The sequence below is a fragment of the Schistocerca gregaria genome, chromosome 5 (assembly GCF_023897955.1).
Source record: "Schistocerca gregaria isolate iqSchGreg1 chromosome 5, iqSchGreg1.2, whole genome shotgun sequence".
NCBI classification, from domain to species: Eukaryota; Metazoa; Arthropoda; class Insecta; order Orthoptera; family Acrididae; genus Schistocerca; species Schistocerca gregaria.
In genome coordinates this window covers 654,596,755-654,840,547 of record NC_064924.1, presented here as the reverse complement: position 1 = coordinate 654,840,547, position 243,793 = coordinate 654,596,755, and the positions used below count along the sequence as shown (strand labels likewise).

Below are 243,793 nucleotides of genomic sequence, written 5' to 3'. Positions count from 1 at the left end.
AGAGAAGGTGGACAGGGTACTTTCAATCTGTGAAAGCTTTAGCGAGACTCCCAGCATATTTGGAGAGGGACTGCTCCGATTAAAGATGTGATGATCACAGGTCGCTTGGTTGTATGGAAGAGTCTTCTTGGTGTGGAATGGGTGGCAGCTGTCAAAATGGAGGTACTGTTGATGGTTGATAGGCCTGGTGTGGACAGAGGTACAAATGGAGCCATGCGTGAGGTCGAGGTCGACATCAAGGAAGGTGTCTTGTTGACCTGAGGAGGACCATGTGAAGCGAATAGAAGGGAATGTGTCGATATTCTGGAGAAATATGGATAGGTGCCTCACTCTAGATCATGAAGATACCATCAATAAAACTGACCCATGTGAGGGGTTTGGGATTCCGGGTGCCTTGGAAGGATTCCTATACATGGCCCACAGATAGGCTGGCATAGGGTGATGAGACACAGCTGCCCATGGCTGTACTGTGGCTTTATTTGTAGATTATGACTTCAAAGGAGAAGTAATTATGGGTGACAAGTAATAAGCTTATAGGTTTGGGGTAATTTGGGCATTGAGAAAGGTAATGGCGACAAGGCCATGGGCATCAAGGACTGTGGTATAGAGGAGGCGTTCCCGAACTTTTCGTCTGACAGAAAACTTAGAATCCCAGTACTTTAATGAAACACCTTGTTTATTTTGAAGGTTAGTAAAATTTTGAAAAATGAGTAAAAACTTGTTTTATTCAGAATTACTTCAATTTTAAATCAAATCTAATAACACAGAAATCATAATTAAATTTAAAAAAATATTTTGTATTGTCAAAATGGAACACCAGTGTACTGCAGAACACATTTTGACAAACCATGATGTAAAGGCAGGTGACACCAACAGTGATGAGTGAGGTGCTGGACGTAAAGGGACAGAATCTGTTGAGAATCAGTAGACGAAAGGAAGGAAGGTTCTCGGTAATAGGCTGAAGGTGTTGGCCCACAGTGGCAATTCTCTGCAATATGGAATGCCACACAGTGTTGACAAAACCAATTTTTTAACACAAGCATAAAATGTAGTTGACAATGTTTCAAACACTACCAGGAGAGAAAGGAAACTTCAAGTAAATCACCAACAAACAATGACAGTCACTATGGATCAAGCACAAACTAAGAAACTCTTTGCGAGACAGATGAGGGAGGAACTAGAGGTTTAACAAAGATCTTTGAAAAAACACAAATCAAAAAAAGTTTTTCATCACCTCGATTCCAGAACCTGTACGAAAAATTGGAATAGAGATCAATATAAACATCATTTCCATCCTTTTTATTGCTCATGAAAACCACACATTGTATGTTGTACCACCATACAGCGAGACCTTCAGAGGTGATGGTCCAGACTGCTGTACACACTCATACCTCTAATATCCAGTAGCATGTCCTCTTTTACACTTGCCTATATTTGTCATGGCATACTGTTGACAAGTTCATCAAGGCACTGTTGGTCCAGATTGTTCCACTCCACAACGGCGATTTGGCATAGATCCCTCAGAGTGGTTGGTGGGTCACATTGTCCATAAACAGCCCTTTTCAATCTATCTCAGGCACGTTCGATAGGGTTCATGTCTGGAGAACATGCTGGCCACTCATCGAGTGATGTCATTATCCTGAAGGAAGTCATTCACAAGATGTGCACGGTGGGGGCACGAATTGTCATCCATGAAGATGAATGACTCGCCAATGTGCTGCCAATATGGTTGCACTATTGCTCGGAGAATGGCATTCACGTATTGTACAGCCGTTACGGTGCCTTCCATGACCACCAGCGGCGTACTTCGGCCCCACATAATGCCACCCCAAAACATCAGGGAACCTCCCCTTGGCTGCACTCGCTGGACAGTGTGTCTAAGGTGTTCAGCCTGGCCGGGTTGCCTCCAAACATGTCTCTGACGATTGTCTGGTTGAAGGCATATGCGACACTCATCAGTGAAGAGAATTTGATGCAAATCCTGAGCGGTCCATTCGGCATGTTGTTGGGCCCATCTGTACCGTGCTGCATGGTGTCGTGGTTGGAGAGATAGACCTCGCCACGGACATCGGGAGTGAAGTTGCGCATCATGCAGCCTATTGCTCACAGTTTTAGAGTCTTAACACAATGTCCTGAGGCTGCATGAAAAGGGTTATTCAACACGGTGGCCTCTCCGGGGGACACTAACTTAACAAAGCACTGTCTGTGCATGTGGAGAGGCTTGCATATCCACAGGAAGCTGAGACCTAGGCCGAAGGTAGAGGACCTACTGCCGGAATGGCCTCAGCCGATGGAACAGACTAAGAGTGTCCCACAATGTCCCATCTTCCATATCCACTCCTAGCCCTACCCAATTCCCTGACCCAACCCAAGGTGTGATGCGATCCATGCCGAGGGGTGCATGGCACATGGAAAGATGTGTCGCAAACGGAGCCTCAGGGATACCAGGCGACCTCCCTGAGCAGTTAGCCTTACAACGCATGGGGTATTCTTGGTGTGGACCTCCTAGATCAACAAATCTGATGGGACCAATAAGGACATGATTAAAGAAAATAAAGAAAAACAAACTGAGAGGCAAATTGAGATCTCAGATACCCAAATATTGGGGTCAGAACCAATGGAAGGCATTCCCACAACTGAATCAGGGTCTAGACCTGGGCCATAAGTGGGAACTGTAACCGAGAAGCTAGACCAGATTAAGATCAAAGCCTTGTCTGGGGTCCAGAGGAGAAAGCTACTTAGGGAACAGAGGGAAAAAGAAGGGAAAGAATCGCTCCCTAAAGACAAATGGAGGGAATTAAAGGGAACCGAAGACCCCCAGCAAGAAACAGTCTCAGGTTCAAGGGCATATGCAGACCCCTGCAACATCAAAGACAGGTAGTAAGTGGATAAGGGAGGAATCAAAGACTCCCTCCACCCTGGATAAGCAAGTCCAGAAAAAACCCAGGTAAGAAATAGGGAAACAGATCGATAGTACTTGTAGTCTCTGTTTTTAGGATGGTAGTTATCCTGGAAGGTTATCCACTGGTGGCCATCACCTCGCAGCAGGAGGAACTGGTACAGATGGCCCTCTTAGAAAAGATTGGGGTGAACGCTGGCCCAGGACCCAAATTCAGGAGGGTCTATGTAGATCGTGGTGCCCTCATTTTTGTCTGCGAAGGGGTGCACAAGGTGGAATGGCTCAAGGACAAGGTGTCCATGATATCTCCATGGGAAGATGCGAAGCTGCTGGTTAAGACGGCAGCCGAGCTTCTTAAGACCGCAAAGATATCATTATGAGTATCTAAGATCATTAAGGAAGTCTCTCCTAAGACTCTGTTCAGGAAAATAGGGACCCAGAACCAAAAGTCTCATCAGAAGACTGGAGAATGATTAAACAGAAGGTTGCTCTGGAAGGACGAACCCTGATAGTGGAGATTGGCGACAAGTCCCTGAAGGTGATGCAGGAGCAGGAGCTGAAACTGTTTTTAGAGTTCTTGCAGGTGACCGTCAGGGTTCTCAAAGACCTCAAAGATGGCACCAAGACAGAGCCTGGAGGTACTGCAGATTAATCCGCAGCACAGTAAAGGGGCCTCTGCTGCCCTGAGTCGCTGTCTGGGGAGACAGGAATGGACGTGGCCCTGATACAAGTATCCTATTTATAAAAAGGGGCTGTATCGGGCCTCGGTGGCACTGGAGGTAAGCTGATCTATGCTAGGAATCTAAGAAACTCCAGAACATGCATCTATGTAAGAAATGGCATATTTCTTTTTTGCCAGTGATGGATTTCTGCTCTAGGGACTTAGTGATCATTACACTGCAGCAATGTGAGGAAGGTATCATGAAGGAAATTATTTTGGCCTCAGCATACCTTCCTTATGAAGACAGCTCTCCTCCTCCTTTTGAGGTGAGGAGACTGGTAGAGATTTGCCTTCAGCAAGGTGATCAACTGCTGGTGGGATGTGACGCCAATGCCCAAAACCTAGTGTGGGGCAGCAAAGACACCAACAGTAGAGGTGAATACCTTCTTGAATTTATTTTAGCTAACAACTTAAAGCTCCTGAATAGGGGGAATGAACCTACATTCAGGAATAGCAGAAGGGAAGAAGTAATTGACATAACCTTTGGTTCCGTGACAATGGGTAACCATGTCAAACAATGGCATGTGGTGTTGGAGCCATCCTCATCGGACCACATGCACGTCAAATTCAAGGTTGAATTGGGAATCAGACAGGCCATGACCTACAGGAACCCCAGGAAAACAGACTGGGAGACATATAGCAGGGACCTTGACTTAGGCTTATCGGAAATTAAAACCTCAATAAGGAATCCAGTAGAATTTGAGGAAGTAGCAGAGGCTGTTACCTCTGCCATAGTGACCTCATATCAGGACAACTGCACAATCATCAGGAAGTGCACAAATAGGAGAGTTCCTTGCTGGAATAACAAACTGGAAATGCAAAGAAAACAGGTACGGAGATTGTTCAATATTGTGAGACGTAAAGGACAATGGGCTAAATATCATGAGGCCCTTGTCAATTACAATCTTGCAATCAGACAAGCAAAGGAGGCATCCTGGAAGGCATTCTGTGAGGAAGTGAAGGGCATGGCTGCACAAGCCAGACTTCACGAGATTCTCACTTGAGTACCAACCAATCCAGGAGATATGTTAAGGAAGGAGGATGGGGAATATACAAAGACAGCAAGATATTGAAAATGCTTCTCAAAACTCACTGTCCTCAACATGATCTGTCGCACAACACAGACCAGCATGTGACCCCAGAGAGACATGGTTCTCAGGCATTCGAAGAGAGGACTGGGAATTGGCCAAGGACAGTGTGAACTTCTATAAAATCCAGTAGGCGATGGGAACACTTCAACCGTTCAAGTCACCTGGCCCGGACGGAATTTTTCCAGCTCTCCTACAAGAGGCAGGAGGAAAGCTCATAAGAGTCCTATGCAGGCTATTCAGGGTTAGCAGCAGCAGGAATCATTACCAATGCTTGGAGGGCAGTGAAGGTTGTCTTCATTCCAAAGCCAGGGAGAATTGATCATACCAAGGATATGAAACCAATCAGTCTGTTCTCCTTCATTCTCAAAACATTGGAATAACTGGTTAATGTGTATGTTGGGGAGAGGAGGCTAAGTAGGGTCTCTCTACACTCGAACCAACACGCATACCAACCAGGAAAATCATGTGAGACAGCTCTCCACCAACTTGTTGGGAAGGTGGAAAATGCACTTCGCTTCCAAGAAATAGCCCTCTGCATCTTCCTGGATATCAAGGGGGCATTCAGACACATGGCCTCCGATTCCATGGTAAGGGCAGTAGAGATACATGACCTGGGGACCACTATATGTAGGTGAGCCAGGGCCATGCTTAGTGGAAGGAAGGTAGAGGCTACCATGATGAACGAAAAGATGGTAATTAACACCACTAGAGGCTGCCCACAAGAAGGAGTTTTGTCTCCTCTATTGTGGAACTAGTGGTGAATGAACTCATTGAGGAACTAAATTTTAGACAATCCTTCTGCTTAGGATATGCAGATGACCTTGTCATAGTAATACTTGGCAAATTCACTGACATAGTAAGGAATATGGCACAAGGAGGATTGGACATTGTGCAAAAATGGTGCATTAAACAGGATCTGAGAGTTAATCCTAAGAAGACTGTTGTGATGCCATGTACGAAGAGACATATTCAACGCTCAAGTTGGAATCTATTATATAGTCAGCAGGCATTTCCCCAACCATTCCTATATTTACCTCACTCACTATGTTAGTGTGTGATTCTGGATATCCAAATGAGACCCAGTTTTTGCCAGTTTTAAGTCTGAAACTCTACCTGTGAAGGGGATAGTGAAGTACACTCCTGGAAATTGAAATAAGAACACCGTGAATTCATTGTCCCAGGAAGGGGAAACTTTATTGACACATTCCTGGGGTCAGATACATCACATGATCACACTGACAGAACCACAGGCACATAGACACAGGCAACAGAGCATGCACAATGGCGGCACTAGTACAGTGTATATCCACCTTTCGCAGCAATGCAGGCTGCTATTCTCCCATGGAGATGATCGTAGAGATGCTGGATGTAGTCCTGATGAACGGCTTGCCATGCCATTTTCACCTGGAGCCTCAGTTGGACCAGCGTTCATGCTGGACGTGCAGACCGCATGAGACGACACTTCATCCAGTCGCAAACATGCTCAATGGGGGACAGATCCGGAGATCTTGCTGGCCAGGGTAGTTGACTTACACCTTCTGGAGCACGTTGGGTGGCACGGGATACATGCGGACGTGCATTGTCCTGTTGGAACAGCAAGTTCCCTTGCCAGTCTAGGAATGGTAGAACGATGGGTTCGATGACGGTTTGGATGTACCGTGCACTATTCAGTGTCCCCTCGACGATCACCAGAGGTGTACGGCCAGTGTAGGAGATCGCTCCCCACACCATGATGCCGGGTGTTGGCCCTGTGTGCCTCGGTCGTATGCAGTCCTGATTGTGGCGCTCACCTGCACGGCGCCAAACACGCATACGACCATCATTGGCACCAAGGCAGAAGCGACTCTCATCGCTGAATACGACACGTCTCCATTCGTCCCTCCATTCACGCCTGTCATGACACCACTGGAGGCGGGCTGCACGATGTTGGGGCGTGAGCGGAAGACGGCCTAAAGGTGTGCGGGACCGTAGCCCAGCTTCATGGAGACGGTTGCGAATGGTCCTCGCCGATACCCCAGGAGCAACAGTGTCCCTAATTTGCTGGGAAGTGGCGGTGCGGTCCCCTACGGCACTGCGTAGGATCCTACGGTCTTGGCGTGCATCCGTGCGTCGCTGCGGTCTGGTCCCAGGTCGACGGGCACGTGCACCTTCCGCCGACCACTGGCGACAACATCGATGTACTGTGGAGACCTCACGCCCCACGTGTTGAGCAATTTGGCGGTACGTCCACCCGGCCTCCCGCATGCCCACTATACGCCCTCGCTCAAAGTCCGTCAACTGCACATACGGTTCACGTCCACGCTGTCGCGGCATGCTACCAGTGTTAAAGACTGCGATGGAGAGCCGTATGCCACGGCAAACTGGCTGACACTGACGGCGGCGGTGCACAAATGCTGCTCAGCTAGCGCCATCCAACGGCCAACACCACGGTTCCTGGTGTGTCCGCTGTGCCGTGCGTGTGATCATTGCTTGTACAGCCCTCTCGCAGTGTCCGGAGCAAGTATGGTGGGTCTGACACACCGGTGTAAATGTGTTCTTTTTTCCATTTCCAGGAGTGTATCTAGGGGTAACCTTGGATGAGAAGCTAGACCTGTGACATTAAGAGCATCTGCTCCAAAGCAAAAAGTACTCTAGTAAGTACTACGAGGGCTTGAGGCAAAAACTGAGGCCTAGGCTCCAGGAGTATGCACTGGATATACACCACAGTGGTTAGACTTAGGATTCCCTACAGGGCCGTAGTGTGACGCAAGAAGATAGAACCTGTTGCTGATAAGAAGCTTGCTAAGGTACAGAGATTGGCCTGCTTAGCCATAACGAGCAGAATTAGTTGCACACCAACCACTGGAATGGAAGCCATGCTGGATATGCGTCCACTTCACCTTTGGGTCAAGATGGAGGCAGCAGCTGGGACACATAGACTTAAAATTGGCAAAAACTGGGTCTCATTCAGATATCCAGAATCACACACTAAAATAGTGAGTGAGGTAAATATAGGAATGGCTGGGGAAATGCCTGTTGACTATATAATAACTCCCTACTGCTTCGACAAGCCTTACAACATAATAATTGGAAGTAGGGACCAGTGAGAAAAAACATTTCGACACTGTACGGGGGACATCATTTGATTCACCGATGGGTCGAAACAGACCAAGGCATTGGGGCAGGGGTGTACGGGGTTCAGCCAAGACTGGAGAGCATTGTCTCTCTAGGAAAACTGGCCTATGCATTCCAAGTTGAAATTACAGCAATTAGGGCATGTGTGGAGGGGAATATGCATAGGCACTACAATGACCGTAGCATCTACATTTATTCAGACAGCCAGGTAGCCCTGAAACCTTTGGCAGCTCCTGTAACAAGATCTAAGATTGTTGCCACAGGGCTCTGGTGGAGCTAGGGGGAAGCAATAGGGTGGGTCCCTGGCCACTCAGGGATCTGTGGCAATGAACAAGCCAGTAGATTGGCTAGGATGGGGGCAACAACTCCATTTATTGGAGCGGAACCTGTCCTGACAATCACCAAGGCTATGATCAAATTAGAACTACGGAACTGGCTTAGAAAACAGCACATAGGATATTGGACCAAGGTCCAAAAACAAAAACATGGTAACGTAATGATGTCCAAGCCATGTTTTAAAAGAAGCTCTGTAATCCTGGGATTGAACAGGAAAGCGATCAAACTCATGACTGGACTGATGACCGGCCAAGGAAATTTCAAAAAACAACTACACACAATGGGTATAATCATAGAGGACCCTAAATGTAGGATCTGTGATGTGGGTGAAGAAACTGCATCACACCTAATCTTTGAATGCATGGCACTGGAGAGTAAAAGGTACAGAATCTTCGGGACGACTAGACCTGAAGAAATTGTGTCTAACAAAATACTGGGAGAGGGACTCCTTGCACTATTTAAAGGCACTGATTGGCTTTACTAGATATGCAGGGAATGATAATGCACAATAAACCTAGTTTTGGTGCGGGCAGTGACGGGTCAGACCTAAGCTGTTTTAGCTACCCAGTTAAAATCAATCAATCAATCAACATGGTGGCAAGGTTATCAGGGTTCCTCCGAGCCATAATCCATAGGTAGCCATCATCCACTGCAGTAGCAGCCCTTGGGCGGCCTTAGTGAGGCTTACCATCAACAGTTCCTCTTTCTCTGTATCTCCTCAATGTCCAAACAACATCACATTGGTTCACTACGAGATGCCTGGACACTTCCCTTGTTGAGAGCCCTTCCTGGCACAAAGTAACAGTACGGACACGATTGAACTATGGTATTGACCGTCTGGGCATGGCTGAACTACAGACTGTTGTGGTTGGCAGGAGAGCCAACCGTATAACTAAAGTAGGCCGAAATGCACGTGTCTCAGCTCACGCAGGCTGGCATGAGGTCTGGAACATGACAAGGGAATTAGAATTGTGAAAAACGGACGTAGCTGGTGGAATACTTAACTTTAATCCATTAATGACAAACGTCGCTCTTGACATTACATGATTTACAATATCAACAGAAACTGCTCATGGCGCCTTGCTAGGTCGTAGCAAATAACGTAACTGAAGGCTATGCTAACTATCGTCTCGGCAAATGAGAGCGTAATTTGTCAGTGAACCATCCCTAGCAAAGTTGGCTGTACAACTGGGGCGAGTTCTAGGAAGTCTCTCTAGACCTGCCGTGTGGCGGCGCTCAGTCTGCAATCAATTGATAGTGGCGGCACGCGGGTCCGACGTATACTACAGGACCGTGGCCGATTTAAAGGATACCACCTAGCAAGTGTGGTGTCTGGCGGTGACACCACACAGACAACATGAGATGTGTACCTCCTTCCTGATGGAATGACCGGAACTGATCGGCTGTTGGTCCCTCTCCATCTAATAGGCACTGCTCATGCATGGTTGTTTACATCTTTGGTCAGGTTTTGTGACATCTCTGAACAGTCAAAGGGACTGTGCCTGTGATACAGTATCCATAGTCAAGGTCTGTCTTCAGGAGTTCTGGGAACCGGGGTGTTGCAAAACTTTTTTTTTATGTTTGTAGAAGACCTGTTCCCCATTTGTGCTGAAATATTTGCTGACAAGTTTTAGAGAAATGAATGCAAATTGTCAGAGATTTCATGAATATATGCAAGCTCCATCTTATCTGCAAACCATGGAAAATCTGGGCTGGAATTTAACAATCATTATGAGAAGGAAAGTTGCCACTCACCGTATAGTGGAGATGCTGAGTCACAGACAGGCACAACAAAATGATAATTGTGATAGTCTTTTTGTTGTGACTATCTGTGACTCAGAATCTCTGCTATAAGGTGAGTGGCAACTTTCCTTCTCATAATATTATCTGCAAACCAATATCACAGTGGAGTGAGACCTGATCTATCAATGCAGTACATGGTAAACCAGAATGGCTACTGTGTAAATCTGTCTGCATCGTATTTCAGTGGATATCCAAAGATGTGTGTCATCATTTCTTTCACCTAGAGAGAAAAAAGCTTTCACTAATAATTCCCAACAGTTTCATCATCTTTCCAGGGGGTATTGCAGCCAATGGTGATTATTTGCAAGGTAAATGAAGTTATTTTGAGTGCGTCTCATTTTTTCTGTTTTTGTCACACAATTTACTCAGCTTGTAGACCATGTTTCACTTTAAAGCTGAATTTCTATTCAGTGAAAATGAATAGCTTAGCAACATTTGGAATTCTGTTTATGTGCTTGTTGACCACTTAGTTCCTCCTTGCAGTGCCTTAATTCCTTCCATTATCAACATCCTCAACATGCAAATGATTACTGTGTTAATGGCTTGGAAGCAGAAGCAATGCAAGTATGATCAATATTGTGTATGCTGAGCGGGTACTAGAGTACTGCTCTGAGATGTGCAGAATGGATTTTCAGAAGAATACTTCCCACTTGCATGCATGCTGATAGGTAGTCAGACTCTTTGTGGAGAATGTATTTCAGTTGTTTCACTTCAAAATGGTAGTGAGGGATTACTACTCTGGTGGAGTTTTAGGAGTATTAGAGAATTATGGCAAAAGGTATCTGTCTGTGTACAATGTTTGCTGAAGAAATGCCCGTGTTGGAGATCACAGGATTGGTTTCAACTTACTGGAAGAGGAAGTGCTCACCAGTAAAAATACATTGCCCACAGATGGCGAGACTAAGACAGGGGTGGCAAGTATAAATATGGAGATAATGAAGTAGAAAGTTGCTAGCTGAACAAACATGGACCAAGTGAAATAGATTGGAGATAAGATGAAGAGTTTGTGGATGAATTATATCAAAGTGTCTAAAACCTAGGCCAGGGCCATAAAGGTGTCAGTAATGAATCTGCACCTGACAAGTGATTTAGGATTTTGATACATTGAAAAGGATTCCTTTACATCTCTCATGAATCAGCAAAAGAATGAACCATGCAAACACTTGTAGTGTTGTGCATGTATGATTCTAGCTCTGCCATGAAAAGAAGTAATTGTTGTGGATGTGGACAGAGTTGGTCATGTATGCGAAGAATTAGATACAATTTGGGTTAACCAGAGTGTAGATATAACCATGGCTTGGGCATATCTAAAAATGTTTGCTCCATCTCAAAGTTAACAAGATGATTGCATAAATGTTAGACTAATTTGTATATCTCCCATATTTTGTGTGGTGTAATGTATTCATTTATCATAGAAGAATATCATCTTACCATCCCTTATAATTTTACAAAATGTTGCTGCTGTCCTCTGTCATTCAAGCGACACCTGTTCATCTGTGTGACTGTGTTTATTTATTTTTGCTTATACCATTCTTGTGTGTGTGTGTGTGTGTGTGTGTGTGTGTGTGTGTGTGTGTGTGTGTGTGTGTGTTATCCATTTACTCTGATTTTATTATTATTTAGGGCTAGCTACTCTTTTCAGAAACTTCATTTCTAAAGTTCAGATTTTTGTTGTGTCTTTATCTGTCAACAATCAAGTTTCACAGCAGTATGCAAGCATTAGGACAGGCACAGTTTTGTAAAACTTATTTCTCATGCTGTTTACTTTCTTAGCATGTATCCTATTGTTCTACACATAAACTGATATTTGGTGAGTTTATTATTTATATCTCATGTCTAGTCAAGTGTAATGTCATTAATCTGGTACCAAAAGTGTAAAATTTTGGTCTAAAGTATCTGAATTGTCTAAAATGATCTTGCTCCTGACAGGTTATTTTCCTCTAAGTCACGACCTGTACAGATATTTTCAGATACCAGTATTTAATTATTTAATATACACTAGTGAGGCAATTTTATTTTTCACTGGACAAATTATGTGTGTATAAATTACAATTATATTTGTGTTTGTCCATATTTCAACTCTTATCACAATATGTGAACCTAAAAACAAAAACAATTATTATTATTATTATTTTGAAAACATTAAAACTTTGTATATAACTCTGCAGATGATTTTTTATTTTTCTGTCAGCATTCATGAGTGCAATAGTATGCTTATATTTTGAAGAGTATATAAAAAAACAAGTAAATTCCAGACATTTCATGTAATATGTATTGCTCACTGCACACAAAAGTTTCTCAAAAAAAAAACAGTAATTTAGGAAATATTAATTTACAGCTGAAACTGTATGAAAATTGCATAACATTATGACAAAAAAACTCTAAAAAACTGCCAAAATTCAATGATCTGGGCTCCTTTATGTAATATACCATAAATATTACCAAAAAAGGATACAATCCATACAGTGCTGACATGAATCATCTGAATATGAAAAACAGCCAACTATTTTCAATGAAACAATGTAATGACAAAATCATCCATTGCTACATTCAGTGTATGCATCCAAGCTCTCAGCACCTTGAGCTATGCATTTTACCCACACCTGTATAGTTTTCATTTTTGCGTTTGGTGGGACTGTGGCTAATACATCTGTTTTTTCTGCTGTAACTGACAAGTGCCAATCTCCACTTGATAAAGTTATTTCATACTTATGATTAGTCTTCACATTAAGAGGTGTCATCCATTTGACAGCAATTTTCTGATTATTAACTACACATGTTAAATTTCTTACTTGAGCAGGGAAGTACCAGTGTTCAATCAAATTTTCCTTTGTGCCAGATGTGGTATGTGCAGAACTATTGTGTTCCAGGATAGCTTTTGAAAATAAGGCTAGAAATTCTTGACCAACAACAGTATCCTGGAACATACGATATAAATAGACTGTATTATGACAGCATTCAACAGCAGGCACTTCCTTGATACTTCTAATATACGCCTTTTGTCCTTCAGACAAGTGACTGATACCACCATGTAATTGGTGTGCATTCTCATTTGGAAAGGAATTATTTTCTTTTTCATTAACCCACTGGAAATAATTGAAAAATGAGCCAGCAACCTTGCTAAGGGCCTTTACTGGTGAAACATAATCGGGATTAATACCAAAGGGAAAGATTTCAATAACCAAAGCCCCTGGCTTCACAAAAAGGCAAAGGATCATAGCAGAGCCATGCATCCCAATAACAATGTCTGAATTATGTATAAGTGACACTAATGTCTTTGTGTCATTTGTGGACAAATCTAATTTGTGAATTCTGAGACTTTCATCATGAAAAATGGAATGATATGTTTGTTTCATTGAGTTTATCAGCTCCATTTCATTCAAAATCCGGCGGTTTATTTGTCTACTAAGCAAAACACCCTGCTTTTGCCTTTCTGACTTCTTAACAGACGATAGATTTAATTTTTTCTTAATGAAAGCAGAAAACTGTAATAACAAATGTCCATGTAGATTGAGATTTTTAATAGGTCCTTGGGGCCGCCCAAACCCGTACTGGTACCATAGAGAGTTTGAAACAAGCCCCACATGACAATGAATGAAACAGATCACGTCATGAGATTTCAATTCTGTTGCTTGGATAGGTTCTTTGGTAGAAAACAATTTGTACCATTCATGCAACGTACCAATTCCACCATCATCTACGAAAAACAATCTATACTTTTCACGACATAGTTCTATGTCACCGTTGCATATATGTGAGTATGTGTAATAAAGGGGCAGTAAATCGTCATGCAAAACATGCATGATATTGTCCATTTTGAAACGCCACAGAGCGAACACTGAATCAAGAAAGCTTAAGTTTCTTCCAATAATGTTATCATCTGCGGAAACTGGAACTATTTGAAGATGGAATCTGTTGTGATTTAAGACCGCTGAGGCGTCAAAACTCTTGAGATCCTCTTTTCCTCCAATACCAGAGACAACAGAATCCTCGCTGAGCAAAAACAAAAATAAATTTTCCTGTGGCTTAAAATACAAGTTCTTAAAACTGCACAACCGTTTACCATGCTCTGTGAAAGTACACCAAACAGATGAACCATTGACAATGTGCTGATCAGTTTTTTCAGTACGAGTGCATGACATTAGCTCACACCACGTCTTGTGGAAGTCCTCGTTTAATACATAAAAATACATCGCAACTGTAACAGCAACTGCACTTAAATGAAGCAACATCATTTTAGATTTCATTTTTATTTTACCTGCAGACAACAGTTTCAGTGTATGTCTCCCTTATGCAATACAGTGTTCGTAACTGCCTTAATTACAAATCTTTCACAACAGAATATTCCAAAAGTCACCTCCTGTAAATGCGTGTTATTTCTGCAAACAGCTTGGAACACAATAGATAAACACATTATGAAGCTATTCATGTTTACAAACAACAAAAACAGCGCACAGCCACTGTCCTTCACATCTTTATGTTAGTGAAATAACATCTCTGTACTACATCATAGTTAAGCCAAATTTCACTACTTCGGATTTTTTGGTCAAAACGATAAAATAAGGATAAAATATTAGAATATTTTATTTTAATTATGAACTATATATTATTATGAATTTAATTATAGAAGAACTGCTGATGACAAATGAAAAAAACTAATGCCACTATATTTCCTTTGAATATTTGTCTACCCAGTGTCTTAGAAAGTCATATTTATTATAAATTCACCAGAACTATAGCTTTCTAATTTATATACTGCTTATTCATCGTTTTTGCGCTTGTTGAATGATGAGAATCGCGCGTTGAAAAGCGAAAGCGATATATCGAAGTATAATATTAATGCGCAACTTTATAACACTACTCGCGTTAGTATTGAATAAAAAGAATCTAACATATAACAACGATTTATCAAAAGTCCTAAATTTATATAATCAAGTTTATCTTTAAATGAATTTGTATGTAGAACTCTGAACTATTTTTCCTCGCGCAGTGTGGGAGTGGTGGGGCGCCGGCACCTGTTAATACTTGGCTCCGTGCCACCACTTCCTATCCTGTCGCTTAGCGGGCCGGTTTGAGAGTGACATTTCTCCAGCATCTTTCTGGGATTCATCATGTCTGATCAGCCTGAGAATAAGCCAACTGAAGAGAAGGCTCAGGAGAAACCAGAGTCTCAGGCGGAAGCTCCCGCAGCTAGCGATGAAGCGGAATCAACGGAAAAGGCTTCAGAACAGCCACCGAAAGAAATGAGAGCAGTTGTTCTGACAGGGTTCGGTGGCTTAAAGTCAGTAAAGGTTTTGAAGAAACCAGAGCCAACACTCGGCGAAGGGGAAATCCTGATCCGCGTCAAGGCCTGGTAAGTAAAAATTTGATTTTTCGTAAGCGGCACTGTTAGCAGCTGTGCCTTTGTTCATGCTTTTTTTACCATTTGGTTTGTGCGGAGTATTCTGAAAAGCACGTTTCCCTCTGACACATGTTTCCTCGCTTAGAATTACTGTAAGCTGGATTATATTTCCTATCATAAAGAATGTTGCAAACCATATGGAAAGTGCCTAATTTGTTAGCCGTTGTCCAGCAGTCTCAACAGGTGGCGCCGGTTCCACAGTACAACAGGTTAGTTATAGCAGGCATGGAATTACTTTCGTAAAATCATGATTTAAAAAAAAAGTATTTTTGAAGGAAATCACACTAAAGAAGGGACGCAGGTCAACTTGTGAAGGGTGTGGCGCCTTGCCCGATCAATACATGTTCTCTTCTGCGTGAAGCCTGTATCCCATGCGGGATGGCTTCTCATTCAACAAGTTTCTTTCGCATCCGTGGATGTATAGCGTTTTATGCTTGATTTCAGTGGCAGCAGGAAGTGTTCTGTCGTCGAGAGAGTACATTTAAACTGAATTGCGTATTCCTGGCTTGCTGAAACTGGATTGTCACGAATGTCTGCGTCTAATAAAATTGAATGTTTTGTAGTGTCAAGAGCACAGGCAATTTGACGTTTAGCTGATTTGCTGTAGCATTTGGTTTTTCGCGGTTGTTTGCGTTAATCCCAGATTAGAAAGGAAATATAGTAAGGAGTTCCGTCTGAAGGATTCTATTGCGGCAGCTAGCGGAGACCGTCCTATCGAAACGGTGACTCATCTGCTATTCACTATCAAATGTAAAATACGTGTACTCAAGCGGTATGACAACGAAGGAATATTCATCGCACAGATGGATAGACTTGGTAGAATTCTGGTATCATTTGCACATGTTAAATTATTAAACTAACGCTGCTTGTAGTGTTTGATCTTACAGCAACTTTATATTATTAAGAGCCTAGAAATTATACAACCTGAGCTAAGACTTAGAATATCTTAAGACGGAGTCGGGAGTTCGTTTTCGTGATGGGAAATGTCAAAGGAGGAAATATGATCGACTGGACCGCTGATACGAAATCCACTAGGGAAAGAACATTGTTCAGAGGTCGTCTATCAACGCATCTGCAGTGCTTTAGGGAAACAAAGTTGATAGATACTTCACTTAGGCGTGGTTCTGTTGGTGGCATTCATTAACCTTCCCTTGATGTGTGGGATCCACGGTTTACACGCCATACTAAAGTCGTTTTGCCAAACTTCGGCCATCGGTTTATCAAGAAAATATTCTTGCCTATAAAAGACTGAGAATGTATGATACTGTGCTAAAATTAGTATTTCAAAATACAGAATTGATTCCGAGTCAGCATCGGAGTGTACGCTGTGTGGGAGGAGACACTGGCGGAATAGCTGTGAGGGACGGTTATGAGTCATTCTTGGTAACTCAGCTCGGTATGAGCGTATTGACTAAGGCAGATTCAAGATTTATGTTCCGGCCCGGGAAACAGTTTTAATCTGTCAGGAGGCGGGAGGGTACTTTTGCAGAATGTGTAAAGATTACTCAGACGAAGGAAAGCAATTTTCTCGAAAGTCTGTGTCTGTGACTTGCGCCATATCCGCAAGAATGGAACTGGATTACATATCTTTAGACACTTAGTGTCCAAAAACTAATAAGACATTAAAGCAGAAATAGTGGCTGTAGATAATGAGTGCGAAATGTCTAATCTGATTTTCGCCATAAATAAGTCCGAAGGAAAAAATATATTTGGCGTCATACATACAAGCTGGAACGTATTAGGCCTCGAACAGTTGGGTTCCCTGGGGATTGTCTTACCAGCTCAACATAAGGTCGCCGCGGAAGTTAGTGTTCTGGTTTTGGTCCGGCGCACACTTCAATTTTCCAGGAAGTTCCAGGATAAGGTACGCTGTGATGCACAGTGAAGGGGCGGCAACAAATTAGTTTTGTAAAAGGGGAGTGGGAAACAAAATTACGTACAGAATAACTAAGAATTGATCACCGAGCATAATAGGTGTGTACCATTTAAGAGGTACTAAACAGTGTGGTTCGTGTGAGATTTGTGCATAATGTAATAGTTTCCGGTTAAAATCGTCTTTTTCAGTTAAATCAAACATTTTGTACTTACAATAGCAGTTTTGTTCTGGCCTTTAGAACGCAAAGTGGTCTGAGAACATCAACGTATCATTTGCAGCTGTAAGGAGAAGAGTGGCACAAATTTAGATGGCTATGAAACGTCTTTCTTCTAGGCAACACTCGCATGTTCTGACTTCCTTCAAACTGATACTGAATTGTATGGCCGGGCTTCCTGGGTCCGCTCTTCGAAAAGACGCTGGCTCAGTTGTAGGGGAAGCAAGTGACAGATTGGCAGAATACGGGAAACGGTGGAGTACAAAAGAATGTCTGCAAATCCTGTATCAGGACGGACTAACGACAGTATGAAAACGGCCGTGTGAGTGGCGTCTGTGTAACAAAAGTGCTAATAATCTTAACTGATACACGTGGAAAGAAGTCATACAATTCTATAAGGACTTAAGGAATCGCTTGTCCCGAAACTAAGAACACTCTTGAGCTAGCCTGTAGCTTGCATAGAGGCGTACAAGCAGTCTTGTGTTCGCTCTCCATTCTACATCTACGTAATTACTTTGCAATACACAATAAAATGCCTGATGGAGGGTCCATCGAATCACTTTTAAGGTACTTCTCTATTATACCATTCTCGAACAGCGCGTGGGAATAATTCGGTGTCAGCTCCGATTTCTTTTATTTTATGATTATTTCTCCCTATGTAGATAGGCGCAAAAAATATTAACTCTGAGGAGAAAGTTGGTGACTGAAATTTCATGAGATCCTGCTGCAGCAAAAAAAAAAACTTTTCAATGGCTGCCATCCCAATCCATGTATCATATCTGCGTCACTCTCCCTTATTTCGCGATAATTCAAAACGACCCGCCTTCTTTGAACTTTTAAGTCCTCCGTCGATCCTGTCCGATGAGGTTCTCACACAACACAGCAATACTCCAGAAGAGGGTAGACAAGCGTAATGTAAGCAGCCTCTTTAGTAGACCTGTTAAATTTTCTAAGTGTTACGTCAGTACATCGTAGTCTTTGGTTTGTTTTCCCCACACGATTATCTATGTTATCGCCCAAATTTAAGTCAGTAGTAATTTCCATCCATAATTATTTAGGTGAGTTTAAAGCCTTTAGATTTGTGATTCATCGTATAACTGAAATTTAGCGGATTCTTTTTAGTGCTCATGTGGATGACTCTACACTCTTCATGATTTAGAGTAAATTGCAACATTTTGCACTACAAATATATCATGTCTGAATCATTTAGCAGTTTTGATTAACTTGTGGGCTTCACATGGCGATAAATGACAGCATTACCAACTCAGAGGCTTGCCAGTTTGTCTCCTAAATCCTTTATGTAGATCAGGAACAGAGGGCCTATAGCACTTAGTGGGATGCGAAAAAACGGTAGTATATTTGGTACATTAGAACACTCGGTCACGTTACTTCGCATACAAGGAACTGTTTTCAGAAATTCTTCAGATATTTTTTTCGGAATATTTTAGTATCTCTGGTGGCTCGTTGGAGCAGGCCCTAATTTTTCATCTTTCTTACTTTTATCCCCCATTTATCTTCGTAAAATTACTGCACTGAAACTATCTGCACAGTAGCGCAAATGTTAACGGAATACTGTATATATTTCGGAACAAACTTGATCCACTCACACAGGCTGGTTGCTGCTAAGAGTATTGCCCATTTTACTCTCAGATGTCAAACTGGTACTGGTTTTCTCAGTATTATGCGTTGGTTCACGGCAGTATTAATAGGTTTAGTAATGAATTGGCGAATATACCCTCGTGTATTCACTAAATGTAATGGGACAGCGACGCGACTGCAGTGACCACATAAGTGATTTTGCATCAGTAAACCTGTTTTGTTGTACTTCTTGACTTACAGGCATCTCATAAAAGTATTCTTACGGAAACAGTTAACCGAGACAACTTTTACTCTATAACGAACCGCCAGGGGCTCAGCATTCATTTGCAGGGTACAGGTTTGGTGACTCCAGGTTCCTAAACTGGGGACTGGTAAGTGCCACTAGTTATGTTACCATAAGCTCCGGACATGCTTCAGCGACCACCGTTCAGTGTGGCGGTGGAATGTTGTGGGTTTCAGAGAATGGGGGCCTTGCCTTCACCGCCTGGATCGCGAGGAAGGTACATACCCCTATAGGAAAAAAAAAAAATCCGCAACTTCAGTGTGCTACATGCTGATGAGATGAATGGCCATTGAGGTAAAAAATCACTATCAGGCAACCTCTGAGGCACCTGCCGTATGGAGGGCTCTGTCTGGGTCGACGGTTGTTTGCCTAGCGTCTCGTGGGATGCCTGTAGAATGATCTCATCAAACTACTTCTGATGGGATGGTTGTCCACTCAGGTAGTACCTCCACCCACTCATCAAACTGCTCGGTTGGTCACTCCTCCTGAGAAGTAGTCTCAGAATGATAACAGGGCACTAGTGTGCCATAACACTTTCATTGTAATGAAAAGAACAGGGGGAAGCTTTGAGAAGATATCCCCTTTCTATATTCACAAGGCATTGGAGGATATTGCTGGGTCCCTAAAGTGTCAAATGGTTTCGTAATGAAACATTTCTAAATAAAACTGCTAATTCAAACCAAATACCTAAGCTTCTGGGATGTAAGGCCTTAGGTGACAGCCCAATCGAGGCTGAGTTGCATAACGCCCTTAACTTTAGTAAATGCGTAGTTACGTGCTCGAATATAATGGAAATGCACCCTGCAGACCTATATGAAGAATGGGAAAAAGGGCATCCTGGAAGTGCAGAATTGAGGAATCATTGCCAAATTATAAAAATCTTCTACATTTATTTTAACTTTTAGTACTCCAGAAATACCTGTACACATCCTTGCAGGCTATTTCCGTCTTAAGGTTCGCTCGTTTCTTCCTAACCCAATGTGTTGTTTCAAATGTCAGATTTGGCCATACCAGTATGGGATGTAATGGGAGGGCTACATGTGGAAATTGTGGACGCTCAGCTCACGAATAAGGAAATTCTTGTACACTTCCTCCGAAATGTGTAAACGCCTCTGGACACCGTTCACAGGCCTTGGCGGACTCATCGGTACCGACCGGTCGCCGTGTCATCCTCATACCACAGGCGTCACCAAGGGACTCAAATTAACTTGACACCCACACCTGAAAGACCTACAAATAAGGACTTGTAGACATTGAATATTTGAAATACCTTAGTGAAAAGCATGGGGAGCAGACAGGTCCTGCCTTATGTTTTATTAGGTATTTGTTCAATAACGTTTAGATTATGGCAGCGTGGTCTATAGATCAGCCTGTATTTCCTACCTCAAGATGTTAGATTCTGTCCACCATGAGGGCATTTGGATATAGACTAGAGCCTTTTGGACTCTCCCTGTTCTTAGTCTGTGTGCAGAGGCTGGTGAACCACCACTCTGGATTTGGCGACATATCCTTCTCTCTCGACAGCTCCTAAAAATCTCAGCGTCACCTCAGTCATTGACATTTAATGCAGTTGTCCAACCCAACATTGAATCGGCCTCTTGCGACCAAGCCATTTGGGTACGTGATAATGTTCAAAGGATCTGGATCTATCAAACCTCCAAATATACACCCAGGGATGGAAAACATCGCCGCATTGGTGTCTTCAGAGGCCCTAACTGATTTCAAGCTTGACATGGTGGAAGAAAACTTCTACTCCAGACTACGTTTTTACAACTTTGTTTTCTTCCATGAGATTGGCATGCTGACTTTTCGTCACGGCGCTGATGACCATGATGTCGAGCGCCCCTCGTCTTAAATAATCTTACTCTATAATGAGCTACCAGACAAAAGGCCCTTAAACGACTCAAATTCTTTTTTTTTTTTTGTTCACTGTGTGGATGAGAAGGAAAATCAGTAACTACACGTATGTTGTTTTTCTCGCACAAAGTGCAGGCCAAGGGTGTGTCACACACACACACACACACACACACACACACACACACACACACACACACACACACGAGGCGCACGGGCAACCCTCACACGTAACTTTCCGGCACCCCCATTTTTAATGTGCCACACTGTAAGATTTCAGTATGTAAATTCTACATGAATAAAAATATAATATGGTTCAAAATCTTAAATTGCTGAAATTTCTTCTGCTTAGAAATACACAATGTTGCATTCGAATATGCACATTTTTGTATACCTACTGGGGCGATTATATAGCTTGATTTTGTTGCAACTGAAGCAATGTAAAACTTTTTAAGTGCGCAGAAAAGAAGCGTAAATGTAAAAAAAACACCTCCTGGAAGGTCAGTCCATCTCGCTCGTAACAAATCAAGCGTTGTCACCAAAAATCTCAAGTTCTAGACCAGTTTGCTTCAGACTTTTACAAGACTCTAATAAGCAGTCATACGGACAAAGGTTACAATTATTTTTTAAACAATGTACTGGTTTTCTTTGAAAAAACTGACGCAGCTTAGTTGCACGCTGTTTTATTCTCCGTTAAGTTGGTAAGATACATAGTGGACCCTGTTGCATTTCGGTCTATGTAACATGTGCATCGAAGTATTAGTCGAAGGCTTGCCCATCTAATGCAGGCATTCTGAATTCACCTTGCAGTTTTAGTTCTCAAAACGAGCAGTGAGTTTGTAAATGGCATAGTGTTGAATATGGCGCGAACATAGTCAACGCTCTACAGATCTGTCCATTACAACCTTTATTGCACATTCATATTAGTTGGCCACACAAGCTGACAGCCAAATTCACCTTCCCTCCCAATCAAGACCTCTGGCTACGCTACAGATGTCACCACAGCCAGATGTCCAGTACTACTCTGTAAGCCTGAAAGTTTGCTGTAAAATTTTTAATTGTGCGTAAAAATATAGAAGGGCGAATAAGATGGCGTCTAACAGCGCCTTCCCGCCACGCAGTGTAAAAATGGCATGTAGGGTGGCCGTTGGCCACGCCTTACTTGTGAAAGCGGAACGGAAGGGGGATGGCGGTGGAAGGTGAGTTGTCACGCGCGCCCCAATCGATGCGAAGCGAATCGTCCGGCGCCGGTGAGTCACGCTGCGTGGATTGCCCGCACGTCACCGCGGCTGGAGAAGCGGGCTTGTCGCTACCGCGCCGAATATCCTGACTCCCTCCCACCCTGTAGCTGTTAACGCGCAGACTGCGCGCTCTAGCGATTAGCGTAGCTGTCAACTCAGGGCTCAGCTCCGATTCCCGATGACCACCCAAAATTTCCCCTTTCTGGGATTAGGACGGTCGGCGAGTTTGCGTGCAAGGGGGAGGGGGGGGGAGGAGAAGGGAAGGGGGATCACATTCTATCTAGCATAAGGAAATTAGCTGTTCACATGTAAGGCGTGGCCGACGGGTTTACCCGATGACTGCACATTCACAGCTCTGAGCGCGCTAGTTCCTATATATATTCACTTACATGGCTACTCCACATGCCATTTTACAGTGCGTGGCGGAAAGGGCACTGTTAGATGCCATCTCATTCGCTCTTCATTATTTGTGTACACAACAATTTCAAAAATTTTACAACTTTCAGGATTACAGCGTCGTACTGGACATCTGGCTGTGGTTACATCTGTAGCATAGCCAGAGGTCTTGGTTGGGAGGGAAGGTGAATCTGACGTCGGTTTGCAGTAGGGTTTTGGAGCATATACTGTATTCAAACATTATGAATCACCTCAAAGGGAACGATCTATTGATACGTAATCAGCATGGTTTCAGAAAACATCGTTCTTGTGCAACGCAGCTAGCTCTTTATTCGCACGAAGTAATGGCCGCTATCGACTGGGGATCTCAAGTTGATTCCGTATTAAGATTTCCGGAAATCTTTAGACACCGTTCCTCACAGGCGACTTCTAATCAAGCTGCGGGCCTATGGGGTATCATCTCAGTTGTGCGACTGGATTCGCGATTTCCTGTCAGGAAGGTCGCAGTTCGTAGTAATAGACGGCAAATCATCTAGTAAAACTGAAGTGATATCAGGTGTTCCCCAGGGAAGCGTCCTGGGACCTCTGCTGTTCCTGACCTATATAAATGACCTGGATGACAATCTGAGCAGTTATCTTAGGTTGTTCGCAGATGATGCTGTAATTTACCGTCTAGTAAAGTCACCCGAAGACAAGTATCAGTTGCAAAGCGATTTAGAAAAGAATACTGTATGGTGTGGCAGGTGGCAGTTGACGCTAAATAACGAAAAGTGTGAGGTGATCCACACGAGTTCCAAAAGAAATCCGTTGGAATTCGATTACTCGATAAATAGTACAATTCTCAAGACTGTCAATTCAACTAAGTACCTGGGTGTTAAAATTACGAACAACTTCAGTTGGAAGGACCGCATAGATAATACTGTGGGGAAGGCGAGCCAAAGGTTGAGTTCCATTGGCAGGACACTTAGAAGATGCAACAAGTCCACTAAAGAGACAGCTTACGCTACAGTCGTTCGTCCTCTGTTAGAATATTGCTGTGCGGTGTGGGATCTTTACCAGGTGGGATTGACGGAGGATATCGAAAGGATGCAAAAAAAGGCAGCTCGTTTTCTATTATCGTGTAATAGGAGAGAGTGTGGCAGTTACGATACGCGAGTTGGGATGGAAGTCATTAAAGCAAAGACGTTTTTCGTCGCGGCGAGATCTATTTACGAAATTTGTCACCAACTTTCTCTTCCAAATGCGAAAATATTTTGTTGAGCCCAACCTACATAGGTAGGAATGATCATCAAAATAAAATGAGAAATCACAGCTCGAACAGAAAGGTTTAGGTGTTCGTTTTTCCCGCGCGCTGTTCGGGAGTGGAATGGTAGAGATAGTAAGATTGTGGTTCGATGAACCCTCTGCCAAGCACTCAAATGTGAATTGCAGAGTAATCGTGTAGATGTAATGAAGTACCGAAATTAATACGCGAGCTGCCGAAATGGCGGTTAAGTGAAAAGCCTGCGCAGTACTCGAATCTGACATTAATTGAAAAAGATAATTGACAGCCGAAACGGTTGCAGGATAAAGATTTATTAAAATTCTTGACCACGGTTTCGGTATATCTAAATATACCTTCATCAGAAGTAAAATACCCTGAACAGGAAGACACTTTCATTAGCATCGGAAATTAGAAAGAAGAAACGCTAAAGCTTAAGTAAACCTAAAATTACCAGAGAATTACAAGACACAAATACTTTGCCACTTACTAAAATTACATCCTGCAATGGAGATTAATAAAACAGTTGTGCCAAAGGCGTCGTCAGTATTTAAAACATCTCCATTTATACAACATGATTATGGACAGAGGGTCGATGCGAACAGCTCAGCATCAGCACAGATACAGGCGATATATAGGCGAAGTACTGATGCTAAGCTGTTCGCATCGGTCCTCTGTCCATAATCATGTTGTATAAATGGAGATGTTTTAAATACTGACGACGCCTTTGGCACAACTGTTTTATTAATCTCCATTGCAGGATGTAATTTTAGTAAGTGGCAAAGTTTTTGTGCCTGTAATTCTCTGGTAATTTTAGGTTTACTTAAGCTATAGCGTTTCTTCTTTCTCATTCCCGATGCTAATGAGTCTTCCTGTTCAGGGTATTTTACTTCTGATGAAGGTATATTTAGATATACCGAAACCGTGGTCAAGAAATTTAATAAATCTTTACCCTGCAACTGTTTCGGCTGTCATCATTTACCGTGAAAAATTTTAACAATTGCTGTTTCGGCCATGTTTAAAATTTTGAAAAAGATAAACCAGGCTGCCAAGCTCGGTTAACGTAGAAACGAAAGCAAGGAATCGTTATCTCTTGTGTTAATTTTTTTTCTTTTTCGCGCGTCCTTCAGTTCTTCGGTCGCCTCGGTGTGAATAGAGCATCAGTTTTCGTAGTCTGCAGTTTTTCACGTGTGAATGGTTGAACGTTGGTTGTATGAGCGATGCGGTGAGCAGATAAGATCCACAAAACTTAATGCTGAACAAAAATATAATAGGTAGGAAATTGCCGAAGCTCTAAAACGACTAACTGGTGGCATGAGGGACGGGAAGAAGCGCAAGATTTTCTGTTCTTCACCTAAAGGAATGGAAAATATATCATTGACACTAAACAAATACAAATTGTTCACTTATGTAAAAATTAAAATGACTGTTCCTTTCCTTGGTTCACGTTAGAGGTAGCCGTAATGATTCCAGAATATTTTCACTCTTCAGCGGAGTGTACGCTATTATGAAACTTTCCTGGCAGATTAAAACTGGGTGCCGGACCGAGACTCGAACGCGGTACCTTTGCCTTTCGCGGGCAAGTGCTCTACCAACAGTTTTAATCAGCCAGGAAAGTTTCATAACAGCGCACACTCCGCTGCAGAATGAAAATCTCATTCTGGAAACATCCCCCAGCCTGTGGCTAAGCCATGTCTCCGCAATATCCTTTCTTCCAGGAGTGCTGGTTCTGCTAGGTTCGTAGGAGAGCTTCTGTCAAGTTTGGAAGGTAGGAGACGAGGTACCGGCGGAAGTAGAGCTGTGAGGACGGCGCGTGAGTTGTGCTTGGGTAGCTCAGATGTTAGAGCACTTGCCTGCGAAAGGCAAAGGTCCCGAGTTAGTCTCGGTCCGTCACAGACTTTTAATCTGCCAGGAAAGCTTCAGCCGTAATGATGATTTATCGCTTTTGCTTTAAAAGCTTTTACAGTAACAATTGAATAAACATTTCCCCCTCACACCCACTCGCGTTCAGAAAACTTTATACCGGGTTTATCAAGCAGCCGATGATAGATCATACATTACCTTACTTATTAAAGCATGTAGCATCCTCCGAAGTCAGATAAGACATATAGCTGAATGCGAAACAAGTACTACCTAAACTTTATAAATTGTAAATTTTGGCCCTTCTTCAGGTGATACTGCTGGTCGGTAATTAGTTTCCTGCTTCGAAATTTTCCCCCTCGTTTGCGATACAAATAAGAGAAAAATCTTCTACTGACGTAAGTGCAAAATTTTGCAATAAGGGAAAACTTCTGTAAAAATAAGTTTCTTTCGTACGCGCCTTGCGTTGGCAAATAGTATGCTCGTCATAGGAAAGTGCTATCTGAATGTTTTGCATCGCCACTACAAGTAGCGTTGTAAATGGTTCAAATGGCTCTGAGCACTATGGGACTCATCTGAGGTCATCAGTCCCCTAGAACTTAGAACTACTTAAACCTAACTAACCTAAGGACATCACACACATCCATGACCGAGGCAGGATTCGAACCTGCGACCATAGCAGCAGCGCGGTTCCGGTCTGAAGCGGCTAGGATTGCTCGCCCACAGCGGCCGGCGGAAATTTAAACTGGCGAGCATTCAATACCTCGCTGAAATCGACAGCTAATATTCAGACACGGTGCTGAGGACAGAATTTGCGAATAGTACTGTTACTATAAGGCCATAAATGTTGCTCAGTGGCTAGAAGTCACTACAAATTTAAAGGTCTAGGGATGACTACCCAATAGGTCTTAGGATTTTATCGCTTCCAGGTTTCTTTCACCTCTGGCAATTGTGAGAAATACCAAGATGCACAATGGTTCAGAGTGTACATTAAACTGTAGGCCCCCACAACTGCCTCGGGTAAGCTAAGTCAAAAAGTGGAGGAAACGGAGGGCGTACCACTTCCCATAGAACTTTGTTCAAACCAACATCCGTGTTCAGAGCAGCTTTACCTTTGACAGTTTACATAACGTTAAAACTGCAAATGCTTAAGTTCTGTATCTAGCTACATCCATGACTCGAACAAAAATAGATCAGACACAATGAAACGTACTACGACACACTGCGTTATTTCTAGAGTACGGGTAGGAAGGATCCTAAGATTTCAGAGTATGGTGACTATCAGAAAAGACCATTTTTAAATCTGCTTGTAGCTATAAACTTAGAACGTCCGGGGTCTGTGATCCATAGTTGGAGGGTGGTTAGGTGCTACCTTTCCAAAACTTCTAGGATTTTAGACTACAGGTGGTTCAGATGGGCTACGGAACATAACTGATTCGGGCGGTCAGTTTCATAAATTGACGCCTGATAGCCGAGGCAGGTGCGGCGCCTTGCTAAAAGTAACCACCACAGGATTCGTGTAGTTACGCGAGGGGTCAGCGTGGCGGAACCGGTAAGACGAGAAACGAGCGGACGTGGCCATCAAAGGTCCGCCAAGGATAGCGTAGGAGGTCGATGGTGGCCGCGGTACAAGATGATACACAAAATTGAGTAAACACGAATTACACCACCCACGTGTTTAAGAAGACACCTGGTGACTTACGTCCTAATCCTGTAAACGAAAAACCTGAGGGGGAAATTCGTCAAGCAACCGAAATATTACTGAGAGTTAAGAGGTTGTATCGTACATAAGTAATTCATTATGCAGACATGTTTGTGATGCAGTTCGGCTTCTCCGTTGCTTTACGACGGTGAACAAAAGATTTGTCAGGCAACACACTTCCTGTCAGGAAGGTCGCAGTTCGTAGTAATAGACGGCAAATCATCGAGTAAAACTGAAGTGATATCAGGTGTTCCCCAGGGAAGCGTCCTGGGACCTCTACTGTTCCTGATCTATATAAATGACCTGGGTGACAATCTGAGCAGTTCTCTTAGGTTGTTCGCAGATGATGCTGTAATTTACCGTCTAGTAAGGTCATCCGAAGACCAGTATCAGCTGCAAAGCGATTTAGAAAAGATTGCTGTATGGTGTGTCAGGTGGCAGTTGACGCTAAATAACGAAAAGTGTGAGATGATCCACATGAGTTCCAAAAGAAATCCGTTGGAATTCGATTACTCGATAAATAGTACAATTCTCAAGGCTGTCAATTCAACTAAGTACCTGGGTGTTAAAATTACAAACAACTTCAGTTGGAAGGACCACATAGATAATATTGTCGGGAAGGCGAGCCAAAGGTTGCGTTTCATTGGCAGGACACTTAGAAGATGCAACAAGTCCACTAAAGAGACAGCTTACACTACACTCGTTCGTCCTCTGTTAGAATATTGCTGCGCGGTGTGGGATCCTTACCAGGTGGGATTGACGGAGGACATCGAGAGGGTGCAAAGAAGGGCAGCTCGTTTTGTATTATCGCGTTATAGGGGAGAGAGTGTGGCAGATATGATACACGAGTTGGGATGGAAGTCATTACAGCATAGACGTTTTTCGTCGCGGCGAGACCTTTTTACGAAATTTCAGTCACCAACTTTCTCTTCCGAATGCGAAAATATTTTGTTGAGCCCAACCTACATAGGTAGGAATGATCATCAAAATAAAATAAGAGAAATCAGAGCTCGAACAGAAAGGTTTAGGTGTTCGTTTTTCCCGCTCGCTGTTCGGGAGTGGAATAGTAGAGAGATAGTATGATTGTGGTTCGATGAGCCCCTCTGCCAAGCACTTAAATGTGAATTGCAGAGTAGTCATGTAGATGTAGATGTAGACTACATATAACAAGCCACGCGTAGACAGGAAGGTCTCGAGTCGGACAATGTAGTAAAGAGACGAATTGAATTTATGAACGGGTAAACGTGATAACTGTCTGTGAATCCAGTTAAACATGTCGTAGTGGCTGACTGGAGTGGTTTAACGCTGAAGGTTTGCATGGAATGTTCACGAAAAAGGGGACTACACTATCCACGAAGATTGATCAATATTAATTACGGGAGCACCGGTAGAGATTCTACATGCCATTATTCCAGGTATCCTTGCCGCATCCCAGAAATTATAAATTTTGAGCAGCTCGCATCCAGCGCATGTAATTATGATTTTTTAAACGCATCTCTGTTGGTTTCTGAACATTTTCGAACACATTCGAAATTGATTTCTGAACGAATCATAAATTGATTTTTGAATGCGCATCTGTACGTGATGTCTCTGCTACGGAATACCGGTCGCATTTAGAAATAAAAAAGCTTTCCCATAGAGAAAGCGGATGGGGCTATACGAGCCAAGACGAATAAACCCGAACGGGTGAATCCCAATAGCTGTTTCGTTATGTGGTTGACTGGGTGTGAAAGTGATCACTGTTTCAGTTACTGCTGAAATCCACAGATAGACTCCCAGAGTGGAAATAAAGGGCTAATAGGAGTTACAGGTAAGAACGAGTACATATTACCTTCTCGGTATATCCAAGAAAATAAAATTTTGAGAATTTTTTTGCCAGGCTGCTACTCTTAAGGGCCACTTGAACAGTCCACTGTTAGCAGCCGCTTAAGTTGTATTCTCCTAACAGGAAATTAAACGGAGGATAACTAAGCCGTGATTCTGGCAGGGTTAGCGAAGCTAACCCGAGAAAAAGTTCTGATGGCGGGAATTAGTGATAAAATTGTTTGTTACAAGGAAGGAGAAGAAACGGGGCATCAAACAAATTATATGGAAGAATAAGATGATTCCAAATTTATATAAAAATTTCATACTAGTACTACTTTTGATTTCAAGCTTGAGAAACTGGAGCGTATGAAAGAAATGTGAAACTATTTCCTGATTCTTTGCTTGTAGGCTTTATAGGCATTTGAAATTGGTACTTCGGGAATTACATTCTGTCGTTATTTATGTAAAGTAGGTACATAAAATGACCATTTGTGTCAAGTCTCGCTTATTTGGCGTGTTAAAACTGCTGCGACATTAAAGACCTGTTTATATTTATCTAGCAAACAGTGACAACATAAGACGTAATTAAATCGAGCAATAACGCCACTCGTGGGTACTACTAGTATTAACAGCTTTTTCAATATTAAAATAACGACACTTAGATTTTTCACGTTTGACGAACTTTGATGAGGTAATATTCTTTCGCAGAAAAGAAAGCGCGCCTTGTAAAGTTGTAGAACGATGACAGAGAAAAATGTTGGGACCTGAGGATTGAATAAATGTGTACTGTCTTGCTTGCCTCTTGTCTCTTACTGGTTTTGTGTTTCCTATATTTAGTCACACAAAAGATAAAGTTATTAGCTAATAGGAAATAAAGAGTGCAAATTTTGTGAAGGATTCTTATTCTCCCGGTAACAAGTAATCCCACCCAGTATTGAATTTTTTTAAGGGGGTAGGATGATAAACACCCAGTTCGAGTAGAGAAAAGCCCCAACTCGGCCGACCGAGCGAGGTGGCGCCGTGGCTACCACATTGGACTCGCATTCGGGAGGACGACGGTTCATTCCCGCGTCCGGCCATCCTGATTCAGGTTTTCCGTGATTTCCCTAAATCGCTCCAGGCAAAGGGCACGGACGACTTCCCACCTCGTCCTTCCCTAATCGGATGAGACCGATGACCTCGGAGTTCGGTCTCTTCCACCCCCCCCTCCCCCCACCCCCCAGCCCGGCCGGGAATCAAACCCGAGGCCCCGCGATCCAGAGCTAGCAACGCTAGCAGCCACTAAACCACGACCTGCTGGCGGGGTCAGGATGCCATACCGACACTACCAGGAGAGGCACCACAGGACATCTAATGTCCACTGTCCTGAATAAATTTCTGATGGCTTCCATTAGAAAATATACACGTTTGAGTTTCACAGAGCGAAGAGATGAGGCAGTGCATTTTGGCCAACTTAAAACTAACCAACATGCCTTACATTTTCTCAAACATATTTAACATATCAACCACTTCAGAAATGTGGTCGCTGCAAAATGAACGTACTTTCGAAAAGTCTACTTTCAAAATTATTGACCTCTCGAAAGCTCGAGGGGGCAGGGTGGGAGGGAGGGGGAGGCTGCGTCACTATGAAGTTTTGTCCAGGTTTAGACGTATCGTAGGTGCGGGGCCCCTGGATAACATTAAGACAAAGGCGTTTTTCGTTGCGGCGGGATCTTCTCACAAATTTAAATCACCAACCTCCTCAGATTGTGGAAATGTTGCTCACCTACATAGGGGAAGCAGTGAAAAATGGCTAAGCAGGGATGGCTAGAAAATGAATGTAAGGATGTACAGGCTTCTCACTAGGGGTAACATAGATACTGCCTACAGGAAAACTGAGACCTTTGGAGAAAAAAGAACCACTTGCATGAATATCAAGAGCTCAGATGGAAACCCAGTTCTAAGCAAAGAGAAAGCAGAAAGGTGGAAGGAGTATATAGAGGGTCTATACAAGTGCGATGTACTTGAGGACAATAGTATGGAAATTGAAGAGGATGTAGAAGAGGATGAAATGGGAGATATGATACTGCGTGAAGAGTTTGACAGAGCACTGAAAGACCTGAGTCGAAACAAGGCCCCGGGAGTAGACAACATTCCATTAGAACTACTGACTGCCTTGGGAAGTCCAGTCCTGACAAAACTCTACCATCTGGTGAGCAAGATGGATGAAACAGGCGAAATACCCTCAGACTTCAAGATAATAATTCCAATCCCATTGAAAGCAGGTGTTGACAGGTGTGAAAATTACCGAACTATCAGTTTAATAAGTCACGGATGCAAAATACTAACGCAAATTCTTTACAGACGAATGGAAAAACTGGTAGAAGCCGACCTCTGGGAGGATCAGTTTATATTCCATAGAAATATAGGAACACGTGTGGCAATACTGCTCCTACGACTTAGAAGCTTGATTTAGGAAAAGCAAACCTACGTTTCTAGCATTTGCAGGCTTAGAGAAAGCTTTTGACAATGTTGACTGGAATTCTTTCAAATTCTGAAGGTGGCAGGGGGAAAATAAAGGGAGCGAAAGGCTATTTACAAATCGTACAGAAACCAGATGGCAGTTAGGAGTCGAGGGACATTACAGGGAAGCAGCGGTTGGGAAGGGAGTGAGACAAGGCTGTAGCCTCTCCCCGATGTTATTCAATCTGTATATTGAGCAAGAAGTAAAGGAAACAAAAGAAAAAATCGGAGTAGGTATTAAAATCGATGGAGAAGAAAGGTTCGCCGATGACATTGTAATTGTCAGACAGCAAAGGACTTGGAAGAGCAGTTGAACAGAATGGATAGTCTTGAAAGGAGGATTAAGATGAACATCAACAAAAGCAAAATGAGGATAATGGAATGTAGTTGAATTAAGTTGGGTGATGCTGGGGTATTAGATTAGGAAATGAGACACTTAAAGTAGTGAAGGAGTTTTGCTATTTGGGAGCAAAATAACTGATGATGGTCGAAGTAGGGATATAAAATGTAGACTGGCAATGGCAAGGAAAGCGTTTCTGAAGAAGAGAAATTTAACACAGAGTATAGATTTGTCAGGAAGTCGTTTCTGAAGGTACTTGTATGGAGTGTAGCCTTGTATGGAAGTGAAACACGGACGATAAATAGTTTAGACGAGAAAGGAATAGAAGCTTTCGAAATGTGGTTCTCAGAAGAAAGCTGAAAATTAGATGGGTAGATCACATAACTAATAGGGAGGTAATGAATAGAATTGGGGAGAAGAGGAGTTTGTGGCGCAACTTGACTAGAAGAAGGGATCGGTTGGTGGGACATGTTCTGAGGCATCAAGGGATCACAAATTTAGCATTGGAGGGCAGTGTGGAGGGTAAAAATTCGTAGAGGGAGACCAAGAGATGAATACACTAAGCAGATTCAGAAGAACGTAGGTTGCAGTAAGTACTGGGAGATGAAGCAGCTTGCACAGGATAGAGTAGCATGGAGAACTGCATGAAACCAGTCTCAGGACTGAAAACAACAACAAAATTTGAGCTCGCGCGGAAAGATGTTAGTCTTTTCCACACGCGGTTAGTATGGAACGATAGAGAATTATTCGATGAACCCTCTTCCAGGAACTTTGCAGAGTAGCCATGCAGATGTAGATGAGCACACGATGTAAGGAGCATCGCTTTGACCCTATCGTTGCGTACTGCCGTGCCTGGAGGCACATTCCAGCGGTCAACAAACGCAGTTCCTCGTCTGTGGTACGTACCGCTCCATGATTGTTAGCTTCCCGACTCTGAAACCAGAGCTGGCGGCGTGGCGTTGACAGAGCAGGAAGTGAGGAAGGCTGGCGCCGGGGTGTGGCGGCATTGTGCGCTCTCGAGGGTGCCCCTTGCCGCCGCCCCCTGCCTGCAGAGTTTCCGCCGGCCACTTGTCAGTCACAAAGGCCGGGCGTCGCAGATGAAGAGCGGCAGGGGGCCCGGTGCTCGGCGGCCTAATAGCGCCACCGCGGCTCCTGTTGCAGCGGGCGCCGTCCACGCACTCTGTTCACTGGCCCTGCTCGGGTGAGGCCACGAGGCCGTAAAACCACCTGCACTTGCCTACACTAACGTAACATATTTCCCCCCCCCCCCCCTCATAGCATAGTAATGAGTGTACCGACTCGTTCCAGAATCAGGAGAAGGGGGGCCACAGGGCTCAGCTTTGAGCGTCGCCCTCTTCGCCATAGCGATCAATCCAATAATAGATGGCCTCCCAGCTGACGTATCAGGCTCCCTTTTCGTGGACGATTTTACCATCTACTGCAGCGCGCAGCGTACATGTCTCCTGGAGCGCTGTCTTCAGCGTTGTTTTGACCGTCTGTACTCCTGGAGTGTCGCCAGTGGCTTCAGTTTTTCTGCCGGGAAGACGGTCTGTTTTAACTTCTGGCGCTACAAAGTGTTCATCCCACCGTCCTTACATCTGTCTCGTTGCTCACCCATTCGTAGAGACAACAAAATTTTTAGGTCCTACATTTGACAGGAAACTTAGCTGGTCTCCAGGTGTCCTATTTGGCTGCCCATTGCACCACCACAGACTGACAGGCCTCGGCGCTTGTTCGTGACGTCACGTCAGCTAGTCACGGCGAACGCCAGGTCTGTTGCAGGCATACTCGTAATGGTGCTGTCTCCCTCTCTGACACAGGAAAATGTGAAACTATTGGCGGTAGTTGACCAACACACATTGTTCTGAGATTTCTGCAATCAATTAATTGTGCAATTCATTACACTTCTTAACAAATAGTGTACTCTTGAACTTAAATTTCCACCTGTTTTAAGGATTGACATACAAAAACTTCATGGTCCAGCAGCAACAGAATTAGAGCTTCTTTACCTTATTTGTAAATCTAAAGAAGTTACGTTTGTACTGGGTTGCTTTTACAAGAAACTGAACATATTGGTGCTCTTCTTTAGGTATCTTGGTTGACTATGGGGTGTGGAGCACTGAATGTTAATGAAATATCTTGCGATTGTACAGGGTGGGGGACAGAAGAGGCAAAGAGATACTTGTTTTATGAAATAAAAATTTATCATAAAAAGTTTTTCAGTCGCAAGAGGGAATATTTCTTTCCTAATCTGCATGTTTAAAAAAGTTTAAGCTCAACAGTATTTTCGATGTATGAAGCTATATTGTTCCCTGTTCAGAATTCCTTTCGTTGAAAACGACTGTAATCTGACTGGCAACAGCTGAACATTTACACATGTAAATTAGTTCGCATTTCCAGTGACGATGTCAAACGAAAATAAATAAATAAATAAAAGAAACGAGTTCATTGTAAGGCAGTTGTAAGTTTCGATAACAAAATGGATCAAGTAAATATAGTTACTTTAATGTAAAATTTCGGAACTTTGCAGTGGGGCAAAACATCTTCTCATATTGATCTAAGTTTCGACAGTATTCGGTAATACAGAACTGATCTTCATTTGTAGCTTTACGATAGTAAGAAAATCTTTCATCTAAGTAAAACTGCAGAATCCAAAACTACCAAACATTTTGTCCAAAATAAGAGATTTATAGTGATAAGCCCGCCCAGGGGTTTCTGCCTGCAACAGACCTGACGTTCGCCGTGCCTAGCTGACGTGACGTCACCAACAAGCGCCGAGGCCTTCCTTTGAGTAGGTGTTGGTTGCACTCGTTCCCTAAATGTCCTCCGTGTTCACAGCGGTATGTCGTGGGGAGCGGATCGAACCGTCCTACTTCGCCTATATCGGCCGATCGTCCGCTCAAAGCTGGATTATGGGAGCTTCGTATACTCCTCTGCACGGCCGTCCATCGTACGCCGCCTCAACTCTCTAAAACATCGAGGGTTACGTCTTTCGGTCGGAGCTTTCTATACTAGTCCCGTCGAGTCTTCATGCTGGAGCCGGTGAATTGCCACTAACCTACCGGCACGATATACTGCTTTGTCGGTATGCCTGTCGGCTACTGTCAATGCCCGACCACCCAACTTACCGTTCCTTTTTTTACGACACTCTCGACCGTCAATACGGGTTGCATGTATCTGCCCGGCTACCCCCTGGAGTTTGCTTTCGTCGCCTCCTTCAGCACCTCGATTTTCCCCTCCCTGCAACATTTAGTGGGCGAGAGGCTAACGCCACCTTGGCTCTAGGCTAAGGTTCGCGTTCACCTTGACCTCAGCTCGCTCCCAAAGGTTACCCCAGCTTCGGTATACCGCTCGCGGTTTGTCGAACTTCGTTCGAAGTTCATTAAGACGATCTTCATTTATACAGATGGCTCTGAGACCAATGACGGTGTCTGGTGTTCTTTTATTGTCGGGGCACAAAGTTTCAAATACCGGCTCCATGGCCATTGTTCGGTCTTCACAGCTGGGCTATTTGCCCTCTGTCAGGCTGTTCTTTACATCTTCCGCCACGGACATTCTGCTTATGTCATCTGCTCTGATTCCCTGAGCGCCATGCAGAGCCTCAGTGATCCGTATCCGGTTTACCCTTTCGTGCACCGGATCCAACGCTCTCTTCAGCAGCTGGCGGACGACGGTTCTCAGGTTACATTTATGTGGGTTCCTGGCCATGTCGGTATCCCTGGGAAGGAAGCTGCAGATGCCGCGGCCAAGAGTGCGGTCCTCCAGCCTCGGACAGCTTCTTCTTGTGTCCCTTCATCTGATTTTAGCAGGGTCATTTGTCGGCGCATTTTATCGCTGTGGAATGCCGACTGGTGTACACTTACTGAAACTAAGCTTCGGGCCTTGAAACCTTTCCCAACGGCTTGGACGACCTCTTCACGCCCTTCTCGGCGGGAGGAGGTCGTTTTGACCCAGTTAAGGATTGGACACTGCAGGTTCAGCCACCGCCACCGCCGTCTGCTGACGGCTGCGCCGGCGCCGTTCTGCCCACGTGGGCAATTGCTGACGGTACGCCACATTTTAACGTCCTGTCCGAATTTTAATACAGTGCGCATTGATCTTGGCCTTCCACGTACTCTGGATGAAATTTTAGCGGATGACCCAGAAGTAGCTGCTCGCGTTCTTCGTTTTATCCACTTGACAAACCTGTCTAAGGACATTTGATTATGCGGTTTTCTTTGAATCCCTTGCCTCTTAATGTGCCTTTTATAGTGTTGCCTTTTTAGTTGCTATTTTAACCTTGTGCCTGCATTCATAATTCAATCTGGGCTCTAATGACCACTGTAGTTGTGCGCCCTAAAACCATGAAGTTCCAGAATCGACAATAAAAAATGTAGTATTTGTTGTTCATTAAATGATACAGCATACACGTACAGTTATATTTTTCCTATTTAAGACTCGAACACAATAAGTCATGGAATAGCGATACGTATGCAGGGTGGTCCATTGATCGTGACTGGGCCAAATCTCTCGAAATAAGCGTCAAACGAAAAACTACAAAAAACGAAACTCGTCTACCTTGAAGGGAGAAATCAGATAGCGCTATGGTTGGCCCGCGAGATGGCGCTGCCGTAAGTCAAACGGATATCAACTGCGTTTATTGAAATAGGAACGCCCATTTATTATATATTGGCGTTGTACGTACAGAAATGTTTTCGTTGAACCACTCTTCTCGCTTTGTGATAGATGGCGCTGTAATAGTCGCAAACGTATAAGTGGTATCACGCAACATTCCACTAATGCGGACGGTATTTGCTTCGTGATACATTACTCGAAATAAATGGACCGTTTACCAATTGCGGAAAAAGTCGATATCGTGTTGATGTATAGCTATTGTGATAAAAATGCTCAAAGGGCGTGTGCTGTGTATGCTGCTCGGTGTCCTGGACATCATCCAAGTGTCCGGACCGTTCGCCGGATAGTTACCTTATTTAAGGAAACAGGAAGTGTTCAGCCACTTGGAAAATGTCAACCACGACCTGCAACACATGATGCCCAAGTAGGTGTTTTAGCTTGTGTCGCGGCTAATCCGCTCACCAATAGCAGACAAATTGCGCGAGAATCGGGAATCTCAAAAACGTCGGTGTTGCGATTGCTACATCAACATCTATTGCACCCGTACCATATTTCTATGCACCAGGAATTGCATGGCGATGACTTTGAACGTCGTGTACAGTTCTGCCACTGGGCACAAGAGAAATTACGGGACGATGACAGATTTTTTGCACGCGCTCTATTTAGCGATGAAGTCATTCACCAACAGCGGTAACGTAAACCGGCATAATATGCACTATTGGGCAACGGAAAATCCACGATGGCTGCGACAAGTGGAACATTCGCGACCTTGGCGGGTTAATGTATGGTGCGGCATTATTGGAGGAAGGATAGGCCCCAATTTTATCGATGGCAATCTAAATGGTGGGATGTGCTGATTTCCTACGTAATGTCCTTCTGATGTTACTACAAGATGTTTCACTGCATGGCAGATTGGCGATGTACTTTCCACATGATGGATGTCCGGCGCATAGCTCGCGTGCGGTTGAAGCGATACTGAATAGCATATTTCATAACAAGTGGATTGGTCGTCGAAGCACCAAACCATGGCCCGCACGTTCACCGGATCTTACTGCCCCGGATTTCTTTCTGTGGGGAAAGTTGAAGGATATTTGCTATCGTGATCTATTGACAACGCCAGACAACATGCGTCAGCGCATTGTCAATGCATGTGCGAACATTACGGAAGGCGAACTACTCGCTGTTGAGAGGAATGTCGTTACACTTATTGCCAATTGCATTGAGGTTGACGGACATCATTTTGAGCATTTATTGCATTAATGTGGTGTTTACAGGTAATCACGCTGGAACAGCATGCGTTCTCAGAAATAAGGTCACAAAGGTACATATATCACATTGGAACAACCGAAATAGTGTTCAAACGTACCTACGTTCTGTATTTTAATTGAAAAAGCCTACCTGTTACCAACTGTTCGTCTATAATTGTGAGCCGTATGTTTGTGAATATTAGAGCAATGTATCACAAAGCGAAAAAAGTGGCCCAACTAAAACATATTTCTTTACGTACTACACGAATATGTAATAAAAAATGGAGGTTCCTATTTAAAAACGCAGCTGACATTCGTTTGACCTATGGGACCGCCATCTAGCGAGCCAACCATAACGCCATCTGGATTCCCTCCTTCAAGCTAGACAAGTTTAGTTATTTGTGGTTTTTCGTTTGACGCTTATTTCGTGAGATTTGGCCCGGTCACGATCAATGGACCACCCTGTGTATAGAGAAGGCGGTAGTATCACGTACCCGTGGTATTAGGGCAGTGCATTAGCGGAGCTGTAACTGGACTCCGATCAGTCACGTAAGGTGTCCAACATGATTATAGCTCAACGACGGGAATTGGGACTTCAACTCGGAATGACAGTTGCACATTACATTTCGGAAATGGTTCGGGTGTTCTATATTCAGAGTTCCACAGTGTGAAGTATGCCAAGGAAAAAAATCATGCATTACATGTTACTTGACGACCGAGAGCAGCGGCGTTTGCAGAGACTTGTCAGTGCTAACAGACCAGCAGAACTGGACGAATAATCAGAGAAATGTGCGGCGAAATTTAGCGATAATGGGCTATGGCAGCAGACGACTGAAGCGAGTGTCTTTGTTAAGGACACGACATTGCCTGCATGAACCAATCATTGACTGGGAATGTTTACCTTCAGTTATTTGGAGACCATTTGCAGCCATACATAGTCTCGCATGTTCCCAAACAACGATGGAATTGTCAACGGCCAGCTATTGTTCGCGGTTTCACGATTCGAGCGAATGATTTGACCACCCAGATCGCCCGCACGAATCCCATCGAACATTTATGGGACATAATCGTGGGGTCAGCTCGTGCACAACATCCCGCACCGGCGACACTTTCGCATTTATGGACGGCTATAGAGGCAGCATGGCTCAGTATTTCAGCAAGGGTCTTAAAGAGACTTGAGTCCGTTTGCTGCACTAAGCCAGGCAAAAGAAGGTCCGACACAATATTAGGAGGTAATTCATGGCTTTTGTCACCTCAGTCCAAACTATGCAGAGATAGTCAAACTTCTGTGACTAATACTCTCAGGCCGAATTTAATCTGATTATTAATTTGACTTTTTATTAAAACGTTTTTCAATTCTTACACACAACTGAAAGCGAAAGGCACGTGTTACACGCCCTGTAGGTTTTTATTCGCTGTATCCACGAGGGAGTAACTGTGAATTTGTGTAGAACGCCAGAAACCTTCATATGATTGTTTTTCCTAGAAAAGCTATTAACAATCGAATATGGTGAAAGGCGTAAGAAATTCTCAGAAAAATTGGTGTGAGGTATAGAGAAGGCGGATAATATTTAAAGAACCAAGAAGGAACAATGATGGACGACCACTAAAGAATTTATCGGATGAAAAGGTGCGATACATCGAAGCAGCAGTGACGGAAATAGATTCGTCGATGGCATTGGTATCTTCAGTGAAGGTGAAGAATTACAGTATATACTGAATGGAATGGAGTCCAGTGAGTACAGAATATTGAGAGTAAAGCAGCAGAAATGAGAATCGCAAAAAACTTCGAATTCAGAATTGATCACGAAGTAGACCGTCAGGAATTCTAGTACCTTACAAAGCTGAAGCAAGGAGGACTTAAGGAGCAGACGATCACAGGCAGAGGACATCCTAACCAAAAGAAATCCAACCGTATCAAACATTGGTTTTATCTGAGGAAGAAATTTCTGAAAATGTACATCTGGGGCACAGCTAATAGAAGCGTTTGGGGCGTGGTGGTGCAGAAAGATGCTGAACTGATCAGAAGCAAAGTACAGGATAATAGAACATGGGTTAAAAAGTCAGGGAATAACGATCATGGCACTATAGTGCACTGTTTAAGATAGAAATTGTAGGGAGAATAGATTGGATCCAACAGAGGTCGTTCGGTACTGCTGAGATAGACTGAGCCAGGAGAAGTTGTGGTGGCCCGCATTCTTTCCAATAGCAGTCCGTCCGTTCGCTGGCTTTCTTATGTTCTACCATACATATTGTAACTTGCCTAAGGCATGTCAACAAATCATCGATAATATTATGGTCGAAGTTCTATTCAGTTTTAAGATTTCAGGTTTTCAATTACCTTATGGCTTTCATGCTTTCAGTTCGTAATGCGCGTAGGGTCATTTTCCTCATTTCAGTCGTTTTTTCTATCTAAAGTGTACTTAAATTTCAGTCTTACAATAAACGAGTTTCGCGTTTACCCTCAATGCGTCATCATTGGTAGACCTGTAAATATGGCATACATATGCTTCTGATTTCAGTATTTCATCGAAAAAGCTGTATACAAAACTTTCTTTGTGACCCTCTTGGCATACATCCTGTGTGTCCCTTTGTATGAAGGTTCGTGTATCTTTGTGTAACTTCGTAGATTTCCTTGGACTTCTTAAAAAACTTATTTTTACATTTGGTCAACGATTTTCCTAGTGTAAATTTTTCGATTTTTGGGATCTGAGACTGTTTAAGATGCGTTAAGTATTTCTGTTAACTATAAAACAGTATTTTCATTTTATTTGTTCTAAATGAATTTCTGTGCTCTAAAATTTCGCAAGTTTCCAGTAGTTTTCCTACCAGTTAATCTCTATCCGAATGTGCCGAGTTGGAAAAAGTTTGTCTCGTGGTTTATTAAATCTTTAATATGGATCTGGTTCACTCCGTGTATTAAATCTTTTAATTAGAATGTGGAATCCGGATTTTGACGCTAATCCATGTAACGTCTCTGCAGATTGAATTGCATCTTGCTTGATATAGAACAGATTGCAAGATCAGCAAGTGCAGGGCAATGATGGTTTAGACATTTGCGAATAATTGCAGATACAGATACTGGACCTGGCATTCGTGTAGTTTCCTGTACACGCGCACGCCCAATGCGCCCGCTGCAGCAACAGCTGCGAAGTTCCGTACTCAATCCCTTCGTTTCCTATCAATCTGCGCTACTGAGTCTGCCTTTTCTGCTCGCTTTAGCTGTTAGCTGTAGACACTTTCTGCGTTCTACAAGAAAATCAGCACAAAAGAAAGCACAGGACGTAAACGAATCATAAGTTAGCAGCCATAATAACTGCACTGGAGAACAGCTTACGATGCGTCCCGTCTATGGCTATAGGGATGGGTTATCGGAGTAAGTGGCTGTAAGCACTATGGGACTTAACGTCTGAGGTCGTCAGTCCCCTAGCGCTAGAACTCCTTAAACCTAAGGACATCCCACACATCCATGCCCGAGGCAGGATACGAACCTGCGAGCGTAGGAGCCGCGTGGTTCCGGACTGAAGCGCCTAGAACCACTCGGCCTGCTATCGGAGTAACTGTACTATCTTGATTTTCGTAATCATATGTGCTTGTATTCTGGTGCTTGACATCTGTAAGCGTCGAAACAGTACTTTAGGAGGGCTTTTCGAATTTTTTGATTATGGAGTACTGTTGTCGGCAGTCTGAAGTGGATAGATTTCTTCAGATGCGCTCATTTTGTGGCACTCTGAACGCTTCCACTGAACAGTGTGGAGAGGGGCTCATAACATGACGGAGCTATACAGGTCTTTAGTTTACCAAATGCTGCCACAAGTTTGGGGTTAACTGTAGAAGAGATTGAAACAACGAATACTCATTAGTAATGTCAAACATACTGAAGTTAGGGCTGACTTTAACAAGCGAAAATGTTTAACAGATGTACTCTAGAATATCTGGAGTCGTTTAGACTGTTATTAAGTGTAGGCAGGTTCAGATGGATTTCCTTCAGCGTGTAAATTGATTTGTACGAACAAGGAATTCTACGTTATGAAAATTTTTCAGTAAGTTGGTCACTTTTTCGTTTATCTGATGTTGAGAGTTACGTAAAAGAACTTTGTCATTGTAGCAGAGAGTCGTTTGTCGTTACGGCAGTACATTGACTTTACTAATCGAGGTATTGAACCCTAGTTTCAAAGTAGTTGGTTGATAATGGCCAAGCCGGTGCTCTTCTGCGGCGGCAGTTTCTCTGCGTCAGGGACCTAGCTTCGCTATTCGATATAGCGATACCATACGTTCGAAGAAGTCGGGCAACCTATTACTTTGAATATCACAAAATAACCGTGACTTGTAAGGAATTCGAACTCAGTGGAAACTCCCCTGCACGAATCAGGAAAGAGGAAATATTACTGGACCGAAAATACCCTAGGCCACACAGATGGCTTGAGAGTATTAATGCAGATGGAGAACTGTCAACTGACTTACCAGACTAAACTCAGGCCGAACAAATTAAACTTGACGACAAACTGTAGATTTGCTATTTTTCCAGCAGGCAAATCATTTTGTCTGAGATGAGGTGACAGGCGTCAGACATACATCCGACCCAGGATAAAAAACCGAACCTGTATCGGTTACTTCTTATTAACTTCGGAATTACCTTAGGTAAACCCCCTTGTATTAAAGTTTCCCTGGTACCAAACAAAATGACCCTTTTACAGTCCTTGTAATTAAGAATAGTAAAATCAGTTACGTAAAGTCTGTCTGCAAAACCTGATGTATGCCGCTGTACCGTCACATTCCTATTAACTGGACTATGTAGTTGTGATAGTTAAGGTGAACTCTAGACACTGTCCAGCGGGAGGAAGCGACGATTGAGGCTTCTGATGCTGGCAAACTACAGCTCTGCTAATGAACGGAGATGGTAGAATTCTATCGTGTGGAGCGACCTTGTGTGTGTTTTCCTGAATGGCGACGAAGGCTCGAAGCTTCTCACAATAAATAGGAAAAACAAACTTCGAAACTCAAGGCGAGCTGCGTGCCGATATAACGGGTAGCTGTTTAAACACGTGTTGAGCCATAACCTTCAGACAGTTGCAACCTATTTATAATAAACTAGTTACAAGAACTAATCTTCTACCTCGTATTTCTTCGCACTTGCGCTCAAATAGGTGCGTTGTCTGACTTAGCTGCACCACTGTGCAAAACTGTGTACGTACGGAGTGGAAATGAAGCTAGAAGCTGTGACGAATCTGAGTAGCTGTCGTCCAACATACAAGGAAGTGTACAGAAACTTGTTAGGAGACGTTACTTTTGTCCCTTACTAACACTGACTACAATGGCCCTCGTTGTGATACAGCTCATCACGCAATTATTTTTTCCTAGGGATAACCCGTACGTCGTTAATCTGCTACATCTGTAATCAGATTTTGTCACCTGTCCTATATATTGCTATTGTATTTGTAGTCCAGTGATCTTTTTCTGCTTTCGTTTCTAGTATCTTCATTTCTAGTCTTGTCGGGAAATACAGCTCTGTAAATTTTCTTAAATTGGTACTCAAAAGGTAACATAAGAACTCAATGGAAAACTGTGCCACCAAATTAGATCAGATTTCGGAAGAACTGCGAGTTAGTTGAGCCAGGCTTAATTGCAAGAATCTAGCTGTGAAAAATTCAATCTTGAAAAACTTGGTTTGAAATATAAAGGCAACTGAAGAAACATTCAGAATTCAAGAATGGAATCAGCGAAGATCTTAACGTGAATGGATCTGCAATCGAACGATATCCCTTTGGGTGTCTGCCAATTCAATGGATGTGCATGTGATAATATTCGGTTAAAAATGGAAGCAGATTGTAAAAATGAAACTTAATTATTAAGCGAGACAAGCTTCTAAACTCTCGAATCCACATCGTTGATTCTCCGTTATCGGTACACGTCTCACTGGTCAACTCCAAACTTTAGTCTTTCCTGCAGAAGGCATTAATTTGTCACATACAATCGGCTATAGTTCTTACGGGGAATCATCCTATTCCCATCAACTTTGTTATGGCCCTGTAGTTTTCTGACAGTACTAAGAATGCATTCAAAAATAGCGATGATAGCTGACGTCCACAGAGGGTCCACAGAGCATAAGTAGAGCAAACAACATAACTAGTTATCAAAGCGCATGACTGAAGGTGGCCTTCGCTGCACAAACTTTGGCTTAAATGGATTTTATAGAGAAGTCCTGATGTTACTTCCTTAATTCAGCAAACTAAGCTGTAAAAGTTTTGTGCAACGAAAAATAACGCCGACAATGCTACACATGAGCAGGATTCGGTGAATGCGTTTGTGCTCGAAATTATATAGTTATTGCATAACTGAAGTTACAGAGCTTCTCATTGGTTTTCAGAAGATTTTGCTCTTCCACAGTTAATTGTTTTGGAGGCAAACATACATACGTTTAATTTCTCTAGTCACCACTCGGTGTTACGGCATAATGTTCTTAACCAACTCTTGTTTGGTAGGAAGTACGGTATAATGTGGATGAAGTGTTAATAATCACGTCTTGTAAGCGCTTGGTCAAGAAATTAAGCCTTCTTTTGTACGACAGATATTCACTAGAGAAATTGAACAGAAATAATTCGTCACAATTTGAGAATGGATGCCCAGAGCTTAAACAAGACAATGTTTCCCCATAACTAAAGCTGTCAATAACTCAAAGCGGTTGTCTGTAGGCACCAAAGCCGTAATTTTCGTAAAAGTGAAACATCAAAGCAAATTTATCTGCAGTCATTTTTTTTTTTCTACAGCACGTTTACACACTGGTAGCATGTGGGGTTTAGTAGACATACGTATTTCATTTGCAACTTGTCTCGTTTTTGACGTTAGCGACAGACTAATACTAAATTTTCCTTAAATTTCACTTCGTGATATGTAAATGGGATCTGATATTTCGATGGAAGTCTTGCAGCAAATGACGGGAACATGTTACACTCCCTTCCGGGAAGTTGCGCTCCTCTACCATATCCACCCCCGCGCGACCCTTCGTCCCGTCATGCATACATCCCTTTCGGTGTGTGGAACAGGGAACGGGGAGGGGCTAGAGCATCCGTACAAGCTGTAATTAATATTTTCGTCGTAATTTCACGAGATGTTTGAGGAAGTAATATCTGCTTGACTATAGCAGGTATGCTCTCTGAATTACAGTAACTCGTCCAGTTACACTTAACGCCTCATGCAGCGCCTGCCAGAAGTTTCATGGATGTCCGTAACGGCCTTTCACCTGCTAATCGAATATGGGACAATACGCCGATCACTAAAATACCTCGTAAGGGTCCTAATATTGGAGAGCAGTAACAATAAACCGGTCTAATGAAGGTTTTGCATGCCGCTTTCGTGGCTAAATTAAATTTTGTAAAGTTTTTTTTTTGTAGGGGAAACTTTGCCTGCCATTGTTTTCCTACGAGCAGTAAGTTACCGTTCTTCAGGTTGCTTCAATTACTTCTAGGTATTTTGTGGTTGTTACTGTCATCAGTAATGTATTGCTAATAGTTCAAACGAAGATACAGGGATCACTGGGTCAGCCTAGTACAGACGTGATACTGTGGCGCAAAAATATACCAGATTTTTTTTACAAAAAACCTGTATATCGGTTAAAAATAGGGTTGAGAAAATGTCTAAATTTCTGGAGCCACTATTAAAGGAGAAAAATTCAGGCGGTTTACATTGTACACTCCGGCCATTAAAATTGCTACACCAAGAAGAAATGCAGATGATAGACGGGACAAAATATATTATACTAGAACTGATATGTGATCACATTTTCACGCAGTTAAGGTGCATAGATCCTGAGAAATCAGTGCCTAGAACCACCACCTCCGGCAGTAGTAAAGGGCTTGATACGCCTGGGCATCGAGTCAGAGCTTGGATGGCGTGTACGCGTACAGCTGCCTATGCAGCTTCAACACGATACCACAGTTCATCAAGAGTACTGACTGGCGTATTGTGACGAGCCAGTTATTCTGCCGCCATTGACCAGACGTTTTCAATTGGTGAGAGATCTGGAGAATGTGCTGGCCAGGTCAGCTGTCGAACATTTCCTGTATCCAGAAAGGCCCGTACAGGACCTGCAACATGCGGTCGTGCATTATTCTGCTGAAATGTAGGGTTTCGCAGGGATCGAATGAAGGGTAGAGCCACGGGTCGTAACACATCTGAACTGTAACGTCTACTGTTCAAAGTGCCGTCAATGCGAATTAGGTGTGACCGAGACGCGTATCAATGGCACCCTATAGCATCACGCCGGGTGATACGCCAGTATGGCGATGACGAATACACGCTTCCAATGTGCGTTCACCACGGTGTCGCCAAACACGGATGCGACCATCATGATGCTGGAAACAGAACCTGGATTCATGCGAAAAAATGACGTTTTGCCATTCGCGCACCCAGGTTCGTCGTTGAGTACACCATCGCAGGCGCTCCTGTCTGTGATACAGCGTCATGGGTAACCGGAGCCACGGTCTGAGCTGATAGTCCATGCTGCTGCAAACGTCGCCGAACTGTTCGTGCAGATAGTTGTTCTCTTGCAAATTTCCCCATCTGTTGACTCAGTGATCGAGACGTGGCTGCACGATCAGTTAGTCATGCGGATAAGATGCCTGTCATCTCGACTGCTAGTGATACGAGGCCGTTGGGATCCAGCACGGCGTTCCGTATTACCCTCCTGAACCCAACGATTCCATATTGTCATTGGATCTCGACCAACGCGAGCAGCAATGTCGCGATACGATAAACCGCAATCGCGATAGGCTACAATCCGACCTTTATCAAAGTCGGAAACGTGATGGTACGCATTTCTCCTCCTTACACGAGGTATCACAACGACTTTTCGCCAGGCAACGCCGGTCAACTGCTGTTTGTGTATGAGAAATCGGTTGGAAACTTTCCTCATGTCAGCACGCTGTAGGTGTCGCCACCGGCGCCAACCTTGTGTGAATGCTCTGAAAAGCTAATCATTTGCATATCACAGCATGTTCTTCCTGCCTGTTAAATTTCGCGTCTGTAGCGCGTCATCTTCGCTGTGTAGCAATTTTAATGGCCGATATTGTACATTGAGGGCCAGTAAGATCAGCTGGTAAGGTTCGCTCTGTTAGGCGGGCCAGTCTGTCCCGCGGTGGCTGACCGCTGTTCGCGCTCTTTTCTTGTCCACTGGTCATCTTACGATGTCCCGCCAAGCGCGACTACCACAAAAAAGGCGGCGAGTGTTTCCTGTCCGTTACGTAAAAGCGCGCAGCGTGCCAGAGCTGGCCGTCCGTCCAGTTACCGCGGGATCGCTGGCCCCGCCCAGATAAGGCCGCGTCCCTAGGAAGTGCTGAACCGCACACTACGTCTCGCGGCTGGCTTCTTGCCTTAGAAACTCTGCTCTGCATGTTTCTCGTATTCATGGACGTAGCAGTCAGCTGTTCTACCGGGTAGTAAGATAAGGTGAACGTAGGTCTGTAGTACCTCAAGATGCAACGCGCTTTTATCGGTAATTTAAGCTTGCGATAATAAGAAAAAAGGTTGAAATAACTCAAGGAAGCAATGAGATGATAAATTTCTAAAAATTTAGGACAAAACTTTGTAAATACAGAAAAGCGCCTTTGAATAATCAGCCACCTATAAATCATTAAAATTATTTGCAGCTGAGAATATGAAAACAATCAGCTGTAGAATGGAAAGGCAGTGAATATTTCTGCAAGGCAGGGACTCAAACTCGGATTTCTCGGTCGTCGCGAACGGTCGCCTTAGCATTTGACTATGCGTGCACGTCTGACGGCCAGACCCAAACTTCCATGTTGCCAACCATACGTCTAAAAAAGTCTCGTGCACCTACATCTACGATACTCTGCAAATCACATTTTAAGTGCCTGGCAGATGATTCATCGAAACACCTTCACAATTCTCTATTCCAATCTCGTATAGCGCGCGGGAAGAATGAACCCCTATATCTTTCCGTACGAGCTCTGATTTCCCTTATTTATCTTAGTGATAGATTCTCCCTATGTAGGTCGGTGTTAACAAAATATTTTCGCATTCGGAGGAAAAGATGATTGGAATTTCCTGAGATTCCGTCGCAACGAAAAACGCCTCTCTTTTAATGATGTCCATCCCAAATCCTGTATCATTTTTGACACTCTCCCCCATATTTCGCGATAATACAAAACGTGCTGCCTTTCTTTGAACTTCTTCGATGTACTCCGTCAGTCCTATCTGGTAAGGATCCCACACCTCCCAGCAGTATTCTAAAAGGGGACGGACAAGCTTAGTGCAGGCAGTCTCCTAAGTAGATACGTTACATTTTCTAAGTGCCCTGCCAATAAAACGCAGCCTTTGGTTAGCCTTCCCCACATTTTCTGTGTGTTCCTTCCAGTTAAAGTTGTTCGTAATTGTAATACCTAGATATTTAGTTGAATTCACGGCTTTTAGATTAGACTGATTCATCGTGTAACGGAAGTTTGAGGTACATTTAGCACACATGTGCATGACCTCACACTTCTCCTTATTTAGGGTCAACTGCCACTTTTCACACCATTCAGATCTATTTTCTGAATCATTTTGCAGTTTGTTTTGGTCTTCTGATGACTTCATTAGTCGATAAACGACAGTCATCTGCAAACAACTGAAGCGGCTGCTCAGATTGTCTCCAAAATCGTTAATATAGATAAGAAACATCAAAGGGCCTATAACACTAACACTACCGCGGGGAACGCCAGAAGTCACTTCTGTTTTACTCGATGACTTTCCGTCAATTACTGCGAACTGTGACCTCCAGACAGGAAATAACAAATCCAGTCTCATAACTGAGACGGTATTCCATAAGCACGCAATTTCACTACGAGCCGCTTGTGTGGTACAGTGTCAAAAGCCTTCCGGAAATCCAGAAATACGAAATCGATCTGAAATCCCACGTCAATAGCACTCAGCACTTCATGTGAATAAAGAGCTAGTTGTGTTTCACAGGAACGGTTTTCTAAACCCATGTTGACTGTGTGTCAATAGACTGTTTATTCGAGGTAATTCATTGTCAGAGCACAATATATGTTCTAAAATCCTGACGCATATCGACGTTAACGATATGGGCCTGTAGTTTATTGGATTACTCCTTCTACCTTTCTTGAATATTGGTGTGACCTGTGCAACTTTCCAGTCTTTGGGTACGGATCTTTCGCATCCAATATGTATATTCCCGTACACGTGACACAAACCTGCTTGCCCGGCGTCGGCGGATAATACGATATTGCAGTGCCTGTGTCGCTCTAAACTGCGATGCCAAGTTCCATTAGACATGCGTGCATGTGCATGTACGGGTACAGGCTGTAGGTGTATGGTTGACGACATATGGCCTTGAGTCGGGCAGGAATAGCTAAATCGTAAGGTGACCGCCTGCGATAAGCGGAGTATCCGGGTTATAGTCCCGATGTGGGACAAACTTTCACTCTCGTTATTCCATTCTATAGCTGATGCTTGTCCATATTCGCAAATGCGAATACATTTAATGTATTTCATGACGGCTGTAGTCGTCACAGTGCCTGTTCCTTTGGACATGCATGCATCATAGTTGAGATAACACAGGAACTGCAGTATGGTGCTTGTAAATCATGTCCGACGATTTATGATTCCAGTTCGGCAATGAAAGGCTTCATTTTCGGCTAAAACATCAGCGTACAACGGAGCAACGTGTCATGTATCACCAAGTAGGTGAATATTTCCGTCTCCTCGAATACTCTTCAGTCTGAACTCGGTGAGCAGTTCGAGAAACCAGTCACCTAATAGTGGTAGTAACGACGGCGAACCTCCTTCAATATTAACTGTATAAGGCTATCCGTTACTGAAGGCGCGAGACACCAGAAGCGAACACGAGAACCTGCATGCTGTTGAACTGCCAATGCAGCAAAATCCAAACGATCCTTCTGTTGCACAAACGCTCTCCTCAGTCTTCAATATTCCGTACCCTCCACGGCACTTGGTGAGCCACAATTTCCTCCCTTGTTACATTTACGAATATCCTGGTAACGTCGTAGACGTCTCAGTCTACTGTTCAGTCTTAGCGTTCATTACGTACCCTCGCGTTTTAACGTAGGGTCCTGAAGACTTGGAGTTAGGCCCCGCAATGAACAGCGTCTATCGTTGTATTGGAATGACACTGTCGTGCTAATTCTCTATCCCTTTGTGCGTCTTGTCAGTCGAACTCAATTACGGCCCCAGAAGAACAGTATTAAACTGGTCGGACTAGAGTTCTGTAGGGTTCTTCTATCATGAGTGAAGCATATCTCCTTCCGTTTCTTCCAATATATGCCTGGCACAGGTAGATTTACGTTCTGGTAGTTGTATAAGCTAGAGTAAGCAAGGGCAAGCCTACGTTTCTAGCATTTGTAGACTTGGAGAAAGCTTTTGACAATGTTGACTGGAATACTCTTTCAAATTCTGAAGGTGGCAGGGGTAAAATACAGGGAGTGAAAGGCTATTTACAATTTGTACAGAAACCAGATGGCAGTTAGGAGTCGAGGGACATTACAGGGAAGCAGCGGTTGGGAAGGGAGTGAGACAGGGCTGTAGCCTCTCCCCGGTGTTATTCAATCTGTATATTGAGCAAGAAGTAAAGGAAACAAAAGAAAAAAATCGGAGTAGGTATTAAAATCGATGGAGAAGAAATAAAAACTTTGAGGTTCGCCGATGACATTGTAATTGTCAGACAGCAAAGGACTTGGAAGAGCAGTTGAACAGAATGGATAGTCTTGAAAGGAGGATTAAGATGAACATCAACAAAAGCAAAATGAGGATAATGGAATGTAGTTGAATTAAGTTGGGTGATGCTGGGGTATTAGATTAGGAAATGACACTTAAAGTAGTAAAGGAGTTTTGCTATTTGGGGAGCAAAATAACTGATGGTCGAAGTAGACAGGATATAAAATGTAGACTGGCAATGGCAAGGAAAGCGTTTCTGAAGAAGAGAAATTTAACACAGAGTATAGATTTGTCAGGAAGTCGTTTCTGAAGGTACTTGTATGGAGTGTAGCCTTGTATGGAAGTGAAACACGGACGACAAATAGTTTCGACGAGAAAGGAATAGAAGCTTTCGAAATGTGGTGCTCAGAAGAAAGCTGAAAATTAGATGGGTAGATCACATAACTAATAGGGGGTAGTGAATAGGATTGGGGAGAAGAGGAGTTTGTGGCGCAACTTGACTAGAAGAAGGGATCGGTTGGTGGGACATGTTCTGAGGCATCAAGGGATCACAAATTTAGCATTGGAGGGCAGTGTGGAGGGTAAAAAGTCGTAGAGGGAGACCAAGAGATTAATACACTAAGCAGATTCAGAAGAACGTAGGTTGTAGTAAGTACTGGGAGATGAAGAAGCTTGCACAGGATAGAGTAGCATGGAGAACTGCATCAAACCAGTCTCAGGACTGAAGACAACGACAGCAACAGTTGAATAAAACTACAGTACCTGATACAAACACCCAAAAGTGAGGAGGAAACGAAATGAAACTTCAGGGGTTGAGAGGATATTTCATTGAGTGATCACTAAATAGTCAAATTCACAAAAAGTTTGGCAGTGTGAACCCAATGTCAGTATGGCGTTGCACACCTTCTGACCTTGGACGCACGCACTGATTCCTTTGGGAATAGTGTCATAAATCCGTTGTAGCTTTGCCTGAGGCACTCACATCCTGAGTGCTGGAATTTGGAGAGAATTGATCTCACAGCTGGTCTCACACGTGCTCTGTCTGGAGTAGAGGTGAGCGTTTTGCTGACCACGGTAAAACTTGAACACCAAGCAGACTGTTCATAGACAAGTGCCGTGTGTGGATGACCGTTGTCCTGTTGAAAAATGGCACTACGATACTGTAGCATGAGAGCTAATACACAACGCAGGGTGTCTGGCGTAGCGTTGTGCCGTCAGTTCTAAGCAGTCAGTACCAGGCATGATCTGAGCTGAACTCATACCAACGGTTCTCCTCCCACCATCCAATTTGACACCAGGACTAACACCGTTGTCTCAAATATTTTGGAAGAACAGGATCACTCGCCGATGACGTTCGTCCCGGGCAATGCAGAACTTCGATTCAGTGCTGATTCATCAGTGGTGGACGCTTCCCAGTCACGGCAAGCTTAGGGCCGTAATTAGTCCGACTGGTGTTGGTCTCTGACCAGTGGTGCGGGATGACAAAATGTCGAGTCCATTGCTTATCATATCGCAGGCGCAGATGTGAAGGGACTATGTTGACTGGTGCGAAATACATCTACATCTGCGTGATTACTCTGTTATTCACAATAAAGAGCCAGCAGAGGGTTCAATGAACCACCTTCAAGCTGTCTCTCTACCGTTCCACTCTCGAATGGCGTGCAGGAAAAATGAGCACTTAAATTATTTGTGCGAGCCGTGGTTTCTCTTATTTTATCGTAATCATCCCTCCCTTTGTAGGTGGGTGCAAATCGGAGAGAAACCTGGTGGTTGAAATTTCATGAGAAGATTCCGTCGCAACGAAAAGCGGCGTTTTTTAAAAAAAATTATTGCCACTCCAATTCACGTATCATGTCTTTGGCACTCTCCCCCTATTTCGCAATAATACAAAACAAGCTGCCCTTCTTTGAACTTCTTCGATGTCATCCTTCAGTCCCGCCTGATGCGGATCCCACACCGCTTAGCAGTACTCCAGAATAGGGCGGACAAGCGTGGCGTAAGCACTCTTTAGTAGACCTGTTTCACCTTCTAAGTGTTCTGCCAATGAATAGCAGTCTTTGGTTGGCTCTACCTACATTATGTCATCGTTCCAATTTAGGTTATTTGTAATTGTAATCCCTAAGTATTTAGTTGCATTTACAGTCTTAGGATTTGTGACTCATCGCGTAGTCGAAATTTAGCGGATTTCTTTTAGTACTCCTGTGAATAACTTCACTCTTTCCTTTATTCACGGTAAATTGTTACTTTTCCCACCACACACATCTTATCTAAATAATTTTGCAATTTATTTTAGTCATCTGATGACTTTACAAGACTGTAAATGACAGCATCATGTGCAATCAATCTAAAACGGCTACTGAGATTCTCCTATGTCATTAGTATAGCTCAGGAACAATAGAGGGCCTTTAACACTTCCTTGGGGAACGCCGGATATTATTTCTGTTTTACTCGATGACTTTCCAGCTATTATTACGAACTGCGACCTTCCTGGCAGGAAATAACGAATCCAGTCGCACAACTGAGGCGATATTCCATAGGCACGCAGTTCGGTTACAAGACGCTTGTGAGGAACGGTGTCGAAAACCTTCTGGAAATCTAAAAATTTTGAATCAATTTCACATCCCCTGCCGATAGAACTCATTATTTCAGGAGTATAAGGAGCCAGCTATGATTCACAAGAACGTTATTTTCTGAATTGGTGCTGACTACGTGTCAAATGGTTTTCTTCGAATTCATAATGTTCCAAAACTCTACTGCAAATCGACGTTAGTGATATGCACCTGTAATTCAGCGAATTACTATTTCCCGTTTTGGGTGTTTTCCAGAATTCATGTCCGGATATTTCTATGAGCGAGGGGTTTTGTGTAATTCCTAACTATGGAGCTATTGTATCAGCATACTGTACTCTGAAAGGAACCTGACTGGTATACAGTCTGGACTGGAGGACTTGCCTTTATTAAGTGATTTAAGCTGCTTTGTTACCCCGAGGATATCTACTTCTGTGTTTCTTATCTTGGCAGTTTACTTCGTCGTCTTTGGTGAAGGAGTTTCGGAATACCGTGTTTAAAAACTTTGCTGTAGTGGCACTGTCATCAGTTGCTTCACCGTTGTTATCGCGCAGTGACTGTACTGATTCAGTCTTGCCGCTGGTGTGCGTTATGTATGTGACCTACCTTGGGATCAGACGTGGTCGAGTATAAGCTTAACAAGTATACGAACGCTCAATTTCCCATTCAAAAACACAGGCGACATCAGAATGCCCACAAATACGGATGTTGCCCTACTAGACAAGTCGGCCAAATGGAGGCCCACAATAAGACCCTTTCAAACTGTCAGGTACAAATAACGCTCCTCTAAAAATCTCACAGCATCTCAGTGTTACCCTGTGATCACTCGGTGACTAACACTGCGCCCCTTAATGATCCTACCTGGCGTAGTAACATCACTAAACACCAGTAATACTAAATGTGCTGTAGCGGCCGTTCTGTCACAGTAATTGTTATAAATTGCCTACCGGCAATGGTGTCTACATTTAGGAATACAGATCGTCGCTGTCCAAGTCCTGGATGCTTCCTTTTCGTCTGGCAGTGTATATCGGTTGCTGCATCTTTCACCTTCCTCACAGTGTTTCAAAGCAATATGTATAAGACTTGAGATAAAAGGTTGGCATAACTTACGTTACCCGTGCGTGGAACATTCCAAATGCCACGTCAATATGATAGTTCGTTGTGGGACAGTTGCTTTAGGCTATTAGCAAGTGCCACAGACTGCTGAGTGCTGTCAGAGAATAGAAAGGTACTCATTCTGTGGCTGATAGTAGCAGGCCAACGAGAAGTTTAGTCCAAATCGCAATGGTGCCTCGAAAACGAGTCTGCAGTTGCGGACTATGGTAAATAAAGACTTGCATCGGAGTAGCTCGCTAACCTGTGTAGCCATCAGGCCTTGAGCAACGTAGATTTTCTCAAGCCACAGAGCCACGCTGAACGCACGCAGAGCTCTAAACCCAAGGTATGACTAACATCTGTGAAACTTTATCCAAATCCGTGGCGCCGTAGTGCGGAATTTGCCTCGGGAGCTGCTGCCACCACAAGTATACTCGGCGTCACGCAACAGAAAGAAGTATGACTCACAATTCCCCTCGCATGTTAGAACCTGTCTCAGTGAAGTCATCCTGAGGTGTGAACGGGAAGCAGGCAGCTATTCATAACGACCGACAAGAAATCCATACAGCTCGGTATTCAGTGTAGCGTTAAGAAAGAGGAACGAGGCGATCCCTTTGCGCCTCTTGGAAGCGTTCTAGAATGAAGAAAAACACGAACGGAAGAATGCGCGCGGAGCAATTGCGCTCAAGCAGGAAGCGTGCAGTCGCTCTCGCAAGGTCACCCACTTAATGACGACGTACTTGAGCGCATCACCTCGGAATGCGAGCTTCATGTACTGGCTGAAGCACCAGGGTTGGGATTTAAATTATATCACCCTATGTCAAAAACATGCCTCGGATTGTAATTCTGAGTGATCGTAATACTCAAATAGCATTTTTGGTCAATACATTCACAAAATGTTTTTTTAAGTGATTACAGATTAAAAACCATTAAATTCCAAGATTTGGTTACGTGATCGATAAGTATTGCTGACTGAAGCCGTGGTGACGTCACAGACTAGGAATGACAAAGATAAGAGTTAGAAGAGTGCTAGTCGAAGGTACTATATTCTTCCATGCTTTCTCAGCGACACTATAGGTATTCAGTGATGGTAAACATATTTACAGCTCCTAAGTAAAAATGGAAACGAATATTTTGAACCAGGTAGTGGAAACCTTCCGCAAGTTGATGCGTTTATACTCCAATCATTTAGCGGCGATACTTGGAAGAACGGACGTAATTTTTCCTGCTCCCTGCAACATCATTTAAACTTCTCCAGTAAAGAACTACAGAACGTTTTGCAACTGGTCATATCTAGACTGTGGAGTACCAGATTCATCTGACGTAGTTTCTGAAACTAAGATGAGTTTAAGCTGTAAAACGTACCACCGTTCACCACCACTGCAGACTGAACTACGACCCAAAGTACAACAAATTCTTGAGAAACATTAGTACTGATTTCCTCGTTTACAAGACAATGAGCAGACTATTTTCAGTGTGCAGCGGTTCCCTGGCCAATGGATAACGGTCCTGACTATAGACATTCTAGGTTCGAATCCTGGCAAGATAGTAAACTTTCAAGCGTTTCGACGATATGATCTGTTACATATAGCTCCGTATTAAATTTAGTCGGAGAAATGGACAATTGAGGAAAAATGCATTTGATTTGCGTACACACATTTGCTTTTCTGGAAAGCGTGCTAATCGTGAAGGTATCCCACACACGCCTACAGTACGACGAAGTGTAGGACGTAGAGATTTTGTTTGTGGAGAAATATAGCATGTACAACATGCGGGTAACACAAACGTACGGCCTGTGCTGGTTCTGAGGGGAAACTGATGTTTAGTGTCTGACGCAAATTCACATTATATTTATGTAAGATGATGAAACTTTAAATAATAACGATCCTGGTCGGACAGTACAAAAATAAAGGACTGTTTCCACTAAAGTAAAGTGTGGTCACATTAACCTTAGAAATCTTCTTGAGGACGACGTGTGTGGACAGCAAGGAAAACTCAACACTGTTTTTGTGACCGGTGTTGTGAAGTTCTGTAAATGTTGTTTTTCTCATAGGAAGATTGCTGAGGCCTTTACAACCAAGTTAAAATCTTCTTAACAAAATGCTTGTTAGCCATAGTCAACCGCTCTACCAACTGACGTACTATTATCGACACTACATTTCTTTCAGTAATCAACACAATGAAATAAACTGAATTGTGCCCGAACAGACCATGAAGACCCACGTTACCGACCAACCGCCGTGCCGTCATCACCCACAGGCGTCTTGATGCAGATATGGTTGGTTATGTGGTCAGCACCCCGCTCTCCCGTCCGTTTTGTCTGTTCACGAGATAGGAACCGCTACTTCCAACAAGGGCTGAGTGCACCCCGCTTGCTAACAACGCTCGGCAGACCGAATTGTCACCCATGAGTGCTAACCCAGCCCAAGAGCTCTTAACTTCGCTGATCTGACGGAATCGGTGTTACCAGTGCGGCAAGGCAGTTGGTCCAACATAATGAAATGTAATACCAGAAAAGTCATCGAACATTTGTAAAAAAATCTTCGTAATACATGAAACTGCACACACAATCAGCAGAAAGGTTCAACCGATCCACAGAACTAGCGACGTTTCATACACAAGCATTTGCAACAGAATGCTAGAGCACAGCTTAAGTTCAAACATTACGAATCGCATTGAAGAAAAGAGCCTCCATGGTAATCGAAAGGAGTTAAGGAAACATTGATCTTGCGACGCGAGACTCTCGCTCTTCACCCTTATAAGTGCCATTGATGAAACGAGGTGGTGTTTCTAGACTTCCAGAAGCTTTTTTCACACAGAAATCTGCTGAACAAACTGTGGTTCCATGCGTTGCTTAAACAAGCCGGCGACCGAATCGAAAATTTGTCTGACAGGGTAGGTCACCCTTGGAAAGTCACGTGCAGGTATTTAATATCTGATACGCCCGAAGGGAATGTATTAGTCGTTATGTATGTTATGCATTTGTTGCCCTCTAAGGTTTTTCCAGGTAATGCAGATACCTATGACGAAATAACTGCGGTAATATGTAATAAGTTTTCAACTCGAGACGAAATACTAGTCAGGGGCAAAGGTTAGCAAATAGGTGTTACCGTTAAATGCAAAAGTATCCACTTCACAAACTGTGGTATCCTTTCATGGTAGTATTAAGCCACTACTATTGTAAGGTACCGCATCTCATGATAGTGGCTAGCGTTGCTGCCTCTGGATCACGGGGTCCCAGATTCGATTCCCGGCCGGTTTAGGGATTTCCCCCCCCAGGGACTGGGTGTTTTTGCTGTCATTTCATCGTTCGGAAAATAGCGAGACTGGACAGCGCAAAGATTGGGAATTTGCAAGGAGGGGCTGATAACCACGCAGTTGAGCACCCACAAACCAAATATCAAAGATATTTGGGATTAAGTTGTAGATGCAGAACGACAACGTAGGCCCAGTTGTACGTCATTCTTCTCATTCCCCATCCGTGAATGGAACGAGAAGAAACAGTAATACATCGCGATAAAAAAAGACGCTGTCATAAAACAATATGGATGGACGTGTGAAGCTATTGCACAACTTCACAAATAGCATTTCACTGCATCATTAAGTGTGGGTTTGCACAGTTGCCTACTGTGCTCTGTACGCCTCGATATAGCCGGAAGGTTCTCGGAAATGTGACTCTGCAGCTGTAGCCGCCGAAGTGCTGCGCAAAAGTTTTGTGGATCTACAGAGTGAGAAGGCATCCAGAGTAGTAAATGATCCGGTGCTTCGATAAAAGCAGAAGTCGGGGCGTGGGTTCCACGCGAGAACGGAGGCGGTGAAGAGTTCCCGGAACAGATACGGGACACGAACTAACTCGGTTCTGGTTACCGGATTGCAGCCAGCGCTGCGACACAGGCATTCCGCTGGCTTTCCAGAACAGGAGCTCTGAAGAACTTGGGATATGTGTAACGCTGCCGGACGTGACACTTCCAGGAAAGGCTGCGTGAGTTCGTTTGGAAACACATGCAGTAGCGATCTGCGTGGAACATCTTTGTCAACAAGTGACCAGCTGATAACGCATGAGAATATGACCTGCACAAGTGAAATACACCCATTCCGTTCTTTCCTGGCGCAAACGCAACGGTGCAATAAATGTAGGCGGCGGCGGCTGCAGCATAGCATTTGCATCCAGCGCTAAATGGTTTAAGAAACTAGCCACGTGACACTGAAGAGCAACTTTGGGTTATCACCAATGGGCAAAAGCTGATGTACGCTGTTCATTGGACTGTGAAAACCCGATCGAATACAATATATTTATAAATGGTCCTAACCACACGATTTTGATTAGAATTTGACATTTTCATATGAAAGATTGATGTTGATAATGTATAAAGATACATACAAACTAAACTTTGCAGTAAACATCTGAAGATAACTGCCTGTAATCCGCAATCGATAAGCAATAAAGACTGAACTCAAGCACTGTTGATGTCCTCCGTTTGAAGACTGGATTGATGTGGATCTCGGCGCTAGGTTCTCCTGCACAAGCCTCTTTATCTCGGAATAATTGCTGCAACCTATAACCAGCTGAACCTGTTACTTCTTGCCTAGACATCCCTCTAAAACTTCTACTCTCCACACTTGCCTTAATTATCAAACTGACAATTCCTTGATGGCTCACGACGTCCAACCAAACAAGTCTTTCTTTGTGGTAAAATTGTGCCATATTTTTTCGCACTTAGTTATTCGACCTACTCATTTAACCTTCGGGTCTCTTCTATGACATCATATTACGAAACTTCTCTTCTTGCCTGATCGGCTTATAGTTCGTTTCACTTCTGTGCATGACTACACCCAAGACAGGTGCTTACAGAAAAGACTTCCTAACACACAAATTTATATTAAATGTAAACATTACTCAATTCCAGAAATATTTAACTTGCTATAGCGAGTTTGCTTTTCATATAGTTCGGCCACCGTCGGTTACTCTGCTGTTTTGCTGATTTCCTATTCTAATTCCCTCAGCATGGACTGATTGAGACTAAATCTCGTTATTTTTTCTCATTCTGTTGAATACTGAGCTTACTAAGTCTTCCTCAAGACACTCCATTTCGTTTGGCTGCTCTTCAAAGTTCTTTGAAGTCAAGTCTCGTTATTTTTTCTCATTCTGTTGAATACTGAGCTTACTAAGTCTTCCTCAAGACACTCCATTTCGTTTGGCTGCTCTTCAAAGTTCTTTGAAGTCAGACATAATTGTCATCGGAAAACCTCAAGTTTTATTCCTTCTTCATGAACTTAAAATTCCTTCCCAAATTTGACCTTGGTTTTCTTTACTGCTTGCTTAATGTAAAGATTGTATAACATCGCAGTAGGCTGCAACCATGTCTCACTCTTTAAACCACCGCTTGTCTTTCCCTTAGACCCGTATGCCATGCTGCAATTCCAGCAACGTCATTTCAAGTTTCCCAAGGCAGGTATTACATGTATAAATGCACTGTAATCGTATTCAGTATGAGCTGGCTTAAAACACAAACGTGCGAACCTGATTTTGAATTTTGTTTTTCTATAAATCTTTCCAGTCAAATATTGGCATTAAGCCTTAGTCACGGGCGATTCCTTGAGCTTTACAAACTTCGCGAATCCCTTGCTGCTTAAAAGCGAATGGGATAGTCCCTTTCCTCAAATACTCGGAACAGGGACGTCAGATGGGCGTAATCTTTAAATTTGTTCGCATGAAATGTGAGTAAAAAAAGGATTCGTCTATTTGCGAATCGAGAACTCTCATTGCGTCAAAGTTTCAGTTGAAATCTTGCTTGGCGAGAATACTGGAAGAATTCAAAGCTCTAACTTTGGCGTTCATGGATAACTTTCGGAGTTTAGAAAGAAACAAGCCTTGCGAGATACAGCTTCCCTTCTCACACACGATATCTTGGTAATAGTTGGTAATCAGATAACACGTAATCCTTCTAGATTCCCGAAACACATTAGGCTGTACCGTGTCAGCAGCCACTAGGCGGTCATAATGTATCCACAAATGATTGGGTGTACGAATTTTGGACTATCAAAACACACCATGAACTGTTATACGGTGGGTATTCAGCATACCCTGAGGTGACAAATCGTGGGATACATCCTAATACCGTGTCTTACCTCCTTTCGCCCGGCGTAGTGAAGCAGCTGGACGTATCATGGATCCAGATCGTTGGAAGTCCGCTGCAGGAATACTGAGCCACGCTGTCTCTGTAGCCGTCCATGATTGCGGAAGTGTTGCCGGTGCAGGATTTTGTGCACGAACTGAGCTCTCCATAACATCCCATAAATGTTCGATGGGATTCACGTCGGGTGATCTGGGTTGCCAGAACGTTCTTCAAACCAATCTTGAACAATTGTGACAATGACATGGCGCACTCTCGTCCATAAGTGTCATCGTTGTTGGGAACACGACGTCCATGAATGTCTGCAAATGATTTCAAAGTAGCTGGACATAACCATTTCCAGTCAATAGCTGGTTTATTTCATGTAAACACAGCCCACACCATTATGGAGCCACTACCAGCCTGCACAGTACCTTGTTGTCAACTTGGGTCCATGGCTTCGTGAGGTTGCGCCACACTTGAGTCCAGGCGGTAACAGCTGACAGTAGGTTCATCTGATCAGGCCACGGTTTTCCAGTAGTCTAGCGTCCAAGCGATGTGGTCACAGCCCAGGAGAGGCACTGGAAGTGATGCAGTGCTGTTAGGAAAGGCACTTGGGTCGGTAATCTGCTGCCATAGCCCATTAACGCGAAGTTTCGCCCCACTATCCTAACGGATACGCTCGACTTACATTCCACATTTGGTTCTCCGACTGTTTCCCGCAGTGTTGCTTGTCTGTTAGCACTGACAACTCTACGCGAACGCCGCTACTCTTGGTCGTTAAGTGAAGGGCGTCGGCCACTGCGTTGTCCATGGTGTGAAGTAATGCCTGAAATGTAGAATTTCATCTACATCTACATGACTACTCTGCAATTCACATTTAAGTGCTTGGCAGAGGGTTCATCGAACCACAATCATACTATCTCTCTACTATTCCACTCCCGAACAGCGAGCGGGAAAAACGAACACCTAAACCTTTCTGTTCGAGCTCTGATTTCTCTTATTTTATTTTGATGATCATTCCTACCTATGTAGGTTGGGCTCAACAAAATATTTTCGCATTCGGAAGAGAAAGTTGGTGACTGAAATTTCGTAAAAAGCTCTCGCCGAGACGAAAAACGTCTATGCTGTAATGACTTCCATCCCAACTCGTGTATCATATCTGCCACACTCTCTCCTCTATAACGCGATAATACAAAACGAGCTGCCCTTCTTTGCACCCTCTCGATGTCCTCCGTCAATCCCACCTGGTAAGGATCCCACACCGCGCAGCAATATTCTAACAGAGGACGAACGAGTGTAGTGTAAGCTGTCTCTTTAGTGGACTTGTTGCATCTTCTAAGTGTCCTGCCAATGAAACGCAACCTTTGGCTCGCCTTCCCGACAATATTATCTGTGGTCCTTCCAACTGAAGTTGTTCGTAATTTTAACACCCAGGTACTTAGTTGAATTGACAGCCTTGAGAATTGTACTATTTATCGAGTAATCGAATTCCAACGGAGTTCTTTTGGAACTAATGTGGATCATCTCACACTTTTCGTTATTTAGCGTCAACTGCCACCTGACACACCATACAGCAATCTTTTCTAAATCGCTTTGCAGCTGATACTGGTCTTCGGATGACCTTACTAGACGGTAAATTACAGCATCATCTGCGAACAGTCTAAGAGAACTGCTCAGATTGTCACCCAGGTCATTTATATAGATCAGGAACAGTAGAGGCCCCAGGACGCTTCCCTGGGGAACACCTGATATCACTTCAGTTTTACTCGATGATTTGCCGTCTATTACTACGAACTGCGACCTTCCTGACAGGAAATCACGAATCCAGTCGCACAACTGAGACGATACCCCATAGCTCCGCAGCTTGATTAGAAGTCGCTTGTGAGGAACGGTGTCAAAAGCTTTCCGGAAATCTAGAAATACGGAATCAACTTGAGATCCCCTGTCGATAGCGGCCATTACTTCGTGCGAATAAAGAGCTAGCTGCGTTGCACAAGAGCGATGTTTTCTGAAGCCATGCTGATTACGTGTCAATAGATCGTTCTCTTCGAGGTGATTCATAATGTTTGAATACAGTATATGCTCCAAAACCCTACTGCAAATCGACGTCAATGATATAGGCCTGTAGTTAAATGGATTACTCCTACTACCCTTCTTGAACAATGGTGCGACCTGCGCAATTTTCCAATCTGTAGGTACAGATCTATCGGTGAGCGAGCGGTTGTATGAGTGCTAAGTAGGGAGCTATAGTATCAGCGTAATCTGAAATTCTCGGCATACTCTTGACACGGTGGCTCTCGGAATATTGCATTCCCTGACGATTTCTGAAATGGAATATCCCATGCATCTAGCTCCAACTGCCATTCCCTGTTCAGTCTGTGGAGTCCCGTTGTGGGACCATAATCATCTCGGAAATACTTTGTACTCAGGTAACTTATGCAAAAGGACAGCTCTACGAATGTATTGCCCTGTTATGCTTTGCATACGATGTACTACCGCCGTCTATATATGTGCCTATCGCTCTTGACTTTTGACAACTCAGTGTACCGTAAAGTAGGATATTCCCCAAGAAAGCGTCGTAGGGCCACTATGAAGTATATACTTAGCATTAAGAGATCGCCGAAGATGTTATCTGCGGGAAAGAGAGGGAGAGTGCTGGTCCGGTATTCACTAGTTAGGTATGGGAAAACAGCCTAAGAACCACGTCCACTATCGTTAATCTGCCAGGCGAAATTGGTCCGGAGGCGGCGCGCTTGCCCGTACCCCGGAAGCGACCACTTCAGCGCGAGCGGCTATCTGGGGGGCCAACGTATCATTGTTGGGTGATCATACGAAAAAGCAGACACATTAATCAGTACTTCAGTTAGGATGACTGACTGCACAGTTCTCTTTCGTCGATAAATGCAAAATAAGTACTGTCTTGGATTAAATGGCACTGCCTCAGTTTATTTAGTGACTATTTGGACAAAGTCAGGCTCCAGAAGTCTACCGCTGGAAGGGGCTCAATGACCTGGTGCAAGTCGTCTACGAAGGAAGTGGCCTACAAGGCTTTAGTATTCATTTTTCTGGGATCCTCATGTGGTAGTACTGAAGAGATGAAGCTCCAACGACGAACGGCACATGTCGTAACGGGTTTGTGTAATGAGTAAGAGAGCGTTACAGAGGTGTCCAAAACACCTGGCAACCGTTATGAGAGGTTTCTGCATCGCGGAGACGTTTACTGTTAAACTTCCCAGATAACTGTTTATGGGAAGAGTCGGACAACATTACTTGGTCCCACATACAGTTCAGGAAATGGACACGACGAAGCAATACGAGAAATAAGGGCTAATACAGAAGCTTTCCGACCTTCATTCATTCAAAAAACGGTTCAACTGGCTCGGAGCACTATGGGTAGATGTCTGCGCGGATAAGAAAGGTGCAATCCGCATCCGCATATAAGTTTTGAATGAGTAATTAACAGTAATAGACAGTACTACTTAGAATTATCGTATGTAATGACATTGTTAGGGTGCCATTTCTGCGACAACTTAACTACTTTTGACTTCTTAAATCACAGGACATGCTCTATACCTATTCTAAAGCAGACTATTCCAAACAGGAAAGCATTGGCGCTCCGGAGCGCACACAGTAGCGGCTCGGGTCTCGTGACATTGGAAACATTATTAAAAAAAATAAAATTCAATGTAATAGTATTAAATGATGAAAATACGTGTATAAAAAATATTTCGCTGCTCTTGTGCAAAGGCAGCTGAAAATGACGATGGTTTTAAACTGTTACTAGCACATTGCATAATTTACCGACAGTTTTTTTGTACTCACTGTTTGGATGTGTCAAATTTTGAAGCCATTTGTGTCAGCTGATCATTATATTATAGCTTACGCGTTCAGTCATCGTCATTTAGCAAAACGCTGGCGCACCTGTGAAAAAGTTGAACTGCCAGCAATAATTGACGTTGTCTGGAAGAAATAACTCGTGTTCCGAAGGGTGACAACAAAATCAGTGGTTATAGAAATTAGGAGTGGTTGGATGAGGTAGCAATTACTTAGCACTCACTGCACCGTACTTGGCCCACACATAAGAAACTGTGCCGTCTCGAGAAACTCAGATCCACACGCAACTTCGAATGGTAAAATGTCTTTGCTGACAAGATTATGTTTTCCTGTCACGGCTGCCTTCAAATTTGGCGGAAGTTCAGGAACTTTCACGCCTCTTGGTATTTATATAATTATGCTACTTTATCGAGCCTCACACGAATGTTTTACAAAATTTGAAGTTCCGCTTTTGTATCCAGTGTAGGAATATACTTTTTTACATGCAAAACAAGCCACTATATCTTTTATCTTCTCCTTGACATCAAATAAGTATGCAATTTTTTTTTCCAAACTGGCGATTTCAATTTGTTTTCCTTTACTAATATAAAATAACCTTTTTTCACCTTACACGAAATTGTATCCATCGATATGGTGTTCGTTTGAAGAAAGAACTCTCTCATATTTGTTACGATGCACGTTGTCACTCGGTCACTACAGAGCACTAACTGCAGGCAGCGGAAAATTGCAACGGGCGCCTGTCTGGTAGACAGTGGGCAGGTTTGCCACCCAGAGAGCACTTCAGAGGCCATACAAGAGACGGTCGCCGAAACGGATTAAGCGCAGATCTCTTGGGTACAGCTACATCGGTCATAGCCAGGGGCTAAGGACAACAGACATCCGCTCTAACCGGGCCCAGCAAGATTCCAAGAATGTCAACATACTCGAAATTTTCAACTAACATTGCAACATACGTACTGTGCAGATGCCTTGTTCATTATTATTGAGAGCGTGCAAAAAATTTCGGTTGCGCGTTTACTTTCAGTTCCAAATGTGCTTTATAGTTCTTAGCGCAACCGAGGCCTGGTACAAAAATGTCTGCAAATTCTTCACGTAGACGAGAAACACTGTCTGAAGGCACCGTCTGGTTCACTGATAGGACCTGATCTATTATCCGCAGATGACCAGCGGATATCCGCGCCGGTCGCGATTTTATCCGCCAAGTAACAAATACCGCGGATATCCGCATTCCCGCAGACCTCTATGCGACTTAACCTCTGAGGTCATCAGTTCCCTACAACTTAGAACTACCAAAACCTAACTAACCTAAGGACATCACACACATCCATGCTCGAGGCAGGATTCGAACCTGCGGCGATTCATCAGTTATACTTCGGAACTTGTGTACTAACTCTCCTTTCAGCATTGTTAGTCTACGTGCACGAGACAAATGAACAATAGTGAGGAGTTTGCAGTTAAATGGATAGCGGCAATCACTGGCGAGTAGACCGCGATTGCATAGTAGAGGTCATACCAACCGCTAGCTAGTTTACTCCTCGCTTGAGTAAGCTGTCGGTCAGTACAGCCGTACGATGGCTACTGGGCGGTTGTGTGGTGCAGTGTCGGCCAGAAGGCGCCCGGCACGAGGCGTCGTGTGCCGGCGTGGCTGAGCCGCCCTCGCCCGTCCCTAGGGCGGGCTCGCCCTCGCAACTGCTGTCGGGGTGTGGGGGGCAGGAGCTGCGCTGTTGCCACAGCTGCCGGGGCGGGGCCCTTGCCGCTGCTGCTGGCTCTGCCACGTCGTGGCTCTGACTAATGACGTCTCCACCACCCCAACACACGTCAGGCTCGTTGCGGTTGTCAGCCCTTCGGCTGATTTCGTCCATACATCCACTCCTCTAGTCTTCCAGCTATCCTCATATTTGTCACCATCTACATCATCGACTATCTGCCTCATTCAGCCCCAGAACTGCTCCTGTGACTCAACTTTCTACATCAATAATCGTACTTGTTTTGGGATTGCAGCCTCGCTGAATTTTCTAAATGAGTCACCATCGACTTCACTATGCTGGTTTTGTTGTTTGCTTTCTCTTGACTGAAGTGTTTATCTTCGTATTGTTAGTGGAACAGATTGTCGGTATGCCTCTCTGTGAGCTCTAATCTCTGATTTTATCCTCATGGTCTCTTCGCGAGATACACGTAGGAGCAATATACTGCTTGACTCCTCGGTGAAGGTACGTTGTCGAAACTTCGGCAAAAGCCCGTACCGAGATACTGAATGTCTTCTACAGAGTCTTCGCTGGACTTTATCTATCATCTCCGTAACGCTTTCGCGATTACCAAATGACACTGTAACGAAGCGCGCTGCTCTCAGTTGGTTCTTCTTGTTCTCTCTCTCTCTCTCTCTCTCTCTCTCTCTCTCTCTCTCTCCTATCTGGTACGGATCCCACACTGCCGAGCAGTATTCAAGCAGTGGGCGAACAAGCGTACTGTAACCTACTTCGTTTTCGGATTGCATTTCCTTAGGATTCTTCCAATGAATCTGTCTGGCATCTCCTTTACCAACTGTATATGAACATTCCATTTTAAATCACTCCTAATGCGTAGTCCGATAATTAATGAAATTAACTGCTTTCAGTTGCTGACCTATATTGTAGCTAAATAAGAGCTCTTTCTTTCTATGTATTCGCAGCACATCACACTTGTCTACATTGAGATTAATAAAATTGTTAAAATGGCTCTGAGCACTATGACTTGACTTCTGAGGTCATCAGTCCCCTAGAACTTAGAACTACTTAAACCTAACTAACCTAAGGACATCACACACATCCATGTCCGAGGCAGGATTCGAACCTGCGACCGTAGCAGCAGCGCGGTTCCGGACTGGAGCGCCTAGAACCGCTCCGCCACAACGGCCGGCTTACTTCGGAAGACTTCACTCCATTGAGAATGACCTGCTGCGTTGTTATCTAGGAACTCTTCAATCCAATCACACAATTGGTCTGATAGTCCATATGCTCTTACTTTCTTCATTAAACGACTGTGCGGAACAGTATCAAACGCCTTGCGGAAGTTAAACACGGCATCTACCTGGGATCCCGTGTCTATGGCCGTATTCGTCTCGTGGACGAATAGCGCGAACCTTCAATTTCCTTTCCAAATATCTCCATAGTTTTTCACAGCTTGCTCGCTGTACAGATTAAACAACATATGGGATAGGGCAGACACTGTCCACATATGGCATATTGAAAAACAGTTGGGGGAGGGAGAGAGGGAGAGGGGGTGGGGATGGTGTATACAGGTGTGCGTGTCATAAACCCTTTTCTTCGGCAGTACCTCTCCTTCACACTACCTCTGCGTTACCACACATGACACGTCATGGATCTCATTTGTAGTAAGACTGCAGTACACGCGAGGTGCTTAATTGCTTCCACCGCCCTCAGTGGAATGCATAAGTTCTGATAAATGTTCACCAACCTGCAGTGTTCTGTAGCTGTCCCTTGCACAGAAAACAGTATGTATGCCGTGAGTCAGTTTTCTTCGCGCTGTACCAGTCTTATTTTAGCGCTAATTAAATTTACAATCAGTTTGTTCATACGGGATGCCACTCGCTTTTTTATTGGCAAAAAAAAGAAACTGCACAATTACATTAAACTTGAGTCATATACTTTCCATTCTTTAACAAAATAATGAACTTCGTATTTCCGGAATAACTATCACTGCCCTCCAATGTGTGTCCAAATAACCATACATTGCTAATAGTCTTTAACACCGACTGCGGCAGATATGCCTGCCCTCAGACTGCCGTGCCAACCATCACATTTACAAACTAGACATTGCAAATTAACTCTTAACTAGTGTGGCGGCAGACAACGTGTCTGTCATCCGCTATTGCCGAACCAGCTACTTCGCCCGCCATCCGAGTTAGGCGCGATCCGAAGGTCACCGAAGTGCTTAGTCTGCTTTATCGAAAACCAGTTATTCTGTTAGTTCTTAATACTTGTAAAATAATGGAATGATAGCACGATATTTGATATGCAAGTAAATACGTTGTTTAGAGTGTCTAATATTAAATAACAGATCATCATTTTGGCGCTGAACTTCCGAATGCGGCAGCCAATCGCGAAGGAGGACCATATGGAACAAATCAATCTTTTATCGGTACCTCACACTACATTACGTCATCTTGCCACTTTTGCCTCCTCAGTTGCTCCAAGAACAGCTTCCTGTACCTCAATATGACGGCTGCAAAGCTCCTTTCTGTCACTGCGTCCTTTTCATATTCTCACTCTTATAATTGCAGTCTGGTTTCTGTACAAGCTGTAAATAACCTTTCGCTCCTTTAATTTTAACCCTGCTGTCTTCAGAATTTCAAAGAATGAACTCCAGTCAACAATGGCCAAGGCTTTCCCCAAATTCACAAAAGCCATGAGTGCACCTTTCGAATGTCTCCCTTTTATCGTCCAAAATTGTCGTAGTGTCAGTAATGCCTAAAGTTCCTACGTTTCTTCAGAAAGTGATTTTATCTCATAGCGGAGTCCTTCCGTTTTCATTCTTCTCAGTTTGTCGTCCCCTAAATAACAAGGATGTAGTTCGATCAGTCGGGAACTGAACAATTGATGTCCTCCAGCAATTGGTGCCAATGAACTTGCGTTTGGATCGATGCGGCCTTTAGGGCAATAACCCAGAAATATGTACAGCGTTTCCAACAAAGTAAAGCCACTACCGTAGCACGCCATGGCTTCATACCTCTACTACTGTATTCACTAACATGATACTTATAGAGACCTGTATCTTTTAGTAATATGTGATTGTAATTTCGTTCCTACAGAATGATTATAGAATTACTGAAGTAAGGTTCCTTGAAAAAGCATTAATTAGCCTATCAGTAAGAGAGGTAATCGAGTTCGGAAGCAGTAACTTCAAAATCGTCATTTGTAGTTACGGAACGTCTGTTCCGTAGATGCGAATAAGCTCCAAACTTCGGTCTGCACATGATTACGCAACTTGTTATAATCACTGAAATAGATAACACTAAAAGTAAAGTTACGGTCCTATCTGTAAATCTGAATATAAAAGAAATATCAGTGACAACGTTGTCTTACGTGCTTAATTATGCGTAGTATCCTAGGCGTGTGCATGGCCGCTGTAAGAGCAAAACTTACGTACAGGGTTATCGTAATTATTTGCGAAAACTGACCGATGGAACAAAAAGATATTGAAAGTAAGAATGTTCCTGTAAACGTGGTTCCACAAACGAGATGTAGTGTACTCACTTCAGTACCCATCGTTGTCCTAGGTACTATAAATGTACTTAAACTTATCTATTAATTCCAAATTTGAGCTCAAATTTCACCCAAGGCCTACCTTTACTACTTCAACACGTTACGTGTTGGCGAAAGGAGTTTTTCAAAACTCAGCTTGACTGACATATCCTAGATAAACTTTCTCAAGAAAAGTTGGGTGGACTGTCAACTTCAGCCACTGAAAGCTGTACCGTAGTTAATAAATTCAGTAATATGTTGTAAGCTTCTGATACGTTAAAGAATACACAAGTTTCGAACTGTTTTATTGAAGGAAAAACTGGCATTTCCTATTCCGAACTATAGGAATCAAACATGACCTTATTAATAGATTTCTTTCGTATTGCCCAATTTTTTCCTTTCAGTTGTAAAAGTCACATGGTCAAACATGTTAATCAACCCTTAACTAATTTCATGGTGAGTTTTCTAAAATTCGGTGACTTTCTGTTAAGTTTTCCTCACATGTAACAAAATATAAATACAGTGTTTTATGTTAAACTCAAAATAAAATTAGATACTTGCTGACTTTGTCCTGCTTTTTGAGACAAGGTTAAATGATTTAGAATTAACAGGATTAAAAAGTTAAATCACTAAACTGGAGAAGATATTTTATATTTCTCACAAGCACTTAATAGAGCACTTACTGTAGCTAGAACAATGAAAGCGGTAGTGAAGATTATTTCATATCTTAAATGTAAAAGTTTATTTTTAAAAATTTAGCACTATAATGACATTCAGAAATTTAATAGATCTGTGTAAAACTAATTTTAAAGGAAACGGTCCGTTTCCACGATTGCTAGATTTATCAATAGCGCACAGACAATAAGGGAGGGAAAAGGGGTGGCGCCAAATGTCACTTACCTGGAAACGTGAACTCGAATCGGCCGTGGGTGTGCAAACGGACGAGACGTGGCTACAGCTTCGTTACTGCACCTGGCTTCGTTCTCAGTTCGATAGAGCGTGTAGTGCATTGCAGAATAAAATATTTATTCTGTAGTGCGCTCGTTTATTCGTGGTGTTTCCTTAGCTTACTCATTTAAGCCTTCTAGGAGTCAGTCGGTCGTCAGGGTGTCCTACAGACAATAGCAGGTTGAAAGTGGTTTGGCGAGAAATCAGCTTCGACTGTCACTGGTTGCTGACGGGTTCCGTGCTGCTAGAACAGGTAGGAAACCGATGACAGGTTTGTACAGAACTGGCTAATATGCATGTCTTTTATTTCCATTTTTTACGCTTTTACTTTGCTTCAGTCATTTCCTAGGCAGGGCAGTTGAGGATCGGGGTTGCAATAACATATCAGCAAACTGAGTCACAATTAAATGCTCTTAAAGTATGCAAACTGCTACAAATTTAAGCTAGGAGAAATAAAGGAAACATGAACAAAAAGATTCAAACTGCGGGTTTCTATTTAAAACATCTGGTAGGTGAGTGGAGTTTGATGGGACAGATGCAAATTTCGACAGTTACGAAAGTTAGTGTTGACAAAAATACAGGATAACGTACGCTGAGCAACTGAATCGGAGATTTTCTTTCCGGGATGTGCGCTTCTGTTGCGCAAGAAATGTTAGTCGGGCGTGTTCGTCGCTAGGGTGTGTACACACATGCTGTACTGGCATTGGGCATGCAGATGCGGATGACACGCGTTCAGCGGCGAAATTGTGGATGCCCGACGCATTGGTAAACAGGTTTCAGGTACTGTAGTAAGGGGAGGGTACATCGAAAGCTACGTGAGGCGATGCATCCCGCCTGGACACTGCTCAGGTAGGGTTTGCGGATACTCTAGTGCAGAGTACTTAACATGGCAGAAAATAGTCTGACAGGTAAGCTGAACTAGAATGTAGCACTGCAGAACAGTCCAGGAACCTGTTATCAGATAGTTCCCTCACGTCACTCTGCAGGTCCACCCGTATTTCCGGCAAGATAATGTAGTATTAACCTCCGCAGGAGATGACATACAGAGATAAAAGAAAAGTGCATCAGTGCACTGCGGCCAGACACCTTCTCCAGAAGGCCGCCCTAGTCACCGTCAGTAATTTAAGTCCACGTATATCGGCGATAAATTCGTTTTACTGGTGACACACGAGTTTTTGTGTTGATGTAGTTTCCGTACACTGATTTTTTTCATACGAAATTTTGACTTGGGGTGTACAGAGGATTTAATGAAGTTTTAGTGCAAGTTGGGCTTCGTCTTCTTTGTTCGTTAACATAGCCACATCATAGGCAAAGGCCAAGCATTTGACTTGCCTTTCGCCTTTCCAATTTTGGTACTTTTGACGCGCTTTTTCCCTTTCAACTTTCGAATACGACGTTGAGGTGGCGGTAAGCACTCTTCTTATCGGACTTCAGTGTGATTCGCAAATGAGTCAGAGGTTTCTCCCACGAATTGCACTTTCGAGGTTTCCTGGAGGATGGCTCAGGTATTCACACACTCTTAATTCTTATAAATTGATCTTGTACGTCAAAGGAATAATAAATGGAAACGTTCTGTAGAAAGCTAGCATTAGCTTGCCAGAGGTTCGCAAGGCGCCCATGCTGATCAAGGTGATATACCAGCAAGATCACCAGACTAAACTCCTTACATGCTCAGAAGTATAAATTTTGGGACGGACGCAGAATTTAGCTCAGTCACGCTTTGTGTTAGTGTACAGCTAAAAGTAAACAGCATTGTGCGATGCGTAGAAAGCGCGACCTAGTGCCGGCAATTAGTTACACCAGTGACTGTAAACACTGTAAAGACTAGTTTCGAAGTACACTGAATGTGAGACATTCCCACAGTACATTGGCGACGAAAACAGAGGAAAGTGGGTAAAGAAAACTGAGACGCTGTTTAGTCAATGGCAAGGGTTAACGGACAAAGCCTGAACTTATCCCATCACGACGATGCTAACAGTGGCCCTAGTCTTCAAGAATGGAAGGGTAAACGGTTTAATATTGACATACAATATGAGACAGAATGAGATAGCACAAAGTCATGTTAATCATCTGAGGTCTGAGTCGTGCAGCGGGATGAGCCGTGAGCCGCCACCGTAGCATGACGGCGACACGTCAGAGACCAGTGACACAGTTCCGCAGAATGCAGATACAGTATTTGCTTACTGAACCGGAGCTGGACAAAGGGTCCCGTCGATAGCGACCATGGCAAAATTATGCCTCACGCATACCAAGCAACGGTATATGCTACCGTACTTCCGGCCTAGTTCAAACGACCCTAAGAGCGCCGGACAGTCCTGTTCATATGTGTAATTAACTTACTGAATAACTTCACTATTTTACGACTCAGTTTCAACTTTCTTCGTAGCTCCCTCCAAACACCTTGTAAAAAATCTTTAGTTTCAGGGCTAGCGCTCACAGCGGGTGGTGGTAAGATGATAGAGCTTACTGTATGCTTAGCTCAATATCAAGATCGGTCTTACTCCCACTGAGGTAACTAGGAAGCGTTAAAATTTTGGCACTGTGTGGGGAATGATAAATCAATTGTAGGTTACCATTATTTTTAATTGAATCACTAAGTCTTGTATGCATGATTAAGATTGTACAGTGTACATAAACGGAAAAACTTGGCGAAATTTCGAATATGAAGGCCGAATTGCCCTTACGCCGATCACCATAATCGTCTAGGAGCGCCAAGATAATGTACGCGATCCGAAGACAAATTGGTTAGTGCCGTAACTATCCACCACACCCCCAACTGACAGAAGATTTGAGGAACAGTCCACGTATACGAGGCTCCTTGTGTGGGACCACTGTCACCTGCTTCACTTACTGAGTATACGTGTGACGGTATTGAAGGATTAATGTCCGTGAACTCGGCGGCCATCATGAATAATGGCGCCTCCCGAAACCTTTTTTTTTTCTCCCCCGCCAACATTGCGAAACATACTGCTAACCGATACGAGGAAGGTCTAAGTTGCTCAGGGGTGTTGCGAACCTTTCTCCTGTAAACGACAGAGGAACAGAACGCAGTCTAATTTTTGACACATTAGCCACGTGGCAGAAGGTGGTAATAACATTTACATTTTTTAAAGCTTCATCTCAAAAGAATTAGGAATAAAATTATATATACACTCTAGTTCGAAATATTTATATGTGGAATAGAAATCGCATCACCACAACACGATTTGATATTGCTAACTTTGACAGTGCAGGTCCCCATTTAGTGTTTGCTTATCTAACGGAGAGGTTTTAATTGTGCCGGTCACCCAAGCGTTATTTAAATTGAAATCTCCCTGTTAGGGTTTCTAACATTTATTTCAATACACTCCTTAATTATGCTGTCGCAGAAACTTGACCACCTGCACCACGATGCTGGCTGGTCTCATCGTGTTTAATTTCATGATTACGAGTATATTAGAGGCAGTGGTTGCAGCCAGTTATACGCTTAGTAGCTCTAGTCTGGTGTGTCGGCGGTGTTCCTTGCATCACCCAGCCTGTGCCCCCATGTAAGACAATCCACATTCGCATGCGACACACACAGAGCTTTAGGAGACCTTGATTGTGTTCAGCATTGCAAAGACTTTTTATCATAGTTGAAGAGAGCGAAATGAACTGCATGGCGTGGTTCCGTAGGATCTGGATCTTTCCAGATTCTGGGCCAACAAAGTAGACACGCGGTTTTTAGCTTCTTCCCCGGTCTCTCAACCTCTCAATCAGGTGTTCTTAAATTTGAATGGATCGCCCTTTCAATATGTCCGAGTATTCATACCTTCGGAAGACTATTCGTAGACGTTTCAGTTCTTCGCCAAGGCTCTTTGTCTGTAAGGGCTAGAGCTCTATGGACCAGTCTTCCGTGTAAAGAATTGGCGTTTCACAGAACACAGGTGCGAGCTTTCAGAAACAAGGGCTTCAAAGATCGTAGTGGGGGTCGAGAATCCAGCTACACTGTAGTGGTGCGGAACCAACAGTAGTTCAGTCTGAAGTCCAGAAAGAGAATTGGGTTGGTCGTCGAAATATTGTGCAGAAAATGGAAGCAACTCGGCAGAGCAAATGTAGTGAACATCATTCATGCCAAAAGGAACAGTCGCATCCAATGATAAACATCACGTTACGCGCAGAGGGCTTGTCAGCTGGGGAAGTAGGTAGACGTGTGCACCGAAATCAGTGATGGGTTGCGAAATGTTCCACAGGCGCACGGAATGATATGTCGAAGTCTTCAAAGGAACAGTGGGCGGAGTGCTCCAGAACTGAATTCGGCGCTCGAAGGGGCTACAGGACATCACGTATCGCACCAAACTGTTAGTCGATTATATGTCACACTCGGTTCCCGACAACAGTGGCATGCACCATATCGTCCACCACACCACCATGGACTGGGTTGCAGATGGGCAAGAAATCATGTGGAGTGGACGCACCAGTGTTGGTGTCGAGCGGTGTTTATGGATTTGGGGTCTGTTTGTGCCTTGATAATTGCAAACTACGTGTTGGCAGACAACCCGAAATACCGAACGCAACACCACTGTCTCACACATACGTGGTGGTGGTGGTGGTGGTGGTGGTGGTGGTGGTGGTGGTGGTGGCATTAAACTGATAAGCCAAAACATTTTAATCACCACGTTAATAGCTTGTTCGTCCGTCTTTGGGACGAAATATAGCACTGATTCTGCGTATCAGGGATGTGACAGTTTCTTGGTAGGTTTGTGGAAGTACATGGCAATAGAGGTCTACGGACAGATCAAATAGTTCGCGTAAATAACGGGCCGCTGATTTTCGTACGCGGTGATGGCTCCATATCATTTACATCAGGCGACTTTGGTCGCCGAGAAATCGTGAGTTCACTCTAATGCTCCTGAAACCATTGTAGCACGAATTTGACTCAGACACGGACATTTATACTACTCAAAGATGACATCGTCGTCGGGGAAGAAATAATGCATGAAGGGTCCCATGCAAGCTCAGAACGTCTCCCATAGCATAGCATAACGTTACTCACTAGCCTGTTTCGAGCCGCCGTTAACATCGATGACGACGTTTGTGGAGACTACTTTCGACCTAATGTAGCAAAAAATGAGTCATCCGAAGAGCCGAACGTTTCCATTGATAGAGGGTCGAATCCCGATGGTCCCGTGCCCACTGCAATCTTAATTGACCGTGTCGTTGACTAGACATGTGAACAAATAGGGGTGGTCTGCTGCGGAGCTCCTTGTTAAACAGTGACGAACGGTGTGCTCCGAAACACTTGTGCGTGCACTCCCATGTGATCTTTCGGTAGATATGCCACAGATCACCACTTACCTTACTTCACAGACCAGGCAAGCCTCCGAACCCAACGTTCTGTGAAGAGTCGCGGACGTCCAACCACGTACTCGATGCGACTTGGTTGGTTGGGGTTGAAGAGACCAAACAGCAAGGTTATCAGTTCCTTCTCTTAAATGTGGTCCATTCCGATAGTGACATCTCAAAAGTCAGAACGATAAAAGGGAAAAAGGCTAAAAAATGTAAAAAGGCAGTCATGTTGTCAATGGTAAAAACATGAGGTAAGTCAGCAAGAGAGCGAACCCAACGCTATGCTAGAGCCAGAAATTATCCCACCTGTGAAGCAGCAGAGGCAAGACCACCTGCGACTTAAAAGGTGCAACCACTAGAATGTAGAAATGCGTATGGGAAAAGGAAACTAACCAACGCCCTAAAAAGATAAAAACAGAGTAAAAGTGGAAGAAAAGAGGATCTCGGACAGGGAGGGGAGTCGGGAATCTCCAAAGACGGCTTACAGTGGGAGATACCCCAACAGTCACCGCCCTGCCCCAACACCAGAGGGAGATTAAAAACCTTAAAAGTGAGAGTAAAAACTCCTTTCCCGGAGGAAACCGAGAACCAGATCGACCATCCGGGAATCGTCAGCCAACATCAAAGGTAAAGTGTGGGGGAGTCTGTACTTAGCACGCAGAGCCAAAAGAAGGGGGCATTCAACCAAGATGTGAGCTACTGACTGGAAGCTCCACAACGACAAAGTGGGGGTGGATGCGACTTGGGCACAATAACGATTGAAGAGTGGGACAATTTAGGCCAGGGATGGCTCGATGTCGTCGCCCGTAAGCCGCCACCGGACCCAAGCAGGCACCCCAGCAATGAGACATCTACAAGGTATTGACGTGAAAAACCTTCCGTAGGTAAGACAAATTTTGTCGTTTTATTTGCTGATCTGGACCTACTGCAAAGGAATATACACGCATGCCTAAGACCCAATTTGTTTTTTGTGCCATGACTTTCGAAACAGAGGTGATGCAAAGCTTTTGATGTGCGTGGAAAACTGCAATATCTTAAAAATGTGAAGTTTGTATTACTTTATGCAGGTTCATTAGTATGCAAAGTGAACGGAAAGGTCCCAACGCCCTTCCCGGGGGCACACCGGAAATTACTTCAGCATCCGTCGGTAACTGTCAGAGACTTCGTTCCGCAGTAAGAATGTTACTTTAGAAACAGAATGAGCGTTGCTGGAGCTGTTTTGACACGACACGTCACGATGCGCTGCGAGTTGTTCGGGTTGTCCCTTGGGAACCGACCGTGGTGCAGCTACCCCCAGGCTCGACGGGTCCGCCCCAGCAGTCGCCAGTCGCCAGACGCCAGACGCTTAACTCGGGGACTCCACGAGTGGTCTGACTACGAGGTAAGTGATCCTCCGTCTGGAATTACACGCTGCGGGTCCGCGGTGGCCGATTGAGAGTCCATTAGCGGTGCCGGCTGCGGGCAGGAAGCGACGTAATGCCCTCTGAATGGGGCTGGCCGGCACGGCGGAGCCGAGCCGAGTCGAGTCATCTGCATCCCGCCACTGGGAACTGGAAACCGCGGCAGCGGAGCCGGCGTCACCTGTTGCCGGCACGGTGAACCTGGTGCCAGCCATCTAATCTGCAGCAGGTGGTTTGCAAGCACTCGGACAAGAATGGAACCACTGGAAAACAGCACATTCAAACTCTAACGAGGGAACCTCGCCAGCGCACCCCCCCCCCCCCCCCCCCCCTCAGATTTAGTTATAAGTTGGCACGGTGGATAGGTCTTGGAAAAACTGAACACAGATCAATCGAGAAAACAGTAAGTTGTGTGGAACTATGAAAAAATAAGCAAAATACACAAACTGAGTAGTCCATGCGCAAGATAGGCAACATGAAGGATAGTATAAGCTCAGGAGCGCCGTGGTTAGCGTGAGCACGTGCGAAACGATAGGTTCTTCGTTCAAGTCTTCCCTCGAGTGACAATTATCAAAGTTCAGGCACTCACACATAATAAACTTCGCTCTCCAAAATTCCAGGACATGTTCGGATTTGCTTGGACATATGCAGGATTTGACGGTCTACACACGGAAAAATTTGAAAACGTTAAAAACATGTTTTGACAGATCAGAGGGGAGACTGTGCGACTGTGAAATTTTGTTGCAATTTGTGACACTCTTATATTTTCATAACTTTCTTGGGAGTGATTATCATATCCACAAGAAAACTTAAATCGGGCAAGGTAGAAGAATCTTTTTTCCCCCCTTTCGCCAAGTGTGCAAGTTAGGTGGGTCGACAACTTATTCCTGTCATGTGACGCACATGCCGTCATCAGTGTCGTATAGAATATATCAGACGTGTTTTCCTGAGGAGGAGTCGGTTGACCTATGACCTTGCGATCAAATGTTTTCGGTTCCCATCGGAGAGGCACGTCCTTCAGTCTACTAATCGCACGGTTTTGCGGTGCGGTCGCAAAACAGAGACGTCAATGAACGAACGGACACATCATAACTTTGCGAAAGATAAGTAAACTTTCCACTCTAGGGAAGAATTGAACCAAGCACTTCCCGTTCCGCAGCTGCTCACGCTAACCACAGGACCATGGCGCTCCTGAGCTCACATTATCCTTGATGTTGCCTATCTTGCGCATGGACTACTCCGTTTGTATATTTTAACTATTTTTTTTCATAGTTCCATACTACTTCCTGTTTTCTCGATTGATCTGTTCAGTTTTTCAAGGCCTATCCACTGTGCCAACTTATAACTACATCTGAGGGGAGTGCGATGGGGAGGTTCCCTTGTAAGTAATGTTGGAAAAAGTAGCTGCTAACATGAATCAAATTTGAACTAATTTAGTCCATAACCGACCATTCTCAAGCACCTGAATACTGCAAAAGAGATGGTGGACAGGACAGCAAACGGGCCGACTTGCAGCAAGCGAGGCACCACAGGACATTTTAATTTCCACTGTCTATACTTTTACAAATAAATTCATAAAACTGTCAGCATGACCAGGAAGGATTCAGGATTCACACTCACAGCGGTGGAAGTTCAAAAACAAGTTTTTTACACGTGAAATTTAATCATTCTTTTCACGTATTATGGGCTGTATTTGTTACTGTAGGTACACTTCTTCAAAAGGAAGTCTTCGATCAGTTTTGCAGAGCATACAAACCATACTTTCAGGTGTCTGAAACTCTAGATTTTATTAAAATGAATGAGCTGTTGAACTTCCATGTTTAGAAAAACTCAAATCTTGTAGTTAATTATCTCAGATTTAACCAACGTTTTAAATAGGTTTGGAAAATTCTAGAGTTTCATACACCTGTAAGTATGGTTTCTAGGCTGTGCAAAATTCAAATTCAAAATTCATCGAAGAATCTCTTACTTTTGAAGAGAAGTGTACCTATAGCAACAAATGCAGCCAATAGCAAGTGAATTTCACATATAAAAAAAATTGTTTTTGAATTTCCACTACTGAGTGAATACTGAATCTTTCGTGGTAATGCTGACGAAGTTTTATGAATTCATTTGTAAAAGTACAGACAGTGGAGATTAAAATGTTCTGCGGTGCCTCTCCTGCTTAAAGTCGGCCCGTTTGATGTCCTACCACCCTTAAACTATACGTGCAACAGATATAATACATTTATCAGCTGTTGTCGGCCGCGGTGGTCTCGCGGTTCTAGGCGCGCAGTCCGGAACCGTGCGACTGCTACGGTCGCAGGTTCGAATCCTGCCTCGGGCATGGATGTGTGTGATGTCCTTAGGTTAGTTAGGTTTAAGTAGTTCTAAGTTCTAGGGGACTAATGACCACAGCAGTTGAGTCCCATAGTGCTCAGAGCCATTTGAACCATTTTTTTGTTGTATATATTTGGACACTGCCACTTCTGTATCCTCATCTGTAAGAAATATCGGAAATGGCACTCGTCTTTAAAATAAGCGACTAAAGACCAAATCTACTTCTCACCAATGTACGTCGATACTATTAAATCAACATTTTCTCCGTACACTCTGCGACTTCCAAGGTCACAATTTTAGAAATGTAAGTCACGATAAAGCAGGGTAGAGATGTTTTGGTTTTAATGGCAAATAAACTTCCAGTGTGAGGTGGATAGTAGCTTCTTAACACTTCTAAATATTTACCTGTACTACACGACGACTGACAGAAATGAAACGTTCTGAGTTAATCTTTCGAAAAAAACGTCGCAGGTTCGTAAGTACAAGGGAATGATCCAATGAGCGTTAAACGTAACTATTAGTATTGCCGTCAGAAAGAGACTAATTTTTACACAAAATTAGTTCATGGAAAGTAGATATGACCCTTCGAATAACAAGAGTGATTAACTGATGCAATTCCATTGACAGTGCGCGTTTTCTTATACACAGTAATCCAATCTGTGACTCGTTAAGACGAAATGGATTCCCTAGAGCATCTCACTCTCCTAGGTTTGATATGGGAGCAGATTACTATAATCGTTACGGTAGAAGTTACTACTATCGCAAGCTTGAGAGATTTTAGTGATGCTACACACTTTTAATCCGTTCCTGTTCGGTAGCGAATGGTGTGCAGGAAGCTCCGGCATGAGCACGTATCTAAAACAACCTTTCTTCGTGCATTTGTATACACTCACGCCGTAGTTCAACCCAGGCACCAAAACCTGTTAGGGAAAATTCTGGGTTGTGCTTCTTGGCCCGTTTTCCTCAATGATTTTGAAACAATTGTTCGTGAACTCTAACTCGTCTCTTTACTGATCACATCAGCACGTTCTCGATTGGCATCTGTGGCAGTCAGCCGGCCGCTGTGTGATTTATCCGCAGTCTGTTTCTCCGTTACCAAACACCTTGACGTATCGCTAAACGTGAGTTACAGCAACCCCATAAACTTTCTTCACGGATAAAGTTAAAACCGCTTTAGCTTAAGTAGCAAAACCATAAACTTTTGCTAAACTAGTTTTCATGTGTGGGTTCAACGATGACGCAATGTGCACAAAAGCATAATGACTTGAACGACAGTGTTGTATAGAGGACAGTTCACGCTAAGGTCAAATTTTTTACTTAGGGGGCGCTACTTTCAGATTCATCCTCAGATAAATTTGCGTATCCATAATTCAGTAAAAGTGGCAGGCTGTTATGGTAATAGTTTCGTTTCGTGCATCTCCCGCCTGAAAATAAGTCCACGCAACATTGTCCTCTAGGTAAAACTTTCACTCGCGCTTCGTACCTTCGGTAAGAAAAAACTTGTGCCTTTACCACAGTGGTGGCAACCACTTCCCAAGCGTTCGTTAACAGCGCGGTTCAAATCCCCGACTGGCGGTCTAGTTTGTTCATCGTAGTTATTTCTGAATATTCTGAGATGAATTTTTGGTCGTTTCCTTTAGAAAACGACGTAGCAGAGTTTTCTGCCTTTTCTAACAACCGGCGGTAGGGGGCGTGCAAAGATGTGTATTGATAGTGCGTGAGGCAAGTGTCCGTTGCCAATGGCGATGTATTCTACCACCATCGAACCTTTGTTCATGTAGCATCAAAGGTCTAACGCTTCATAACATTAAAATGCCTTCCAGAACGTACGTAGATAACTGTGTAATTTCCCTGTTGCCTGGAGTCAAGACATGTGCCAGCTTAAATACAAAGACGATGACTCGGTTAAAAATCGGACTAGGCGCTGACACTATTGGACAGTACGGATTGGCATAGAATTGTGATATCGCATAAATCATTTCATCTGTATCTAAATGCAATTCCAGTTCAAATGAACCAAAATTGTAGGGAGATTCTGAGCAATACAAGAGCTGTCCCGGAAATTGTCTGAAAGGGGACTAGACTCTAATAAGTCAAGAGGAGCCATTTCAATAGCAAGCAACTATGGCACATAGCGCAAATATTGCGTATCCCAGACCCACTGGCTAACAACATCCAACGAGCTTTTCGCTGATTTATATCGAGACGCAAAGTGTTTAAAGTTTAATTCTACACATTGATTCTACTATATGCGAATGAACTCCCAATCTTACTAGCGTGAAATACGTGCCGAAGACTTACTAATTGTACACACCATATAACAAGGAAAAAATCCAATCCTCGCCCAAAATATAGTACTCAAACATAAGCCGGTAAATAGCAAACCATTGAAAAACCTAGCTAAAATTAACATTTTGTGTCAGCACATTAGGAAATATTACCATGAGTTTAGTTACATAAACAGCAAAATGGAGAAAAACAAAAATACTTAACACACAATTGACAACAGCTCATTGATCGTTTCGATCGACGATGGTCTTCGCTTCAATTACAAAGGAAATTAATACAGTTCCGTTGCGTCGACCGTATAATCTAAATGGTACATCAACGTGAATGACAAATTCCTGACCAATGAACTCCACAAAATACTCCTTAGTTCGAGCGACGACTGCATTATATGCAGAAATGTTGAGTCAATGATACAAATTTACCTGTAAACTCAAAGGTGATTTGTGAAATTTTCCCCGTCAATTGTCAGTGACCGCCAGGATAACCCCTACAAATGTAGATATCTGAACTGATACGACCCGAAAGACTCAAATACCGAGAAAACACAATGTTGAACTCTGGATGCTCGCACATACTGCAACATTTATCACACGTACCACTATGTGGCAACGAACTTATTCAGTAATCACATACTGAAAACTAACACCGCAAAATCACATGAGCCAAATATACGGAAAGCTTAGGCAACATGCTAAATATAATGAGCAGGCCGCAAATACGAAAAACGACGATGAACTTCAGGCAGTGGTGTAGCTCTAGCCTATTAACTAGAAATGCTACTTACTGTGGGAAAACTTACAATTTTCTATTGTGCTGAATAAGAAATTTTATTCGCGACTTGATTTGAATGTCTGTATTGTCGTGAAAAATTGTGCAGTTATTACAAATAAAGTGTAAAACTATCAAAACCTAAACCGGTTGATTTTTACTCTTGCAGAATCCGCTGCGTAATTTTGGAAACAGATCTTCTGCGCAACACAAACAAATAACTGTATGAGCAGCTGAACATTCTTATACGAGGAGGGCAGAGCTCGAAAACGTTGCTGCAGGATGCTGGTGACGTCAGCAGAGTTGGTACTTGAGTGACGGAACTGCGCGTACCGATAAGAAGGCACGGAAGCAGAGAGCGTAGCGAGGTAACGCGCCGGCTGCGACGCACGCAGGATGAGCGGGTCCAGTTCGCCATGAGCCCTTCCTACTACGTAGGTTTTCTTATAAAGTCAAGGCCACAGCCAATGGGACTAACTCCTCTTTTCCCACCATGAAAGCAGCCCCCCCTGTCCTCTTTCCTATCCGAGCTGGTGTTCAATAATCACTCAAAACACACAATATGGAGGTATCAGAACAAATTCAATCATTACCAGCTATGACATCTAATGGTATATAAAGGCCTCCTAGACCTTCCCATACTTATATCCAGCAACACTCATCGTTGGTGCCTCTTGCACTTTGTCACCTACCCACCTACCATCGTGCAGTTTACCTGATCTTTTTTCTGCTGGAATCCAATAAAGGACTTCCGTGCATCTGCCATCCATTCGCCGGACCATCTGTCGCTCCCGTCCCATTCGCTTTCTTTTCATTACCCTGCAGTCTCATCGTTCATCTTTTTTCTTGTTTCTCGATAGCCCCATCTCCAGTGTTCGCTGAGCAAATTCCAACTTACGAATGTTCCCTCATTTAAATGTTGGTATCCTCTCCTTAAGCCAAAACCGCTGCTGACTGTAAGCTTCTGATAAATTTGTATAGGAAAGCTTCGGTTTGATAGCAGAAGTTAGTTTACCAGAAAAACTACAGGTTAGTTTTACGCTTCAGTTTTTCATTGTCCATCCAGTGTGTCGTTGACTGCCCTTAACACACACTCTAAACTGGTTCAAGAACTTAATTTTTAATGTTCGCCTTCTGTAGATAAATTTATCCACAAGAACTTCGTTTTTCTTTTCCTTTGTTAACGCGAAAATGTGCGGTATGAAACTGGTACGGAACGGTTTGTGTACAGTCATGAACGCACAACAGGTGACAGATCACCGGTCCCACGCTTCCAGCTACCATCACTACGTTTAGTGTGGATCTGTACATCAGGGGTTTGAGCTGAACCGGTACTGTTCTTTGTGTTCAGTGTCTGCGTAAAGACAAGGCTTCGAAGTGAAAGTTTCGACGGACAAAGCGGCACTGAACAAAACAAATTTGACCTGATGAAAAACATAGCAGGAAAATAGTGTCCACTCTCGCCATTAACTGTTGAAATCGCCAACTATAAGAGATCTGATTCTGATTCCAGCATCTTGGGATCATGCTACAGCATTGTTGATTCTGAAGTCGTGGAAAAATAGTATGGCCTTCTGTTTGATTGCACCATCGAAATTTGTGAACACTGGAATTCCTTGAAATTTTAGAAAACATTCCCGGTTCTTCGGATGTAGCAGACACTGGTGTAGATGCCTGGTTGCAGGGTAATAGTGATCCTGGACACACAATGGAGCCATGACGAAATATTTATTGCCGCCCGTTTTGATACAGAGGACGACAGTGATGTGGGCATCGAATGTGGCATTTCAGGGGGTAAATGCCTTAAACGGAGGCAACTGCGCAGCTACAAAAACAAATGGTTTGTTTCGAACGCTAGCAGTGAAAACTCCAGCCGAACTGACGTTAATGGAACGTCTAAGCGATACTGCTGCGCTCAAACGCCACCCAAGTTTGAAAGAAAAGAAACTTGGTCATTATCTCAGTAAATAAACGTGAGTAGACGGCAATAAATATTAAGTGCCAAAGTGTTTTTTCCTGTTAGTGCCAAAATAAAAGGTTTGTATATTTTAGTACATATTAGTTTCTGCACTTACGATCTTTCAGGGCTGTTCGGATTGTATCTAACCGGACAGTGCCCTAGATCTTGAAGAGTGTTCATTAGCCACTCTGATTTACCAGAACGTTTAGAGTCCAAACAAATTCCGGTCTAAATTTTCACAAATGTTTAGTACCAAGTATTACATAAAACCTGCAGCGGGGTAGTTAGCTAACATCTGATTGGACTTAGGGGTAATGGTGTTACAAAGCTTGGGAGCCATTGATATAAACTAAAAACTTAGGACATTCAAGTAATACTTTCAAGCATATAGGAACAATACCCATCAGACCGTGAAATACGTTTAAGGAATTTTGAAGCAAACAGAAAAACCACCTTTAGTGTTACTAAATATTTCATACTTTGCACGTAATCAGTCCGTCAACGAAACTTGTTAGATGCATGTATTTTTGTTTACTTAGTTTCCTGTTTCGTTTCGGTTACATGTACAGCATCTCCAGGTGTCAACAGGCGCTTGGTCTTGGTGCAGTCTTGAACCTATGTTTGCAAAGCAGGTCAAAAAGGTTCATATGGCTCTGAGCACTATGGGATTTAACATTTGAGGTCGTCAGTCCCCTACCAACAAAGTTTATAGTGACGGGGTAGTGTGGTCGGTCCAGGTGACCGAAAAATGCCGTTCTCCATCAAACTGACTAAATCGCAACGTGTAGAACAAAAGGTAAGACAAAGGCAGACAGCAGACCAGCTTACACACTAATAGTAGAAATGATGATACGGAACAGTACACAGCGATCGGATAGTCAAGACACTGGCATATTCCTGGCATTTTCTGTGGACTAGGTACGAAGATCGGTTAATTTTCGATGTGAGGTCCGAATCCTGCATTATGTGCAAGCTCTAATAGCAAATCTGCCTTGTCGAACTAACGGTCGCCTGAAGCTGTTCATTCAGAACAAAAGATTGTGGCGTAATAAACGAAACGGAAACACTCCACTGTGGTCCTTTATCATTACCCAAGTAGTCTCCACAGAGTATTTTTGAAACACGATGGATGAAAAGAGCGTCGTTTTCTACGGGTAAAAAAATACATGCTCCATAAAAAGGAAGAGACTCGGTTGTCAGAAGTCCCCTAACAAACTGGGTATTTCCAAATCTCAAAGATGGACTGCAACTAATTCCGATTTAAGCCCGCTCGGTTAGCCGATCGGTCTAACGCACCGCTTTCCGGAGCGGGAAGGAGCGCCTGGTCCCCGGCACGAATCCGCCCGGCGGACTTGTCGAGGTCCGGTGAGGCGGCCAATCTATGGATGGTTTTTAGGCGGTTTTCCATCTGCCTCGGCGAATGCGGGCTGGTTCCCCTTATTCCGTCTCAGCTACACTGTCGGCGAATGCTGCGCAAACACGTACTCGTACACCACCATTACTCTACCACGCAAACATAGGGGCTACACTTCTCTGGTGTGATACGTTCCCTGGGGGGGCTCCACCGGGAGCCGAACCGCACAATAACCCTGGGTTCGGTGTGGGGCGGCGGAGGGGTGAAGTGGACTGCGGTAGTCGTCGTGGGGTTGTGGACCACTGCGGCTGCGGCGGAGACGGAGCCTCTCCGTCGTTTCTAGGTCCCCAGTTAACATAAAATACATTCAATATTGATTTATAGAACAATAACCAGATCTGCAGGCCAGAACGTCCCTAGTACCTCTTGGCTTGAAGTTTTCAGTACTCGGTAACCCGGGTGACATTTCTTAAGGCGATCCTTCAAAGCATAAATAAAGCTGCTACCACCCATGTAGAAACACGGTAACTTAAGGTAAACTCAAGGCGAGGAGCTGAAGCAACAGACTACGTACAATTAATGACGATTTCTGTTTTCCGAATAGCTGCTTTAAAGTTCCTTCACATACGTACTCAAATATCCACTGTCCGTTCTAGCACCTGGAAGGAATTTTTCGAATGTCAGTAAAGCTATCCGTGCCTTGCCCCTTGACATACATGGCTCACAAGATAGCTGAACAAACGCATTACAAAGCGGGCACCTAGTTCTCTCTCAGCAAGTAAGACCATTGCGAGAGCAGACAAATGGTTGGCTGTTAACCCAGCTGTTGACCTACAGAAAAAACACTAATATGCAAAGCAGACAAAATACGTGGCAGATAAAGCATGGACTCTCAGGTGCCAACGAGGGTTAATACTATGATTGTCTTGCGTGAGTCTAAGAAAGAGTAAACAAGGCTGGGAGGATAAGCGTGCAAGTTATGCTTTGAGTTAAAATTACGAAGGAATCCTACGGAGGGAAATTAATTGATGGGAAGTTTGAAACTGAGTTACTCGCTGAAGCGTAGCAACATTGCTGCCGTGAAAGAAGCACGTTAACTTTCATGAGAGTGAAAGAGAATGTTAGTTGCTTTTTGACCGGTCACAAGGTTACGAGATTATCAGAGACCATTGAAACACCCTAGTATATACACGGGGCTAATACTTGATAAACTAGATACATAGTAATAAGAAAGTGACAGTCAAAAAAGAAAGTGGTAGCGTCTTAAAAAGAATCTCAATTAAAATCAATCTTATACGGAGCTGTAGTGTAGCAATTTGCAGGAAATCAGAGGAATGATAACAGAGGCTTAGTTACAGGACAAGCAAACTAATTGTTTGGGTTCGTTATAACACTAAGAAACTGTAGTCTAGGAACGGGATCACTTCCGTAAACCTTAGTGAGAATATTCTAGTGTGGATCCACCAGAAGATTGACTTGGTGCGTTTTGAAGGTAGCGCGAATTATCACCCGCTACGTTCCTAAGTTGGAGTGTAAAAGAAATCCTGAAGGAAAAAAGAACTGGCAGAAACGCGTTCAAAAGCGCCAAATATCTCGCGAGGACCTACTTGAAAAATTCCAAGCATGCTCTGAAGGCCAAACTCAGAATATTGTCTCCAGTAGAACGTGATAAGAGACGCCGAGAAGATAAAAAATGAGGGCTGTTAAGTAGTATTCTCGGCACTACACCCATAAGCGGACTGAGAAGAAACTGTATGTAGTAGAGTACCCAATTAGCCCGCGAAGTTGGTACAGGAACAAGTCTGGACTAGCGATCCGGTTAATCTATAAATTAAGATCTGTTACTGTCCACCGTTGCGTGCTTCGGAAACAAATCTTGAGTTTCGTAGGGGACTTGAGACAACCCAGTTCATTGCTTCCTTTTCATGGAGTACGTGTTTTTCATCCGTAGAAAATGACAGCGTTTTCATCCATTGTGTTCGAAAAGTCCCACCGTGGAGGCTACTTGGATAATGTGTCTCAGTGATACTGCCTCAAAGCTGCATAGATCACTCCTTCAGGTACACAATTCGTACCAAACTGCCGACAACTGACAAGCGATGAACTGTTTTAAGTTCCCTGTTGCGCTGCAGAAAAATTATAGTATATTGAAACTCTCTGGCAGATTGTGCGCCTTAACGGAACTGGAACGTGGGAGTTAGTACCGTTCTGGCACACAGTATATAGAAAGTTTCAAATCCAGCGCGCACTCCGCTGCAGAATGAAAACTTCATCTGGAAGTTAGGCAGTCTGACTTCTGACAACGTGACTGAGTTACCTCGGAGTATAATTTCGGAAGTACGCTGGAGGCACGCAACACTCAGATGTTATTTAACTGATGTAGTGCTTGGAGTATTTGTACTACTGTCACGAAAGCCTTAGTGGCCTCAAGAAACCAATTCTTTCTTCCATTAAAAGGAACCGAAGTAACTGATGGAACTTTCCGCAGCTGAAGATTAGAGGCTCAAGCGTTACCCATTAAGTGTCCTATTCTGACCACAGATGAATACGGTAAAATAATGGTCCTAAGCAGTAGTTCGCAACAGTGACCAATGACCACATATCCGCAGAGGCTAATGTATTATGTACTTCAGCGCATAACTGAAGTAGTTAAAACTTCCTAACATTGATACGGCAGACTGTGACAAATTTTGAAGAGGTTTCAAAGACGGTGACTGCAAATAATGGGTGGTTATCGTTAAGCTTTCCCTATTTAACACGTTACAACACGGAAACTAATTACCGTACGAGTACCAAACTTAATGTCCGTAGTATGGGATGCATGATTTTCATGCGTCATAGTGCCACCGCCCAGTTCCAATTATGGCCACCAGGTGCCGTGATGTCACCGTGATTCACAATTCCACACATTTGACCATTCTCAGTGCATGCACTTCTTGACGTGTTAACATGAGCTTGGACAAAAGGAGCAAGGCATTACTGGTGAAGATCTATTACAAAAACAACGGTAATGCTGCAGCTGCACTTGGAGAACATCCCCGGTTGAAAGGATTACGGAGGAGTCCTTTCCCCACCTGCTGTGCGGAGTATGACGTTAGTCAACTGGCGAACCGGGCGTCGCTCCGGTTGCACCACATGTGGTTGAAGAAGTCGCTGTTGCTGACGCCGACAACGCTGCACACAGTTCCCTGTCGTCAGGCAGTGCGCGTGCTGTGTCACGACTGTTAACCTCCCGTGGTCCACTTTACGGAAGGTGTTTCGAACCATTCTCAAATGATACCCATAAAAGATCCATATCGCACACAGTTTGCACCACAGAACGCACAACGACGTGTTGACTTCGCTCTCCAGTTTCTCGCAAGGACTGAAGTTGACAAGGGCTGGTTCTAGACCATTCTGTGGACAAACTCCCATTTTTCTCTGACTGGTGAGGTGAACACACAGAATTGCCGAGTGCGGTGATCTTCACCTCCAGTCACTGTACATTAACGTGTTCTGTATGGTGAACAAGTCACCGTATTGTGTGGCTTCACGGCCAACTTAAACCTCGGGCCATTCGTTCTTGAACAGATTGGCGCTCAAGGACCATAGACATGCAATGTGACTGTCTCTCGTTAGTGCGATGTGCTTCGCCCGCATGTCGGCCGTGAAGTTAACCTGTTTCTCAGAAACACATTTGCAAATGATCGAATTATCAGCCGATCGTTTACAAATGCTTGGCCAGTATGATCACTTTATCACTCCCTGTGATTTCTGGTCGAGGGGTTACCTGAAGCACACGGTTTACCAGGGGAACATTAACACATGTGCTGATCTGAATAGCAGCGTAGCAAGAGATGTAGCCAGCATACCTACAGACATGCTTCGTTCTGCTGTGCAGAATGGAATCCTGCACTTTCAGGCTCTTCTTGACACTGATGGTGCCCCTTTTGGAACAGTGTTTCCGGAATGTAATACTGTGATGTAACGTAGCAGCGCATTAAGTCTTTAAATTAAATTGATTTTGCATTATTTCTCTTCCCCATGTCCTTGAAATTACCAGTTTAGTACTCGTGCGGTAGTTTCCGAGCTATAACGTGTTAAATACGGAAAGTTTAATCACCCACTGCACATGGTCTTCTATGTGGACATAGTTGTGCATTTAGCCTGCTCCAAGATACTATAAAAGAGGTTCGAAAACTAAAAACTACTACGCTAATTGGACAGTTCTGAATACCTCCCTCCTCTTCCTAGCCCACCGGCGTTCGTTCACTTAAGCTTCAAAAATATTTAGTTTAAGCCTGAATTTGGCAATAACTTAGACAGAATCTGAAAAACTGTAACATCGAAAAGCAGTCACATGAACTATATGGTGGTATCAGCAGTGTCGAAATGTCGCTAGTTCAACAGCCGTTTAGTGCGCCATCAGCATACGTCCATAGCGGACGTCATAGGCCGAAAACACCAACACCGCTACGGCGCTCGCTCTCCGAAGGCGAACTACATAATTTCCGGCCATGCAGGCGAGTTAACGCAAGGTCACACTGTACCATCACTGACGTTGTCTTCCAAGAATAGAGGCAACACTTGGCAGGCACGTCTGTATCAAACATGTAATTCAATCGTTTTATACGGCACTAAAAATCTTATTTTCCGTAGATTATCCTATAGTTACCGAATTTAGGTTACAAAACTCTAAAGTTAAGACCGAGGCAGTTGTATACGTAAATAATAGAATTAGCACGAAAAGAAATTTTGTACTTACGGAAAACAGATGTAAATTTCCGAAATTCATAAAGAATGATTCAACATCACTAGGTTTCGACCTCAGATACGTTTTATGCGATATGTTTCCTTTTCAATCACACACATCGGCTGTACTATATCGTCGATAGGTACACTTCGTGTTCTGAGATTAATGTTAGTAAATGTTATGTAGACTGGCAATGGGAAGGAAAGCGTTTCTGAAGGAGAGATTTAACATAGAGTATAGATTTAAGTGTCAGGAAGACATTTCTGAAAGTATTTGTATGGAGTGTAGCCATGTATGGAAGTGAAACATGGACGATAGTTTGGACAAGAAGAGAATAGCTTTCGAAATGTGGTGCTACAGAAGAATGCTGAAAGTTAGATGGGTAGATCACATAACTAATGAGGAAGTACTGAATAGAATTGGGGAGAAGAGAAGTTTGTGGCACAACTTGACTAAAAGAAGGGATCGGTTGGTAGGACATGTTCTGAGGCATCAAGGAACACCAATTTAGTATTCGAGGGTAGCGTGGAGGGTAAAAATCGTAGAGGGAGACCAAGAGATGAATACACTAAGCAGATTCAGAAGGATGTAGGTTGCAGTAGGTACTGGGAGATGAAGCTTTCACAGGATAGAATAGCATGGAGAGCTGCATCAAACCAGTCTCAGGACTAACAACAACAAATGTTATGTTACACCAATTTGTCTACACGTTAACTGATAATGGATTTTGCATTGTGTGTAGTGTGGCGTGCATATAACTCTTAATTTACTATCGAATAATTACAGTAAAGTATTTGCAGCAAAAGCATGCGTATTATCAAAGACTTCAGCATTTTGTTTTCACGCTGTTTGCTGCAAATCTTCCCAACTGTAGAGTATGAACCTGACTAATTTCTATACAGTAGCAGAAGAGCAGATGACGGACGAGGCTTCGAAGTATCTGTACGTTGAAGATACATTCAGCGGAATGACTTAAATTTTTACGGTCTTATAAAATACATTCTGTTCAGGGCATGGTCAACTAATAATTTTTAGTTGACTTTGCGATTTCCCAACTTGAATTTCTGTACATGCAGGGCTTTGGGGTCATACAGTGGTTTGCTTACTGATAATTAGGTAAGTCAGAAGTTCTAATGTGGTAGGCAAACTAGAAACTTTCAAAAGAAAGTCTGACATATGTATGTATTCATGTCAGTGAAATGGGAAGACAGATTCTTGGTCAGGTGAGTACAGGGTAACAGTGTGCTTCTTTATAAATAGGAAGGCAGGGCAGTGTTACTGTGAACAATTCGAAGTCAGGGCTGTTCTCAATAGACTAGACTGCAAACCAACAACGATAAATCAGGTTGTAGGGGAAGGAGTGGAAGAAGAGGCTACGAGAGAATACGGACTTGGTGCTAGGAATGAGAGAGGGGAGCGACTGAGTTCAGTGAATTTCAACAAGTAATAGGAAACAGTCTATTCAAGAATCATAAAAAGCTAGTGTAGTTGGGAAAGGTCGAGTGATGGGCAAGATTAAAGTTATATTACATTATGGTCAGGAAGAGATTCCGAAATCAGATACTGGATTATAAGGCGTACAAAGGAACAGATAGTCAGATCAAAATTTAGTAATGATAAAGAGTAGGCAGAAACTCGCCAGGTTAGCAGAGATCGCTAACGCGCTGCTTCCTGGACTCGGGTAGGCGCGCCGGCCCCGGATCGAATCCGCCTGGCGTATTAACGACGAGGGCCGGTGTGCCGTCCAGCCTGGATGTGGTTTTTAGGCGGTTTTCCACATCCCGCTAGGTGAATACCGGACTGGTCCACACTAGTTGACGATAAAGAAAGAAAGTTTTTCAGGAAGAATAAAGGCTCAATGGAATTTAAGGAATGAGGAGATACGCTTGAAGTTATGAGCCTATAGATACTGTGATCCGAAATAGCTTAATAGGAACTACAGTTGAAGAGAAATGGACGTCTCTAAAAGGGCTATAACAGAAGTTGGAGAGAGAAACATTGGTACAAAGAAGGTAAGTGCAAAGAAACAATGGGTAAAAGAAGAAATACTTCAGTTGATACATGAGAGAAGTACACAAATGTTCAGGAAAATTCAGAAATAAATCAGAAGGTAGAAATAAGTAGGTAGTGCAGGGAAGCTAAGACGAAGTGGCTTCATGAAAAAAGTGAAGACATAGAAAAAAGATCATCAGAAGGACTGACTCAGCATATAGGAAAGTTAACACAACCTGTTGTGAGGTGAGGAGCGAAGGTGGTAAGATTAAGACTGCAAAGGGAATTCCACTGCTGTATAGAGAGAAGAGTGGTTACACGTGGAAAGAGTACATTGAAGGTCTCTCAGGGGGAAGACTTGTCTGATGAAGTAACAGAGGACACAGGAGGTAGTACAGAAGAGATGGGCATCCAGAATTGTAACTAAAATTTAAAACAGCTTTGGTAGACTTTAAGACTAAAGAAGGAATAGATAGAATTCCACCGGAATTTCTAAAGTCATTGGGAAGTGGCATCAAAACGACTATTCCCGTTTGTGTGTAGATTAGGAATCTGGCGATATCCCCTCTGACTTCCGGAAAATCATCCATAAAATTCCGAAGATTGCAAGAGCCGGTAAATGCGAGATTATCGCACAACCAGCTTAACAGCTCGTGCATCGAAGTTGACCGATACAACTAGGCTTGGGATATCTTAAGAGCAATATATGGAGAGTGGACCCACACATTTGTCATTTGTTTCGTGAAATACTTTATTACATAATGGCAACATTAACATTTCAATTTACAAACATAAGAAAGGAATCAGAAATCTGAGCAAAAGTTAAACAGGCTCAAGTCACTTAAAAAAACTAAGTTATTCCATTATAAGGAAGACATGAAAATCGGGAGCACAGAATTCCCAAAAACAAGTCGTCATGGGTGCAAGCGTGTTAAATAAACAATTTTATCAACCAAACGAATTACAGTAACAGTTGTTAAATGTACTAACAAATTGCAAGCCCAGCTGACCGTTACAGTTAGACAACATTAAACCAAAATATTGGGTTGCTCACAATACGCGCCACTAATTGTAGCTGTTGGAAGGCCGCTTAGCAATGCACAATTCTTAATAAAATTCCCTTAAACAATAAAATGCACAGTCGCTCAGACCAGCTGGATGGGTATAACATTTAAACTTGAATGACAACCCATATATCGCTACCAAAATTAACGACGCTTAATACATATACGGCCTTGTCGCAGTGGCAACATCGGTTCCCGTCAGATCACCGAAGTTCAGCGCTGTCGGGCTGGGCTAGTACTTGGATGGGTGACCCTCCGGTCTGCCGAGCGCTATTGGCAAGCGGGGTGCACTCAGCCCTTGTGAGGCAAACTGAGGAGCTACTTGATTGAGAAGCAGCGGCTCCGGTCTCTGAAACTGACATACGGCCGGGAGAGCGGTGTGCTGACCACATGCCCCTCCACGTTCGCATCCAGTGACGCCTATGGGTTAATGATGACACGGCGGCCGATCGGTACCGTTGGGCCTTCATGGCCTGTACGGGAGGAGTTTGTTTTGCTACATATACAACTGCCCAAACTTCAAGATAAGCTGACGTACATACCATTTAAATGTACTTCAACTGATACAGACAAGCAGGAACTTTGACACAATCCTTAATAATTACATGATTGTCCAAAATTCGAAATAAGCCGAAAGCTTACGCCACGCAGCTATCAGTCAATAAGAAACGAGTAGCCAAATTTACATCTACACCTACATCCATACTCCGCAAGCCACCTGACGGTGTGTGGCGGAGGGTTCCTTACGTACCTCTATCGGTTCTCCCTTCTATTCCAGTCTCGTATTGTTCGTGGAAAGGAGGATTGTCGGTGTGCCTCTGTGTGGGCTCTAATCTCGTTTTATCCTCATGGTGTCTTCGCGAGATGTACATAAGAGGGAGCAATATACTGCTAGACTCCTTGGTGAAGGTATGTTCACGAAACTTTAACAAAAGCCCGTGCAGAGCTACTGAGCGTCTCTCCTGCAGAGTCTTCCACTGGAGTTTATCATCTCAGTAAAACTTTCGCGCTTACTAAATGATCCTGTAACGAAGAGCGCTGCTCTCCGCTGGATCTTCTCTATCAACCCTATCTTGTATGGATCCCACACTGATGAGCAGTAGTCAAGCAGCGGGAGAACAAGCGTACTGTAACCTACTTCCTTTGTTTTCGGATTGCATTTCCTTAGGATTCTTCCAATGAATCTGTCTGGGATCTGCTTCACCGACGATTAATTTTGTGGTCATTCCATTTTAAATCACTCCTAATGCCTATTCCCAGATAATTTATGGAATTAAAAGCTTCCAGTTGCTGACCTATTTTATAGCTAAATAAGGGATCTATCTTTCTATGTATTCGCAGTACCTTACACTTTTCTAAATTGTGATTCAATTGCCATTCCCTGCACCATGCGTCAATTCGCTGCAGATCCTACTGCATTTCAGTACAATTTTCCACTGTTACCTCTCGATATACCACAGGATCATCCGCAAAAAGCCTCAGTGAACTTCCGATGTTATCCACAACGTTATTTACATATATTGTGAATAGCAACGGTCCTACGACACTCCCCTGCGGCACACCTGAAATGTCTTACTTCGTAAGACTTCTCTCCATTGAGAATGACATGCTGCGTTCTGTTACCTAGGAACTCTTCAATCCAATCACACAATTGGTCTGATACTCCGTATGCTCTTAGTCTGTTCATTAAACGGCTGTGGGGAACTGTATCGAACGCCTTGCGGAAGTCAAACACGGCATCTATCTCGGAACCCGTGTCTACGGCCGTCTGTCTCTCGTGGACGAATAGCGCGAGGTGGGTTTCACACGATCGTCTTTTTCGAAAGCCATGCTGATTCCTACAAAGTAGACTTCTAGTCTCCAGGAAAGTCATTATACTTGAACATAAAGCAAGTGCAGTAGCTAATGACTGTGGATCAAGGTAAGGTTCGGCAGTTTCTTGATAAGTAACAGGTCTTAAACTGCACACGCCGAGAAGTACTAAAAGGGCTCAAATCTCAAAAGAAGTTAGAGGTATAATGAGGAAAAATGTAAGGCTTGGCTAACACGCCTTAACCTCCTGAGCTCTTAAAATTCACCAAACAGATGTAACTACTCGTGTCCGCATGAACGACGACACTCAGCCGTGACACACATGGAACGATCAACCTAACGATCCACTGACGCCCCCGCCTCTACCAGCCGCGTAGCAGACTGCTGGTCAACCAAGAAGCCAAGCGACGACCTGAAAGCCGCCACGCCAACACACCCCTGCTCCGGGGCTAGGGAACAGCAACACGTAGTTTGCCACCAAAGCTACCCTGCCAACATACATAAAAAGGGAACAATCTGATCTGCGCAAACAAAGCTTCACACAGGAATGGCCAGGGAGTAAAAAAATTAGATAACGGCAAGTGGGTACGAATACGTTTAACGCTTTTTAAAATTACTGGTATTCACTACCGATGATACCAGCGTCTGTTGATTAACCACCACACACGCGTAGACCACCTTGCCTCCCACATAGATCGAGCCACAATTTATTCCCTTCACGAAACCCATCACAGGGAATACTTCCTCATGCACGAGATCTGGCCTAGAACACACATTGGACTTAGTAACGTTGCCCGTTCGTCATAAACTCGACCCCTGGTAGGCGCGTTAATGTAACAGGCCCCGTTCCATATAACACAGGCATGGCTTACATTATCAAGTACTCAAAAGAACACAAAACACTGCGCTCAGGTGAGGAGCAGCCGCGACTTGCAGGAGTCCAGACAGGGCGTTATTGCTCCATCTCACACGGGCGATCTCAGAGGTGCCGTAAACGTGCAGTTAGCGGTGCCGGGTGGTAAGCTGCCGACCATGTGGCCTGCTACGTCAGTCTCCCTGCGCTCCGCCCGCCGCCACCAATTCTTGAGCGAACCGGCCGGGCACGCCGCCGACCGGTTTAACCTTACGCCCTTCCTCGGGACCCGCGCCTGTGTCTCCGAAAAGCCACAACTTGCCAGCCACGTGCTCCTCAGCCAACTGGCCTGACGAGGCCCCACCAAACCAACAAGACACGCACGTCGACCACAGACCCTAGCTCGCGATGCGGGGCATGGGCAACCTAAACGGTTACTGGCGCCAGTGTAAAGCCATACCACCAATATTAGAGCCGCTACGGTCCACTGACAAAAATAGTAAACAGAAGAATGGAGAAGACAATTGATGTTGTTAGATGAGGATAAGTTTGGCGTTAGGAAAGGTAAGGGCACCAGAGGCAATTCTGACGTTGCGGTTGATAATGGAAGCAAGATTGAAACTAAAATACGCCTTAAGGGTTTGTCGACAACGTAAAATGGTGTAAGATGTTAGAAATTCTGAGAGACAGGTAATTTAAGAGTACAATATGTACAAGAACCAGCAGGAAATAGGAGCGAACGACCAAGAACCAAGTGGTCGGATTAAAAAGGGTGTAAGATAAAACGTAACCTTTCGCCCCTACTGTTCAGTCTATAGATAGAAGCAATGTGTGGGTGTGTGTGTGGGGGGGGGGGGGGGGGATAAATGTTCACGAGTGGAATTAAAATTAAAGGTGAAAGGATATCAATGGTACCATTATCTGACACTGGTATCCTCAGTGATAATGAGGAAATATTAGAGGTTCTGCTGAATGGAATGAATGGTGGAATGAGTACAGAATACGGATTGAGAGTAAATCGAAAAAAGCCGAAATAATAAGTAGCAGAAATGAGAATGGGAAACTTATCAGGATTGGTAACCACAAAGTAGAAATAGTTGAGGAATTCTGTTACCTACGCAGCAATATAACGCACAACAGAGGAAGCAACTAAGACATAAGAAGCGGACGAACAACGGCAAAAAGGACATTCTTGGCCGAGAGAAGTCCACTGCTTTCACACACAGCCCTTAACTCGACAAAGAAATTTGAGAATGTACGTTTGGAGCACTGCATTATATGGTAGTGAAACTTGAGACTGTGGGGAAAAACGAAACAGAGACTCGAAGCATTAGAGATGTAGTGCTAAGGAAGAATGTTGAAAACTAGGTGGACTCGTAAGGTGAGGAATACGTTGTTTATGCGGAGAATTGGCGAGGAATGGAATATATGGAGACCACTGGCACGAAGAAAGGACAGGATGGCAGGACATGTTAAGACATCGCGGAATAACTTCCATGGTACTAGAGGGAGCGGCATAGGGTAAAAATTGTAGAGGAAAGCAGACTGGAATACACCCAGCAAATAGAGGACGTAGGTTGCAACTGCTACTGTGAGATAAAAAGGTTGACACAAGAGAGGAACTCGTGACAGGCGGCATCAAACCAGTCAGAAGACTGATGACTCAAAGTATTTAAGAAACGAAATGATTCTACAGACTAAAAGAAAGCATTATTAGGTGTCACTATTTTCGTCAATATCTATAAATTTCGTCTTAAAGTGATTAGTGGATATGTGTCTGTGAGCATGTTGCTGAAGCTTAACTTACTATCGGTGTGTCAGATCTACGTAATTTCTAACGTAGGGCTTAAAATTAGAGTTCGGCAACAAAACAGCTTCCCACCCAATGAGAGATTCCTCTCGTGCCACCGGCACATTTCAGAGACGTATTTCCAAGGTGCGTGAGTGTATTGCTAACGCCGTTCCTCCTGATGGCTAAAATTTATTAAAGAAAAGACAGATGCATTCAAATGTTTGAGCCAAGCAATAGTTAGAGGAAACGTGAGACTAAGGCAAGCGTGAAGTGTTAGTTGCAAGGTTTTCGCCACGGAAAGCGGCGAAACTCGTTAATATTAAGTTTAATCGAAATGCCGCCTCATGATATTCTCATAAAACGTAAGTCTTGTTTACATATTGTAGGACAAATGTTGGAACGCCAGTGTCGCTGAAATCATAATGCAGTGATGAGCATTTCACGAGTTCGGAGAGGTGAACGTCATGACTAGAGCTTCAAATAACGGAGATATAGCTATGTCATTTGCTGATTCTTTCGTCTGACAAATCGCTAATGTGGAAAATAATTTTCATTGTTTCCGCCTAAAACTGCAGGTCCGATATAATGGAATCGGTCAGAGTATGAGAAAGACAAGTGCTTACCACCTAGAATAGGAGCATGCCTAAGAAAACATGTTCAAATCAACCGTTGGATTGATTTTGTACGAGAGGACGTATCGGAGAAGAGTGAAGAAATAACTTATCAAGTAATTATGGACATAAACAAAGGTTGTTTGTGCCTAAATGAAAACGTTGGTGTAGTTATTAACCCTCCCTGGATATTTGTATGTAGTTGAAACATTGTGATCTGAAAGAAGTATGGAGGACATTAGCATAAAGAAAAAAATGCCCAAAAAATTTTGGTCGGAAGCGGCATTAAGCTAACAAGAGCTGTCGGTAGATAGGAGGAATGGTTGCAATGAGAAAAAAGGTTTTATGGACTCCAATTACAAAACTGACTTCGACAGAGGATGTCAGTGTGTTTAACCAAAGAAAAAAGAAACCAAAAGGTTTCTGGAAATATGAACTAATCTCACGAAACAGAGGTCAATAAAAGTAAACTCAAATAAGTTACAATATTTTGGGTATTCCAGGAGATACCTACATGGACGGGCAGGAAAGATACCGGCGAAAATAAGAGGTGGAAATGCATGTAAGAAAGATGAAAAATAAGTCGAATGTGGTCTATTATTATTACTTTTAAAGTTACCCGACACAGTCAACGACAATAAGTAAATATAAGTGTTAATTCATACTACATTAGAGTAAATGAAATTGGGCTTTACGATATCCATTCCTAGTGCACAAATTTCTGCCATACACACTAAAGTAAATAAGAAACAGATAACTATGGTCTGCAGCGAGTCACATCAGTGCACTTAAACTTCGAATCCAGTGTGGACTAACCTAGTGATGTGGAGACGTGGTCTCCCTTTCCCCTACCCACCACGCAGGTCACCAGGTATACCATAAATTCGTCGTAAGCGTCACATCGACGCTACCAAAACGGACGAGTAAGGGAGTAAGTTGCTCCCTTTCCCTGCTGGAAATTTCCACTTCCAATCTCTCTCTCTCTCTCTCTCTCTCTCTCTCTCTCTCTCTGGTTTTCAGCACAGTGACTCATTAGGGCACTATCGCCTTTGAAAGACGAGAGCCGAGCCGTTCCGTCCGCGAGAGGAGAAAAATCGACGCGGCCGGAAGCGTGCGCTCTGGCCATGCAGAGAGAGAGAGAGAGAGAGAGAGAGAGAGAGAGAGAGAGAGAGAACCGGGTCTGGCTGCGTTAATTTGAGAGACGCAGCACATCGATCCAACTGGTGCCCCGTTGCGTAACAGTTGCTGCGCCCACTGGTCTCGTACAAAGTGGTGCAGTTAACGCAGGCCGCCGAACTTGTCAGCGCAGAAAGTATTCAGGCGTAGTCCTTTTGTAAAATCTAGAAGCTCCACTGCCCCGGCAGCGTTGTACAGGTGCCGCTAGTGTGAACTGAGATCTTTCTATAGTATAGGAAATCAGAAATGATACGCATAGAGTCAGTTAAATCCGGATTATGTGCTATTTTGTACACATACAAGGAGACGTTCACACGCCATCTAGCGTGTTCCTTCAGTATGGGCATTTCACTCTGCAGTGTAATGTGCTCTGTACCGTAACTTACTGGCAGATTAAAACTGTGTTGGAGCGGGACTCCAACCCGAAATACAGCGTTTCCCGGGCCACACGAATGTGTAGAGATACTATGGGAAGAAGAGTGAGAGAAGGGTAGGTCTCGTGCGAATAGGTCACTTGGTAAGAGTACTTACCACAGAGGGTTGAAAATGGAATGACGCGATCAGTGATCTCGCGTTTGCATCCTGAGTGCTGGAAGATAAAGAAATTTTAACTGTCGGACACTGAAGTTCTTTGTGTTCCATATTTCCGCAGAATCTTAGGTGTCAGTTTATGACAGCGTCAAATATTCAGCCTGCCCCTCAAACGCCCGGGCGTGACGAAAGGACACATTGGGGGAATGAAAGTAGTCACACCTCCCAACTGAAAAGGGAGAAACCTCAGTTTATGGTAAAATGGAACTTTCTGCTTTAATTGATAGGGATCAACAGATCATAAAGAACGAACGGAAAACAGCGTGTTTCATTGCAACCTTGCGATACAAAAAGGTCTAATAAAATACGTTTACGTGGACGTAAAATGGAAACATGGCACCACTGCTGTAACGTGAAAAAATATCTCCGTTGAAGACACATCGGAATGTTAGAATGTGATGAAGTGGTGTGAAACAATATGCTTCATTGTTAATGTGTGACGCTCGCAATGGAAGAGAAATGAGGATTAATCGACAAAACCAAGAATACACAAAGATGGAGGCAAATGATAATTTCTTAGGCTTCTGTTCCTTAGTCGATAAAGCAGAACCCTTGAATTGCTTTGTTCATTTGTCTCACTGTTAAGTCTTTTTCTCCGGAATGGGTAGATGTAGACAATTAAAAATTGTCAAATACTAAGACCGACGATTCGTTGGCGGTGTAAAATGGGGAAGCTACGAAGTCGCAAACTCCCAAGAAATCCTACGCAGTACTTCCCGTTGGTCTACAATCATGAAATTTGGCAAAACGCAAGCTTTCACAGTACAAGTAAAAGAAAAAACCGAAAACTGTTAATTTGTAATTATCCAACGTCCTAGTTGAAATGAAAACCATCAATAGTTCTGCATTCAGGCTGACTTTGTCGCAAGGGTAAAAGTCAAACCTCATGCAAAGGACTTTTTTCTAATATGACGTGTTCCAGTATTTATCCATATCAAATACGCAGGAGAGACTACTGCACGTAGATATGGCCTTCCAAATCGTATGTGAAACATTGGGTCTCAGAGGTAAAAGTCAAACTTCAGGCAAGGAAAGAGTCAGCCAGCCTGATTGCAGAACTCGTAGTGAAATTGCGTGCGTATGGAATATCGTCTGTTATGTGACTGGATCTGTGACTTCCTGTCAGGGAGGTCACAGTTCGTTGTAATTAACGGAAAGTCATCGAGTAAAACAGAGGTGATTTCTGGCGTTCCCCAAGGTAGTGTTATAGGCCCTTCGCTGTTCGCTAACTATATAAACGATTTAAGAGACAATCTGAACAGCCGTCTTCGGTTGTTTGCAGATGTAGCTGTCGTTTATCGACTAACAGTCATCAGAAGATAAAAACTGCAAAACGATTTAAAAGAAATATCGGAATGTTGCGAAAAGTGGCAGTTGGCCTTACATAACGAAAAGTGAGGTCATCCACATTAGTGCTTAAAGGAACGCGTTAAACTTAGGTTACACGATAAATTAGTCTAACCTAAAAGCCGTAAATTCAGTTATACCTAGGCATTACAATTACGAACAATTTAAATTGGAAGAAACTCACAGAAAATGTTGTGGGGAAGGCTAACGAAAGACTGCGCTTTGACAGGTCACTTAGAAAATGTAACAGAACTACTAAGGAGAATGCCAACACTACGCTTGTCAGTCTTCTTTCAGAATACTGCTGCGCGGTGTGGGATCCTTACCAGATAGGACTGACGGAGTACATCGAAAAAGTTCAAAGAAAGGCAGATTTTTATATTATCGCGAAATATGGGAGAGTGTCATAGAAATGATACAGGATTTGGGCTGGAAATCATTAAAAGGCGTATTTCGTTGCGATGGAATCTTCCCACGAAATTCCAATCACCAACTCTATCATAGAGAATTGTGAAGGTGGTTCGATGAACCCTCTGCCAGGCGCTTAAATGTGATCTGCAGAGTATCGATGTAGATGTAGAATTACGGATTATAACAATAATTTGTCACATTTATTACTGAAACTAAAACGTCGAAAATTTTGGGATCCCTGGGACATAGGTCTTGCCAGTTTCAGTATCGATAAGAGGCAAAAATTGTAGAGATTCTGGATTCCCAGAATGCATGAGCTGTCTGTGTACATAACTAAGTTTGTACGGAACCCTCATTGCGTCCTCATCGCACGTGGACAATTTTTAACTTACGATAACGGGAAAACTGTGGAGGGAAGCACTGCTGAAATGGATCAGAAACATGAAGTAATTGATAAAAGAACTGTGAACGCTTATAGAGGAACGAGAGTAGAATACTTTATTATTCTACTGTGTTAACTGCATATGCTCTGAATGAGGCTGAGGATATATGTCGTCTCAATCGTTATAAAGGAAAGTCATCAACTCTCACTAAAGTTGAGAAGTGCAGTTACTAATTGGGATTGAATCCTCCGGTTAGAGTATTCCAACCCAGTATTCAGTCTACCGCATTAACTGATTAGCGCTGTTACGTCTTCAATTAAAATTCACATTTGACTGTAGTACTGATAAATCACCAGTCACTGACGTCCAGTTTGCACGGGACGACATTTTGTCGGAGATTTTTGTATAGCTACTAGGTAAGGAATGGCGCTGTGAAGTTACTCTGCGAATTTTTTTCTTTGCCCTGTAGATTTAGGATAGGCGTCGTTAAGTTGAAGCTGAAATGGACAGACGTAGTTCCACAGTGCCCAGGACGTGGAGTTAGGTACGAACTGGAAGCTGTGGGCGGCGCAGTTACTGGGGGCGAGTGCCTGTCTGGGCCTGGCCGTGGGTAACGGCGCGTGCCGTGCCGTGCCGTCCTGCCTCTCCGCTGGAATGCGCTCGCTTATTGCGTGGCTGGCTGGCTGGCCGGCGTACGCCTGCTGACTCAGCGCGCCATTCAGCCGGCGAGCCGGGTCTTCGCGCAAACTGATTTGCGTTGTCCCCCCGCATTGCTCTGCCGCATATTAAGAGCACTGAGAGTCCTATCTCATACGTTCCACTCAAATATCTGACGCACGAAAAGAATGAAATTATATTAAAATGCAGTGCAATAGTATTATATAAGTCATAATAAAACAGTGAAAGAAGCTTAATCGATTGCATATTAATAACAAAAAGTTTCTGATTTTTGCAACTCTTGGCTTAGTTTTCGGCTTCTTCAGCCATAATGTAACAACTAAATGTCGCCACCCTAGAGAACAAATTATCTGGAGTCAGCGTAACTCACTGCGCGTTCCACACATTAGCTACATCAATAATGGTGAAGCGTTGCTGCTACTGATTCAAACGAAATTCGTGAGGATAAAAGATTGTCTTCCTTACGGAAGCACCTCAAGTCTTACTATAGTTATCAAGCAAGCAAGCAAGAGGATCAGTCTTGCTTAATGTATTGTAATAAAGACATTTTAGTCATACTTAGTGAATATATGGCCTTACAGTTAAGTTAGTACAGTGTGTCAGAATTGTTTCTCAATTTCTCTCTCGTTACCCTATCAGTTCATGGTAAGTTATCAGCTTCGTAGGGACAGAGGGCTATTACGTGGAAAATGACGGGCGGTATAATTCTGTCCAATAAAATACTAAACTACAGAAAAGAATACCGCTCGGCAGCATCATAAAATACGCGTTGCAAATACGAGCGTAAATAATAGTTGCTGCGCAGTGTTAATAAAACTGCATTTGAATCGGCAGGTTGGCATTCGTTCCTAGACCCCGAGGTCGGCGGCCGAGAGCAGGGCGGGAACGATGGTTTACTCCCTGCCAACTTCACAGTTGCTCCTTCCTCCCCGCCACTGATAATCCGCGGCAACAGGTTGCTCTGTGCGCTCCGTCACGGTCTACACGTCCGCAGATGAGCTTACTGTTAGTCTCAATCAGGCCTGCTGCTTGACGGCTAACTTTACACCACCACAGAGCCCAATGCTTCCTCCATGTACTACCGTTGTCCGCAGTTCAAACATATCGATGGGCGTTGTGGTTCTACTGTCGAATCGAGGCGACCTACCAGTCCAAATGATCCTCGGCTAATCTTACTACAAACACGAATGAACACCCGAAGGCATTTACACGCTACACAGCACATTTTTAAACTATCGGATACTTTTCATTCCTAGCTAATCTTAATTACTTAAAAACTAAGATGTGATGAAGATAATTGGGTAGTAAGGTATGGCCGCATCCACTACTCATTTTGTGCATACAAAACAATGTTTTCTAGTTTCAGTGGGCTCTCAGGCGCTGGACTATAAAAATGATTTGATGAAACCATGCAGTCATGACTAAGTCATTTTTAATATATCGTAGCCAGTGCACACCGCAGAGTGGATATGCTAAAAATCAACAGCACTGCATTATTTACTTCACCCGCTCGTGTCTGAGTGTTGCCCATTTTCGTGTGGGAGATGTAATGAGAAAAACACACTTCGATAGCGTGATGGGAGCGTGCTGTCGCGTGGCTGTGATGCACTATGTCTATCCTTCATCATGATTTCACGAAATTATCCTTCCCGCACGTATGTGATAAAGTCTGTTTGCCGGTCAAGACACGGAGGACAATAATAGGACGATCGGATGTCTGAAAGAGGTGTCAACTACATTTGACAACTGTTTCAGAGACGAGTTTCATGTGAAACTTGTTTTCAGTCTTACAATTCATCCATTACAGTACTGGAGTGGAGTCGTTTACACTTCCGGCCGTCTTCAGAATAAATATACGGCCGAAAATAGGAAAAATGTAATAGGTCTGTACTCCCGAAATTTAATGCGTGAAATGATATCGTTTGCATACACACTTGTTTACAGCGACGTTTATCATATCTACATCTTTGCTAAGACATAAGTGTCCTCTAGCTAGTTAATGCCGAGAAAACATTGGACAGCATTCGCTCTGAATCACTGTTGGGACACCACTTACGAGGCTTTCTTAATTTTTAAGGAAAATGTCTCTCCCTCTCTCTTTATCAAGACAGACAATGATTGCCGCTTTGAACGTCGTAGTGCTGTTTAGTGTGAATACTATCGAGTGAAGTATACAGAAGACCTGTGTTGGCAAACTGGGACATGGGGATGTAGGATCGCTCCGCTGGTTACTTTTCGCTCCGCGGAAAAAACAGATACCACTGAAACTTCGTCCGTGCTTCTGTGGAGACTGTCGCAGGATCTATTTCTCTGAAAGGGTCATTTCCAGGTGTATGTGGGAGTAGTAGTGTTCCTTGATTTGTCTTCAAAGGTAGTGTATTGCACTTTAAACAGTAATCGTCTACGTGGTCCACAACGCCACTTGTAGATTGTGATACTGGAGTTGAACAAGCATCTCTATCTTGCGCCTGCTAATTGAACAGCTGACACAATGCGCTGCTCTTTAAATCTTTCCTGTGATCAATCTTGCCTCGTGCAGATCCAGACGTACAATAAAAAACAATCGACCGAGCGATAGTATTGTAAACAACGCACTGATGAAGTGGATTACATTTCCTTATGGTTATTACAACGAATCTGCCTTCTTTACAGTTAGTTTCTCGCCCTTCCACCTTCAGTCGATACAAATCCATATTCCGATATTTCTTTTGTTTATTATTAGTGATTTATCGCCAATCGTGTAAACGAGCAGTAGTCAGTCCACAGGTTTATACGTAATACATGCCATTTGTTTCCACGATGACTAAATTCTTCGCCTGTCGAACAGCATTGTTTGTGGATATCACATACAGGTCAAGCATTATCCAGATTGTCATGCCCACCTTTCATAAAAAATAGTAGTGGCCATGTCATACCCGAAAAACTTTGCAATGTGATTATTTCACATCTACACGCAGCAAACCGTTTCAGTGTGTGGCAGGCGGTATTTCCTTTACCAATACTGTTTTTTTAGCTATGAAGTCCTTAAACCTGTATTCATTAGACAGCAGAGCGGCACCGGAAGACACCAAGCAGTGCAGCAATAATAGCTCTGGCGTGATAAGTAGCTTCAAACTACTGCGTTACAGCTTCAGATTTCGCGGAGAGGATTGACGCTTTTCAGTTTGCCTTAAATGGTAAAGTACCGTACACCTAAACTGGTAATGCGAAAATATGGTTTCAGGACGCTTACGCGAGCATTAAGCTCAACACCCTGCCAGGAATGCGTACTAACCAGTGAAACATCTCACTTTATCAAGGATAATCCTTTGAGAGTGTCGGAAGAAAGATAATTTCGTTCGTAGAGTTTAGAAGCATTATAAAAACTAAACCTGAGTCACTCCAGATTTCACAAGTACACAACTCCTTTCCTTGGATTTTGTATGGAACAGTAACATTCATTTATAAAATGTGTACTCAGTAGTCACATAGATTTAACCTATGGGCGCATGATTCTAAGATTCTGCAGAGTTCTTCTGCAATATCTTTCAGCAATGGTTGAGGTCTTAAAATTCTTGAGAGAGAGAGAGAGAGAAAGAGAGAGAGAGAGAGAGAGAGAGAGAGAACAAATGCAGCGTCGTTTCTTACCGTAGTGAAAGGATGCCAGCAATCCGATTAAGGCCGCAGTGACGTGGTTGCTGCTAAAGCGGAAGAAAGGCCATCGACAATGGCCCGGCAATCTGTGAACAGATTCGGAACAGTCACAGATTTCAGATTTCAGACGATACCGACGTTCGCACAACGGTACTCGAATGGCTCCGTAACCAAGAAAGCTCTGTCGTCGAGAAATTAAGACGGGTAGAACGATGCGACCGTTGTTTATAGGGACTTGGTGACTGGAAAAAGTGCCAGCTGTGTCACTTTGAAGTGTAGTGCGGCAATCAGTGAAAGTTATTTGGCCTGCCATAGTAATGTGTAGCGTTTTTGTAGCCGCCTGCAGAAATTCAGATATTTAGCGACTGTTGCCAAAAGTTCTCGCTAAATATATAATGGTGGTCATATACGTGGATCATTTCATAAGCTGCGCACACTCACATCGGCGACTAGGCAAGGCCCTAGCTGAGATGGTTTGCCAGTGCCTTCCTCCGACCGTAATGGGGATGAATGGTGATGAAGAAAACACCCTTTCATCTCGAGGCATGGAATATCCGTGAACCCCACCGGGAATCGAATCCGGAACCTCGTGCGCGGAACGAGAGTATGCTACAGCAAGATTACGAGCTGATTACCCATTCATGTTTATCGAGAGTTTCTGTTACTGGAACAGCAGTATGCGATTTTGCATTATCGTTTATAACGAGGACGCTAGCTGCAAGCATGTTAAGCTTTATTCGCATTTTCGCGCGCAAAAGCAGAAAAAGCTTGTACACGATTGTGACTTCCTTGGGACACTTTTTGTAGCTATTATTCGGTGCTTGTCATGAGCGAAGATAATCACTTTCTACCTCCGATTGTTGGCAGCCGAATTTTTTTCGGGAGTGAGAAGTCGGAACTCCCCGTTGTGACGATCGAGATTTCAGTTGTGGCTTGAAATCTGGTATCCAGGTTTGCAGGGCAACAGTTCTTTCCAGAAATGTTCTTGTGTTCGATAACGCGGAAGGAAGTCTCCTGTGATTCTTTGTCGTCCTTCTTTCTTCTCTTATCAGATCACGCGCAACCCGTGTGGCAGTAACTTTCCTAATCTTTTTCAGTATCAAAAACTGAAGTGACAGACATTCTGGACTCTTACGCAATTTCTTCATATGTTTTCGTCGACCCTCCGGCAAAATGTTAACAACAATAACCTGAGAGGTGTTGACTGCTACCTTTGGTGGCCTTCCATTCGTTATGTTGTCCTCGGTGCCTACGTGATCTTCACGGAAACTAGCATACCATCGTGATACTGTGCTAAGACCCAATAAACTACCTCCACATATATTTCTAAGAACGTTGTAAATTTCCGTTGGGTTCCTTTCCTGTAGGGATTGGTTTTTGATGCGATAGCGCTAGTCATTAAGTGTAATGCAACCTGATTTGATTCCAGCTTCCATTTGAAAATTGAATTACAGGAGACAAAGCCACGCCAGCCATCGAAACCATACGACCGTTATGCCTAGTTTCGCTTCCAACGGACACGAATTTCAACTTGATCACGCCAAAGGGTTGTGCATGTGCATTGTGCAAGACTTTAGAAATGACCCTCGTAGTTACACTACTGGCCATTAAAATTTGTACACGAAGAAAAAAATGCAGATGATAAATGGGTATTCAGTGGACAAATATATTACACTAGAACTGACATGTGATTGTATTTTCACGCAGTTTGGGTGCATAGATCCTGAGAAATCAGTACCCAGAACCACCACCTCGGCCGTAATAACGGCCTTAATACACCTGGGCATTGAGTCGGAGCTTGGATGGCGTGTACAGGTACAGCTGCCCTTGCAGCTTCAACACGGTACCACAGTTCATCAAGAGTAGTGTGACTGGCATACTGTGACGAGCCAGTTGGTCGGGCACCATTGACCAAAAGTTTTCAGTTAGTGAGAGATATAGAGAATATGCTGACCATGACAGCAGTCTAACATTTTCTGTGTCCAGAAAGGCCCGTACAAGAGCTGCAACATATGGTCGTGCATTATCCTGCTGAAATGTAGCATTTCGCAGGGATCGAATGAAGTGTAGAACCACGAGTCGTAACACATCTGAAACGTAACGTTCACTGTTCAAAGTGCCGTCAATGCGAACAAGAGGTGACAGACGTTAACCAATGGCTCCCCATACCATTACGCCGGGTGATACGCCAGTATGGCGATGACTAATACACGCTTCCAATGTGCGTTCACCGTGATGTCGCCAAACACGGATGCGACCATCATGATACTGTCAACAGAACCTGGATTGATCGAAAAAAGACTTTTTGCCATTCGTGCACCCAGGTTCGTCGTTGAGTAGACCATGGCAGGTGCTCCTGTCTGCGATGCAGTGTCAAGGGTAACCGCAGCCACGGTCTCCGACCTGATAGTCCATGCTGCTGAAAACGTCGAACTGTTCGTGCAGATGGATGTTGTCCTGCGAACGTCCCCATCTGTCGACTCAGGGATAGAGACGTGGCTCCACGATCCGTTACAGCCATGCAGATAGGATGCTTGTCATCTCAACTGCTAGTGATACGAGGCCGTTGGGATCCAGCACGGCGTTCCGTATTATCCTCCTGAATCCACCGATTCCGTATTCTGCTAACAGTCATTGGATCACGAGCAGCAATGTCGCGATACGATAAACCGCAATCGCGATAGGATACAATCCGACCTGTATCAAAGTCGGAAACGTGATGGTACGCATTTCTCCTGCTTACACGAGGTATCACAACGTTTCGCCAGGCAACGCCGGTCAACTGCTGTTTGTGTATGAGAAATCAGTTGGAAGCTTTCCTCATGTCAGCACGTTGGTGTCGCCACCGGCGCCAACCTTGTGTGAATGCTCTGAAAAGCTAATCATTTGCATATTACAGCATCTTCTTCCTGCCTGTTAAATTTCGCGTCTGTAGCAGGTCATGTTCGTGGTGTAGAAATTTTAATGGCTAGTAGTGTAAATAAGTGCGAGCGAAATAAAAACACATGTCGCCAGTAAGGTGTCGAAGGTGCGTGGTGAAGGAGAGAACGTTTCGGTAGTCCTCGGGCGGCAGCGGCCGGTTGGGGCAGGCCTCGTGCCTCGTGTGTCGGGCGTCGGGCAGGGCGTTGCCCCGGGCCTGGGCCGGGCCACGCAGACGCGCTGTCTGGCGCCCCCGCCGCTGCAATCGATGCGCCGCCGGCGTCGGCGCGGCGCGGCGCGGCGGGCCGCAGGTACAGACAGGCGCCGCGCCACGCCGCGCCACGCCACGCCACGCAACGCCACAGCCGGCCGGCGCCCTCCCGCCGCAGCACGCACCCGCGTGTGTCGATACGGCGGCCTCGCCGTCTAGGAGCGGAGCGCGGGCTGTACACGCAAAAAAATTCGCTTCGGTCTGTTGCCGCACTTTAATCTTGTCTGAGTACATGTTTCGGCAGCAAGTGCCATCATGCCATCCTACGATAAAAAACTAACAGTATGAAATCCTTCCACACCCTTCGGAACTAATTCGTTTTCCAGTATCTGGGCATACTGTGGGCAATGAACTGCTTGAACAAGTTGATAAATTTACTTATCTAGGCAGTAATGTTACCAGGGATGGAAGGAGCAAGGCAGAAGTGAGGAGGAGAAATTGCTCAAGCAAAGGCTGCTTTAAACAAGAAGAAAAACATTTTAACAAGTAAGAGCATCAGCCTTGAAATCAGGAAATGATTTTTGAAATCATGTGTGGAGTGTGGCATGCTATGGGTGTGAAACATGGACTCCCGGGACAGAGGAAGACCAGAATCTAAATTCTTTTGAAATGTGGTGCTATAGACGTATGCTGAAAATAAAATGTATCGACAAGGTCACAAACGAAGTGGTTCTCGAAAGAGCAGGTGAGAAGAGACGCTTCTGGAGTTTCATTGTTGAAAGTGCTATTTACAGGCCACCTATGAAGACATAAAGGACTGCTGAACACAATCATAGAGGGATACGTCGAGGGAAAAAGACCAAGAGGAAGACCACGTCTGAGGTACATGGATCAAATTGTGAAAGATGTGGGATGTAACACCCATAAAGAAATGAAGAGAAAAGCTGAAAGACGCACAGAATGGCGACAAGCTGCCATTGTAGCTGTTGAAAACCAATCCTTGGATTGACCACTACAGGAGAAGGTACACTTAATCACGACCATTAGGGGATTACCGAAGAAATTAAACAAAATGATAGTGAAAAGTATAGAACTAATCACACAATTGAAAGAAACACAGTCCTCAGTCACTATTTTAACAAATTAACCTGGTTTCAACACTGCTGGGAGTGTCTTCTTAAGAATTTAAAACGGAGAATGGTCTATGTCCTATAACATGGTCACAGAATTATATCTAAAAACGTATGGTAGGGTATAAGTATGGAATCATCGTTAAAGATTGGCAGTACTTATGTCATTTATAAAACAGCCGGCCAGGGTGGCCGAGCGGTTCTGGGCGCTATAGTGCAGAACTGCACTGCTGTTACGGTCACAGGTTCGAATCCTGCCTCGGGCATGGATGTGTGTGATGTCCTTAGCTTAGTTAGGTTTAAGTAGTTCTAAGTTCTAGGGGACTGACGACCTCCGCTGTTAAGTCCCATAGTGCTCAGAGCCATTTGAACCATTTTTAAAATAAAATAATACATATGCCAAAAGGGCATTTGTCACAAAAATACTTAAGATAAAGAAAACTATGATGGCGAGCCACTATGGGCTGCTCGTTACTTGCGTGGTGCAGGTTGCAAAACGGACTGAGGTGCCCGCGTTAACAAATGCGGCCAGGTGAACATGGCACTGAAACGAGCACGGCATCTAGTAGCCGCAGATACAATTAGGCTGCTTCACATTGAAATATAGACAGAAATAGTAACAGTATTTGGTACAGAACGGAAAGCAATGTTGGTTTGATAGTGGCACTCACCATAACATTTTGTCTACGTCAGAACTTTAAAGACTGGCAGTACTTACATGTCAAAGATGATTCCGTACTTAAACCCTACCATACATTTTTAATCATAATTCTGTGACTATGTTCAAAAATATACACACTTCTGTCTTAAATTGAGGAAGACACTCCTAGCAATGTTGAAACCAGGTTACTTTGTTAAAAATAGTGACCGAGGGCTGTTTTTCTTTCAATTGTGTGATTAGTTCTACACTTTTCACTATCATTTTGTTTAATTTCTTCGGTAATCCCCTAATGGTCGTGATTAAGTATATCTTCTCCTGTAGTGGTCAATCCAAGGATTGGTTTGCAACAGCTACAATGGCAGCTTGTCGCCATTCTGTGCGTCTTTCAGCTTTTCTCTTCATTTCTTTATAGGTGTTACATCCTTTAAATTGTAAGTATTCACGGTCTCTGAACGTGCAGCCATCTACAAAATTTTGTAGAACTAATCGTTACTAGGAAACGTAGGTTTGATGCTCTAACGACAGGCTACAAACATGTGCAACTGAAGAGTAATTTCAATAAGCTGGTTAGTTGTAAGTACTTTGCTGTTAAAATATAACACACATTGTTAACTTGTGATATGTAAGCACGGTTCACTAAGCATCCCCCCCGCCATCGATGGAATGTCTACACTTACGTAAACTTACACGTTCCATGGTGCCCAACATACTAATGCTCTCCTGTCTGACAGAAGGGTACCCTGGATTGTCTAACTTGAAGACCTGGAAGGGTGAACTGGAGCTCCCACGTTCGTTTATTTTGTAGTTGTTAGCAACAATTAAAAATATGCTGGAGGTGCCAAGGAAGTTTGCATCTTACTCATTTTGGAAAATATTTTATACTTTAATCATAATGTATTGGATTTTACTTAATAAATTAACGTCGATAGTTTATAAACGAATGGATAGTGGATACATAATTACTGAAATGGAATATATAAATGAAAAAATCCTCTAAAGTTTTCGTGGTTAGTTCAAAGGATTCAGAAAAACAGGTTTCTCACAAAGAAGGTTGTTTCGCTGAACCTTTCAGGTACGGACTGGCGTAAAATAATTTTCCTTTAGGATTGTTAAATTGAGGTTCGCTATCAACTCCCGTATGAGGCATTTGACCCTTATGTAAACTTGGCTTTCATACAATGCTCAATAGGTCGCTAAATTATTCACTTGGCTCTTCAGAAGTGCTTTGACACATTTTGGACCCTGCCCATCATCAGATATTGTATTGTATGCCATTACCATTGTAAATCTGCCATTGTTTCCAGGTTTCAAATCTGTCATACTCCAGTCTTCTTCGTATATATCATTGCGTTGCGCTACAACCCCACGGTACAACTCGTGCAAGAGCGATAAGAGGGTTCAGTGCTTCCACGACGCTTCCGCTGCAGTAGTGGTCGCTCCAGTGGAACCTCAGACGGACGCCAGAGCAGTGTGCTGGCGCCAGGTGGCAGCCGGCAGCCGGCGAGTGGCTAGAAGCAGGTGCGGGTGGCGCCAGCCACAGGTGAGGCGGCGAGGCGGAGGCGGGGTCCCACGTGGCTGGCGCCGCTGCCGGTCGATCGGCGTCGCGTCAGTTTGCCCGCCCCTCCAGTAAATATTGCAGGCTGGCGGCGGCGGCTCTGGCGCCAGCGCCCTCGAGACCGCCCACCTGCTCTGCAGGCAGTACTAACGCAGCGTCACATCACAGACGTACACATTATACACCATTTGCCAAAGGCCATAAGTATTTTTAGCCTTTAGTCTGCCATATGCTATTACTGGAGAAGGGTGTTCACCGTAATAGCATAAAATCACCTCTCCATCCAATTTGTCCAGATGGTGCGCGCGGCTATAATTGTCGGTTCGCCTACGGAGGAGTCGTCTATTTATCGACTTCTTTCCGTAGCACGTATAATCCTAGGTATTAAAAAATTTTCTATCGCTTTAGTTCGCAGCGTCTGTGACTATCTTGAAACGCATACTCTTTCAAACAGCGTTACGCTGCCTGAAACCTAAGATTTCCAACATCTAACTTCTGTAGGAGAAACTTAGTGATAGTGTCTGCGCCTAGCACAGATTTTGTAAAAAAATCCATAGGAAGAATCCTAAAGAAGTGTAGTTAATTTTCAAGTAGTTTGCGAAATAATCGTTCGCCAGGAACGATTTATAGAATAGATCCAAAGGGCGGCGACTGTTTTGTCACGGATTCGTTTCGTAAGCGCGACAGCGTTACAGAGAAGGTTAACAAAATCCAATGGCAGACGCTAGAAGACGCGTTGTGCTTGTTGAAATTCAAAGCGCGCACATTCCGTCAAGAGTCAGGCAAAAGTTTAGCACCATATTTCTGGCGAAAAAAATTCAGGACAAACCAGAAATTCGATTACATAAGGATTACTGACTGCTGTTCTCGCGCACAGTTCGTTAATAGCACCTAAAATAGACGGGGATGAGGAGGAATAATACCGAAGGTACGTTCTGGCACAGGTCGTAAGGTGACTTGCGGCTTGAAGTTCTCTTTACAGGCTCTCCGTCGTCTGTGGAGCTTCCAGCGAAGTTGGTAATGGTTTGGAAGTAGTCTGCTCTTCTGTTTTGACCGATAACACATGGACTTGATCAGTATTCATCCAGGCGATTGACCTGAAGTTAAAACCACAGGTGCAAAGTAAGTTGGAAATCTCTATCGTCCAGTATTTTAAACAGTTAATGGCCGGCCCCTGTGGCCGAGTGTTTCTGGGCGCTTCAGTCTGCAACAGCTACGGCCGCAGGTTCAAATCCTGCCTCGGGCATGGATGTGAGTGATGTCCTTAGTTAGGTTTGAGTAGTTCTAAATTCTAGGGGACTGATGGCCTCAGATTTTAAATCCCGTAGCGCTCAGAGCCATTTGATCCATTTGAATAGTTAATGGCATAAGAGGAGACATGTTTTGCGTTAGGTATCAGCCGTGGCAAAAGTTTATGAAAGGTTGGGGTCTTAATTACTGTTTACTGAAAACAAATCTGAAATTTTAAGAAACAGATTTTTTTCTGTTCTGTTCTGATTCGTTACTCGGGATATATTCGTATATTACTTCCGATGAGAATGCAATCCATGGAAGATAGCGACCATGGGAGAGCATATATACCTGTAATTCCATTCTAGGTAAAAGAGGAAGTAAATTTTAACTGCATCTTCTACATGAAATGTGGTAACGAACTATCGAAATGTGGTGGTATTGTTATGAAATAATTCAAAATTCGAAGTAGATATAGTTTACTTCTGTTAATTGAAAAGATTTCTTCTTGACTATTTCGCCTAACCAGGCTTCTGGCCTTTTCAGTGGCTTGCAGTTGGGTATAGAACTATAGTTAAACATTTCGCAAACTCTTAACACTGCTAAAAAGTTTTACGTCGCAGATACTCCGCGGAACATGTCATACACAAGGCGTATCGTGTCAACGAGAATCTTGAAGTTCACTGTGAAGAACGAAACTGTGAGCCAAACTGCTGTTGGGTTTCGCGCTATAGAGAGGTGATGCCCATCGGTACAGTTAAGATACCAAATTCACAACTCCTTGGTTTAGAGCAGTGTGTGTGTGTGTGTGTGTGTGTGTGTGTGTGTGTGTCACGCGGGAAGCAGGCTTCTGACCGGAGTGAACGAAAAGATACCGGCCTTGAAAGTAGTAGTGTCCTGTAGGAGGGCCTACATAAGGGAAAAGTAGCTTATTCTATAATAATATTTTACAATAGTTCTTCGTACCTAACAATTCGTCCGGAAACACAATACGTGGTAAAATCTTTGGTCACGCCAGTGGACGCCTCTGTGTGCCGTAAATATGTGCATTCGAAGGTAAGTGCAAGCAGGATGACCTCCAACCCCACTCGTCCTTTCGAACACGACAGATATACTTTCGTCGGAATTAATCAATTTAGAAGAAAAAGATAAATTTTCGCGGTGTTAAGTAATTTGAGATCTACGTTTCTACGCGATGAAGTACTCTTCTTGTGCTCAAAGCAGTCGCCACCTCTCAACTGCAACCATATTGTAAGGAGCTGAGCTACCAAGTTTGGAAACTCGTTCTCGAACTATAGTACCTTTCACCTCTCCAACTGAATTTACCTGTAGACAATCTGGTACATTATTCGCTCTTTACTATTCAGCTAGAGGTGCATCCAAGCTGAATACATTCTAAAATCAGTCCCTTAAACGTTTAAGTTACGTTGTGTGAAGATATCAGAGACAGGACAGTGACACTGGTGAGTTTTTTGAACAGCGGGATTCGTTTTACTTAGTTTTTGCTATATTTTTTCAGACATAGTTCGTGTCAGTATTGCCTTCTCAGCGAGGAATAGGACTACTGCTGTGCTGACGATGCGTTGTTAAAAAGCCAGAAATGTACCCACAAAATGACTCACTTTGTTACAGTAGTCTGTACTCTATTGGACGGGAAGGCGGAACTAGAGGTGTCGAGTGAAGAGTTCAGCATGAGGCTACGAAGCGTAGCTGAGCTGCTTAGTCAACGAGTAACTCAAAACAGTGCTACAGTGATAGAGGTGTTAATACAAACCAGGGCATGGTAACGACAAACAAAGCAAACATTGCATTATGTCTACAACAGTAGTTCTCGTAGTTGACACTTTTACAGAAAGGAACCCAACGAATTTCGCCGAGTGAGAAAGAAGTAGCCATCAAATATTAGCGTTTCTGCAAGATGAGTCTGTGGTATGTGTTGTAAACGCTCGACTAAGCGGACAATGTGCATGAGCAGCAGAGTGATGATGCGTGCTTAACAAGTGATCAATGATACTGAAACCGGGGTCGAGACATGCATTTAACCATTCCTTGTCGGACAGGAGCCACAAATTTCGTCTCCATTGAAACGTAGTAAAGGACGATCGTTGTCGAAGGAGCGGGCACCAAAGAGTAGAAAATAATAATGAACAAATTTCGAATATCGTCGTGTAGTGCATAAGAAAAACCACGGATATTCAAAGGACGACAAGGCTCATTTGTTTCAAAAACTGGTGATTACGCTTTTCGAGGAGGCTCAAAACCGTTCATAGGAAGTGCATGTCAGTGACTTGTTACCTTATGTCTAACAAAAGGCACGCGACATAGATCAAAGATTTCAAGGAAATGGCTCTGAGCACTATGGGACTTAACTTCTGAGGTCATCAGTCCCATAGAACGTAGAACTACCTAACCTAAGGACATTACACACCCATGCCCGAGGCAGGATTCGAACCTGCGACCGTGGCGGTCGCGCGGTTCCAGACTAAAGCGCCTAGAACCGCTCAGCCACACCGGTCCTGCATTTCAAGGAAAGCAGTGGATGTTAACTTCAAACTGAGTTACAGACCTGGCGGAAGTAAGGTAATGAAATTTAAAACAAAGCTTCAATTTGACAGTGCACAGCAAACTGCGGAATCAGCCGAAAATTTGTAGATCAGATGAACAAACTTAACGCATCGTTCAGTGAGGAGTTCTTAAACTCCGACCAATCGGCATTTGAAACTAACATCCTGCCTTACTTCACTCGTGTACAATGATACCGACTCTTAATCTGGATGGTAAACTGACGGTTCTGCGAGGAGTTGGAGATGCTCTACCGCGTACGATTCCCTCCTGAACAGAGTGACATTGTAATTCATACCACCACTAACCGCTGGAGAAATTTAGCCTGTGGATGTTTGTTTTTTCGGTACCACTAAAAATACCGAAAAATCTGCAGCTCGCCTTAAAGGATAACCAGTTTCACAATAAGCTCCACGACCGATTGTTTCACATTCGGTTGGATGCGATCACATTCCATCAGCCCGTTACACAGTGATTTTATACGCATTCTTTAAGATTAGATACCTAGCGAGCGTTCTGCACGGTTTGTAATTCCCAAGAAGTTAGTCTTCGATCTTGATGGTGGGACCCTTCTTGATCCATGTCGCTCGCCATTTCTCATTCGGTGCTCATGGTGAAAGTAAATGATTTGTTTTGAACATTTCTAGAGTGTCGACGAGGTCCATGTTGTGAAGTGTAATACGTACATCCCATAGGTTGATCTCTGCACCTCACGGAAACTAATTTTTCTGTCCGCCTCTTGATGCACATAGTGAGTCATTAGCACCTAACATTCTCCGTCAGAATTGTTAACAAAATACTTTAAAAAGAGCCCCACTAAAGGCCGAACTTGCGACATTGCGGTCAGGGGGTTCCTTGTCAGTGCGGAGTCATCCTACTCGCACGTCGCTAATTTTTCTCGTGCTTGCGGTGTCTGGGAGGCAATTAACCAATAAAACTTTAAGAAAGCGTTATACGCTTCTCTGAATATGTGAGTTGTTGTTTGTGTAAATGATGTGCGAGACGCCACGTTTGGTGTGTGACAAGTTTTTGGCCAAACCAGTAGCGTTATTAGCGAACAGAAAGCGTACTGCTGTAGGAAGCGACGGCGGGAACTACAGCGTAGTCGCACAGACCCGCATGTCTGCGTCAGCGTGCGGGAGTGTGTGGGTGGCATCGATCTCCGGCTGTGTTGGGCCCGACTGCGCGTGCGCGCTGATGGCTGCGTGACGCCGTGACGCCACGGCGTCGCGTCGCTGCCCCCCCTCCCCCCTGGCAACCACAAATCCGTCTGCGTGGAGTGGCGCCAGCGGTCGGTGTCGGCGGCTCAGACACCGCTACCAAAGTATTGGACATTTTGCACATCCACACGTTCGCACTTTGTTTTCCTTTACAACTCAATCCTATCTTTGACAGACCACTCGCCCCTGCCAGCCTTTTCGAAATCTTCACAAAAATCCGAAGATAAGCCCTGGTAATATGAGCATTCAGAGCGATGGACTGTATGGTGTCTGTAGCTACACCTGTGCTTCGCAAGCCACCTTACGATGGGTGGCGAACATTACCAGTGCGGAGACGTCAGAAGCTAAGGGAAACAGCTCACGAACGCTGCACGACACCCTATTCATAAATTTAATGCAACCTGTTCATGTCATGGTCAACAGACATTGGTTGTAATCTTGCGATAGCCTTTATATGGCGCATTCGTAATTCAAAACACCATCACACCCCGGTACAAAACATTCCTCCAAGGGCAAGCGTTCAGGAAACGTGGAACTCTAAAAAAAAATCAGCCTTGCTGCAAATATTGGACTCTTTTGATGTAGCAAACGAGAAACTTCTACGACCTATACATCAATACTTCGGAAGCGTAAGTCACTAAATCAGATGGACAAACACGGGACATGGAACGTATATTGTACAGTGAATGGCGGTGTGAATTGAAGTCACCAGCTTAATGGACTTCAGAGCATAATACGGTTTTAAAATCTTAGCTCGCACAGGTTGGATGAAAGACACCGTACATCTAGCGGAAAGGTAGCTTTCAAAGTTAAAGATCCAGCCCTTCAGGGCAGAAATTGATACTACCCAATCCAATATAAAATTCGTGCTGATAAAATTAAGCCAACAGCAGCGTGCAAAGAGACAAAAAAGCAGTCTCCCATCTGCGAATGGAGCAAGAGGAAATCTTAAGTCGTACAATAAAAACAACACTCTGCCAATCTCTTCTGTGGTTAGCAGAGCAGGGCAAATGTAGACGAATGTCAGTGACGTAGTCTATGGCTATTGAATTTGTGTTGGCGCACTCAAGTAGCTTATGGGCTACGATCTTAGTAAAATAGCCGAGCGCATTTGAGCGTCGCCATTTGCAAGTGGATAGTACTGATCGGGTATGAACTTACTTTATAAGATATGGAGAGGAAAAGGTGAAAAGTTCAGCTCTCTGCGTACTCTCGGTTTTATTTGGTATCAAGATCTTGGTTCTAGCTGACAATTGTTATTCGTTAAAAACGTTAATTTCTGCGTATACTAGGATAATAAGGAATGTTACGTATGTTACGTATTCGAGGCGTTAAAAGTTCATTTGCCGTACTATTGGTGTGACAAGACGACAGTCGTCAAGGTCTACTTGGATGTGATCGGACTTTGTAATTGGCCAGCTACTCAAGAATCAGCGTCGGAGAGAGCCAATGGGTTAACGCGAGATCCGAACCATGGCGCTGATTCATATCTTTCGTGTACAAATCATTAAGCGCGGAGTCACTGTACATGAGAAATTAGAGAATCTAACGGAGAGGCTTCATTTGGTGTCTGATTTGGGGTTGAGTGGGTGTCAGTGTCCAGCTTGACGTTAATACTAGCCTATCAGTCAGAATTAAGTATTAGTTAGGACTTGTTGAATGGATTTAAGTTCACTGGCCAGTACGAAAGGAACTTACCGCCTTCATCTCCGTATTCGAGACACTTTGACTGCTGGAGTGCCTCCTTGCAGGCGTCTACCTCCGCCTCTGATGTCTGAACTACTAGATTTCACATGAGCATTCAATTGCATGCACCCGTGTTTCATATTTTCCACCAGGCATCGCTTCCTAAATCTGACAAACGTAGTGTTCGTCAGCGTCTTCCCACTAGCACTATTTTGGTTCAGTCAAACAAGGCATGTGTCATGCCGATTGAAGACTTCTGTCCTTCATTTTCTGAACATTTGATTGCCACACACATTCACTCAGTTCTTCGGACTACGGAATCTGTCAATGAGCCAAACAAGTCCTCACGACTTCCCGTTCAAGTAAGTGCGTCTGAGACATCTACGATCTGTTCGATGCAGCACCACTTAAACATCATTATTAGTTTCTGCAGGCGAATGTTCGTTTTTTCAGGCAGAATTGTATTAAAAATCGGCTGTTTGTTCTAGCTTTAAGTTCTCGTTTTTTAAAGAGTAGAGATAAATGCATTACAGAAAACGTTGCTACTTGCGTAACATAACGTAGTATCGGTGCGTAACATGCCATTCGACAAAGTTTTTAGTGTCGCTCTCTACAAGTTCTCTATTGTGAATTATAAACAGGTTTATGGCAGGGTGTATACGCGGACAAGGAAAAAATCTCCGGTTTTTCCCGGATGAAAAATTCCGCGTTTCTCCTGATTTTGCGTTCCTCTTGGGGCGCGTACACCTTCTACAGGATATATGAAACCGTTGTCCACGTTACAGGTGAGGTAGTGTCCTAAACTGTGCGGGAAGATTTATATCCTAAGATACTGATGACCCTTTACGTGCCACTAAATCCTTTCTCCTTTCAGAAATTAATCTTTATCAGTGTTTGGATAAGTTTCGTATGACAAATGAAGTCTTAATTTAGAATAATATTTAGCATCTGACGTCCCAGATTATTTCATCATTGTGGAAGCAACAAGATTCTGAAGTTGGCTACAGAAATTCAGAAAAGTTAGATGACATCGGAAGTTCACTGAGGCTTTCTGCAGATGATGCTGTGGTGTATCGAGAGGTTGTAACAATGGAAAATTGTACTGAAATGCAGGAGGATCTGCAGGGAATGGCAATTGAATCTCAATGTAGACAAGTGTAATCTGCTGCGAATACATAGAAAGATAGATCCCTTATCATTTAACTACAAAATAGGTCAGCAACTGGAAGCATTTAATTCCATAAATTATCTGGGAGTACGCATTAGCAGTAATTTAAAATGGAATGATCATACAAAGTTTATCCTCGGTAAAGCAGATGCCAGACTAGGATTCATTGGAAGAATCCTAAGGAAATGCAATCCGTAAACAAAGGAAGTAGGTTACAGTACGCTCGTTCGCCTACTGCTTGAATGCTGCTCTGCAGTGTGGGATCCGTACCAGATATGGTTGATAAAAGAGATGGAGAAGATCCAACGGAGAGCAGCGCGCTTCGTTACAGGATCGTTTATCATCTCAGTAACACTTTCGCGATTATTAAACTCCAGTGGAAGACTCTGCAGGAGAGACGCTCAGTAGCTCGGTACGGGCTTTTGTTAAAATTTCGAGAACATACCTTTACCGAAGAGTCAAGCAGTATATCGCTCCCTCCTACGTGTATCTCGCGAAGAAACCATGAGGATAAAATTAGAGATTAGAGCCCACACAGAGGCATACCGGCAATCCTTTCCACAAACAATATGAGTCTGGAATCGAAAGGAGAACAGATGGAGGTACTCAGGGTACCCTCCGCCACACAGTCAGGTGGCTTGCGGTGTATGGATGTAGATGTATATATAAATTGAGTTTTGTTGGGTTAGATAGAGGAGCAATCAGCCGTAGGATTAAGTTGCTTTAATATGACATTTATAGTCACAGCGCAGAACAGATTTCGATCTGTCAGGTCATTATCAATGCTGAAACAAATACAAGAGTATATGTGCTGGTTGGTGACCGCCAGCTTTATCTTTTGAATAAGACATTTATAGTCACAGCGCTGTGACTGTCATATTAAAGCAACTTAATTCGAAGACTGATTGCTGCTCTATCTAACCCAATAGAACCAATCGTTGCGTGCACCCACGCCATGGAGGGCAACCTGATGAAATAGTTTTGTTACAGGTTTTAGTTAGCAGTCTGAAATAATTGCGTAGCGGTGTGTTTTACCAAAAATTCATTGATACGGACCTCAAAGTTGTAAGAAGAGCTGAGGAAACGCATGTTTAATACGAGACATACGATACTTCAGCTTACCCACTCTCCCCTGTGTACTAGCTACATTCAGAATGGGAGGTAAAATAATGGAGGCAAACTGATCCTAACGGTACACGCCATACTTTGGGAGAATTGTGTAAATGTGCAATGAGGTCGGCAAAAGTTCCTCCTGACACTTCAGACTGGTTAAAAGTGGAGGCGCTCATTGGGACCGCCTTTGTGCGGCTGTCTTGTATGCACGACACGCCGCGAGGGCTACTGGATGGCGTCGGCAGTTGGCTTGTCAGCGGGTGCGCAGATGTCATGCAAACGGCTGGACCGCCCAGTAAGCGGTGCAAGTCGCGGACAGCTCATGGCCGCGTGACGGTGGCATGCCGATGCACAAGAACGAGAGCGGCCTCGTGCGCATGACTCACTGCGGACCGCAACACTGCCGATAAAATTAAAGTACTTCGTTCCAAAGACCTTTTCAACTGGATGTGACAAACTTTTTCCTAATATTAATGGCCAGTGCAGAGCTTCTTAACTCGGCTGCAACAGTTAGCGCCGTTGCCGCCCAACACACAAGTTATCCTATGTCTCCTGGCAAATACAATCCACATCTACGCTTCACATAGTTGGACATCCGGGGATTTGAGTATGCAATGAGATGAACGAGGCTGTGAACATACTGTGTCCACTTCAGTGTAAAGGGATAACGGATGGAACAGATTAGCATCCAGCGTCAATTAATTAGACCAGCTTTTAATTACCGTAAAACGTAACGATTTTACTCGTCACAGAGCATGCGGCACACCGATAACGCTATTCATACGATGGGCGCCCGAACGTTCTGCGTCCAGTAAGACTCCTCTTGGCTGGATCTAAATCGTGTTGTTCGAAGGTATGGGATTTTATTTTCGAAAGTCATGAATGTAAATACTTCAAATGGCGTGTGTGTGTGTGTGTGTGTGTGTGTGTGTGTGTGTGTGTGTGTGTGTGTGTGTGCGCAACAGCTCGTAAACTTCTCGGGGTGCAGGTACATGCTGCTCTTTGTTGCCAATGAATAAACTCAGCCAATCGGTGACACGAACGTACGTAACGTCGTGTCTGCATCTGTACCTGTCGTACAATGCCTACACTGAATAGCGTTATCACTTCATGAGACGCCTTTTAAATCAGTTTCATTTGTATATCGTTAATTTACGGGGAAATGAAAATTACTATATGGTTCAGGGCACCGTACTAAAAACGAGATCCTTAGTGCCGGTTCAGTTTACGCGAAAATGTTTTAAAGACGTTTACTGGACCGGGTTGAAATCGGGATAAATTCGCCTAAGTACAAAAGTAAGAATTCAATGAAGTTTCTCGTGCACATGAAACAATAGTAATCTCGAACCGTTACAGTGCTGATTAGTCTCCCTTGTGGTGTTCGAACGGGAAAGATGTGCTCATATAGCATGTATGATGTTTAGCTAGCATTACGTTATACAGTACTTCCACTAGTGTGCTCAGAAAGGTTCCACCACATAATGGGTATCGTTGCACTTTCGACGATTTGGAGACATAAAAGTACTTCCTAAAACAGAAAACTTGCAGTAGTGTGGTGAGTAGAAATTATTCGTTTTCTAATCCATTGGCAGGTAGCATAAGATAAATGGTTCTGGTGCGCCAAAAGTGCAAGAGAAAGTATTAGACAGATTCAAATTAAGAAGCAATAATTAGTTAAAATTAAACTGAGACACAGTCTCGGCAGCGCACAGAAATGGAACAAAATCAAATCTAAATTTTAACAACGAACTATATGGCACGTAGTCCTAGGCAACGACGCCACACATGTAATGGCAAATATAAAACATACAAAACACGGACGCATCGAACTAGGTAATAAAACCTAATGAACACATTAAGTACCAATATGCTGGCGACTGACTGCTGAAATTTTTGAAAATAATTATTTTATCCTTCATAGTTGTTATTCACGTACAGTAGCCCAGGGCATAAAGAACAGAAGAAAAATACAAAATAGACCTCTAAACAGGTCTAGCTAGCGGCATCTATAATCTCTTAGATAAGAAAGACAAACCGATCTAATCCACCGTCGACAAAGTAATGCCACGGTAGGGTTTTGAAAGAGATACGTTCGCCTGTAAGGAGAAGCAGGGATTCTAATTTACCAACCGAAATTAAATCCAAGTTAGAAAAAATACATTACATTCAAAATTGTCCCTTCCGTCCATCTACATTAAACAGAGCCATAACAAAAAATAAATCCTGTGGCATAAAATAAAATGGGTTCTCTCATCAGCTGTCACACCCACGCACTGCTCAGCGCGAATAGTTTGTGTTGTAATAATTGACATATTCTAACTTCAACAACATCTTTAATTATTACACCCCGGCAGCTTGAAGGTGTCGATCAAAAATTGTTTTTCGGTAAGGCCGTGTTCGGCAAGTAAAATTCCTGTAATTAATATGCCGCTGATCGGTACAACGCTGGGAAACTATGTGAATAGACTGCCCCCGTAACTTTGCCGCATTCACATGGAATAATTAACAGCCGGGACTCTGCAGCCCGTATCTTCAAGACGACGCAACATCTTAGGTGACAGAAATACTGTTTTTATCTCGTGTCATTCGTCCAATTTTACGTAATGTTCCTCTACAGAATAGAAGAAACGTCGTAAGCTGACATTGTTGCTTGTGTGGAATTAAGAGTTGAGTTTACCCGAGAGAGCTGACTTCTTTCAAGTGAGAGATAGTAATTTATGTTAACAAAACATTTGGACCGTTTATTTCGGTGCCGAGATGATTCTCGTCCGATATGCTTCAACTCAAAGTAAGAGTGTTCAGCACAATTTCAATTTCAGAATAATCAAAATTGTACTCAGTATCAGCGCAAGTTTGAAAAAATGCCCCCCACACGTAAGAGTATTAAAATCTTAATCGTTAATTGCGGAAGCAACAGTGCCAGAGTTCGACGTACTGCCGTAAAGGAGTGAAGCTCACATCCTGCTAGGTACAAAAGGTTGTTGAAACCTGAAATCGATAGTAGTGAGATTTTTTTTTTTTTTTGGAGAATTTAATTTTATATCGAAAGGATAGGCTAACGCGAAATGGAGGTAGTGTGTTCGTCACAATAGACAAACCCAAATCCACTGATACAGAAATTGAAACTGTCAAGCGAAATTCCTTATCAGGGGTGGGCGTAAAATAATTGGATCCTTCTGTCGCACACTAGACTAACCTCCTGAAGTAACCGAAAACTTTGAGGAATTTACGTACAAGTGAAATGAACTTTACTAAAAAAATGGCTCTGAGCACTATGCGACTTAACATCTGTGGTCATCAGTCGCCTAGAACTTAGAGCTAATTAAATCTAACTGACCTTAGGACATCACACACATCCGTGCTCGAGGCAGGATTCGAACCTGCGACCGTAGCAGTCGCGCGGTTCCGGACTGAGCGCCTAGAACCGCGAGACCACCGCGGCCGGCGAAGTTTTCTCCAATCGTAATCTAATCATCGGTGGAGACTTAAACAAACAAATAATTGGCAAAATCAGTTTCGTCAGCGATGAGCGTGACAAGACGCCATGCAAACCATTCTAAATGCCTTCTCTGAAAACTACAAAGAACAGATAGTTCGGAACTCGATTCATGGTGAAAATTTATTGCATCTAACAAATGGACCTCACCTCTCCATGTCTACATTGAAACTGGTATCCCTGACCATGACGCGGTTGTGGCAAACGAGTACCAACGTACAAAAATCATGGTTTAATGTAAATGGTCTGCTATTAAATGAGGAAAAGACCCAAAACATGTGGTCCAGTCTATCAAAGACTACAGAAATACAAAAACAGAAGGCAAAGTTTTTAGTCATCATACTTGACAAGTCTAACATGGAACTCTCATGTTAATCACTATGTGATTAGGTTGTCAAGAGTTATATATTTGTTAAAGAGACTGATGTGTTGTGTGACAGTTGAATACGCAAGGACAGCGTACTTTGCCTTCTTTGCCTGTTTTGAGGTATGGTTTAATACTCTAGGAAAACAGCAGAAAAATAAATGAAATTATGGTGATTCAGAAGAAAGCAATCAGAGTAATGGCTAAGGTAGATAACAGGACACATTGCAAACCATTGCTCATTAAATATAGATTTTAAGTTATTAATTTATACATTCTTGACAGCGTTAACTACATACTTGCTACCTAATTTAAGTGTAACAGATCAAAGGCATGAGTACTATACAAGAACCTGTACTTCTCTGCTGTTGCCACATAATAGATTAGATAAAACAATAATCATAAGTATATGGCAACTGAAATAGATAAAAAATTGTCTAAGAATGCGTCAGTCAAGCCTGACAAATTATTTAAAGAAAATGTACATAACTTCTTGTTAACTAATCCATTCTATTCATTAGAAGAATTTTCAGAAATGCCCAATATCAACTTACATATGTAAACATTTATTTTGTAAAATTAATAGGTTAAGTGAACTGACGAAGTCTATTGCATGTAATAAGCGGAGTGACTAAAGAATCTGAATCTAAAACAAGCAGAAAGATATATATTTTCAGTAAACTAGGTAAAAAACTTAGTGTCTTATCTGTATGACGAACTTGAAACTTCCAGCACACGTCAGAAGCATGTAGAAAAAGTCTAGTTAAAGTTTAAAAGAACCAGTTGACCACGCACTGGATAGATATGTACCACTAGAACACCACCTGGTTTACAATCGCTGTAGACAAACTTAGAAAGAAACGGAGATCACTGCATAAGTGTAAAGCAAAACGTAGGGCTATAGCTAGAGAGATGCTGAATGGAACGCCTTTGGCTGTCAACAGCAATCCATTAATGCCTTCAATGACTACCGTAGCAGAATATTGTCAAATGAAATTTCACAAAATCCAAAGAAATTCTGGTCGTATATAGTGACCAGTCTCTAGCAAATGAGACAGGAACTAAAATTAAGGGTAGTAATGCAAAAGCTGAAGTGCTGAACTTTTCAAATGTTCCTTTACAAAGGAAATTCCAGGAGAATTGCTCCAATTTAATCCTCGTGCAATTAAGACAAGAATTAATCAGTATTAGCGCCAGTGCAGCAGCTGAAATCATTAAACCTGAACAAAGCTCTAGGCCCCTATGGAATCCGTGCCAGATTCTATACTGAATTTGCGGCTGAGTTAGCCCTCTTTCTAGCTATTTGTAAAGTGATTTTTCGGAATACCTGCTGCGAAGTATTCGTTCCTGCGAAAGGGCAATGAAAAGTTTTAAAAAACTGTCCTGTTGCAGTTTGCCTCAGAATTGGGGACTAAATACGAAAATCCTTGCAGTTAGGTCTGTCAGTAAATGTGTTGTATTTATTTTTGAGATTACACTTCACGGTTGCGGGTGACTCCCGCACAGGGGAGTTGGAGCGAACGGACGTATGCCTATGCGTTGTCGTATCGATAGACGGAAATTACGCTATATGCTGTCTGGGCTGCCCCATGAGGCAGCGGCTGCCGGCTACGAAGCGCTAGCTCTCCACCAGAAATGTTTAGTTTCCGTTTAAGTCAAACCTTTATATCTACTCTAAAACTTCGAAATCCCTTTTTGAGTAATGAATGGAATGAAAAATTTCGTAATTTTTAGTTCACATACATCGCGTACAAGTATTAAACCACATCAAATTCCTAAAATATTTAGTTTTATGTAAGTGAATGTGTATGCACTTCCACAGCGATGAAAAAGAATGTGCTTCCCGGAAACTTAGTTTTCAGAAATCCACTAATTTCCGAAAACCATTTGACGCAGTAGCACACCTGCGACTGTCGACAGTGAAGATTTCTGGAGAGGAAAGGCGGAGCAAGTTATCTTAGATGAAAGTTGTAGAAGTAAATTAAAATCTGTCCCAGGAAAGTGTTCGAACACATGCTGTTAATGTTGTGTATTAATTGCGTAGCAGACAATATTAACAGTAACTCTGACTTACGTAGATGATGCAGTTATCATTTGTTTATTATGTACTGTCTGAGAAAGCTGTACAAATAATCATTCAGATGTTGAGAAGTCTTCTATTGTTAAGACATGTAAAATTGTGCACTTCACGAAACGATGTGCAATATTCTAAAACGAAAAGTCACAAGTGGTATGTCATCCACTTAAAATACTTTACTGCAACAATTGGAACGTCTAGGCTCAATCGTTGGTAAAGCAGGTGGCAGATTTGGCTTCGTTGTTAGGATACCAGTAAAATAGAATAAATTTAAAAAAGAAAACTCGTGCGACCCATTCTAAAATATTGCTAAAGTATCTCGCGTCAGAATCGAATATGACGAAGGCAGTAGTCTACCGTTGGCTTTGTGTTCTGCTTGAAATGTTGTAGCTGGACTATAAAAAACTTACCTTGACGAGCTGTTGAAAGAACATTTGCGGGCGGAATCAGCTGGCCGCCTTTCTCCAAAAACCTGACGGTACAAAAGTTAATGCACCAGGAAAGCGTGCACAATAGTAACATTTAGTCCTCTCTCCCAGCTTGTAATTGCCCAACCTGATTTTAATCCTTAGCTACAAAATTTTGCCAGATGTTTCAACTGTGAATATGCCTGTTTCATCCATGTGGAGTAAATTCTTGTTGCATGGAGAAGTTACTTCGAAAATGGTATCACAGGAGGAGAAAAAAAAAGATTTCGGCATTATTGAAACTCGGAACTCTTTAGATGCTTGTTTCTAGTGGCAGCTCGTGCAAAATTATACCAATGAGCTATAGTATAGTGGCCTCTGTAGCCTTATAACTTAGAACTGCAGTAATTCTAGCTAAATAGAATATATTAATTTTACATATATAAAGTGTTAAAATATATTTTCATTTTGTAAGTAATAGTTTCAGGGAGGTCCTGCGATTAGATTTGTCGTTGTCGAATCCAAGAAAGTGGGTTCCTGTATAGGTATACGCTAGTTTTTTCAACGTTACAAATGGAGTATTTTATTCATGTAACAGAACTAAATTCTACAACATTCAATGTTGTTTGCATGCAAGAGCGCGCTCTCAAGAGTTTCTTCAAATTCGTGACATCAGGCTGATTAAAACACTAAAGATGAAATTGCTGCGAGTGAAACAACCAGCAATGACATTTATATTCCTTGATGTCGCAAATAATTCACAAATTTTTTCCGAATACGTTGCGATTTCCGATGGTGTGTTTAGGCAAGAGCATAAGAGCACAACTTAAATTGCAACGAATGAAACAAATAGCAGCCATATTTACACTAGGATGACATGTCATGGGATACCGAAATTATAATATGGCGGTAGTATTGCGTACACAAGGTGTAATAGGGCAGTTCATGGTAGAGCTGTCATTTGTACTCAGGTGACTAATGTGAAAGGCTTAGACGGGAATTAAGACTTTGAACGCAGAATGGTACTTCGAGCTAGGCTCGTGGGACGTTCCAGTTCGGAAAGTCCACAGTGTCAAGAGCCGAGAATAACAAATTTCAGGCATTGCTTTTCTCCAGACAACTCAATGGCCAACGCCTTCACTTAACGACAGAGAGCAGCATCGTTTGTGTCGAGTTGCCTGTGTTAACAGCCAGCAACACTGCATGAAATAAACGCAGAAATCAATGTGGATGTACGACGAACGCAGCCGTTATGGACGACCGGAGTGACTGCCTTTGCTAGCAGCACATCACCCCCTAGTCGTCAGAAAAGGCACTGTGCAAGTTGTTAGTGGCTCCATAATGGTGTGGGCTGTGTTTACATGGAATGGGCTGGGTCATCTGGTCCAACTGAACCTATCATTGACTGGAAATGGTTACGTTCGGCTACATGGAGACCTTTAGCAGCCATTCATGGATTTCATGTTGCCAAACAACCATGGAACTTTTTTGGATGATCATGCGCCATGTCACCGGCCACAGTTGTTAGTGACTGTTTTGAAGAAAATTTTGGACTAGTCGAGCGAATAGTTTGACCAACCACATCGCCAGACATCGATCTTATCGGATATTTTTGGGACATAACTGAAAACTCAGTTCGCGCACGAAATCCTGCACCGGAAACGCCATCGCAGTTATGGACAGCTATAGAGGCAGCGTGGCTCAATGTTTCTGCTGCGCACTTCCAATTCGAGCCCATGCCCCGTCTAGCTGCTGCACTACGCAGGACTAAGGAGGTCGGACATAATATTGGGAGCTATCACACATCTCGGTGTATAGCGTTGCTTGTCACAAATACTTAGCTGCGACCGAATCCTTAACAACTCCTACGTAAATTTGTCGGTGAAGGCAAAGATAGCATCACATGAGTCGGGAAAGCACGCGATGGCTTTCCGATCTGAACCGAATGCCCGAGGCATTTCAGATGTTTAGCCACTCGTCTCGTCTAAAAACTTCTAAGCTTCTACGGCCTAATTCCAGCACAGTGCGATATAATACAGCACTGTATCCCACTCTTTCGGCGCTACTTAACTGAGAAAACGATGGTGTCAGTATAGCTTTGTATGTTTCGTTAGTGTCCCAGTCTGTTATAGAAAACTTTCAGCAATTTGGGACTCTCATTGTGGTTCTGCTCAGCTTGTGCTGCGGACGAAATTAACCGAAATGTACAGGAAAATAAGAAACCAATCTCTCACGAAGGCTCCGTTTCGAAAAAACGAATACCGGTAACGTAAATTAAAGTTAAAGGTGCTTCTGGAGATGACGATGGAACCGGCTAGAAATTAGCGTTGCGCGCGGCAGTCCCCGTAGAAATTGCGCTGGTTACCCGCCGGTGGCAATTATCTTGTAACGGGTGCTGGCGCTATCGTGGCAGATAACATTGCCAGTTGGTTTGAGCTATATACTAGTACACCTGCAGTGGAAAAGATTGGTCAATCCAGCTTGCGTTTTTCTCCTCCTCGAAATATATCGAAATGGTTCAAATGGCTATGAGCACTATCAGACTTACCATCTGAGGTCATCAGTCCCCTAGAACTTAAAACTACGGAAACCTAACTAACCTATGGACATAACACACGTCCATGCCCGAGGCAGGATTCGAGCCTGCGACCGTAGCGTTGCGCGGTTCCGGACTGAAGTGCCTAGAACCACTCGGCCACAAAGGCCGGCAAATATTTCGATTTGAGCTACCTTCTGACACCTCAAACAGGTGCAGACCACCGTTTCTTCAGCTGAGTTCTGCAGAACCGTGGGCTAAAAGGTTTCTTTTTTTTTTTCAACATTCGAGGAAGTAACTTCATCGTCTCTACAAAGACACACACACTTCCACTTGGTAATTTGAATAGCTTGTATTTGTCAGCTCACAAACGGCCGAGTCCCATGTTGCTACATTTACCATTTGTATCTACATACGTCACAAACCAGGGTACTCGGCTTGTTTCAGAAAAACAAATACAGGGACAAACTTGATGCAGAACCTGTCGTGTAATACCTATATCTGTAACTATCCTAAACAGGGAATGCTATTAAAGACATGGCCTCTATCTGAATTACAGTAGCCAAGAAACAGTATCTTAAATAGATACCGCTACATGAAACAGAGCGTGGGGAAACAACACAGTAAAAATGACACCATTGCTATATAATAAATCGGCCATGAAAACTAAGATGTGGACCGACTCAGCTGAACCCTGCCTAGACATAATGGATTGTGCAGGAGGAGGTTATTTCCCGTTTCCCCGGAATCAATTACAAACTCGAGTACTTTGTGTAATGTTGAAAATCTGGTAGTCTACCCATTACATCCCATTTGCGATGTGAAACTGACGTTCTTGCACATTAACATAAGATTTAAAAAATAAGCTATTGGAGCTGCAACATTAAACATTAACTGTAGGATGCTCCAAATTAATGAACACTGGCTGTCCATTGAAAAACTACACTTAAGTACACCCAATATGGATATGAATTGGGAGCTAGTTACTGCAGAACAAAAGAGTGTACTTAGTTCGTTTTTTGTCAGTGGAAGTAAGAGTTATGGAGTTATAAACGTAAATATTATTTGTATAGAAGCAAACTTGGAGGCTGCAGCAATATTGTTCTAAAAAAAAGTAATTCTCTAAATCAATGAAAACGAGCTTACACAAACTCTTGAAACTGATAAAACTGCAGAGTGATACTATATGGTGACTTTAGACATTGTTTATAATTATATAAGTTATTCAGTAGATAAAATGTTTTTCAACTTTTACTATGCAAACGATAAGTTAACAAAATGTTGACCATCCTTAGATGATACAGCAACCAATTTACAGTTAAAAAGAAAGCAGGCAAGTATTGATGTATCTCAGATCATGAAGGGCTGAGTTAGACGATAGGTAAATAATAAATAAATAGCTGTTCTAAAGGGCATGAAATACTAATCTGAACCGTAAATCACAAATTAAACCAACCAAAAAGGAAATCTAAATGCACTGGAGTAAACTATTCCTACATGGCATGAAGTTGAAGAGGTGGCGACTGAGCTCTTAAACGTGCTAACTGGAAACCTTTAATGAAATATGTTCCAAATATTACAAAAATCATTGCAAGGAGAACTACTCCTAAACTTCAGTGATGCATCCTGTAACAGTGTAGCTCACAAGGGAATTTACAAAATAGTAAAAAGGCATTATAAATTGAAAATAAAGTTACCTACATGTAAAACTAATGAACATGTTCTTAATGCACCAAACAAAAGTATGGCAGGATGTGAGGTCATTACATTAGAGATAAATAGACAATAGAATAACAGCCCCATTTCAAACCCACCAGATGTGTTAAACATAAATTTAAGCCTCCTCTCAGGCATCAGTTTAAAGGAAGACGTTAGCAAAGTTGAAGCATTATTGTCTACTATAGCCAACAATAAAAATTGTAGTTTTAGCTGTATGAAGGTAGCTAGTAGAAGACATCCAGTAATTCAAAAGGCGAATATTATATCCTGAACTATGTAACTAAACAAACGAAAATCTTGGGGTCCTTAACAAACTTAATACACACATTAGATGTTTACATACACATTTCAAAAAATTTTTAAACTTTTAATATAAAATGGCATATGGTACACAAACTACATGGGATCCATTATGAGCCAAAGAGGACTGAAAGTTCTTTTGTCCCTTAGAACATTGTCACTCTCAAAATTTGACTGTAGCTAATTACTGAAGTATTACTCATTTCTTTTTACAGTGGACTGAACTTTCAAGACTTAATGGTGCGTCAAGGTGCCATAGACTCCCCTCCAAAGACACCTTTCATTCTGGGATTTGAGTGTGCAGGAGACATTGAGGAAGTGGGCCCTGGTGTGGAAGGATTCAAGGTTTGTTAAAAATACAGTGAATTCTGCAGGATAACAAGTTACTGTTTGATATACAGCACCTGTATCCACCTCTTAGTGGTATATAGATAATAAAAGGTTGCCTCATTCTTACAGCTTGTCAGAAGATAATTGTTTCACACATACTTCATTTTTTTTTAAAGTGTAAGTCTTGTTGGTTTGGTCTTACAGGTTGGTGACAGTGTGGTGGCTTTGCCAGAGTACAGAGCATGGGCAGAGCTTGTGGCTGTACCAGCAAAGTATGTGTTTCCTCTTCCAAGTGGAATGACACACCTGGATGCTGCAGCCATTGCTATGAACTACATAGTGGCCTACGTACTGTTGTTTGAGTTGGGTGGATTGGCTCCAGGGAAGAGTGTGCTGGTTCATTCTGCAGGTGGTGGTGTGGTAAGTAGAACTAGCAACTACATCTCTCTCTCTCTCTCTCTCTCTCTATATATATATATATATATAATGTTCATGGTGCCCAGAGCTATTGCATTCTTCCTTCCAGGGCTGCATTTCCTTCACTACGCCCGTCCCCATTCTCACTTCTTCCCTCTCTGCGTTCTGGTATATGTTGTCTTGGTTATCCATCTGGTTCCTTCAATTTCTTGCAGTTTTGTTCCTCTTGCCTATTGTCTTCCATCCTCTTTGACATTTTGTTCTTCCCTTGGGATCGGAACTCCACTTATAAATTGTCTGTCTCTAGTGTGAGGCATTTAGGAAAGAACTACCTCCCTAGCATCTAAAACGTGGATTCCTTCCTTCCTTCCTTCCTTCCTTCCTTCCTTCCTTCCTTCCTTCCTTTCTTCCTTCCATGCTATAGCCCCCCCCCCCCCCCCCCCCCCCCGTACCCATCTGGCTGAGATCCCTGATACCTGATCTATTCCCTCCATATGCTTGCCAACGAGTTGTTGCTTGTCATCCCAAAGCATCAGTACTCCCAGCAATGGCCGCTCTACCTGGCAGCCCTTGCTGTGGCCGGATGGTGCCAATGGGGGAGCCCCTGATCGGAGTGGGTGGTATCAGGCCGGATGCTTAGTACATAAAGTATATCGAGCTGCAAAAATCTAGCCGTTCTCAAATAGCCATCTCTTTAGGTGGTAGTGGATCATTAAAAGCTGCTTAGTATGACCCTGCAGCCTCCCCTTCCTTGGCTGTACCCAGGTTTGCTGTCTTGGGATGAAACACTTCCCCACCACATGGTGCGTACTGAGACAGACAGGGACAGATTCACCACCACAAAGCCACCGTTCTTTGTGGAGAATATAAAGGACAAGTTTGGTAGCATCTCTCAATAAGATGCAGTCAGGCCTCCTGTTGATCAAAACTGCTTCTGCTGCCCAATCTGCAGCACATCATGCTTGTGATGTTTCGGTGTCTATTATCCTTTGCAAGTCACTGAATATGGTCCAGGGAGTGATTTTCATAGGAACCTCATCCCGAAAACTGGTGAGGGACTCCAGACTAATCTGGACCGATGGGGCGTTCATTTTGTTAGACATGTGTAGAAGGGCCGTAAAGATGACTGCACCAGTAATGGCACCTGTGTTCTGGCTTTCAAGGGATATACCCTCCCAGCCAAGGTCAAGGTTGTGTGTTACTTATGTGATGTGAAGCTGTACATCTTGCCATCCATGAGGTACTTTGGGAATTGGGTGTATGTCCTCTGTATGGTGGACCCTCTGTATAGTGACTATGGCCGCCCATTGCATGAGGGAAGCCCCTGTGTTCTGCCACCTGTGTTTGTCAACACTCACGACCACCACTGTTCTCCACACTTGCCAGATTTCCAGGTTTACAAGAAAGAAAAGTCAGTCTCTGGATCGGCTGTCGTAAGCTGAGAGTTGCCAGAAATATGACCACCTCCACCCAGTGTCAATTTCTTCTATTTGTGTCTGTTACATCATTTCCCCTCCTACCTCTTTCTCACCTCAGCTCTGTCCCTCTCAAAACTCCCCATTCCCTGCAGTTTCAACACCCTCCCCTTTGGGTTGCCTCCCCCCTCTTTGGCTGAAGAAGTGCACCCCTCCTTCAGTGCCCACCAGCGTCTCTCAGGCTGGAGGCCTGCTCCTACAACTTGGCCATTGGACACACTGTCTGTGCATCACAAGGTCAACTGCTCTTTTTCAGTTCCATATCTTGTGGAGGCCTGCTCTCCCTCTGTGCTCTACCCTTCTCAACATCCCAATGAGGAGAAGAAATGTAAGTCCAGGACAAGACAAGGTGTCTCTCTGCGCCCCCCCCCCCCCCCCCATTTCCCCTGGAGGTTCCATCTCCCCCTCCACAACATAACTTTAACATCCTAGTTGTGGATGTCACCCCCATCCTCAATGGTCATGACCACTGACCCAGTGACTTGACCTCCACTCAGCTTCTTTGTCAAACATGCATTCTCGCCACACAATAATCCAGTGGAATTTGCAATGGATATTACTGTCGCTGGGAATACAACTTGTTTCCTCTTAGTCTGTGCACTTCTGTGATGACCATTCTCCATTTCATGGTTAGTGGGCATTCTGTTGGAATCAGGCCAGCCCTGGGATACCATCTGGAGGGATTTGTACTTTGGTGTGAACCAATGTCATCAATGACTGGATTCCTCTTTGTAACAACCTGGAAGCTATAGTGATAAAGAGTGCAAGCAACCCCAGCAATCACCATTTGCAGTGTCTACCTCCCTCCAGGTAGGCCACTTCCTTATGTTGACCTTCCTACCTTAATACATAAATTCCCCCCCCCCCCCCCCCACCTTCTCCTCAGGAACTTCAAAGCACACCACCCCCTGTGGGGGAGTGCCACTTAAACGGGTAGGGGGTCTTCTAATTGACCAACTTACTACAAACTTTAATTTGTGCCTCTTCAGTGACAATTCCTCCACACACTTCAGTGGCATGGCGTGGCACTCATGGCTCCTTATCTGCTGTTGCTATCTGTCTCGTCCCCCTCCTCCCCTCCTCTCGTTGCTTCCTAAAATGGTCGCCCCACAAAGATCTTTGTGATAGTGATTGCTTTCCAGTGATTCTATTGTTTCCCGTTGCCTCCACCAGGCCCCTATGTTTGGCATTCTGCACAGTCAATTAACCTTTATATGTATCTGCTGTGCACTTTGACACCTATGTCTCAGACTGCACAGTCGTGTAAGATGTCTCTGCCACTCTTCGTGTGACTGGTACTGCTATCCTCCTTTCCACAGGTTCCCCTTGTTGACTGGTCCCATAGTGGACCAAGGACAAAGCGGTCACTCTCCAGGACGACCAACAGTCACTGCAACAATTTCAGTGACACCCTTCCCAGACAAACTTTACTGCTTTTAAAGCATCCTTATGCTAAGACTTGCTACTACATTATTAAGGAGAGTAAAATGGAATGCTAGGGACACTGTGTTTCCTCCCTGAGGATGTATGCCTCTTCATCACAAGTTTGATACAAGCTCCATAGTGTTCTGCACCACCAGTGACAATCAGCTGTCCAGGATCTTATACTACAGGGTGCTTTGTGTACTGACCCATAGGTCCTTGCATAGCACCTCATGATACACTTTGCAACAGCATCAACACCCTCTTCCTATTCTGCTACCTTTCTCCAGCAGAAACAATGATTTCAAGAACCACCCCCTCCCTGTTTCAACCACCAAGCTGAATCCTGTGATCCACTCTTCACTGAAAGAGAATTCTTGAAGGCTCTCACCTCTACTTCTCATCTCTTAACATGACATGGCCCTAGGCCTAGATTCTATCCACAACCAGATGATCTTACACTTGGACTTCACCCTGAGGCAACATCTACTTAGGATCTTCAACCACATTTTGGCTCACATGTGCCTTCCCCTCGCAATGATGGGACAGCATAGTTGTCCCGATCCTTAAGCCTGGATGAACTCGGCGTCTCTCAACAGCTATTGCCCAATTAACTGGACTCAACATATTTTGTAAACTGATTAAGAGGATGGTAGGTTTCCAATTATACTGTTTATTTGAATCTTAGGGCAATTTGTTCCCTTATCAGTGTGACTTCTGGGAAGGATGATCTCCAGCTGACCTCTGTCACTGGGCTTGTAACCTTTGTTGGGCCTGTGGTACCTTAGCTGGGTATGTTGTTGATTTCTGTGTCTGGTGCAGCTCCCACTAGGTGGAATCTGCTAAATGCCAGCTCAAAGGCACCATCTGATGGGCCTATGTTTGGGCTCTCTCCCATGGCTTCCAGTATTCTCCCTCCAAAATGCGGGTTATGCATTTCTGCTGTTGACGCACGGTGCACCCCGATCCAGAACTTCATTTAGGTGACCAGTGTGTGGGTGTTGTAGCACAATCCCCTTTCTTGGGCTTTAATTTTGATTAAAAGCTGATATGGCTGCCCCTTACGATCTGAAGACTGCCTGCATGTGGAAGCTTAATTCTCTCTGCCTCCTGGCCCACAAATCTTGGAGTGCAGACCATGACCTAGTAGATAGTGTCAGAAGTTCCATGCGGCTTTTCGCGGATGATGCTGTAGTATACAGAGAAGTTGCAGCATTAGAAAATTGCAGCAAATTGCAGCAAAATGCAGGAAGATCTGCAGTGGATAGGCACTTTGTTAAGGGTCAGTTGCCACTCCCTGCACTTAGACAAATGTAATGTATTACAAATACATAGAAAAAAGGATCCTTTATTGTATGATTATATGATAGCGGAACAAACACTGGTAGCAGTTACTTCTGTAAAATATCAGGGGGTATGTGTATGGAATGATTTGAAGTGGAATGATCATATAAAGTTAATTATTGGTAAGGCGGGTGCCAGGCTTAGATTCATTGGGAGAGTCATTAGAAAATGTGGTCAATCAACAAAGGTGGTTTACAAAACAGTCGTTCGACCTATACTTGAGTATTGCTCATCAGTGTGGCATCCATACCAGGTTGGGTTGACAGAGGAGATAGAGAAGATCCAAAGAAGAGTGGTCTGTTTTGTCAAAGGGTTATTTGGTAAACATGATAGCATTACGGAGATGTTTAGCAAACTCAAGTGGCAGACTCTGCAAGAGGGGCGCTCTGCATCGCAGTGTAGCTTGCTGTCCAGGTTTCGAGATTGTGTGTTTGTGGATGAGGTAGTGAATATATTTTACTCCTAGAGCAGGGCAGGGTGCTTGTGGCTGGGGCCCCTCTCTGTATATTCTAGGTCTGGGACCCATGACCACTCGTGGGAAGACCATTCTTTTCTCACTGTGATTTTCCAGTTTTCAGATTTGGTCTACCCTTTCATGCCTTCTATGTGTATTGTAACTTCCCCACTTTATAGTTTGACCCCTCTGATGGGATCCATCTATGTATAATGGACACTTTCTTACCTCAACGTTTAGTCTGATGCCCCCCCTTTCAGTCTCTCTCTATTAGGGTCCTCAGCCTTACTTTAATCTGAGATAGTTAAAATTGTCAGTGCTCCTATACCACTAATTTTGTGTAGCAATTTATTTTCAGAGAGATCCTGAGATACGGCCTGTGGGCTGAAAAACATATACCATTAACAGCTCATACACTAGCCTTCAGCTAGCTCCTAGTAACTTCAGGCAATCTCGACGAAACAGAATGCAATTTGGTCAGTTGCTCAAGACAGAAAACATTGTTTCCATGAAAATAAATCTAATTTATCTTCAATTAGAACTCACCCCCCCCCCCCCCCCCAGCCTTATGGTACTCTACTTCCAAGCATGCCATTTGTTTTGAGTACTAGGAAGAAGAAGAAATTAAATGCTGATGAGTACCTGTTTATATGGGCCAAAGTGGGTAATGGCATCTAAGAGGCTTGTCTTGTATGCTCACGTTTCCATTTTTGAAACATTTCACCCATCACCTAACCCTGCTGGTGCCTGCGTGGACATATCCATAGGCACACTGAAGTCTTGAGGTGAATTTCAGCAGCACATTTTCTTTCGAAAATAAGGAATTAAATGACAGCACGCTGTTGATGGACATTGATGTCTTCCATTTTGAAAATACTGCCTCAGTTATGTGATGGGTGCTAATTAAGTCACAATATGGTAACATGTGTTGTGAAGTCTGTAAATTATGATCAGATGGTTGCCATTTACATATTGCGGTTTATGTTTGCCAGTGCATAGCCCTATTTTTCTTAAATCTATTAATTGCATCAAAGCTATCATTAACACAGTATTACATTAAAAAAACCTCTATTTACTTTATTTTCAGGGACAAGCTGTTGCACAGTTGTGCAGAACAGTGGATGATGTGACTGTTTTTGGTGTAGCTTCAAAAGGAAAACACGAAGCCCTGAAGTCTACCATTAATCACTTACTAGAGCGTGGAAGTGATTATGCAAGCGAAGTCAGAAAGTGAGTACATAGCAGAGGCCTGCAGTCATTATTTCTTCACAGTGCAGCATTAAATGACACCTCTTCTTACTGCAGGTTGGCGCCTGAGGGTGTGGATATTTTCCTAGATTGTCTTTGTGGTGAAGAATGCAACAGGGGCTATTCATTACTGAAACCAATGGGAAAATACATTCTTTATGGTAAGGTAGCAACTATCTAATACAAATCTAGCTTGTAAAATAATTACAGAAAAAATTAAATTAACAATTGTTTATCTCTGACAGCAAACGATAACATTAAAATAATTTTCTTGTTTTAAGGGTCTTCCAATGTTGTGACAGGAGAGACCAAAAGCATCTTCAGTGTTGCTAGATCAGTAAGTACAATATTGCAACAATGTTACTTTTTTGCTGCAGTTACTTACTTAGGTTTGTTGTGATTAGTTATAGGTGAATCTCTTAAAATGATTTTTCTTTACCAGTGGTGGCAGGTAGACAAAGTGTCACCAATTAAGCTCTTTGATGAGAACAAGACCCTCTCTGGGTTCAACATTCGTCACCTTTTGTATCAACAAAGTGGAGCACCATACATTAAAAAAATAATGGATTCTGTGTTTAAACTATGGAAGGATGGAAAAATTAAGCCTGTAGTAGATTCAACATGGGCACTTGAAGATGTAAGTATAATATTTTAAAATATTTTCATAGCCATTCTGAGATACAATTTTTTGAAGTGGTGGTGGTGGTGGTGGTGGTGGTGGCCACTAAATACCACTTATGGTCTCCAGAACTTATTGGTTCTAATGTGATCAAAATTGAGCATTTACTATAAACAAGAGGTGGGAGTTGGTAGGATTAATACTACTATGGAAACTCTGTTGAACAGTGAATTATCATAGGGTTGTTAATAAAGACAATATATCTACCATACACTGAATTCATTGGGGAATAAAAGTGAAAGGTCATGTCTTTAAATTTGTATAAGACTGTGGCAGTACAAAGTTCAGAGTAGAAAATGCAGAAATGCAGAAATGAATAAATGACAATTCAGCAAAAGGAGAGGTCGATATATGGAATGCAGTCGGGGGGAAATATAGTAGTAGTAAAAATGAAACTAAACAAGCTGAGGATACTTGGTACTAGGCCACCATTAAGGATGTTCAGTGATTTAGGTCAAATGCAGATGTTATGAAGTGGTAATTATACTCTGATGAAATAGAATTGGAGCCATTGTGAATCTTTCCTTGTAACTGTGCGCACTACTGTGAATACACTTAATTATATTGTGTGTTACATGCATTTGCTGTCCCGCCCTTTCTTATGAATAGTGCAGCACTGAAATTTTTTTAAATAATGCAGTAGTAACATTTTGCTTGATTATGTATAATTACCCATGACTTACTAATTAAACCTATTTAGATAGTTGACCCTCTGAAAAAATCTTTACTTCAGTGTGTATAAGTATTACTTTTAGGGGTGGCTGAAGTACCAAGTTACAAGTGCCACATCTTGATACAGGGTGTATCACAATTTGGTGCAGCTGCTTGGGCTGCCAAGCTGAGACAGGCACCAGTGGTGCTGCAAATGTAAGGGTTCTATGTAGCATCTAGTACAATTAGTAGTAAAAACTGAGGCAGGGACAGAGTAAGGGGTGTGTGAAATAGTTGCTTGTGTGGAAAAAAGTGCTTGAACTGGCTGTAGTTACTGTCCACACTGATCTTGATTCAATGTCAGGAAAAAAGTTGAACTACATAAAATGATTTCTCTGCACACCAGAGTAATGGCCATTGTCCACAAATGTGTGTAATAAACAAAATGTTAGTGCTAAATTTTCTGAAAACTTATCTTTATCCATCCTGTAGGTACCAGAAGCTATGCAAAAGATGCATGATAGGAAGAACATTGGCAAAATTGTACTCGATCCTGGGATGGAACCTAAGCCTAAACCAGCAACCCCTGCTAAGGGAAAGGCCAAAGGTGGAGACAAAGAGGAGAAAAAGAAGGATGAGGAGAAAAAGGAGGAAGAGAAGAAAGAGGAAGAAACTGGTACAAGCAACGAAGGAAGTGGTGGTGACACAGCTGCCAATGGTGAGTAATGGCTCCACTTCTTCCCATAAAATTGTGATGTTACCTTAAACAAAATCTTAATAAACTGTTAACCACATTTCTGTATTTTTCAGAAGCAAAGGAGAAAGAGGCCTCAAGCTGAACAATGAATTTCTGCAATGATGCGCTTAAACATTGACCACATTGAAAATTGTGCTGTTATATTTTTGTGTAAAAATATTAGCATAATTATTTTGACATCATATACATTACTAAAGAATGTGACCATATTGTGAGTGTAAGTTCGTTTGTGTGCTGATGTGTGTTTGTCGGATGTTGCTGAACTTTCTTGAGCTGAATTATTTACATGAATTCTGTCAGACATGAGTTTCCAAATACATGTACCATATCATGGTGACAGTTTCACACATTCACATGTTGATGGAATGTTTATTTTTCAAAGCTACTTTTGAGGTACTTTAGATTAGTTCTCATCTACAAACTTTTAATACTGCCATAGTGGTACTTTATTGTGTGTCTGGCAATGATTGAAATTTTGAGTGTAATGGAGGATACTGTTAAATGTTTTATGACATGGCTACTTAGAGATTATGGAAAGTTAATATTTGAAGCTCATCTGCCTATAGGTTATAAAGATTTGCTATTCTGAGCTAAAGCTTTTCATGTGATATTTGAGCTGGTATGTATAAAAATGTGGCTCACAATGTGAATATTGACAGTTCGTGTTGTCTTTGATGTAAGTATATAGTTGTTCTCAGTGCAGCATATCACAATCTATTGAAGTTTTATATAAGCTTCTCATTGTAAGACTGATTATGTTGCTTTTTTCACGCTTTTTTAATGTTTGAGTTGCAGAAACTTGGTGTGCAACTGATAGTATCTGAAAAGGTACTACCATAATTGTTCTACAAATTATATCAAGTCAATATACTTAAACACTTGCTTCTATGAGCAGCATGTTTGAGAGAAATGAATCAATAAAGTCAATTCAAAACATATTAGAACAATGTACTGTCTTTCTCAAATACAAAATTTATGACCTCTGTTCCTACTCCCTTGTCTCCTGATGTTCAGATATATATGTAAAGCAAAAGTCATTTTAATTCCAACATTAGTAATAACCTGGCATAAAATAGTGCAAAAATACCTTTTTGCATCAAAAACTGTGCTTGAATTTTACTAAGATGCTAAAGTTGACAAACATTTTAGGGCAATTTCCAGATACTGATGAATATGCAAAGAAAAATGTGTTTACAACTTTGCAGTATACACCTTAGTCTCAATATTATAAATTTCAGAACAATTTTAGTGATCTACAAAAAGTAAGAAAGGAGGCAATAAGGTAGTTCCCATACATTGTCTTTCAAAGACAACAAGCAGCTACTATTGATAATGCTAGTTATCTACATAAATAGCCCCATAACTGGGTTTGAACCAAAAGGTTCATCTTCATATGACTGTTGAAGTTTACATAAGTGCATCTTTATGTGAACAAAGTTTTTTGGTTCCTTATCTTCTCTTGTAGTGAAATATTCTTGGCATGAATGTTCTGTACACTAAAGAAACTTATCAGAAATAACCGTCCAAATGGAGCCATCCTTCATAAAAACACAATGTAAACAAATACTTACATCTTGAGTACTTGTAGTTACATTTTACTGAAGTCAGAAATTGTGCATCATTTTGTTGGAATGTCTTGGCTTCCACAGTTTTCATGAATAAAAGTGAACTTCAGCAAAGGAGCATCTTAATGTTAATAGCCATCTGTAGATGGCCCGATTTGAAATTAGTTATTGTGCTTTTAAATGCAAATAGATAGCATCAGCAGTAGTGTCTAGTTGCTTTCTTCTTTGAAAGAATCAACCTATATTTTGTACATGGTCATGGTCTCAAAACATTACTTTTTGACAAAATAACAATACAGTTGTTCTTAAAACAATTTGTTAAATGTAGAGTTCTGAAAACATTCCATTAATACTAGTAAGTCTGCCATACGTAAGTGCTTTCACTTAAATTATTAAATATCATGCGAGTCAAAGTATAGGAAAAAGTGAAACTGATTGCATGTAAATATAGATTCCACTGAGAAGCTAATATGTACTGTTAGTGCTAAATAGTTCATACCCACAGATAACAGTTGAAATCAAAGGAATTGTTAAAAGTGAATAACAACAAAATGACTGATCTGCCCAAATTGGAAGATGAAAAAGAATTTTTTGTTAAGGAGAGGAAATATTTGGTAGTAAAGTACTGACTTGGAGAAGATGCTATCTTGGTTCAGCAGCTGTGTCACTGTAACCAAAGATGGTAACATAGTGTTTACTTTGTTTTTAAGGTGTTTAGTTATCTCGTATGATCATGGAACTCAATAGCAGTTTTGAAAGCTGATTCACTTATAAGACGGGTTTGTTTTTAAACAGTCCAAGTGAAGGTGGTGACAAAAAGGGCAAGGTTGCAACTGCTGAAGATAATGCTGCTGTATCACAACTAAGAATGTTGTGCATCAGTTGTCTAATGTGGGATACATTTACTGCAATGTGTTTCAGGGCTAAGTTGTCATTAAGTGCTACGAAACAAGGAAACAAATCAGTATCTTATAGTACATGTACTGAGGGCTATTATAAATATTTATATCATCCTATAGTATAGCATAAGTTAAGTTTCTAAGTCATTAGGTACTGTCAAAAATAAAAAAGCTGGCAGGAAAGATGCATTCTTAAACAAAACCTTCCTTGAACATAGACTGGCACTTCCCCCTCACCCCCGAGGCTCACTTGTAAATCAAAGGCAGCTGCATCACCTATCAGACATGTTACTATATCATGTAACATATGTATGACAGATCCCACCGACATTAATGTCTATTGCAAAACTTCTGAATATTGTCTGCCAAGTTTCAGGAAATATTAAAAAACCAGTACTAAGCCAATGTTACAATCTGTACACCTGTACAGAATAACCTGCAGAAAATGTTACACCTAACGTTGCTAATTAGTAGTAATTTGTGGATGCTTCTCAAGGAGTACATCACTAAAATGAGCCCTGTTGTGCATGTGGCCAATGCACCTGCTTTGTTGGACTGACTTGTGGTATCTGCAGGGTCATTTGCGCATGGTTGCTTAATACACAACCAACCCTGAATATAATTATCAACTGCAGCAATAACTGTGACAACAGTAAGGCATCAAAAAAATAAATTAGGTGTTGTGAAATTCTGCAGTAAATGCCATGACCAATAATGCACATTCTGATACAAGCACCAGAACAGTAGGAAATAATGTTTACAGCTGCCAAATGAAGGCACTCATGTCTAACACCAGCGTCAATGTTCAGTCATGTGACAACACACTGTTCTGTTACTGCCTTGGCACTTTGCGTGAGCTGATAACTTAAGTAGCCCTGTGCTTTGTTTGCAACAATGTCATTGCTTAAATAATTATTATAGATAAATGATATGCAATATTACAAAATGGAATGGAAACTGCAGCAAAACAGGGGGCAGATGAAGGCACTGCTCAAAGAAAAACGAAGGAACTATGTGGTGAAGGAAAGGAATGTGTTCAGACAATATTGTGCTTCCAGCTAAAGAGGTTTCAAAGTGCCAGCTAGGCCTTGAAAGTCTCAACATGTATCATACGTTATGGAATTAAGGTAAATGAATTAATGAATCTGAACATTACTTAATTATGGAACAGAATTTACCACTGACAAAAATTGTGACTGAGGTTGTGGTTAACTACTTTCATGGAATCATTTACTTACCTGAAAAGACCTAAATGTGTTGAAATAATAATAATAGTAGTAATATATATTATAATATACATTTTCTCCCTCTTTAAGGGTTTTCTGCAAAAGTCAGTTTAAACAGCTTTCATATGGACAGAAACATATGTTCTTTGATGATTTTCATTCCCTAAAAGATACAGTGAAGCAAAATTCCCATACAGTACCTCACATACATGCTTGCTAGGTAAAGAGGCAAGAAGCAAAAGTAAATAATGATACTAATAGTTTTCTGTTTGACAAAAAGAGTTGAGACCTCAACATAGCTGCATAAGTGTGATTGTAACGAAATAACATAAAACAAAGGAAATATACAGAAAATGAAAGCCACTAATCCAAGGAGAATCCACCTGACAAAGAATGCTTAAGTGAAGAACTGTTTTTTTAAAGTCAAGGGTTATCAAAAGCCACACAGACATTAAAATCATATACAATTCTTATACTGAATTTTTTTATTAAAAATTCCACAACTAAAATTTCATTGTTTGTCAAGTTACATGTGTTCACATGTTTTCTTCTTAAGGCCAAACTGAGGTGTGATCCCAATAATAAACACAATAAACTGTAACTAGAATTGCATGACTGAAAAGCAAACAGAGCTATGGGTTTCATGAAAGCTGACACAATCAAGAGCCTAACTTGGAAATTTGTACAGCTGCAATGGATTTAAAAAGTAGTTTCCTTCCTTCTTAAAGGCACAGTGAAATGTACTATTCTCAGCAGCTCTCAAGTTACAATTTTTGCGTTCCTGTGGGTGACAATTGAATCTGTCAAATTTTCTGTGACATGATGCCTTATGTGACAGAGGTAGAAATGAAACTGTTTCCTGTGTAAAAGGCCTTTAGTAAAGAGAGAGAATGTGGAGTGACAACTGCTGTGGGCAGGACAAAAATGTTTGTGGATTTACCCAACAGCAGAGGGTTACTTTACAGAAATTAATAATTTTTTTTTTTGTAAAAGGAACCTTTTATGTCTTGATCATGATTTTGCTTACACTGAGAAAGAAGAGACTGTGTGTAAAGTTTGCCTCATCACTGAAGCTACACGCACACACTCATTCATAGTAATTGTTATGCAAGAAACGTATAATTACAAGTATGTCAGCTGCAGAAAATAAAAGAATTTGACCAATATGCATATCTCATAAGTGCAGTGTATCAGACTCAGTGTGGAATGGGTAGGGGTATTGGAAGTTTGTTCAGCTCTTATTCCAGTTGGACTTAAGGAACTTTACATAGCTGGCCACTGTGTCCGAGTGAGTCTAGGCTCTTCAGCCCAGAACTGCACTGCCGCTATGGTCGGAGGTTCGAATTCTCCCTCGGGCATGGATGTGTGTGATGTCCTTAGGTTAGTTAGGTTTAAGTAGTTTCTAAGTCTAGGAGACTGTTTACCTTAGATGTTATGTCCCATAGTGCTTAGAGCTATTTTTTTGAAACTTTACATCAGTTCAAGGAACTTTATATCTTGATGAGGAATGTGAAGCCTTCTCATCGTGTGCAGCTGGAAACAATACACTATGAATCTACGGTGTCTAAAGAAAAGAGAAGGAATTTAGTTGAAATGATTCCATATTTTAAAGAGGAGAATAAGTTTCTACAATAACATTGTGAAATGAGTGAAAATGGCCATGATGGCACTTGTGTCGTGATTTATGTTAAAGCCACTGGATACAGAGAGATAAAATCTTTTTCAAATTTTATATAATTTTGTTCTTAAACTTAATTGCAAGGGGCAATCAAAAAGTTTCTGTTCAAAGTTCTTAGAGTCCAGAATAGGTATTCCATTTACCCATTTACGTAAAGTCACCTAGGGACCAAAGGCATGATATTTGGAAGAGGAGAGATCAGGACTGCAGGGTGGGTGTTGGAGTGTTACCCACTTTAGGCTGGCCTCTCATATCTACTGGCTTCTTGTGTCAAATCACGACCAGCAAGGAACTTAGTCCACCATTCCACAATTGTGGCTTTTGATAGACATTCTGCCTCATACACATTCTTCATTTTCCGATGGATGTCTACTGGTGTTCAGCAGCCAAGAAAATAACAGCAGCATGATGGTCGTGTTTGGTGATAACATCACCATACTTGATATTAACGCATTTAGCATCCGCACGTTGGAAAGACATGGATGCCACAGTAATCCCTTGCCTACATGTGGGTTCTTATATATCAACATCACAGTTGTGCTACATTCCATACACACTGAAACAATCAATTACTGACAAAATTATTTAATTGGATAAATGGAAAAATCTCCTCAACAAGAGGCAGCAAAACACACATAAAAGACGGCTGTAGCTGCCAAGCTTTCAGAGCAAGTGGCTCCTCCTCCAGGCAGAAGGGTTGAAGGGGAAGGAAACAGACTGGAGAGGCAAGTCTTGCTTTCTCATCCTGTATGGTAAGTGTCCCCTGACAGGCAGTTCTGGATGACTTTCTCAAAATCTACCCTTTTTCTTAAACCTCTCCAGTCCTTTTCCTTCACATCTCTTACTTTATGATTCCATGTAGAAACTAAATTTTTATTTAATTCATCACCAATGTTTTGAAAATGATTGTTAAATACTGTACATATATTTGATTTATCAGTAACAGAAATATTTATACTATGAACTGACTTTATACATCAACCTTGTGCTGCTGACCAGACACTTCCTTCACAACTGACCATATGGTTTTAATTTTATCCTGTGAACTAGCTGTTTTATTTGTGTACCACATTCTCTTTGCCTTTCTAATAACAATTTAAGCACCTTACAGTACTGTTTGTAATGGGCTACTGTAGTTTGATTGTGACTATTATTATTTTGATGTAATTCCTGCTTTGTTCTATCCTTATGCCACTAGTCATCTATGTCATCAGCAATATAAACATCCTGCCACTTTTGTTTCTTGATGAGGTTTAAAAAACTCTGTATTGCCATTGGATTAACTTTTCTACATAGTTTGCAGTTATATATGACATTTATTTGAGTACAAAAGCCTTTTAGTGTTAAAATTTATGCATCATGGTCTGAAAGGCCATTCACCCTATTACTAACAGAATGCCCATCTAGTAATGGGGTTTCACTAAGCATGGTCTACACCTAAACAGGACTGGGAAGGGAAGATTGGTACAGCTGATTCATGAAAAATATAGGGGGCGGATCTTGGGCCACACATGGTCAAATACCTGTTGTCATAGGAAGGAAAAGTAGGCCTTTTTTGGGAAAATCCAGACAACAGGTTCCCCTGTCTAAAGAGTATTTCCAGCAGTTTAAAAAATACTGAAACAATCACTCACAAAACAGATTTTAACACTTCAAATATCACACATACCAGATGTCACAAAGAAAAACAAACCATTGGAAAGAGTAACATGAAGCATATCACACACTTAACAATCCTCCACCAACACAAGCAATCAACAAAAAATAAAATACAAATATTACAAGTTGAGCTCCAATCTTTGAACTTCACAGTAGTTTGTATTACTGAGCACTGGTGTAGAGACACAGAAATCCAACATGTAGTATTGTATTGTATGTTAACCAGGGACCTAGAAATGACGGAGAGGCTCCATCCCCGCTACAGCTGCAGTGGTCCACAACCCCACGACGACTACCGCAGTCCACTTCATCCCTCCGCCGCCCCACAATGAACCAAGGGTTATTGTGCAGTTCAGCCCCCCATGGAACCCCCAGGGAATGTCTCACACCAGACGAGTGTAACCCCTATGTTTGCGTGGTAGAGTTATGGTGGTGTATGCATACGTGGAGAACTTGTTTGCGCAGCAATCGCCAACATAGTGTAACTGAGGCGGAATAGGGGAACCAGCCTGCATTCGCCGAGGCAGATGGAAAACCGCCTAAAAGCCATCCACTGACTGGCCGGTTCACCAGACCTCGACACAAGTCCACCGGGCGGATTCGTGCCGGGGACCAGGCGCTCCTTCCCACTCCAGAAAGCCATGCGTTAGACCACTCGGCTAACCAGGCAGGCAACATGTAGTACTATCATTGTATGAAAAGTCAAACTCTTGCTGCAGCACTACTTCAAGGGGTGGAGGATCATGCATTTATATCAGGAAAGGAACACAGTTCAAATCAAGACATGAACTCAGTACAGTAAGTGAAAACAAACACTTTGAAATATCAGCTATTGAATTAATGGGGCATGATATCACCAAGAAATTAATCATTTTGTGTGTGTATAGATCTCACAATGGTAGTGTGGACACTTTTTTCAATAAGTTAACAGAAGTTCTAGATAAAATCTCAAGTACAAAGGTCAACATAATACTGTGTGGGGGCATTAACATCAACACTAATATCATAAATGAATCGATCAGCACCTACATAAACATCCTTCAAAGTTTTGGCATGTCCCTTGTTGGTCAATAGTGCAAGGGACAATGACTGCATCAGTAATTGACCATGTGGCCACAAATATGGACAGGGAAAAATGTGATGTAGCTGTAAAAGATCTCGAACTATCAGACCATCTCTGTCAAATTTTGTTGTTGTTGTGGTCTTCAGTCCTGAGACTGGTTTGATGCAGCTCTCTATGCTACTCTATCCGGCGCTAGCCTCTTCATCTCCCAGTACCCACTGCAACCTACATCCTTCTGAATCTGCGTAGTGTAGTCATCTCTTGGTCTCCATCTACGATTTTTACCCTCCACGCTGCCCTCCAATACTAAATTGGTGATCCCTTGATGCCTCAGAACATGTCCTACCAACCGATCCCTTCTTCTGGTCAAGTTGTGCCACAAACTTCTCTTCTCCCCAATCCTATTCAATACTTCCTTATTAGTTATGTGATCTACCCATCTATTCTTCAGCATTCTTCTGTAGCACCACATTTCGAAAGCTTCTATTCTCTTCTTGTCCAAACTATTTATCGTCCATGTTTCACTTTCATACAAGGCCACCCTCCATACAAATACTTTCAGAAATGTCTTCCTGACACTTAAATCTATACTCAATGTTAACAAATTTCTCTTCTTCAGAAACACTTTCCTTGCCATTGCCAGTCTACATTTTATATCCTGTCTACTTCGACCATCATCAGTTATTTTGCTCCCCAAATAGCAAAACTCCTTTACTACTTTAAGTGTCTCATTTCCTAATCTAATTCCCTCAGCCTCACCAGACTTAATTCGACTACATTCCATTATCCTAGTTTTGCTTTTGTTGATGTTCATCTTATATCCTCCTTTCAAGACACTATCCATTCCGTTCAACTGCTCTTCCAAGTCCTTTGCTGTCTCTGACAGAATTGGAATGTCATCGGCGAACCTCAAAGTTTTTATTTCTTCTCCGTGGATTTTAATGCCAACTCCGAATTTTTCTTTCGTTTCCTTCATTGCTTGCTCAATATACAGATTGAATAACATCAGGGAGCGGCTACAACCCTGTCTCACTCTCTTCCCAACCACTGCTTCCCTTTCACGTCCCTCGACTCTTATAACTGCCATCTGGTTTCTGTACAAATTGTAAATAGCCTTTCGCTCCCTGTATTTTACCCCTGCCACCTTCAGAATTTGAAAGAGAGTATTCCAGTCAACATTGTCAAAAGCTTTCTCTAAGTCTACAAATACTAGAAACGTAGGTTTGCCCTTCCTTAATCTAGCTCCTAAGATAAGTCTTAGGGTCAGTATTGCCTCACGTGTTCCACCATTTCTACAGAATCCAAACTGATCTTCCCCGAGGTCGGATTATACTAGTTTTTCCATTTGTCTGTAAAGAATTCGCGTTAGTATTTTGCAGCTGTGACTTATTAAACTGATAGTTCGGTAATTTTCACATCTGTCAACACCTGCTTTCTTTGGGATTGGAATTATTATATTATTCTTGAAGTCTGAGGGTATTTCGCCTGTTTCATACATCTTGCTCACCAGATGGTACAGTTTTGTCAGGACTGGCTCTCCCAAGGCCGTCATTAGTTCCAATGGAATGTTGTCTACTCCAGGGGCCTTGTTTTGACTCAGGTCTTTCAGTGCTCTGTCAAACTCTTCACGCAGAATCGTATCTCCCATTTCATCTTCATCTACATTCTCTTCCATTTCCATAATATTGTCCTGAAGTACATCGGCCTTGTATAGACCCTCTATATACTCCTTCTACCTTTCTGCTTTCCCTTCTTTGCTTAGAACTGGGTTTCCATCTGAGCTCTTGATATTCATACAAGTGGTTCTCTTTTCTCCAAACGACTCTTTAATTTTCCTGTAGGCAGTATCTATCTTACCCCTAGTGAGATAAGCATCTACATCCTTACATTTGTCCTCTAGTCATCCCTGCTTAGCCATTTTGCACTTCCTGTCGATCTCATTTTTGAGACGCCTGTATTTCTTTTTGCCTGCTTCATTTACTGCATTTTTATATTTTCTCCTTTCATCAATTAAATTCAATATTTCTTCTGTTACCCAAGGATTTCTAGCAGCCCTCGTCTTTTTACCTACTTTATCCTCTGCTGCCTTCACTACTTCATCCCTCAGAGCTACCCATTCTTCTTCTACTGTATTTCTTTCCCCTATTCCTGTCAATTGTCCCCTTATGCTCTCCCTGAAACTCTGTACAACCTCTGGTTCTTTCAGTTTATCCAGGTCCCATCTCCTTAAATTCCCACCTTTTTGCAGTTTCTTCAGTTTTGATCTACAGGTCATGACCAATAGATTGTGGTCAGAGTCCACATCTGCCCCTGGAAATGTCTTACAATTTAAAACCTGATTCCTAAATTTCTGTTTTACCATTATATAATCTATCTGAAACCTGTCAGTATCTCCAGGCTTTTTCTATGTATACAGCCGTCTTTTATGATTCTTGAAACAAGTGTTACCTATGATTAAGTTGTGCTCTGTGCAAAATTCTACCAGGCGGCTTCCTCTTTCATTTCTTTGCCCCAGTCCATATTCACTTACTATGTTTCCTTCTCTCCCTTTTCCTACACTCGAATTCCAGTCACCCATGACTATTAAATTTTCGTCTCCCTTCACTATCTGAATAATTTCTTTTATTTGATCATACATTTCATCAATTTCTTCGTCGTCTGCAGAGATAGTTGGCATATAAACTTGTACTACTGTAGTAGGTGTGGGCTTCATATCTATCTTGGCCACAATAATGTGTTCACTATGCTGTTTGTAGTAGTGTATCCACATTTCTATTTTCCTATTCATTATTAAACCTACTCCTGCATTACTCCTATTTGATTTTGTGTTTATAACCCTGTAGTCACCTGACCAGAAGTCTTGTTCCTCCTGGCACTGAACTTCACTAATTCCCACTATATCTAACTTTAACCTATCCATTTCCCTTTTTAAATTTTCTAACCTACCTGCCCGATTAAGGGATCTGACATTCCACGCTCCGATCCGTAGAAAGCCAGTTTTCTTTCTCCTGATAATGACATCCTTTTGAGTAGTCCCCGCCCGGAGATCCGAATGAGGGACTATTTTACCTCCAGAATATTTTATGCAAGAGGACGCCATCATCATTTAATCATACAGTAAAGCTGTATGCCCTCGGGAAAAATTACGGCCGTAGTTTCCCCTTGCTTTCAGCCGTTCCCAGTACCAGCACAGCAAGGCCGTTTTGGTTATTGTTACAAGGCCAGATCAGTCAATCATCCAGACTGTTGCCCTTGCAATTACTGAAAAGGCTGCTGCCCCTCTTCAGGAACCACACGTTTGTCTGGCCTCTCAACAGATACCCCTCCGTTGTGGTTGAACCTATGGTACAGCTATCTGTATCGCTGTCAAATAACAACAGTAAAATCAGGCACTGAATCATTCCCTTAACTACAATCCTACAAACGGCATATATCAGAAAACAAAATCAATTTTTTTTAAAAAGAACTAGAAAAACAAATCTGGGATGAAGTGTATAAGGAAACCAATGTGAATATGAAATTCTCTAAATTCTCCACATTGTTTAAATTGACTATGAAAAGGCATTTCCAAAAGTATACATGTGTGTATCAACATATCACAAAAATAGATGGACATCTGTAGGTATTAAGAAGTCCTCCCAAACACTTAAACACCTCAGTTCCATGAAAAAGATTCTTAAATTTCTATCATAGACCCAAAATGATCTATTGGAAGGTGCTGATTGCTGCAAAAAGTCATTTCATGACAAAATAGTATATAATGCAGAAAATAAAAGCAAAGCAGTCTGGGATGTTATAAAACAGGAAACAGGGGGAGGCAAACAAACACAAAATAACATACTGCTAAGGGAGGGGGATAAAGTAATAAATGATCCACAACACTTAGAAAACAATGTAAACCAGCACTTTTCAAGTATTGCAGCTGTAAAAAATGTTGCACTAAATACAATGATGTTACTTCCAACCACACAGAATAAAGTCAATAAAACTGTTGAAAAACTGGAGTATAAAAAGTCAGTAGGCTTAGATGAAGTACCAGTGTGTGTACTGAAACAATGCGCAGGGATTACACAAGGCCCCTTAACAAATATAATAAATAAATCCTTCACTTCAGGGATATTTCCAGAGCAGTTAAAACAGGCAAGAGTTGTACCTTTGCCTAATAAAGGTAATGTAGAAGACACAGAAAATTACTGGCCCATTTCCCTGCTGTCAGCATTCTCAAAATAATTGAGGCAATTATGAAAGACAGGTCAATGAAATAACTGAATAAATAGAATCTTTTAAGTGAATCACAGTTTGGTTTCCGAAGTGGCAGAAATACTGAGTCAGCCATAGTAGAATTCACAAAAGTTGTACTTGATGCTCTTGATAAAGATGAGTGTGTCACAGGCATATTTTTGGATCTTTTTAAGGCATCTGATACAGTTGAGCACAATATTCTATTAAATAAATTAGAAACATTAGGAGTAACAGGGGTAGCTAATGACTGGTTTCGATCATATCTAGCAGATGGGGTATTATGAGTAGAGATACCACATACTTCAAATAGATCTAAACATTTAATAAACCACGTATTGGAACCAAAATACATTAATGCAGGAGTTCTGCAAGGTAGCATGTTAGGACCAATACTATTCCTGATATACATCAATGACTTTCCCAGTAGTGTTATTCATGGTGAAAAAATTCTCTTCACTGATGACAGCAATATTATGGTCACTGAGAAAACAAGAGAACTCCTTGCTGAGAAAGCAATGAAACTCTCAAGGGAGTTTATGATTGGTCAATAAGCAATAAAGTGACATTGAGCATAAAGAAAACTAATGCTATGAATTTAAGTTTGAAGAGTGAAAATGACTATGGTAAATTAAATGTAGTTGGCACCTCTACAGACTGTGTAACAGATGCAAAATTTCTAGGAATGAATATTGATTCTCAGTTGAAGTGGTATGAACACACAAAGGTACTTGCAAACAGAATGTCATCAGCATATTATGCCCTTAGAATCCTATCATCAGTGTGTAACATGCAGTGTCTTTTAGTTATTATTCACATGTACACTCAATTCTTAGTTATGGCATTCTTTTTTGGGGAACAAACACACAAAATATGAACACCATTTTCAAACTCCAGAAAAGAGCCAGAAGAATAGTAACCAAAAATACCAGTCGAGCTCATTGTAAAGATCTGTTCAAAACACTGGGGATTTTAAGTGCTCCATGTGAATACATTTGCCAGTCAGTTGTACACTTCAAAAATAACATTGGTAATTACTGCACAAACAGCTCTGTCTATGACTATGCAACAAGAGATAAACTCAATGTACATTTACCAAGAAAAAATAAACATAAAACTCAAAACAGCATTTCCAACCAAGGAATAAAACTGTACAATAAATTACCAAAAGAGATTAAAGAAATTGCAAAAATACTCTTATTCAAAATAAATTATGTAATAAATTTTATACATTGAAGGATTACTTAGATAAAACAGAGTAGGGGTTTGACAAAAAAAAGGTTATGCAAATAAATAATAATAATATTGATTATAAAACATCCAACATTCCACATAAAGATTTATGTTTTTTCCTTTCTATAAATACTTACCCCCAAGCTATACATAGCACAATACTAACATCTCTTTCTGAGGTCAACATCTCACTCATTATGGAGGGATGCTGACTCAGTTTTTCAGGATAGCAAATGGGAAGTTGCAGTACAGAAAATGGCCCAGAGATCACCACAGAGTGTGTGTGTGTGTGTGTGTGTGTGTGTGTGTGTGTATGTGTGTGTGGTGTGTGGTGTGTGTGTGTGTGTGTATGCAGTGAGTGAAGTGTTATGAAACAATGTGTGCATAGTGCGTGCAGTGACTGATGGTGAGATAAGAGTGAACAGTGTAGCATTACATTATTTAATAAGTTATTTGTAAAAAAAAAGTATTGTATACCAGGAGTAAATCTAATGATTGTCTCTAACTAGAAGTCTGTAAATATATATGTAGGGCCTATATGAATTAGCTTATTTTAAATCAGTCTAAACTTGTAAATACTTTGACAGTCCTATATCCTTATAAAAAGTGATCTATGGATGAGTAAAGCTACTACTACTATTACTACTAATGAAGAATGAGTAAATATATTGTCTATGGCTGTGCTACTGTTCCCCTGCACCCTAGTTGGAAGAAACACAGTCTGCATGTGATCATATGAATTTAGGAGATCTACCAACATCCTTTTTCTTGCACCATCATAAACAAAATTTGTATTGAAGTCACCACACATAACTAATTTCTGGTACTTCCTATGAAGCGAATCAAGAAACCTCTATAGCTTGAGCAGAAATGCTCTGAAGTCAGAGTTAAGGGACCTATAAACAACAACAATTAGAAGTTTAGTTTCACTAAATTCAACTGCCTCTGCACAACATTCTAATATCTGTTCAGTGCAGTGCCGTGATACATCTATGGATTCAAATGGAATACAGTTTTCTTATGTACATGGCCACTCCCTCACCCCACAAGGAACTCCTTGAAAAATAGCCAGCTAATCTGTATCCTGGCAAAGGAAGCCTCTGAATTGTCAAATTATTTAAGTGGTGCTTCAATATACCAATAATTTTAGAGTCAACATCTATAAGCAGTTCACTAACTTTAACTCTAATACCTCTTGTATTTTGATGAAATATGCTAATTCCTTCTCAACTTCGAAACATGATGTCCTCTGAAGGTGAGCCCTTAGTTAGAGGAACTTCCCTTAAGCAGGTATACCTATCAGCTGACTTCAGTCTAAAACAGGTGCAGCTCTAACACCAACTACTACAGGAATTTTTCCATTAGTGATCCTACCACTACCCACTAAACTATCACCTATAAGCTTTGCCAGCTTCCTCTTCCCATACCTATTGAGGTACAGGCCATGCCTAGTGAAACTCGATCTACTGGTAGACTCAACTAGCACCACTGCAATGTGACCCATGCCGTCTGCCATCAGTGCCTTCTCCAGCCCATGTTAATTTGCCTGACAGCCGTATTAAGATGAGGCCAATCATGACACTGAAACAGTTGCATGTAATGCACATTAGTGCCACCAGTTTGAGTAGCTATCTTTACCATGTCACCACCTACATCATATTCCCCATCCCTATCAAGACTGTTCTCTGCTCCAGCAACTGTCACTACCTGATCCTCCTTTGTAAAATTCCTACATAACTCCCCTAAGCTGACAGTCACCTGAGCTAACCCTGCATTATGCTTCACAATGCTGGTGACCTGGTACTCACCCGCCAACACTTCCTGCAACTGCTGGCCCACACCTCTACCATGCAAACTACCTAACAACAGAACCTTCTTCTTTCTGTTAGACTTGGCAACTGACCTAGGGCTCGTAACTGCTGAGGACTGCTCCATGTTCTCTACACCTACAGCTACAACAGGCTCCTCTCCACTCAATTCTGACACTTGGTCAAATCTATTGCATATAAACAGAATATAACTGTCTGAATACCTCTTCCTCCTAGCTGCCTTCTTGCCAACTGCCAGTTCCCATTTCCCAGCACCCTTCACTCTCCACAACCTATCTGGTTCCTCCTTCACATGTTTTAACTGCACTTGAAGGATACAAGCTTATGCTCCTGCTTCTCTATCAACTTATTTCTACTACAGATTCTGTATTCCCAGGAGAGACTCTCACTAGAAGCCCACTGTATTCCCCAATGCATTCCCACCAATGAAAATACTTTGAACAAATCCCACACCATATCCCACAAATCTCAAAACTACGACAGAGCCCACACTTCTCACTCATGGTAAAATTTTAGTCACTGAAGAAAAGTATGTGTCTACATTACCCAAGTTCAGTTACGCCAGTAGAACTATTTATAGAACTAACAATAACAGTCTCAAAATTCTCTCTCTACTAAAAAAGCAACTACTTGCAGTAATGCTACTAAACCACAACTAATACCAATACCAACAAAACTTTACAAAATTATTAGCTAAAACCAAAAATTCAAGTGGCCACTGGAACATTCAACAAAATTAAAACACTGAATGAAAATTTTACTGAAATATTTCACCAGAAACAGTAAGAAACATTAGCTGAAAACTAAAGCATGACATTTACTAAATGATACAATGTAGGCTTTCATGGCTGGTGTTGTCTTCCGTTGAAACTTCCGGGCTGAGAGGCTGTGGTCGATATATAAAATTTCCACCTAACGTTTCATCTCCATCTGTGGGAGACATCTTCTGAGGTCTTCCGGCTACTGCTACAGTCTTCAGTTACTTATTTTAATGTTAATTTGTGTTATTATTTGCTGAAAAAGTAAATTATTAGTGGATTTTCATTAATCTCAGTCTGTCTTCCTGTATTATTGTCTCAAGTGTTCTGTTATTCGTGAATGTACTTACATTCTTCAACCAAGCCTCATGCCTCAGTAGCGTGTTTACATTTTTCTGCATGCAGTTGCAGCTGTAACGGTTATAAAACTAAGTACTGACAAAGTTTTTGTGCACTGTTATACAGTCATTAAATTTAATACTTTTCAGCAGTGTTTTTAAAATATTGATGAGCAATTTCAACAGCAGTTCAGCACATGTGATGTCACACCATGTCCTACCCCATCAGAGGTGAGCCACCTGTGAAAGCAGCCATGTCATATACCAGCTCTGCCATGATCATTGTACAGCTTTTTATATTGGTTATAACAACCAGCTAGCTGTCAACCAAATTAAACGGCAACCTCCAAACATTGGCTAAGAGCAAAGTAGACCACTCTGTGACACAACATGCAGCTGATGGTAACATGCTTGATTTCAATGGCTGCTTCTATCAAAGCTATCTGGATCCATTACCACACGTTTTCTGAACTGTGGAGATGCAAGTTATCCTTACAACACATTCTCCACCCCCAAAATTATCCTGGTGTCAACCTAATGTAACTTACTGTCACCACACCCCTAATCCAACACTTTCCACCCCCTATGTTCCATTAGCTTCTACATGTTCTTTTCCCTCTTTGTGTGCTGCTCTCTGAAAACACTATCGTCCATCTTCCCCTGTTTCCAAGCCTCTCCACTTCTGCTCCCTATCTCCCCCTTTCCCCTCACAACCTCCCTGCTTGCAGCCTTCCGACACTGTTCTTGCTGGCAGTCTAGTCCCTTAATACTCTGCTAGGCGATGCTTTTCTCTCACCCATCTGTACCCCGCTATCCTTTTCCCTTGCCCGCCTGTTCCAGATTGCTGCTTGTGTTCTGTGTGACAGGTGCATTCTGGTCTGAGCTGCTGAAGTGCTGTGTGAGCACTTGTGTGAATGTGTTTCCTTTTCTGAAGAAGACTTTGGCTGAAAACTAATGGGCAAGTGCCTTTCTGTTGAGGCCATCAGCAATTCAATGGTGAGTTTTAATCTATCTTTTTCTTATATCATTGATATTCCAACTTGGAGTTTCTATTGTTTGATATTGTCTAACTTAATCACTCAATAGAACTTTCTACAAGACATATTCATGTTTAGAGTAATTAGTCATTCACTTTTAATCAGATCTACTGAACAACTGTTTCTAGTGCCTGACCACTTGCTAGACGTGAAGGAGAAAATGTCTTCAACACATGCATTTGTCCCAGGAATGAGTGTTGCAAAAGATACAAGACTTTCTAATTCTATTAATTTCTTTTGTCCTTTATGACTAGTAAACACTGACAACCAGTTGTCTGAGGCATCTTCTGTACTCTCCAAATTACTGGCAGGAATGTTCCCAACAAGACAGAAATCTACGAACAGTTCGTCCATATCAATTATGTCAGCTAATTCGAGGGGTTCCACAGCAGTTACCAGGGAAGAAAAAAATTATGCTTCTGTTTAAACAAGAAAATTATAACTTTACTCAACATTCTCCTCTGAGAACTCATATGATTTTTGAAGATAGTTTAAGGTTTCTTGATAGAACTGTATAAAACTCTTCCTCAGTATGGTTCTTTCTAAAGAAGACAGCATTTCATTTCAATAGCATTCTTAACTGCGATTCCAAAGAACCGATCTTTTCTTTGTTCCAATTTTCTCTTCAGTAAGCACATTTCATCATAAGCTTCACTATAGAAATAGTGTCTCTTTCTAAGATGCATTGAGCAAAATCTTAGCTACATTGCTGAAGAATAGTAAATGGATTTCAGCAATATATCCTTAAGTTCATCTTCTGGATCAGAGTACTTCTGAAGAACTTTGGATTTCCTGCTACAGAATAATGAACACATCATAAATGATAATCTTTGATGTGAAGGCAGTTCCAAAAATCAGTAACTCATAAGTTCAAATACCTCAATCAATACATCTGACCACATCAAATTTGACTTAAGACCTAAGATTTACAATCTTAATTTGTCTTGAGCATTTACACTGTAGTATGTCTGTTTTCTCTGAGATGTTTATGACACCTTCAAGGGGCATCACCTAAGCATAAATGTCCATGCCCAGCAAGTGCTACCACACTCACCATTCCACACCTTGCCCCTGCTGAGTTATATCACAGCATAAGCACCATCTGCACAGATCACAGGTCAGAGTGTGCACAGTGTATATTTCATACTACATAAAATGTTTATATGAGACATGATCATCTTTTGTCAGCATAAGCTTCCTCTGTGGACCATAGGTCATTCTCATGAGTAGCCCACAATACACTATACATCATCCCACTGGGACCAAAAATGTCATGCACAATTCCTTTAACACACTCTTTACAATTATATGTAATATACACTTGCATCCAAAAATAAAGTGACAAACTGCTATTTTGTTCTCTTGTGTCTAATTCATGGCATAATCATCCACACTGTCAGCAGATGTCCATATGATCGTGTTCTCCAAGGAAGACGCCATTCCGGTCTAAGTAAAACCACGCCAAATATGATGTCATGGCAAGTATAAAATCGGATAGTGTTTGCCGGGTTGTCCCACAACCACCATCACTGTATACAGTGTCGCAATGCTGCAGTGTGGCACAGATAATACACCTACCATAGGAAGAATGGAATCAGAACAGTTGCAGACTGATGTGGCCTAATGTGCATCATCCTGTTGTTTCTAGAATGTAGCGGCAATTTATAGAGACAAAAACTGTATCCTCAAGATCAGTGTAGGGCCGACAACGTGTGACATCAGAAGAGAGAACCATTACTTGGTTGTAAGGGCAGGATGGTGCTGCCTTAGTACTCCACGGCAACCAGCATCTGACCTCACAGCATCCAATGTATGTGTTACATTGAGGCAAACAGTGGCAGAATGCTTCGGCAGAGAGGCCTTTACTGTCAGAGACCTGCTTTACGTGTATTTCTGATGTGTCTTCACGGAAGGGAACGTCTACAGTGGAGTCATCAACGTGCCACCTGGTTGCTCAAGCAGGAGGCCAATGTGCTTTTCACAGATTAGTCCCAATTTGGTCTGGAGAGTGATTCTTGATGGATTTGCATCTTGAGAAAATGTGGAACATGATTTTTGAGAGCCAAACATTGTGGAAAGAGTGATATTGAGGAGGATCCCTAATGGTGTGGGGGGCAAGGATTGTGTTTACCACACTGACACCTCTTTAGGAAACTTTACATCTAACAGATGAATTGGCAAGGTTTAACTCCTGTCAAGTATTGTGACAAGCTCTTTAGAACTCATGACCAGTTGTTGTGAGGTGCTGTTGGCCCAGACTTTGTAATGGTAGATGATAATGCTCGACCTCATGGAGGTTGACGTTTCCTGGAAAACTAAACCCTGGCGTGCTTGGTTTCCTGATTTGAATCCCATAGAGTATATCTCGGATGCACTAGGGAGACTGTACAAAACTAGTGACCAGCTCTGCAGGAAGAATAGGCTTATTGTCTTAACATGAGATTGATGACATCATTCACAGCATGCCCTATCATTTCCAGAACCACATTGCTGCCAGAGGTGGTCACACCTCATACTGAGCACATTAACCAGTTGTCGGAGTGTGTGTGTGAAAAACCCTTAAGTAGGAAAAAACGAAGAGTCTTTTTTGCCAACCATTATGCATGTTCCAATTGTTTAACTTCTGTATTCTTTACATTGTTTCCACCTTACTATCACCTGCTTGTACTGTTTTGCGGCAAAATACACACAACCTTGTAACATTTCTGTTTATTGCTTTAATTTTGGACACCAGTGTATCTGGTAAATCTGTTATATGTTTCATTTATTCTCAACAAATATATGGAATATTTCCTTTAAATGTTCATATATGATTATTTAATTGGTTTTGGTCTTGGTTAGCATGGAAGATATCACTAATTATTAACCATACTGTGGTATACGTGCTCTGTCATTACACATTCCATAATATTAATTATGTTTTTAGTGTATAACAGCATGGGATGCTTGTTCCTTCATTTAAACTGAAATACAAACAATGGAAAACCCAGGTTGGAATGTAATAGACAAGCATACGCATGTGTAATAAACATACGTGCGCGCGCGATTGTTCACTCTCTCTCTCTCTCTCTCTCTCTCTCTCTCTCTCTCTCTCACACACACACACACACACACACACACACACACACACACTGCCTGAGACTGCAGTCATGTGTTTGTGTGAGTATGTGTGTCTACTGTTGACAAAGGCCATTGGCCGAAAGCTTTAAGTGTGAAAATATTTTTGTTGTGCCTATCTGCAACTCAGCATCTCTGCAATAGGGTGAGTAGCAACTTTCCTTCTCAAAATATTGTAAACTGAACTACAGTATCAGGTAACAGCTATGGTACAACGTTAGCAATATACTTAATTTCAACCTTAATCATCCAAATCTCAGATTTGGAAACATCAACATATGCAGAATGCCGATTACCACACATAGGTCCCACAGTAAATTTGTTTGTTCCTAACTAGTTTTGATACCCCCTTTGACCCTATCACTCAACATATCTTCTCCAACCATAATAATAGAGTTCACCCCTTTCTATAGATAGCTATTGCACAACCATTTTTCATTTCAGATTAAAGTGTCCCCTACTCATCCCCTGCCAAAAGTAGTTTAGGTTATCCCTCTGTGGATTCACCTAACCAAAGGACTAGGTCCCTCTGTTTGGAATACCTATCCCCAGGCTCCTCTACTCAAAATTCAGTATAGGCAATTTAGTTTTTGAATGCATCTGACTTTAGGCATAGGTTAGCCTCTTTGTATGTCTGCCTACCCACTTCAAATTCCTCAACCCACATAAGGCAGGGTACACTTCACTATGATAATCTGTCTGCACAGTATCTCAGTTTCATTTCTCACATCATGACAGGAGAGGTTTCCTTCACTTCTGGTGTGTCTTTGCCCTAGTTTTAAAGTATATTGTACCATGCTCTCAATACAAAATTGCTTTTATCTACATGTTTGTTGATGTATGGTAACACATTTGTATTAGTGTTTAACTTTGGGCAACAATATTCCCATGTCTATTTCTTTTTCTCGGGATCATTTAGAGTCATTTCTATGTTTGTATTTCATTCCAAGCTAATACACACAGAGCTCATAGTATTGTTAAAATTCCACAAGGTATACAAAACAATAACTGTTATTGCCATTTTCACCCTTTGAAGACTCAGTGATTTTATATTGATGACAAAACTTGCTAGGGTAGTCTAGGTAACTCTGTTTTCTTTTCCCTGTTCTCACTTATTTTACAAAAATTTTATATCAAAATATATATCTGGGTACTGGTAATTAACTACTGTTTATGTCTTGTGACACTGATGGAACATTTTGTTACTTAAATATAACCTAATTTTCATGGCTGCTACTCCCATTCCTTGTATAGTACCTTCTCTCTTTTTAAAACTGATAAAATAATCTTGTTTTATTGATTGCACATCTGCACTATCAGATTAACAGCTCAGTTTGTATGTCTAATATTAATATATTCAGATTAGATATGATTACTATCCTTGTGAGTCAGAAGGCCATAGGTCACAACACTGTAGCACACTGGTAAAATTTTTCATACGCCGCCACTATTTACAATTGTAAATTTATCATAATTAAAACAATATGTACAGAAATTGTAATTGTTATGAAGCTATAGATACTTGGGTGTCTCAGCCCACAAGTTAGTTATGGTACTTGTTATGTACCAAAATGTAGAAGTTTTGTTTTTGTATTTTATAGCATCACACATTTCACTAAAAAATGCAACGAAAAGCTAAGCATTGTGTCCATGGTTTTAATAGAATGTCTTAGAAACAAATTTTTAAGCAGCCAAAACTTAGACTCTATTCTTTTACTGCAAAGAGCACACCACCCCAATTGCTGATGGATCAAAGTTAAGTACAGGAAATATTCATTGTACATTACTGATATTCAATTTGTATTTCTGTCACAAGCTTTTAATTAGTCATATAACAGAACACAACACAGAGATGCAATCTTTAATTTATGAAGGACTGACAGGATTTCAGTTACACAGTGTCGCGATACTCATTAGTGCATACACATTTACTCATTGTTAAATAGATGACACAAGGAAGGGATCTGAAAATTTAGAAATTTCAAATATTACTAGGGTTTTGTAGTATTACTTAAGATTTTCATTAGTATGGTTTGTATTTCAATATTGTTCCATGATGACTTTGAAGATTTTTTTTGTCACTGACTTTTACAGTATTCTGTTTGTAGTAGTTCAAAGTAAAACTAAGTGTGTGGTGATGAAACATCACAAGAAGTTGCTCTTGTATGGATCTTTACTTGCCACATTAATATGAGTGTTTTGTAGTATCTTTGAAATTGATCAGTTCCAAGAATGCCTTTTACTATAGTGCACCCTCAGGGTGTCAGTACTATTGACAGTTTTTAGTTAAAATGGTTGAGGGAGCTGTATATGAGTCCAGTGTAGTCTGATGGAGAAGGCTTTTGTAAGAAGCTTTGTGATTATTTTGGTCCAATTATTACTCCTGGCGTAAATTTGTGTATTTTGAAGGTGGACAGTAAAGAATTTGTAAGGTAGTCAAATTTATACTTGTGTTTCTTTATTTAGTGTCCTATCACATGGAGGATTATTGGTGATGTGGGACAGTAATATGAAGGATAGTAAAATAGCTTAAATTATAATTGGCTAGTTTACACATTAACTTATTTAACTTTGTTTGTCAACATTTAGTTGCATATTCCATCACTTTCTATTTCAGCAGTATCACACCTTTCACGTTCTCATTTGTCAGTAAAATTAACCATGTTAACAGCACATTGATGTGGCTTGCAGCAAAGGTATTTTCTGTAATGACTATTCAAAATCACACTGCATTGTGATATCTCCCACTCCCTCAAAATTTGTTGTTGTCATTACTATTGCTGCCCTTTTTTTCAAAAATACAAGAGGAGTGAGATTTACAATAAACTTTTTTCTTATCCTCTTTTTATCGCAGTTGGCTCCAGTTCTTCATGTCTAGGGACTGATTCTTGAAGCTGATATTTTTGACATTTTAGGTTCTCATGGTTCCAACTGGCTTAAATAATTTTGAAGTAAGCCTGTGCAGATATTTTGTTTTCACTAAAATTTATTCTCGCACGCTTTCTATGTCACATTGTTTTTTGAATTTTCACATTGACAAAGCCAAATTACAGTGTTCTCCCAAAATACAAAAACACGTCCCATCACATCAGAGGCATGCCCACTACTACTTCACTCTGCGGTCATAACAATATTCCAAAGGGTTTGCAAATTTTCTTGACAAATGAATTTCTATTAATTTATATTATTATTTTACAAATGAATCCAGAAATGTACATAATAAATAGCACCAAATTACATAATTAATAATAGAAATTTTAAGTGTGCCAAACATTTTGTAATTTTAAATGTTTCTAAAAAAATAATTTTAGCTGTACATTCAGACTAGTACATATTTATTGCAACAAAGAAAATAAATAACTTATTTCTACAGATTTTAGCTTGAAATATAACACCTAATGTACAAAATTATATGAAATGTTTTAGAAAAACAGCTGAGATAATATTAATGTGTTCAAAATTCAAAATATTTCTGGTATCAACTACTTCTGTTGAGGAATAGTAATGCTAGAGGAGGGTGTCCCTTTACAGCAGCAACAGCATACACTGTTTTGAATTGAAACATGTCTATACCTAGTCATGTGACCAAGTTAGTTTCGCTGGGTAACTGGACAACCTTCTTAAGTAATAAAATCAGAAGTGCATGATGCATTGCTCCAACTTGGAAGATATGGTCCATGAATTCATTAAGAAATTTGAACTACGTGGCTGTTTCATTATGAGTTGTGACCACAACCCAAATTCTGTAATTCTATCAGCCCTTTGAACTGTCAAAAATGTCAACTCTTTCACATACTTATCTACATGTACACACATATCCTGTAAATGAGTATGAAGTAGCAGAGAGTACTTAGCATTGTGTTGCATGTGAGGGTTCCTTCATGGACTGATAGAATAACTGCTTATGTGTCTCTGTTCTGGCTGTAATTCATCTTGTCTTCACAATCTCCAGGAGAGTGACACATACTGGGCTAAAGTATATTTCTAAATTCTTCACTTAATAGTGGTTCTTGAAACACTGTAAGCAAGCTTTCATGCAATAATTGGTGTCTAACTTCAAGCATCAGCAAACAGATTTTTCAGCACTTCCATGGTGTTCTCCCATATGTTAAACAAACCTGTGACCATTTGGTCAATCTTTTCATGTATACATTCAATACCCCTGTCTGTCTTATTTGGTGTGGGACCCACACACTTGAACAATACTGTAATGTTGTCTGTCAGTCATTACAGTATAACATGGACAGTAAGGGTCCCAACACATTTCCCTGGGGTGCACTTGTAGATAATTTCTGCTTCTGATGATGGTGCTCCAGTCGGACAGCGGTGCTGCATTCTCCCTGCAGAGAAGTCCTCAGTCCAATTACAAACTTCTTTTCCTGCCTCAAGGTTTTGCACTTTCATTACTAAGCATAAGTGTGATACTGAGTCAAATGCTTTTCTGAAATCAATGAGTGCTGCATTCATCAGACTACCTTGACCCATGGCTTTCAGGATGTCATATGACAAAAGCATGAGTTGCATTTTACATACGAATCCTTTTGGAATACATACTGTTTGGCATGGAAGAGAAGAGGTCACTCTGTTTATTCACTATGTAATTCCCTGTCCATTGTCAATAAATGGGACAGGTATGTCATGCAGTCACTCAAAGTATAACAACAGAAATTTCATGAGTACATTAATTGTTCCAACTATGGAAATGGACAGATATCTCTACATAGTGAACTATGAGCTGAAATGTCACAGAGATATTGGTTGCAGACTCTCAAGATAAATGTTGCTTGTGTTAATGCTGGTGGCAGACTTGTTTCGTAGGTGTTAACATGGTAATGGCAGCCACAAACGTTTTCTGTATATGGATGTTACTTGTGAGTTTCCTCTACACTGAGGTTTGCTGTGTCAGAAGGGGTATTTATGAACTGGCATAAGGCTATTTTAGGATTCTGGAAACTATATATTTGTTTATAAAACTGTATGGTTAAAGTTGTGTGGGGCAGCGGGTGGAATTGTAATTGAATATGATAAATGGAATGTTTTGTTTTTCCCGGACGATTAGCAACATGTGGCATGGCGGATGGAAATAATTGTTAATGAAATGTTGAATGTAATGTAGAAAAGACGCATTTCCCGGCCGATTAGCAACATATGTGAGACGGCGGATGGTATTATTGTTATTAAAATGTTCCTATGATTTATTTAATGCTGTTGTTTGCCGTTCTCAACACTGGCTCTCTAACTACAATGTTGGTAACCAGAAATTGATTAGCAAAACGTGAAGCCTGTAATTAGAATTCCTAGTGCCCACTTCATCTGGGAAATACGCTATAGCTACAGCTTATAGCTCTGAGGAATTAGGAGATTATCTGGGATTCATAATCAAAAACGATTCAATCTAAAATGTTCACTGTATTCAGAAAGTCACAGACCAAAAAGAATCCACACAATCCAACTACCAGAGCAGTTCAGAGTCTAATGCGCTGATGCAACTATAACTGTTCAAATTAAATGTTTAAGTGAATGCTCACCATAATTTGATGATAAGGTTCATCAAACGCCACGCTAAATAATGGTGTGGCGTCGACACACAGATCGATACGCCAAAACATGATACGTGTATAGTATCTTCGATTGATGTTCTTTGTAGGTTGACTTCCGGGAATGGAGTTCCCATCTGTACCCCGTGCTGTACAGTTGATTATGAATAAAGTATTGTGATAGGAAGCGAGAGACGTGGTTATTACCTTCCCACCCTTGCGCCTTCCTCAGTGGTGACCCCGACTTTCGAATTTCGAGTTAAAAGTGACTGCCGCGCCGGCTTCCGTGTTCCGCGTGGACCTCTGTTCATTACACAATGGCCCTTTACAACACGCCGCCGCCACCCGGTTTTCACCAGCAACAGCAAGTAGGTTCGAGCACGCAAGCTGTGTTCGGCGTCCGACGTGAATATCCACAGTCCTACAGCCTCGAGAACCCAGGGACCTCGTCAGGTGCAGTTGTTTTGAACATGCCGCCAGCGGTTTCCGACTCCGGCTTTGTCAGCCCCGAAGTAATCCAGTTTTCGCCGCATAGCAGTGCTAGAAGCCTTTCTACACGGGTGCCGAACGTTAATGCAAGTGCTGTAAATATAGGGGAGCATAGTTTTCATAATGTGCCACAGCAGGACGCCTGTTCGAATGTGCAAGCTCCACGTGTGTATCTCTCCGCGCCTGCTGCACGCTACGTGAATGACACTCGCCAGTCCGTTACTCCGAGTGTTCATCAGTGCATTAATTTGAGTGCGTCAGGCCCCAGCAACCTCATCAGTGACTCCGTGATGGACAATTTCGCTGCAGATGTTGAAGATCAATGGCATCACAACCTGTCGAACAACTTTGGCCTTCCACCACAGCAATCGGTCCCGCTTCGCTCCGCGCCGGGGTTCGTGCTAACAGACTTCGCTTCTCCTACAGGAACTGCCAACACAGCTGGCACATCAGCTTCCTCTCTACCGCCTCCACGACGCCAAGTTAACTTTGACTTGCCTACTCCTGCGTGCGCGAGCAGCCGTCAGCACGCTTCAACCTCCGGTTTGTCTAACCTACCGAAACTTCCAGCTTTTAAACCTGCTTACCCGGAGTTCTGGTTCAACCTGGTGGAGCAAACTTTCAGTGTCTGTGCACTCGATGACAACGCTTGTTTCACATGTCTCATGAACCACCTCCACGACCGCATCGACTTAATTTACGACTTGGTTAAGTCACTTCCTCCGAACGAGAAATACGTTACAGCTAAACAAACAATACTGGAACGTGTCTCGAAGACAAGAAGAGAAAACGTTCGGCAGCTCGTCTATCAAGAACGCCTCGGCGACAGGTCTCCGTCTCAGCTGTGGCGATGTCTTCGACTTCTCGTCGGTGAACGCGACATGCCAGACGACACACTCACCGAGATTTGGACGGAAAAGCTGCCTCTGTCTGTTCAAACCGCTATCTCCGCCTACGAAGATAGACCTAACAGCGAACGCTTGCGCGCTGCCAACCGAGCTTACTCCGCTCTACAACGTGAACGCCGTGCCCAACACTCTGGCAGCTACGCCAGTTTCCAACCACAGCCCGGATCCCAACGTGGACGCCCTACGAAACCTAAGTCAGTCAAGCTCGCAGCACTACCAGCAACTTCAAGTCCGCGAAACAACAGTGCATCTGACCCAGCACAAGATTCTGGGCCGCCGCCGCCTGACCACTCGCAGGAGCAGGCGTCCCCCCATAAATACTGTTTCTTCCACGCAAGATTCGGGGAACAAGCACGCAATTGTAAACCGCCATGCTCATACCCAAACTTCAATCGCAGGTAGGCAGCGGTGCCACCTCCTGCGAGGTAAGCAACGAGCGCCGTCCCACGCTCCATTCTGTGTCCAACGCTAATGCTTCGAAAGGGCACGTCTATGTCCGCGACCAGAACTCGGGCACAAACTTTCTCATCGACACGGGCGCAGATGTTTCCCTACTTCCACCCCGTCTCGCTACTGACAAGATCCGACCACAAAAAACTGTCCTACGTGCGGTGAACTCATCTAATTTGTCGTGCTCGGGTTCTACTTCGTATACAGTGTCCCTCTCGCCTGAGTGCAACCTGCAGTGGTCCTTCCTGGTGGCTGACATCAGCGAGCCCATTGTGGGAATAGACTTCCAAGACACCACAAACTGTGGCCTGACCTCGTCAAAAACACAGTGTTTTACTATCCTAAGCAGAAACACATCCCGTGTGCCTTGCCGTGCGCGAATACTATCACAAAACAGGTCCGCCTGGCTAGGAAGTGTAACAACCCCTCCCCCGAGCTCCTGTCATGGACCAATAAGTGGCTCACGGAGCGTGTTGAGTCTACACGCCTGCGTCTGGAACAACTGGAGTTAGGTTTTTGCCTCAACGACTTAAGTAACGAGTTATCTTCAGCACGGCAGCGGCTTGCAGCAGACGACGCATTGGCGGCACACAAGGTTAGTCAGTGCAACTACAGTGTTCTCGCACCCGAGTGCATTTGTGACAGTATACCGCATAAACTGTGCAGTTTCCGCGCTCCCGCCAGCCCGAACCGTGTAAATCCGAGTGCTGATTCATCTCCTTCCTCGTTCAGGCAGCTAACTTCCACGGCGCAGGTTAACGTTTTTGACAGACTGCCACCAGCTGTTCATTCGCGCCCGCTAACGCCACCAAGCTCGACAGCGGTACCCTCGGTTACTAGTACACAGTGTACCAACCTTGTTTTGCGTAGCTCACTTGTTGGCAACTCCCAGCTAACCAACAGTTAGCACTCATACAAACTTTCGCCGTCCGCGCCACAACCCAGCCTAGCGGCTGCCGCGCGCACTACGCCACAGGCAGACGCCTCTCCCACAGCGTCGTGCGTTGCCGTGGTTATCAACGGAACCGCCCACAAACTTCGCTTGCTAGACGGACCGCCTATCTCTTGCCGCCCACGCCGTATCAAGCCAGAATTAATGAAAGTGGCTCGCGAACAAATAGACGAGCTCTTAACGGCTGGTGTGATCGAACCATCTGCCGGATGCTGGGCGTCGCCTATCCACTTCGTCACAAAAAGCGACGGCACCTGGTGTATGGTCGGCGACTATACTAAGTTGAACTCACGGACTATCATAGACAAGTACCCAGTTCCTAACGTCGCGGATTTTAACCATGCTCTGGCAGGCGCCAAGTATTTCTCAGTAGTGGACTGTAAGAGGGCGTATCACCAAATTCCGATGGCTCCCGAGGATATCGAGAAAACAGCAGTTACAACACCTTTCGGCCTTTTCCAGTACCGATTCATGCCCTTTGGCCTCCGCAACGCCGCACAAACTTGGCAGAGATTCATAAACGAGGTGTTGTTTCATTTGGATTTTTGTTTTGTGTACCTGGACGATATTCTAATCTTCAGTCCCACATTGCAAAAGAACAAGGAACACTTGCAGATTGTTAAAGACACCCTTACCGCTGCTGGTGTTGAACTAAATAATAAGAAGCTCCAGTTGCACCAGACTTCAGTAAGATTCTTAGGCTACATAGTGTCAGCTAAGGGCCTCACTCCTCCCAAGGATAAAATCAAACCTGTTTTGGACTTGCCACGCCCTCACACATTCAAAGAACTACGCAGGTTCGTTGGAAAAGTAAACTATTATAGGAAGCATTTGCCAGCCGCAGCTGAGGTTCAGGCTCCCCTAACAGACGCCCTTGCTGGCAAAAATACAACTGGTATCCGCCCAGTTCCCTGGACCCCCGCCATGGAACAAGCTTTTGACAAGCTGAAGCACCTACTAGCCAATGCAGTGACTGTTGCCCACCCACATCCGGACGCTACATTGTTCATAACTGCAGACGCCAGTGATACCGCAGTTGGCGCAGTCCTCAGCCAAACCGTCGGAGATACTACCTCCCCTTTGCAGTTCTTTTCTAAGAAGCTCAACGGCGCTCAAAAAAAGTAGTCAGCCTTTGACAGGGAGCTCTTGGCCGTCTACAAGGCCGTTAAAAAATTTCGCGCCGAGGTCGAGGGCAGGGACTTCTACATATTAACAGACCATAAACCTTTGGTCGCTCCTGTAAAGAACCCTCCGGCCGACCCTCCACCTAGACGCTTCCGTCATTTAGACTATATATTGCAATTTAGCTCTGACGTACGATACATCAAGGGTGCGGATAATGTGGTCGCAGATTTTTTGTCCCGTGTCGGTGCTGTCACAACCCTGATAGACCTATCTAACTTGCCTCAGCTGCAGACTGCCGATACGGATACCATGGACCAGATTTCTGATAGCAGCTCATCACTCAAACCGGTACGGTCCACCTTCCCAGGTGTCATAGGCGAAGTTTGGTGCGACGAGTCAACTGGTACACTGCGCCCCTTCATACCCAAACCTCTGCAGAGGCAAGTGTTTGACAAATTACACAACCTAGCTCACCCGGGAGTGAGGGCCTCTACCAGGTTCGTTGCAGAGCGCTTTGTCTGGCACGACATGCGGCGGGACTGCCAAGCATGGGCCCGTGTCTGCATTCCGTGCCAAAGGAATAAGGTTTCGCGGCACACATCGCCCCCACTAGGCAGCTTCACTGCTCCTCCCAGTCGTTTCCAGCACGTTCACATCGACTTGGTGGGCCCCCTCACCCTCTCTGAGGGTTACAGATACGTGCTATCTGTCATAGACAGAACCACCCGTTGGGTGGAAGCTGCCCCGCTAACTAATATTACATCTGAATCAGTGGCACGAACTTTCATAGACACTTGGCTTTCACGTTTCGGCTGCCCTGTTTACTTGACAACCGACCAAGGCCGTCAGTTTGAGTTGGCCTTGTTTTCAGAACTATGTAGACTGTGCGGCATCAAGAAGATTCATTCCACAGCGTACCACCCACAAAGCAATGGCCTCGTGGAACGGTGGCATAGGACACTTAAGACGGCCCTACATTGCCATGGCCCCCTTTGGACGGAAGCCCTGCCATTCGTCTTACTCGGTTTGTGGACCACCTTCAAAGAAGACCTTAAAGGCACAGTAGCGGAGTTTGTCTACGGTCAGTCCCTTACACTGCCAGGCGAACTTGTTGCTCCTACTCCAGTCGCCAAACACTCTGAACTGCCGTCCCTAGTAGAACGGGTGAGGTTACACTGTAACAAGCTTCAACCCCCATCCCCTTCCAGCCACACTCCTCCGCACGTATATGTCCCCAAGGCGCTCGACACGTGCGACTTTGTGTTCCTTTGGGACGACACTGTAAGAGCCCCGTTACAGCCCCCTTACACAGGTCCGTTCAGAGTCGTCAAACGAATGAGTAACACGATGGACATTGTAATTAAGGGCACAGTAACTACCGTCTCCCTCAACAGGGTTAAACCGGCTCACGTTGAATTTTCTCCTATCTCGCCTACCGGTGAAGAGACCACACCCTCCGGCCGTCCTCGGCCCTCTTCCTCCGCTCATGATCCAAGTACACTAACGCCTGCACAAGCCCCATCAATGAGCCCACACTCTTTCCGGGGTTTCTCACCCCCCGGCTCCCATAGCCCAGTCCCCGGCTCCCAGGACTCTAATATAACAGTCCCGTCTTCGGGCGACAGCACACCGCGCCGCTCTTCTAACTGGTGTAGCACGCAGGCTCCCGCCGTGCCCACCCAGACCCTACCATCCCACGCCCACCACACAGACACACCCTTCTCTACTCACAGCACTCCGCCTTCGCTGTGCCACGGTTTCCCCACCCCACCGGCTCAGCATACCTCACCATTAGCAGGCGCCACTTACGAGCTCTCTACCCACGTTCATCCTGATGACATTTGTGGATTGTCTGTTGTCGTTAGTGGTGATACTGTGTCAGTGCTGCTTGCGTGTGACGATTCGTGTGACCCGTTAGGTGGTGTGTTGCAACGTGTAGTGAAGCGTTTCAAAATCCCTCGAAGTGCTACGTGTGGTAAACTACGTGCTTACGTTAGGCCGAGTGGAAAGGTGATCATCAGGTTCCCCGCCGACGACGCCCTTCCACACCAGCGCTCCCGCACCGGTCGACGACTTTGACCGCCGACGTCGCTTCACGACTTCGAAATCAACATCCCAGGATTTGCTCCACGCTCTTCTCCCACACGGCCCGTGCCGTTAGATGCGGAGGAACTCATTGTAGCCAACTTAGACTATCAACCCCCCCCCACCCCTCCCCACCCTCGGGTATGTACTACATACTGAAGGGGGGGGGGGGGGCTATGTGGCGTCGACACACGGATCGATACGCCAAAACATGATACGTGTATAGTATCTTCGATTGGTGTTCTTTGTAGGTTGACTTCCGGGAATGGAGTTCCCATCTGTACCCCGTGCTGTACAGTTGATTATGAATAAAGTATTGTGATAGGAAGCGAGAGACGTGGTTATTACCTTCCCACCCTTGCGCCTTCCTCAATGGTATAATGTCTGTCCCGCGGCGGCACGTGAAAATACGACATACACAAACTGAAGATAGATCATTAAAGTCATCCCAGAATTAACACTTCACTCGAAAACGATTTCATGGTTACGCTTATCCCAAGTAACTTTTTACGGCATCCGAGGCTGTTTATAGCAATGATACCGACTCGGTGTGACTCCCAGCACAGATGGTGCGCTAATCAGCGTCTGGAGAGAACTGGGGCCTATTTCCCTTGCAGTGTTCTTATACAGGGTGTTTAAAAAATTACCGGTATATTTGAAACGGCAATACAAACTAAACGAGCAGCAATATGCTTGGGGCAACAGTACATTTTCAGGCAGACAAACTTTCGAAATTACAGTAGTTACAATTGTCAACAACAGATGGCGCTGCGGTCTGGGAAACTCTATAGTACGATATTTTCCACATATCCACCATGCATAGCAGTAATATGGCGTAGTCTCTGAATGAAATTACCCGAAACCTTTGACAACATGTCTGGCAGAATGGCTTCACATGCAGATGAGATGTACTGCTTCAGCTGTTCAATTGTTTCTGGATTCTGGCGGTACACCTGGTCTTTCAAGTGTCCCCACAGAAAGAAGTCACAGGGGTTCATGTCTGGCGAATAGGGAGGCCAATCCACGCCACCTCCTGTATGTTTCGGATAGCCCAAAGCAATCACACGATCATCGAAATATTCATTCAGGAAACGTCGGCGATGTGGCTGGCGATGTGGCTGGGCACCATCTTGCATAAACCACGAGGTGTTCGCAGTGTCGTCTAAGGCAGTTTGTACCGCCAAAAAATTCACGAAGAATGTCCAGATAGCGTGATGCAGTAATCGTTTCGATTCTGAAAAATGGGCCAATGATTCCTTTGGAAGAAATGGCGGCCCAGACCAGTACTTTTTGAGGATGCAGGGACGATGGGTCTGCAACATGGGGCTTTTCGGTTCCCCATATGCACCAGTTCTGTTTATTGACGAAGCTGTCTGGGTAAAAATAAGCTTCGTCAGTAAACCAAATGCTGCCCACATGCATATCGCCGTCATCAATCCTGTACACTATATCGTTAGCAAATGTCTCTCGTGCAGCAATGGTAGCAGCGCTGAGGGGTTGCCGCGTTTGAATTTTGTATGGATAGAGGTGTAAACTCTGGCGCATGAGACGATATGTGGATGCTGGCGTCATTTGGACCGCAGCTGCAACACGGCGAACGGAAACCCGAGGCCGCTGTTGGATCACCTGCTGCACTAGCTGCTCGTTGCCCTCTGTGGTTGCCATACACGGTTGCCCTACCTTTCCAGCATGTTCATCCGTCATGTTCCCAGTCCGTTGAAATTTTTCAAACAGATCCTTTATTGTATCGCTTTTCGGTCCTTTGGTTACATTAAACCTCCGTTGAAAACTTCGTCTTGTTGCAACAACACTGTGTTCTAGGTGGTGGAATTCCAACACCAGAAAAATCCTCTGTTCTAAGGAATAAACCATGTTGTCCACTGCACACTTGCACGTTGTGAACAGCCCTTACAGCAGAAAGACGACGTACAGAATGGCGCACCCACAGACTGCGTTGTCTTCTATATCTTTCACATCACTTGCAGCGCCATCTGTTGTTGAAAATTGTAACTACTGTAATTTCGAAAGTTTGTCCGCCTGAAAATGTACTGTTGTCCCAAGCATATTGCAACAAACGGTGTATTTCTATCGCTGCTTGTTTAGTTTTTATTGCCGTTTCAAAAATGTTTGAAACACCCTGTATATAAAGCTGCGGTGCGGACGGCTAAGGGAACACCTGATTAAATCCGCTCTCCCGACTAGCCGCTGTGCTAGTAATGGACCACTTTAAGTGATCAAATAAATCATTGCTTCCTTTGCTGATGGCCGATGAAGCTCTCAATTTAAATGTGCAATCAGCACACAAGTAAGTAATCATAATAAAAGTCTGACGTGGCTAAGTCAAATATTTTGGGCAAGAGAATTAATTTAATTACACTACACGCAGTAGATGAGCTCTGAATTTGCCCTTTGGAGATACGCTATCGCTATAGTTATATAGTTATTCAGTTGAAACTTCTCACATTTTTATGATTATAACGGATCTCCCTTCTACTTAAATTTAAACATCCTAGCTTTATTTATTCGCCTACTTACTCTAACTTGCTTCCTTAATTTCTAAGATAAAAACCAGACAATCATGAATTTCAACTAAAATTTTAATTTGTGAGATCCAGAATACTGTTTCTACTAAATTATTATGCAAAAGGAATCTAAATATAAATTTTTAAGTTACTAGCTCTTTTCTGTTGTGCCAATGATTTTTACAGAAAAACGTCGAAATTTCGAAAGTGGTTGAAGCTATTGAACTGATAGTCAACACATACTGATTTAGTGTTACTCCTGACATACTAGAAACGTTTCAGGTTATTTACTTGATTTTTAAACTATTGCGCAACATTTATGACGTCAGAGCTAGTTACAGCGGACTGGCTGGCACACAATGGAAAGACTGATGTGAATATTATAAGGCGTGAGTAAACTGCTTCCCTACAGTTGGAGCAGATGATCTATAGGTTTAGGCAGTTATTTGAGTTACATAGTAAGTTGTTAGCTTGTAAATTACAAAAGTTTACATAACTATTTTGTGTATGTATGCTTGGTACTACCAGTTAACAACTATTTGCCATATCTGAAATTATGTAAATGTATTCAGTTCCTAGCTACTGGTTTAACTGATTAAGGATGGCTGTCATTTGGTCCATAAAAGTTAGGGTAACCAAAGTATGATGGTAAACTCATAAACTAAAGAGTTATAATGGCACAAAAGGCAACAACAATATTATGTGTGTCTGGAATTCAGTGCTAATTATCTTTTAAATTAATTGGTTTCCTGTGAATCAGAATGTTACTGGAAAGTCTGAAGCTGTATCTTTCTAATGGTATGTGTCAATATTTCCAAAACTACTGATTAACTCAGTCACACTTTCTCATTACCCATTGTTATGATAATTTCAGTTATTCATTACTTTTAACCAATAATGTTCCCAGTAAAACTGAACACACAATTGCAGTCAACATACTGAAAATTATCATCTGAATAAGGAATTCACATGGAATATGACTTGAATAAAATTTTGACAGATTTGGGCATCACAACATATGTATGATATGGATCACTAGAATTAAAATAAAAAAATTAGGAAAAAATTAGTTATTAATAGGAGTGCAACAATGATAGCAGGTGGTTAGACATCCAGCTTGCTATCCTTTAAGCAGATGCATTATTATTATAATGACACATTCTATGAAATCAAGACCATGTGACAGTGGTCCTAATATAAATTTACTTTCCCACCAATGTTACAACTGCTGGTGTAGTTATAAAATAGCAAGTGTTAACCCACCCGAGATGTAAGATTGAGTCACTTGCACCTTCTAATAGGACTGCAGCAGTATGTGACCCGCTGATCTTTCAAAGTGCCGTCGCGCAATTATGCGCGTCCTCCACATGCGGCACTGTCTCCCAGCCACGCAGCAGCAGCACCACCACCACCTAAGCAGCCAGCCAGCCAGTGGCCGCTAGACTTGGATTCAGTTATGATTTGACTGTTAAAGTGTACACACATCATACTCTGTTTACTTGATCTGTGACTTTCATGTATTGCATCTTCCGTGAAATATATTTGTTCAACTTGAAGTTATTACAATTGGCGATGAGGTAGTGATTTTTCTTTTCCATCATTGATCCACATGTTTCCATGGCTACTTTAGAGCAACTATTGCAAGGTCTCATAGAACAGCAAATGCTCCTCACAAATGCAATTCGTGATTTCGTCGCGGCATCAAACTCGGGGCGTCTCTCGTCGCTGTCTCTACCTACTTTTCCTCCTTACAACGAGATGGCGGAAGACTGGTCTGATTACGAAAAACGTCTTTGACAGCACTTTTTGGCATTTCATTTCTGCGGACAAACATACATGTAAGTCTCTGTTTCTTTCATGGATGGCACTTATGGGTGGTGGTGGTACTACTACTACTACTACTACTACTACTACTACTACTTCTTCTTCTTCTTCTTCTTGTGCCTATTCATTCTGGATGTTGGTGACTATCATAGCTATATCACTTTAGCTTGCTCAAAGAAGTCCCTCACTCATGTGTGAATTCTGTATCCCTATGTTTCCATGCCAAAATGACTTTCTTCCCATTCCTCATTTAACAGGTACCTTTTTTTGACAAAAGTTCTGCAGCAGTTTGTACTTGTTTCCATTCCTCATTACAGGCCAATGATACTGTCATGTTATACATTTTTCTGCACTCCTTCTTTCTTCAGTTTGTGGTGAATGTCATCATCAGCAATTGTATCTGTCAGTGGCATTTTTAGCATTCTCCTGTAAAGTCATCTCAAATGCCTCAAGTTGTTTGCCCACCATCTTCATCAGAGCCCAAATCTCAGCTCCACAAAAAAGGATGGGAACTACACTGAAGTGCCAAACAAACTGGTATAGTCATAAGTATTCAAATATAGAGATATGCAAACACACAGAATTTGGTGCTGTGGTCGGCAATGCCTACAACTGTCTGGCACAGTTGTTGAATCGGTTACTGCTGCTACAATGGAACGTTATCATGATTTAAGTGAGTTTGAATGTGGTGTTATATTCGGTGCACGAGCGATGAGACACAGCATCTCCGAGGTAGGGATGAAGTGCAGAGTTTCCCATATGACTATTTCACGAGTGTACCGTGAATATCAGCATCAAAACTCTGACATCGCTCTTGCCAGAAAGAGATCCTCCAAGAATGGGACCAACGACGACTGCAGAGATCATTCAATGTGACAGTAGTGCAACGCTTCCACAAATTGCTCCAGATTTCAATGCTTGGCCATCAACAAATGTCAGAATGAAAACCATTCAATGAAACATCATGGACATGGGCTTTTGAGCTGAAAGCCCACTCTTGTACCCTTGACGATGTACAAAGCTTTATGCCTCATGTGGACCCGTCAATACCGACATTGGACTGTTGATGACTGGAAACATGTTGCCTGGTCAGATAAGTCTCATTTCCAATTGTATCCATGGACCCTGCATGTCAGCCGGGGACTGTTCAAGCTGGTGGAGGCTTTGTAATGGGGTGGGGCATGTGCAGTTTGAGTGATAGGGGATACCTGATATGTCTCTGACTCTGACAGGTGACACATTCCTAAGCATCCTGTCTGATCACCTGCATCCATTCATGTGCTTGTCATTCTGGCAGACTTCGGCAATTCAACACCTCACAGATCCAGAATTGCTACAGAATGGCTCCAGGAACACTCTTCTGAGTTTAAAACATTTCTGCTAGCCACCAGATTCACCATACATGAGCATATCTGGGATGCCTTGCAACGTGCTGTTCAAGAGAGATTTCCAACCCCTCATACTCTTAAAGATTTATGAACAGCCCTGCAGGATTCATGGTGTCAGTTCCCTCCAGCACTACTTCAGACTTCAGTCTAGTCCCTGCCACATGCTGCTGCGGGACTTCTGCATGCTTGTGGGAGACCTGTATGATATTGGGCAGGTGTACCAGTTTCTTTGGCTCTTCAGTGTATATATCAATGTATAAATCTTAATTTTATTTAGACAATATTATGAGAAGTACACGTTACTACTCACCACCTAGTGGGGATGTTGAGTTGCAGACAAGCACAACAAAAATAATACTAAATAAAAACCTTACTTGTTTAGCAGCCTGTCTTGATTCTTTATACCTGTATGCAACTCAGCATCCCTACTATATAGTGGGTAGCAGTCTATCCTTTTCATAATATTGTCATTATTCCACAATCTCTTTTCCATTGTTTAGACTACTACTACTACTACTACTACTAGTAGTAGTAGTAGTAGTAGTAGTAGTAGTAGCAGCAACTTTATTCATCTGTGGATCTCGTTTTACAAGGATATAGGACAAGTCAAAGTATTTATACGTTTAGACCAATTTAAAATAAGTTAATTTGTATACACATACAATTGGCTCTTAGGTGATGGCTCTAAGACACATTAGTCATTTTACAAAATAAGGCCCTGGCATTCTCAACATGGTCTCTAAGCTCTTGAAAGTTATCCAGTTGGTTCTTAATGTTAATTTCAAAATATATGGATTTCTTTACTTGTTCAGTGAGTTCACCATTAATGTTTAGATGGAGACCATTAATTTTGTTTTACTGGTGTTGATTTACAGGCCATAACACTCACTACTTATGTTGATTTGGGATATAAGATGTTGAAGAGTATTTCAGCTAACACCAAATATTATATTGCCATCAACTTAGAGAATACTGTTCAGCTTCTGTCTATTCAAGATGATACCCTCTTTGACATTTCCAATGGCTTCTTTGAAGACATATTCTGAATAAAATTTAAGTGTCAGTGATGGCCAATTCAGCCCTATCTCATCCCTCAGCATGTTTTAATGTGTTATTTCCTATTTCCTCCTTTCACAGTAGCTTCAAGATTCCAGTAAAGATGAATTATAATCCTGATGTTTGCCATCCATCCCACTATTTCTGCCACCTCAGCCATTTTGTTATGTTATACTCCATCAAAATACTCTTGACAATCAATAAAATGGGCATGGACATCGCTGTTCATCTCTATACCTCTGGAGTAAGATCTGAACCCATAACAGAGCCTCTTGAGTACTGACAGCATTTCTGAAGCCAAACTGTATAGGTGCCATTTCTTCTTCACAGACTCTGTTGATTCTTTTGTGAACAATTTTTATAAATATTTTAAGGAATATCTTATCAAACTTATTGCTCTGAAATAAGTACATTTTTAGCTCCTTGTTTCTTTGTCAAAGTTACAAACTCTGACTGAAGCCATTGTTGAGAGATTACTAGTGTACTCAAACTACACTCCTGGAAATGGAAAAAAGAACACATTGACACCGGTGTGTCAGACCCACCATACTTGCTCCGGACACTGCGAGAGGGCTGTACAAGCAATGATCACACGCACGGCAAAGCGGACACACCAGGAACCGCGGTGTTGGCCGTCGAATGGCGCTAGCTGCACAGCATTTGTGCACCGCCGCCGTCAGTGTCAGCCAGTTTGCCATGGCATACGGAGCTCCATCGCAGTCTTTAACACTGGTAGCATGCCGCGACAGCGTGGACGTGAACCGTATGTGTAGTTGACGGACTTTGAGCGAGGGCGTATAGTGGGCATGCGGGAGGCCGGGTGGACGTACCGCCGAATTGCTCAACACGTGGGGCGTGAGGTCTCCACAGTACATCGATGTTGTCGCCAGTGGTCGGCGGAAGGTGCACGTGCCCGTCGACCTGGGACCGGACCACAGCGACACACGGATGCAACGCCAAGACCGTAGGATCCTATGCAGTGCCGTAGGGGACCGCACCGCCACTTCCCAGCAAATTAGGGACACTGTTGCTCCTGGGGTATCGGTGAGGACCATTCGCAACCGTCTCCATGAAGCTGGGCTACGGTCCCGCACACCGTTAGGCAGTCTTCCGCTCACGCCCCAACATCGTGCAGCCCGCCTCCAGTGGTGTCGCGACAGGTGTGAATGGAGGGACGAATGGAGACGTGTCGTCTTCAGCGATGAGAGTCACTTCTGCCTTGGTGCCAATGATGATTGTATGCATGTTTGGCGCCGTGCAGGTGAGCGCCACAATCAGGACTGCATACGACCGAGGCACACAGGGCCAACACCCGGCATCATGGTGTGGGGAGCGATCTCCTACACTGGCCGTACACCTCTGGTGATCGTTGAGGGGACACTGAATAGTGCACGGTACATCCAAACCGTCATCGAACCCATCGTTCTACCATTCCTAGACCGGCAAGGGAACTTGCTGTTCCAACAGGACAATGCACGTCCGCATGTATCCCGTGCCACCCAACGTGCTCCAGAAGGTGTAAGTCAACTACCCTGACCAGCAAGATCTCCGGATCTGTCCCCCATTGAGCATGTTTGGGACTGGATGAAGCGTCGTCTCACGCGGTCTGCACGTCCAGCACGAACGCTGGTCCAACTGAGGCGCCAGGTGGAAATGGCATGGCAAGCCGTTCCACAGGACTACATCCAGCATCTCTACGATCATCTCCATGGGAGAATAGCAGCCTACATTGCTGCGAAAGGTGGATATACACTGTACTAGTGCCGACATTGTGCATGCTCTGTTGCCTGTGTCTATGTGCCTGTGGTTCTGTCAGTGTGATCATGTGATGTATCTGACCCCAGGAATGTGTCAATAAAGTTTCCCCTTCCTGGGACAATGAATTCACGGTGTTCTTATTTCAATTTCCAGGAGTGTATAAAGGTTACTGATAGTTTTTCCACCATTCTATTTGTTCTTCCTCAAACAGTTTAAGGAATAGAGAATGCAACCCATATGGTCCTGCTGTTTTCCATCTTTCATTGTCCACACTGCCGATCTCGCTTCTTCTGTAATATCTTGCCCTGTTTCTCCAGTGAATTCAGGTCAATATGGCCTATCATTATGAAAAAATTCTTCCAAACATGTATTCTTTCATTTTTGTCTACGGTTAGCCAACCATCACTATTTATAAGGTGCATTCAAAAAGAAACAAGCTGGAGGTTATAAATTAAACCATTGAAAGGATTGTAATAACATTACTAGTGGAAAAAGGTGTGGTCCCTATAAGAGTGTTTAGCTCCAGAACTTGCCACTAAATGGACACGAGCACACACCCACATGATGACAGAATTAGAATGTGCACACGTTGACTGTCTACTGCACTCAGTCGTGCTGAAAAAGTGAAAGGGAGGGCGCGGAAGAAGAGTTCAGGGGCATAGTGTGTTTCATAACAGTAGAAGAAGTATAGGGGACAGAAATTCATCAAATGATTGCAAAAGTGTATGGAGAGAACTGCAAGGGCCATGATGTGGTACAAGTGAGTGAGGGAAGGATGGATGTCATTGTACAATTGTGCACAATCTGGAGTGTCACACTAGATTACTGATGCCATTGTCTGGCATGAGGATGCCCTCATTATTCAAGAGCATTGAGTTACAGTAGCAGCTATTGCTTCAGAGGTCAGGTTGAGCATTGGAAGTGTTAATGCTATTATTAGGCACAGATTGAAATTTTGCAAAGTGTGCACCCAACTGGTGATTCACAGTCTTCAACCAGCACTGGAAGCATGGTACTTTCTTGAGCATCTGCAGTGCTATGCCAGTATTGAGTGGCTGCTGGAGACAATACTTAGTGTCATCACCTTCAACCCAAGTCAAAATGGCAGTTTACAGATAAAGCAATCGGTTTCACTGTCACCTAAAAGGCACTATGTCCCTGTGCTCTTTTCGTTAAGCCTCTGTTTCAACAATTTACCCACAACTGAGTGCAGCAGACAGTCACTGAGTACACATGCTCACTCTCTCATAACATGGGTGTGTGCCCACGTGCCACAGGTGATAAGTTTGTGATCTAAGCAGTGTTATAGGGACTGCACCTTCTTCTGCTGGCAATAACATTACAACAATTTATGCTGTTTCCATTTTACAGCACCCAGCTCGTTTCTTTTTGAATGCACATGCTACTAATGTAGAAAAGGATCTTGTATTGAAGTTCCCACTCATTTTTTTACTTTTTAAAGTTTCAATCTATGTATTTCTGCTTCAGTTTTTGTTTTGGTTCTCTGATTTTCCTTGATAATTTTGTTCAATCTTCTATATTCTCCTGATTTGATATGTGGTTTCTTCTTTGGTTCATTAGTTGCAATATTTCATGAGTCACTCATGATTTTGTTTTCCTTGGTTTAGACTGCAACATTTATTTTTTTATGGTTACATCTCTTTCACATAATTTACTTATTTGGCCTACTTTTACAACAACAAGTTTTCATTCAATTTGGCAAGATATTCAGATGGTGGCAAGTGATGGTAGCAAGATATGAGAAAATGTGCAAGTTAATAAAACACACGAACTTATGTATTATATGTGGACTATGATGTAGGAACTTTTTTTTCACAGTGATTGTGTTGATCTTACCAACAGTGAAGTTTTCTTGGTAAATAGTTCAAAAGAATGAATTAATTTCTGCTGTGAAGCTAGGTTAGAAACGAAACTTTTGGAAGTCACATCTGCAATGAAATATGAAGTCTGTAAGTGGAACCAGGCTTATTAAAAGTGAAGGTAGATGATGATATTAAAATGTGTAATAAGCACAAAATTACTTACATACAAGACAACTCATGAAAACCACCCTGTAAATCATTTACAGTTGAACTACTGGAAGCAGAAAGCTGTACTTCTAATGTAAATAACATGAAAAATTATTTAAGATTAATCAATGCAGTTGAAGATTTAACAAAAACAGTAAATCCACTAATAAAAGACAATTCAAAAATTAGAATGCAGTTCAACACAGTGATCATTACAAATTCTAGGTTAGAACAGCTAACATCACAGCTGACAAAATCATCTGTAAGAAAAATGGAAAATCACAGAAAAGTAATGTATTCGCTGCTAAAAGTGGCTCCACTAAATGTTTAAATTCAAACCAAGAGCCGATTATTGAGTATGTAACAGGTACTTACGGTACAAATACAATACTCAACGTTTGAATCTAGTGCATCACAGCCACCTAAATTCATTAAAAAACAAATTGCGTGTGGACACGAAAACAACACTCCAACCATGATAGAGAAGTTGGAACAAGTAAATACACTCCTGGAAATTGAAATAAGAACACCGTGAATTCATTGTCCCAGGAAGGGGAAACTTTATTGACACATTCCTGGAGTCAGATACATCACATGATCAAACTGACAGAACCACAGGCACATAGACACAGGCAACAGAGCATGCACAATGTCGGCACGAGTACAGTGTATATCCACCTTTCGCAGCAATGCAGGCTGCTATTCTCCCATGGAGACGATCGTAGAGATGCTGGATGTAGTCCTGTGCAACGGCTTGCCATGCCATTTCCACCTGGCGCCTCAGTTGGACCAGCGTTCGTGCTGGACGTGCAGACCGCGTGAGATGACGCTTCATCCAGTCCCAAACATGCTCAATGGGGGACAGATCCGGAGATCTTGCAGGCCAGGGTAGTTGACTTACACCTTCTAGAGCACGTTGGGTGGCACGGGATACATGCGGACGTGCATTGTCCTGTTGGAACAGCAAGTTCCCTTGCCGGTCTAGGAATCGTAGAACGATGGGTTCGATGACGGTTTGGATGTACCGTGCACTATTCAGTGTCCCCTCGACGATCACCAGAGGTGTACGGCTAGTGTAGGAGATCGCTCCCCACACCATGATGCCGGGTGTTGGCCCTGTGTGCCTCGGTCGTATGCAGTCCTGATTGTGACGCCCACCTGCACGGCGCCAAACACGCATACGACCATCATTGGCACCAAGGCAGAAGCGACTCTCATCGCTGAAGACGACACGTCTCCATTCGTCCCTCCATTCACGCCTGTCGCGACACCACTGGAGGCGGGCTGCACGATGTTGGGGCGTGAGCGGAAGACGGCCTAACGGTGTGCGGGACCGTAGCCCAGCTTCATGGAGACGGTTGCGAATGGTCCTCGCCGATACCCCAGGAGCAACAGTGTCCCTAATTTGCTGGGAAATGGCGGTGCGGTCCCCTACGGCACTGCGTAGGATCCTACGGTCTTGGCGTGCATCCGTGCGTCGCTGTGGTCCGGTCCCAGGTCGACGGGCACGTGCACCTTCCGCCGACCACTGGCGACAACATCGATGTACTGTGGAGACCTCACGCCCCACGTGTTGAGCAATTCGGCGGTACGTCCACCCGGCCTCCCGCATGCCCACTATACGCCCTCGCTCAAAGTCCGTCAACTGCACATACGGTTCACGTCCACGCTGTCGCAGCATGCTACCAGTGTTAAAGACTGCGATGGAGCTCCATATGCCACGGCAAACTGGCTGACACTGACGGCGGCGGTGCACAAATGCTGCGGAGCTAGCGCCATTCGACGGCCAACACCGCGGTTCCTGGTGTGTCCGCTGTGCCGTGCGTGTGATCATTGCTTGTACAGCCCTCTCGCAGTGTCCGGAGCAAGTATGGTGGGTCTGACACACTGGTGTCAATGTGTTCTTTTTTCCATTTCCAGGAGTGTAATAGTAAAGAGCCTATAATTCATGAAACAACACAGAATCAATGTGCAAATAATATTTGTTTCAATAAAACTATAAGTGATGTCAGTAATGATGAAAATAGTCTTTACAACCCTGAGCCTTTCAGAAAAGAAACCTACACTCATTGCAAATACAGCCTTGCATGAGGCACATTATAGGAAAAGAACACTCACTATAGTGATAAACACCTCCCATCCACTACAACAGAGCGACAAACAAACAAAATGCATGAAATGACTCAAATTGTACCCATACAACCAAAAACGCCATATAAGGCTGCTCTTCAGGAACCACACACCACACATCTGCCATGGTATCAGTCATAAAAGTATAAGAGACTGAAAAAATCTGATAACAGGCATCAAGAATAAGCAAGGGGTGTTATACAGAGAGAAAAGAGCATGGTTCCTTTTAGGAATAATGAAAAACGGTACAACAACTGAAAATGTAAGTATATTTCTAGAGAAAATATTTCCAGATAATAAACTGCAAGTATTCTGGAGATCAATTAATACCCCAATAAAACAGAGTCTGAAATTCAAAATCAGGTCTGTGGATTATCACATAAAAAGGATATTACTGCTGAGAGTAAAATACCTTCAGTTATAATAACTGGTAATGTGCAGTGTTTAAGAACTAAGGTAGACCTTTTATCATTCTTTTTAGAAGATGTGAAACCAGATGTTCTATGTATCTGCAGGCACTGGTTGACTGAAGTAGGTGACTTTTACAGATCTGTTGAATATCTGGATACGGTGAATGCATGGTATTGAAACACTATAACTCATGGTGGTGTGTCATAGTGTATGCAAACAAAAATTGTAGTGTAAAGGAAACTGATTAAAAAAAAAACTTTTGTAGAAATCTGGATCTTCAATTGCCTACAATAAATAGTGTTAATAAGTGTTGATCTTAATCTGTGAATACCATTCACGAGATGTTAACTTTGAAAACTTTATTGCACAGATGGCAAACTACTTATCTTACTTTACCTTATCTTATCTTATATATTTTAAGTCTAAAATTGCATTGTGTGATGACTTCAATAGACATACATGGGGTGGAAGTACTAAAGAGAGGGTCTTTATGAGCTTAATAAGCAATTATGGGCTGTTTTAGCACACTACACCAACAAGAGTTTGTTTAGACACAGTTATCATCAACTGTCTAGTCTCATTAATGAGACCATCTGTCAAAATCCTGAATAACCACCTTTTGCGACATTGACTGCTGCAAGACATGCAGGAAGAGAATCAATAAGGTTATGGAAGGTGCTGAAAAAAATTGAAGCCATTCGACTCAAATTCCATGGCTGTTTTCTCAGTTGAAGATTGATGAAGCAAACAGCCTGATTGAGGTGGTCCCACAGATTCTCAACTGGGTTTAAAACCAGGGAGTTTGGTGGCCAGGTAAGTATGATTAACTAATCATAGTGTCCTACTCCCCCCCCATGAACCATGGACCTTGTCATTGGTGGGGAGGCTTGCGTGCCTCAGCGATACAGATAGCCGTACCGTAGGTACAACCACAACGGAGGGGTATCTGTTGAGAGGCCAGACAAACGTGTTGTTCCTGAAGAGGGTCAGCAGCATTTTCAGTAGTTGCAAGGGCAACAGTCTGGATGATTGACTGATCTGGCCTTGTAACAATAACCAAAACGGCCTTGCTGTGCTGGTACTGCAAACGGCTGAAAGCAAGGGGAAACTACAGCCGTAATTTTTCCCGAGGGCATGCAGCTTTACTGTATGATTAAATGATGATGGCGTCCTCTTGGGTAAAATATTCCGGAGGTAAAATAGTCCCCCACTTGGATCTCCGGGCGGCGACTACTCAAGAGGATGCCGTTATCAGGAGAAAGAAAACTGGCGTTCTACGGATCAGAGCGTGGAATGTCAGATCCCTTAATCGGGCAGGTAGGTTAGAAAATTTAAAAAGGGAAATGGATAGGTTAAAGTTAGATATAGTGGGAATTAGTGAAGTTCGGTGGCAGGAGGAACAAGATTTCTGGTCAGGCGACTACAGGGTTGTAAACACAAAATCAAATAGGGGTAATGCAGGAGTAGGTTTAATAATGAATAGGAAAATGGGAATGCGGGTAAGCTACTACAAACAGCATAGTGAACGCATTATTGTGGCCAATATAGATACGAAGCCCACACATACTACAGTAGTACAAGTTTATATGCCAACTAGCTCTGCAGATGACGCAGAAATTGAAGAAATGTATGATGAAATAAAAGAAATTATTCAGATAGTGAAGGGATACGAAAATTTAATAGTAATGGGGGACTGGAATTCAAGTGTAGGAAAAGGGAGAGAAGGAAACGTAGTAGGTGAATATGGATTGGGGCTAAGAAATGAAAGAGGAAGCCACCTGGTAGAATTTTACACAGAGCACAACCTAATCATAGCTAACACTTGGTTTCAGAATCATGAAAGGTGGTTGTATACATGGAAGAACCCTGGAGATACTAAAAGGTATCAGATAGATTATATAATGGTAAGACAGAGATTTAGGAACCAGGTTTTAAATTGTAACACATTTCCAGGGGCAGATGTGGACTCTGACCACAATCTATTGGTTATGAACTGTAGATTAAAACTGAAGAAACTGCAAAAAGGTGGAAATGTAAGGAGATGGGACCTGGATAAACTGAAAGAACCAGAGGTTGTACAGAGTTTCAGGGAGAGCATAAGGGAACAATTGACAGAAATGGGTGCAGTAGAAGAAGAATTGGTAGCTTTGAGGGATGAAGTAGTGAAGACAGCAGAGGATCAAGTAGGTAAAAAGACGAGGGCTAGTAGAAATCCTTGGGTAACAGAAGAAATATCGAATTTAATTGCTGAAAGGAGAAAATATAAAAATGCAGTAAATGAAGCAGGCAAAAAGAAATACAGGCGTCTCAAAAATGAGATCGACAGGAAGTGCAAAATGGCTAAGCAGGGATGGCTAGAGGACAAATGTAAGGATGTAGATGCTTATCTCACTAGGGGTAAGATAGATACTGCATACAGGAAAATCAAAGAGACCTTTGGAGAAAAGAGAACCACTTGTATGAATATCAAGAGCTCAGATGGAAACCCAGTTCTAAGCAAAGAAGGGAAAGCAGAAAGGTAGAAGGAGTATATAGAGGGTCTATACAAGGGCGATGTACGTGAGGACAATATTATGGAAATGGAAGAGAATGTAGATGAAGATGAAATGGGAGATACGATACTGCGTGAAGAGTTTGACAGAGCACTGAAAGACCTGAGTCGAAACAAGGCCTCTGGAGTAGACAACATTCCATTGGAACTAATGACGGCCTTGGGAGAACCAGTCCTGACAAAACTGTACCATCTGGTGAGCAAGATGTATGAAACAGACGAAATACCCTCAGACTTCAAGAATAATATAATAATTCCAATCCCAAAGAAAGCAGGTGTTGACAGATGTGAAAATTACCGAACTATCAGTTTAATAAGTCACAGCTGCAAAATACTAAAGTGAATTCTTTACAGACGAATGGAAAAACTAGTATAATCCGACCTCGGGGAAGATCAGTTTGGATTCTGTAGAAATGTTGGAACACGTGAGGCAATACTGACCCTACGACTTATCTTAGGAGCTAGATTAAGGAAGGGCAAACCAACGTTTCTAGTATTTGTAGACTTAGAGAAAGCTTTTGACAATGTTGACTGGAATACTCTCTTTCAAATTCTGAAGGTGGCAGGGGTAAAATACAGGGAGCGAAAGGCTATTTACAATTTGTACAGAAACCAGATGGCAGTTATAAGGGTCGAGGGGCATGAAAGGGAAGCAGTGGTTGGGAAGGGAGTAAGACAGGGTTGTAGCCTCTCCCTGATGTTATTCAATCTGTATATTGAGCAAGCAGTAAAGTAAACAAAAGAAAAATTGGGAGTAGTTATTAAAATCCATGGAGAAGAAATAAAAACTTTGAGGTTCACCGATGACATTGTAATTCTGTCAGAGACAGCAAAGGACTTGGAAGAGCAGTTGAACGGAATGGACAGTGTCTTGAAAGAAGGATATAAGATGAACATCAACAAAAACAAAACGAGAATAATGGAATGTAATCGAATTAAGGCGGGTGATGCTGAGGGAATTAGATTAGGAAATGAGACAATTAAAGTAGTAAAGGAGTTTTGCTATTTGGGGAGCAAAATAACTGATGGTGGTCGAAGTAGAGAGGATATAAAATGTAGACTGGCAATGGCAAGGAAAGCGTTTCTGAAGAAGAGAAATTTGTTAACATTGATTATAGGCTTAAGTGTCAGGAAGACATTTCTGAAAGTATTTGTATGGAGTGTAGCCATGTATGAAAGTGAAACATGGACGGTAAATAGTTTGGACAAGAAGAGAATAGAAGCTTTCGAAATGTGATGCTACAGAAGAATGCTGAAGATTAGATGGGTAGATCACATAACTAATGAGGAAGTTTTGAATAGGTTTGGGGAGAAGAGAAGTTTGTGGCACAACTTGACCAGAAGAAGGGATTGATTGGTGGGACATGTTCTGAGGCATCAAGGGATCACCAATTTAGTATTGGAGGGCAGCGTAGAGGGTAAAAATCGTAGAGGGAGACCAAGAGATGAATACACTAAGCAGATTCAGAAGGATGTAGGTTGCAGTAGGTACTGGGAGATGTAGAAGCTTGCACAGGATAGAGTAGCATGGAGAGCTGCATCAAACCAGTCTCAGGACTGAAGACAACAACAACAACAACAACAACAACAACAACAACAGTGCCCTACTGGTAGATGCCATTGTGACATGGCCCCAAGGATAGGACACATGACATGTGTTGATCCACTGTGCCTTCCAGAATGACAGGATCACCCAGGAAATGCCACGAAAACATTTCATAGACCATAATGCTTCTCCTCCAGTCTGGACCCTTCTGACAATTGTTGCTGGAAGTTTGTGTTCAATGTTTCACTCCATGTGGAGCATAAAATCCGATTTATGTGAAGAGGCCACCTGTTGCCACTCAGTGGATGTCCAAATTCCAGTCTGTGTTGCTGATGAACAGAAGACAACATGGGTGCTGTGGAGATCCATAAGCAGCAACATCTACTGAACAGTCATTGAGGAGACACTGCTGGTAGCCCCGTGGTTCATATGGGTGGTGAGTTGCTCAACAGTTGCACATCTATTTGGCCATACAGATTTCCACAGCCATTGTTCATAGTGTCATTTTGCCATGCACAGTATACTTTAACCACAGAAGCACATGAACTGTTTAGAGACTTCACCATTTTGGAAATGCTTCAACCCTTGGCCCAAAAGCCAATGATCATGCCCACTTGGACATCAGATAAATTACTCTGTTTTCACTTTACAACAATGACTGCTCTGTATTCCGTGATTCCCCAACTGCTGTATGTATCCTACACAGCTAGTGCTGCCATCTGTGAGAGGTTACTGCGGCACTCAGGTTACACATTCAGCAGAAGGCTCATTAAAGAAGGAAGACTAAATAACCAGGAAGCAGCATTGTCTGGTGCTAACTGGGAGAAGAAAATAGCAAAAATGGGGGCCAGTGACTCATTTGGACGCCTGTTCAAAGCCTTAATAACAAAATTTGGTAACTTATTGCTAGTAACACTAAAGAAGAATCATGTAGGGAAATCATAAAGAAGGGGGGATTGTTTGGGGGAAGAGACCAAACAGTGAGGTCATCGGTCTCATCGGATTAGGGAAGGATGGGGAAGGAAGTTGGCCGTGCCCTTTCAAAGGAACCATCCTGGCATTTGCCTGGAGCGATTTAGGGAAATCATGGAAAACCTAAATCAGGATGGCCGGACACGGGAATCACAAGGAAGGGGAAACCTATTAAAAGAAGGATGTGGTATGCATCTGAGATAGATAAATTAAAATGAATTGATATACTGTTCAGGAAGTTATTTATTTATTTATTGTATTTCTTTTTTGCATGGAGACACCAACTGGTGTCTTTTGCAAATGTCATAGCATTTTTTTTTACAAGCTTAGTACAGTCATATATACATATGTGATTACGTATACATGATACAAATGTACCTAATAAGGCACATTATTGGGTGTTACATCATACCTATTACAAATATTCAGATTTTACAGAACTATATGTATCCATACAATAATTTATTTTAGTTTAATATTAATATTCACTTAAAGAATATAAACACTTGTAATCAAGAAATATTTCAGTTTCACTTTGAATGAGTTCCCTTTGTGGCACCTTATAGAGCTTGGTAATCTGTTGTACCATATTGACCACTAATGCATGGACTATGGTCTGTTGTTTTTTAATTTTGTTCTTTGTCTGTAGTAGCAGTCTTTATTTCTTGTATTATAGGCCTGCATATCAGAGCACTTTGTTGCTTTGTTTTGACGTGTCACAAAAAATATAATTAATTTGTAAAGATACTGTGAGTAGACTGTGAGGTATTTATGATGAACAAAGATTTCCCTGCATGAATCTCTATACCCTAATTCATGGATAATTCTGATTGCTCTTTTCTGTAGGGTTAATATTCTGTTCATATGTATGTCGGCAGCACAACCCCATATCTCTATCCCATAATTAATCTGTGCAAAAATGGTTCCATAATAAATTGTTTTTAATGTCTGATGTGGAACTACTTTTGATAACTGGCTGATTAGATGTAATGAACTGCTGATTTTATTGAATAAAAATTTGATATGGTTTTCCCATCTTTGATTTTCATCTAAATGAATACCGAGAAATCTGCAGCCTTCTGTGTCCACTACTTCAATTCCATCTATGTTACTGATAGAGGTTTGATGTGAGTTTGTAAGTTTAAATGGCAATAACTGAGATTTACTGACATTAACTTTCAAACCTTGACCTTGGAAATAAGTAGTCCCTCGACGTAGTCCCTCAGTTGCTACCAACATTAACTCATCATTTTGTTTACCAAGAAATAACAGTGAGGTATCGTCTGCATAGGTTACCAATTGGGAGTTGATAGGTTGCTCTATGTCATTTATGTACACTAGGAAAAGGAAAGGGCCCAAAATTGAGCTCTGGGGTACACCTTGTGTGACTGTCTCATATTTGGACTGGAAATTAATGATCTGATTATTGATTTTGTACGTCAGCTTTGTACACTGCCTGTGGTTAAATAAATATGTAGCCAGCAATTGCATGGATGCAGCATTTACATTGTATGACTCAAGTTTACTTATGGTTTACCGAGTCAAAGGCTTTAGTAAGGTCTAGAAATATGCCAGCTGCTTGCATTCCTTGATCAGATGAAGACAGTGCGGCAACTGCACGAGATTGCATGCTTGGCATGTATGAGCAGCTAATCGCCACAAAATCTCAAGGAGTTCTCATGTCTGTTGTTTGGAGTGTTGCCTTGCGCTTATTTCTTGCTGCGATGTGGACAATCTATGAATTCTGTGATTAGGAAATTAATTATTCTGTTGTTATTGACTAACTAGTTCTTCCACTATTAAAAACTAAACTCTGCCCAAACAGGCCCACAGGCCACAAAGGCCAAATGGTACCTACCAGCTCCTGTGCTACCCTCTGCCCACAGGCATGACTGGATGGAGATATGGAGGGACATGTGGTCAGCACACCATCAAAATATGCCATTGCCTCATATCCTTGTGAGGTTAGCGATACAGGTGACCCTGACATGATCATGGTCAGGAATACGGATTACAAGAGAAGATATTGTGTTGCACAACAGAAACATGCTGGATAATGATGCACCCATTACTTCAAGACTGGCAGTACAATTTCCGCCATCTTGGTCGAACAACCCTGCCCTCTCGTTTGTGCAGGTGGAGGCAAGTTTTCTGTGTCGATCACACATATGCAGTGAAGGTACAGTGCCACCAGAGATAGATGTGTACCTGAAACTGAAAGCTGAACCCATACATCGAGTCTCCACCTTACGGGAAGACAGGGTACAACAAGTGATCATGCAGGAGGATATAGGTGACAAAAAGCCTTTACATTACCTCCACCACGTATGAAGCAAGGCTGGCATGCACACTATGGAACAGCAGGCTGCCAGCACAAGTCAAAATCATAATCATATCACAAACTGAAATGCTTCTGGATGATATGTCCTACCGGATACAGGATGCAATCATACCTACCCCCTGTCCAGAACTGACAGTAATGTGGGGCAGTATTCAACTGATATCAAATCTGATGGCAACAAGTTGACAAAAAAGTCACGTGACTGGAATAGCAACTGAATGACAGCCTGTTGAGCTAAGTTGACTCCCTAACCAAACAACTGAGTGAATTTCTTGCTGACTGCCACCTTTAACGTAGATATAGATGGAGAATGCGGGGTCACTCTGCATCCAACACTCCTCATCATGACAACTCATAAGCAGCTAACATATGATGATACCATCAGCAGTTTGGTGACGAAGTGCATAAGTGTAATCTGCTGTGTAAATATGTCAGCCTTAAGCATCAAGCAGAAGTCAATGCATCTGATTGTTCCTCTGCTGGCCTGTTTATGACCAACTGCAAATTGGGGTGCAAATTTCCAGTCGACATGGGATTGGACTTGAATATTTCGCCAAGAGACAAACTACAAAACTATGTAAGTGCCACCCAGCCAGGAACTTCAGACTGTTGATGGCTAACAACTCCACTATTAAGACATATGGCATACAACTTGTGGAGTTAGGTATGGGACTGTGATGTACCTTAGCTTGGAATTTCGTTATTGCAGAAATGGTGGAGCTGATAATCGGGTCAGATCCCCTAGCACACTACTGCCTGATCCTTGACGTTGCCAAGGACCACTTGCTGGATACCATCACTGGGCTGTCTATGGGCAGGTTCTGACACCACATGGCTGGCTGTGACACCAGTGTCATCCAGATTGTAGGGGGAGAGTACATCAAACTACTCAACCAGTTTCTATCGCTCACAAGGCTTCCTGGGGTCCTGCAACAGGTATGCCCTGATACTGTCCATTATACCAACAGCATGGCAGGCCTCCTGGTGTCATGTAGGCTTAGACGTCTCGCCCCAGATAAATATGACATTGCAAAACTGGAGTTTGATATCAGGCTACCTGAAGGCATCATTTGCCCTTCCATTGGCACATGGTTGTCATCTTACAACTAAAAGAATGGTGCGTGGTGAGCATGTGGCGGTTACTATGCCTTAACTGCAGGGACCATCTCCCACAATTATTCTATGTCACATTTGAAAGACTAGAACCACACCCCAAGCAAGAAAAACGTGTTCAGCATGTTTGATTGTGCCGTGTCTTGCGCCCAGATTTCTGTGGCCGAACAAGATATTCCTAAAATTGTCATTCTAACACTGTTTGGCTTATTTTAAAGTTTATTTATGACATTTGACCTGAAAAATGCAGTGCAAATGAGGCAGCTATGTATAGACTCGGTGCTATGAGGTTTACTGAATTGTTTTGCATACCTGAAAACTCCTGTGGAACACAAGCATCATCTCAAGAAAGTCCTTGAGGACTTAGCTGCACATAGTATCATCCTCAATGTTTCTAAGTGTGTGTTCAACCAACCTGAAGTAACTTTTTTGGGCCATCAAATTTTGTTGGAGGGATGACAGCCCTTAACCAAAGAAGGTCAAGGCCATATTAAATAGTCCATGTCTGGTAGCAGCAAAGGAACCACAGCAGATTTCTCACCACTCACAACTTCTACAGCTGCCACCAGCCATAGTCAGCTGAACTGCATGAGCTGCTCACAGCCATGCTGGCCAGTCCAAAAGCAAAATGCAAAGTACTCGATTATTGGAAACTGGTGATAATCAATGCATTTGAAGCTGTCTCACAACAACAATGGAGCACGTACGACAGATAATTGTTAGCCATTTATGCAGCAGTGTGATATTTCTATGCACAACTGGAAGTGAGTGTATTGACAACATATATGGACCATAAACCCCTCATGTATGCCTTCTGCCAAAGCAATGACGAGTGCTCTCAACAATTCAACCAACTTGAATTTGTAGCACTATTTTTGAGGGATGTCCAACATGTTTTAGGGGTGAATAATGATTAGGTCACTCCTTGTCATGAGTTGGTGCCATCATGGAAACTGCTTACCTCCTACACAATGTGCAACAATCTGATCAGGAGCTCCATGACCTACTCAAAGATACTGATGCAGACCTTCAACATAAACTTGTAAACATGCCAGGAACAGACGTGCAATTGCACTGTGACACCACATTGGAAAGACTCGCCCAATGTGCTGGCAGAGCTTCACAAGTGCATTTTTCATGGCCTTCACAACCTCTCTCACCCAGGAGTCAGGGCAACCAATAAATTCATCACTGCCTGTGTATGAATGGCCTGGACAACAGAATGATTGGTGGCAATGGTCTCATGCTTGCCTGGACTGCCAAATAGTAAAGTTTCATGCTGTGTCCATATGCCCATTAGGAACTTTCTGGAGACAACCGAGAGATTTTGCCCATATTCACACTGATGTTGTGGGACACCTGCTACCATCAGATGGGTAATGCTGTTTCATAACAATCATAGACAGAGTTGTGCTTTGTCCAGAAGTGGTCCCAGTGGGCAACAGCTTCACAGAGTCACCAGCAGCAGCATTCATGTCTCAGTGGGTTGCCTGTTACTATTTCCCACTGCATGTTATTACCGGTATGCTACTACCAAGCAAAGGTACCAGTTCAAGTTGGAGCTATTTGTGCATTTCAGTAAGTTTTTCAGCACAATCCATCATTCTTCCACACGCTACCACCTGGCCGGCAACAGTATAGTGGAGTGATGGCACAGATCTCTACGAATTGGACCACAGCCTTACCATTTGTCCTACTTGGCCTGCGTGCATTGCATAATCCAGATCTTGATGTGGCACCAGCAGAAACCGTTGGAAACAACTTTATCATCTGTACACAATTTCAAGATGTGCAGCCTTCCAAATTCACACATCTAAATCCATGTGATTTCTTTTTGTGGGATTACCTGAAAGATTGTCTCTATCACAGTTATGTTCAGACTCTTCCTGATCTGAAGGATAGCATATTATGACAGATCACTCTGATGACACCATATATGCAGCAAGCAACTGTCAGCCGTGACATGTAACATGTTTCTGAGTCAGGTGACCATACCAAATATAATAAATGTATCAGAACCACCATTATCATACAATTGATCATTTCTCCCATTTTTCTGCCCCCCACCCCCACCCCCACTGACTGCTTGTAGTGCCATATTTTCTCCTGGTGGCAGAAAATGGAACTATTATTTTTTTCAATGTATTCCACAAGCACACCAATTAATAAACATATCTATGATATTTCAGTGTCCTGAGATGTATGCAGCTTACACTACAGCAGCTGGAATACTGTCAGTTTAATTATAACCACCTGGTACAATGATAAGGCAGAGGTTTGAAAACAGAGAAAGTGTGGCACTGACACTGCATGACCCCAGCAAGGCATTTGACTGTTTAATACGCTAAAGTGTTATGGTACTGGAGGTGTCGTTCTGGCAACTGTTCAATCTCACTTTGAAAACCAGAGGGAGATAGTTTCAGTCCATGGAGCAATCCCCCAAGAACAAAAACTGGAGCATGGCATACCCCGGGGATCCATCATGAGACCTCTCCTGTTCCTCATTTATGACAACGTGTTACAATGTGTCAAAGGAAAAACTGCTTCACAGGATCTACAAGGAACAGATGTGTTGAAGACAGTGTCATTTTCCACTTTTGCTGTGTTAATTTTATTTGTTCACAACTAGTTTCAGCCTTCTAGGCCATTCTGCAAATGACCAATCAGAAATTATCTATACAGTACAATGAAATTTAAAATTTTAACCCACCTCACCATATATTGCAATATTTATTTTTATTTTTACTTTTTTAACTTACCTCAATTACACACATAAATAGACAGTCTCAGTATTCGAAAATATTCCATGCTTAGCTTTTACTCTTTGATCGGAATAATACCTTTGTAAATGCCAACACAACAAGATAGCATTTGTAACTCAAAATGAAGAGAAAACACAAATTTTAAGATGCTGACATTTCAACATGTAAGGCATAGTTTCCTGTTGCAAGTAAATGTGTTTAAAATACATTTACAGTCACATCCCCCCCCCATGAACCATGGACCTTGCCGTTGGTGGGGAGGCTTGCGTGCCTCAGCGATACAGATGGCCGTACCGTAGGTGCAACCACAACGGAGGGGTATCTGTTGAGAGGCCAGACAAACGTGTGGTTCCTGAAGAGGGGCAGCAGCCTTTTCAGTAGTTGCAGGGGCAACAGTCTGGATGATTGACTGATCTGGCCTTGCAACATTAACCAAAACGGCCTTGCTGTGCTGGTACTGCGAACGGCTGAAAGCAAGGGGAAACTACAGCCGTAATTTTTCCCGAGGACATGCAGCTTTACTGTATGATTAAATGATGATGGCATCCTCTTGGGTAAAATATTCTGGAGGTAAAATAGTCCCCCATTCGGATCTCCGGGCGGGGACTACTCAGGAGGATGTCGTTATCAGGAGAAAGAAAACTGGCGTTCTACGGATCGGAGTGTGGAATGTCAGATCCCTTAATCGGGCAGGTAGGTTAGAAAATTTAAAAAGGGAAATGGATAGGTTAAAGTTAGATATAGTGGGAATTAGTGAAGTTCGGTGGCAGGAGGAACAAGACTTCTGGTCAGGTGAACACAGGGTTATAAACACAAAATCAAATAGGGGTAATGCAGGAGTAGGTTTAATAATGAATAGGAAAATAGGAATGCGGGTAAGCTACTACAAACAGCATAGTGAACGCATTATTGTGGCCAAGATAGATACGAAGCCCACACCTACTACAGTAGTACAAGTTTATATGCCAACTAGCTCTGCAGATGATGAAGAAATTGAAGAAATGTACGATGAAATAAAAGAAATTATTCAGATAGTGAAGGGAGACGAAAATTTAATAGTAATGGGTGACTGGAATTCGAGTGTAGGAAAAGGGAGAGAAGGAAACATAGTAGGTGAATATGGATTGGGGCTAAGAAATGAAAGAGGAAGCCGCCTAGTAGAATTTTGCACAGAGCACAACTTAATCATAGCTAACACTTGGTTTAAGAATCATGAAAGAAGGTTGTATACGTGGAAGAACCCTGGAGATACCAAAAGGTATCAGATAGATTATATAATGGTAAGACAGAGATTTAGGAACCAGGTTTTAAGTTGTAAGACATTTCCAGGGGCAGATGTGGACTCTGACCACAATCTATTGGTTATGACCTGTAGATTAAAACTGAAGAAACTGCAAAAATGTGGGAAATTAAGGAGATGGGACCTGGATAAACTGAAAGAACCAGAGGTTGTACAGAGTTTCAGGGAGAGCATAAGGGAACAATTGACAGAAATAGGGGAAAGAAATACAGTAGAAGAAGAATGGGTAGCTCTGAGGGATGTAGTAGTGAAGGCAGCAGAGGATAAAGTAGGTACAAAGACGAGGGCTGCTAGAAATCCTTGGGTAACAGAAGAAATATTGAGTTTAATTGATAAAAGGAGAAAATATAAAAACGCAGTAAATGAAGCAGGCAAAAAGGATACAAACGTCTCAAAAACGAGATCGACAGAAAGTGCAAAACGGCTAAGCAGGGATGGCTAGAGGACAAATGTAAGGATGTACAAGCTTATCTCACTAGGGGTAAGATAGATACTGCCTACAGGAAAATTAAAGAGACCTTTGGACAGAAGAGAACCACGTGTATGAATATCAAGAGCTCAGATGGCAGCCCAGTTCTAAGCAAAGAAGGGAAGGCAGAAAGATGGAAGGAGTATATAGAAGGTTTATACAAGGGCGAGGTACTTGAGGACAATATTATGGAAATGGAAGAGGATGTAGATGAAGACGAAATGGGAGATACGATACTGCGTGAAGAGTTTGACAGAGCACTGAAAGACCTGAGTCGAAACAAGGCCCCCGGAGTAGACAACATTCCATTAGAACTACTGACGGCCTTGGGACAACCAATCCTGTCAAAACTCTACCAGCTGGTGAGCAAGATGTATGAGACAGGCGAAATACCCTCAGACTTCAAGAAGAATATAATAATTCCAATCCCAAAGAAAGCAGGTGCTGACAGATGTGAAAATTACCGAACTATCAGTTTAATAAGCCACGGCTGCAAAATACTAACGCGAATTCTTTACAGACGAATGGAAAAACTAGTAGATGCAGACCTCGGGGAGGATCAGTTTGGATTCCGTCGAAATGTTGGAACACGTGAGGCAATACTGACCTTACGACTTATCTTAGAAGAAAGATTAAGAAAAGGCAAACCTACGTTTCTAGCATTTGTAGACTTAGAGAAAGCTTTTGACAATGTTGACTGGAATACTCTTTTTCAAATTCTAAAGGTGGCAGGGGTAAAATACAGGGAGCGAAAGGCTATTTATAATTTGTACAGAAACCAGATGGCAGTCATAAGAGTCGAGGGGCATGAAAGGGAAGCAGTGGTTGGGAAAGGAGTGAGACAGGGTTGTAGCCTCTCCCCGATGTTATTCAATCTGTATATTGAGCAAGCAGTAAAGGAAACAAAAGAAAAATTTGGAGTAGGTATTAAAATTCATGGAGAAGAAGTAAAAACTTTGAGGTTCGCCGATGACATTGTAATTCTGTCAGAGACGGCAAAGGACTTGGAAGAGCAGTTGAACGGAATGGACAGTGTCTTGAAAGGAGGATATAAGATGAACATTAACAAAATCAAAACGAGGATAATGGAATGTAGTCAAATTAAATCGGGTGATGCTGAGGGAATTAGATTAGGAAATGAGACAATTAAAGTAGTAAAGGAGTTTTGCTATTTAGGAAGTAAAATAACTGATGATGGTCGAAGTAGAGAGGATATAAAATGTAGACTGGCAATGGCAAGGAAAGCGTTTCTGAAGAAGAGAAATTTGTTAACATCGAATATAGATTTATGTATCAGGACATCGTTTCTGAAAGTATTTGTTTGGAGTGTAGCCATGTATGGAAGTGAAACATGGACGATAACTAGTTTGGACAAGAAGAGAATAGAAGCTTTCGAAATGTGGTGCTACAAAAGAATACTGAAGATAAGGTGGATAGATCACGTAACTAATGAGGAGGTATTGAATAGGATTGGGGAGAAGAGAAGTTTGTGGCACAACTTGACTAGAAGAAGGGATCGGTTGGTAGGACATGTTTTGAGGCATCAAGGGATCACAAATTTAGCACTGGAGGGCAGCGTGGAGGGTAAAAATCGTAGAGGGAGACCGAGAGATGAGTACACTAAGCAGATTCAGAAGGATGTAGGTTGCAGTAGGTACTGGGAGATGAAGCAGCTTGCACAGGATAGAGTAGCATGGAGAGCTGCATCAAACCAGTCTCAGGACTGAAGACAACAACAACAACAGTCACATCATTGCATTTCTATTTACAGATAAATATTACTTATTTTATTTTGTACCGAACAACAAAATCACTCGAGAATGACCTTGAAGACTAAAACTAGATTGAACAGATAAAATTAATACAGCAATAAGTGGAAAATGACGCCATCTTTCAGTATATTCATTGCTGTGTTGCCCGCTATGAAGAAAATGTATAACAGATGTCTTCTTTGAAAACATCAGAGCTTCTTTAAAAAAAATCTGATGTGTGGTTTCAGCAACATTGGATGCCAGATAACAACTGCTGGGTTTCATGACTGACAGCAATATATCAATGAATGAGCACCCAGTGGTGTGCACTCCATGCACTCCCATGTAATATATCTTCTGAAGAGACTAAAGGGCATGTTAACCAGCCAGTGCCTTATAGCAGTGTATCACACACTGTTTCATAGCACATTAATTATGGCCCCCTGTTATGGGGACACTCTTCACATTGCAAGGACATTTTAATGCTTAAAAAATAAAATAAAAATGCCGTCAGGATCATCATTTCAAGCACAGTGTGGTGGTTTGTGTGTATAAATGATACCGACAGACCTACTGTAGGTGCAACCGCATAATGGGGATATCTGTGGAGATGCTAGATCAACATATGGTTCCTTAAAATCTTCAGCAGCCCTTTCAGTAGTTGATGGGCAACTGAATGGATAATTAACTGATGTTACCTGAGGAGATGCAGCTCTACTGTATGGTTTAATGATGATGGCAGTATCCTCTGGGGTAAAATATTCTGGAGATAAAATAGCCCCCCCCCCCCCCCCCAAAATTCCTTCTCAGTTCAAACCTCTGGGTATGGCTTACTCAGGAGGATGTCATTGCACAAAACAAAAATGGCTCGGAACAGGGAATGTTGGATCCTTGAACCAGGTATGTAGGTTAGAGAATTATAAAGAGAAATGGATAAACTGAAATTGGATATAGTGGGACATAGTTAACTGCAATGGCAGAAAGAACAAGACTTCTGGCCAGCTCAGTAGAGTTAGCAACACAAAATCAAATAGGGGTAATGTAGGACTAGGCCTAATCTACTATGAACAGCAGAGTGAAAGCATCATAGTACCAGAGGTTCACACGAAGCCAACATCCTCCCAGGGGGCTCACCACTCTTCAGCAAGTACATGCTTGGCTACCATGGGGCCACTGCCTTTACAGCATCTTTTCCCTTCTGCGCTGCATGTCCATCCTCTTGCGATTCTTTTTCCCCACCCTTGGGGAACATGTCTGGGATGTTTTTGGGAATGCGTTCTGCATTTTCAGTAGCCTGACAACAGAACAGTCCCTCCACTGTTTTTTTGTCCTTTTCTTCCTTCTTTATTCCCCTTCTCCTACCCTTCCTCTGCTTTGGCACTTGAGATTCAACTCTTTCTTCTTCCTCCCTGTACCCTCCACAAGGCTGGCATATGCATCTGAAGCATAACAGATGACTGGGTAATGTATCATTCCCAGCCACGGGTCAAGAGGTAGGTTTGACAGGTATTTCTGATACAGGTCAGGCTCAGGGAGGGGTGATTGCCTGAGCCATTACCTTCCTGAACTACCAATTGGTTTAGGGGGCATGAACAATCACTTAAGGTGGGTTGGTCCACCTCCGAGGGGCTTCCCAGTCGAAGGAGCCTGCCATCGGAGATGCTGGCACTCATGGGGGATTTTCTCACAATGAGTGAACCATCTTCTTCACAGTCTACGTCTATTAAACATAAACAGAATGAGGTTAATGATTCAAAGTACTTCCCAGCGGAACCATCATTCCTTGTGGTTTCATGTACTGAAGGTGGTCAGTTGTTTGCTATGGTAACTCCATTTATTATTCAGAAAGGTATTGATACAGTTGCTGGCTCTGTGAAATTCTGCTCTCATTTACACAATGGCACTTTGCTTTTGAAGACTACTTCCGATTCTCAAGCACAACTGTTTGCACCTTTGCTCCTCTATGGCTATGCTGTTCATATTGAGGCCCATCGAACACTTAATTCTGCATGTGGTGTTATTTACACTAGACTGCTCGATTGTCTGAGTGAGGTAGAAATCCAAACATAACTTTCTGATCAGGGCACCACTGCAGTCCACTAGGTGATGAAAACGGTAGATGCATCCTTAGTGCCCAAAACACCCTCTTTTTCTCATGTTCAACTGGCAAATAACTGGCTAATTTTAAATCATAAAAATAAGACAAAGGTTGTGTGGTCTGTCATTAAATCTGAGTTAGGTGTTAAAGTCTGTAACCAAGAAATTTCAGAAGTTGACACTGAAGGAAGTACTATTGTAAATCCAGCTCAAATATGAGTACTTTAATGAATACAAAATTCTCAAAAGTTTCTGTGGAGGATGTAGCAAATGCTAATCTAACATTGAAAAACAAAAAATCTGCAGGTTGGGATGGAATACCCACCAAAGTTATTACAGTGGTACACAATAGAATTGCAAACCCACTAGCTCAGATAATAAATAAATGTTTTGAAGAGGGCTGTTTCCCCGAGGTACTGAAATATGCTGAAGTCAAACCACTCTTCAAGAAGGGATCAAGAGAGATCATGGTAAATTATCATACTATCTCCACTCTCCCAGTCCTATCTAAAATATTTGAAAAACTTGCTGTTGCACAAATCCAAAACTTTATTGCAAAATATCCTGTTATTCTAAACAATCAATTTGGTTTTCAGCAGGGTAAAATCATCATTGATGCAGTAAACAGTTTCATTGAGAAAATAAGCACATCATTAGAGAAGAGAAATAAGGTGGCAGGAATTTTCTGTGACCTCACAAAGGCATTTGATTCCGTAAACCATGCATTGCTTGTTTACAAACTTGAAAAGTATGGCATTAGAGGCAGTGCCCTACAATGACTAAACTCCTATTTCTCCAACAGAAAGCAAAGAGTTAGCATTTCTTCAAATGGCACATATTACTTTTCTGACTGGAAAAAATATCTCAGGGTGTTCCACAAGGGTCCATATTAGGCCCAGTCCTATTTCTCTTTTATGTTAATGACTTACTGTTAAATATTAGCTCCCCATCAGTTCTGTTTGCAGATCATACTTCTGTCTTAGTTGAAGATCAGGACTTGGAAAAAATTCCCAAATCTGTGATCAGTACCCTCAGTACCTTAGAAACTTGGTTTCAGCTAAATGGGTTGAATCTAAACATATCTAAGACTCACATGATGCAGTTCAGAACCAAACAGTCAAAATGTGAGCAGATTAAGGTTGTAGACAACAATCAAGGTATATAAGAAGTTGACTCAGTCAAATTCTTAGGTTTAAATGCACATAAAAATTTGAGCTGGCAGGCACACATTGAATACCTGGCAAACAAACTGAGCAGCTTTGCATTTGCAATGCAAATATTGTCAACTGCAACTGACATGGACACACAAAAAGTAGCATATACAAGTTACTTTGAATCGATTATTAGGTATGGTATTGTGTTTTGGGGTAACTCGACAAACATAGTGCGGATACTAAAAATACAGAAAAAAATCAAACGAAATATGTGCACTGCAAATCGCAAAGAATCATGTCGACCATTATTTAGAAAACTTAAAATATTAATGACATGGCAGCTGGTCGGTACCGTTAGGCCTTCAGGGCCTGTTCAGGTGGAGTTTAGTTTCTATAGTTTTAGATCATGCTCTCACTTCATACCAATCCTCCACACCAGGACCAGACAATATTCACATTCAGAAGTTGGAGCACATTTATCATGCAGGCAAACACTTTCTCCTCCATATATACAATTGCTTCTGGACAGAGGGCACATTTCCCTGACTCTGGTGTGAAACCACTGCCATATCCATACCTAATCCTGGTAAGGACAAACAGCTTCCTCCTAGCAACTGCCCCATTTTCTCACCAGCTGTGTCTGTAAAGTGATGGAATGTATGATTCATGCCCGGCTGGTATGGTGGCTCAAGTCTCGCAATTTACTAACCACTGCTCAATGTGGGTTTCTGCAGTTGACTGTCTCATCACTTTGTCAACCCACGTCATGAATGTTTTCCTGTGGAAATATCAGACTGGCCATGTTTTTTGATTTGGAGAAAGCCTACAACATGTGCTAGAGTACTTGTATCCTATGTAGTCTCTACATGTGGAGCTTCCAAGGCCACCTGCCCCATTTCCTTTAGGAATTTTTAAAAGACAGAATTTTCAAGACACATGTGGGTTCTGCCTCACTGGACACCATTATGAAGGAAAACAGTGTGCTTCAGGGTTCTGTCCTGAATGTTGTCCTCTTCGCTATCACCATTAACCCTAATATGGCTTGTCTCCTGCCAGGCATCTCCAACTCCCTTTTCGTTGACGATTTTGTGAGCTATTGCAGTTCTCCTCAGACATGTTTCCTTGAGCAGTGTCTTCAGTGTTGTCTCGATTGTATTTACTAATGGAGTAGCAACAACTGCATTTGCTTTTCCACTCTCATAACTGTTTGAATGAATTTCTGACAGCACAATGGGTTTCTTCCACTGTCTTTACATCTTAGATCTGTTGCTCTTCTGTTCATTGACACTAAAAAATTCTTGGAGCTCATGATTGATAGAAAACTTTCTGGATCCTCCAATGTGTCTTACCCTGCCACCCACAGTACCTGGTCCATTACATTTGCTCCAACTCCCTCAATGAACTTCAGAGCCTGGGGAGTGGCTTTGGACTATGGGTATTTCGTTTATGTATATGCTTGTCCATCCATCTTATGCCATCTCAGTATAATCCACCATCATCCCATCTGTTTGGCCACTGACACCTTTTACACTAGCCTAGTTGAGAGCCTGTATGCTGAAGCTGCCGAACTACTGCTGTCATACCAACACGACATTCTCCTCAATGGATACATATGCCGTTTGCCTGTCATGCGGCAGCCCTTGTTCACCTTGGACATCATTCACTTCCTAAGGACACTACTCCAGACTCACTCTACCACCATAAGTTTCTTGACCTTTGTGATAGTACCTTTGTCTACACAGATGGCTCTTGGACTGACTGTGATGTCAGGTGTGCCTTCGCCATTGGCATCAACAGTTTTTGGTATTGACCTCTGGAACACTGCTCAGTATTTACTGTGGAGCTCTTCACCCCATATCAGGCCATACAGTATCCGGTGATACAGGCTTTTCCATTGTGTCATTTGCTCCCACTCACTCAATGCCCTTCAGAGCCTGTGTGTGCTGTACACCATCCAACCGCTTGTGCAACAGGTTCAGGAAAGCTTCCACTTGCTCACTCTTCATGGGGCACTGTGATATTTATGTGGTTCCCTGGTCACGTTGGTCTGATGGGAAATGAGGCTGTCGACACTGCTGCCAAGGTGCAACCCTCATACCTTGGCCCACTAGTTCCTCCACTACCTCTGATGATCTCTGTGTTGCTTCTGTCAGCAGGTGGTGTCACATTGGCATCACCACTTGTCTTCCTGTCATGGAAACAAGCTCCGAGGAACTGAACCTCTCCCAGCGGATTAGTCGACTTCCTTCTGGCCCTCTTGTTGTGAGATCATTTTGGCTAGGTTTCATATTGGGCACTGTCTCTTTAGCCATTGCCATCAGTTAAGTGATGATCCCTCACCACTTTTCTTCTTGAAGTTGAAGCTCTTGTCGGTGTTTGCTTTAACAGTAATATGTGTTTTTGGGTGGGGTCCACCTTTAGCAAAACACAAGTTAGTTTTTTGTCTCAGACATGTTTTACTGCAGTTGCAGCATCATCAGTTTTTTTTTAATTGCTATGGCTGTTAAACATAAGGAATGTTCTTTACTGTTTAAATACATATAAATACTAGTTTCTAAATCATAATTACAGATTTTTGAAGAGCACATAAAATTGTGTATTATACCTTCTTACCACACGGTGTGGTTTTCCTATTGTATTACGTTTTTACAGTGTCTGTTTTTCTTTACAGTTTGTCGCCTGCAACTATATATAATTTAATGTAGGCAAAATACTTACACAAAAATAACAATTTCTAAACTGTTATGGCTATGCCTGAGATTTATAATAATTTAAGTGAAAGGTTGTGCGTGTGTATCTTTTTACATTATGTAAGGAGTCATTCCAATCCCGGGAGCGGAAAGACTTCCCTTAGGGGAAAAAAAGGACAGGTGTACACTCGCGCGCACGCGCGCGCACACACACACACACACACACACACACACACACACACACACACACACGCACACACACACACACATATCCATCCGCACATACACAGACACAGACACAGACACAAGCAGAGATATTTAAAGGCAAAGAGTAAGGGCAGAGATGACAGATGATCTCTGCCCTTACTCTTTGCCTTTAAATATGTCTGCTTGTGTCTGTGTATGTGTGGATGGATGTGTGTGTGTGTGTGTGTGTGTGTGTGTGTGTGTGTGTGTGTGTGTGTGCGCGCGCGCGCGTGTACACCTGTCCTTTTTTTTTTCCCCTAAGGGAAGTCTTTCCGCTCCCGGGATTGGAATGACTCCTTACCCTCTCCCTTAAAACCCACATCCTTCCGTCTTTCCCTCTCCTTCCTGAAGAAGCAACCATCGGTTGCGAAAGCTAGTAATTCTGTGTGTGTGTGTTTTGTTCATGTGCCTGTCTGCCGGCGCTTTCCCGCTTGGTAAATCTTGGAATTTTTGTTTTTAATATATTTTTCCCATGTGGAAGTTTCTTTCTATTTTCTTTACATTATGTTTCACTTACGGTTTCTTTTTTGTCATCTTATTCATTGTCAAGTTCTGTGTATTGAGTAGTCACTGTCACTGTCACTGTCACTGTTTACCAGCTGTACTAACAAGATGGCAGACAGTGGAACAGTTGAAGATGTCATTGGCAGAGAGAGAGATATATAGTTTTAAGTGTGTATTTATGTATGTGTCTGTTTGTGGGGAGGGGAGGGGAGTTCTAAAGGTTGGTATTATCTAATAATTCTTTGAGCGCAGAGTTCCATTGCAGAGAGCTGTGTATTCATTAGAACTTTTTTCCTTCAATTACGGCTTTTTGTATTTGATAATTTTCTTCAATTGTTAGTTTTTGTGGGGGACTGTTGCTGCATTTGGGAATTTTCTAATCAGTGTTGATATCTGTTGGGCTATGTTTATTGTCCACTTTGTGCTTATTGCCCTCAAACTCTGACAGTTCACCATTTCCTGATGGAATGCCCTTACATTCTAATTTATGTTTGCCGTCTGAGTTCTCGGCCATTTTAGCAAATGGTGTGTGGCCTGTCGACTGCGTTTTACTTTTCATCCATTGTAGCAATATGGTGAAGAACATTTAATCTTCAGTTCAGAACCTCTGTTGTCTCTATGGTGTATTTTGTGGAGCTTTCTCCAAATCCCTGTTTTTAGCTGTCTTTCTTTCTGTCAATTGGGCTTAACATGTAGTCGCTTTCAATTTCTTTTTCATCTTTGTATTCTACAGTTCTGACATGAGTGCATATGACCCCAGTTGTTTTTTGTGCCATAAAACAAAACAAGATTAAGCAACATCCACCACAACAGCAATAGCTTACATGCCTACTAGCTCCACAGGTAAAGGGATTGAAAGATTATGTGGTGAGATAAAAAAATTGTCCAATAGTTTAAATAGACAAAAATTTAATTCTAATGGAGGATTGAAATCCAACAATAAGAAAAGGAAGAGAAGGGAAAATAGTAAAGGAACATGGATTGGGGGGAAAGGAATGCTAGGGGAAACCACCTGGTATAATTTTGCACAAAGCACAATTTAATCAATAAAAACACTTCATTCAAAAATCATCAAATAAAGCTGTATGCACAGAAGAGACATAGAGAGCATGGAAGGTTTCAGATAAATTACAAAGTTTTAAGACACATTTCAGATTCAGATTTTAGATTTCAAAATATTTGCAGTTATATATGGAATCCCTGTGTGGTGGATTTTTTATGTGTGTGCATGCGATGCACCAATTGCAACGGATTATATGTTGCTGCTGCAATGCAATTTCTTGTATAATTTTTTGTTCACCTACCTCTTTACAGTGGTAGATCTTCGCACGTAAACTTCTGACTGCAGCTTCTTATGAGATCACAGAAAAGCAGTGTTGAGGAGATTTGGAAAGGGGATGTCACTCATACTTTAAACATGAAGTTCAAATTTAAACCTTCAATATATCTTTATTGCTTTAAGCGAGATCATCAGGCCACATTTACGAAAATTACTAAAGTTTCTGCTCACAGTTATCACCATACCTAAAACAGCCAGAACTTTACCTTCCCAAATTCTGAAACCAATTACTTGTAACACAGTCAATAATCGGCCAATTACTTCTACAAATGATATTCAGTGGTTGTCTTTAGTTAAAGTTTATGCTCGCCACAAAATACTCAGTACCGCCACGCTATATAATTCAAAGTTCATCTACATGTCTACATCTACATGACTACTCTGCAATTCACGTTTAAGTGCTTGGCAGAGGGTTCATCGAACCACAATCATACTATCTCTCTACTATTCCACTCCTGAACAGCGAGCGGGAAAAACGAACACCTAAACCTTTCTGTTCGAGCTCTGATTTCTCTTATTTTATTTTGATGATCATTCCTACCTATGTACGTTGGGCTCAACAAAATATTTTCGCATTCGGAAGAGAAAGTTGGTGACTGAAATTTCGTAAAAAGGTCTCGCCGAGACGAAAAACGTCTATGCTGTAATGACTTCCATCCCAACTCGTGTATCATATCTGCCACACTCTCTCCCCTATAACGCGATAATACAAAACGAGCTGCCCATTTTTTGCACCCTTTCGATGTCCTCCGTCAATCCCACCTGGTAGGGATCCCACACCGCGCAGCAATATTCTAACAGAGGATGAACGAGTGTAGTGTAAGCTGTCTCTTTAGTGGACTTGTTGCATCTTCTAAGTGTCCTGCCAATGAAACGCAACCTTTGGCTCGCCTTCCCGACAATATTATCTATGTGGTCCTTCCAACTGAAGTTGTTCGTAATTTTAACACCCAGGTACTTAGTTGAATTGACAGCCTTGAGAATTGTACTATTTATCGAGTAATCGAATTCCAACGTATTTCTTTTGGAACTCATGTGGATCATCTCACACTTTTTGTTATTTAGCGTCAACTGCCACCTGACACACCATACAGCAATCTTTTCTAAATCACTTTGCAGCTGATACAGGTCTTCGGATGACCTTACTAGACGGTAAATTACAGCATCATCTGCGAACAGTCTAAGAGAACTGCTCAGATTGTCACCCAGGTCATTTATATAGATCAGGAACAGTAGAGGTCCCAGGACGCTTCCCTGGGGAACACCTGGTATCACTTCAGTTTTACTCGATGATTTGCCGTCTATTACTACGAACTGCGACCTTCCTGACAGGAAATCACGAATCCAGTCGCACAACTGAGACGATACCCCACAGCTCCGCAGCTTGATTAGAAGTCGCTTGTGAGGAACGGTGTCAAAAGCTTTCCGGAAATCTAGAAATACGGAATCAACTTGAGATCCCCTGTTGATAGCGGCCATTACTTCGTGCGAATAAAGAGCTAGCTGCGTTGCACAAGAGCGATGTTTTCTGAAGCCATGCTGATTACGTGTCAATAGATCGTTCCCTTCGAGGTGATTCATAATGTTTGAATACAGTATATGCTCCAAAACCCTACTGCAAACTGACGTCAATGATATAGGTCTGTAGTTAAATGGATTACTCCTACTACCATTCTTGAACACTGGTGCGACCTGCGCAATTTTCCAATCTGTAGGTACAGATCTATCGGTGAGCGAGCGGTTGTATATGAGTGCTAAGTAGGGAGCTATAGTATCAGCGTAATCTGAAAGGAACCTAATCGGTTTACAATCTGGACCTGAAGACTTGCCCGTATCAAGCGATTTGAGTTGCTTCGCAACCCCTAAGGTATCTACTTCTAAGAAACTCATGCTAGCAGATGTTCGTGTTTCAAATTCTGGAATATTCCATTCGTCTTCCCTGGTGAAGGAATTTCGGAAAACTGCGTTCAATAATTCCGCTTTAGCGGCACAGTCGTCGATAACAGTACCATCGGCACTGCGCAGCGAAGGTATTGACTGCGTCTTGCCGCTTGTGTACTTTACATACGACCAGAATTTCTTCGGATTTTCTACCAAATTTCGAGACAATGTTTCGTTGTGGAACCTATTAAAGGCATCTCGCATCGAAGTATGTGCCAAATTTCGCGCGTCTGTAAATTTTAGCCCATCTTCAGGATTTCGCATTCTTCTGAACTTCGCATGCTTTTTCCGTTGCCTCTGCAACAGCGTTCGGACCTTTTTTGTGTACCACGGGGGATCCGTTCCATCTCTTACCAATTTATGAGGTATGAATATCTCAATTGCTGTTGCTACTATATGTTTGAATTTGAGCCACATCTCGTCTACATTCGCATAGTCAGTTCGGAAGGAATGGAAATTGTCTTTTAGGAAGGCTTCTAGTGGCACTTTATCCGCTTTTTTAAATAAAATTATTTTGCGTTTGTTTCTGATGGATTTGGAAGAAATGGTATTGAGCCTAGCTACAATGACCTTGTGATCACTAATCCCTATATCAGTCATGATGCTCTCTATCAGCTCTGGATTGTTTGTGGCCAAGAGGTCAAGTGTGTTTTCGCAACCATTTACAATTCGCGTGGGTTCGTGGACTAACTGCTCGAAATAATTTTCGGAGAATGCATTTAGGACAATCTCGGAAGATGTTTTCTGCCTACCACCGGTTTTGAACAAGTATTTTTGCCAACGTACCGAGGGTAGGTTGAAGTCCCCACCAACTATAACCGTATGAGTGGGGTATTTATTTGTTACGAGACTCAAACTTTCTCTGAACTGTTCCGCAACTGTATCATCGGAGTCTGGGGGTCGGTAGAAGGAGCCAATTATTAACTTAATTCGGCTGTTAAGTATAACCTCAACCCACACCAATTCGCACGGAGTATCTACTTCGACTTCACTACAAGATAAACCACTACTGACAGACACAAACACTCCACCACCAATTCTGCCTAATCTATCTTTCCTGAACACCGTCTGAGACTTCGTAAAAATTTCTGCAGAACTTATTTCAGGCTTTAGCCAGCTTTCTGTACCTATAACGATATCAGCTTCTGTGCTTTCTATTAGCGCTTGTAGCTCAGGGACTTTTCCAGCGCAGCTACAACAATTTACAACTATAATTCCGACTGTTCCTTGATCCAAGCACGTCCTGTAATTGCCAAGCACCCTTTGACATTGCAGCCCATCCCGCACTTTCCCGAGGCCTTCTAACCTAAAAAACCGCCCAGTCCACGCCACACAGCCTCCGCTACCCGTGTAGCTGCCAGCTGAGTGTAGTGAACTCCTGACCTATTCAGCGGAACCCGAAACCCCACCACCCTATTGCGCAAGTCAAGGAATCTGCAGCCAATACGGTCGCAAAACCGTCTGAGCCTCTGATTCAGACCCTCCACCCGGCTCTGCACCAAAGGTCCGCAGTCGGTTCTGTCAACGATGCTGCAGATGGTGAGCTCTGCCTTCATCTCGTAAGCAAGACCGGCAGCCTTCACCAAATCAGATAGTGGCTGGAATCCAGAGAGAATTTCCTCAGATCCAAAGCAACACACGTCATTAGTGCCGACATGTGCCACCACCTGCAGCTGGCTGCACCCTGTGCTCTTCATGTCATCCGGAAGGACCCTTTCCACATCAGGAATGACTCCTCCCGGAATGCACATGGAGTGCACACTGGATTTCTTCCTCTCCTTAGCCGCCGTATCCCTAAGGGGCCCCATTACGCGACTAACATTGGAGCTCCCAACTACCAGTAAGCCCACCCTCTGCGATTGCCCGGACCTTGAAGGCTGAGAATGATCCTCTGAAACAGGGCAGGCAGCTGCATCTGGCTCAGCCAGAGACAGTGCCTGAAACCGGTTTGTCAGACGCACCGGGGAGGCTTTCTGATCAGCCTCCGGGGACGCCTTTCGCTGCCTGCCACGCCTTGGAACGACCTCCCATTCAACCACAGGCGAGGGCTCAGCCCCACTGCGGGCAGCAACCGGGGCAACCACAGCGGCAGACCGATCTGGGGACAGACGGGACGAGGTTGACATCCCCGTGATACCCGAGTCCGGCTCCCCACAGTGGTGCCCATTGGCAACAGCCTCAAGCTGCGCGACCGAAGTCAGCGCCGATTGCAGCTGTGAGCGAAGGGATGCCAAGTCAGCCCTCATCCGAACACAGCAATCGCAGTCCCTGTCCATTCTAATCGATGTTTAACAACAGTTACCGAAACACGAGTCCGTGCCTAGATAACGCAAGCGGAACACGCAAAGAATGTATCAACTAACCTGTACAAATGCCTAACGACTGCGCTACAATCTGCTGAATTTACAATTACAGTAACTAAAACTCGAAATTGCACCTCCTATACGAAACTCACACGCAATTTAAATAAGAATCTACGAAGTAAACACTAAAGCGTGATGCTACAACTGTCAAATACTATAATACGCCCGAAATATATGAATTAAACAATGCAAGTACCCAAAAACACGCAAAGAAGTTAATTAAACTATCTAACAAACAAGTAAGCTAGGGTTATACGACTTGCTGCTGCAGCTGCTTATCCAACAGCGGCAGGGAGCACACTGACTGGCCAACCGACACTGGCCGTTCACAACAAAAACAGAAGACAGACGACTACGCGAATTTGCACTATTCAGGTACTAAGGCGCGATGCTACAACCCTCAAATACTATAATACGCCCGAAATATATGAATTAAACAATGCAAGTATCCAGAAACACGCAAAGAAGTTAATTAAACTATCTAAAAAATAAGTAAGCTAGGGTTATACGACTTGCTGCTGCAGCTGTTTATCCAACGGCGGCAGGGAGCATACTCGCGATTTTCGTCGGAACGAATTATCACAACACACTAAAAACTCTAAAGTTTTCATAAACAGTTTCTGGTCACAACCAGATACCATTAACACTGGACCATAATGCGGACGTCATCCCAAGACTTCATCTTACACGTAATGCGAAAAGTCACATCCAGCATAACCACCTCCAATCAAAGCTAGCTCGCGACTCCCCTCTCACTCTCCCACACTCAAAACTATATCTCCTTTGCTAGGCGGCCAACCATCTCGCTTCTCGTTGGGTGTCAGCACTTATGACCAATGAGAACTCCCTTCTAGAGCATGGCTCGCGCCAAAATCTAGCAAGCACCAACCACTTCTCTAGGCTCATTGACGTCATCAAATTAAGTAACACAAAACTCTCTAATTAAATAAACAAAACAAAATGAACTATAAGCTTTACTCTACATCTGGAAATTTATTATGTAGTCACGAATGTTTTGGCTGTCTTATACATAAGCATACATACTTGGACATCCGACATTCACTAGTAGGGAAGCCACTAGCAGATTCGTTCCCACGTTACAGGGTTGGAACACTTGCCATTTCCTCTAGAGAATTACATGAATGATTTTTAATAATGCCGAACATCCCACATACTCTCATGCACGCATTCTTATTCACATGCACCCTAACACACAATACACATATTTACTTAGAATTCTTGAAATTATTATTATAGAAAAGTCACAGAGGTTCTCTGAAACTAAAAACTTTCCAAATTTATATATGAACACTGAAAGTGTTATCAGATCATCGTACATAGTCACTGAAGGTGAACTATTACATCACTGTATTCATTTAAATTCTTGACTGTCAGAAAATTACATTTTTTTATGGAATCTTACTAACTTCCAAAATACAACTAGTTTTGATCTCAGACTTTAACATATTGTTTGTTTTCACAACAGAAGGAAGTACATCAATTATGACGTTCCTCAGGTTATTCCTTCATTAGCTATTAATATTTTTAGTTTCGTATAATGTAAGTGGCCTGCCAGCACTACACCACTGCTTTCACACGCGCAGCTGCAACAGATGGTCGTGACGTCAGTCTGCAGGACACAACTCGTCCGTTACTGGCCGTATAATACTCTACCGGCTTACATTGCAGCCCACATACATTCTGAAGTAAAGCTTTTAATACACAAATGGGCGATCGCGCACTAGTTGCAATGCCAAACATGGACAGCAGATGAGAAGTGAAGAAACTGCAGAAAGGTAAAAATTTAAGGAGATGGGACCTGGATAAATTTAATGAACCAGAGGTTGCTGAGAGTTTCAGAGGGAGAATTAGGCAATGATTGACAAACAGGGGAAAGGATTACAATAGAAGATGAATAGGTACCTGTAAGAAATGTAATCATGAAGGCAGCAGATGGTTGAGTAGGTAAAAAGATAAGGTCTAGTAGAAATTCTGGAACAGCAACATAAGAGATACTGAATGCAATTGACGAATGGACAAAATATAAAAATGAAGGAAGGATAACGGAATACAGACATGCAGAAAGTAATACTGACAGAGTGGAAAATGTTTAAATGTAAAGCTGTGAAAGCATGGACAATTATTACAAAATTAGACTGACTATAGAAAATGTAAGATGGTTGGATAAAAGAGAAACTCTTGTGACCATAAAGAACTCACTTGGTAAACCCAGTCAAGCATGTGAGAGAAAGCTGAAAAATGGAAAAAAATATAGACAGACTACAGAAGGGAAATGAACTTTGAGACACTACTACAAATAGGAACAGGAAATGGATGAAGATGAGATGGGAGATGATTTCGTGAGAAGAATTTGTCTTGACAATGAAAGACCACAGGTGAAGCAAGACCCTTGGAGTAACTGACATTGCCTCAGAAGTACTGAGGTTTTTGAGATAGCCACCTATGAACAAATTATTTTACAAGGTATGCAAAATATATGAGACAGGAAAAATATCCTCCAACTTCAAACGTATGTAATAATTAGAATTCCAAAAGCAGGTGCTGACAACTGCTACTAACACTGACCCATCACTTTAATTAGTCAGAGTTGCAAAGTGCTGATTCAAATTATTTACAGAGGAAAGAGAAACCTCTTAGTACATGGTCTCAGAGAAGATCAGTTTGGATTCTGGAGAAATGTAGAAACATGTGAGGCAATTCTGACCACATAATTCATCTTAGAAGATACGCCGAAGAAAGTCAAAGCTATGTTTGTAGCATTTGTAGACTTAGAGAAAGCTTTTGACAATGATGACTTGAATATTCTCTTTCAAATTCTGATGGCACCAGGGAAAAAACACAACAAGCAAAAAGATATTTACAATTTGTGAAGAAACCAAATTGCAGCTGTAAGGGTCAAAGTACATGAGAAAGAAGCAGTCGTTGAGTACGGAGCAAGACAAGGTTGTTGCCTCTCCTCATTGTTATTCAACCTGTACATCGCACAAGAAAAGGAAACCATGGAGAAATTTGAGAAGCGAATTTTAGTTAAGGAAGAAGAAAACCAAGATGTTTGCTGATGACATTGTAATTGTGTAGAGATGACAAAGGATTCTGAAGATCAACTGAACAGAATAAACTGTGTGTTGAACAGGTGTTATAAAGAACATTAACAAAAGTAAAATAAATAGTCTGGTTAAATCAGGCTATGTTGAGGAAATCAGATTAGAAAATGTAGCACTATATGCAGAAGATGAGTGCTGTTATTTGGGCAACAAAATATTTGACAGTGCTGCGTTGTCTGCTGTGATCGTGCGAGGCCAGTGTGGTTGCTGAGTACAAGTCTGATGAGAGTACTATACTCGAGTCTGAGGGGCCAATTTGCACTGGTATTCACAAACAGCAGCGGCCATTTGTTGGTTTGGTGGCCAAATGGCTGTCTAAGGCAACAGTGTGTCCCACAGCCTGTTTACAGTGAAAGAACAAGTACAGGTATGTTGTATTATACCATTCTGAGTCTGGATTGCAGTACTGAATGTATATGTTATGAAACAGCTGATTCATCTACATGATTTGATATTAGTAATTTGTCAGCATTGTACTGCTCAAGTTTCTTTCACACTATTAAGAAATGTCATAACTTCAGCTGGCTGTAATTTAGTACAGTGCGCATATTTATAAGACTATCATAAGCTGCTGCTGTTTTTCACCATAGTTTATATATTTTGTGCTTTAAATGGAGTTCCTTTTACTCAACCATTATGTAAAGATTAGCTGGTTGGATAATCACTGAATTGTGTATAATTCTAGTACAATTAAGTGGACTGACCCTATTGCTTCTTGGAAATTGAGGAGTGGTTTGTAAGCTAGTTGATGACTTAGTGCATGTGGAGTACGAGTAACAGGCTTACACTGTTTGCACCTTGAAGTCAATCAATTTGTTGGTTTGCTAAGTTGGTATGAGAGAGAGCAATTATCTTTTGGCTTAATTCTCAATATCTATATTAAAAGGTTAAAATTAAAAGGGTTTGTGTTGTTTAATGCCAAGGGATAATCCTAACACTTGTAACTGCTTTTTATTGCAAATTTTCTGTGTGTGCATGGGGTTATGTATGTTTGTTGCCATTATTAAACATAATTAAATGCTGTGACTTCTTGTCTATACCTGGTACTAACAGGTTTATGTTAGTTGTTTGTGAAATTATGAGTTGTAATAATCAGAGTTGTAAAGCTAATACAGGGTGTATAGGACCTGTGACAACCGGGAGATCCAGGAAAAACCTGGGAATTTTTTCACCTCAGAAAACTGGGAAAAACCTGGGATTTTTTTAGAATCCTGGGAATTTTTCATTGTTTTGGTTCCAGTTACATTTTTGTAACTTTGACTGATAACAATACTCGGACAAAGGATATTACTGGATCTTGGTATTGCAGAATAATACTGCAGCAATACAATATCAATGAGGGGAAAAAGAAGGAAATAAAACTTACGTTGTAATGGAAATGTGCCTTAAACAACCACAAAAAACAGTGTTCATACAAGCGTATGCCAATAGAAAAAGTTTCAAAGGCTTTAGGAAGACTATGCAATGCATCATAACAACAAATTGCCTCTGATATGCGTGACGTCACAACTGCTAGATTTGTTTGAGCAGTTGCGAGCGAGCTCATGCGCATGGGCAGTTGTGTTGTGTACAAGTAGTACCTTCTCCCGCTTCTGACTATGGAAGCGCTGCAGTTAGCTGTATAATCAATAGCACCAAGCAGCCACTTGCTACTCAGAAAAATTTTACTGGTGCACCTAAGCTACCAGATACACACATGCGCAACAGGCCTGAATCTAGGGGGCTGCGGGCAAACCAAGGTATCTGCCCCAGGCGTCAATTTTGGGTGGGGGGAGGGGGAAATTAATATTCTTGAGGAAAAAGACCTTGTTTCACAAAGTGCCTAGCATCCAGAGCATGTTGGTTTTTGAACATTTTCTAAGTTGATTTCTGAATGAATAAGTTGATTTTTGAGTGCATGCATGGTGTATGTGGTCTCTCTGCCAGGGGAATCCCCGTTGCATCTAGAAATAAACTTTCCTGCAGACAAAATGGGATGGGGCTGTGAGAGCTGAGCAGAATAAAGCTGAATGGGTGAATGCCAGTCGCTGTTTATGTGGTTGACTAGGTTTGCGAACGATCAGCATTGTTGCAATTACTAGCAAAATCCATAGATTCAGACTACCAGAGTGGAAATAAACGACTAACAGGAATAACAGGTAAGAAAGATTACACACTATCTTCTCGGTGTATCCAAAAAATGAAATTTTTACAGAATAATTTTTGGCCAGCCACTACACTAGTAAGGGTCAGTGTTACAGTCACCAGCTAGCACCTACTAAGTTCTATTCTAGGAGCAGTGTGGGAAACACGTTTTATGAACACATAATAACGCCTAACTGGTGAATAAGTTTTGACACTGCCAGGAATAGTTACAGAATTAGTGATGAAAAGATTGTTTGTTAGAACGAGGAAGGAGAAAAAACGGGGACATCACATTAATTATGGCACACAAATTATGGAAGAACATGGTGATTCCAAATTTTTATATAATTTCGTACTACTACTCATCAATCTCATGCTTCAGAACCTAGAGCATATGAATGAAATGTGAAACTATTTCCTAACATAAAACATTTTGCTTTTAGTGGGCCTAATAGGCATTTGATATTGGAACTTCACTGTTGTGTTGCCAAAACAGTCTCGTTCATTTGGTGTGGCCTATTTCATTTCATCTAGCAGACAGTGACAAAATACACGTAATCAGTTCGAGAAACCACACCAGTCTTGGGTACTATTTGTGTTAACAGTTTTTTCAGTATTAGTTAACGACACTGAGTTTTCATGTTGCAAACCTTTTGACGTACTTTGATGAGATAATAGACTCTTTCCTACAAGGAAAGCACACCATGTATAGAGATTAGCAAGAAAAAAATGCTAGATCCTTAAGGATTGAAGAAATATATCCAACAGCATAATTTACGCAATAGCTTCAGCACAAAACTATCAAACAAAGTCTTCCATTTACAGTTGCAACACTCTAACCAGCAGCTGGCCCAAGTGTGATCAACGGTCATGGTCTGAAATTAGCAGCTCTCTGCTACTGTGGCAAAGTCCGAACTACATTTTCGATCCTGCAGCACGAGTTTATCTGGTAACACTGTGTTAAATCAACAGGAGTAGTTGCAGAGTTGTGCCAGCGTATCTGTCCTCCCTTTGTCAACTATGTGTATCTCACTTCTCCTGTAGCGTTGATCATGAGGTGCCGAAGTAAGGGAGTGTATTCTGCATGACGTAACATTCAGTATTCCCATCTTTCATGGCCACTCTTCATGTGCATCTATACCAAATAGGGATGTGAAAACTCTTGCGAGTGAGAGAATAACAATAATAATCTTAATAAGATCAAGCAAGTAATGAGCAAAGTTTATTGCAATGCAGAACGAGAATAGCTATTAAAAAAAAAAATCAATAAAAATAGGTCGATTGCTGAGTTGGCACAATGCAAATATCTTCTTAGCATTTTATTACTGAGTTTAGCTTTGGATGTTTGTAGAGAAAAAGGATATTTCGGTACTTCTCGCTAGAGTAATATAATGTGAACCAGCAACTATGCTTTCCTTAGAACACGACTCAAGCATGTCCCCAAGTAGCTGTAAAGGCATTGCTGCATTCTGACCCTGACATTGCCCTGATGACAGTTAATGCAGATAGTTCCGATTATGAAATACAAAACTTATTGCATGTTTGTTCCTAGGATTGTAATATTAAATTTGCGATGTAGATGGCACATGAACGTGATGACTATCCAGATTATTCGTGAATGTAAAAAGAAAAAATTATGGGAACTGAGCATTGTTGCACGGCACCAATGCTGAAAGAGAGTGAATGACCACATGCGTGCCCAACACTTTCAAAAGATCTGCCAAGTTCCAAAGACAGTAGCAATATGAAGAAAGCATTGGACAGATCTGAAAGGCCTCACTGCTATCCACAGCCTGTTTGTGTCAGCCCTAGTGGAGCTGCGCTGCCAGACGCCAACCCGATAGCACATTACACCACTGAAATGATGTAAACAACACAAAAAATGGCTCTGAGCAATACTGGACTCAACTTCTAAGGTCATCAGTCCCCTAGAACTTAGAACTACTTAAACCTAACCTAAGGACAGCACACACATCCATGCCCGAGGCAGGGTTCGAACCTGCGACCGTAGCGGCCGCGCGGTGTAAACAACACAAATTGGTGTCACTGACAGTTAATTCTAGTCTCTTCCGGGGGTTAGTCTTGTTTTATTGTTGATGTAAATTGGTTTCGCGAAGAATACTACTGTCGACAATCCAGAGAAGTTTCCAGAACACATATGAATCTGAGGGTTTGGAATAGTCTCTCAGTTGTGACCTTTTGAATACCAGTTGCCGTGTGGGGTGGCCGCGCTGGCTGGGGAGCCGTGTCACAGATATCGCGGCCGCTTCCGCCTGAGCTTCTAGTCTTCCCCCGGGGCATGGAAATGTGTGTTGTCCATAGAATAAGTTAGTTAGTGTAAGTAGTTTCTACGTCTAGGGACTGATGACCCTAGCAGTTTGATCCCTTAGGCATTACAACTGTAAAAAGAGCAGTAGCGGAAGGAATTGATAAGATAAAGCTTTTGTGGAAAAACTAGAACTAATGAAAAAAAAAACAGCTATAGTTATGTAAATTGAGCACTTTACTGTAGCATTGCCTTGTTCTGATAGTAGTAAATACTGCCCTTACCATAATCGTTGCTGACATAAACAGCTCGCAATGTGAAACATGAGAGTACGGCCACCTCTAGCATGAAGTGACCATTTTGAACTGAAATACGTTTCCTAACTCAAAACCACTCCTTCTGTGGCCATTATTCACAATATTTGTTCGACATGACAAGAAAATATTAGATGGATGTAGCAGATAAACACAGTCCCACAGCTGCAAATCATTCTCATACCAACACAGTTGCCAAATAAGGCGTACGATGTCTTGAGTCCTTGACTACGTTAGTGGCAAAAAGATTCCGTTTTCTTAGCAGGAATTCTTCACGAAAGGATGGAGATACAATGCAATCCGAATGACAGATATGGCTGTATGCCTACATGGCTAAAAAGAGCAGAAAATCTAATTGTTAACCCTCTGAGTAATATTCCCACATCTGTGACTCATATCATGGTTAAAGCCCATTTATTACCACTGTTCATGCTTACCGACTATTACCTACAGCATCAAATAACAGCAGGAAATGAGAGAAATACTTTCGGAGTATACACCTGGATATTTGCATTAATTTTCATATGTAGCAGGTTCATGGTGTGGGTTCCTGTGGTCATGTACTAGTTCATGAACCACGGGCAATGTATGAGTGGCCAAGTAAGTGATCCCGACAGTCAGGATACCAGTTACTTTGGAATAAGGCTGGGCATCTCGGACATATTTTGAGTCGTGGTCACCTTTGTGCTCATACGGCAAAGACTACCAAATCCACCGGTTAGTCCCTCAACCGTTAGGGGTAAAACCCAATGGGACTCAGGGCAAGTAAGGCTAGCAACCTGCTTCCCTGGTACTTTAAATATGATGCTGGCAACAATCAGAGCAAAATGCCTCGGACCTTTGGAGGTGACAGAGTCCCACCTCTAACTGACAAACCAGGGACTTCTAAGATACGACTTGGCAAACAAATGGTAATGAGATGGGGAGCTATTAATATCAATGGGGGCTACTCTGGGAAGAAGGTAGAGCTGGCAGAGGCTGCAAGTAAGATGGGGCTGGACATTTTAGCTGTTAGTGACATTCGGGTAAGGGGGTGAGAAAGAAGAGGCAGTGGGAGAATACAAGGCCTACCTGTCAGGAGTCAAAGCAGGAATAGCACAATGGGGTGTAGGGCTTTACATCAGGAAAGAAATGGAACCCAGTGTAGTTGCAATAAGGTATGTAAACGAACGACTGATGTGGATAGATTTGACAGTGTCTAGCAAGAAAATTAGGATTGTGTCAGTATATTCGCATTGTGAAGGGAAAGATCAAGATAAGATGGATAGTTTTTATGAGGCACTCAGTGAAGTAGTAGTGAGAGTAAAAGACGACAGTGTTCTGCTCATGGGTGATTTTAACGCCAGGATTGGAAATCGAACAAAAGGGAATGAAAAGGTTATGGGTAAATTTGGAGAGGATATGGAGGCCAACAGGAACGGGAAACAACTCTTGGATTTCTGTGTTGGTATGGGCTTAGTAATCACAAACTCCTTTTTTAAACATAAGAACATTCACCGGTATACTTGGGAAGGCAGGTGAACCAGATCTGTCATTGACTATATAATAACAGATCAGGAATTCAGGAAGGCTGTTAGGGAAACATGTGTAATCAGGGGATTCTTAGATGACACTGATCATTATTAAATCTGCAGTGAAATTGAGATTGTGAGGCCGAAAGTACCGGAGGTCAGGTGCATATGTAGGAGGATAAGAGTGGAGAAACTTCAGGATAAGGAAATCAGGCACAAGTACATAACAGCGATCTCACAAAGGTACCGGTTAGTTGAATGTAGTCAATTACAGTCATTGGAAAAGGAACGGACAAGGTACAGGGACACAGTACTAGAAGTGGCTAAAGAATGTCTTGGAACAGCAGTGTATAAAAGTAGGATGAATCAAAGAGCTTGGTGGAATGACACAGTCAAGGCAGCCTGTAAAAGGAAAAAGAAGGCGTATCAAAAATGGCTACATACTAGAACTCAGGTAGACAGAGAAAGTTATGTTGAAGAAAGAAACAAAGCCAAACAGATAATTGCAGCATCCAAGAAGAAATCTTGGGAAGACTTTGGAAACAGGTTGGAGACTATGTGTCAAGCTGCTGGAAAACCATTCTGGAGTGAAATTAGCAGTCTTCAAAAGGGAGGTAAGAAGGAAATGGCAAGTATTATGGACAGGTCAGGAAAACTGCTGGTGAAACCTGTGGATGCCTTGGGCAGGTGGAGAGAATATTTTGCAGAGTTGCTCAATGTAGGTGAAAATACGATCAGTGATGTTTCAGATTTCAAGGTAGAATGGGATAGGAATGATCATGGAAATAGGATCACATTTGAGGAAGTGGAGAAAATGGTCAATAGATTGGAGTACAATAAAGCAGCTGGGGTGGATGAAATTAAGTCAGAACTCATCAAATACAGTGGAATGGCAGGTCTTAAATGGCTACACAGGATAATTGAAATGGCCTGGGAGTCGGGACAGGTTCCATCAGACTGGACAAAAGCATTAATCACACCAATCTTTAAATATGGAAACAGAAAAAGATTGTAACAACTACAGAGGTATCTCTTTAATCAGCGTTGTGGGTAAAATCTTCTCAGGTATTGTTGAAAGAAAAGTGCCAGTATTAGTTGAGGACCAATTGGATGAAAATCAGTGTGGGTTTAGGCCTCTTAGAGGTTGTCAGGACCAGATCTTTAGTTTACAGCAAATAATGGAGAAGTGTTATGAGTGGAACAGGGAGCTGTATCTATGCTTTATAGAACTAGAAAAGGCATATGACTGGGTTCCTACGAGGAAGTTATTGTCTGTTCTACGAGATTATGGAATAGGAGGCAAACTTTTGCAAGCAATTAAAGGTCATTACATGGATAGCCATGCAGCAGTTAGAGTTGACAGTAAATTGAGTTCATGGTTCAGAGTAGTTTCAGGGGTAAGACAAGGCTGCAACTTGTCTCCACTGTTGTTCATATTATTTATGGATCACATGTTGAAAACAATAGACTGGCTGGGTGAGATTAAGATATGTGAACACAAAATAAGCAGTCTCGCATATGCGGATGACTTAGTTGTGATGGCAGATTCGATTGAAAGTTTGCAATGTAATATTTCAGAGCAAGATCAGAAATGTAAGGACTATGGTATGAAGATTAGCATCTCCAAAACGAAAGTAATGTCAGTGGGAAAGAAATATAAACGGATCGAGTGCCAAATAGGAGGAACAAAGTTAGAACAGGTGGACGGTTTCAAGTACTTAGGATGCATATTCTACAGGATGGCAACATAGTGAAAGAACTGGAAGCGAGGTGTAGCAAAGCTAATGCAGTGAGTACTCAGCTACGATCTACTCTCTTCTGCAAGAAGGAAGTCAGTACCAAGACTAAGTTATCTGTGCACCACTCAATCTTTCGACCAACTTTGTTGTATGGGAGCGAAAGCTGGGTGGATTCAGGTTACCTTATCAACAAGGTTGAGGTTACGGATATGAAAGTAGCTAGGATGATTGCAGGTACTAGTAGATAGGAACAATGGCAGGAGGGTGTCCACAACGAGGAAATCAAAGAAAAACTGGGAATGAACTCTATAGATGTAGCAGTCAGAGTGAACAGGCTTAGATGGTGGGGTCATGTTACACGCATGGGAGAAGCACGGTTACCCAAGAGACTAATGGGTTCAGCAGTAGAGGGTAGGAGGAGTTGGGGCAGACCAAGGAGAAGGTACCTGGATTCGGTTAAGAATGATTTTGAAGTAATAGGTTTAACATCAGAAGAGGCACCAATGTTATCACTGAATAGGGGATCGTAGAGGGATTTTATAAGGGGGCTATGCTCCAGACTGAACGCTGAAAGGCATAATCAGTCTTAAATGATGATGATGATGATGATGATGATGATGATGTAGCAGGTTTTCCTTTTCAATAAAGCTACTGTTTCTATTTCCAGACATCATTTGGTAGCCTTCTTACTTCTGCTGCAGCAGTTATTTTGCTAACCACATGGAAAACCGTACCTATGACTACCATTGTCTCATTTCCTATGATTAGCCTTAATTAATTTTACTACTGCTCATTGCCCTTTTATTAAAGTCTATACACTAAGGAAAGAGAAATAACATCTACATGTAATGTTTACCACGATGCAATCAGGAAAGTGTGCTTATAAAAGCGCTCAGAACATCTGAACGAGCCTTTCAATTTGCAGCACACTCCAGACCGAATGAAAGAAAATAATATTAAGAGGAGCAAGTTGACCATAACGAGGGTGGTGAGGGTTTAATGTAGTGCCGTGAAGTTAGACCCGTTTCCGTCGCATTTAGTTCCTGGTAGACCAAAATGTGACCTTGACACAAAAGCATCAGTGTACTCATATGGGAGCTTCTTCCAACGTGTAATTGATAGAATATCTGGTCACGTTAGGTAGCATTTCGCTTGCGGCCATCACTGATTTTAAGTCCATTCCTTGGTGACGCCTTGAAATGTTTTCGAACTTTTCTCATTGATTCCTACCTTAGAGATTTCCTAATGCGTTATATCGTGTGTTAGTCACACCGTCAGTTTGACTTGATTTAGAGCATCAAATAATTTGAGCATTGATTCGAAAATACAGAAGACCACTTCTGAAGAAGAGCCTGCTGGCAGCAAGTCCTGGAATACAACACTGTGGGCAATAACAAGGCCTTTAGTTCAAATGGCTCTGAGCACTATGGGACCTAACATCTGAGGTCATCAGTCCCCTAGAACTTAGAACTACTTAAACCTAACTAACCTAAGGACATCACACACATCCATGCCCGAGGCCGGATTCGAAGCTACGACCGTAGGGGTCGCGCGGTTCCAGACTGAAGACAATGCCCATGTTTTACGTCACAAGATGCAGAAGTGATTTATGCTTTTCAAAAAACTCATTTCCTGAATGCTTTCGAGTCTGGTAACGTATGGGAAGGGTGATTTGTGATGATAAAAAGTTGGGTAACACAGATTTCACTAGTTTCATTGGATTTGAGAATGGGAGTCAGTTTTTGGGTAGTCGAGTGATGTGATGATGGTCAAGACTGACTGTTATTTCTACACCACAGCGGCTGCCGCAGCGTTCCTGTTTCACCAACAGAAACACCACGTGACTGGGCACACTGCTCAACATGTCACATGCTGCGGGTGGGTGTGTCAAGTATGGAGTACTGGCAAGAACAGCTAGATGCTGGTGGAAAGAATACTAGCAAAGGGGGCTATAAAGGGTGGAAAAGAGGAAGTGGCCAAGGGCCCATGCTCAATTCCTATAATATTGTCTTTTTATATTGACGAGTGATCTGGATAGTCTTCACATCGCAAATTTAATATTACGATCCTAGGAACAAACCTGCAATAAGTTTTGTATTTCGTAATCGGAACTATCTGCATTAACTGTCGTCAGAGCAATGTCAGGGTCAGAATGCAGCAATGCCTTGGTAGCTACTTGGGGAGCTGCTTGAGACGTGTTCTAAGGAAAGCGTAGTTGCTGGTTCACATTATATTACTCTAGCAAGAAGTACCGTATTTTCCTTTTTCTCTGCAAACATCCAGTACTAAATTCAGTAATAAAGTGCTAAGAAAATATTTGCATTGTGTCGACTCAATGATCAACCTATTTTTATGGATTTTTATTTTCACAGCCATTCTCGTTCTGCATTCCAATAAACTTCACTCATCATTTGCTTGTTCTTAATACGATTATTATTGTCATACTCTCACTAGTAAGAGTTTTCACATCCCTGTTTGGTATCAATGCACATGAAGAGTGGCTATGGAAAATGGGAATACTGAATGTTATGCCATGCATAATAAGCCGCGTAGGATTGGCCGACCGGTCTAGAGCGCTGCAGTCGTGGACTGTACGGCTGGTCCCGCCGGAGGTTCGAGTCCTCCCTCGTGCATGGGTGTGTGTGTTTGTTAGTAGGTTAGTTAGGTTTAAGTGGTTCTAAGTTCTAGGGGACTGATGACCTCAGATGTTTGGTCCCATAGTGCTCAGAGCCATTTTAACCATAGGCATTGTTACTGCCCACAGTGTTGTATTCCAGGACTTGCTGACAGCAGGCTCTTCTTCAGAATTAGTCTTTTGTATTTTCGAATTGATGCTCAAATGATTTGATGCTCTACATCAAGTCAGGGCTTTATGGTTGTCTAACTGACGGTGTGACTAACAAGCGATATAACGCATTAGGAAATCTCTAAGGTAGGAATCAATGAGAAAAGTTCGAAAAAATTTCAGTGAGTCATCAAGGAATGGGCTTAAATTAAAATTAGTGATGGCCACAAGCGAAACGCTACCTAACGTGGCCAGGTATTCTATCAATTACACGTTGGAAATAATTAAGGTTAAGTAATGTGTAAGCTTGGGGACTGATGACCTTAGCAGTTAAGTCCCATAAGATTTCTCACACATTTGACATTTTTACAGAATACACTCCTTTACTTCGGCACCTCGTGATCAATGCTACAGGAGAAGTGAGATAAATAAAGTTGACAATGGGAGGACAGATACGCTGGCACAACTCTGCAACTACTCCTGTTGATTTAACACAGTGTTACCAGATAAACTCGTGCTGAGTGATCGAAAATGTAGTACGGACTTTGCCACAGTAGCAGAGAGCTGCTAATTTCAGACCATGACCATGGATCACACTTGGCTCAGCTGCTGGTTAGTGTGTTGCAACTGTAAATGAAAGACTGTTTGATAGTTTTGTGCTGATGCTGTCTGAATAAATTATGCCATTGGATAAAAAATGTTTTAGTTTTGAGACCTAACCCGGGAGGGGGAGGGGGAGGCACAGTGGTCTGCTTAATGAATTCCAAGCAAAAAAAAAAAAAAAAAAAAAAAAAAAAAAAAAAACCACACAGGAAAGGTTCAAACAACTACTTTCTTGCAGAGACAAGCATTTGGAATCTACTGATCGTGTATGGGCCAAACAAGATGGTAACATTATGGAAACAATGATCAGGATACTTAGTATATAAGAGAGCACACAGATTTCCAGGAGGAAAAGTATGACGATCCAGACTTCCTTGTTATCCATATGTGCGACATATCTTTCGTGTTAACGAAAGTAATGTCCCGCTTTACCTCTTCTTAAATCTCCCTACCGTATCGGACAATCACGACAAGTATATCACTGAAGAGCTGCCTCGTAAGAGCTGAGAATAGGCAGCGTCGTAGCAAATATTTGTCAACACTGTGATAGTGCAGTTAGGTTAGCCCAGCATAACTTCGCTAAATTCACATGGCGTTTTTTTCCATATCGAAGACTCATACGATATAATCCACTGTAAGACGAGACACTTAGAAAGTATATTTAATTTCTGGACTCCAAGAACGGCGTTCGTCACATAAGTAACACCTGCTTGTGTGTTTAATGTTGCGCTTTGAGGCTAAGGCAATATTGCAAAGACTATAGTCCATCTGTTGCCGCGAGTGTGTCGTTAGCCCAATGGTTACCTTATGCGTTGCGATGATAGTGCTTTATGAGATGGCAGTTCCAATCTCAGAGAAAGCTGCTGTACACAACCTTTTTATATTCCATTTTAATTAATGGAGTTGCAAACTGCTAGTAACAGTTCCTTACACGAAATCTGAGGAATGCCTTTACACACATATCTTTGTGCAATTTCGACTTAGTAACATAATTTACTATCACGAATGCCTAATTTGCAAATGACAAGGTGTTTCACTGTAAACTATTTTCCGAAATGCTACGAATTTGAGCTTTGTTCGTCATATAAGTCTAACATGTCAGGAGGTTGTTTATGAAGTGAACATTTTGATTAATATACTTCCTCTCCTCTAAATTTTTGCAATAGCATTTAACTGTAGAGTTTTTTTGACACTGGTATTAGCAGTTCCTTTCCATTCTCTGAAACCTCAAAAACAATAACCCTTTCTGGTTTAAATCTGAAGACATTAACTATCACTTCCGATCAACGTTATATACTTCATGAATCCATACATCGAACTCTAAATATGCAGTGTTCCTGGACTGCTACAGAGCATGCATTGCAAGGTATTCACACAGTTTATCGCATAGACTTACCATAAGGAATGAAACAAGAACTGTAATACACTACACCACAGACACTCACTCTGCCTTGACGAAAATATCCGAATATTGGCAAAAGTTGCACAAATAATTGACTTTGGAAGAAAAAGAAGAGAGGTATGAAGCATTATAAATTCACCGAATTTGGTTTAATTTCGTCTCAGTCTATAAAATTAATTTTGGGCCATACTCAGCTCTTGCTGATTAATACAGTAATACAGTAATCTCTGTTGCTTTTGAGCATGACTGGATATCGTAGAAATTTTCTGTTAAGCAACATTTAATAATAATAAAGCGTTGTAAATTATAAAAAGCGATGAGCGGTAGCAGGCGCTTTTGATGAAGAGCTGCTGTCACCACGGCCTCTGCTGGTAGCTAGCAAGTCGATCCCGAGCAGTCCCGCATACAGCGTCTAGAGGACAGTCTGCGAGAAATCTGCCGAAAAATGGTTACTGGATAAAATTTTGTTATCGGTGAGTCAGAAAGTGAATAAGATTGAATCTGTGCTACCATTAAATTCACGTCTTCACCATTCAAACATAAGAGGCTATAAAAATGTCTTACTTCTAAGCACAGTGAACATACTTGATGCACGCGTCAAAGCGCAGTTTGCAAATTTATTAGTCACTGTGGTCACAAAGTACGACTACGAGGATCCTGTGAGTGGTTTTCATCTAATAAATTCAAACAATTCTTATCTGGATACAGTGAAATATTTATAAAGTCTTCAGCATAGATAGAAATCCTATCTTAACACTGCAATAGTGTCAAATTATACAGACAAATACTTGCAAACATTCTACAGTATTTTATTTCATCATTAATGTCGCTTGCCATCTCGCATACAACACTATTGGTTCAAAACATTACTCGAGAGGAACCTTCACAATACATATTTAGAATACAACTGGACTAGCCAAGACGAGGGTATGAAGTGCATAACAACAATTCACAAAAAATTATGTTCACAGTAGTCCAATAACAAAATTGACTGTTCTGGTGGCAGACATTTACTTTTGAATATCTTGTTACAGATTTTCTAACAACAAATACGATACCGTAAAATTAAATACAAATGTAAAATAGTGTTCATTAAAAGAGTTTTTCTGTGAGTGGCATTTATGTGAAAAGGAAGCACTATCACCAAATCTGTGCTGAAAAGCGGTTACAAATACTGACTGACACAATATTGCATACAAATAAATACATAAACAACACAAAATTGTTGAGTGGTGGATGGCAGAATAGAAAATATTACTGGATGCTACAGTTTTTTTGTTGTTGTTGTTAAAAGCAGGAAAAAACTTTCATTGGGCTTTCTGCCACAAAAATGTATTTTGGTGGTCTGTTCACATTAATTTCCCATGAAGCATTGTTGCTATAAAGTTAAACTGGTGAAGAAACCAACATGAGAATCAATGTACTTAAATATGCACATGGTGGAAAAGAGTAAGAAAATGTACATGCATTAATGAAGTTAAAAGTTAAGACTTATATGAAGAACAAATAAAACCAGAGTTACTGTAATATTTGAGAACATGTTTCCTGAACCTCATTAACTCTCCATTAGCAACAATTTGGAAATAGCCATTTTATGTAGCCATGTTATGTGTCTCTTACAACTGTCTGTACAAAGAGAGTGTAACTCAAAAGAAAGAAATTGACTCATTGCTTTATTTAGTGAAACTGTGGCTCAATCTGATATACTTTCTAGACAATATTATAAGCAGAGATTTTGTTATTTCACAGACTGACAAAGATCTTAAAAGGATATATTTCACGCAAGCCAAGCTCCTTCCCAGATGAGCTCTACAATGGGTAAGCATACAATTTACAAGCATAGAATAATTTGTTCTTTTTGTGGCAAATACACAGCAGAAGTTGACACTGAAATAAGAATCAGAACCGTATAGACACTGTCTATAAGGTAAATGGTACTATCTTTGTGTGAATTGTGAAATGATTTGGGTGAAGGTCACGGTTAAAGCAGGCTCAGACATGGTAATTGGATGTCTCTATAGGCCCCCGGGCTCAGCAGCTGTTGTGGCTCATCACCTGAAGAATAATTTTGAAAATATTTCGAGTAGATTTCCCCACCATGTTATAGTTCTGGGTGGAGATTTTAATTTGCCGGATATAGACTGGGAGACTCAAACGTTCATAACGGGTGGCAGGGACAAAGAATCCAGTGAAATATTTTTAAGTGCTTTATCTGAAAATTACCTTGAGCAGTTAAACAGAAAACCGACTCGTGGCGATAATATATTAGACCTTCTGGTGACAAACAGACCCGAACTATTTGAATCAGTTAATGCAGAACAGGGAATCAGCGATCATAAAGCTGTTACTGCGTCGATGATTTCAGCCGTAAATAGAAATATTAAAAAAGGTAGGAAGATTTTTCTGTTTAGCAAAAGTGACAAAAAGCAGATTACAGAGTACCTGACGGCTCAACACAAAAGTTTTGTCTGAAGTGCAGATAGTGTTGAGGATCAGTGGACAAAGTTCAAAACCATGGTACAATATGCGTTAGATGAGTATGTGCCAAGCAAGATCGTAAGAGATGGAAAAGAGCCACCGTGGTACAACAACCGAGTTAGGAAACTGCTGCGGAAGCAAAGGGAACTTCACAGCAAACATAAACATAGCCAAAGCCTTGCAGACAAACAAAAATTACGCGAAGCAAAATGTAGTGTGAGGAGGGCTATGCGAGAGGCTTTCAATGAATTCGAAAGTAACGTTCTATGTACTGACTTGGCAGAAAATCCTAAGAAATTTTGGTCCTATGTCAAAGCGGTAGGTGGATCAAAACAAAATGTCCAGACACTCTGTGACCAAAATGGTACTGAAACAGAGGATGACAGACTAAAGGCCGAATTACTAAATGTCTTCTTCCAAAGCTGTTTCACAGAGGAAGACTGCACTGTGCTTCCTTCTCTAGATTGTCGCACAGTTGACAAAATGGTAGATATCGAAGTAGACGACAGAGGGATAGAGAAACAATTAAAATCGCTCAAAAGAGGAAAGGCCGCTGGTCCTGATGGGATACCAGTTCGATTTTACACAGAGTACGCGAAGGAACTTGCCCCCCTTCTTGCAGCGGTGTACCGTAGGTCTCTAGAAGAGCGAAGCGTTCCAAAGGATTGGAAAAGGGCACAGGTCATCCCCGTTCTCAAGAAGGGACGTCGAACAGATGTGCAGAACTATAGACCTATATCTCTAACGTCGATCAGTTGTAGAATTTTGGAACACGTATTATGTTCGAGTATAATGACTTTTCTGGAGACTAGAAATCTACTCTGTAGGAATCAGCATGGGTTTCGAAAAAGACGATCGTGTGAAACCCAGCTCGCGCTATTCGTCCACGAGACTCAGAGGGCCTTAGACACGGGTTCACAGGTAGATGCCGTGTTTCTTGACTTCCGCAAGGCGTTTGACACAGTTCCCCATAGTCGTTTAATGAACAAAGTAAGAGCATACGGACTATCAGATCAATTGTGTGATTGGATTGAGGAGTTCCTAGATAACAGAACGCAGCACGTCATTCTCAATGGAGAGAAGTCTTCCGAAGTAAGAGTGATTTCAGGTGTGCCGCAGGGGAGTGTCATAGGACCGTTGCTATTCACAATATACGTAAATGACCTGGTGGATGACATCGGAAGTTCACTGAGGCTTTTTGCAGATGATGCTGTGGTGTATCGAGAGGTTGCAACAATGGAAAATTGTACTGAAATGCAGGAGGATCTGCAGCGAATTGACGCATGGTGCACGGAATGGCAATTGAATCTCAATGTAGCGAAGTGTAATGTGATGCGAATACATAGAAAGATAGGTCCCTTATCATTTAGCTACAAAATAGCAGGTCAGCAACTGGAAGCAGTTAATTCCATAAATTATCTGGGAGTACGCATTAGGAGTGATTTAAAATGGAATGATCATATAAAGTTGATCGTCGGTAAAGCAGATGCCAGACTGAGATTCATTGGAAGAATCCTAAGGAAATGCAATCCGACAACAAAGGAAGTAGGTTACAGTACGCTTGTTCGCCCAATGCTTGAATACTGCTCAGCAGTGTGGGATCCGCACCAGGTAGGGTTGATAGAAGAGATAGAGAAGATCCAACGGAGAGCAGCGCGCTTCGTTACAGGATCATTTAGTAATTGCGAAAGCGTTACGGAGATGATAGATAAACTCCAGTGGAAGACTCTGCAGGAGAGACGCTCAGTAGCTCGGTACGGGCTTTTGTTAAAGTTTCGAGAACATACCTTCACCGAAGAGTCAAGCAGTATATTGCTCCCTCCTACGTATATCTCGCGAAGAGACCATGAGGATAAAATCAGAGAGATTAGAGCCCACACAGAAGCATACCGACAATCCTTCTTTCCACGTACAATACGAGACTGGAATAGAAGGGAGAACCGATAGAGGTACTCAGGGTACCCTCCGCCACACACCGTCAGGTGGCTTGCGGAGTACGGATGTAGATGTAGATGTAGAATGTAATTACCAATACACTTTGGAGCACTGATATTGCAGCATTATTTTTTATTTTTTGGTGACATCCCTCTACATGAACAGCTTTGAAATGCCCCAACAGAGATGTTCAGCCACACTCTAGCCAGTCAGCTGTCCATCTCCTACGTAGTCTCGACATGGTGCTGTTGATTCAGAGGTCAATATATTGTTTATTTAACAAAGAAGCAGCTAGAGCATAAAGTAGAGAAACTGTGCTCCAATTTTTTCTTAGATGGCTGTCCCCACACAGTCATGAGCTACATCCAGCAAGAGTGTTGACAGTTTACTGGGCAATGGGTAACACCACATTGTCACAAAGCTGCTACGGTACAGCAACAGTTCACAATTATGTTGGCATGCAATCAAGTCGCCTATAATTGCTGCTTCCAGTTTGGCATTCAGTGCTTTCAGAATGTTGTCAAAGCAGATACGAGGTGGTGGACCATAGTGCTGCTTGTAAGAATTATCGTACTGAAGATGTAACTTGGTCATTTCTTCCAAGGTGCCTAGTTGTGAAATGGTGTTTTTGTTACTGGTCATCATACATTCTTGTTACCCTCTCAGTTTGAAAGAATATATCAGCAGCCAGTTGCTGAGATGTACAAAGATGTCATTCCATAAAATACTTCCAGTTTAAACACAGTTTGAGTGAAGTGAAAATTCTGTAAACTAAAAAGTTAATAACAAGTTTCCGTTTGAATGTCAGCTACTCAGTTCATCATTGTACAAGGAAGTTCAATCTGAAAACCATTCTCATGACAGAGTCAACAACTGCAATAATATCTCAACCATACCTTACTAGAACTTGCTTTAGTCAGGAAAAATCAACACAATATACATTTCTCTATTATCATGAATTAGCAGATTGAAAAATACAAATTTCTAAGATTTACTGGTTGTGTGTGTTAGGTATTTTAATTACATGCTGAAGCACACACATTTCAAGATCACAGTCACTGACGCAAAAGTAATAATATTCATTAGCTAACCCCTCAATGATTCCAGTCCCATACATATTTTACACTTCTTGACAGCACTGTCATGTCAGCTAGGTGTGTAAATTTCAGAGATTGTACAATATTTTTGTTGGTAATGCTGCACAACTTCAATACATACACAATACAAACAAATAAATTTAAATACAATTTAGATTAAAAACAAAGATTCCAAGACTTACCAAGCGGGAAAGCGCCGGCAGACAGGCACATGAACAAAACACACAAACACACACACAGAATTACGAGCTTTCGCAACTGGCAGTTGCTTCGTCAGGAAAGAGGGAAGGAGAGGGAAAAATGAAAGGATGTGGGTTTTAAGGGAGAGGGTAAGGAGTCATTCCAATCCCTAAGGGAAGTCTTTCCGCTCCCGGGAAAGGAGTACACTTAACTACTCATGTACAGGTCCCATGTTGGTTAACTACAGTTTATTATCAGAACATGGGCAAGAAGCAAATTGTTAATTATGATCATCATATAGATTTCACAGACAGACATGTCAGGCAACCATACATGACCTCTAATGATCGTCAATTATCCTTACAAGTTTTTTAATAAATATGTTTTTTTTAAACTAAACTAAATGTTGCACATCCTGCACAACTACAAAAGTACACAATAATTTTACATTTACCTCAATGAAATATGTTTGATTCACATTGTGTTATTTCCTTCAAATATTTTTCATCACAGGTCATGTTGTATGATATCTGACGTAAGGAAGGCTCAGTACATAAGAGAAGAAAATGTGAAGGGGGGCAAATAGGAAACAAGCCAATATGGGACAAATGACTTGCCAAATTTGTCTCTGTTGGTACAGTTACATAAATTAAAAAATCCATTATGGTTACATAGGTTTTAAGTGGTTCTGAGTCAGAGTACACACGTGTAATTTGTAATATGTATGATTTTTTTAATCAAGTATACTTAAAAAGTCCAGAAATCAATCCATTCAAAGAAGATCTGATACGTACAGTGTTTGAAGTTAAAGGAACAAAGTAAGTTAACAGTAACAGCTACTGACCTTTCCTACTAACATCTCTGCCCTTACTCTTTGCCTTTAAATATGTCTGCTTGTGTCTGTGTATGTGCGGATGGATATGTGTGTGTGTGTGTGTGTGTGTGTGTGTGTGTGTGTGTGTGTGTGTGTGTGTGTGTGTGTGTGCGAGTGTACATCTGTCCTTTTTTTCCCCTAAGGGAAGTCTTTCCGCTCCCGGGATTGGAATGACTCCTTAACCTCTCCCTTAAAACCCACATCCTTTCGTCTTTCCCTCTCCTTCCTGAAGAAGCAACCATCGGTTGCGAAAGCTAGCAATTCTGTGTGTGTGTTTGTGTGTTTTGTTCATGTGCTTGTCTGCCGGCGCTTTCCCGCTTGGTAAGTCTTGGAATCTTTGTTTTTAATATATGATACCTTAATTATCCACACTGGACACATCCACACTTAAGGGGAGTTAGAACGGATTTTTTTTTCTCATTTTATAAACTCACATGGGAAGTATTTAATTTTATTTTCTTTAAATATAATCTACACCAGTTGAGAATGTTAAAATGCTTACGTGCATTACTTCAAGAACTAATAAAAATAAAGTAATTTTTTATATACATGGCTTTGGATTCCAGCATTATATAGGTCACATCCAGAAGAGGATGGGCACCAGGTTGAGTAAGTTGCAACTAAGTTTGAGAGACAAGAAACTTTTTAATGGTAAAACCATAAGAGGCAGGCTGACAGACAAAATGATTGATGAACTACAGCAGTATTATGGAATGGCTATTAGAAATAATACTGATGATTTGTTGAAAATGAAGCATGCAGTATGGGCTATCTTTTTCCACAGACTGTCAACTGATGTAAAACCAGTACACCACCTTTGCCCTCCTGGACCTGATTCATGGTACAATTACCGCAAAGCCCAGTTCTCAAACAGTTCATACAGCCATAAACATTCCATCCCAGCAGTAGTCACGGATATCATAAAACCTATTTACAGATACCTGGCAAATCCTAAATTACTGAAGAAGTGTCTTCATGGTCAGACTCAAAATCCCAGTGAGTCGTTCAATAACCTTATATGGACTCGCTCAACAAGAAATGTTTTTGTTGGGAGTGAAGACACTAAAGTGGGAGTGAAGACACTAAAGTGGGAGTGAAGACACTAAAGTGGGAGTGAAGACACTAAAGTGGGAATGAAGACACTAAAGTGGGAATGAAGACACTAAAGTGGGAATGAAGACACTAAAGTGGGGGGCAGGAGGGGGGGGGGTGGTGTCTGTGATGCCGTTATTGCTTTTAATGATGGCAAAATTGGTGGGATGAAAGTGCTACAGCATACAGGAATTAATCCTGGAGCAAACTGCATCAGAACTCTTAAGGATGGACAATATTCGCACTGATAAAACAGAGTATGCAGGACAACTAATCACTAAAGAGTCCAGAAAGAAGAAACAACTTGGAAAAAGATCAATATAAAGTACAGTGCAGGGTGCTTCTGAGTGACTAAAAACAAAAAATTAAGCATATATTGAGTTACAGACTTTAGAAGCCGTTCCTGAAAATTTACATTTTCTGTTGCATTTTTCCCTAAATCTCAGAAACCACTTCGAGTAGAGCATTCAAGTTTTCAGGGAGTAATAACATACATATCCTGAGACTACTGAACTAAAAAAGAACCTAATGTTATGTATGATTAAAATTATTTAGGATAACAAAAAAATGCACTAGATTTTAACCATGTAATTGAAACATTGTATTTCCGAAATCAGTGGCTGAAATGCAATTATTGTAGTTCAGGGGACTCGGAACATACAGTTTAATGTCATCCAAAAGTTTCATATCAATGGCTACAGTGGTCCCTGAAACACAGGGAAGCCAAGTCACTAAATTTAACATTGTCGGGTTAGGGCATTGCAACTCCCCTTTACAAATTTTGTTCTCTGTAATAGGTGGCTTGTGAAAATGGGCAAAGCCCTGAGCCAGTCAGCCAGGAAATAAATACATAACAGCTTTGGCACTATACATTTGAATAATCTTTTCATTCTTCAATATTTGAGAGCTTTAAGACCCAGGATTTATACTGCGTTAATTGACAAAGGACAGGACTGTGTGGAAAGAGTTTTATCCAAGAAAATCTACTCACCAGTGATCCTTTCTATACACTTGATGAGTGTTATTATTTTATTTATTTCATTCAGAATAAAAATCATGCAGCTAAAAAATGCAGAGCTATGCTCACTATCTTGCTGCATACATTCTGAGTGTTGCTGTAGACAATTATAGATGGCCTTATGGTTGCGACTGAGTAGGTCAATTTAATAGTAGTGGAAAACCTTATTGTCAACTGTCAAGCAGTTTCTCAATTATGATAGCACTGTGTGAATGAAGTCCCTTGTGGCAGAATGTTTTGTACAAGAGTCATTGAATGTGTGGGTGTAATGCTCATTACCTGTTCTCTCTCTCACTGGTATAATGGAGAGACAGTTACTCTGATTTAGTGGCTCTCAAGAGTGCTCCTGGAATTCTAGTGTGACATATATACCTCTGATTATGAATATTACACCTGTGTATATCAACTTAACTGTAAGGCACAAGGCCCCAACAATATAGTCTATTTCTACCAGACTAGGTTGATACTTATTTGCTGCCCACTCAGCCTCATCTCTGGTCTGTAATTACACATGTGCCACCAGTAGGTGTACAACATCAAAATTTGTTCATTGAAAGTGAGGCAGATGAGTTTTGCAGGCTGCAACTTGGCTGAGTGTGCTGACTCGTCAAATCAAACATGTAGGTCTGTTTTAGAATGTAACTGACTCTTCCTGTAGCTCAGCCAGCTGCCAATGTGCTTTTTTCATAGAGATGTTGTGATTCATACTTTTCATGTAACTCCCAGAAATCTATGCAGGGTGGATAAGTTACAAATACAACTGTTGTATTATCACCTGTTAAGTGCAGATATTACGAGTGCTGAAAGAGTGCTGTCTCTGCTGAACGTAGGAAAGTGGATTTGATCCATTTGCTACCATTCTACTCCTTCTGATAACTATTTTTTCCTTATCTCTTTGACTGTGTCCAATTAAACATGTAATTTATGTTTCATGTATTCCAAAACAGCAAACAAATTACTACATGGACAATATTTTAAATTATCTCATTATTCATGTTATAGTTTTCAATCTGCTGAGTCCTGTGGTATATGTTGTTTTGCTTAAGACCTTGTGCTAGTTTGGCTGCAGTACCTTCCTCTTGCACTCTGGTAAGATGATCACTGTCTTCTCACATTGTCAGGAACAACTGAAGTTAGATGACTATCAAATTGTATAGACAATCTTCACAGTCTCTGTGTTTCATAGTCCAACAGTCTTCTTTGGCTGACTCACACAGGACTGTTTTTAAGTAAGAGACTGAGTACGCAGGAAGTGTTGAAGCAACTTTGCTTGAAGTGTTTACAGCCAAAATAAAATTTTTATAGTATGTACATAAAAGAATGTTACATGGAACATGAGAACTTTGAAATGTGTGTTTAGCTCTAAGGTCAGAAAAAGTGCTCTTTCGAACAGTCTTGACATATTCAAAGACAAAAAGAGCATATGTCTCACTGAGAAAAGAATACAAATGTCGGATTTGTATTTTCTTTTTTGAGCTATCTGGATTATGAATAGTTTTCATGTCCATCAGTTCTGGTGCATGATGACATACATCAACTTGGTGACTTACATAGTTTTTGAGTAATACTGAGACAGTAGTGCCATCCAGTTGGTTGGAGGTAGCAGTGAATTATTTTTCTTCACTACTATTGAGTGAAATATCTCAAACAAACATTTCAAACAGTTTTTTAACAACACATTTTCTTTTGTGGTGAACTTGGTACTTTTTAGCCATAGGCTGTGGCTTTCCCAAAAGAACTTGTGTTCTTATATAGAAATAAGAGTTTGCTTTGTTCTGATAGATTTCCTTTTCTTTTTTAAGCATCTTCACTTAGCAATATGTTCTCTATTCTGCCTTCTTTCCTCTTTCTCAGCTATTATTCTTTTTTCCTTTTTGCAGTACTTCAACATTTCTCTTCTTTTCCCTGTACTTCTGTACTTACTTATATGAGTTATTATAGGTTTAACGTTGAAGTAGATGGCATTTAATAAGGTTGCTACATGTTTGGATACCTTTATAGGTGGATACAGAAGTATAACTATTGTCGCTTAATGTAAATGACGTAAGACCAATGTGAATGATGCGTAGTTCTGCTTATTTCATTGACATTAAAAATATTGAAGAGCAGAAACATCTGATAAGGTTTGACATGAGATTTCCCATGTCTTTTCTGTAATGTGAATGATAGTTTTATTTTTAATATTTGTTGAAATGCAGTACAAACAGATCAGCAAAATACAAATTAATATGAAGAAAATTTCATCAGTAATCAAATTACTCAGATTATTTCAGTGTAGTCAAACATTCAGCTCATAAGTTTAGTCAAACATTCACCTCATAAATTTAGTCAAACATTCACCTCATAAGTTTAGTCAAACATTCACCTCATAAGTTTAGTCTAACATTCACCTCATAAGTTTAGTCTAACATTCACCTCATAAGTTTAGTCTAACATTCACCTCATAAGTTCATTTAAAAAAGAAAGAAAGAAAGAAAGAAAGAGAGAGAGAGAGAGAGAGAGAGAGAGAGAGAGAGAGAGAGAGAGAGTTTTCGAGCCACACAACCTCAAATCCCAATGAGGGGAGGCTGGTGTCTTGTAAGACATCATCTTACTTCAGCAGTCACAAGAATCACTATTCTGCCAATAAAAATTATGCCACAGTGAAAAACAACATTGAATTCAGAGTTTTGCTTGTCAGAAGCACTCTGCAGATACTCACTTCTCCTACAGGCTGTCTTCAAGACTTCACTTGCAAAAGTTCTCTTTCAGAATTTTGCTTCCAGACTTCTGCTTGTCCACGGTGAGAGGTTCTCATAAATCTTGGGCAGAATTTAAGATGGAGGCAGAGACAACTTGTTGGTACCAAGCCAAAGACTGATTTTGCAGCTGCCACAGAAATTACTTACAGATTATAACAATTAGTACAGTGGGGGGACAGTGGCAACAGTAAGAAAGGTCAAGTTGTGTTATTCCAATCTTCATTTCAAAGAATTATTTGCAGTTAGAAGGTAAACATGCTTTCAGCCTCAATATGTGCTGACACACATCCTACTGTAGCATTTTATTGAGTTAGTTGTCACATACATAATTTAATCAATGTAACAATATTATGAGAAGGAAAGTTGTTACTCACCACATAGCGGAGGTGCTATGTTTAAGTTTCCTGCTACTTCACAGTTATTCCGTGAGAATAATCGCGACACATTGGATACTAGTGAAGTGAAACCAGAGGTGGGATGTGAAAATAATGTAGACACTTACTCTCAGATGAAATTACTGCCAGAAAATGACTAATCGTCTGTATAATGGGTTCAAACAATGTTGCAAAAAATGAAGCAAATCCAGAATGAGATTTTCACTCTGCAGCGAAGTGTGCGCTGATATGAAACTTCCTGGCAGATTAAAACTGTGTGCCCGACCGAGACTCGAACTCGGGACCTTTGCCTTTCGCGGGCAAGTGCTCTACCAACTGAGCTACCGAAGCACGACTCACGCCCGGTACTCACAGCTTTACTTCTGCCAGTATCCGTCTTCTACCTTCCAAACTTTACAGAAGCTCTCCTGCGAGCTAAAAAAAGAATCTGGAGAATGCAGACAATCTTGCAAATATATAACTGTTGTGACTTGACGATCTTTCAAAGTGCCATCGCGCAATTACGCGCGTCCTCTACATGCGGCGCTGTCTCCCAGCCATGTAGCAGCAGTGTCACCTAAGCTGCCAGCCAGCCAGCGGCCACTAGACTCGGACTCGGTTATGATTTGACTGTTAAAGTGTACACATGCCTTACTCTGTTTATTTGATCTGTGACTCATGTATTGCATCTTCCTTGAAATGTATTTGTCCAACTTGATGTTATGACATTTGGCGACGAGGTAGTGATTTTTCTTTTCCATCGTTGACCCACATGTTTCCTTGGCTACTTTAGAGCAACTCTTGCAAAGTCTCATAGACCAGCAAACGCTTCTCACAAATGTGATTCGTGATTTCATCATGGCATCAAATGCGGGGTGTGTCTTGTCATTGCCTCTACCTCCTTTTCCTCCTTACGATGAGCCAGCGGAAGACTGGTCTGATGATGAAAAACATCTTCGACAGCACTTCTTGGCATTTCATGTCGCAGATGAACAAACATGTAAGTCTCCGTTTCTTTCATGGATTTCACCTCAAATATATCGGTTGTTGTGGCAATTGGCTCCTTTGAAAGATCCTACGTCTTTGTCCTATGCTGAAATGTGCTCACTTCTATCCATCTATTTTCAAAAGCAAATGCATGTGGTACCCTCTCGTGTTGCCTTTTATCGTTGTCAAAAACAACCGTATCAATCCTATCGCGCTTGGGCTGCTGAACTTCACAGCCTCAGTCGAAAGTGTCAATTTGTTACAGAAGTTCACAAAGAATTCAATGCCAATTCCATGGAACAGGATGCTATTATCCGATCGGCACCCAACAAAGAAGTTAGGCAACGTGCCCTTCAGTTGGCAAATCCGACTCTAAATGAAATCCTCTCCATCGCTCAGTCTTTTGAAACTTCTCGCGCCGCTGGAGTGCAAATACAGGCATCGGGCAACGTT

At 42.3% G+C, this 243,793-nt stretch overlaps 2 protein-coding genes across 3 annotated transcripts; one reads left to right on the top strand and one right to left on the bottom strand.

Moving 5' to 3' along the window:
• Positions 1 to 11,966: 11,966 nt before the first annotated feature.
• On the bottom strand, positions 11,967 to 14,462 carry LOC126272670 (protein O-linked-mannose beta-1,4-N-acetylglucosaminyltransferase 2-like). The gene has a single exon (XM_049975685.1). It carries the CDS (start codon positions 14,209 to 14,211, stop codon positions 12,499 to 12,501), a length of 1,713 nt encoding a protein of 570 aa, XP_049831642.1. The 5' UTR covers positions 14,212 to 14,462; the 3' UTR covers positions 11,967 to 12,498.
• Positions 14,463 to 14,820: 358 nt separating this feature from the next.
• On the top strand, positions 14,821 to 143,188 carry LOC126272669 (synaptic vesicle membrane protein VAT-1 homolog-like). 2 transcript variants are annotated; one of them, XM_049975683.1, is made up of 9 exons: positions 14,821 to 15,317; positions 133,689 to 133,818; positions 134,008 to 134,223; positions 140,003 to 140,145; positions 140,221 to 140,324; positions 140,445 to 140,500; positions 140,606 to 140,800; positions 141,986 to 142,211; positions 142,304 to 143,188. In XM_049975683.1, the coding sequence occupies exons 1-9, from the start codon at positions 15,076 to 15,078 to the stop codon at positions 142,330 to 142,332; spliced, it is 1,341 nt and encodes a 446-aa protein (XP_049831640.1). In that variant the 5' UTR covers positions 14,821 to 15,075; the 3' UTR covers positions 142,333 to 143,188. The 2 variants fall into 2 exon arrangements, with proteins under 2 accessions (XP_049831640.1, XP_049831641.1); XM_049975684.1 differs by having other exon boundaries at positions 14,993 to 15,317; positions 142,307 to 143,188.
• Positions 143,189 to 243,793: the final 100,605 nt, after the last annotated feature.

Bases quoted from the DNA above. Each gene is read 5' to 3' on its own strand.
- LOC126272669 (XM_049975683.1), top strand. From the start codon at position 15,076: ATGTCTGATCAGCCTGAGAATAAGCCAACTGAAGAGAAGGCTCAGGAG. The intron at 133,819-134,007 runs GTTTGTTAAAAA...TTGGTCTTACAG, and splicing joins CTGGTGTGGAAGGATTCAAG to GTTGGTGACAGTGTGGTGGC. The intron at 140,325-140,444 runs GTAAGGTAGCAA...TCTTGTTTTAAG, and splicing joins GGGAAAATACATTCTTTATG to GGTCTTCCAATGTTGTGACA.
- LOC126272670 (XM_049975685.1), bottom strand. From the start codon at position 14,211: ATGAAATCTAAAATGATGTTGCTTCATTTAAGTGCAGTTGCTGTTACA.